Raw genomic sequence first — 288358 nt, 5'->3', positions numbered from 1 at the left:
AATGACGTTTGGAATGGTGTGTGGAATGATGTGTGGAATGACCTGTGGAATGAGGTGTGGAATGATGTGTGGAATGATATTTGGAATGATGTGTGGAATGATGTGTAGAATAAGGTGTGGAATGATGGATGGAACGATGTGTGGAATGATGTGTGGAATGTGGTTTGGAATGAGGTTTTGAATGATGTGTGGAATGATGTGTGGAATGACGTGTGGAATGACGTGTGGAATGAGTTGTGGAATGATGTGTGGAATGAGGTGTGGAATGAAGTGTGGAATGACGTTTGGAATGGTGTGTGGAATGATGTGTGGAATGACCTGTGGAATGAGGTGTGGAATGACGTGTGGAATGGTGTGTGGAATGATGTGTGGAATGATGTGTAGAATGATGTGTGGAATGATGTGTGGAATGATGTTGGAATGATGTGTGGAATGACGTTTGGAAAGATGTTTGGAATGATGTGTGGATTGATGTGATGAATGAGGTGAGGAATGTTGGTTGGAATGATGTGTGGAATGATGTGATGAGTGAGGTTGGAATGGTGGGTGAAATGTTGTGTGGAATCATGTGTGGAATGATGTGTGGAATTAGGTGTGGAATGATGTTTGCTGTGGTGTGTGGAATGATGTGTAGAATGAGGTGTGGAATGATGTGTGTAATGATATGTGGAATGATGCGTGGAATAACGTGTGGAATGATGTTTGGAATGATGTCTGGAATGATGTTTGGAATTAGGTGTGGAATGATGTGTGGAATGATGTGTGGAATGATGTGTGGAATGATGTTTGGAATGAGGTGTTGGATCAGATGTGGAATGAGGTATGGAATGTTGTGTGGAATTATGTGTGGAATGCTGTGTGGACTGATGGGTGGAATGAGGTTCGGAATGAGGTGTGGAATGAGGTGTGGAATGAGGTGTGGAATGAGGTGTGGTATGATGTGTGGAATGATGTGTGGAATGATGTGTGGAATGATGCGTGGAATGATATTTGTCATGAGGTGTGGAATGATGTGTGCAATGATGCGTGGAATGATATTTGTAATGAGGTGTGGAATGAGGTGTGGAATGAGGTGTGGAATGATGTGTGGAATGATGTGTGACATGCTGTGTGGAATGATGTGTGGAATGATGTGTGACATGCTGTGTGGAATGATGTGTGGAATGATATATGTAATGATATTTGGAATGATGTGTGGAATGATGCGTGGAATATGGTGTGGAATGATATGTGGCCTGATGTGGAATGTGATGTGGAATGATGTTTGGAATGTTGTGTGGAATGATGTGTGGAATGACGTGTCGAATGACATCTGGAATGGTGTATGGAATGATGTGTGGAATAATGTTTGGAATGATGTGTGGAATGATGTGTGGAGTCATGTTTTGAATAATGTGTGGAATGATGCGTGGAATTATGTGTGGAATGATGTATGTAATGATGTTTCGAATGATGTGTGGAATGATGTGTGGAATGATGCGTGGAATATGGTGTGGAATGATGTCTGGAATGATGTGGAATGTGTTGTACAATGATGTTTGGAATGATGTGTGGAATGATGTGTGGAATGAGGTGTGGAATGAGCTATGGACTGATGTGTGGAATGATGTGTGGAATGATGTCTGGAATGTTGTGGAATGTTGTTGAATGATGTGTGGAATGATGGGTGGAATGAGGTGTGGAATGCGGTGTGGAATGATGTGTGGAATGATGTGTGGAATGAGCTGTGTAATGATGTGTGGAATGATGTGTGAAATGCTGTGAGGAATGATGTGTGGAATGATGTCTGTAATGATGTTTGGAATGATGCGTGGAATATGGTGTGGATTGATGTGTGGAATGTGATGTGGAATGATGTTTGGAATGATGTTTGAAATGATGTTTGGAATGATGTGTGGAATGATGTAAGGAATGAGGTGTGGAATGATGTGTGGAATGAAGTCTGGAAAGATGCGTGGAATGATGTGTGAAATGATGCATGGAATGATGCGTGGAATGATGTTTGGAATGATGTGTGGAATGATGCGTGGAATGTTGTGTGGAATGAGGAGTGGAATGAGGTGTAGACTGATGTGTGGAATGAGGTGTGGAATGATGTGTGGAATGAGGTGTGGAATGGTATGTGGAATGAGGTTGTTGAATGATGTGTGGAATGATGTTTGGAATAATGTGTGGAATGATGTGTGGAATAATGTGTGGAATGATGTGTGGAATGATGTGTGGAATGATTTATGTGATGATGTTTGGAATGATGTGTAGAATGATGCGTGGAATATGGTGTGGAATGATGTGTGGAATGATGTGGAATTTAGATGTGGAATGATGTTTGGAATGAATTGTGGAATGATGTGTGGAATGAGGTGTGGAATGAGGTATGGACTGATATGTGGAATGATGTGTGGAATGTTGTGCAATGTTGTTGAATGATGTGTGGAATGATGGGTGGAATGAGGTGTGGAATGAGGTGTGGAATGATGTGTGGAATGATGCGTGGAATGATATTTGGAATGAGGTGTGGAATGAGGTGTGGAATGAGGTGTTGAATGATGTGTGGAATGATGTGTGGAATGAGGTGTGGAATGATGCGTGGAATGTTATGTGGAATGTGATGTGGAATGAAGTTTGGAAAGATGTGTGGAATGATGTGTGGAATGAGTTGTGGAATGATGTGTTGAATGTTGTGGAATGATATGTGGAATGAGGTGTGGAATGGGGTGTGGAATGATGTGTGGAATGATGTGTGGAATGAGGTGTGGAATGAGGTGTGGAATGAGGTGTGGAATGAGGGATGGAATGATGTGTCGAATGATGTGTCGAATGATATGTGGAATGTTGTCTGTAATGATGTGTGGAATGATGCGTGGAATGATATGTGGAATGAGGTGTCGAATGATCTATGGAATGATGTGTGGAATGACGTGTGGAATGATGTGTGGAATGAGGTGTGGAAGGACGTGTGGAATGAGGAGTGGAATGTTGTGTGGAATGATGTGTGGAATGCTGTGTGGAATGATGTGTGGAATGAGGTGTGGAATGATGTGTGCAATGATGTATGGAATGCTCCATGGAATGTTGTGTGGAATGATGTGTGGAATGATGTGTGGAATGATGTGTGGATTGATGTGTGGAATGATGTTTGGAATGATGTGTGGAATGATGTGTGGAATGATATATGGAATGATGTATTGAATGATGTGTGGAATGATGAGTGGAATGAGGTGCGGAATGATGTGTGGAATGATGTTTGGAATGATGTGTGCAATGATGTGTCGAATAATATCTGGAATGATGTCTGGAATGATGTGTGGACTGATGTTTGGAATGATGTGTGGAATAATTTGTGGAATTATGTGTGGAATGATGTTTGGAATGAGTTGTGGAATGAGGTGTGGAATGATTGATGGAGCGATGTGTGGATTGATGTGTGGACTGATGTGTGGAATGTTGTGGAATGTTATGTGGAATGATGTGTGGAGTGATGTGTGCAATGATCTGTGCAATGATGTGTGCAATGATGTGTGCAATGATGTGTGGAATGATGTGTGGAATGATGTGTGTAATGTTGTGTGTAATGATGTGTGGAATGAGATCTGGAATGATGCGTGGAATGAAATGTGGAATGAGTTGTGGAATGATGTTTGGAATGCTGTGTGGAATGATGTGTGCAATGATGTGTGGAATGATGTGTGGAATGATGTATGGAATTCTGTGTGGAATGATGTGTGCAATGACGTGTCGAATAATATCTGGAATGATGTGTGGAATGATGTGTGGAATGATATGCGGAATGATGGGTGGAATGAGGTGTGGAATGAGGTGTGGAATGATGTGTGGAATGATGCGTGGAATGATATTTGGAATGAGGTGTGGAATGAGGTGTGGAATGAGGTGTTGAATGATGTGTGGAATGATGTGTGGAATGAGGTGTGGAATGATGCGTGGAAATGTTATGTGGAATGTGATGTGGAATGAAGTTTGGAAAGATGTGTGGAATGATGTGTGGAATGAGTTGTGGAATGATGTGTTGAATGTTGTGGAATGATATGTGGAATGAGGTGTGGAATGGGGTGTGGAATGATGTGTGGAATGATGTGTGGAATGTTATATGGACTGAGGTGTGGAATGATGTTTGGAATGATGTGTGGCATGATGTGTGGAAAGATGTGTGGAATGAGGTGTGGACTTAGGTAAGGACTGATGTGTGGAATGATGTGTGGAATGTTGAGAAATGTTGTGGAATGATGTGTGAAATGATGTGTGGAATAATGGGTGGAATGAGGTGTGGAATGAGGTGTGGAATGATGTTTGGAATAATGTGTGGAATGATGTGTGGAATGATGTGTGGAATGATGTGTGGAATGATGTGTTGAATGAGTTGTGGAATGAGGTGTGGAATGATGCGTGGAATGATGAGTGAAATGAGGTGTTTGAATGACGCGTGGAATGACTTGTGGAATGATGTATGGAATGATGTTTGGAATGATGTGTGCAAAGATGTGTGGAAAGATGTGTGGAATGAGGTGTGGAATTAGGTAAGAACTGATGTGTGGAATGATGTGTGGAATGATGTGTGGAATAATGGGTGGAATGAGGTGTGGAATGAGGTGTGGAATGATGTTTGGAATGATGTGTGGAATGATGTGTGGAATGTTGCGTGGAATTATATGTGGATTTAGGTGTGGAATGAGGTGTGGAATGATGCGTGGAATGAGGCGTGGAATGTGACTGTTGAATGATGTTTTGAATGCAGTGTGGAAAGATGTGTGGAATGATGTGTCGAATGACATCTGGAATGATGTATGGAATGATGTGTGGAATGATGTTTGGAATGATGTGTGGAATGATGTGTTGAATGTTGTGCAATAATTTGTGGAATGAGGTGTGGAATGGGGTGTGGAATGATGTGTGGAATGAGGTTTTCATTGAGGTGTGGAATGAGGGATGGAATGAAGTGTGGATTGATGTGTGGAATTATGTGTTGAATGTTGTGGAATGATACGTGGAATGAGGTGTTGAATGGTGTGTGGAAAGATGTGTGGAATGATATGTGCAATGATGTATGCAATGATGTGTGGAATGAGGTGTGGAATGAGGTGTGAAATGAGTTGTGGAATGAGGGATGGACTGATGTGTGTAATGATATGTGGAATGATATGTGGAATGATGTGTGGAATGAAGTGTGGAATGATGCGTGGTATGATGCGTGGAATGATATGTGGTATGAGGTGTGGAATGATGTTTGGAATAATGTGTGGAATGATGTTTGGAATGATGTGTGGAATGATGTGTAGAATGATGTGTTGAATGTGTTGTGGAATGAGGTGTGGAATGATGCGTGGAATGATGAGTGAAATGAGGTGTTTAAATGACGCGTGGAATGATTTGTGGAATGATGTATGCAATGATGTTTGGAATGATGTGTGCAAAGATGTGTGGAATGATGTGTGGAATGAGGTGTGGAATGAGTTGTGGAATGAGGTGTGAATTGATGTGAAGAATGATGTGTGAAATGAGGTGTAGAATGATGTGTGGAATGATGTGTGGAATGAGATGTTGAATTATGAGTGGAATGATATGAGGAATGAGGATTGGATGATATTTGGTTTGTTGTGTGGAATGATGTGTGGAATGCTGTGTGGAATGATGTGTGGAATGAGGTGTGGAATGAGGTGTGGAATGATGTGTGGAATGATATCTCAATGATGTATGGAATGATGAGTGGAATGTTATGGAATGATGTGTGGAATGAGGTATGGAATGATGTGTCAATGATGTGTGGAATGATGTGTGGAATGATGTGTGGAATGATGTGTGGAATAATGTGTGGAATGATATGTGGAATGATGTTTGGAATGATGTGTGGAATGACGTGTGGAATGATGTGTGGATTGATGTGTGTAATGATGTGTGGAATGTTATGGAATGATGTGTGGAATGAGGTATCGAATGATGCGTCATTGATTTGTGGAATAATTTGTGGAATGATGTCTGGAAATATATGTGGAGTGAAGTGTGGATTGATGTGTGGAATGATGTGTGGAATGAGGTGTGGAATGATGTGTGGAATGATGTGTTGAATGATGTGTGGAATGATGTGTGGAAAGAGATGTTGAAATGATGTGTGGAATGAGGTGTGGAATGATGTGTAGAATGTTGTGTGCAATGATGTGTGGAATGCTGTGTGGAATGCTGTGAGGAATGAGTTGAGGAATGATGTGTGGAATGAAGTTTGGAAAGATGTGTGGAATGATGTGTCGAATGATGTATGGAATATGGTGTGGAATGGTGCGTGGAATATGGTGTAGATTGTTTTGTGGAATGATGTGGAATTTGATGTGGAATGATTTTTGGAATGATGTGTGGAATGCTGTGTGGAATGATGTGTGGAATGAGGTGTAGAATGATGTGTGGAATGATGTGTGGAATGATATGAGGAATGAGGATTGGATGATATTTGGTTTGTTGTCTGGAATGATGTGTGGAATGCTGTGTGGAATGATGTGTGGAATGAGGTGTGGAATGAGGTGTGGAATGATGTGTGGAATGATATCTCAATGATGTATGGAATGATGAGTGGAATGTTATGGAATGATGTGTGGAATGAGGTATGGAATGATGTGTCAATGATGTGTGGAATGATGTGTGGAATGATGTGTGGAATGATGTGTGGAATCATGTGTGGAATGATATGTGGAATGATGTTTGGAATGATGTGTGGAATGACGTGTGGAATGATGTGTGGATTGATGTGTGTAATGATGTGTGGAATGTTATGGAATGATGTGTGGAATGAGGAGTGGAATGATGCGTCATTGATGTGTGGAATGATTTGTGGAATGATGTCTGGAAATATATGTGGAGTGAAGTGTGGATTGATGTGTGGAATGATGTGTGGAATGAGGTGTGGAATGATGTGTGGAATGATGTGTTGAATGATGTGTGGAATGATGTGTGGAAAGAGATGTGGATTGATGTGTGGAATGAGGTGTGGAATGATGTGTGGAATGTTGTGTGCAATGATGTGTGGAATGCTGTGTGGAATGCTGTGAGGAATGAGTTGAGGAATGATGTGTGGAATGAAGTTTGGAAAGATGTGTGGAATGATGTGTCGAATGATGTATGGAATATGGTGTGGAATGGTGCGTGGAATATGGTGTAGATTGTTTTGTGGAATGATGTGGAATTTGATGTGGAATGATTTTTGGAATGATGTGTGGAATGCTGTGTGGAATGATGTGTGGAATGAGGTGAGGAATGATGTGTGGAATGAAGTTTGGAAAGATGTGTGGAATTATGTTTCGAATGACATCTGGAATGACATATGGAATGATGTGTGGAATGATGTTTGGAATGATGTGTGGAATGATGCGTGGAATGTTATGTTAATGTGATGTGGAATGACGTTTGGAATAATGTGAAGATTGATGTTTGGAATGATGTGTGGAATGATGTGTGGAATGAAGTTTGGAATGAGGTGTGGTATGAGGTGTGGAATGAGGTATGGAATGATGTGTGGAATGATGTGTGGAATGATGTGTGGAATGAGATGAGGAAAGGTATGTTGAATGAGGTGTTGAATGACGTGTGGAATGATGTGTGAAATGATGTGTGGAATGATGTGTGGAATGAGATGTGGAATGAGGCGTGGAATGATATGTGGAATGAGGAGTGGATGGTGTTTGGAAAGTTGTGTGGAATGATGTGTGGAATGATGCGTGGAATGATGCGTGGATTGTGATGTGGAATGATGTTTGGAATGATATGTGGAATGATGAGTGGAATGATGTGTGGAATGATGTGTGGAACGATGTGTGGAATGATATGTGGAATGAGGTGTGGAATGAGGTGTGGAATGAGGTATGGACTGATGTGTGCAATGATGTGTGGAATGAGGTGTGGAGTGATGTGTGGAATGATGTGTATATGATGTGTGGAATGAGTTGTTCACTGACGTGTGGAATGAGGGATGGAATGATGTGTGGATTGATATGTGGAATGATGTGTTGAATGTTGGGAATGATATGTGGAATGAGGTGTGGAATGGGGTGTGGAATGATGTGTGGGATGATGTGTGGAATGATGTGTTCAATGAGGTGTGGAATGAGGGATAGAATGATGTGTGGATTAATGTGTGCAATTATGTCTGGAATGATGTGTGGAATGAGGTTTGGAATGAGGTGTGGAATGATATTTGGAATGCTGTGTGGAATGATGTGTGGAATCACGTGTGGAATGAGGTGTGGAATGAGGTGTGGAAGGATGTGTGGAATGATGTGTGGAATGAGATATGGAATGATGCGTGGAATGATATGAGGAATGAGGATTGGATGATATTTGGAATGTTGTCTGTAAAGATGTGTGGATTATTGTGTGGAATGCTGTGTGGAATGATGTGTGGAATGAGGTGTGGAATGACGTGTGGAATGAAGAGTGCAATGATGTGTGGAATGCTGTGTTGAATTATGTGTGGAATGATGTGTGGAATGATATGTGGAATGATGTATTGAATGATGTGTGGAATGATGTATGGAATAAGGTGTGGAATGATGTGTGAATTGATGTGAAGAATGATGTGTGAAATGCTGTGTGGAATGACGTGTGGAATGATGTGTGGAATGAGGTGTGGAATGATATTTGGAATGCTGTGTGGAATGAGATGTGGAATGATGCGTGGAATGATATGAGGAATGAGGATTGGATGATATTTGAAATGTTGTCTGAAATGATGTGTGGAAAGTTGTGTGGAATGATGTGAGGAATGAGGTGTGGAATGATGTGTGGAATGATGTGTCGAATGATATGTGGAATGATGTATTGAATGATGTGTGGAATTATGTGTGGAATGAGGTGTGGAATGATGTGTGGAATGATGTATGGAATGATGTCTCAATGATGTGTGGAATGATGTGAGGAATGATGAGTGGAATGTTATGGAATGATGTGTGGAATGAGGTATGGAATGATGTGTCAATAATGTGTGGAATGACGTGTGGAATGTTGTGTGGAATGATATGTGGAATGATGTCCCAATGATGTGTGGAATGATGTGAGGAATGATGAGTGGAACTTTGTGGAATGATGTGTGGAATGAGGTATGGAATGATATGTCAATGATGTGTGGAATGATGTGAGGAATGATGAGTGGAATGTTATGGAATGATGCGTGGAATGAGGTATGGAATGATGTGTCAATGATGTGCGGAATGATGTGTGGAATGAAGTGTGGAATGATGTGTGGAATGATGTGTGGAATGATGTGTGGAATGATGTGTGGATTGATGAGTGTAACGGTGTGTGGAATGTTATGGAATGACGTGTGGAATGAGGTGTGGAATGAGGTGTGGAATGAAGTGTGCAATGATGTGTGGAATGCTGTGTGGAATTATGTGTGGAATGATGTGTGGAATGATGTGTGGAATGATATGTGGAATGATGTATTGAATGATGTGTGGAATGATGTGTGGAATGAGGTGTGGAATGATGTGTGGAATGATGTGTGGAATGATGTGTGGAATGATGTCTCAATGATGTGTGGAATGATGTGAGGAATGATGAGTGGAATGTTATGGAATGATGTGTGGAATGAGGTATGGAATGATGAGTCAATGATGTGTGGAATGATGTGTGGAATGATGTGTGGAATGATGTGTGGAATAATGTGTGGAATGATGTGTGGAATGATGTTTGGAATAATGTGTGGAATGGTGTGTGCAATGATGTGTGGATTGATGTGTGTAATGATGTGTGGAATTTTATGGAATGATGTGTGGAATGAGGTGTGGAATGATGTGTCATTGATGTGTGGAATAATTTGTGGAATGTTGTGTGGAATTATTTGTGGAGTGAGGTGTGGATTGATGTTTGGAATGATGTGTGGAATGAGGTGTGGAATGATGTGTGGAATGATGTGTGGAAAGGTGTGTGGAATGATGTCTGGAAAGAGATGTGGAATGAGGTGTGGAATAAGTTTGGAATGATGTGTGGAATGTTGTGCGCAATGAATTGTGGAATGAGATGTGGAATGATGCGTGGAATGATGCGTGGAATGATATGTGGAATGAGGTGTGGAATGATATTTGGAATGATGTGTGGAATGATGTGTTGAATGATGTGTGGAAACATGTGTGGAAAGATGTGTGGAATGATGTTTGGAAAGAGATGTGGAATGATGTGTGGAATGATGTGTGCAATGATGTGTGGAATGAGATGTGGAATGATGCTTGGAAAGATGCGTGGAATGATATGTGGAATGAGGTGTGGAATGATATTTGGAATGCTGTGTGGAATGATGTGTGCAATGATGAGTGGAATAATGTGTGGAATGCGGTGTGGAATGATGTGTGGAATGATGTGTGCAATGCTTGTGGAACGATGTGTGGAATGATGTGTGGAATTATGTGTGGAATGATATGTGGAAAGATGTATTGAATGACGTTTGGAATGATGATTGGAATGAGGTGAGGAATTATGTGTGAAATGAAGAGTGGAATGATGTGTGGAATGATGTGTGGAATGATGTGTGGAATGTTAAGTGGAATGAGGTGTGGAATGATGTTTGGAATGATGTGTGGCATGATGTGAGGAATGATGTGTGGAATGAGGTGTGGATGAGGTATGGACTGATATGTGGAATGATGTGTGGTATGATGTGTGGAATGTTGAGGAATGTTGTGGAATGATGTGTGGAATGATGTGTGGAATAATGGGTGGAATGAGGTGTGGAATGATGTTTGGAATGATGTGTGGAATGATGTGTGGAATGATGCGTGGAATGGTGCGTGGAATGTGATGTGGAATGATGTTTGTAATGAAATGTGGAAAGATGTGTGGAATGATGTGTCGAATGATATCTGGAATGATGTATGGAATGATGTGTGGAATGATGTTTGGAATGATGTGTGGAATGATGTGTGGAATGTGATGTGGAATGATGTTTGGAATGATGTGTGGAATGATGTGTGGAATGTTGTGTGGAATGAGGTGTGGAATGAGGTGTGGAATGATATTTGGAATGCTGTGTGGAATGATGTGTGGAATCACGTGTGGAATGATTTGTGGAATGAGGTGTGGCATGATGTGTGGAATGATGTGTGGAAAGATGTGTAGTATGATGTGTGGAATGATGTATGGAATGATGTGTTGAATGATGTGTGGAAAGATGTGTGGAAAGATGTGTGGAATGATGTGTGAAAAGATGTGTGGAAAGATGTGTGGAAAGAGATGTGGAATGATGTGTTGAATGAGGTGTGGAATGATGTGTGGAATGAGATTTGGAATGATGCGTGGAATGATGTGTGGAATGATGTGTGGAATGTTATGTGGAATGAGGTGTGGAATGATGTTTGGAATGATGTGTGGCATGATGTGTGGAAAGATGTGTGGAATGAGGTGTGGAATGATGTGTGGAATGTTGAGGAATGTTGTGGAATGATGTGTGAAATGATGTGTGGAATAATGGGTGGAATGAGCTGTGGAATGAGGTGTGGAATGATGTTTGGACTGATGTGTGGAATGATGTGTGGAATGATGCGTGGAATGATATGTGGATTGAGGTGTGGAATTAGGTGTGGAATGATGCGTGGAATGAGGTATAGAATGTGATGTGGAATGATGTTTGGAATGAAGTGTGGAAAGATGTGTGGAATGATGTGTCGAATGACATCTGGAATGATGTATGGAATGATGTGTGGAATGATGTGTTGAATGTTGTGGAATGATTTGTGGAATGAGGTGTGGAATGAGGTATGGAATGAAGTGTGCAATGATGTATGGAATGCTGTGTGGAATTATGTGTGGAATGATGTGTGGAATGATATGTGGAATGATGTATTGAATGATGTGTGGAATGATGTGTGGAATGAGGTGTGGAATGATGTGTGGAATGATGTGTGGAATGATGTGTGGAATGATGTCTCAATGATGTGTGGAATGATGTGAGAAATGATGAGTGGAATGTTATGGAATGATGTGTGGAATGACGTATGGAATGATAAGTCAATGATGTGTGGAATGATGTGTGGAATGATGTGTGGAATGATGTGTGGATTGATGTGTGTAATGCTGTGTGGAATGTTATGGAATGATGTGTGGAATGAGGTGTGGAATGATGTGTCATTGATGTGTGGAATGATTTGTGGAATGTTGTGTGGAATTATTTGTGGAGTGAGGTGTGGATTGATGTGTGGAATGATGTGTGGAATGATGTGTGGAATGATGTGTGGAATGATGTGTGGAAAGGTGTGTGGAATGATGTCTGGAAACAGATGTGGAATGATGTGTTGAATAGGTTTGGAATGATGTGTGGAATGTTGTGCGCAATGAATTGTGGAATGAGATGTGGAATGATGCGTGGAATGATGCGTGGAATGATATGTGGAATGAGGTGTGGAATGATATTTGGAATGATGTGTGGAATGATGTGTTGAATGATGTGTGGAAACATGTGTGGAAAGATGTGTGGAATGATGTTTGGAAAGAGATGTGGAATAATGTTTGGAATGATGTGTGCAATGATGTGTGGAATGAGATGTGGAATGATGCGTGGAATGATGCGTGGAATGATATGTGGAATGAGGTGTGGAATGATATTTGGAATGCTGTGCCCCTGACGACTACGTGTGCGGGAAGTGTGTCCACCTCCGGCTCCTGACGGACCGCGTTGCGGAATTGGAGCTGAGGGTGGATTTACTCTGGAGCATCCACGAAGCTGAGAATGACGTGAGTAGCACGTGTAGTGAGTTGGTCTTACCACAGGGAAAGGGTCCACAGCCAGATAGGGAATGGAAGACCAGCAGGAAGAGTAGTGCAAGGAAGGTAGTGCAGGGGTCCCCTGTGGTCATCCCCCTGCAAAACAGATACACCGCTTTGGGTACTGTTGAGGGGAATGACTCATCAGGGGAGGGCAGCAGCAGCCAAGTTCATGGCACCGTGGCTGGCTCTGCTGCACAGGAGAGCAAGAAAAAGAGTGGGAGAGCGATAGTGATAGGGGATTCAATTGTGAGGGGAATAGATAGGCGTTTCTGCGGCCGCAACCGAGACTCCAGGATGGTATGTTGCCTCCCTGGTGCAAGGGTCAAGGATGTCTCGGAGCGGGTGCAGCACATTCTGAAATGGGAGGGAGAACAGCCAGTTGTCGTGGTGCACATTGGTACCAACGACATAGGTAAAAAAAGCGATGAGGTCCTACGAAACGAATTTAAGGACCTAGGAGCTAAATTAAAAAGTAGGACCTCAAAAGTAGTAATCTCGGGATTGCTACCAGTGCCACGTGATAGTCAGAGTAGGAATCGCAGGATAGCGCAGATGAATACGTGGCTTGAGCAGTGGTGCAGCAGGGAGGGATTCAAATTCCTGGGGCATTGCAACCGGTTCTGGTGGAGGTGGGACCAGTACAAACCAGACGGTCTGCACCTGGGCAGGACCGGAACCAATGTCCTCGGGGGAGTGTTTGCTAGTGCTGTTGGGGAGGATTTATACCAATATGGCAGGGGGATGGGAACCAATGCAGGGAGACAGAGGGAAACAAAAAGGAGACAAAAGCAAAAGACAGAAAGGAGATGAGGAAAAGTGGAGGGCAGAGAAACCCAAGGCAAAGAACAAAAAGGGCCACTGTACAGCAAAATTCTAAAAGGACAAAGGGTGTTAATAAAACAAGCCTGAAGGCTTTGTGTCTTAATGCAAGGAGTATCCGCAATAAGGTGGATGAATTAATTGTGCAAATAGATGTTAACAAATATGATGTGATTGGGATTACGGAGACGTGGCTCCAGGATGATCAGGGCTGGGAACTCAACATTTAGGGGTATTCAACATTCAGGAAGGAAAGAATAAAAGGAAAAGGAGGTGGGGTAGCATTGCTGGTTAAAGAGGAGATTAATGCAATAGTTAGGAAAGACATTAGCTTGGATGATGTGGAATCAATATGGGTAGAGCTGCAGAACACCAAAGGGCAAAAAACGTTAGTAGGAGTTGTGTACAGACCTCCAAACAGTAATAAGGATGTTGGGGAGGGCATCAAACAGGAAATTAGGGGTGCATGCAATAAAGGTGTAGCAGTTATAATGGGGGACTTTAATATGCACATAGATTGGGCTAGCCAAACTGGAAGCAATACGGTGGAAGAGGATTTCCTGGAGTGCATAAGGGATGGTTTTCGAGACCAATATGTTGAGGAACCAACTAGGGGGGAGGCCATCTTAGACTGGGTGTTGTGTAATGAGAGAGGATTAATTAGCAATCTCATTGTGCGAGGCCCCTTGGGGAAGAGTGACCATAATATGGTGGAATTCTGCATTAGGATGGAGAATGAAACAGTAATTTCAGAGACCATGGTCCAGAACTTAAAGAAGGGTAACTTTGAAGGTATGAGGCGTGAATTGGCTAGGATAGATTGGCGAATGATACTTAGGGGGTTGACTGTGGATGGGCAATGGCAGACATTTAGAGACCGCATGGATGAACTACAACAATTGTACATTCCTGTCTGCCGTAAAAATAAAAAAGGGAAGGTGGCTCAACCGTGGCTATCTAGGGAAATCAGGGATAGTATGAAAGCCAAGGAAGTGGCATACAAATTGGCCAGAAATAGCAGCGAACCTGGGGACTGGGAGAAATTTAGAACTCAGCAGAGGAGGACAAAGGGTTTGATTAGGGCAGGGAAAATGGAGTACGAGAAGAAGCTTGCAGGGAACATTAAGGCGGATTGCAAAAGTTTCTATAGGTATGTAAAGAGAAAAAGGTTGGTGAAGACAAACGTAGGTCCCCTGCAGTCAGAATCAGGGGAAGTCATAACGGGGAACAAGGAAATGGCAGACCAATTGAACAAGTACTTTGGTTCGGTATTCACTAAGGAGGATACAAACAACCTTCCGGATATAAAAGGGGTCAGAGGGTCTAGTAAGGAGGGGGAACTGAGGGAAATCTTTATTAGTCGGGAAATTGTGTTGGGGAAATTGATGGGATTGAAGGCCGATAAATCCCCAGGGCCTGATGGACTGCATCCTAGAGTACTTAAGGAGGTGGCCTTGGAAATAGCGGATGCATTGACAGTCATTTTCCAACATTCCATTGACTCTGGATCAGTTCCTCTGGAGTGGAGGGTAGCCAATGTAACCCCACTTTTTAAAAGAGGAGGGAGAGAGAAAACAGGGAATTATGGACCGGTCAGCCTGACCTCAGTCGTGGGTAAAATGATGGAATCAATTATTAAGGATGTCATAGCAGTGCATCTGGAAAATGGTGACATGATAGGTCCAAGTCAGCATGGATTTGTAAAAGGGAAATCATGCTTGACAAACCTTCTGGAAGTTTTTGAGGATGTTTCCAGTAAAGTGGACAAAGGAGAACCAGTTGATGTGGTATATTTGGACTTTCAGAAGGCTTTCGACAAGGTCCCACACAAGAGATTAATGTGCAAAGTTAAAGCACATGGGATTGGGGGTAGTGTGCTGACGTGGATTGAGAACTGGTTGTCAGACAGGAAGCAGAGAGTAGGAGTAAACGGGTACTTTTCAGAATGGCAGGCAGTGACTAGTGGAGCGCCGCAAGGTTCTGTGCTGGGGCCCCAGCTGTTTACATTGTACATTAATGATTTAGACGAGGAGATTAAATTCACTATCTCCAAATTTGCGGATGATACTAAGTTGGGTGGCAGTGTGAGCTGCGAGGAGGATGCTATTAGGCTGCAGAGTGACTTGGATAGGTTAGGTGCGTGGGCAAATGCATGGCAGATGAAGTATAATGTGGATAAATGTGAGGTTATCCACTTTGGTGGTAAAAACAGAGAGACAGACTATTATCTGAATGGTGACAGATTAGGAAAAGGGAAGGTGCAACGAGACCTGGGTGTCATGGTACATCAGTCATTGAAGGTTAGCATGCAGGTACAGCAGGCAGATAAGAAAGCAAATTGCATGTTGGCCTTCATAGCGAGGGGATTTGAATACAGGGGCAGGGAGGTGTTGCTACAGTTGTACAGCGCCTTGGTGAGGCCACACCTGGAGTATTGTGTACAGTTTTGGTCTCCTAACTTGAGGAAGGACATTCTTGCTATTGAGGGAGTGCAGCGAAGGTTCACCAGACTGATTCCCGGGATGGCGGGACTGACCTATCAAGAAAGATTGGATCAACTGGGCTTGTATTCACTGGAGTTCAGAAGAATGAGAGGGGACCTCATAGAAACGTTTAAAATTCTGACGGGTTTAGACAGGTTAGATGCAGAAAGAATGTTCCCAATGTTGGGGAAGTCCAGAACCAGGGGTCACAGTCTGAGGATAAGGGGTAAGCCATTTAGGACCGAGATGAGGAGAAACTTCTTCACCCAGAGAGTGGTGAACCTGTGGAATTCTCTACCACAGAAAGTAGTTGAGGCCAATTCACTAAATATATTCAAAAGGGGGTTAGATGAAGTCCTTACTACTCGGGGGATCAAGGGTTATGGCGAGAAAGCAGGAAGGGGGTACTGAAGTTTCATGTTCAGCCATGAACTCATTGAATGGCGGTGCAGGCTAGAAGGGCTGAATGGCCTGCTCCTGCACCTATTTTCTATGTTTCTATGTTTCTATGTTTCTATGATGTGTGGAATAATGTGTGGAATGCGGTGTGGAATGATGTGTGGAATGATGTGTGCAATGCTTGTGGAACGATGTGTGGAATGATGTGTGGAATTATGTGTGGAATGATAGGTGGAATGAAGTATTGAATGACGTTTGGAATGATGATTGGAATGAGGTGAGGAATTATGTGTGAAATGAAGAATGGAATTATGTGTGGAATGATGCGTGGAATGATGTGTGGAATGTTATCTGGAATGAGGTGTGGAATGATGTTTGGAATGATGTCTGGCATGATGTGAGGAATGATGTGTGGAATGAGGTGTGGATGAGGTATGGACTGATCTGTGGAATGATGTGTGGTACGATGTGTGGAATGTTGAGGAATGTTGTGGAATGATGTGTGGAATGATGTGTGGAATAATGGGTGGAATGAGGTGTGGAATGAGGTGTGGAATGATGTTTGGAATGATGTGTGGAATGATGTGTGGAATGATGCGTGGAAGGATATGTGGATTGAGGTGTGGAATGAGGTGTGGAATGATGCGTGGAATGATGCGTGGAATGTGATGTGGAATGATGTTTGGAATGAAATGTGGAAAGATGTGTGGAATGATGTGTCGAATGACATCTGGAATGATGTATGGAATGATGTGTGGAATGATGTTTGGAATGATGTGTGGAATGATGTGTGGAATGTGATGTGGAATGATGTTTGGAAGGATGTTTGGAATGATGAGTGCAATGATGTGTGGAATGATGTGTGGAATGAGGTGTGGAATGAGGTGTGGAATGAGGTACGGACTGATGTGTGGAATGATGTGTGGAATGAGGTGTGGAATGGTGTGTGGAATGTAGTGTGGCATGATGTGTCGAATGAGGTGTTCAATGAGGTGTGGAATGCGGGATAGAATGATGTGTGGAGTAATGTGTGAAATTATGTGTGGAATGATGTGTGGAATGATGTGTGGAATGAGATGTGGAATGATGTATTGAATGATGTGTGGAATGATGTTTGGAATGAGGTGTGGAATGAGGTGTGGAATGATATTTTGAATGCTGTGTGGAATGATGTGTGGAATCACGTGTGGAATGAGGTGTGGAATGAGGTGTGCAAGGATGTGTGGAATGATGTGTGGAATGAGATGTGGAATGATGCGTGGAATGATATGAGGAATGAGGATTGGATGATATTTGGAATGTTGTGTGGAATGATGTGTGGAATGAGGTGTGGAATGATGTGTGGAATGATGTGTGGAATGATGTGTAGTATGATGTGTGGAATGATGTGTGGAATGATGTGTTGAATGATGTGTGGAAAGATTTGTGGAAAGATGTGTGGAATGATGTGTGGAAAGATGTGTGGAATGATGAGTGGAAAGAGATGTGGAATGATGTGTGGAATGAGGTGTGGAATGATGTGTGGAATGAGATGTGGAATGATGCGTGGAATGATATTTGGAACGCTGTGTGGAATGATGTGTGGCATAATGTGTGGAATGCGGTGTGGAATGATGTGTGGAATGAAGTGTGCAATGCTTGCGGAATGATGTGTGGAATGATGTGTTTAATGATGTGTGGAATGAGATGTGGAATGATGTATTGAATGATGTGTGGAAAGATGTGTGGAATGAGGTGTGGAATGATGTGTGGAATGATGTGTGGAATGTTATGTGGAATGAGGTGTGGAATGATGTTTGGAATGATGTGTGGAATGATGTGTGGAATGAGGTGAGGAATGAGGTGTGGTATGATGTGTGCAATGATGTGTGGAATGCTGCGTGGAATTATGTGTGGAATGATGTGTGGAATGATGTGTGGAATGATGTGTGGAATGAGATGTGGAATGTTGTATTGAATGATGTGGTTAATGATGTGTGGAATGAGGTGTGGAATGAGGTATGGAATGATATTTGGAATGCTGTGTGGAATGATATGTGGAATCACGTGTGGAATGAGGTGTGGAATGATGTGTGGAATGATGTGCAGTATGATGTGTGGAATGATGTGTGGAATGATGTGTTGAATGATGTGTAGAATGATGTGTGGAATGCGGTGTGGAATGAGTTGTATAATGAGATGTGGAATGATGCATTGAATGATGCGTGGAATGATGCGTGGAATGATGACTGGAATGAGGTGTTTAAATGACGTGTGGAATGATATGTGGAATGATATTTGGAATGTTGTGTGGAATGAATTGTGGAATGAGGTGTAGAATGATGTGTGGAATGATGTGTGGAATGAAGTGTGGAATGTTGTGGAATGTTGTGGAATAATGTGTGGAATGATGTGTGGAAAGATTGGTGGAATGAGGTGTGGAATGAGGTGTGGAATGAGGTGTGGAATGATGTTTGGAATGATTTGTGGAATGATGTGTGGAATGATGTGTTGAATGTTGTGGAATGATAGGTGCAATGAGGTGTGGAATGATGTGTGGAATGAGGTGTGGAATGAGTGATGGAATGATGTGTCTTAATTTGTGTGGAATGATATGTGGAATGATGTGTGCAATGATGTGTGGAATGATGTGTCAAATGATGCGTGGAATGCGGTGTGGAATGAGTTGTATAATGAGATGTGGAATGATGCATTGAATGATGCGTGGAATGATGCGTGGAATGATGACTGGAATGAGGTGTTTAAATGACGTGTGGAATGATATGTGGAATGATATTTGGAATGATGTATTGAATGATGTGTAGAATGATGTGTGAAATCACGTGTGGAATGAGGTGTGGAATGATGTTTGGAATAATGCGTGGAATGATGTGTGGAATGATGTGTGGAATGATGTGTAGAATGATGTGTGGAATGCGGTGTGGAATGAGTTGTATAATGAGATGTGGAATGATGCATTGAATGATGCGTGGAATGATGCGTGGAATGATGACTGGAATGAGGTGTTTAAATGACGTGTGGAATGATATGTGGAATGACATTTGGAATGATGTATTGAATGATGTGTAGAATGATGGGTGAAATCACGTGTGGAATGAGGTGTGGAATGATATTTGGAATGCTGTGTGGAATGATGTGTAGAATGATGTGTGAAATCACGTGTGGAATAGGTGTGGAATGAAGTGTGGAATGAGGTGTGGAATGAGGTGTGTAATGATGTGTGAATTGATGTGAAGAATGTTGTGTGTAATGCTGTGTGGAATGCCGCGTTTATTTACATGTGGAATGTGGTGTGGAATGAGGTGTGGAATGAGGTGCGGAATGGTATTTGGAATGCTGTGCGGAATGATGTGTGGAATGATGTGTGGAATGACGTGTGGAATGAGGTGTGGAATTATGTGTGCAATGATGTGTGGAATGATGTGTGCAATGATATGTGGAATGATGTATTGATTGAGGTGTGGAATGAAGTATGGAATGAGGTGTAGAATGAGGTGTGGAATGATATTTGGAATGTGTGTGGAATGCTGTGTAGTATGATGTGTGGAATCACGTGTGTAATGAGGTGTGGAATGATGTGTGGAGTGATGTATGGAATGAGAAGCGGAATGATGCGTGGAATGATATGAGGAATGAGGATTGGATGATATTTGGAATTTTGTGTGGAATGATATGTGGAATGAAGCGTGGAATGATGTTGGAATGATGTGTTGAATGATGTGTGGAAAGCTGTGTGGAATGACGTGTGGAAAGGTGTGTGGAATGATGTGTGGAAAGAGATGAGGAATGATGTGTGGAATGAGGTGTGGAATGATTTGTGGAATGTTGTGTGCAATGATGTGTGGAATGCTGTGTGGAATGATGTGTGGAAAGCTGTGTGGAATGATGTGTGGAATGATGTATGGAATGACGTGCGGAATGACGTGTGGAATGAGGTGTGGATTGATGTGTGGAATGATGTGTGGAATGATGTGTGGAATGATGTGTGGAATGAGATGTGGAATGATGCGTGGAATGATATGTGGAATGAGGTGCGGAATGATATTTGGAATGGTTTCTGGAATGAGGTGCGGAATGATGTGTGGAATTATGTGTGGAATGATGTGTGGAATGTTGTGGAATGTTGTGGAATGATGTATGGAATGATGTGTGGAATGATGGTGGAATGAGGTGTGGAATGAGGTGTGGAATGAGGTGTGGAATGAACCGTGGAATGTGATGTGGAATGTGATGTGGAATGATGTTTGGAATGAGATATGGACTGATGTGTGGAATGATGTGTGGAATGATGCGTGGAATGAGATGTGGAGTGGTATGTGGAATGAGGTGTTGAATGATGTGTGGAATGATGTGTGGAATGATGTGTGGAATGAGATGTGGAATGATGCATGGAATGATATGTGGAATGATATGTGGAATGAGGAGTTGATGATATTTGGAATGTTGTGTGGAATGATGTGTTGAATAATGTGTGGAATGAGGTGTGGAATGAGGTGTGGAATGAGGTGTGCAATGATGTGTGGAATGTTGTGTGTAATGATGTATTGAATGATGTGTGGAATGAGGAGGGAATGATGTGAGGAATGAAGTGTGGAAAGATATGTGGACTGATGTGTCGAATGACATCTGGAATGATGTATGGAATGATGTGTGGAATGATGTTTGGAATGATGTGTGGAATGATGCGTGGAATGTGATGTGGAATGATGTTTGGAAAGATGTGTGGAATGATGAGTGGAATGATGTGTGAAATGATGTGTGGCATGATGTGTGGAACGAGTTGTTCAATGACGTGTGGAATGAGGGTTGGAATGATGTGTGGATTGATGTGTGGAATGATGTGTTGAATGTTGTTGAATTATATGTGGAATGAGGTGTGGAATGGTGTGTGGAATGATGTGTGGAATGATTAGTGCAATTATGTATGCACTGTTGTGTGGAATGAGGTGTGGAATGAGGTGTGGAATGAGGGATGGAATGATGTGTCGAATGATGTGTGGAATGATATGTGGAATGATGTGTGGAATGATGTGTGGAATGATGTGTGGAATGATGCGTGGAATGATATGTGGAATGAGGTGTGGAATGATGTTTGGAATAATGTGTGCAATGATGTGTGGAATGATGTGTGGAATGATGTGTGGAATGAGGTGTGGAATGAGTTGTGGAATGAGATTTGGAATGATGCATGGAATGATGCGTGGAATGATGCGTGGAATGATGAGTGGAATGAGGTGTTTAAATGACGTGTGGACTGATTTGTGGAATGATATTTGGAATGATGTATTGAATGATGTGTAGAATGATGTGTGAAATCACGTGTGGAATGAGGTGTGGAATGATATTTTTAATGCTGTGTGGAATGTTGTGTAGAATGATGTGTGAAATCACGTGTGGAATGAGGTGTGGAATGAAGTGTGGAATGAGGTGTGGAATGAGGTGTGTGATGATGTGTGAATTGATGTGAAGAATGATGTGTGTAATGCTGTGTGGAATGACGGGTTTAATTACGTGTGGAATGTGGTTTGGAATGAGGTGTGGAATGAGGTGTGGAATGGTATTTGGAATGCTGTGTGGAATGATGTGTGGAATGATGTGTGGAATGACCTGTGGAATGTGGTGTGGAATGATGAGTGGAATGATGTGTGGAATGAGATGTGGAATGATGCGTGGAATTATGTGTGGAATGATGTGTGGAATGATATGTGGAATGATGTATTGAATGAGGTGTGGAACGAGGTGTGGAATGAGGTGTGGAATGAGGTGTGGAATGTTATTTGGAATGCTGTGTGGAATGATGTGTAGAATGATGTGTGGAATGAGGATTGGATGATATTTGGAATGTTGTGTGGAATGATGTGTGGAATGAGGCGTGGAATGATGTGTTGAATGATTTGTTGAATGATGTGTGGAAAGATGTGTGGAATGATGTGTGGAAAATGTGTGGAATGATGTGTGGAAAGAGATGTGGAATGATGTGTGGAATGATGCTTGGAATGATTATGTGGAATGAGGTGTGGAATGATGTTTGGAATGATGTGTGGAAGCATGTGTGGAATGAGGTGTGGAATGAGTTGTGGAATGAGATTTGGAATGATGCATGGAATGATGCGTGAAATCTTGCGTGGAATGATGAGTGGAATGAGGTGTTTAAATGAAGTTTGGAATGATGTGTGGAATGCTGTGTGGAATTATATATGGAATGATGTGTGGAATGATGTGTGGAATGATGTGTGGAATGATGTGTGTAATGATGTGTGGAATGAGGAGTGGCATGATGTGTGGAATGAGTTGTTCAATGACGTGTGGATTTAGGGATTGAAATAATGTGTGGATTGATGTGTGGAATGATGTGTTGAATGTTGTGGAATGATATGTGGAATGAGGTGTGGAATGAGGTGCGTCATGAGGTGTGAATTGATGTGAAGAATGATGTGTGTAATGCTGTGTGGAATGACGCGTGGAATTACGTGTGGAATGAGGTGTGGAATGAGGTGTGGAATTGAAGTGTGGAATGAGGTGTGGAATGATGTGTGGAATGATGCGTGGAATGTTGCGTGGAATGATGCATGGAATGATATTTGGAATGAGGTGTGGAATGAGGTGTGGACTGATGTGTGAAATGCTGTGTGGAATGATGTATGTAATGATGTTTGGAATGATGTGTGGAATGATGCGTGGAATATGGTGTGTAATGATGTGTGGAATGATGTGGAATGTGATGTGGAATGATGTTTGGAATGATGTGTGGAATGATGTGTGGAATGAGGTGAGGAATGATGTGTGGACTGAAGTGTGGAAAGATGTGTGGAATGATGTGTGGAATGACATCTGGAATGATGTATGGAATGATGTGTGGAATGATGTTTGGAATGATGTGTGGAATCATGCGTGAAATGTTATGTTGAATGTGATGTGGAATCATGTTTGGAATTATGTGTGGAATGAAGTGTGGAATGAGGTGTGGAATGAGGTATGGACTGATGTGTGGAATGATGTGTTGAATGATGTTTGGAATGAGGTGAGGAATGGGATGTGTAATGAGGTGTTGAATGATGTGTGGAATGATGTGTGGAATGGTGTGTGAAATGAGATGTGGAATGATGCGTGGAAAGATATGTGGAATGAGGAGTGTATGATATTTGGAATGTTGTGTGGAATGATGTATTGAATGATGTGTGGAATGAGGTGTGGAATGAGGTGTGGAATGATGTGTACAATGATGTGTGGAATGTTGTGTGGAATGATGTGTGGAATGATGTGTGGACTGATGTGTGGAATGGTATGTGGAATGAGTATTGAATGATGTGTGGAATGAGGTGAGGAATGATGTGTGAAATGAAGTGTGGAAAGATGTGTGGAATGATGTGTCGAATGACATCTGGAATGATGTATGGAATGATGTGTGGAATGATGTTTGGAATGATGTGTGGAATGATGCGTGGAATGCTATGTGGATTGTGATGTGGAATGATGTTTGGAATGATGTGTGGAATGATGTGTGGAATGATGTGTGGAATGAGGTGTGGAATAAGGTACGGACTGATGTATGGAATGATGTGTGTAATGATGTGTGGAATGAGGAGTGGAATGGTGTGTGGAATGATGTGTGGCATGATGTGTGGAATGAGTTGTTCAATGACGTGTGGATTTAGGGATTGAAATAATGTGTGGATTGATGTGTGGAATGATGTGTTGAATGTTGTGGAATGATATGTGGAATGAGGTGTGAAATGAGGTGTGGAATGAGGGATGGAATGATGTGTAAATGATGTGTGGAATGTTGTGAGGAATGATGTGTGGAATGAAGTTTGGAATGATGCGTGCAATGATGTGTCGAATAATATCTGGAATGATGTGTGGAATGATGCGTGGAATGATGTGTGGAATGAGGTGTGGAATGATGTATGGAATGATGTGTGTAATGATGTGTGGAATGATGTGTGGAATGATGTGTTGAATGAGGTATGGACAGAACTGTGGAATGATGTGTGGAATGAGGTGTGGAATGAGATGTGCAATGATGTGTGGCATGATGTGTGGCATAATGTGTGGAGTGAGTTCTTCAATGACGTGTGGAATGAGGGATGTATTGATGTGTGGATTGATGTGTGAAATGATGTGTTGAATGTTGTGGAATGATATGTGGAATGAGGTGTGGAATGGGGTGTGGAATGATGTGTGGAATGAGTTGTTCAATGACGTGTGGAATGAGGGATGGAATGATGTGTGGATTGATGTGTGGAATGATGTGTTGAATGTTGTGGAATGATACGTGGAATGAGGTGTGGAATGTGGGATGGAATGATGTGTCAAATGATGTGTGGAATGATATGTGGATTGATGTGTGGAATGACGTGTGGAATGATGTGTGGAATGATGCGCAGAATTATATGTGGAATGAGATGTGGAATAATGTTTGGCATGATGTGTGGAATGATGTTTGGAATGATGTGTGGAATGATGTGTGGAATGAGGTGTGGAATGAGATGTGGAATGTTGCGTGGAATGATGCGTGGAATGATGCGTGGAATGATGCGTGGAATGATGAGTGGAATGATTTGTGAAATAATGGATGTAATGATGTTTGGAATGATGTGTGGAATGATGCATGGAATATTGTGTGGAATGATGTGTGGAATGATGTGGAATGTGAAGTGGAATGATTTGTGTAATGATGTGTGGAATGATGTGTGGAATGATGTGTGGAATGAGGTGCAGAATAAGGTATGGACTGATGTGTGGACTGATGTGTGGAATTATGTGTGGAATAATGTATGAAATGTTGTGGAATGTTGTGGAATGATGTGTGGAATGATGTGTGGAATGATGGGTGGAATGAAGTGTGGAATGATGTTTGGAATGATGCGTGGAATGTTGTGTGGAAAGATGCGTGGAATGATATTTGCAATGAGGTGTGGACTGATGTTTGGAATGATGTGTGGAATGATGCGTGGAATATGGTGTGTAATGATGTGTGGAATGATGTGGAATGTGATGTGGAATGATATTTGGAATGATGTGTGGAATGATGTGGGGAATGAGGTGAGGAATGATGTGTGGAATGATGCGTGAAATGTTATGTTGAATGTGATGTGGAATGATGTTTGGAATTATGTGTGGAATGAAGTGTGGAATGAGGTGTGGAATGAGGTATGGACTGATGTGTGGAATGATGTGTTGAATGATGTGTGGAATGAGGTGTGGAATGGGATGTGTAATGAGGTGTTGAATGATGTGTGGAATGATGTGTGGAATGATGTGTGAAATGAGACGTGGAATGATGCGTGGAATGATATGTGGAATGAGGAGTGTATGATATTTGGAATGTTGTATGGAATGAGTAATTGAATGATGTGTGGAATGAGGTGTGGAATGATGTGTACAATGATATGTGGAATGTTGTGTGGAATGATGTGTGGAATGATGTTTGGAATGATGTGTGGAATGGTATGTGGAATGATGTATTGAATGATGTGTGGAATCAGGTGAGGAATGATATGTGAAATGAAGTGTGGAAAGATGTGTGGAATGATGTGTCTAATGTCATCTGGAATGCTGGAAGGAATGATGTGTGGAATGATGTTTGGAATGATGTGTGGAATGATGCGTGGAATGCTATGTGGAATGTGATGTGGAATGATGTTTGGAATGATGTGTGGAATGGAGTGTGGAATGATGTGTGGCATGATGTGTGGAATGAGTTGTTCAATGACGTGTGGATTTAGGGATTGAAATAATGTTGTGGAATGATATGTGGAATGAGGTGTGAAATGAGATGTGGAATGAGGGATGGAATGATGTGTAAATGATGTGTGGAATGATGTGAGGAATGATGAGTTGAATGAAGTTTGGAATGATGCGTGCAATGATGTGTCGAATAATATCTGGAATGATGTGTGGAATTATGCGTGGAATGATGTGTGGAATGAGGTGTGGAATGATGTGTGAAATGATGTGTGGAATGATGTGTGGAATGATGTGTTGAATGAGGTGTGGAATGTGGTGTGGAATGATGCGTGGAATGATGTTTGGAATGAAGTGTGCAATGTTGTTTGGAATGATGTGTGGAATGAGGTGTGGAATGTGTTGCGTCATGAGGTGTGAATTGATGTGAAGAATGACGTGTGTAATGCTGTGTGCAATGACGCGTGGAATTACGTGTGGAATGAGGTGTGGAATGAGGTGTGGAATGAAGTGTGGAATGAGGTGTGGAATGATGTTTGGAATGATGCGTGGAATGTTGTGTGGAAAGATGCGTGGAATGTTATTTGCAATGAGGTGTGGACTGATGTTTGGAATGATGTGTGGAATGATGCGTGGAATATGGTGTGTAATGATGTGTGGAATGATGTGGAATGTGATGTGGAATGATATTTGGAATGATGTGTGGAATGATGTGGGGAATGAGGTGAGGAATGATGTGTGGAATGATGCGTGAAATGTTATGTTGAATGTGATGTGGAATGATGTTTGGAATTATGTGTGGAATGAAGTGTGGAATGAGGTGTGGAATGAGGTATGGACTGATGTGTGGAATGATGTGTTGAATGATGTGTGGAATGAGGTGTGGAATGGGATGTGTAATGAGGTGTTGAATGATGTGTGGAATGATGTGTGGAATGATGTGTGAAATGAGACGTGGAATGATGCGTGGAATGATATGTGGAATGAGGAGTGTATGATATTTGGAATGTTGTATGGAATGAGTAATTGAATGATGTGTGGAATGAGGTGTGGAATGATGTGTACAATGATATGTGGAATGTTGTGTGGAATGATGTGTGGAATGATGTGTGGAATGATGTGTGGAATGGTATGTGGAATGATGTATTGAATGATGTGTGGAATCAGGTGAGGAATGATATGTGAAATGAAGTGTGGAAAGATGTGTGGAATGATGTGTCTAATGTCATCTGGAATGCTGGAAGGAATGATGTGTGGAATGATGTTTGGAATGATGTGTGGAATGATGCGTGGAATGCTATGTGGAATGTGATGTGGAATGATGTTTGGAATGATGTGTGGAATGGAGTGTGGAATGATGTGTGGCATGATGTGTGGAATGAGTTGTTCAATGACGTGTGGATTTAGGGATTGAAATAATGTTGTGGAATGATATGTGGAATGAGGTGTGAAATGAGATGTGGAATGAGGGATGGAATGATGTGTAAATGATGTGTGGAATGATGTGAGGAATGATGAGTTGAATGAAGTTTGGAATGATGCGTGCAATGATGTGTCGAATAATATCTGGAATGATGTGTGGAATTATGCGTGGAATGATGTGTGGAATGAGGTGTGGAATGATGTGTGAAATGATGTATGGAATGATGTGTGGAATGATGTGTTGAATGAGGTGTGGAATGTGGTGTGGAATGATGCGTGGAATGATGTTTGGAATGAAGTGTGCAATGTTGTTTGGAATGATGTGTGGAATGAGGTGTGGAATGTGTTGCGTCATGAGGTGTGAATTGATGTGAAGAATGACGTGTGTAATGCTGTGTGCAATGACGCGTGGAATTACGTGTGGAATGAGGTGTGGAATGAGGTGTGGAATGAAGTGTGGAATGAGGTGTGGAATGATGTGTGGAATGATATGTGGAATGAGATGTGGAATGATGCGTGGAATGATATGAGTAATGAGGATTGGATGATATTTGGAATGTTGTGTGGAATGATGTGTGGAATGCTGTGTGGAATGATGTGTGGAATGAGGTGTGGAATGAGTTGTGGAATGATGTGTGCAATGATGTGTGGAATGCTGTGTGGAATTATGTATGGAATGATGTGTGGAATGATGTGTGGAATGATGTGTGGAATGATTTGTGGAATGATGAGTGGAATGATATGTGGAATGATGGATGTGATGATGTTTGGAATGATGTGTGGAATGATGCGTGGAATATGGTGTGGAATGATGTGTGGAATGATGTGGAATGTGATGTGGAATGATGTTTGGAATGATGTGAGGAATGATGTGTGGAATAATGTGATAAAATGTTGTGGAATGATGTGTGGAATGATGGGTGGAATCGTGTGGAATGATGGGTGGAATGAGGTGTGGAATGAGGTGTGGAATGAGGTTTGGAATGAAGTTTGGAATGATGTGTGGAATGATGTGTGGAATGATGTGTGGAATGATGCGTGGAATGATGTTTGGAATGAGGTGTGCAATGAGGTGTGGAATGAGGTGTGGAATGATGTGTGGAATGATGTGTGAAATGCTGTGTGGAATGATATGTGGAATGATGTATCTAATGATGTTTGGAATGATGTGTGGAATGATGCGTGGAATATGGTGTGGAATGATGTGTGGAATGATGTCTGGAATGATGTGTGGAATGACTTGTGGAATGATGTGTGGAATGAGGTGAGGAATGATGTGTGGAATGAAGTGTGGAAAGATGTGTGGAATGATGTGTGGAATGATATTTGCAATGTTGTATGGAATGATGTGTGGAATGAGATGTGGAATGTGGTGTTGAATGAAGGATGGTATATGCAATGATGTGTGGAATGATGTTTGGAATGATGTGTGGAATGATGCGTGGAATGTTATGTGGAATGAAGTGTGGAATGATGTTTGGAATGATGTTTGGAATGATGTGTGGCATGATGTGTGGAATGATGTGTGGAATGAGGTGTGGAATGGGGTATGGACTGATGTGTGGAATGATGTGTGGAATGATGTTTGGAATGTTGAGTAATGTTGTTGAACGATGTGTGGAATGATATGTGGAATGATGGATGTAATGATGTTTGGAATGATGTGTGGAAAGGTGCGTGGAATAAGTTGTGGAATGATGTGTGGAATGATGTGGAATGTGATGTGGAATGATGTTTGGAATGATGTGAGGAATGATGTGTGGAATAATGTGTAAAATGGTGTGGAATGATGTGTGGAATGATGGGTGGTATCGTGTGGAATGATGGGTGGAATGAGGTGGAATGAGGTGAGGAATGAGGTGTGGAATGAGGTGTGGAATGATGTGTGGAATGAAGTGTGGAAAGATGTGTGGAATGAAGTGTCGAATGACATCTGGAATGATGTATGGAATGATGTGTGGAATGATGTTTGGAATGATGTGTGGAATGATGCGTGGAATGCTTTGTGGAATGTGATGTGGAATGATGTTTGGAATGATGTGTGTAATGATATGTGGAATGATGTGTGGAATGAGGTGTGGAATGAGGTACGGACTGATTTGTGGAATGATGTGTGTAATGATGTGTGGAATGAGGAATGGAATGGTGTGTGGAATGATGTGTGGCATGATGTGTGGAATGAGTTGTTCAATGACGTGTGGAATGATGTGTGGAATGTTGTGAATTATGTGTGGAATGAGGTGTGGAATGATGTGTGGAATGATGTGTGGAATGATGTGTCAATGATGTGTGAAATGATGTGTGGAATAATGTGTGGAATGATGTGTGGAATAATATTTGAAATGATGTGTGGAATGATGTGTGGAATGATGTGTGGAATGAAGTGTGGAATGTTGTGTGCAATGATGTGTGGAATGCTGTGTGGAATGATGTGTGGAATGCTGTGTGGAATGATGTGTGGAATGATGAGTGTAATGTTGTATGTAATGACGTGCGGAATCAGATGTGGAATAATGCGTGGAATGATATGTCGAATGAGGTGTGGAATGATATTTGGAATGCTGTGTGGAATGATGTGTGCAATGATGAGTGGAATGATGTGTGGAATGCGGTTTGTAATGATTTGTGGAATGATGTTTGGAATACTTGTGGAATGATGTGTGGAATGTTATGTGGAATGTTATGTGGAATGAGGTGTGGAATGATGTTTGGAATGATGTGTGGAATGATGTGTGGAATGAGGTGTGGAATGGGGTATGGACTGATGTGTTGAATGATGTGTGGAATGATGTATGGAATTTTGAGCAATGTTGTGGAATGATGAGTGGAATGATATGTGGAATGATGGATGTAATGATGTTTGGAATGATGTGTGGAATGATGCGTGGAATATGGTGTGGAATGATGTGTGAAATGATGTGGAATGTGATGTGGAATGATGTTTGGAATGTTGTGAGGAATGATGTGTAGAATAATGTGTAAAATGTTGTGGAATGATGTGTAGAATGATGCGTGGAATGTGTGGAATGATGGGTGGAATGAGGTGTGGAATGAGGTGTGGAATGAGGTATGGAATGATGTTTGGAATGATGTGTGGAATGATGTGTGGAATGATATGTGGAATGATGCGTGGAATGATATTTGGAATGAGGTGTGGAATGATGTGTGGAATGATGTGTGAAATGCTGTGTGGAATGATATGTGGAATGATTTATCTAATGATGTTTGGAATGATGTGTGGAATGATGCGTGGAATATGGTGTGGAATGATGTGTGGAATGATGTTTGGAATGATGTGTGGAATGACTTGTGGAATGATTTGTGGAATGATGTGTGGAATGAGGTGAGGAATGATGTGTGGAATGAAGTGTGGAAAGATGTGTGGAATGAAGTGTGGAAAGATGTGTGGAATGAAGTGTCGAATGACTTCTTGAATGATATATGCAATGATGTGTGGAATGATGTTTGGAATGATGTGTGGAATGATGCGTGGAATGTTATGTGGAATGATGTTTGGAATGATTTGTGGACTGATGTGTGTAATGATGTGTGGAATGATGTGTGGAATGAAGTGTGGAATGAGGTGTGGAATGAGGTATGGAATGATGTGTCTATGATGTGCGGAATGATTTGTGGAATGATGTGTGGAATACTTGTGGAATGATGTGTGGAATGTTATGTGGAATGTTATGTGGAATGAGGTGTGGAATGATGTTTGGAATGATGTGTGGCATGATGTGTGGAATGATGTGTGGAATGAGGTGTGGAATGGGGTATGGACTGATGTGTGGAATGATGTGTGGAATGATGTGTGGAATGAGGTGTGGAATGGGGTATGGACTGATGTGTGGAATGATATGTGGAATGATGGATGTAATGATGTTTGGAATGATGTGTGGAAAGGTGCGTGGAATATGTTGTGGAATGGTGTGTGGAATGATGTGGAATGTGATGTGGAATGATGTTTGGAATGATGTGAGGAATGATGTGTGGAATAATGTGTAAAATGTTGTGGAATGATGTGTGGAATGATGGGTGGTATCGTGTGGAATGATGGGTGGAATGAGGTGTGGAATGAGGTGAGGAATGAGGTGTGGAATGAGGTGTGGAATGATGTGTGGAATGAAGTGTGGAAAGATGTGTGGAATGATGTGTCGAATGACATCTGGAATGATGTATGGAATGATGTGTGGAATGATGTTTGGATTGTTCAATGACGTGTGGATTAGGGATTGAAATAATGTGTGGATTGATGTGTGGAATGATGTGTTGAATGTTGTGGAATGATATGTGGAATGAGGTGTGAAATGAGGTGTGGAATGAGGGATGGAATGATGTGTAAATGATGTGTGGAATGATGTGAGGAATGATGAGTGGAATGAAGTTTGGAATGAGGTGTGGAATGTGGTGTGGAATGATGCGTGGAATGATGTTTGGAATGAAGTGTGCAATGATGTGTGGAATGATGTGTGGAATGAGGTGTGGAATAAGGTACGGACTGATGTGTGGAATGATGTGTGTAATGATGTGTGGAATGAGGAGTGGAGTGGTGTGTGGAATGATGTGTGGCATGATGTGTGGAATGAGTTGTTCAATGACGTGTGGATTTAGGGATTGAAATAATGTGTGGATTGATGTGTGGAATGATGTGTTGAATGTTGTGGAATAATATCTGGAATGATGTGTGGAATGATGCGTGGAATGATGTGTGGACTGAGGTGTGGAATGATGTGTGGAATGATGTGTAGAATGATGTGTGGAATGATGTGTTGAATGAGGTGTGGAATGTGGTGTGGAATGATGCGTGGAATGATGTTTGGAATGAAGTGTGCAATGATGTGTGGAATGATGTGTGGAATGAGGTGTGGAATGAGGTGCGTCATGAGGTGTGAATTGATGTGAAGAATGATGTGTGTAATGCTGTGTGGAATGACGCGTGGAATTACGTGTGGAATGAGGTGTGGAATGAGGTGTGGAATGAAGTGTGGAATGAGGTGTGGAATGATGTGTGGAATGATATGTGGAATGAGATGTGGAATGATGCGTGGAATGATATGAGGAATGAGGATTGGATGATATTTGCAATGTTGTGTGGAATGATGTGTGGAATGCTGTGTGGAATGAAGTGTGGAATGAGGTGTGGAATGAGTTGTGGAATGATGTGTGCAATGATGTGTGGAATGCTGTGTGAATTATGTATGGAATGATGTGTGGAATGATGTGTTGAATGATGTGTGGAATGATGTGTGGAATGATGTGTGGAATGGTATGTGGAATGATGTATTGAATGATGTGTGGAATGAGGTGAGGAATGATATATGGAATGAAGTGTGGAAAGATGTGTGGAATGATGTGTCGAACGACATCTGGAATGATGTATGGAATGATGTGTGGAATGATGTTTGGAATGATGTGTGGAATGATGCGTGGAATGCTATTTGGAATGTGATGTGGAATGATGTTTGGAACGATGTTTGGAATGATGTGTGGAATGATGTGTGGAATGATGTGTGGAATGAGGTACGGACTGATGTGTGGAATGATGTGTGTAATGATGTGTGGAATGAGGAGTGGCATGATGTGTGGAATGAGTTGTTCAATGACGTGTGGATTTAGGGATTGAAATAATGTTTGGATTGATGTGTGGAATGATGTGTTGAATTTTGTCGAATGATATGTGGAATGGGGTGTGAAATGAGGTGTGGAATAATGTTTGGAATAATGTTTGAAATGATGTGTGGAATGATGTGTGGAATGATGTGTAGAATGATGAGTTGAATGAGGTGTGGAATGAGGTGTGGAATGATGCGTGGAATGATGAGTGGAATGAGGTGTTTAACTGAAGTGTGGAGTGATTTGTGGAATGATGTGTGGAATGATGTTTGGAATGAAGTGTTCAATGATGTGTGGAATGATGTGTGGAATGAGGTGTGGAATGAGGTGCGTCATGAGGTGTGAATTGATGTGAAGAATGATGTGTGTAATGCTGTGTGGAATGACGCGTGGAATTACGTGTGGATTGAGGTGTGGAATGAGGTGTGGAATGAAGTGTGGAATGAGGTGTGGAATGATGTGTGGAATGATGTGTGGAATGAGATGTGGAATGTTGTGCGGAATGATGTGTGGAATGCTGTGTGGAATGATGTGTGGAATGAGGTGTGGAATCAGTTGTGGAATGATGTGTGCAATGATGTGTGGAATGCTGTGTGGAATTATGTGTAGAATGATGTGTGGAATGATGTGTAAATTATGTGTGGAATGATGTGAGGAATGATGTGTGGAATGAAGTTTGGAATGATGTTTTGAATGAGATGTGGAATGATATGTGGAATGTGGAGTGGATGATGTTTGGAATGTTGTGCTGAATGATGTGTGGAATGATGTGTGGAATGAGGTTTGGAATGAGCTGTGGAATGATGTGTGCAATGATGTGTGGAATGATGTGTGGAATGATGTGTGGAATGATGTGTGGAATGGTGTGTGGAATGATGTGTGGAATGATGTGTGGAATGATGTGTGGAATGATGTGTTGAATGTTGTGGAATGATATGTGGAATGAGATGTGGAATGGGGTGTGGAATGATGTGTGGAATGATGTGTGGAATGAGCTGTTCAATGACGTGTGGAATGAGGGATGGAATAATGTGTGGATTGTTTTGTGGAATAACGTGTTGAATGTTGTGGAATGCTATGTGGAATGAGGTGTGGAATGGGGTGAGGAATGATGTGTGGAATGATGTGTGCAATGAGGTGTTCAATGATGTATGGAATGAGGATGGAAATTGTGTGGATTGATGTGTGAAATAACGTGTTGAATGTTGTGGAATGATATGTGGAATGAGGTGTGGAATGGTGTGTGGAATGACGTGTGGAATGAGATGTGCAATGATGTATGCAATGATGTTTGGAATGAGGTGCGGAATGAGGTGTAGAATGAGGGATGGAATGATGATTGGAATGATGTGTGGAATGATGTGTGAAATGCTGTGTGGAATGATGCGTTGAATGATATGAGGAATGAGGATTGGATGATATTTATAATGTTCTGTGGAATGATGTGTGGAATGCTGTGTGGACTAATGTGTGGAATGATGTGTGGATTGATGTGTGGAATGATGTGTCAATGATGTGTGGGATGATGTGTGGAATGATGTGTGGAATGTTATGGAATGATGTGTGGAATGAGGTATGGAATGATGGGTCAATGATGTGTGGAATGATGTTTGGAATGATGTGTGGAATGATGTGTGGAATGATGTGTGGATTGATGTGTGTAATGATGTGTGTAATGTTATGGAATGATGTGTGGAATGAGGTGTGGAATGATGTGTCTATGATGTGCGGAATGATTTGTGGAATGATGTGGATTGATGTGTGAAATAACGTGTGGAATGTTGTGGAATGATATGTGGAATGAGGTGTGGAATGGTGTGTGGAATGACGTGTGGAATGAGATGTGCAATGATGTATGCAATGATGTTTGGAATGAGGTGCGGAATGAGGTGTAGAATGAGGGATGGAATGATGTATGGAATGATTTGTGGAATGATTTTTGGAATGATATGTGGAATGATGCGTGAAATGTTCTGTGGAATGTGATGTGGAATGATGATTGGAATGGGGTGTGGAATGATGTGTGAAATGCTGTGTGGAATGATGCGTGGAATGATATGAGGAATGAGGATTGGATGATATTTGGAATGTTCTGTGGAATGATGTGTGGAATGCTGTGTGGACTAATGTGTGGAATGATGTGTGGATTGATGTGTGGAATGATGTGTCAATGATGTGTGGGATGATGTGTGGAATGATGTGTGGAATGTTATGGAATGATGTGTGCAATGAGGTATGGAATGATGGGTCAATGATGTGTGGAATAATGTTTGGAATTATGTGTGGAATGATGTGTGGAATGATGTTTGGAATGATTTGTGGAATGATGTGTGGAATGATGTGTGGATTGATGTGTGTAATGATGTGTGTAATGTTATGGAATGATGTGTGGAATGAGGTGTGGAATGATGTGTCTATGATGTGCGGAATGATTTGTGGAATGATGTGTGGAATGATTTGTGGAATGAGGTGTGGAATGAGGTATGGACTGAAGTGTGAAATGATGTGTGGAATGATATGTGGAATGATGTGTGGAATGGTGTGTTGAATGATGTGTGGAATGATGTGTGGAATGAGGTGTGGAATGAGCTGTGGAATGATGTGTGCAATGATGTGTGGAATGATGTGTGAAATGAGGTGTGGAATGTTACGTGGAATGAGGTATGGACTGAAGTGTGAAATGATGTGTGGAATGATGTGTGGAATGATGTGTGGAATGGTGTGTGGAATGATGGGTGGAATGATGTGTGGAATGATGTGTGGAATGATGTGTTGAATGTTGTGGAATGAGGGATGGAATAATGTGTGGATTTTTTTGTGGAATGATGTGTTGAATGTTGTGGAATGAAATGTGGAATGAGGTGTGGAATGGAGTGTGGAATGATGTGTGGAATGATGTTTGCAATGAGGTGTTCAATGATGTGTGGACTGAGGGATGGAATTATGTGTGGATTGATGTGTGAAATAACGTGTTGAATGTTGTGGAATGATATGTGGAATGAGGTGTGTAATGGTGTGTGGAATGATGTGTGGAATGATATGTGCAATGATGTATGCAATGATGTTTGGAATGAGGTGCGGAATGAGGTGTGGAATGAGGGATGGAATGATGTATGGAATGATGTGTGGAATGATTTTTGGAATGATATGTGGAATGATGCGTGAAATGTTCTGTGGAATGTGATGTGGAATGATGATTGGAATGATGTGTGGAATGATGTGTGAAATGCTGTGTGGAATGATACGTGGATTGATATGAGGAATGAGGAATGGATGATATTTGGAATGTTCTGTGGAATGATGTGTGGAATGCTGTGTGGACTAATGTGTGGAATGATGTGTGGATTGATGTGTGGAATGATGTGTCAATGATGTGTGGGATGATGTGTGGAATGATGTGTGGAATGTTATGGAATGATGTGTGGAATGAGGTATGGAATGATGTGTCAATGATGTGTGGAATGATTTGTTGAATGATGTGTGGAATAATGTTTGGAATTATGTGTGGAATGATGTGTGGAATGATGTTTGGAATGATGTGTGGAATGATGTGTGGAATGATGTGTGGATTGATGTGTGTAATGATGTGTGTAATGTTATGGAATGATGTGTGGAAAGAGGTGTGGAATGATGTGTCTATGATGTGTGGAATGATTTGTGGAATGATGTGTGGAATGATTTGTGGAATGAGGTGTGGAATAATGTGTCGAATGACATCTGGAATGATGTATGGAATGATGTGCGGAATGATGTTTGGAATGATGTGTGGAATGATATTTGGAATGATGTGTGGAATGAAGTGTGGAATGAGGTGTGGAATGAGGTGTGGACTGATGAGTGGAATGATGTGTGGAATGAGGAGTGGAATGAGGTGTGGAATGATGTGTGACATGCTGTGTGGAATGATGTGTGGAATGATGTAAGTAATGATGTTTGGAATGTTGTGTGGAATGATGCTTGGAATATGGTGTGGAATGAGGTGTGGAATGATGTGTCGAATGACATCTGGAATGATGTATGGAATGATGTGCGGAATGATGTTTGGAATGATGTGTGGAATGAGATGTGGAATGAGGTGTGGACTGATGAGTGGAATGATGTGTGGAATGAGGAGTGGAATGAGGTGTGGAATGATGTGTGACATGCTGTGTGGAATGATGTGTGGAATGATGTATGTAATGATGTTTGGAATGTTGTGTGGAATGATGCTTGGAATATGGTGTGGAATGATGTGTGGAATGATGTGTGGAATGATGTGTGGAATGATGTGTCGAATGATGTGTGGAATGAGATGTGGAATGATGCGCGGAATGATTTGTGGAATGAGGACTGGATGATATTTGGAATGTTGTGTGGAATGATGTGTGGAATGAGGTGTGGAATGATGTGTGGAATGATGTGTGCAATGATGTATGGAATGATGTGTGGAACGATATTTGGAACGATGTGTGGAATGATGTGTGGAATGTTAAGTGGAATGTGATGTTGAATGATGTTTGGAATGATGTGTGGAATGATGTGTGGAATGAGTTGTGGAATGATGTGTTGAATGTTGTGGAATGATATGAGAATGAGGTGTGGAATGGGGTGTGGAATGATGTGTGGAATGATATGTGCAATGATGTAATCAATGATGTGTGGAATGAGGTGTGGAATGAAGTGTGGAATGAGGGATGGAATGATGTGTCGAATGATGTGTGGAATGATATGTGGAATGATGTGTGGAATGATGTGTGGAATGATGCGTGGAATGATATGTGGAATGAAGTGTGGAATGATGCATGGAATGATGTGTGGACTGACGTGTGGAATGAGATGTGGAATGATGAGTGGAATGATATGATGAATGAGGATTGGAAGATATTTGGAATGTTGTCTGGAATGATGTGTGGAATGCTGTGTGGAATGATGTGTGGAATGAGGTGTGCAATGGTGTGTGCAATGATGTGTGGAATGCTCTGTGAAATGATGTGTGGAATGATGTGTGGAGTGATATGTGGAATGATGTATTGAATGATGTGTGGAATGATGAGTGGAATGAGGTGAGGAATGTTGTGTGGAATGATGTGTGGAATGATGTTTGTAATGAGTTGTGGAATGAGGTGTGGACTGATGTGTGGAATGATGTGTGGAATGATGTGTGGAATGATGTGTGGAATGGTGTTTCTAATGAGTTGTGGAATGAGGTGTGGACTGATGTGTGGAATGATGTGTGGATTGATGTGTGCAATGATGTATGGAATGTTGTGGAATGATGTGTGGAATGAGGTGTGGAATGATGTGTACAATGTTGTGTGGAATGGTGTGTGCAATGATGTTTGCAATGATGTGTGCAATTATGTGTGAAATGATGTGTGGAATTTGGTGTGGAATGATGTGTGTAATGATGTGTGGAATGAGATGTGGAATCATGCGTGGAATGATATGTGGAATGAGGTGTGGAATGATGTTTGGAATGCTGAGTGGAATGATGTTTGCAATGATGTGTGGAATGATGTGTGGAATAAGGTGTGGAATGATGCGTGGAATGCTGTGTGGAATGCTGTGTGGAATGATGTGTGGAATGATGTGTCAATGATGTATGGAATGCTGCATGGAATGATGTGTGGAATGATGTGTGGTATGATGTATGGAATTCTGTGTGGAATGATATGTGAAATGATGTGTGGAATGATGTGTGGAATGAGGTGTGGAAGGATGTGTGCAATGATTTTTGCAATGATGTTTCGAATAATATCTGGAATGTTGTGTTAAATGATGTGTGGAATGATATGTGGAATGATTTGTGGAATGAGATGTGGAATTGTGTTGTGGAATGAGGTGTGGAATATGGTGTGGAATGATGTGTGGAATGATGTGTGGAATGATGTGTGGAATGATGTGTCGAATGATGTGTGGAATGAGATGTGGAATGATGCGCGGAATGATTTGTGGAATGAGGACTGGATGATATTTGGAATGTTGTGTGGAATGATGTGTGGAATGAGGTGCGGACTAATGTGTGGAATGATGTGTGGATTGATCTGTGGAATGATGTGTGGAATGTTGTGGAATGATGTGTGGAATTAGGTGTGGAATGTTGTGTGGAATGATGTGTGGAATGATGTGTGGAATGATGTGTGGAATGATGTGTGGAATGAGGTGTTGATGCAGATGTGGAATGAGGTATGGAATGATGTGTGGAATTATGTGTGGAGTGATGGGTGAAATGATGGGTTGAATGAGGTTCGGAATGAGGTGTGGAATGAGGTGTGGAATGAGGTGTTGAAAGAGGTGTGGAATGATGTGTGGAATGATGTGTGGAATGTTGCGTGGAATGATATTTGGAATGAGGTGTGGAATGAGGTGTGGAATGAGGTGTGGAATGATGTGTGGAATGATGTGTGACATGCTGTGTTGAATGATGTGTGGAATTATGTGTGACATGCTGTGTGGAATGATGTGTGGAATGATGTATGTAATGATATTTGGAATGATGTGTGGAATGATGCGTGGAATATGGTGTGGAATGATATGTGGAATGATGTGGAATGTGATATGGAATGATGTTTGGAATGTTGTGTGGAATGAAGTGTCGAATGACATCTGGAATGATGTATGGAATGATGTGTGGAATGATGTTTGGAATGATGTGTGGAATGATGTGTGGAATCATGTTTGGAATAATGTGTGGACTGATGTGTGGAATGATGTGTGGAATGATGTGTGGAATTATATGTGTAATGATGTATGTAATGATGTTTGGAATGATGTGTGGAATGATGTGTGGAATGATGCGTGGAATATGGTGTGGAATGATGTGTGGAATGATGTGGAATGTGATGTACAATGATGTTTGGAATGATGTGTGGAATGATGTGTGGAAAGAGGTGTGGAATGAGGTATGGACTGATGTCTGGAATGATGTGTGGAATGATGTATGGAATGTTGTTGAATGATGTGTGGAATGATGTGTGGAATGAGGTGTGGAATGCGGTGTGGAATGATGTGTGGAATGAGGTGTGGAATGAGCTGTGTAATGATGTGTGGAATGATGTGTGAAATGATGTCTGTAATGATGTTTGGAATGAAGCGTGGAATATGGTGTGGAATGATGTGTGGAATGTGATGTGGAATGATGCTTGGAATAATGTTTGAAATGATGTGTGGAATGATGTGTGGAATGAGTTGTGGAATGAGGTGTGGAATGATGTGTGGAATGAAGTCTGGAAAGATGCGTGGAATGATGTGTGGAATGATGCATGGAATGATGCGTGGAATGATGTTTGGAATGATGTGTGGAATGATGCGTGGAGTGTTATGTGGAATGAGGAGTGGAATGAGGTATGCACTGATGTGTGGAATGATGTGTGGAATGACGTGTGGAATGAGTTGTGGAATGGTATGTGGAATGAGGTTGTTGAATGATGTGTGGAATTATGTGTGGAATGTTGTGTGGAATGAGATGTGGAATAATGGTGGAAGGATGTGTGGAATGAGGTGTGGAATGAGGTGTGGACTGATGTGTGGAATGATGCGTGGAATGATGTGTGGAATGTTGAGGAATGTTGTGGAATGATGTGTGGAATGATGTGTGGAATGATGGGTGAAATGAGGTGTGGAATGAGGTGTGAAATGAGGTGTGGACTAATTTGTGAAATGATGTATGGATTGATGTGTGGAATGATGTGTGGAATGTTGTGGAATGAGGTGTGGAATGATGTGTGGAATGATGTGTGGAATGATGTGTGGAATGATGTGTGCAATGATGTGTGGAATGATGTGTGGAATGTTGTGTAGAATGATGTGTGGAATGAGGTGTTGGATCAGATGTGGAATGAGGTATGGAATGATGTGTGGAATTATGCATGGAATGCTGTGTGGAATGATGGGTGGAATGAGTTGCGGAATGAAGTGTGGAATGAGGTGTGGAATGAGGTGTGGAATGATGTGTGGAATGATTTGTGGAAAGATGCGTGGAATGATATTTGGAATGAGGTGTGGAATGAGGTGTGGAATGAGGTGTGCAATGATGTGTGGAATGATGTGTGACATGCTGTGTGGAATAATGTGTGGAATGATCTGTGACATGCTGTGTGGAATGATGTGTGGAATGATGCGTGCAATATGGTGTGGAATGATGTGTGGAATGATGTGTAATATGATGTGGATTGTTATTTGGAATGATGTGTGGAATGACGTGTGGAATGATGTGTGGAATGAAGTGTGGTAAGATGTGTGGAATGATGTGTCGAATGACATCTGGAATGATTTATGGAATGATGTGTGGAATGATGTTTGTAATGATGTAGAATGATGTGTGGAATGATGTTGGGAATAATGTGTGGAATGATGTGTGGAATAATGTGTGGAATGATGTGTGGAATCATGTGTGGAATGATGTATGTGATGATGTTTGGAATGATGTAGAAACATAGAAACATAGAAATTAGCTGCAGGAGTAGGCCATTCGGCCCTTCTAGCCTGCACCCCCATTCAATGAGTTCATGGCTGAACATTCAACTGCAGTGCCCCATTCCTGCTTTGTCGCCATACCCCTTGATCCCCCTAGTAGTAAGGACCTCATCTAACTCCTTTTTGAATATATTTAGTGAATTGGCCTCACCACCTTTCTGTGGTAGATAATTCCACAGGTTCACCACTCTCTGGGTGAAGAAGTTCCTCCGAATCTCGGTCCTAAATGGCTTACCCTTACCCTTAGACTGTGACTTCTGGTTCTGGACTTCCCCAACATTGGGAACATTCTTCCTGCATCTAACCTGTCTCACCCCGTCAGAATTTTAAATGTTTCAATGAGGTCCCCTCTCATTCTTCTGAACTCCAGTGAATACAAGCCCAGTTGATCCAGTCTTTCTTGATAGGTCAGTCCCGCCATCCCGGGAATCAGTCTGGTGAACCTTCGCTGCACTCCCTTAATAGCAAGAATGTCCTTCCTCAGGTTAGGAGACCAAAACTGTACACAATACTCCAGGTGTGGCCTCACCAATGCCCTGTACAACTGTAGCAACACCTCCCTGCCCCTGTACTCAAATCCCCTTGCTATGAAGGCCAACATGCCATTTGCTTTCTTAACCGCCTGCTGCACCTGCATGCCAATCTTCAATGACTGATGTACCATGACACCCAGGTCTCTTTGCACCTCCCCTTTTCCTAATCTGTCACCATTCAGATAATAGTCTGTCTCTCTGTTTTTACCACCAAAGTGGATAACCTCACATTTATCCACATTATACTTCATCTGCACTGCATTTGCCCACTCGCCTAACCTATCCAAGTCGCTCTGGAGCCTCACAGCATCCTCCTCGCAGCTCACACTGCCACCCAACTTAGTGTCATCCGCAAATTTGGAGATACTACATTTAATCCCCTCATCTAAATCATTAATTTACAGTGTAAACAGCTGGGGCCCCAGCAAAGAACATTGCGGTACCCCACGAGTCACTGCCTGCCATTCTGAAAAGTACCCATTTACTCCGACACTTTGCTTCCTGTCTGACAACAAGTTCTCAATCCATGTCAGTACAATACCCCCAATCCCTTGTGCTCTAACTTTGCACGTCAATCTCTTGTGTGGGACCTTGTCGAACGCCTTCTGAAAGTCCAAATATACCACATGAACTGGTTCTCCCTTTTCCACTCTACTGGAAACATCCTCAAAAAATTCCAGAAGATTTGTCAAGTATGATTTCCCTTTCTCAAATCCATGCTGACTTGGAAATATCATGTCAACTCTTTCCAAATGCACTGCTATGACATCCTTAATAATTGATTCCATCATTTTAACCACTACCGATGTCAGGCTGACCGGTCTATAATTCCATGTTTTCTCTCTCCCTCCTTTTTTAAAAAGTGGGGTTACATTGGCTACCCTCCACTCCATAGGAACTGATCCAGAGTCAATGGAATGTTGGAAAATGACTGTCAACGCATCCACTATTTCCAAGGCCACCTCCTTAAGTCCTCTGGGATGCAGTCCATCAGGCCCTGGGGATTTATCGGCCTTCAATCCCATCAATTTCCCCAACACAATTTCCCAGCTAATAAGGATTTCCCTCAGTTCCTCCTCCTTACTAGACCCCCCGACCCCTTTTATAACCGGAAGGTGGTTCGTGTCCTCCTTCGTGAATACCGAACCAAAGTACTTGTTCAATTGGTCCGCCATTTTTTTGTTCCCCGTTATGACTTCCCCTGATTCTGACTGCAGTGGACCTACGTTTGTCTTTACGAACCTTTTACTCTTTACATATCTATAGAAACTTTTGCAATCCGTCTTAATGTTCCCTGCAAGCTTCTTCTCATACTCCATTTTCCCTACCCTAATCAAAACCTTTGTCCTCCTCTGCTGAGTTCGAAATTTCTCCCAGTCCACAGGTTCGCTGCTATTTCTGGCCAATTTGTATGCCACTTCCTTGGCTTTAATACCATCGCTGATTTCCCTGTGTGTAATGATGCGTGGAATATGGTGTGGAATGATGTGTGGAATGATGTGGAATGTGATGTGGAATGATGTTTGGAATGAATTGTGGAATGATGTGTGGAATGAGGTGTGGAATGAGGTATGGAATGATGTGTGGAATGATGTGTGGAATGTTGTGGAATGTTGTTGAATGATGTGTGAAATGATGGGTGGAATGAGGTGTGGAATGAGGTGTGGAATGATGTGTGGAATGATGCGTGGAATGATATTTGGAATGAGGTGTGGAATGAGGTGTGGAATGAGGTGTCGAATGATGTCTGGAATGATGTGTGGAATGAGGTGTGGAATGAGGTGTGGAATGAAGTGAGCAATGATGTATGGAATAGTGTGTGGAATGATATTTGGAATGATGTGTGGAATGATGCGTCGAATGTTATGCGGAATGTGATGTGGAATGATGTTTGGAATGATGTGTGGAATGATGTGTGAAATGAGTTGTGGAATGATGTGTTGAATGTTGTGGAATGATATGTGGAATGAGGTGCGTAATGGGGTGTGGAATGATGTGTGGAATGATGTGTGGAATGAGGTGTTCAATGAGGTGTGGAATGAGGGATGGAATGATGTGTGGACTGATGTGTGGAATGATATGTGCAATGATGTCATCAGTGATGTGTGGAATGAGTTGTGGAATGAGGTGTGGAATGAGGTGTGGAATGTTGTGTGGAATGAGATCTGGAATGATGCGTGGAATGCTGTGTGGAATGCTGTATGGAATGATGTGTGGAATGATGTGTCAATGATGTGTGGAATGCTGTGTGGAATCATGTGTGGAATGATGTGTGGAATGATGAATGGAATTCTGTGTGGAATGATGTGTGCAATGATGTGTCGAATAATATCTGGAATGATGTGTGGAATGATGTGTGGAATGATGTGCGGAATGACGTGTGGAATGAGGTGTGGAATGCGGTATGGACTGATGTGTGGAATGATGTGTGGAATGATGAGTGGAATGAGATGTGGAATGATATGTGGAATGAGGTTGTTGAATGATGTTAGGAATGATGTGTGGAATGATGTGTGGAATGAGATGTTGAATGATGCGTGGAATGATATGTGGAATGTGATGTGGAATGATGTTTGGAATGTTGTGTGGAATGATGTGTGGAATGATGTGTGGAATGATGTGTGGAATGATGTGTGGAATGAGGTGTGGTATGAGGTATGGACTGATGTGTGGAATGACGTGTGGAATGATGTGGGGAATGAGGTGTGGAATGAGGTGTGGAATGGTGTCTGGCACGATGTGTGGCATGTTGTGTGGAATTAGTTTTTCAATGACGTGTGGAATGAGAGATGGAAAGATGTGTGGAATGCTTTGTGGAATGATGTGTGGAATGAGTATGGAATGACTTGCGGAATAATGTGTGGAATGAGGTGTGGAATGCTGTGTGGAATGATGTGTGGAATGAGATGTGGAATGATGCATGGAATGATATGTGGAATGAGGTGTGGAATGATATTTGGAATGCGTTGTGGAACGATGTGTGGAATGATGTGTGCAATGATGTGTGGAATGCTTGTGTAATGATGTGTGGAATGATGTGTGGCATGATGTGTGGAATGATATGTGGAATGATGTATTGAATGATGTGTGGAATGATGTGTGGAATGAGGTGAGGAATGATGTGTGAAATGAGGTGTGGAATGATGTTTGAAATGATGTGTGGAATGATGTGTGGAATGATGTGTGCAATGAGGTGTGGAATGAGGTATGGAGTGATGTGTGGAATGATGTGTGGAATGATGTGTGCAATGTTGAGGAATGCTGTGGAATGATGTGTGGAATGATGTGTGGAATGATGGGTGGAATGAGTTGTGGAATGAGGTGTGGAATGAGGTGTGGACTAATGTGTGGAATGATGTGTGGACTGATGTGTGGAATGATGTGTGTAACGTTGTGGAATGAGGTGTGAAATAATGTGTGGAATGATGTGTGGTATGATGTGTGAAATGATGTGTGCAATGATGTATGGAATGATGTGCGGAATGATGTGTGGAATGATGTATGGAATGAGATGTTGGATCGGATGTGGAATGAGGTATGGAATGATGTGTGGAATTATGTGTGGAATACTGTGTGGAATGATCGGTGGAATGAGTTGCGGAATGAGGTTTGGAATGAGGTGTGGAATGAGGTGTGGAATGAGGTTTGGAATGATGTGTGGAATGAAGTGTGGAATGATATGTGGAATGATGTGTGGAATGATATTTGGAATGAGGTGTGGAATGAGGTGTGGAATGAGGTGTGGAATGATGTGTGGAATGATGTGTGGAATGATTTGTGACATGCTGTGTGGAATTATGTGTGGAATGATGTGTGACATGCTCTGTGGAATTATGTGTGGAATGATGCGTGGAATATGGTGTGGAATGATGTATGGAATGATGTGGAATATGATGTGAAATGATGTTTGGAATGATGTGTGGAATGAGTGCGGAATGAAGTGTGGAATGATGTGTGGAATGAAGTGTGGAAAGACTTGTCGAATGATGTGTCGAATGACATCTGGAATGATGTATGGAATGATGTGTTTAATGATGTTCCGAATGATGCGTGGAATGATGTATGTAATGATGTTTGCAATGATGTGTGGAATGATTCGTGGAATATGGTGTGGAATGATGTGTGGAATGATGTGTGGAATGATGTGTGGAATGAAGTTTGGAAAGATGTGTGGAATGATGTGTCGAATGACATCTCGAATGAGGTATGGAATGATGTGTGGAATGATGTTTCGAATGATGTGTGGAATGATGTGTGGAATGATGTTTGTAATAATGTTTGGATTGATTTGTGGAATGATGAGTGGAATGAGGTGTGGAATGAGGTATGGAATGATGTGTGGAATGATGTGTGGAATGTTGTGGAATGTTGTTGAATGATGTGTGGAATTATGGGTGGAATGAGGTGTGGAATGAGATGTGGAATGATGTGTGGAATGATGCGTGGAATGATATTTGGAATGAGGTGTGGAATGAGGTGTGGAATGAGGTGTTGAATGATGTCTGGAATGATGTGTGGAATGAGGTGTGGAATGAGGTGCGGAATGAAGTGAGCAATGATGTATGGAATGGTGTGTGGAATGATATTTGGAATGATGTGTGGAATGATGCGTCGAATGTTATTTGGAATGTGATGTGGAATGATGTTTGGAATGACGTGTGGAATGATGTTTGGAATGAGTTGTGGAATGATGTGTTGAATGTTGTGGAATGATATGTGGAATGAGGTGCGTAATGGGGTGTGGAATGATGTGTGGAGTGATGTGTGGAATGAGGTTTTCAATGAGGTGTGGAATGAGGGTTGGAATGATGTGTGGACTGATGTGTGGAATGATATGTGCAATGATGTCATCAGTGATGTGTGGAATGAGTTGTGGAATGAGGTGTGGAATGAGGTGTGGAATGTTGTGTGGAATGAGATCTGGAATGATGCGTGGAATGCTGTGTGGAATGCTGTATGGAATGATGTGTGGAATGATGTGTCAATGATGTGTGGAATGCTGTGTGGAATCATGTGTGGAATGATGTGTGGAATGATGAATGGAATTCTGTGTGGAATGATGTGTGCAATGATGTGTCGAATAATATCTGGAATGATGTGTGGAATGATGTGTGGAATGATGTGCGGAATGACGTGTGGAATGAGGTGTGGAATGCGGTATGGACTGATGTGTGGAATGATGTGTGGAATGATGAGTGGAATGAGATGTGGAATGATATGTGGAATGAGGTTGTTGAATGATGTTTGGAATGATGTGTGGAATGATGTGTGGAATGAGATGTTGAATTATGCGTGGAATGATATGTGGAATGTGATGTGGAATGATGTTTGGAATGTTGTGTGGAATGATGTGTGGAATGATGTGTGGAATGACGTGTGGAATGATGTGTGGAATGAGGTGTGGTATGAGGTATGGACTGATGTGTGGAATGACGTGTGGAATGATGTGGGGAATGAGGTGTGGAATGAGGTGTGGAATGGTGTCTGGCACGAGGTGTGGCATGTTGTGTGGAATTAGTTTCTCAATGACGTGTGGAATGAGAGATGGAAAGATGTGTGGAATGCTTTGTGGAATGATGTGTGGAATGAGTATGGAATGACTTGCGGAATAATGTGTGGAATGAGGTGTGGAATGCTGTGTGGAATGATGTGTGGAATGAGATGTGGAATGATGCATGGAATGATATGTGGAATGAGGTGTGGAATGATATTTGGAATGCGTTGTGGAATGATGTGTGGAATGATGTGTGCAATGATGTGTGGAATGCTTGTGTAATGATGTGTGGAATGATGTGTGGCATGATGTGTGGAATGATATGTGGAATGATGTATTGAATGATGTGTGAAATGATGTGTGGAATGAGGTGAGGAATGATGTGTGAAATGAGGTGTGGAATGATGTTTGAAATGATGTGTGGAATGATGTGTGGAATGATGTGTGCAATGAGGTGTGGAATGAGGTATGGAGTGATGTGTGGAATGATGTGTGGAATGATGTGTGCAATGTTGAGGAATGCTGTGGAATGATGTGTGGAATGATGTGTGGAATGATGGGTGGAATGAGTTGTGGAATGAGGTGTGGAATGAGGTGAGGACTAATGTGTGGAATGATGTGTGGACTGATGTGTGGAATGATGTGTGGAACGTTGTGGAATGAGGTGTGAAATAATGTGTGGAATGATGTGTGGTATGATGTGTGAAATGATGTGTGCAATGATGTATGGAATGATGTGCGGAATGATGTGTGGAATGATGTATGGAATGAGGTGTTGGATCGGATGTGGAATGAGGTATGGAATGATGCGTGGAATTATGTGTGGAATACTGTGTGGAATGATCGGTGGAATGAGTTGCGGAATGAGGTTTGGAATGAGGTGTGGAATGAGGTGTGGAATGAGGTTTGGAATGATGTGTGGAATGAAGTGTGGAATGATATGTGGAATGATGTGTGGAATGATATTTGGAATGAGGTGTGGAATGATGTGTGGAATGATGTGTGGAATGATTTGTGACATGCTGTGTGGAATTATGTGTGGAATGATGTGTGACATGCTCTGTGGAATTATGTGTGGAATGATGCGTGGAATATGGTGTGGAATGATGTATGGAATGATGTGGAATATGATGTGAAATGATGTTTGGAATGATGTGTGGAATGAGTGCGGAATGAAGTGTGGAATGATGTGTGGAATGAAGTGTGGAAAGACTTGTCGAATGATGTGTCGAATGACATCTGGAATGATGTATGGAATGATGTGTTTAATGATGTTCCGAATGATGCGTGGAATGATGTATGTAATGATGTTTGCAATGATGTGTGGAATGATTCGTGGAATATGGTGTGGAATGATGTGTGGAATGATGTGTGGAATGATGTGTGGAATGAAGTTTGGAAAGATGTGTGGAATGATGTGTCGAATGACATCTCGAATGAGGTATGGAATGATGTGTGGAATGATGTTTCGAATGATGTGTGGAATGATGTGTGGTATGATGTTTGTAATAATGTTTGGATTGATTTGTGGAATGATGAGTGGAATGAGGTGTGGAATGAGGTATGGAATGATGTGTGGAATGATGTGTGGAATGTTGTGGAATGTTGTTGAATGATGTGTGGAATTATGGGTGGAATGAGGTGTGGAATGAGATGTGGAATGATGTGTGGAATGATGCGTGGAATGATATTTGGAATGAGGTGTGGAATGAGGTGTGGAATGAGGTGTTGAATGATGTCTGGAATGATGTGTGGAATGAGGTGTGGAATGAGGTGTGGAATGAAGTGAGCAATGATGTATGGAATGGTGTGTGGAATGATATTTGGAATGATGTGTGGAATGATGCGTCGAATGTTATTTGGAATGTGATGTGGAATGATGTTTGGAATGACGTGTGGAATGATGTTTGGAATGAGTTGTGGAATGATGTGTTGAATGTTGTGGAATGATATGTGGAATGAGGTGCGTAATGGGGTGTGGAATGATGTGTGGAGTGATGTGTGGAATGAGGTTTTCAATGAGGTGTGGAATGAGGGATGGAATGATGTGTGGACTGATGTGTGGAATGATATGTGCAATGATGTCATCAGTGATGTGTGGAATGAGGTGTGGAATGAGGTGTGGAATGAGGGATGGAATGATGTGTGGACTGATGTGTGGAATGATATGTGCAATGATGTCATCAGTGATGTGTCGAATGATATGTGGAATGATGTGTGGAATGATGTTTGGAATGATGCGTGGAATGGTATGTGGAATGATGTGTGGAATGATATATGGAATGATGTGTGGAATGACGTGAGGAATGATGTGTGGAATGAGGTGTGGAAGGACGTGTGGAATGATGTGTGCAATGATGTGTGGAATGCTCTATGGAATGATGTGTGGAATGATGTGTGGAATGATGTGTGGAATGATGTGTGGAATGATGTGTGGAATGATATGTGGAATGATGTATTGAATGATGTGTGGAATGATGAGTGGAATGAGGTGCGGAATGATGTGTGGAATGAAGTTTTGAATGATGTGCGCAATGATGTGTCGAATAATATCTCGAATGATGTCTGGAATGATGTGTGGAATGATGTTTGGAATGAGATGTGGAATGAGGTGTGGACTGATGTGTGGAGCGATGTGTGGATTGATGTGTGGAATGATGTGTGGAATGTTGTGGAATGTTATGTGGAATGATGTGTGGAGAGATGTGTGCAATGATATGTGCAATGATGTGTGGAATGATATGTGGAATGAGGTGTGGAATGTTGTGTGTAATGATGTGTGGAATGAGATCTGGAATGATGCGAGGAATGCTGTGTCGAATGCTGTATGGAATGATGTGTGGAATGATGTGTCAATGATGTGTGGAATGCTGTGTGGAATCATGTGTGGAATGATGTGTGGAATGATGTATGGAATTCTGTGTGGAATGATGTGTGCAATGATGTGTCGAATAATATCTGGAATGATGTGTGGAATGATGTGTGGAATGATGTGCGGAATGAAGTGTGGAATGAGGTGTGGAATGAGGTATGGACTGATGTGTGGAATGATGTGTGGAATGATGAGTGGAATGCGATGTGGAATGGTATGTGGAATGAGGTTGTTGAATGATGTTTGGAATGATGTGTGGAATGATGTGTGGAATGAGATGTGGAATGATGCGTGGAATGATATGTGGAATGAGGAGTGGATGATATTTGGAATGTTGTGTGGAATGATGTGTCGAATGACATCTGGAATGATGTATGGAATGATGTGTGGAATTATGTGTTGAATGATGCGTGGAATGTTATGTGGAATGTGATGTGGAATGATGTTTGTAATGTTGTGTAGAATGATGTGTGGAATGATGTGTGGAATGATGTGTGGAATGAGGTGTGGAATGAGTTATGGACTGATGTGTGGAATGACGTGTGGAATGATGTGGGGAATGAGGTGTGGAATGAGGTGTGGAATGGTGTCTGGCACGATGTGTGGCATGTTGTGTGGAATTAGTTTTTCAATGACGTGTGGAATGAGAAATGGAAAGATGTGTGGAATGCTTTGTGGAATGATGTGTGGAATGAGTATGGAATGACTTGCGGAATGATGTGTGGAATGAGGTGTGGAATGCTGTGTGGAATGATGTGTGGAATGAGATGTGGAATGATGCATGGAATGATATGTGGAATGAGGTGTGGAATGATATTTGGAATGCTGTGTGGAATGATGTGTGGAATGATGTGTGGAATGCGTTGTGGAATGCTGTGTGGAATGATGTGTGCAATGATGTGTTGAATGCTTGTGGAATGATGTGTGGAATGATGTGTGGAATGATGTGTGGAATGATATGTGGAATGATGTATTGAATGATGTGTGGAATGATGTGTGGAATGAGGTGAGGAATGATGTGTGAAATGAAGTGTGGAATGATGTGTGGAATGAGGTGTGGAATGTTACCTGGAATGAGGTGTGGAATGATGTTTGAAATGATGTGTGGAATGATGTGTGGAATGATGTGTGCAATGTTGAGAATGTTGTGGAATGATGTGTGGAATGATGTGTGGAATGATGGGTGGAATGAGTTGTGGAATGAGGTGTGGAATGAGGTGTGGACTAATGTGCGGAATGATGTATGGATTGATGTGTGGAATGATGTGTGGAATGTTATGGAATGAGGTGTGAAATGATGTGTGGAATGATGTGTGGAATGATGTGTGAAATGATGTGTGCAATGATGTATGGAATGATGTGCGGAATGATGTGTGGAATGATGTATGGAATGAGGTGTTGGATCGGATGTGGAATGAGGTATGGAATGATGTGTGGAATTATGTGTGGAATACTGTGTGGAATGATGGGTGGAATGAGTTGCGGAATGAGGTTTGGAATGAGGTGTGGAATGAGGTGTGGAATGATGTTTAATATGAAGTGTGGAATGATATGTGGAATGATGTGTGGAATGATATTTGGAAGGAGGTGTGGAATGAGGTGTGGAATGAGGTGTGGAATGATGTGTGGAATGATGTGTGACATGCTGTGTGGAATGATGTGTGGAATGAAGTGTTACATGCTCTGTGGAATGATGTGTGGAATGATGCGTGGAATATGGTGTGGAATGATGTATGGAATGATGTGGAATATGATGTGGAATGATGTTTGGAATGATGTGTGGAATGAAGTGTGGAATGAAGTGTGGAATGATGTGTGGAATGAAGTGTGGAAAGATGTGTCGAATGACATCTGGAATGTTGTATGGAATGATGTGTGGAATGATGTTTCGAATGATGTGTGGATGATGTGTGGAATGATGTTTGTAATAATGTTTGGATTGATGTGTGGAATGATGTGTGGAATGATGGGTGGAATGATGCGTGGAATATGGTGTGGAGTAATATGTGGAATGATGTGGAATGTGATTTGGAATGATGTGTGGAATGATGTGTGAAATGAGGTGTGGAATGAGGTATGCACTGACGTGTGGAATGTGATGGAATGATGTGTGGAATGTTATGGAATGTTGTGGAATGATGTGTGGAATGATGGGTGGAATGCGGTGTGGAATGAGAGGTGGAATGAGGTGTGGAATGAGGTGTGGAATGAGGTGTGGAATTATGTTTGGAATGAAGCGTGGAATGATATTTGGAATGAGGTGTGGAATGAGGTGTGGAATGAGGTGTGGAATGATGTGTGGAATGATGTGTGACATGCTGTGTGGAATGATGTGTGTAATGATGTGTGACATGCTGTGTGGAATGATGTGTGGAATGATGTATGTAATTGTATTTGGAATGATGTGTGGAATGACGCGTGGAATATGGTGTGGAATGATATGTGGAATGATGTGGAATGTGATGTGGAATGATGTTTGGAATGTTGTGTGGAATGATGTGAGGAATGATGTGTCGAATGACATCTGGAATGATGTATGGAATGATGTGTGGAATGATGTTTGGAATGATGTGTGGAATGATGTGTGGAATGATGTGTGGATTTATGTGTGTAATGATGTATGTAATGGTGTTTGGAATGATGTGTGGAATGAGGTGTGGAATGACGCTGGAATATGGTGTGGAATGATGTGTGGAATGATGTGGAATGTGATATACAATGATGTTTGGAATGATGTGTGGAATGATGTGTGGAATGAGGTGTGGAATGAGGTATGGATTGATGTGTGGAATGATGTGTGGAATGATGTATGGAATGTTGTGGAATGTTGTTGAATGATGTGTGGAATGATGGGTGGAATGAGGTGTGGAATGTGGCGTGGAATGATGTGTGGAATGAGGTGTGGAATGAGCTGTGTAATGATGTGTGGAATGATGTGTGAAATGATGTCTGTAATGATGTTTGGAATGATGCGTGGAATATGGTGTGGAATGATGTGTGGAATGTGATGTGGAATGATGTTTGGAATGATGTTTGAAATGATGTGTGGAATGATGTGTGGAATGATGTGTGGAATGAGGTGTGTAATGATGTGTGGAATGAGTCTGGAAAGATGCGTGGAATGATGTGTGGAATGATGCATGGAATGATGCGTGGAATGATGTTTGGAATGATGTGTGGAATGATGCGTGGAGTGTTATTTGGAATGAGGAGTGGAATGAGGTATGGACTGATGTGTGGAATGATGTGTGGAATGATGTGTGGAATGAGGTGTGGAATGGTATGTGGAATGAGGTTGTTGAATGATGTGTGGAATTATGTGTTTAATGATGTGTGGAATGAGATGTGGAATAATGGGTGGAATGAGGTGTGGAATGAGGTGTGGAATGAGGTGTGTAATGAGGTGTGTAATGATGTGTGGAATGAGTCTGGAAAGATGCGTGGAATGATGTGTGGAATGATGCATGGAATGATGCGTGGAATGATGTTTGGAATGATGTGTGGAATGATGCGTGGAGTGTTATTTGGAATGAGGAGTGGAATGAGGTATGGACTGATGTGTGGAATGATGTGTGGAATGATGTGTGGAATGAGGTGTGGAATGGTATGTGGAATGAGGTTGTTGAATGATGTGTGGAATTATGTGTTTAATGATGTGTGGAATGAGATGTGGAATAATGGGTGGAATGAGGTGTGGAATGAGGTGAGGAATGAGTTGTGGACTGGTGTGTGGAATGATGCGTGGAATGATGTGTGGAATGATGTGTGGAATGATGTGTGGAATTATGTGTGTAATGATGTATGTAATCATGTTTGGAATGATGTGTGGAATGATGTGTGGAATGATGCTGGAATATGGTGTGGAATGATGTGTGGAATGATGTGGAATGTGATGTACAATGATTTTTGGAATGATGTGTGGAATGATGTGTGGAATGAGGTGTGGAATGAGGTATGGATTGATGTGTGGAATGATGTGTGGAATGATGTATGGATTTTGTGGAATGTTCTTGAATGATGTGTGGAATGATGGGTGGAATGAGGTGTGGAATGCGGTGTGGAATGATATGTGGAATGAGGTGTGGAATGCGCTGTCTAATGATGTGTGGCATGATGTGTGAAATGATGTCTGTAATGATATTTGGAATGATGCGTGGAATATGGTGTGGAATGATGTGTGGAATGTGATGTGGAATGATGTTTGGAATGATGTTTGAAATAATGTGTGGAATGATGTGTGGAATGATGTGTGGAATGAGGTGTGTAATGATGTGTGGAATGAAGTCTGGAAAGATGCGTGGAATGATGTGTGGAATGATGCATGGAATGATGCGTGGAATGATGTTTGGAATGATGTGTGGAATGTTGCGTGGAGTGTTATGTGGAATGAGGAGTGGAATGAGGTATGGACTGATGTGTGGAATGATGTGTGGAATGATGTGTGGAATGAGGTGTGGAATGGTATGTGGAATGAGGTTGTTGAATGATGTGTGGAATTATGTGTTTAATGATGTGTGGAATGAGATGTGCAATAATGGGTGGAATGAGGTGTGGAATGAGGTGTGGACTGATGTGTGGAATGATGCGTGGAATGATGTGTGGAATGTTGAGGAATGTTGTGGAATGATGGGTGGAATGATGTGTGGAATGATGGGTGGAATGAGGTGTGGAATGTGGTGTGGAATGAGGTGTGGACTAATGTGTGGAATGATGTGTGGATTGATGTGTGGAATGATGTGTGGAATGTTGTGGAATGAGGTGTGGAATGATGTGTGGAATGATGTGTGGAATGATGTGTGCAATGATGTGTGCAATGATGTGTGGAATGATGTGTGGAATGATGTGTGGAATGATGTGTGGAATGAGGTGTTGGATCAGATGTGGAATGAGGTATGGAATGATGTGTGGAATTATGTTTGGAATGCTGTGTGGAATGATGGGTGGATTGAGTTGCGGAATGAGGTGTGGAATGAGGTGTGGAATGAGGTGTGGAATGAGGTGTGGAATGATGTGTGGAATGATGTGTGCAATGATGTGTGGAAATATGCGTGGAATGATATTTGGAATGAGGTGTGGAATGAGGTGTGGAATGAGGTGTGGAATGATGTGTGGAATGATGTGTGACATGCTGTGTGGAATGATGTGTGGAATGATGTGTGACATGCTGTGTGGAATGATGTGTGGAATGATGTATGTAATGATGTTTGGAATGATGTGTAATATGATGTGGAATGATATTTGGAATGATTTATGGAATGATGCGTGGAATGATGTTTCGAATGATGTGTGGAATGATGTTTGGAATAATGTGTGGAATGATGTGTGGAATAATGTATGGAATGATGTGTGGAATGATGTGTGGAATGATGTATGTGATGATGTTTGGAATGATGTAGAAACATAGAAACATAGAAAATAGGTGCAGGAGTAGGCCATTCGGCCCTTCTAGCCTGCACCGTCATTCAATGAGTTCATGGCTGAACATTCAACTTCAGTACCCCATTCCTGCTTTCTCGCCATTCCCCTTGATCCCCCTAGTACTAAGGACGTCATCTAACTCCTTTTTGAATATATTTAGTGAATTGGCCTCAACAACTTTCTGTGGTAGAGAATTCCACAGGTTCACCACTATCTGGGTGAAGAAGTTCCTCCGCATCTCGGTCCTAAATGGCTTACCCCTTATCCTTAGACTGTGACCTCTGGTTCTGGACTTCCCCAACATTGGGAACATTCTTCCTGCATCTAACCTGTCTAACCCCGTCAGAATTTTAAATGATTCTATGTGGTCCCCTCTCATTCTTCTGAACTCCAGTGAATACAAGCCCAGTTGATCCAGTCTTTCTTGATAGGTCAGTCCCGCCATCCCGGGAATCAGTCTGGTGAACCTTCGCTGCACTCCCCCAATAGCAAGAATGTCCTTCCTCAGGTTAGGAGAACAAAACTATACACAATACTCCAGGTGTGGCCTCACCAATGCCCTGTACAACTGTAGCAACACCTCCCTGCCCCTGTACTCAAATCCCCTTGCTATGAAGGCCAACATGCCATTTGCTTTCTTAACCGCCTGCTGCACCTGCATGCCAACCTTCAATGACTGATGTACCATGACACGCAGGTCTCTTTGCACCTCCCCTTTTCCTAATCTGTCACCATTCAGATAATACTCTGTCTCTCTGTTTTTACCACCAAAGTGGATAACTTCACATTTATCCACATTATACTTCATCTGCCATGCATGTGCATATCACCTAACCTATCCAAGTCGCTCTGCAGCCTCACAGCATCTTCCTCGCAGCTCACACTGCCACCCAACTTAGTGTCATCCGCAAATTTGGAGATACTACATTTAATCCCCTCATCTAAATCATTAATGTACAGTGTAAACAGCTGGGGCCCCAGCACAGAACCTTGCGCTACCCCACTAGTCACTGCCTGCCATTCTGAAAAGTACCCATTTACTCCTACTCTTTGCTTCCTGTCTGACAACCAGTTCTCAATCCACGTCAGTACACTACCCCCAATCCCATGTGCTCTAACTTTGCACATCAATCTCTTGTGTGGGACCTTGTCGAACGCCTTCTGAAAGTCCAAATATACCACATCAACTGGTTCTCCCTTTTCCACTCTACTGGAAACATCCTCAAAAAATTCCAGAAGATTTGTCAAGCATGAGATCCCTTTCACAAATCCATGCTGACTTGGAGCTATCATGTCACCTCTTTCCAAATGCACTGCTATGAAATCCTTAATTATTGATTCCATCATTTTACCCATTACCGATATCAGGCTGACCTGTCTATAATTCCCTGTTTTCTCTCTCCCTCCTTTTTTAAAAAGTGGGGGTACATTGGCTACCCTCCACTCCATAGGAACTGATCCAGAGTCAATGGAATGTTGGAAAATGACTGTCAACGCATCCACTATTTCCAAGGCCACCTCCTTAAGTTCTCGGGATGCAGTCCATCAGGCCCTGGGGATTTATCGGCCTTCAATCCCATCAATTTCCCCAACACAATTTCCCGGCTAATAAGGATTTCCCTCAGTTCCTCCTCCTTACTAGACCCCCCGACCCCTTTTATAACCGGAAGGTTGTTCGTGTCCTCCTTCGTGAATACCGAACCAAAGTACTTGTTCATTTGGTCCGCCATTTCTTTGTTCCCCGTTATGACTTCCCCTGATTCTGACTGCAGTGGACCTACGTTTGTCTTTACGAACCTTTTTCTCTTTACATATCTTTAGAAACTTTTGCAATCCGTCTTAATGTTCCCTGCAAGCTTCTTCTCATGTTTCATTTTCCCTACCCAAATCAAACCCTTTGTCCTCCTCTGCTGAGTTCTAAATTTCTCCCAGTCCCCAGGTTCGCTGCTATTTCTGGCCAATTTGTATGCCACTTCCTTGGCTTTAATACTATCCCTGATTTCCCTGTGTGGAATGATGCGTGGAATATGGTGTGGAATGATGTGTGGAATGAGGTGTGGAAAGAGTTATGGAATGATTTATTGAATGATGTGTGGAATGATGTTTGGAATGATGTGTGGAATAATGTCCGGAATCATGTTTGGAATAATGTGTGGATTGATGTGTGGAAGGATGTGTGGAATAATGTGTGGAATTATGTGTGTAATGATGTATGTAATGATGTTTGGAATGATGTGTGGAATGCTGTGTGGAATGATGCTGGAATATGGTGTGGAATGATGTGTGGAATGATGTGGAATGTGATGTAAAATGATGTTTGGAATGATGTGTGGAATGATGTGTGGAATGAGATGTGGAATGAGGTATGGACTGATGTGTGGAATGATGTGTGGAATGATGTATGGAATGTTGTGGAATGTTATTGAATGATGCGTGGAATATGGTGTGGAATGATGTGTGGAATGTGATGTGGAATGATGTTTGGAATGATGTTTGAAATAATGAGTGGAATGATGTGTGGAATGATGTGTGGAATGAGGTGTGGAATTATGTGTGGAATGAAGTCTGGAAAGATGCGTGGAATGATGTGTGGACTGATGCATGGAATGCTGCGTGGAATGATGTTTGGAATGATGTGTGGAATGATGCGTGGAGTGTTATGTGGAATGAGAAGTGGAATGAGGTATGGACTGATGTGTGGAATGATGTGTGGAATGATGTGTGGAATAAGGTGTGAAATGGTATGTGGAATGAGGTTGTTGAATGATCTGTGGAATTATGTGTGGAATGCTGTGTGGAATGAGATGTGGAATAATGGGTGGAATGAGGTGTGGAATGAGGTGTGGAATGAGGTGTGGACTGATGTGTGGAATGATGCGTGGAATGATGTGTGGAATGTTGAGGAATGTTGAGGAATGATGTGTGGAATGATGTGTGGAATGATGGGTGGAATGAGGTGTGGAATGAGGTATGGAATGAGGTGTGGACTAATGTGTGGAATGATGTGTGGATTGATGTGTGGAATGATGTGTGGAATGTTGTGGAAGAGGTGTGGAATGATGTGTGGAATGATGTGTGGAATGATGTGTGGAATGATGTGTGCAATGATATGTGGAATGATGTGTGGAATGATATGTGGAATGATGTTTGGAATGAGGTGTTGGATCAGATGTGGAATGAGGTATGGAATGTTGTGTGGAATTATGTGTGGAATGCAGTGTGGAATGATGGGTGGAATGAGTTGCGGAATTAAGTGTGGAATAAGGTGTGGAATGAGGTGTGGAATGAGGGGTGGAATGATGTGTGGAATGATGTGTGACATGATTTGTGGAATGATGTGTGGAATGATGTGACATGCTCTGTGGAATGATGTGTGGAATGATGCGTGGAATATGGTGTGGAATGATGTGTGGAATGATGTGGAATATGATGTGGAATGATGTTTGGAATGATGTGTGGAATGATGTGTGGAATGAAGTGTGGAATGATGTGTGGAATGAAGTGTGGAAAGATGTTTCAAATGATGTGTCGAATGACATCTGGAATGATGTATGGAATGATGTGTGGAATGATGTTCCGAATGATGCGTGGAATGATGTATGTAATGATGTTTGGAATGATGTGTGGAATGATGCGTGGAATATGGTGTGGAATGATGTGTGGAATGATGTGGAATATGATGTGGAATGATGTTTGGAATGATGTGTGGAATGATGTGTGTAATGATGTGTGGAATGAAGTGTGGAAAGATATGTGGAATGATGTGTCGATTGACATCTGGAATGATGTATGGAATGATGTGTGGAATGATGTTTCGAATGATGTGTGGAATGATGTGTGGAATGATGTTTGTAATAATGTTTGGATTGATGTGTGGAATGATGTGTGGACTGATGTGTGGAATGATGTGTGGAATGATGTCTGTAATGTTGTTTGCAATGATGTGTGGAATGATGCGTGGCATATGGTGTGGAGTGATGTGTGGAATGATGTGGAATGTGATGTGGAATGATGTTTGGAATGATGTGTGGAATGATGTGTGTAATGAGGTGTGGAATGAGCTATGTACTGACGTGTGGAATGATGTGTGGAATGATGTGTGGAATGTTATGGAATGTTGTTGAATGATGTGTGGAATAATGGGTGGAATGCGGTGTGGAATGAGGTGTGGAATGTTGTGGAATGAGGTGTGGAATGAGGTGTGGAATTATGTTTGGAATGATGCGTGGGATGATATTTGGAATGTGGTGTGGAATGAGGTGTGGAATGAGGTGTGGAATGATGTGTGGAATGATGTGTGACATGCTGTGTGGAATGATGTGTGGAATGATGTGTGACATGCTGTGTGGAATGACGTGTGTGATGATGTATGTAATGATATTTGGAATGATGTGTGGAATGATGCGTGGAATATGGTGTGGAATGATATGTGGAATGATGTGGAATGTGATGTGGAATGATGTTTGGAATGTTTTGTGGAATGATGTGTGGAATGATGTGTCGAATGAAATGTGGAATGATGTATGGAATGATGTGTGGAATGATGTTTGGAATGATGTGTGGAATGATGTGTGGAATCATGTTTGGAATAATGTGTGGATTGATGTGTGGAATGATGTGTGGAATTATGTGTGTAATGATGTATGTAATGATGTTTGGAATGATGTGTGGAATGATGTGTGGAATGATGCTGGAATATGGTGTGGAATGATGTGTGGAATGATGTGGAATGTGATGTACAATGATGTTTGGAATGATGTGTGGAATGATGTGTGGAATGAGGTGTGGAATGAGGTATGGACTGATGTGTGGAATGATGTGTGGAATGATATATGGAATGTTGTCGAATGTTGTTGAATGATGTGTGGAATTGTGGGTGGAATGAGGTGTGGAATGCGGTGTGGAATGATGTGTGGAATGAGGTGTGGAATGAGCTGTATAATGATGTGTGGAATGATGTGTGAAATGATGTCTGTAATGATGTTTGGAATGATGCGTGGAATATTTTGTGGAATGATGTGTGGAATGTGATGTGGAATGATGTTTGGAATGATGTTGGAAATGATGTGTGGAATGATGTGTGGAATGATGTGTGGAATGAGGTGTGGAATGACTTGTGGAATGAAGTCTGGAAAGATGCGTGTAATGATGTGTGGAATGATGCATGGAATGTTGCGTGGAATGATGTATGGAATGATGTGTGGAATGATGCGTGGAGTGTTATGTGGAATGAGGAGTGGAATGAGGTATGGACTGATGTGTGGAATGATGTGTGGAATGATGTGTGGAATGAGGTGTGGAATGGTATGTGGAATGAGGTTGTTGAATGATGTGTGGAATTATGTGTGGAATGATGTGTGGAATGAGATGTGGAATAATGGGTGTAATGAGGTGTGGTATGAGGTGTGGAATGAGGCGTGGACTGATGTGTGGAATGATGGGTTGAATGAGGTGTGGAATGAGGTGTGGAGTGAGGTGTGGACTAATGTGTGGAATGATGTGTGGATTGATGTGTGGAATGATGTGTGGAATGTTGTGGAATGAGGTGTGGAATGATGTGTGGAATGATGTGTGGAATGATGTGTGGAATGATGTGTGCAATGATGTGTGGAATGATTTGTGAAATGATGTGTGGAATGATGTGTGGAATGAGGTGTTGGATCAGATGTGGAATGAGGTATGGAAGGATGTGTGGAATTATGTGTGGAATGCTGTGTGGAATGATGGGTGGAATGAGTTGCGGAATGAGGTGTGGAATGAGGTGTGGAATGAGGTGTGGAATGAGGTGTGGAATGATGTGTGGAATGATGTGTGGAATGATGTGTGGAAAGATGTTTGGAATGATGTGTGGAATGATGCATGCAATATGGTGTGGAATGATGTATGGATTGATGTTTAATATGATGTGGAATGATATTTGGAATGATGTGTGGAATGACGTGTGGAATGATGTGTGGAATGAAGTGTGGAAAGATGTGTGGAATGATGTGGAGAATGACATCTGGAATGATTTGTGGAATGATGTGTGGAATGATGTTTGGAATGATGTGTGGAATGATGTGTGGAATGATGTTTGGAATAATGTGTGGAATGATGTGTGGAATAATGTGTGGAATGATGTGTGGAATGATGTGTGGAATGATGTATGTGATGATGTTTGGAATGATGTAAAAACATAGAAACATAGAAAATAGGTGCAGGAGTAGGCCATTCGGCCCTTCTAGCCTGCACCGCCATTCAATGAGTTCATGGCTGAACATTCAACTTCAGTACCCCATTCCTGCTTTCTCGCCATACCCCTTGATCCCCCTAGTAGTAAGGACCTCATCTAACTCCTTTTTGAATATATTTAGTGAATTGGCCTCAACAACTTTCTGTGGTAGAGAATTCTACAGGTTCATCACTCTCTGGGTGAAGAAGTTCCTACGCATCTCGGTCCTAAATGGCTTACCCCTTATCCTTCGGCTGTAACCTCTGGTTCTGGACTTCCCCAACATTGGGAACATTCTTCCTGCATCTAACCTGTCTAACCCCGTCAGAATTTTAAATGTTTCTATGAGGTCCCCTCTCATTCTTCTGAACTCCAGTGAATATAAGCCCAGTTGATCCAGACTTTCTTGATTGGTCAGTCCCGCCATCCCGGGAATCAGTCTGGTGAACCTTCGCTGTACTCCCCCAATAGCAAGAATGTCCTTCCTCAGGTTAGGAGACCAGAACTGTACACAATACTCCAGCTGCGGCATCACCAATGCCCTGTACAACTGCAGAAACACCTCCCTGCCCCTGTACTCAAATCCCCTTGCTATGAAGGCCAACATGCCATTTGCTTTCTTAACCGCCTGCTGCACCTGCATGCCAACCTTCAATGACTGATGTACCATGACACCCAGGTCTCTTTGCACCTCCCCTTTTCCTAATCTGTCACCATTCAGATAATAGTCTGTCTCTCTGTTTTTACCACCAAAGTGGATAACCTCACATTTATTCACATTATACCTCATCTGCCATGCATTTGCCCACTCATCTGACCTATCCAAGTCGCTCTGCAGCCTCACAGCATCCTCCTCGCAGCTCAAACTGCCACCCAACTTAGTGTCATCCGCAAATTTGGAGATACTACATTTAATCCCCTCATCTAAATCATTAATGTACAGTGTAAACAGCTGGGGCCCCAGCACAGAACCTTGCGGTACCCCACGAGTCACTGGCTGCCATTCTGAAAAGTACCCATTTACTCCTAATTTTGCTTCCTGTCTGACAACCAGTTCTCAATCCATGTCAGTACACTAACCCCAATCCCATGTGCTCTAACTTGGCAGATCAATCTCTTGTGTGGGACCTTGTCGAACGCCTTCTGAAAGTCCAAATATACCACATCAACTGGTTCTCCCTTTTCCACTCTACTGGAAACATCCTCAAAAAAGTCCAGAAGATTTGTCAAGCATGATTTCCCTTTCACAAATCCATGCTGACTTGGACCTATCATGTCACCTCTTTCCAAATGCACTGCTATGACTTCCTTAATAATGGATTCCATCATTTTACCCACTACCGATGTCAGGCTGACCGGTCTATAATTCCCTGTTTTCTCTCTCCCTCCTTTTTTTAAAAAGTGGTGTTACATTGGCTACCCTCCACTCCATAGCAACTGATCCAGAGTCAGTGGAATGTTGGAAAATGACTATCAACGCATCCACTATTTCCAAGGCCACCTCCTTAAGTACTCTGGGATGCAGTCCATCAGGCCCTGGGGATTTATCGGCCTTCAATCCCATCAATTTCCGCAACACAATTTCGCAGCTAATAAGGATTTCCCTCAGTTCCTCCTCCTTACTAGACTCCCCGACCCCTTTTATAACCGGAAGGTTGTTCGTGTCCTCCTTCGTGAATACCGAACCAAAGTACTTGTTCAATTGGTCCGCCATTTCTTTGTTGCCCGTTATGACTTCCCCTGATTCTGACTGCAGGGGCCCTACGTTTGTCTTTACGAACCTTTTTCTCTTTACATATGTATAGAAATTTTTGCAATCCGTCTTAATGTTCCCTGCAAGCTTGTTCTCATACTCCATTTTCCCTGCCCTAATCAAACCCTTTGTCCTCCTCTGCTGAGTTATAAATTTCTCCCAGTCACAGGTTCGCTGCTTTTTCTGGCCAATTTGTATGCCACTTCCTTGGCTTTAATACTATCCCTGATTTCACTGTGTGGAATGATGCGTGGACTATGGTGTGGAATGATGTGTGGAATGATGTGGAATGTGATGTGGAATGATGTTTGGAATGAATTGTGGAATGATGTGTGGAATAAGGTGTGGAATGAGGTATGGAATGATGTGTGGAATGATGTGTGGAATGTTGTGGAATGTTGTTGAATGATTTGTGCAATGATGGGTGGAATGAGGTGTGGAATGAGGTGTGGAATGATGTGTGGAATGATGCGTGGAATGATATTTGGAATGAGGTGTGGAATGAGGTGTGGAATGAGGTGTTGAATGATGTGTGGAATGATGTGTGGAATACGGTGTGGAATGAGGTGTGGAATGAAGTGAGCAATGATGTATGGAATGGTGTGTGGAATGATATTTGGAATGAGGTGTGGAATGATGCGTCGAATGTTATGTGGAATGTGATGTGGAATGAGTTGTGGAATGATGAGTTGAATGTTGTGGAATGATATGTGGAATGAGGTGTGGAATAGGGTGTTGAATGATGTGTGGAATGATGTGTGGAATGAGGTGTTCAATGAGGTGTGGAATGAGGGATGGAATGATGTGTGGAATGATATGTGGAATGATGTGTGGAATGATATATGGAATGATGTGTGGAATGACGTGTGGAATGATGTGTGGAATGAGGTGTGGAAGGAAGTGTGGAATGATGAGTGCAATGAGGTGAGGAATGATGTGTGCAATGATGTATGGAATGATGTGTGGAATGATGTGTGGAATGATATGTGGAATGATGTATTGAATGATGTGTGGAATGATGAGTGGAATGAGGTGCGGAATGATGTGTGGAATGTAGTTTGGAATGATGTGTGCAATGATGTGTCGAATAATATCTGGAATGATGTCTGGAATGATGTGTGGACTGATGGTTGGAATGATGTGTCGAATAATGTGTGGAATGACGTGTGGAATGATGTTTGGAATGAGTTGTGGAATGAGGTGTGGAATGAGGTGTGGAATTATTGTGTGTAATGATGTGTGGAATGAGATCTTGAATGATGCGTGGAATTATATGTGGAATGAGGTGTGGAATGATGTTTGGAATGCTGTGTGGAATGATGAGTGCAATGATGTGTGGAATGATGTGTGGAATGAGGTGTGGAATGATGTGTGGAATGCTGTGTGGAATGCTGTGTGGAATGATGTGTGGAATGATGTGTCAATGATGTGTGGAATGCTGTGTGGAATCATGTGTGGAATGATGTGTGGAATGATGTATGGAATTCTGTGTGGAATGATGTGTGCAATGATGTGTCGAATAATATCTGGAATGATGTGTGGAATGATGTGTGGAATGATATGTGGAATGAAGTGTGGATTGAGTTGTGGATGAGTTGTGGAATGAGGTGTGGAATGAGGTGTGGACTAATGTGTGGAATGATGTGTGGATTGATGTGTGGAATGATGTGTGGAATGTTGTGGAATGATGTGTGGAATTAGGTGTGGAATGATGTGTGGAATGATGTGCGGAATGATGTTTACAATGATGTGTGGAATGATGTGTGGAATGAGGTGTGGAATGATGTGTGGAATTATGTGTGGAATGATGTGTGGAATTAGGTATGTAATGATGTTTGGAATGATGTGTGGAATGATGCCTGGAATATGGTGTTGAATGATGTGTGCAATGATGTGGAATGTGATGTGGAATGATGTTTGGAATGATGTGTGGAATGATTTGTGGAATGATGTGTGGAATAAAGTTTGGAAAGATGTGTGGAATGATGTGTGGAATGACATTTGGAATGATGTATGGAATGATGTGTGGAATGATGTTCGGAATGATGTGTGCAATGATGTGTGGAATGATGTTTGGAATCATGTGTAGAATGATGTGTGGAATGATGAGTGGAATGATGAGTGGAATGATGTGGAATGTTGTTGAATGATGTGTGGAATGACGTGTGGAATGATGTGTGGAATGATGTGTGGAATGGTGCGTGGAATGATATTTGGAATGAGGTGTGGAATGAGGTGAGGAATGATGCGTGGAATGATGTGTGGAATGATGCGTGGAATGTCATGTGGAATGTGATCAGGAATGATGTTCAGAATGATGTGTGGACTGATATGTGGAATGATGTGTGGAATGATGTGCGGAATGAAGTGTGGAATGAGGTGTGGAATGAGGTATGGACTGATGTGTGGAATGATGTGTGGAATGATGAGTGGAATGAGATGTGGAATGGTATGTGGAATGAGGTTGTTGAATGATATTTGGAATGATGTGTGGAATGATGTGTGGAATGAGATGTGGAATGATGCGTGGAATGAAGTGTAGAAAGATGTGTGGAATGATGTGTCGATTGACATCTGGAATGATGTATGGAATGATGTGTGAAATGATGTTTGGAATGATGTGTTGAATGATGCGTGGATTGTTATGTGGAATGTGATGTGGAATGATGTTTGTAATGTTGTGTGGAATGATGTGTGGAATGATGTGTGGAATGATGTGTGGAATGATGTGTGGAATGAGGTGTGGAATGAGGTATGGACGATGTGTGGAATGACGTGTGGAATGATGTGGGGAATGAGGTGTGGAATGAGGTGTGGAATTGTGTGTGGCATGATGTGTGGCATGTTGTGTGGAATTAGTTTTTCAATGACGTGTGGAATGAGAGATGGAAAGATGTGTGGAATGCTTTGTGGAATGATATGTGGAATGAGGTGTGGAATGCTGTGTGGAATGATGTGTGGAATGAGAGGTGGAATGATGCATGGAATGATATGTGGAATGAGGTGTGGAATGATATTTGGAATGCTGTATGGAATGATGTGTGGAATGATGTGTGGAATGATGTGTGGAATGATGTGTGGAATGATGTGTGGAACGATATGTGGAATGATATATTGAATGATGTGTGGAATGATATAGGGAAAGAGGTGAGGAATGATGTGTGAAATGAAGTGTGGAATGATGTGTGGAATGAGGTGTGGAATGTTACGTGGAATGTGGTGTGGAATGATGTTTGAAATGATGTGTGGAATGATGTGTGGAATGATGTGTGCAATGAGGTGTGGAATGAGGTATGGAGTGATGTGTGGAATGATGTGTGGAATGATGTGTGCAATGTTGAGGAATGTTGTGGAATGATGTGTGGAATGACGTGTGGAATGATGGCTGGAATGAGGTGTGGAATGAGGTGTGGAATGAGGTGTGGACTAATGTGTGGAATGATGTGCGGATTGATGTGTCGAATGATGTCTGGAATGTTGTGGAATGAGGTGTGAAATGATGTGTGGAATGATGTGTGGAATGATGTGTGAAAGGATGTGTGCAATGATGTGTGGAATGATGTGTGGAATGATGTGTGGAATGATGTATGGAATGAGGTGTTGGATCGGATGTGGAATGAGGTATGGAATGATGTGTGGAATTATGTGTGGAATACTATGTGGAATGATGGGTGGAATGTATTGCGCAATGAGGTTTGGAATGAGGTGTGGAATGAGGTGTGGAATGAGGTGTGGAATGATGTGTGGAATGAAGTGTGGAATGATATGTGGAATGATGTGTGGAATGATATTTGGAATGAGGTGTGGAATGAGGTGTGGAATGATGTGTGGAATGATGTGTGACATGATTTGTGGAATGATGTGTGGAATGATGTGTGACATGCTCTGTGGAATGATGTGTGGAATGATGCGTGGAATATGGTGTGGAATTATGTGTGGAATGATGTGGAATATGATGTGGAATGATGTTTGGAATGATGTGTGGAATGATGTGTGGAATGAAGTGTGGAATGATGTGTGGAATGAAGTGTGGAAAGATGTTTCGAATGATGTGTCGAATGACATCTGGAATGATGTGTGGAATGATGTTCCGAATGATGCGTGGAATGATGTATGTAATGATGTTTGGAATGATGTGTGGAATGATGCGTGGAATAAAGTGTGGAATGATGTGTGGAATAATGTGGAATATGATGTGGAATGATGTTTGGAATGATGTGTGGAATGATGTGTGTAATGATGTGTGGAATGAAGTGTGGAAAGATACGTGGAATGATGTGTCGATTGACATCTGGAATGATGTATGGAATGATGTGTGGAATGATGTTTCGAATGATGTGTGGAATGATGTGTGGAATGATGTTTGTAATAATGTTTGGATTGATGTGTGGAATGATGTGTGGAATGATGTATGTAATGATGTTTGGAATGATGTTGGAATGATGCGTGGCATATGGTGTGGAGTGATGTGTAGAATGATGTGGAATGTGATGTGGAATGATGTTTGGAATGATGTGTGGAATGATGTGTGTAATGAGGTGTGGAATGAGGTATGTACTGACGTGTGGAATGATGTGTGGAATGATGTGTGGAAAGTTATGGAATGTTGTTGAATGATGTGTGGAATGATGGGTGGAATGCGGTGTGGAATGAGGTGTGGAATGTTGTGGAATGAGGTGTGGAATGAGGTGTGGAATTATGTTTGGAATGATGCGTGGGATGATATTTGTTATGTGGTGTGGAATGAGGTGTGGAATGAGGTGTGGAATGATGTGTGGAATGATGTGTGACATGCTGTGTGGAATGATGTGTGGAATGATGTGTGACATGCTGTGTGGAATGACGTGTGGGATGATGTATGTAATGATATTTGGAATGATGTGTGGAATGATGCGTGGAATATGGTGTGGAATGATATGTGGAATGATGTGGAATGTGATGTGGAATGATGTTTGGAATGTTTTGTGGAATGATGTGTGGAATGATGTGTCGAATGACATGTGGAATGATGTATGGAATGATGTGTGGAATGATGTTTGGAATGATGTGTGGAATGATGTGTGGAATCATGTTTGGAATAATGTGTGGATTGATGTGTGGAATGATGTGTGGAATTATGTATGTAATGATGTATGTAATGATGTTTGGAATGATGTGTGGTATGATGTGTGGAATGATGCTGGAATATGGTGTGGAATGATGTGTGGAATGATGTGGAATGTGATGTACAATGATGTTTGGAATGATGTGTGGAATGATGTGTGGAATGAGGTGTGGAATGCGGTATGGACTGATGTGTGGAATGATGTGTGGAATGATATATGGAATGTTGTCGAATGTTGTTGAATGATGTGTGGAATGATGGGTGGAATGAGGTGTGGAATGCGGTGTGGAATGATGTGTGGAATGAGGTGTGGAATGAGCTGTGTAATGATGTGTAGAATGATGTGTGAAATGATGTCTGTAATGATGTTTGGAATGATGCGTGGAATATTTTGTGGAATGATGTGTGGAATGTGATGTGGAATGATGTTTGGAATGATGTTGGAATGATGTGTGGAATGATGTGTGGAATGATGTGTGGAATGAGGTGTGGAATGTTTTCTGGAATGAAGTCTGGAAAGATGCGTGGAATGATGTGTGGAATGATGCATGGAATGTTGCGTGGAATGATGTTTGGAATGATGTGTGGAATGATGCGTGGAGTGTTATGTGGAATGAGGAGTGGAATGAGGTATGGACTGATGTGTGGAATGATGTGTGGAATGATGTGTGGAATGAGGTGTGGAATGGTATGTGGAATGAGGTTGTTGAATGATGTGTGGAATTATGTGTGGAATGATGTGAGGAATGAGATGTGGAATAATGGGTGGAATGAGGTGTGGAATGAGGTGTGGAATGAGGTGTGGACTGATGTGTGGAATGATGGGTTGAATGAGGTGTGGAATGAGGTGTGGAGTGAGGTGTGGACTAATGTGTGGAATGATGTGTGGATTGATGTGTGGAATGATGTGTGGAATGTTGTGGAATGATGTGTGGAATGATGCGTGGAATATGGTGTGGAATTATGTGTGGAATGATGTGGAATATGATGTGGAATGATGTTTGGAATGATGTGTGGAATGATGTGTGGAATGAAGTGTGGAATGATGTGTGGAATGAAGTGTGGAAAGATGTTTCGAATGATGTGTCGAATGACATCTGGAATGATGTGTGGAATGATGTTCCGAATGATGCGTGGAATGATGTATGTAATGATGTTTGGAATGATGTGTGGAATGATGCGTGGAATAAAGTGTGGAATGATGTGTGGAATAATGTGGAATATGATGTGGAATGATGTTTGGAATGATGTGTGGAATGATGTGTGTAATGATGTGTGGAATGAAGTGTGGAAAGATACGTGGAATGATGCGTCGATTGACATCTGGAATGATGTATGGAATGATGTGTGGAATGATGTTTCGAATGATGTGTGGAATGATGTGTGGAATGATGTTTGTAATAATGTTTGGATTGATGTGTGGAATGATGTGTGGAATGATGTATGTAATGATGTTTGGAATGATGTTTGGAATGATGCGTGGCATATGGTGTGGAGTGATGTGTAGAATGATGTGGAATGTGATGTGGAATGATGTTTGGAATGATGTGTGGAATGATGTGTGTAATGAGGTGTGGAATGAGGTATGTACTGACGTGTGGAATGATGTGTGGAATGATGTGTGGAATGTTATGGAATGTTGTTGAATGATGTGTGGAATGATGGGTGGAATGCGGTGTGGAATGAGGTGTGGAATGTTGTGGAATGAGGTGTGGAATGAGGTGTGGAATTATGTTTGGAATGATGCGTGGGATGATATTTGTTATGTGGTGTGGAATGAGGTGTGGAATGAGGTGTGGAATGATGTGTGGAATGATGTGTGACATGCTGTGTGGAATGATGTGTGGAATGATGTGTGACATGCTGTGTGGAATGACGTGTGGGATGATGTATGTAATGATATTTGGAATGATGTGTGGAATGATGCGTGGAATATGGTGTGGAATGATATGTGGAATGATGTGGAATGTGATGTGGAATTATGTTTGGAATGTTTTGTGGAATGATGTGTGGAATGATGTGTCGAATGACATGTGGAATGATGTATGGAATGATGTGTGGAATGATGTTTGGAATGATGTGTGGAATGATGTGTGGAATCATGTTTGGAATAATGTGTGGATTGATGTGTGGAATGATGTGTGGAATTATGTATGTAATGATGTATGTAATGATGTTTGGAATGATGTGTGGTATGATGTGTGGAATGATGCTGGAATATGGTGTGGAATGATGTGTGGAATGATGTGGAATGTGATGTACAATGATGTTTGGAATGATGTGTGGAATGATGTGTGGAATGAGGTGTGGAATGAGGTATGGACTGATGTGTGGAATGATGTGTGGAATGATATATGGAATGTTGTCGAATGTTGTTGAATGATGTGTGGAATGATGGGTGGAATGAGGTGTGGAATGCGGTGTGGAATGATGTGTGGAATGAGGTGTGGAATGAGCTGTGTAATGATGTGTAGAATGATGTGTGAAATGATGTCTGTAATGATGTTTGGAATGATGCGTGGAATATTTTGTGGAATGACGTGTGGAATGTGATGTGGAATGATGTTTGGAATGATGTTGGAATGATGTGTGGAATGATGTGTGGAATGATGTGTGGAATGAGGTGTGGAATGATTTGTGGAATGAAGTCTGGAAAGATGCGTGGAATGATGTGTGGAATGATGCATGGAATGTTGCGTGGAATGATGTTTGGAATGATGTGTGGAATGATGCGTGGAGTGTTATGTGGAATGAGGAGTGGAATGAGGTATGGACTGATGTGTGGAATGATGTGTGGAATGATGTGTGGAATGAGGTGTGGAATGGTATGTGGAATGAGGTTGTTGAATGATGTGTGGAATTATGTGTGGAATGATGTGTGGAATGAGATGTGGAATAATGGGTGGAATGAGGTGTGGAATGAGGTGTGGAATGAGGTGTGGACTGATGTGTGGAATGATGGGTTGAATGAGGTGTGGAATGAGGTGTGGAGTGAGGTGTGGACTAATGTGTGGAATGATGTGTGGATTGATGTGTGGAATGATGTGTGGAATGTTGTGGAATGAGGTGTGGAATGATGTGTGGAATGATGTGTGGAATGATGTGTGCAATGATGTTTGGAATGATTTGTGAAATGACGTGTGGAATGATGTGTGGAATGAGGTGTTGGATCAGATGTGGAATGAGGTATGGAAGGATGTGTGGAATTATGTGTGGAATGCTGTGTGGAATGATGGGTGGAATGAGTTGCGGAATGAGGTGTGGAATGAGGTGTGGAATGAGGTGTAGAATGAGGTGTGGAATGATGTGTGGAAAGATGTTTGGAATGATGTGTGGAATGATGCATGCAATATGGTGTGGAATGATGTGTGGATTGATGTTTAATATGATGTGGAATGATATTTGGAATGATGTGTGGAATGACGTGTGGAATGATGTGTGGAATGAAGTGTGGAAAGATGTGTGGAATGATGTGGAGAATGACATCTGGAATGATTTGTGGAATGATGTGTGGAATGATGTTTGGAATGATGTGTGGAATGATGTGTGGAATGATGTTTGGAATAATGTGTGGAATGATGCGTGGAATGTCATGTGGAATGTGATCAGGAATGATGTTTAAAATGATGTGTGGACTGATATGTGGAATGATGTGTGGAATGATGTGCGGAATGAAGTGTGGAATGAGGTGTGGAATGAGGTATGGACTGATGTGTGGAATGATGTGTGGAATGATGAGTGGAATGAGATGTGGAATGGTATGTGGAATGAGGTTGTTGAATGATATTTGGAATGATGTGTGGTATGATGTGTGGAATGAGATGTGGAATGATGCGTGGAATGAAGTGTAGAAAGATGTGTGGAATGATGTGTCGAATGACATCTGGAATGATGTATGGAATGATGATGGAATGATGTTTGGAATGATGTGTTGAATGATGCGTGGATTGTTATGTGGAATGTGATGTGGAATGATGTTTGTAATGTTGTGTGGAATGATGTGTGGAATGATGTGTGGAATGATGTGTGGAATGATGTGTGGAATGAGGTGTGGAATGAGGTATGGACTGATGTGTGGAATGACGTGTGGAATGATGTGGGGAATGAGGTGTGGAATGAGGTGTGGAATGTGATGTGGAATGATGTTTGGAATGATGTTGGAATGATGTGTGGAATGATGTGTGGAATGATGTGTGGAATGAGGTGTGGAATGATTTGTGGAATGAAGTCTGGAAAGATGCGTGGAATGATGTGTGGAATGATGCATGGAATGTTGCGTGGAATGATGTTTGGAATGATGTGTGGAATGATGCGTGGAGTGTTATGTGGAATGAGGAGTGGAATGAGGTATGGACTGATGTGTGGAATGATGTGTGGAATGATGTGTGGAATGAGGTGTGGAATGGTATGTGGAATGAGGTTGTTGAATGATGTGTGGAATTATGTGTGGAATGATGTGTGGAATGAGATGTGGAATAATGGGTGGAATGAGGTGTGGAATGAGGTGTGGAATGAGGTGTGGACTGATGTGTGGAATGATGGGTTGAATGAGGTGTGGAATGAGGTGTGGAGTGAGGTGTGGACTAATGTGTGGAATGATGTGTGGATTGATGTGTGGAATGATGTGTGGAATGTTGTGGAATGAGGTGTGGAATGATGTGTGGAATGATGTGTGGAATGATGTGTGCAATGATGTTTGGAATGATTTGTGAAATGACGTGTGGAATGATGTGTGGAATGAGGTGTTGGATCAGATGTGGAATGAGGTATGGAAGGATGTGTGGAATTATGTGTGGAATGCTGTGTGGAATGATGGGTGGAATGAGTTGCGGAATGAGGTGTGGAATGAGGTGTGGAATGAGGTGTAGAATGAGGTGTGGAATGATGTGTGGAAAGATGTTTGGAATGATGTGTGGAATGATGCATGCAATATGGTGTGGAATGATGTGTGGATTGATGTTTAATATGATGTGGAATGATATTTGGAATGATGTGTGGAATGACGTGTGGAATGATGTGTGGAATGAAGTGTGGAAAGATGTGTGGAATGATGTGGAGAATGACATCTGGAATGATTTGTGGAATGATGTGTGGAATGATGTTTGGAATGATGTGTGGAATGATGTGTGGAATGATGTTTGGAATAATGTGTGGAATGATGCGTGGAATGTCATGTGGAATGTGATCAGGAATGATGTTTAAAATGATGTGTGGACTGATATGTGGAATGATGTGTGGAATGATGTGCGGAATGAAGTGTGGAATGAGGTGTGGAATGAGGTATGGACTGATGTGTGGAATGATGTGTGGAATGATGAGTGGAATGAGATGTGGAATGGTATGTGGAATGAGGTTGTTGAATGATATTTGGAATGATGTGTGGTATGATGTGTGGAATGAGATGTGGAATGATGCGTGGAATGAAGTGTAGAAAGATGTGTGGAAAGATGTGTCGAATGACATCTGGAATGATGTATGGAATGATGATGGAATGATGTTTGGAATGATGTGTTGAATGATGCGTGGATTGTTATGTGGAATGTGATGTGGAATGATGTTTGTAATGTTGTGTGGAATGATGTGTGGAATGATGTGTGGAATGATGTGTGGAATGATGTGTGGAATGAGGTGTGGAATGTTTTCTGGAATGAAGTCTGGAAAGATGCGTGGAATGATGTGTGGAATGATGCATGGAATGTTGCGTGGAATGATGTTTGGAATGATGTGTGGAATGATGCGTGGAGTGTTATGTGGAATGAGGAGTGGAATGAGGTATGGACTGATGTGTGGAATGATGTGTGGAATGATGTGTGGAATGAGGTGTGGAATGGTATGTGGAATGAGGTTGTTGAATGATGTGTGGAATTATGTGTGGAATGATGTGAGGAATGAGATGTGGAATAATGGGTGGAATGAGGTGTGGAATGAGGTGTGGAATGAGGTGTGGACTGATGTGTGGAATGATGGGTTGAATGAGGTGTGGAATGAGGTGTGGAGTGAGGTGTGGACTAATGTGTGGAATGATGTGTGGATTGATGTGTGGAATGATGTGTGGAATGTTGTGGAATGATGTGTGGAATGATGCGTGGAATATGGTGTGGAATTATGTGTGGAATGATGTGGAATATGATGTGGAATGATGTTTGGAATGATGTGTGGAATGATGTGTGGAATGAAGTGTGGAATGATGTGTGGAATGAAGTGTGGAAAGATGTTTCGAATGATGTGTCGAATGACATCTGGAATGATGTGTGGAATGATGTTCCGAATGATGCGTGGAATGATGTATGTAATGATGTTTGGAATGATGTGTGGAATGATGCGTGGAATAAAGTGTGGAATGATGTGTGGAATAATGTGGAATATGATGTGGAATGATGTTTGGAATGATGTGTGGAATGATGTGTGTAATGATGTGTGGAATGAAGTGTGGAAAGATACGTGGAATGATGCGTCGATTGACATCTGGAATGATGTATGGAATGATGTGTGGAATGATGTTTCGAATGATGTGTGGAATGATGTGTGGAATGATGTTTGTAATAATGTTTGGATTGATGTGTGGAATGATGTGTGGAATGATGTATGTAATGATGTTTGGAATGATGTTTGGAATGATGCGTGGCATATGGTGTGGAGTGATGTGTAGAATGATGTGGAATGTGATGTGGAATGATGTTTGGAATGATGTGTGGAATGATGTGTGTAATGAGGTGTGGAATGAGGTATGTACTGACGTGTGGAATGATGTGTGGAATGATGTGTGGAATGTTATGGAATGTTGTTGAATGATGTGTGGAATGATGGGTGGAATGCGGTGTGGAATGAGGTGTGGAATGTTGTGGAATGAGGTGTGGAATGAGGTGTGGAATTATGTTTGGAATGATGCGTGGGATGATATTTGTTATGTGGTGTGGAATGAGGTGTGGAATGAGGTGTGGAATGATGTGTGGAATGATGTGTGACATGCTGTGTGGAATGATGTGTGGAATGATGTGTGACATGCTGTGTGGAATGACGTGTGGGATGATGTATGTAATGATATTTGGAATGATGTGTGGAATGATGCGTGGAATATGGTGTGGAATGATATGTGGAATGATGTGGAATGTGATGTGGAATTATGTTTGGAATGTTTTGTGGAATGATGTGTGGAATGATGTGTCGAATGACATGTGGAATGATGTATGGAATGATGTGTGGAATGATGTTTGGAATGATGTGTGGAATGATGTGTGGAATCATGTTTGGAATAATGTGTGGATTGATGTGTGGAATGATGTGTGGAATTATGTATGTAATGATGTATGTAATGATGTTTGGAATGATGTGTGGTATGATGTGTGGAATGATGCTGGAATATGGTGTGGAATGATGTGTGGAATGATGTGGAATGTGATGTACAATGATGTTTGGAATGATGTGTGGAATGATGTGTGGAATGAGGTGTGGAATGAGGTATGGACTGATGTGTGGAATGATGTGTGGAATGATATATGGAATGTTGTCGAATGTTGTTGAATGATGTGTGGAATGATGGGTGGAATGAGGTGTGGAATGCGGTGTGGAATGATGTGTGGAATGAGGTGTGGAATGAGCTGTGTAATGATGTGTAGAATGATGTGTGAAATGATGTCTGTAATGATGTTTGGAATGATGCGTGGAATATTTTGTGGAATGACGTGTGGAATGTGATGTGGAATGATGTTTGGAATGATGTTGGAATGATGTGTGGAATGATGTGTGGAATGATGTGTGGAATGAGGTGTGGAATGATTTGTGGAATGAAGTCTGGAAAGATGCGTGGAATGATGTGTGGAATGATGCATGGAATGTTGCGTGGAATGATGTTTGGAATGATGTGTGGAATGATGCGTGGAGTGTTATGTGGAATGAGGAGTGGAATGAGGTATGGACTGATGTGTGGAATGATGTGTGGAATGATGTGTGGAATGAGGTGTGGAATGGTATGTGGAATGAGGTTGTTGAATGATGTGTGGAATTATGTGTGGAATGATGTGTGGAATGAGATGTGGAATAATGGGTGGAATGAGGTGTGGAATGAGGTGTGGAATGAGGTGTGGACTGATGTGTGGAATGATGGGTTGAATGAGGTGTGGAATGAGGTGTGGAGTGAGGTGTGGACTAATGTGTGGAATGATGTGTGGATTGATGTGTGGAATGATGTGTGGAATGTTGTGGAATGAGGTGTGGAATGATGTGTGGAATGATGTGTGGAATGATGTGTGCAATGATGTTTGGAATGATTTGTGAAATGACGTGTGGAATGATGTGTGGAATGAGGTGTTGGATCAGATGTGGAATGAGGTATGGAAGGATGTGTGGAATTATGTGTGGAATGCTGTGTGGAATGATGGGTGGAATGAGTTGCGGAATGAGGTGTGGAATGAGGTGTGGAATGAGGTGTAGAATGAGGTGTGGAATGATGTGTGGAAAGATGTTTGGAATGATGTGTGGAATGATGCATGCAATATGGTGTGGAATGATGTGTGGATTGATGTTTAATATGATGTGGAATGATATTTGGAATGATGTGTGGAATGACGTGTGGAATGATGTGTGGAATGAAGTGTGGAAAGATGTGTGGAATGATGTGGAGAATGACATCTGGAATGATTTGTGGAATGATGTGTGGAATGATGTTTGGAATGATGTGTGGAATGATGTGTGGAATGATGTTTGGAATAATGTGTGGAATGATGCGTGGAATGTCATGTGGAATGTGATCAGGAATGATGTTTAAAATGATGTGTGGACTGATATGTGGAATGATGTGTGGAATGATGTGCGGAATGAAGTGTGGAATGAGGTGTGGAATGAGGTATGGACTGATGTGTGGAATGATGTGTGGAATGATGAGTGGAATGAGATGTGGAATGGTATGTGGAATGAGGTTGTTGAATGATATTTGGAATGATGTGTGGTATGATGTGTGGAATGAGATGTGGAATGATGCGTGGAATGAAGTGTAGAAAGATGTGTGGAATGATGTGTCGAATGACATCTGGAATGATGTATGGAATGATGATGGAATGATGTTTGGAATGATGTGTTGAATGATGCGTGGATTGTTATGTGGAATGTGATGTGGAATGATGTTTGTAATGTTGTGTGGAATGATGTGTGGAATGATGTGTGGAATGATGTGTGGAATGATGTGTGGAATGAGGTGTGGAATGAGGTATGGACTGATGTGTGGAATGACGTGTGGAATGATGTGGGGAATGAGGTGTGGAATGAGGTGTGGAATGTGATGTGGAATGATGTTTGGAATGATGTTGGAATGATGTGTGGAATGATGTGTGGAATGATGTGTGGAATGAGGTGTGGAATGATTTGTGGAATGAAGTCTGGAAAGATGCGTGGAATGATGTGTGGAATGATGCATGGAATGTTGCGTGGAATGATGTTTGGAATGATGTGTGGAATGATGCGTGGAGTGTTATGTGGAATGAGGAGTGGAATGAGGTATGGACTGATGTGTGGAATGATGTGTGGAATGATGTGTGGAATGAGGTGTGGAATGGTATGTGGAATGAGGTTGTTGAATGATGTGTGGAATTATGTGTGGAATGATGTGTGGAATGAGATGTGGAATAATGGGTGGAATGAGGTGTGGAATGAGGTGTGGAATGAGGTGTGGACTGATGTGTGGAATGATGGGTTGAATGAGGTGTGGAATGAGGTGTGGAGTGAGGTGTGGACTAATGTGTGGAATGATGTGTGGATTGATGTGTGGAATGATGTGTGGAATGTTGTGGAATGAGGTGTGGAATGATGTGTGGAATGATGTGTGGAATGATGTGTGCAATGATGTTTGGAATGATTTGTGAAATGACGTGTGGAATGATGTGTGGAATGAGGTGTTGGATCAGATGTGGAATGAGGTATGGAAGGATGTGTGGAATTATGTGTGGAATGCTGTGTGGAATGATGGGTGGAATGAGTTGCGGAATGAGGTGTGGAATGAGGTGTGGAATGAGGTGTAGAATGAGGTGTGGAATGATGTGTGGAAAGATGTTTGGAATGATGTGTGGAATGATGCATGCAATATGGTGTGGAATGATGTGTGGATTGATGTTTAATATGATGTGGAATGATATTTGGAATGATGTGTGGAATGACGTGTGGAATGATGTGTGGAATGAAGTGTGGAAAGATGTGTGGAATGATGTGGAGAATGACATCTGGAATGATTTGTGGAATGATGTGTGGAATGATGTTTGGAATGATGTGTGGAATGATGTGTGGAATGATGTTTGGAATAATGTGTGGAATGATGCGTGGAATGTCATGTGGAATGTGATCAGGAATGATGTTTAAAATGATGTGTGGACTGATATGTGGAATGATGTGTGGAATGATGTGCGGAATGAAGTGTGGAATGAGGTGTGGAATGAGGTATGGACTGATGTGTGGAATGATGTGTGGAATGATGAGTGGAATGAGATGTGGAATGGTATGTGGAATGAGGTTGTTGAATGATATTTGGAATGATGTGTGGTATGATGTGTGGAATGAGATGTGGAATGATGCGTGGAATGAAGTGTAGAAAGATGTGTGGAAAGATGTGTCGAATGACATCTGGAATGATGTATGGAATGATGATGGAATGATGTTTGGAATGATGTGTTGAATGATGCGTGGATTGTTATGTGGAATGTGATGTGGAATGATGTTTGTAATGTTGTGTGGAATGATGTGTGGAATGATGTGTGGAATGATGTGTGGAATGATGTGTGGAATGAGGTGTGGAATGAGGTATGGACTGATGTGTGGAATGACGTGTGGAATGATGTGGGGAATGAGGTGTGGAATGAGGTGTGGAATTGTGTGTGGCATGATGTGTGGCATGTTGTGTGGAATTAGTTTTTCAATGACGTGTGGAATGAGAGATGGAAAGATGTGTGGAATGCTTTGTGGAATGATGTGTGGAATGAGGTGTGGAATGCTGTGTGGAATGATGTGTGGAATGAGAGGTGGAATGATGCATGGAATGATATGTGGAATGAGGTGTGGAATGATATTTGGAATGCTGTGTGGAATGATGTGTGGAATGATGTGTGGAATGCGTTGTGGAATGATGTGTGGAATGATGTTTTCAATGATGTGTGGAATGCTTGTGGAATGATGTGTGGAATGATGTGTGGAATGATGTGTGGAATGATATGTGGAATGATATATTGAATGATGTGTGGAATGATGTGTGGAATGAGGTGAGGAATGATGTGTGAAATGAAGTGTGGAATGATGTGTGGAATGAGGTGTGGAATGTTACGTGGAATGTGGTGTGGAATGATGTTTGAAATGATGTGTGGAATGATGTGTGCAATGAGGTGTGGAATGATGTCTGGAATGTTGTGGAATGAGGTGTGAAATGATGTGTGGAATGATGTGTGGAATGATGTGTGAAAGGATGTGTGCAATGATGTGTGGAATGATGTGTGGAATGATGTGTGGAATGATGTATGGAATGAGGTGTTGGATCGGATGTGGAATGAGGTATGGAATGTTGTGTGGAATTATGTGTGGAATACTGTGTGGAATGATGGGTGGAATGAATTGCGGAATGAGGTTTGGAATGAGGTGTGGAATGAGGTGTGGAATGAGGTGTGGAATGATGTGTGGAATGAAGTGTGGAATGATATGTGGAATGATGTGTGGAATGATATTTGGAATGAGGTGTGGAATGAGGTATGGAATGAGGTGTGGAATGATGTGTGGAATGATGTGTGACATGCTGTGTGGAATGATGTGTGGAATGATGTGTGACATGCTCTGTGGAATGATGTGTGGAATGATGCGTGGAATATGGTGTGGAATGATGTGTGGAATGATTTGGAATATGATGTGGAATGATGTTTGGAATGATGTGTGGAATGATGTGTGGAATGATGTGTGGAATGAAGTGTGGAATGATGTGTGGAATGAGATGTGGAATAATGGGTGGAATGAGGTGTGGAATGAGGTGTGGAATGAGGTGTGGACTGATGTGTGGAATGATGGGTTGAATGAGGTGTGGAATGAGGTGTGGAGTGAGGTGTGGACTAATGTGTGGAATGATGTGTGGATTGATGTGTGGAATGATGTGTGGAATGTTGTGGAATGAGGTGTGGAATGATGTGTGGAATGATGTGTGGAATGATGTGTGCAATGATGTGTGGAATGATTTGTGAAATGACGTGTGGAATGATGTGTGGAATGAGGTGTTGGATCAGATGTGGAATGAGGTATGGAAGGATGTGTGGAATTATGTGTGGAATGCTGTGTGGAATGATGGGTGGAATGAGTTGCGGAATGAGGTGTGGAATGAGGTGTGGAATGAGGTGTAGAATGAGGTGTGGAATGATGTGTGGAAAGATGTTTGGAATGATGTGTGGAATGATGCATGCAATATGGTGTGGAATGATGTGTGGATTGATGTTTAATATGATGTGGAATGATATTTGGAATGATGTGTGGAATGACGTGTGGAATGATCTGTGGAATGAAGTGTGGAAAGATGTGTGGAATGATGTGGAGAATGACATCTGGAATGATTTGTGGAATGATGTGTGGAATGATGTTTGGAATGATGTGTGGAATGATGTGTGGAATGATGTTTGGAATAATGTGTGGAATGATGCGTGGAATGTCATGTGGAATGTGATCAGGAATGATGTTTAGAATGATGTGTGGACTGATATGTGGAATGATGTGTGGAATGATGTGCGGAATGAAGTGTGGAATGAGGTGTGGAATGAGGTATGGACTGATGTGTGGAATGATGTGTGGAATGATGAGTGGAATGAGATGTGGAATGGTATGTGGAATGAGGTTGTTGAATGATATTTGGAATGATGTGTGGTATGATGTGTGGAATGAGATGTGGAATGATGCGTGGAATGAAGTGTAGAAAGATGTGTGGAATGATGTGTCGAATGACATCTGGAATGATGTATGGAATGATGATGGAATGATGTTTGGAATGATGTGTTGAATGATGCGTGGATTGTTATGTGGAATGTGATGTGGAATGATGTTTGTAATGTTGTGTGGAATGATGTGTGGAACGATGTGTGGAATGATGTGTGGAATGATGTGTGGAATGATATTTGGAATGAGGTGTGGAATGAGGTATGGAATGAGGTGTGGAATGATGTGTGGAATGATGTGTGACATGCTGTGTGGAATGATGTGTGGAATGATGTGTTACATGCTCTGTGGAATGATGTGTGGAATGATGCGTGGAATATGGTGTGGAATGATGTGTGGAATGATGTGGTATATGATGTGGAATGATGTTTGGAATGATGTGTGGAATGATGTGTGGAATGATGTGTGGAATGAAGTGTGGAATGCTTTGTGGAATGAAATGTGGAATGATGTGTCGAATGATGTGTTGAATGACATCTGGAATGATGTATGGAATGATGTGTGGAATGACGTGTGGAATGATGTGGGGAATGAGGTGTGGAATGAGGTGTGGAATTGTGTGTGGCATGATGTGTGGCATGTTGTGTGGAATTAGTTTTTCAATGACGTGTGGAATGAGAGATGGAAAGATGTGTGGAATGCTTTGTGGAATGATGTGTGGAATGAGGTGTGGAATGCTGTGTGGAATGATGTGTGGAATGAGAGGTGGAATGATGCATGGAATGATATGTGGAATGAGGTGTGGAATGATATTTGGAATGCTGTGTGGAATGATGTGTGGAATGATGTGTGGAATGCGTTGTGGAATGATGTGTGGAATGATGTGTTCAATGATGTGTGGAATGCTTGTGGAATGATGTGTGGAATGATGTGTGGAATGATGTGTGGAACGATATGTGGAATGATATATTGAATGATGTGTGGAATGATATAGGGAAAGAGGTGAGGAATGATGTGTGAAATGAAGTGTGGAATGATGTGTGGAATGAGGTGTGGAATGTTACGTGGAATGTGGTGTGGAATGATGTTTGAAATGATGTGTGGAATGATGTGTGGAATGATGTGTGCAATGAGGTGTGGAATGAGGTATGGAGTGATGTGTGGAATGATGTGTGGAATGATGTGTGCAATGTTGAGGAATGTTGTGGAATGATGTGTGGAATGACGTGTGGAATGATGGCTGGAATGAGGTGTGGAATGAGGTGTGGAATGAGGTGTGGACTAATGTGTGGAATGATGTGCGGATTGATGTGTCGAATGATGTCTGGAATGTTGTGGAATGAGGTGTGAAATGATGTGTGGAATGATGTGTGGAATGATGTGTGAAAGGATGTGTGCAATGATGTGTGGAATGATGTGTGGAATGATGTGTGGAATGATGTATGGAATGAGGTGTTGGATCGGATGTGGAATGAGGTATGGAATGATGTGTGGAATTATGTGTGGAATACTATGTGGAATGATGGGTGGAATGTATTGCGGAATGAGGTTTGGATTGAGGTGTGGAATGAGGTGTGGAATTATGTGTGGAATACTGTGTGGAATGATGGGTGGAATGAATTGCGGAATGAGGTTTGGAATGAGGTGTGGAATGAGGTGTGGAATGATGTGTGGAATGATGTGTGACATGCTGTGTGGAATGATGTGTGGAATGATGTGTGACATGCTCTGTGGAATGATGTGTGGAATGATGCGTGGAATAAAGTGTGGAATGATGTGTGGAATGATGTGGAATATGATGTGGAATGATGTTTGGAATGATGTGTGGAATGATGTGTGGAATGATGTGTGGAATGAAGTGTGGAATGCTTTGTGGAATGAAATGTGGAAAGACGTGTCGAATGATGTGTTGAATGACATCTGGAATGATGTATGGAATGATGTGTGGAATGATGTTCCGAATGATGCGTGGAATGATGTATGTAATGATGTTTGGAATGATGCGTGGAATATGGTGTGGAATGATGTGTGGAATGATGTGGAATATGATGTGGAATGATGTTTGGAATGATGTGTGGAATGATGTGTGGAATGATGTGTGGAATGAAGTGTGGAAAGATGTGTGGAATGATGTGTCGAATCACAGCTGGAATGATGTAAGGAATGATGTGTGGAATGATGTTTCGAATGATGTGTGGAATGTTGTGTGGAATGATGTTTGTAATAATGTTTGGATTGATATGTGGAATGATGTGTGGGATGATGTGTGGAATGATGTGTGGAATGATGTATGTAATGATGTTTGGAATGTTGTGTGGAATGACGCGTGGAATATGGTGTGGAGTGATGTGTGGAATGATGTGGAATGTGATGTGGAATGATGTTTGGAATGATGTGTGGAATGATGTGTGGAATGAGGTGTGGAATGAGGTATGGACTGACGTGTGGAATGATGTGTGGAATGATGTGTGGAATGTTATGGAATGTTGTTGAATGATGTGTGGAATGATGGGTGGAATGCGGTGTGGAATGAGGTGTGGAATGAGGTGTGGAATGAGGTGTGGAATGATGTGTGGAATTATGTATGGAATGATGCGGGAATGATATTTGGAATGAGGTGTGGAATGAGGTGTGGAATGAGGTGTGGAATGATGTGTGGAATGATGTGTGACATTCTGTGTGGAATGATGTGTGGAATGATGTGTGACATGCTGTGTGGAATGACGTGTGGAATGATGTATGCAATGATGTTTGGAATGATGTGTGGAATGATGCGTGGAATATGGTGTGGATTGATGTGTGGAATGATTTGGAATATGATGTGCAATGATGTTTGGAATGATGTGTGGAATGATGCGTGGAATATGGTGTGGATTGATGTGTGGAATGATGTGGAATATGATGTGGAATGATGTTTGGAATGATGTGTGGAATGATGTATGGAATGATGTGTGCAATGATGTTTGGAATAATGTGTGGAATGATGTGTGGAATGATTTGTGGAATGATGTGTGGAATGATGTATATAATGATTTTTGGAATGATGTGTGGAATAATGCGTGGATTATGGTGTGGAATGATGTGTGGAATGATGTGGAATGTGATGTGGAATGATGTTTGGAATGAAGTGTGGAATGATGTGTGGAATGAGGTGTGGAATGAGGGATGGACTAATGTGTGGAATGATGTGTGGAATGATGTGTGGAATGTTGTGGAATGTTGTTGAATGGTGTGTGGAATGATGGGTGGAATGATCTGTGAAATAATGTATCTAATGATGTTTGGAATGATGCGTGGAATATGGTGTGGAATGATGTTTGGAATGTGATGTTGAATGATGTTTGGAATGATGTTTGAAATGAAGTGTGGAATGATGTATAGGATGATGTGCAGAATGATGTGTAGAATGAATGATGTATAGAATGATCTGCAGAATGAATGATGTGTAGAATGGTGTGTAGAATGATGTGTAGTATGATGTACAGAATGAAAGATGTGTAGAATGATGAGTACAACGATGTTGTCGAATGATGTGTAGATTGATGTGTCGAATGATCTGTAGAATGACGTGTAGGATGATTTGTAGACTTATGTATATAATTATGACTACAATGATTGATGTATGGAACGTTGGGTAGAATGATGTTCACAATGATGTGTAGAATAATGTGTGGAATGATGAGTGAAATTAATGATGTGTCGAAAGATGTGTCGAATGATGTATAGAATAATTTTAGAATGATTGATGTTTAGAATGTTGTGTGGAATGATGTTTACCATGATGGGTAGAATGATGTGTGGAATGATGAATCGAATGAATGATGTGTAGAAGGATGTGTGGAATGATTTGGAGAAGGATGTGTACAATGATATGAAGAAGGATGTCGAGAATGATTTGTAGAATGACGTGCAGAATGATGTGTAGAATGATATTTAGAATGGTGCGTAAATTGATGTGTCGAATGATGTGTAGAATGACGTCTAGAATGATGTGTAGAATGATGTGTTGAAAAATATGCAGAATGATGTGTAGAATGATGATGTGTTGAATGATGTGCAGAATGATGGGTAGAATGATGTGTAGAATGATGTGCAGAATGAATGATGTGTCGAATGATGTTTAGAATGATATATAGAATGATGTGTAGAATGATGTGTAGAATGAATAATGTGTAGAATACTCTGCAGAATGATGTGTAGATTGATGTGTAGAATGATGTGTAGAGTGATGTGTAGAATGATGATGTGTTGAATGATGTGTAGAATGATGGGTAGAATAATGTGTAGAATGATGCGTAGAATGATGTGGCGAATGATGTGTCGAATTATGTGTCGAATAATGTGTAGAACGATGTGACGAATGATGTGTAGAATGATGATGTGTAGAATGATGTGCAGAATGTTGTGTAGAATGATGTGTATAATGATGTTCAGAATGTTGTGTAGAATTATGTGGAATGATGTGTCGAATGATGTGTACAATGATGATGTGTAGTATGATGTGTGGAATGATGTGTAGATTGAATGACGTTTAGGATGTTGTGTAGATTAATATGTATAATGTTGTATAGAATGATGTGCAGATTGAATGATCTGTAGATGATGTGTAACATGAATGATGTGTATAATGACGTGTAGAATCATGTGTAGAATGATATGTCGAATGATGTGAAGAATGATGTGGAGAATGATGTGCGGAATGTATGATGTGGAGAATGATGTGTGGAATGATGTGTACAACGATGTGTACAATGATGTGTAAACTGATGTGCAGAATGATATGCAGAATGATGTGTAGAATGATATGTGGAATGATGTGTAAAATGAGGTATAGAATGATATGTAGGATGATGTGTAGAATGATGCATATAATGATGCACAGAATGATGTGCAGAATGAAATGCCGAATGATAAGCAGAATGATGTGTAGAATGATGTGTAGAATGATGTGTAGAATGATGTGTAGAATGAATGATGTGTAGAATGATGTGTAGAATAATGTTTAGAATGATGTGTCGAATGATGTGTAGAATGATGTGTAGATTGATGTGTAGAAAGATTCGTAGAATGATGTGTAGAATGATGTGTCGAATGATGTGAATCATGATGTGTAGAATCATTTCGAGAATCAATGATGTGTAGAATGATATGTATAACGATGTGTCGAATGCTGTGTAGAATGATGTGTAGCATGATGTGTATAGTGATGTGCAGAATGATGATATGTAGAATGATGTGTAGAATGATGTGGAGAATGATGTGTAGAAAGATGTGCAGGTTGATGTGTAGAATGAATGACATGTGGAATGAAGTGTAGAATGATGTGTAGAATGATGTGCATAATGATGTATCCAATGATGTTTAGAACGATGTGCAGAAAGATGTGCAGAATGATGAGTAGAATAAATGATGTGCAGAATGATGTGTAGAATAATGTTTAGAATGATGTGTCGAATGATGTGTAGAATGATGTGTAGATTGATGTGTAGAAAGATTCGTAGAATGATGTGTAGAATGATGTGTCGAATGATGTGAATCATGATGTGTAGAATCATTTCGAGAATCAATGATGTGTAGAATGATATGTAGAACGATGTGTCGAATGCTGTGTAGAATGATGTGTAGCATGATGTGTATAGTGATGTGCAGAATGATGATATGTAGAATGATGTGTAGAATGATGTGGAGAATGATGTGTAGAAAGATGTGCAGGTTGATGTGTAGAATGAATGACATGTGGAATGAAGTGTAGAATGATGTGTAGAATGATGTGCATAATGATGTATCCAATGATGTTTAGAACGAAGTGCAGAAAGATGTGCAGAATGATGAGTAGAATAAATGATGTGCAGAATGATGTGGAGAAGTGTGTGTAGATGATGTGTAGGATGAATGATCTGTCGAATAATGCGTAGCATGTTGTGTAGAACGATGTGTTGAATGATGTTAAGAATCAATGATGTGTAGAATGATGTGTTTGGTGATGTGTAGAATGATGTGCAGAAAGATGTGTACAATGAATGACGTGTGGAATTACGTGTAGATTGATGTGTAGAATGATGCGTAAAATTATGTGTCGATTGATGTGTAGAATGATGTGTAGAATGATGTGTCGAATCATTTGCAGAATCAATTATGTGTGGAATGATATGTAGAACGATGTTTCGAATGCTGTGTCGAATGAAGTGCAGCATGATGTCTATAATGATGTGTAGAATGATGAAATGTAGAATGATGTGTGGAATGATGTGTAGAATGATGTGCAGAAAGATGTGTGGGTTGATGTGTAGAATGAATGAAGTGTAGAATCAAGTGTCGAATTATGTGTATAATGATGTGTAGAATGAATGATATGTAGAAAGACGTGTGGAATGACGTGCAGAAGGATGAGCAGCATGATGTGTAGAATTACGTGTAGAATGATGTGTCGAATGATGTATAGAATTATGTGGAGAATGAATGATGTGCAGAATGATGTGTAGAATGATGTATAGAATTGATGTGTAGAATGAATGATTTGTAGAATGATGTTTAAATTACATGCAGAATGATGTGTAGAATGACGTGCAGCATGAAAGATGTGTAGAATGATGTGTAGTATGATGCATAGTGTTGTAGGAGGTAGGCTAGCCTGAGCCTGAATTAAGAGGACTTTTGTCCCACGTGACGGCCAGGAACCAAGTAGGCGTAAGGAACACACTTAGACCGTGGGATCGTGATATCGAGAGACATCTTCCGGACCCAGTAGTGTAATTTGAAATACCCCGGGGTAGAACCAAGCGGTGTACAGCGGCTAACGGAATCCAAACCTGTGAACAGGGTCGGACCAACGGGCTGAGCGGTGGTAGGTAGTCGTTAAGGATACTTAGAGCACTGCGGGAATTGCTTAAACGCGTTTTTAAGAATTGTATAAGTTTGTGTAACAGCAGAACTTGTGACCTGACAGTAGCCAAGAGACAGTTTACTACAAGTCGCGCTAGAAAGAAAGCGGACCTATGAGAGTAGATTCCTAACGGTACTAGTCCTACCCAGGAATGGCCATGAAAACAAGTAAACTCGAGTGGGGACCAGAAGGGTCGCTTACCCGCCACCTGGCGGGAAAACAAAAGAAGCTAATTGAAAAAATTATTAAAGCAGTGTGGAATCCTCAGGAATTAGTTATGTGAGGAATTATTTAGATAAAACTACGAATTCCCTGAATGGTCATGGATCCAAAAATAGAGCCGGCCAAAACAAGATGAGAGACTTTGTAAATGTCTGATCGTTGAGTGAGAAGTGTCTGCGTGATTTTTGACTGCAGAATGAATTTTTTTATGGTTTCATGTTCCGAAAGCCTGGTTGGAAGAGGAATGCAAGTGTCTATTTATTTTAATGTCCTGTATGTGGGAAGTTTTAAGACATTTAAGTTAGAAACGCAGGTGTGGATTTATTCGGATGATAAGTTACGGAGCTAGGAAAATAAACAAATAAAGAATAGGTTTGTTTGCAAAATATTTATTTCACATGCTCACTTACTTGCCGAAAGAAAACATGCAATGATTGATTGGGTTGAAAGACATAAATTTAGTCTCGGAATGAGATAAAGAATGCTTTGAAAAAAAAAGAGCTTCTAAAAAAAAAAAGTTTTAAATAAAGATTGAAAATACAAAGTTTGAATTGGGATTTTGAGATATTCAGAGAAGGCACAGGAAATACTGAGGTGGATTTTAAAAAAAAAGAAAAAGATTAAATTAAATCTGATCAGGTCAAACTCCTGGGCAAGTGACGAGCTATCTGCGAAGGTGTAAAAGGAACTTTTGGAAAATGTTAAAAAAGAGCAAGCTTTAGTAACGACTTTGAAACTGCAGCATTTTGAGATAACAAAAGGCAGCACTCAAACTCTCAAAGCTGGACTCCATTCCAGTTATGGAGAAAAAGAAAAAGATAAAGACGCCACTTTGAAAGTAAACAAATTATTTTAAATTAACAACTTTATGGAGTTACGAACCCTCCGTGTAAAATACTAAACCTAATTTGAATTAAGGAAAAAAAGATGTAACGGACTAAATGGAAAAAGACATAACTTACTAAATATTAGTTGATGTTTGCTGTGAAAAAGATATTGGTTTAATTAGAAAAAAAAATTGCAATAAGTAAAAAACACTCTACATGGATTCGAATTTTCAATTATGAAAACGTTTCAATGCAGTTTGAAAAGATTTCCGAAATGGACAGTGTTTATCAAAAATGTCCCGAACAGTCTAAAGAAGCAGGAGGGTTTTGAAGATAACGAGGAGAAAGAGAGAAAAAAAAACTAAATTGAATTTCAGTAAACAAAATTGCTATTGTATGTGTGGCCTTGTTTGAAAACAATTTAAAAAAAAATTATTTGGCAAGTACTTGAATTAGAAGTTAAGAAAACATTGGAGTTTACTCTAATGATTTATGCTGTTTTTAAAGGATTCCTAATTTCGAAGCCAGTTTTGAAGGCACAAAGATTTTTTTTTTCCAGATGATTACGTAAAGTCACGTAATGACGTCAGGTCTTCTTACAAACCTGGAAAGGAGTTAACCCTTTCCATTGACAGCCGTTTTATACTGAACATTATTAATTTGGATTTCTTAATAGGAAAAATAAAGACTCACCAAACAGAGGAAACAAAAATAAAAACAGAACTAGCTTATGTAATAATACTTGACTGATACAATAAAGAAATAGATATTCAATAAAACAAATTGAAGAGTTAAAAGCTAAGATAAACAGGCTAGAGGAGATAACAGGACTAGACGGATAGTGCAGTGTGCAGCCATAGCACCATCACCTCTGGCAATAGAGCCAATGTACCCCACAGTGGGTAGGTGTAGTCCACAAACCCAACCTAACGGTAAAGCAGACAGCGATGTTTGGAGGAATAGCTTTGGCCTTGGTCATAGGAGTTTGGGTAAAATTTAAGTGGTTAAAGACACAGGCGCACGCCCTAAAGATTCAGCTCGAAATGGTTCGATTATAACCTTGTCCTTCTGATTTTGCAGGGTGACAGGGACACTCGTAGAGCAAAAAACTTAACCCCTGGTGACGACGAGGCCATCTGTTTAAAATTACAGATAATACTTACCGGAATGGGAATACGAACGGCGCTACTCGTAATATGGATAGCCCTGCGACATGCACATACCCTGGGCAACACCGACGGACTGCAGAGCACGCTGGAAATAAACAACTATATGAACTACAGAGTCTTGTTTAATTTAACGGACGGAATGTGCATCCCAGCAGCCAAGGACTGGAGCAAGGACAGGACTTATTTTAATGCATGGTTACAAGTGAATCCTAATAAGAATCCTAATAAGAATACGAGTATGTGTACAGTGCTCCACGGGTATAAGGAGCAGATGCATTAAACGGAGGGATGTCAAAGGGCCTGATGAATGTACTTTCGGAATAATTTGCGCGCCTCCGGGACAATCCCAGCAATCAGTCATCCGCAAGAAGGGAATGGGGCTGTGTGGGTATTACGAGGAGGCGGGGGCGGCTGCAATATCATTGTATGTATGTTTCTCACCCCCTCCGACACGGCGCCCCATAAGAATCACTACATTGCCCGAGGTACTGCCTTGCCCCATAACTACGAAGGGACAAGAGAATGGGATTGTAATGTACAGCGAGGGGGAACTGTGGTATGATAATGTTAAACATGAAATTGTGCCTGTTCTGATCAATATTTCAGGCATCCAGATGCCGGAATACTGTACAGAACAGTCAAGAAAGATGTACAATGTATTAAGTAAAGTTGTAATGCAGCAGGATGCCGATGCAATGGGTGCCAGTAGGTTCCGGGGACAGGGGTTAGCCCCCAGGATGAAGAGGGAAATAGTTAATGATGTTGTTACCGTTTTCAATACAGGGACCTCCGTAGTGAACTCGATAGACATACAAGGATTAAATGAGAGGGTGGAACAGCTTAGAGGGGTGATGAAGGGGTTATTGGAGAGGGTGGAGCAAAACCAGGAAGACCAAGCCAACCTAGGAAAGGAGGGTGCCAAAATCCAGCTGGATGGCATCTCAGTCCTGGACGCTCACGCCAGAACCATCAATCACCTCATTGATAGAGAACAGGAAGATTTAGCTCAGTTGGCTAACCAAAGGGGGACACTGGATAATTGTACTCTAAAGGGACTGACCAGAGTATACCCAGCAATTCCAGATTGCCAGATGGGTAGGACTACCGGGATAGGTAAAGTCCTGATGATTCCTATAGTCACGCCGGACTCAGGGCCGTTCCCCCTATACCAACGAGAGAATATCGGAATAATACGGAAAAATGTCTCCATATGCTACTACCTGAACACCACCTCTGCCGTTCGTCGAAACAACATACTTACTTACCGGGATTTCCCTAGCAGTTTGCAAGCAAAAGGGGGAAATCACAGTATGTCCTCAAGCGTTGGGCAGAGGGGAGCGAGACGAGTGCGGGTTTAACCGAACCGACGGGTGTGTACTAGAAATAGTGCCCGCACACATGCACTTCGCGAGGGCAGGCTACGGAGGGAGGGGAAGATACTGCGTCTCTACCACAGAGCGTTCATACCGGTATAATGACCTGCAGTGCCCTATACCGCAGCCAAACTTTTGCTTTACACCACTACAACCTGTCGCGATCGGGCAAGCGCATATCACCAAGGTTAGGCGCCGGATGTCCGAAGTTAGTCAGCTCCATGATCATTTACACGCTTTTGATGAACCAGATCAGGTCCTTATCCCACATCTAACCGAAGTATTACGAGAGTTGAAGCTCAGAGTGGGTCAATCCGTAAAGCTCTACCACCAACTACAAACTAAAATCAAAGTACTGGAAGAAGATACCGAGGTAGACTTACAAAGTCAGAGTTGGTGGAGAAAGGTCTGGGACTGGGGAATAAATGTGAACATCCACCCATGGATTCGAATAATTTCACATATACTGGTCGGGATACAATTGATCTTAGCAATAACATGGGGCCTAATGGCCTTCCAGGCATGCAGGCACCACGCACAACGAAGACGGACAAATCAAAGTTCCCCAGATACTAAACAAGCCTGTTTTATAAGGGGGCAGAAGGATTTGGCCTTTGTCAATTCGATTTAAGCAACCGGGACTCCTGAAACCGCGTGACTGGCCAGCACGTTGAGGCAGGGAGTACCGGGCCATGCACAAAATCTAATAAAGGTCGAGTGGTCGGTTAAAAGGGGACTAGGACTAGTCCCTTTACATAAAGGGGGAGTTGTTGTAGGAGGTAGGCACCTTTAGAATATGCCAGAATACTAGGCATTAGGCACCTGCTAGATATATCAAAACTCACTTAAGCTTAAAATGGACACACACATAAAATGGCTGCCCAGTCATGATGGGAAATCAGGTAGTCAAGCTGTGAACTGTTGAAGGTTCAATGACCAAGCAATAACCCTGTGAGGCCCACTGTCGGAATGCCTGGGATGCGGGAAGACAGAGATAAGAAGGAAACCATCTCCTGTGAACAAGGTCATAAACCAATTAATTCCCCAGGAAGAAAGAAAAGAGGGAAGCCATCTCCTGTAAACAAGGTTATAAGCCAATTTCTCCCAGATGAAAGAACTAGGAAGAGAACCTATAAAGTCATCGATCAGCCCAAGCTGACAATAACCGAACATATGGTTCCGTGGATACTAGGGGAATTCTATTGGGTTAAAAGAACCTATATGTAATCTATAATCATTGTGATTGGCTTGTGTCCAGCCGTGATGGGCTGTGTAGCTGTAGTAAACTGTTTTGTAACTGTTGTGAAACATATAAAGGTGCATGTAACCCTTTGTTCTGTGGAGAGAAACCTGGATACGGTCCTGAGTTTTTCCTCCCCGCTGAGCGTAATAAAAGCTGCATCAGCATTGGAACCGACTCTGAGTTTTGAGTGATTCTTCTAAGAAAACACTAACGCTAACACACAGAATGATGTGTAGAATGATGTGTAGAATGACGTGTAGAAGGATATGCAAAATGATGTATAAAATGATGTGTAGAATTATGTGTAGAATGAGGTGTAGAATGATGTGTAGAATGATGAGCAGAATGATGTGGAGAGAGAATGATGTGCGAAGTGATGTGTAGAATGATGTGTAGAATGATGTGTAGAAAGAATGATGTGTAGAATGAAGTGCAGAATGAAACATGTTTAGAATGATGTGTAGAATGATGTGTAGAATGATGTATAGAATGAAAGATGTGTCGAACGATGTGCAGGATGATGTGTAGAATGAAGTGTCGAAAGGTTTGTAAAATGAATGATGTGCAGAATGACGTGTAGAATGATGTGTAGAATTATGTGTTGAATCATGTGCAGAATGATGTGTAGAATGATGTGTTGAATGATTGATGTGTAGAATGAAGTGTCGAATGATGTGTAGAACGACGTGTAGAATGACGTGTATAATGATGTGTAGAATGACGTGCATCATGAAAGATGTGTAGAATGATGTGCAGAATGATGTTTAGAATGATGTGTCGAATGGTGTGTAGAATGATGTGGAGATTGATGTGTAGAAAGATGTGTAGAATGATGTGTTGAATGAAGTTAAGAAACAATGATGTGTAGAATGATGTGTATAGTGATGTGTAGAATGATGTGCAGAACGATGTGTGGAATGAATGATGTGTCGAATGAAGTGTAGATTGATGTGTAGAATGATGCTGAGAATGATGTGCAGAATGATGTGAAAAATGATGTGTAGAATAATGCGTAGAATGAATGATGTGCAGAATGATGAATATAATGATGTGCAGAATGATGTTTAGACTTATGTGTAGAATGATGAGTAGAATGAATGATGTGTCGAATGATGTGTAGAATGATGTGTAGAATGACGTGATGCATGAAAGATGTGTAGAATGATGTGTAAAATGATGTGTGGAATGATGTGTAGAATGATGTGTAGAATGATGTGTAAATTGATGTGTATAATAATGCATTATGATGCGTAGATTGAAGTCTAGATTGATATGTAGAATGATGTGTAGAATGATGTGTCGAAAGCTGTGCAGAATGAATGATGTGTAGAGTGATGTGTCGAATAATGTGCAGAAAGAAGATGTGTTGAATGATGTGCAGAATGATGTATCGAATGATGTGTAGAATGATGTGTAGAATGCTTTGCTTAATGATGTGTAGAATGATGTGTAGAATGAATGATGTGTATAATGACATGTAGAATGATGTGTAGAATGACGTGTGGAATAATGTTTAGAATGAATGATGTGTCCAAAGCTGTGTAGAATGAATGATTTGCAGAATGCTGTGTAGACTGACGTGTAGAAAGATGTGTAGAAGGAATGATTTGTAAAATGATTTATAGACTGACGTGCAGAATGATGTGTATAATGAATGATGTATAATATGATGTGTCGATTGACTGATGTGCAGAATGATGTGTAGAATGCTCAGTAGAATGATGTGCAAATTGAATAATTTGTAGAATGATAAGTATAATGATGTGTAGTATGAAGTGTAGAATTATGTGTGGAATTATGTTTAGAATGACGTGTAGAATGACGTGCAGCATGAAAGATGTGTAGAATGACGTGTAGAATGATGTTTAGAATGATGTGTCGAATGATGTCTAGAATGATGTGTCGATTGATGTGTAGAAAGATGTTTAGAATGATGTGTTGAATGATGTTAAGAATCAATTATGTGCAGAATGATGTGTATAGTGATGTGTAGAAAGATGTGTAGAACGATGTGTAGAATGAATGATGTGTGGAATGACGTGTAGATTGATGTGTAGAATGATGCGGAGAATGATGTGGAGAATGATGTGCATAATGATGTGCAGAATAATGTGTAGAATGAATGATGTGTAGAATGATGAATATAATGATGTGTAGAATGATGTTTAGCCTTCTGTTTAGAATGATGAGCAGAATCAATGATGTGTCGAATAATGTGTAGATTGATGTGTAGAATGACGTGCCGCATGAAAGTTGTGTGGAATGATGTGTGGAATGTTGCAAAGAATGTTGCGTAGAATGATGTGTAGAATGACGTGTAGAAGGATGTTTAGAATGATGTGTCGAATGATGTGTAGAATGATGTGTCGATTGATGTGTAGAAAGATGTATAGAATGACGTGTTGAATGATGTTAAGAATTAATTGTGTTTAGAATGACGTGTATAATGACGTGTAAAATGATGCGCAGAACGATGCGTAGAATGAATGATGTGTGGAATGACGTGTAGATTGATGTGTAGAATGATGTGGAGAGTGAATGATGTGCGGAGTGATGTGTGGAATGATGTGTAGAATGATGTGCAGAATGAAAGATGATTACATGATGTGCAGAATGAATTGATGAATGATGTGTAGAATGATATGTAGAATGGTGTGTCGATTGAATGATTTGTAGAATGATGTATAGAATGATGTGCAGAATGATGTGTAGAATGATGAGTAGAATGATGTGTAGAATCAATGATATGCAGAATGATGTGCAGAATAACATGAAGAATGAATGATGTGCAGAATAATGATTATAATGATGTGTAGAATGATGTGTAGAATGACGTGCAGAAGGATGCGTTGAATGATATGTCGAAAGATTTGTAAAATTAATGATGTGTAGAATGATGTGTAGAATTATGTGTAGAATCATGTGCAGAATGATGTGTAGAAAGATGTGTGGAATGATCTGTATAATGACGTGTAGAATGATGCGTAGAATGATGTGTAGAATGACTGATGTGTCGAATGATGTGTAGAATGCAGAACAGATTTTTGTGTAGGAAGAATGATGTGTACATTGATGTGTACAATAATGTGCAGAATGATGATGTGTAGAATGACGTGTAGAATGATGTGTAGAATGATTGATGTGTAGAATGATGTGTAGATTGATGTGTAGAAAGATCTATAGAATGATGTGTTGAATGATGTTGAGAATCAATTATGTGTAGAATGATGTCTATAGTGATGTGTAGAATGATGTGTAGAACGATGTGTAGAATGAATGATGTGTGGAATGACGTGTAGATTGATGTGCAGAATGATGCGGAGACTGATGTGGAGAATGATAAATATAATGATGTGTAGAATGATGTCTGGAATTATGTGTAGCCTGATGTGTAGAATGAATGATGTGTAGAATGATGTGTAGAATGATGTGTTGAATGAATGATATGCAGAATGCTGTGTCGAATGGCCTGCAGAAGTATGAGCAGCATGATGTGTAGAATGATGTGCAGAATGATGTGTGGAATGATGTTTATAATGGTGTGTGCAATGAATGATGTGTAGAATGATGATTAGAATGTTGTGTAGAATAATGTGTAGAATGATGTGTAGAATTACGTGCCGCATGAAAGATGTGCAGAATGATGTGTAGAATGATTCATAGAATGATGCATAGAATGATGTATAGAATGAGATCTAGAATGAATGATGTGTAGATTGATGTCTCGATTGATATGTAGAATGATGTGTAGAATGATGTGTAGAATGCTGTACAGAAGGAATGATGTGTAGAATGATGAGTATAATGATGTGTATAAAGATGTGTAGAATGATGTGTGGAATGATGTATCGAATGATGTGTAGAATGATGTGTAGTTGATTTGCTTAATAATGCGTAGAATGATGTGTAGAATGACATGTAGAATGATGTGTAGAATGATGTGTGGAATGATGTTTAGAATGAATTATGTGTAGTATGATGTGTAGAATGATGTGTAGATTGATGTGTAGGATGATGTGCAAATCATGTGGTGTAGAATGATGTGCAGAATGATGTGTAGAATAATGTGTCGAATGATTTGTAGAATGATTTCGTGAAAGATGTGTAGAATGATGCGAAGAATGATCGGAAGAATGATGCGAAGATTGATGTGTAGAATGATGTGCAGAATGATGTGTAGAATAATTTGAATAATGATGTGTTGAAAGATGTGTAGAATGATGCGTTGAATGATGTGCAGAATAATGTGTTGAATGATGTGTAGAATGATGTCTCGAATGATGTGTAAATCATGTGGTGCAGAATGATGTGTAGAATGATGTGTAGAATTACGTCCAGAATGATATGTAGAATGATGTGTTGAAAGATGTGTAGAATGATATCTTGAATGATACGTAGAATGATGTGTACAATGATGTGTAGAATGACGTGTAGAATGATGTCTAGAATGATGTGTAGAATGATGTATAGAATGATGTGCAGATTGATGTGCAGAATGATGTGTAGAATGATGTGTAGAATGATGTGTAGAAAGATGTGTAGAATGGTGCGTAGAATGATGTGTATAAAGATGTGTAGAATGATGTGTAGAATGTTGAGTAGAATTTGCGTAGAATGATGTGTAGACTGATGTGTAGAATGACGTTGTGTAGAATGATGTATTTAATGATGCGCAGAATAATGTGTAGAATGATGTGTAAATGATGTGGTGCAGAATGATGTGTAGAATGATGTGTAGAATGATGTGCAGAATGATTTGTAGAATGATGTGTTGAAAGATGTGTAGAATGATGTGTAGAATGATACGTAGAATGATGCGTAGAATGATGTGTAGAATGATGAGTAGAATGATGTGTAGAATTAAGTTGTGTAGATTGATGTGTAGAATGATGTGTAGAATGATGTGTCGAATAATTTGAAGAATGATGTGTTGAAAGATGTAGAATGATGCGCAGAATGATGTGTAGAAAGATGTATAGAATGATGCTTAGAATGTTGTGTAGAATGATGTGTACAATGATGGGTAGAATGATGTGTTGAAAGATGTGTCGAATGATGCGTAGAATGACGTGTAGAATGATGTGTAAAATGATGTGCAGAATGATGTGTAGAATGACGTGTAGAATGATGTGTAGAATGATGTGTAAATCATGTGGTGTAGAATGATATGCAGATTGTTGAGTCGAATGATGTGTAGAATGACGTGTAGAATGAAGTGTATAATGGTGTGTAGAATGATTTGTAGAATGATGTGTAGAATCATTTGAAGAATGATGTGTTGAAAGATGTGTAGAATGATGTGTAGAATGATGTGTGGAATGATGTGCAGAATAACGTGTTGAATGATGTGTAGAATGATGTCTAGAATGATGTGTAAATCATGTGGTGTAGAATAATGTGTAGACTGATGTGTAGAAATATGAGCAGAATGATTTGTAGAATGATGTGTTGAAAGATGTGTAGAATGATGTGTAGAATGATACGGAGAATGATGTGTAGAATGATTTGTAGAATGACATGTAGAATGATGTGTTGAATGATGTGTAGAATGATGTGTAGAATAATGTGCAGATTGATGTGCAGAATGACGTGTAGAATGATGTGTAGAATGATGTGTAGAATGATGTGCAGATTGATGAGTAGAATGATGTGTAGAATGATGCGTAGAATGACGTGTAGAATGATGTGTAGAATGATGTGCAGATTGATGTGTGAATGAGGTGTACAATGATGTGTAGAGTGATGTGTAGAATGTTGTGTAGAATGATGCGTAGAATGATGTGTAGAAAGATGTATAGAATGATGCGTAGAGTGATGTGTAGAATGAAGTGTAGAATGATGTGCAGATTGATGTGTCGAATGATGTGTATAATGTTGTGTTGAATGATGTGTAGAATGATGTGTAGAATGAATCGTAGAATGATGTGTGGAATGATGAGTTGAAAGATGTGCAAAATGATTTGCAGAATGATATGTAGATTGATGTATAGAATGATGTGTAGAATGATGTGTAAATCATGTGGTGTAGAATGATGTGCAGAATGATGTGTAGAAGTATGTGTCGAATGATTTGTAGAATGATTTGTTGAAAGATGTGTAGAATGATGCGTAGAATGATAGGAAGAATGATGCGTAGAATGATGTGTAGAATGATGTGTAGAATGATGTGCAGTATAATTTGAAGAATGATGTGTTGAAAGATGTCTAGAATGATATGTTGAATGATACGTAGAATGATGTGTAGAATAATGTGTAGAATGATGTCTAGAATGATGTCTAGAATGATGTGTCGAAAATGTGTAGAATAATGTGCCGATTGATGTGCAGAATGATGTGTAGAATGATGTGTAGAATGATGTGTAGAATGATGTGTAGAACTATGTGTAGAATGTTGCGTAGAATGATGTGTAGAATGATGTGTGGAATGATTTGTAGAATGATGTGTAGAATGATGTGTAGATTGACGTGTAGAATGATTTGTAGAATGATGTGTAGAATGATGTGCAGATTGATGTGTCGAAAGATGTGCAGGATGATGTGTAGAATGATATGTAGAAAGATGTGTAGAATGATGTGCAGATTGATGTGTCGAAAGATGTGCAGGATGATGTGTAGAATGATATGTAGAAAGATGTGTAGAATGATGTGCAGAATGCTGAGTAGAATGATGCGTAGAATGAAGTGTAGAATGATGCGTAGAATGATGTGTAGAATAATGTGTAGAATGATGTGCAGATTGATGTGTCGAATGATGTGTAGAATGATGTGTAGAATGATGTGTAGAAAGATGTGTAGAATGATGCGTAGAATGATGTGTAGAAAGATGTGTAGAATGATGCGTAGAATGACGTGTAGAATGATGTGTAGAATGATCTGCAGATTGATGTGTCGAATGATGTGTCGAATGATGTGTAGAATTATGTGAAGATTGATGCATAGAATGACGTGTAGAATGATGTGTAGAATGATGGGTAGAATGATGTGTTGAAAGATGTGTCGAATGATGCGTAGAATTATGTGTAGAATGATTTGTTGAAGGATGTGTAAATCATGTGGTGTAGAATGATGTGCAGATTGTTGAGTAGAATGATGTGTAGAATGATGTATAGAATAACGTGTAGAATGATGTGTAGAATGATGTGTAGAACGACGTGTAGAAAGATGTGTAGATTGACGTGTAGAATGATTCGTAGAATGATGTGTAGAATAATTTGAAGAATGATGTGTTGAAAGATGTGTAGAATGATATGTAGAATGATGTGTAGAATGATGTGCAGATTGATGAGTAGAATGATGTGTAGAATGATGTGTTGAATGATGTGTAGAATGATGTGTAGAATGATGTGTAGAAAGATGTGTGGAATGATGTGTAGATTGATGTATAGAATGATGAATAGAATGATGCGTAGAATGATGCGTAGAATGATGTGTAGAATGATGTGTAGAATGATGTGCAGAATAACGTGTTGAATGATGTGTAGAATGATGTCTAGAATGATGTGTAAATCATGTGGTGTAGAATGATGTGTAGAATTATGTGCAGAATGATTTGTAGAATGACGTGTTGAATGATGTGTAGAATGATGTGTGGAATGATACGGAGAATGATGCGTAGAATGATATGTAGAATGATGTGTAGAATGATGTGTAGAATGATGTGTAGAATAATGTGCAGATTGATGTGCAGAATGACGTGTAGAATGATGTGTAGAATGATGTGTATATTGGTGTGTAGAATGATGTGTAGAATGATGCGTAGAATGATGTGTAGAATGATGTGTAGAATGATGTGCAGATTGATGTGTCGAATGATGTGTAGAATAATGTGTAGAATGATGTGTAGAAAGTTGTGTAGAATGATGCGTAGAATGATGTGTAGAAAGAGGTGCAGAATGATGCGTAGAATAACGTGTAGAAAGATGTGTAGAATGATGCGTAGAATGATGTGTAGAAAGTTGTGTAGAATGATGCGTAGAATGACGTGAAGAATGATGTGTAGAATGATGTGCGGATTGATGTGTCGAATGATGTGTAGAATGATGTGAAGAATGATGTGCAGAAAGTTGTGTAGAATGATGCGTAGATTGATGTGTAGAAAGATGTGTAGAATGATGCGTAGAATGACGTGTAGAATGATGTGTAGAATGATGTGCAGATTGATGTGTCGAAGGATGTGTCGAATGATGTGTAGAATTATGTGTAGATTGATGCGTAGAATGATGTGTAGAATGATGTGTAGAATGATGTGTAGAATGATGTGTTGAAAGATGTGTCGAATGATGCGTAGAATGATGTGCAGAATGATTTGTAGAATGATGCGTAGAATGATGTGTAGAATGATGTGTAGAATGATGTGCAGAATAATGTGTTGAATGATGTGTAGAATGATGTGTAGAATGATGTGTAAATCATGTGGTGTAGAATGATGTGCAGATTGTTGAGTAGAATGATGTGTAGAATGATGCGTAGAATGATGTGTAGAATGATGTCTAGAATGATGTGCAGAAAGATGTGTAGATTGATGTGTAGAATGATGTGTAGAATGACGTGCAGATTGATGAGTAGAATGATGTGTAGAATGATGTGTAGAATGATGTGTAGAATGATGTGTAGAAAGATGTGTAGAATGATGTGTAGAATGATGTGTAGAATGATGTATAGAATGATGCGTAGAATGATGCGTAGACTGAAGTGTAGAATGCTGTGTAGAATGATGTGTTGAATAATGTGTTGAATGAGGTGTAGAATGATGTCTAGAATGATGTGTATATCATGTGGTGTAGAATGATGTGTAGAATGATGTGTAGAATGATGTGTAGAATGATGTGCAGAATAATGTATTGAATGATGTATAGAATGATGTCTGGAATGATGTGTGAATCATGTAGTGTAGAATGATGTGTAGAATTATGTGCAGAATGATTTGTAGAATGATGTGTTGAAAGATGTGTAGAATGATGTGTAGAATGATGTGTAGAATGATGTGCAGAATAACGTGCAAATTGATGTGCAGAATGATGTGTAAAATGCTGTGTAGAATAACGTGTAGAATGATGTGTAGAATGATGTGTAGATTGATGTGTAGAATGATGTGTAGAATGATGTGTAGAATGATTTGTAGAATGATGCGTAGAATGATGCGTAGAATGAAGTGTATAATGATGTTTGAATGATGTGCCGATTAACGTGTTGAACGATGTGTAGAATGATGTCTAGAATGATGTGTAAATCATGTGGTGTAGAATGATGTGTAGAATTATGTGCAGAATGATTTGTAGAATGATGTGTTGAAAAATGTGTACAATGATGTGTAAAATGATACGTAGAATGATGTGTAGAATGATGTGTAGAATGATGTGTAGAATGATGTGTGGAATAATGTGCAGATTGATGTGCAGAATGATGTGTAGAATGACGTGTAGAATGATGTGTAGAATGATGCGTAGAATAATGTGTAGAATGATGTGTAGAATGATGTGCAGATTGATGTGTCGAATGATGTGTAGAATGATGCGTAGAATGATGTGTAGAATGATGCATAGAATGAGGTGAAGAATGATGTGTAGAATGATGTGCGGATTGATGTGTCGAATGAAGTGTAGAATGATGTGTAGAATGAGGTGTAGAATGATGTGTAGAATGATGTGTAGAATGATGTGCAGAATAACGTGTTGAATGACGTGTAGAATGATGTCTAGAATGATGTGTAAATCATGAGGTGTAGAATGATGTGCAGATTGATGTGTCGAATGATGTGTAGAATGATGTGTTGAATGATGTGTAGAAAGATGTGTAGAATGATGTGTAGAATGACGTGTAAAATGATATGCAGAATGATGTGTAGAATGATGTGTAGAATGGTGTGTAGAATGATGTATAAATCATGTGGTGTAGAATGATGTGCAGAATGATGTGTAGAATTATGTGTCGAAAGATTTGTAAGAATGATTTGTTGAAAGATGAGTAGAATGATGCGTAGAATGATACGAAAAATGAAGCGTAGAATGATGTGTAGAATGATGTGTAGAATGATGTGCAGATTAACGTGTTGAATGATGTGCAGAATGATGTCTCGAATGATGTGTAAATCATGTGGTGCAGAATGATGTGTAGAATGATGTGTAGAATTATGTGCAGAATAATTTGTAGAATGATGTGTTGAAACATGTGTAGAATGATATGTTGAATGATACGTAGAATGATGTGTAGAATGATGTGTAGAATGATGTGTAGAATGATGTCTAGAATGATGGTTAGAATGATGCGTAGAATAATGTGCAGATTGATGTGCAGAATGATGTGCAGAATGATGTGTAGAAAGATGTGTAGAATGATGCATAGAATGATGTGTAGAATGATGTGTGGAATGATTTGCAGAATGATGTGTAGAATGATGTGTAGATTGATGTGTGGAATGATGTGTAGAATGATGCGCGGAATGATTTGTAGAATGATGTGTAGAATGATGTGCAGATTGATGTGTCGAAAGATGTGTAGGATGATGTGTAGAATGATGTGTAGAAAGATGTGTTGAATGATGTGTAGAATGTTGAGTAGAATGATGCGTAGAATGATGTGTATAATGATGCGTAGAATGATGTGTAGAATGACGTGTAGAATGATGTACAGATTGATGTGTCGAATGATGTGTAGAATTATGTGCAGAATGATGTGTAGAAAGATGTGTTGAATGAAGCATGGAATGATGTGTAGAAAGATGTGTAGAATGATGCGTAGAATGATGCGTAGAATGATTTGTAGAATGATGCGTAGAATGATGCGTAGAATGATGTGTAGAATGATGTGTAGAATGATGTGCAGAATAATGTGTTGAATGATGTGTAGAATGAGGTGTAGAATGATGTGTAAATCATGTGGTGTAGAATGATGTACAGATTGTTGAGTAGAATGATGTGTAGAATGATGCGTAGAATGATGTGTAGAATGATGTCTAGAATGATGTGCAGAAAGATGTGTAGAATGATGTGTAGAATGATGTGTAGAATGATGTGTAGAATAATTTGAAGAATGATGTGTTGAAAGATATGTAGAATGATATGTAGAATGATGTGTAGAATGACGTGCTGATTGATGAGTAGAATGATGTGTAGAATGATGTGTAGAATGATGTGTAGAATGATGTGTAGAAAGATGTGTAGAATGATCTGCAGAATGATGTGTAGATTGATGTGTATTATGATGTGTAGAATGATCTGTTGAATAATTTGAAGAATGATGTGTAGAATGATGTGTAGAAAGATGTGTAGAATGATGTGTAGAATGAAGTGTAGAATGATGTATAGAATGATGCGTAGAATGATGCGTAGAATGATGTATAGAATGATGCGTAGAATGATGCGTAGAATGATGTGCCGAATAACGTGTTGAATGATGTGTAGAATGAGGTCTAGAATGATGTGTCGAATGATGTGTAGAATGATGTGTAGAATGCTGTGTAGAATGATGTGTAGAATAATTTGAAGAATGATGTGTTGAAAGATGTGTAGAATGATGTGTAGAATGATGTGTAGAATGATGTGCAGATTGATGAGTAGGATGATGTGTAGAAGTTTGTGTAGAATGATGTGTAGAATGATGTGTAGAATTATGTGTAGAAAGATGTGTAGAATGATGTGTAGAATGAAGTGTAGAATGATGTATAGAATGATGCGTAGAATGATGCGTAGAATGATGTGTAGAATGATGTGTCGAATGATGTGCCGAATAACGTGTTGAATGATGTGTAGAATGATGTGTAGAATGATGGGTAAAATGATGTGTTGAAAGATGTGTCGATTGATGCGTAGAATGATGTGCAGAATGACTTGTAGAATGATGTGTAAATCATGTGGTGTAGAATGATGTGCAGGTTGTTGAGTAGAATGATGTGAAGAATGATATGTAGAATGATGTGTAGAATGATGTGTAGAATGATGTGTAGAACGATGTGCAGATTGATGTGTAGAATGATGTGTAGAATGATGTGTAGAATAATTTGAAGAAAGATGTGTTGAAAGATGTGTAGAATGATGTGTAGAATGATGTGTAGAATGATGTGCAGATTGATGAGTAGAATGATGTGTAGAATGATGTGTAGAATGATGTGTAGAATGATGTGTGGAATGATGTGTAGAAATATGTGTAGAATTATGTGTAGAATTATGTGTAGAATGATGAATAGAATGATGCGTAGAATGACGTGTAGAATGACGTGTAGAATGATGCGTAGAATGATGTGCAGAATGATGTGTAGTATGATGTGTTGAATGATGTGTAGAAAGATGTGTAGAATGATGCGAAGAAAGATGTGTAGAATGATGTGCAGAATGAAGTGCAGATTGATGTGTAGAATGATGTGTAGAATGATGTGTAGAAAGTTGTGTAGAATGATGCGTAGAATGATGTGTAGAAAGAGGTGTAGAATGATGCGTAGAATGATGTGTAGAATGATGTGTAGAATGATGTGCAGATTGATGTGTCGAATGATGTGTAGAATGAAGTGTTGAATGATGTGTAGAAAGATGTGTAGAATGATGCGTAGAAAGATGTGTAGAATGATGTGCAGAATGATGTGCAGATTGATGTGCAGAATGATGTGTAGAGTGATGTGTAGAATGATGCATAGAATGATGCGCAGAATGATGTGTAGAATGATGTGTAGAAAGATGTGTAGAATGATGTATAGAATGATGTGTAGAATGATGTTGTGTAGAATGATGTGTGGAATGAAATGTAGAATGATGTGCAGAATGATGTTGAGTAGAATGATTTTCCGAATGATGTGTAGCATGATGTGTAGAATGACGTGTGAATAATGTGTAGAATGCCGTGCAGAATGATGCGTAGAATGATGTGTATAATGATGTGTAGAATGTTGTATAGAATGATGTGTAGAATGTTGTTGTTTCGAATGATGTGTAGAATGATGTGTAGATTGATGAAGTCTAGAATGATATATAGAATGATGTGTAGAATGTTCTGTAGAATGTTGTTTAGAATGATGTGTAAAATGAGGTTTGGAAGGATGTCAGAATGATGTGTAGAATGATGTGTAGAATGACATGAAGAATGATGCGTAGAATAATGCGCAGAATGATGTGTAGAATGATGTATAGAATGATGTGTAGAATGATGTGTAGAATGATGTGTAGAATGATGTGTAGAATGATGTATAGAATGATGTGTAGAACGATGTTGTGTGGAATGATGTGCGGAATGAAATGTAGAATGATGTGTAGAATGATGTGTAGAATGATGTGCAGAATGATGTTGAGTAGAATGATATGTCGAATGATGTGTAGAATGAGGTGTGGAATAATGTGTAGAATGACGTGCAGAATTTTGTGTAGAATGATGTATAGAATGATGTGTAGAATTATGCTGTGTGGAATGATGTGTGGAATGAAATGTAGAATGGTGTGTAGAATGATATATAGAATGATGTGTAGAATGCTGTTGAGTAGAAAGTTTTTCCGAATGATGCGTGGAATGATGTGTGGAATAATGTGTAGAATGACGTGCAGAATGACGTGTAGAATGATGTATAGAATGATGCGCAGAATAATGTGTAGAATTATGTGTAGAATGATGTGTAGAATGATGTGCAGAATGATGTATAGAATGATGTGTAGAATGTGGTGCAGCATGATGTTGTGCAGAAAGATGTGTAGAATGATGTGTAAAATGAAGTGTAGAATGATGTGTAGAATGACGTTAAAATGATGAGTAAAATGACGTGTAGAATAACGTGTTGAATGATGTGTAGAATGATGTCTAGAATGATGTCTAGAATGATGTGTAGAATTATGTGTAGATTGATGCGTAGAATGATGTGTAGAATGATGTGTAGAATGATGGGTAGAATGATGTGTTGAAAGATTTGTCGAATGATGCGTAGAATGATGTGTAGAATGATTTGTTGAATGATGTGTTGAAAGATGTGTCGAATGATGGTTAGTATGATACGTAGAATGTTGCGTAGAATGATGTGTAAAATGATGAGTAAAATGATGTGTAGAATAACGCGTTGAATGATGTGTAGAATGATGTCTAGAATGATGTGAAAATCATGTGGTGTAGAATGATGTGTAGAATGATGTGTAGAATGATGTGTAGAATGATTTGTAGAATGATGTGTTGAAAGATGTGTTGAATGATGGTTAGAATGATACGTAGAATGTTGCGTAGAATGATGTGTAGAATGATGTGTAAAATGATGTTCAATGATGTGTAGAATGATGTGTAGAATAATGTGTAGAAAGATGTGTAGTATGATGCGTATAATGATGTGTAGAATGATGTATGGAATGAGTGTAGAATGAGGTTGTGTAGATTGATGTGTAGAATGATGTGTAGAATGATGTGTAGAATGATGTGTAGAATGATGTGCAGATTGATGTGTCGAATGATGTGCAGAATTATGTGTAGAATGATGCGGAGAGAGAGGTCCAGAATGATGCGTAGAATGATGTGTAGAATGATGTGCAGATTGATGTGCAGAATGATGTGTTGAATGATGTGTAGAATGATGTGTAGAAAGGTGTGTAGAATGATGCATAGAATGATGTGTCGAATGATGTGTCGAATCATGTGTAGAATGATGTGTAGAATGATGTATCGAAAGATGTGTAGAATGAAGTTGTGTAGATTGATTTGTAGAATGGTGTGTAGAATGATGTGTAGAATGATGTGTGGAATGATGTGTGGAATGATGTGTAGAATGATGCGTAGAAAGATGTGTGGAATGATGTGTAGAATGAAGTATGGAATGATGTGTAGAATGATGTTGTGTAGAATGAAGTGTGGAATGAAATGTAGAATGATGTGTAGAATGATGCGTAGAATGAAGTGTAGAATGATGTGTAGAATGATGTGCAGATTGATGTGTCGAATGATGTGTAGAATGATGTGTAGAATGATGTGTAGAAAGATGTGTAGAATGATGCATAGAATGATGTGTAGAAAGATGTGTAGAATGATGCGTAGAATGATGTGTAGAATGATGTGCAGATTGATGTGCAGATTGATGTGTCGAATGATGTGTCGAATGATGTGTAGAATTATGTGTAGATTGATGCGTAGAATGATGTGTAGAATGATGTGTAGAATGATGGGTAGAATGATGTGTTGAAAGATTTGACGAATGATGCGTAGAATGATGTGTAGAATTATTTGTAGAATGATGTGTAAATCACATGGTGTATAATGAGGTGCAGAGTTTTGAGTAGAATGATGTGTAGAATGACGTGTAGAATGATGTGTAGAATGATGTGTAGAATGATGTGTAGAATGATGTGTAGAAAATTGTGTAGATTGATGTGTAGAATGATGTGTAGAATGATGTGTAGAATAATTTGAAGAATGATGTGTTGAAAGATGTGTGGACTGATGTGTAGAATGATGTGTATAATGATGTGCAGATTGATGAGTAGAATGATGTGTAGAATGATGTGTAGAATGAGGTGTAGAATGATGTGTCGAATGATGTGTAGAAAGATGTGTAGAATGATGTGTAGAATGAAGTGTAGAATGATGTATAGAATGATGCGTAGAATGATGCGTAGAATGATGTGTAGAATGATGTGTAGAATGATGTGCCGAATAATGTGTTGAATGATGTGTAGAATGATGTCTAGAATGATGTGTAAATCATGTGGTGTAGAATGATGTGTAGAATAATGTGCAGAATGATTTGTAGAATGATGTGTTGAAAGATGTGTAGAATGATGTGTAGAATGATACGTAGAATGATGTGTAGAATGATGTGTAGAATGATGTGTAGAATGATGTGTAGAATAATGTGCAGATTGATGTGCAGAATGATGTGTAGAGTGATGTGTAGAATGATGTGTAGAATGATGTGTAGAATGATGTGTAGAATGATGTGTAGTATGATGTGCAGATTGATGTGTCGAATGATGTGTAGAATGATGTGTAGAATGATGTGTAGAAAGTTGTGTAGAATGATGTGTAGAAAGAGGTGCAGAATGATGCGTGGAATGATGTGTAGAAAGATGTGCAGAATGATGTGTAGAAAGATGTGTCGAATGATGCGTAGAATGATGTATAGATTGAAGTGTAGAATGAAGTATAGAATGATGTGTAGAATGATGTTGTGTAGAATGAAGTGTGGAATGAAATGTAGAATGATGTGTAGAATGATGTGTAGAATGATGTGTGGAATGATGTGTAGAAATATGTGTAGAATTATGTGTAGAATTATGTGTAGAATGATGAATAGAATGATGCGTAGAATGACGTGTAGAATGACGTGTAGAATGATGCGTAGAATGATGTGCAGAATGATGTGTAGAATGATGTGTTGAATGATGTGTAGAAAGATGTGTAGAATGATGCGAAGAAAGATGTGTAGAATGATGTGCAGAATGAAGTGCAGATTGATGTGTAGAATGATGTGTAGAATGATGTGTAGAAAGTTGTGTAGAATGATGCGTAGAATGATGTGTAGAAAGAGGTGTAGAATGATGCGTAGAATGATGTGTAGAATGATGTGTAGAATGATGTGCAGATTGATGTGTCGAATGATGTGTAGAATGAAGTGTTGAATGATGTGTAGAAAGATGTGTAGAATGATGCGTAGAAAGATGTGTAGAATGATGTGCAGAATGATGTGCAGATTGATGTGCAGAATGATGTGTAGAATGATGTGTAGAATGTTGCATAGAATGATGCGCAGAATGATGTGTAGAATGATGTGTAGAAAGATGTGTAGAATGATGTATAGAATGATGTGTAGAATGATGTTGTGTAGAATGATGTGTGGAATGAAATGTAGAATGATGTGCAGAATGATGTTGAGTAGAATGATTTTCCGAATGATGTGTAGCATGATGTGTAGAATGACGTGTGAATAATGTGTAGAATGCCGTGCAGAATGATGCGTAGAATGATGTGTATAATGATGTGTAGAATGTTGTATAGAATGATGTGTAGAATGTTGTTGTTTCGAATGATGTGTAGAATGATGTGTAGATTGATGAAGTCTAGAATGATATATAGAATGATGTGTAGAATGTTCTGTAGAATGTTGTTTAGAATGATGTGTAAAATGAGGTTTGGAAGGATGTCAGAATGATGTGTAGAATGATGTGTAGAATGACATGAAGAATGATGCGTAGAATAATGCGCAGAATGATGTGTAGAATGATGTATAGAATGATGTGTAGAATGATGTGTAGAATGATGTGTAGAATGATGTGTAGAATGATGTATAGAATGATGTGTAGAATGATGTTGTGTGGAATGATGTGCGGAATGAAATGTAGAATGATGTGTAGAATGATGTGTAGAATGATGTGCAGAATGATGTTGATAAGAATGATATGTCGAATGATGTGTAGAATGAGGTGTGGAATAATGTGTAGAATGACGTGCAGAATGATGTGTAGAATGATGTATAGAATGATGTGTAGAATTATGCTGTGTGGAATGATGTGTGGAATGAAATGTAGAATGGTGTGTAGAATGATATATAGAATGATGTGTAGAATGCTGTTGAGTAGAATGTTTTTCCGAATGATGCGTGGAATGATGTGTGGAATAATGTGTAGAATGACGTGCAGAATGACGTGTAGAATGATGTATAGAATGATGCGCAGAATAATGTGTAGAATTATGTGTAGAATGATGCGTAGATTGATGTGTGGAATGTTGTGTAGAATGATGGATAGAATAATGTGCAGAATGATATTGAGTAGAATGCTGTGTCGAATGATGTGCAGAATGATGCGCAGAATGTTGTTGAGTAGAATGATTTTTCGAATGATGTGTAGAATGATGTGTGGAATAATGTGTAGAATGGCGTGCAGAATGATGTGTAGAATGATGTGTAGAATGATGCGTAGAATGATGTGTAGAAAGATGTATAGCATGATGCGTATAATGATGTGTAGAATGATGCACAGAATGATGTGCAGAATGAAGTCGTGTAGATTGATGTGTATAATGATGTGCAGAATGATGTGTATAATGATGTGTAGAATGAAGTATAGAATGATGTGTAGAATGCTGTTGTGTAGATTGATGTGTAGAATGATGTGTAGATTGACGTGTAGTATGATGTGTATAATGATGTGTAGAATGACGTGTAGAATGTTGTGCAGTATGTTGTTTAGAATGATGTGTAAAATGAGGTTTGGAAGGATGTCTATAATGATGTGTTCAATGATGTAGAATGCTGTGTAGAATGATGTGCCAAATGATGTGTTGAATCATGATGTGTAGAATGATGTGTAGAATGATGTGTAGAATGATGTGCAGAATGATGTATAGAATGATGTGTAGAATGTGGTGCAGCATGATGTTGTGCAGAAAGATGTGTAGAATGATGTGTAAAATGAAGTGTAGAATGATGTGTAGAATGACGTTAAAATGATGAGTAAAATGACGTGTAGAATAACGTGTTGAATGATGTGTAGAATGATGTCTAGAATGATGTCTAGAATGATGTGTAGAATTATGTGTAGATTGATGCGTAGAATGATGTGTAGAATGATGTGTAGAATGATGGGTAGAATGATGTGTTGAAAGATTTGTCGAATGATGCGTAGAATGATGTGTAGAATGATTTGTTGAATGATGTGTTGAAAGATGTGTCGAATGATGGTTAGTATGATACGTAGAATGTTGCGTAGAATGATGTGTAAAATGATGAGTAAAATGATGTGTAGAATAACGCGTTGAATGATGTGTAGAATGATGTCTAGAATGATGTGAAAATCATGTGGTGTAGAATGATGTGTAGAATGATGTGTAGAATGATGTGTAGAATGATTTGTAGAATGATGTGTTGAAAGATGTGTTGAATGATGGTTAGAATGATACGTAGAATGTTGCGTAGAATGATGTGTAGAATGATGTGTAAAATGATGTTCAATGATGTGTAGAATGATGTGTAGAATAATGTGTAGAAAGATGTGTAGTATGATGCGTATAATGATGTGTAGAATGATGTATGGAATGAGTGTAGAATGAGGTTGTGTAGATTGATGTGTAGAATGATGTGTAGAATGATGTGTAGAATGATGTGTAGAATGATGTGCAGATTGATGTGTCGAATGATGTGCAGAATTATGTGTAGAATGATGCGGAGAGAGAGGTCCAGAATGATGCGTAGAATGATGTGTAGAATGATGTGCAGATTGATGTGCAGAATGATGTGTTGAATGATGTGTAGAATGATGTGTAGAAAGGTGTGTAGAATGATGCATAGAATGATGTGTCGAATGATGTGTCGAATCATGTGTAGAATGATGTGTAGAATGATGTATCGAAAGATGTGTAGAATGAAGTTGTGTAGATTGATTTGTAGAATGGTGTGTAGAATGATGTGTAGAATGATGTGTGGAATGATGTGTGGAATGATGTGTAGAATGATGCGTAGAAAGATGTGTGGAATGATGTGTAGAATGAAGTATGGAATGATGTGTAGAATGATGTTGTGTAGAATGAAGTGTGGAATGAAATGTAGAATGATGTGTAGAATGATGCGTAGAATGAAGTGTAGAATGATGTGTAGAATGATGTGCAGATTGATGTGTCGAATGATGTGTAGAATGATGTGTAGAATGATGTGTAGAAAGATGTGTAGAATGATGCATAGAATGATGTGTAGAAAGATGTGTAGAATGATGCGTAGAATGATGTGTAGAATGATGTGCAGATTGATGTGCAGATTGATGTGTCGAATGATGTGTCGAATGATGTGTAGAATTATGTGTAGATTGATGCGTAGAATGATGTGTAGAATGATGTGTAGAATGACGGGTAGAATGATGTGTTGAAAGATTTGTCGAATGATGCGTAGAATGATGTGTAGAATTATTTGTAGAATGATGTGTAAATCACATGGTGTATAATGAGGTGCAGAGTTTTGAGTAGAATGATGTGTAGAATGACGTGTAGAATGATGTGTAGAATGATGTGTAGAATGATGTGTAGAATGATGTGTAGAAAATTGTGTAGATTGATGTGTAGAATGATGTGTAGAATGATGTGTAGAATAATTTGAAGAATGATGTGTTGAAAGATGTGTGGACTGATGTGTAGAATGATGTGTATAATGATGTGCAGATTGATGAGTAGAATGATGTGTAGAATGATGTGTAGAATGAGGTGTAGAATGATGTGTCGAATGATGTGTAGAAAGATGTGTAGAATGATGTGTAGAATGAAGTGTAGAATGATGTATAGAATGATGCGTAGAATGATGCGTAGAATGATGTGTAGAATGATGTGTAGAATGATGTGCCGAATAATGTGTTGAATGATGTGTAGAATGATGTCTAGAATGATGTGTAAATCATGTGGTGTAGAATGATGTGTAGAATTATGTGCAGAATGATTTGTAGAATGATGTGTTGAAAGATGTGTAGAATGATGTGTAGAATGATACGTAGAATGATGTGTAGAATGATGTGTAGAATGATGTGTAGAATGATGTGTAGAATAATGTGCAGATTGATGTGCAGAATGATGTGTAGAGTGATGTGTAGAATGATGTGTAGAATGATGTGTAGAATGATGTGTAGAATGATGTGTAGTATGATGTGCAGATTGATGTGTCGAATGATGTGTAGAATGATGTGTAGAATGATGTGTAGAAAGTTGTGTAGAATGATGTGTAGAAAGAGGTGCAGAATGATGGGTGGAATGATGTGTAGAAAGATGTGCAGAATGATGTGTAGAAAGATGTGTCGAATGATGCGTAGAATGATGTATAGAATGAAGTGTAGAATGAAGTATAGAATGATGTGTAGAATGATGTTGTGTAGAATGAAGTGTGGAATGAAATGTAGAATGATGTGTAGAATGATGCGTAGAATGATGTGTAGAATGATGTGTAGAATGACGTGCAGATTGATGTGTCGAATGATGTGTAGAATGATGTGTAGAATGATGTGTAGAAAGATGTGTAGAATGATGCATAGAATGATGTGTAGAAAGATGTGTAGAATCATGCGTAGAATGATGTGTAGAATGATGTGTAGAATGATGTGCAGATTGATGTGTCGAATGATGTGTAGAATTATGTGTCGATTGATGCGTAGAATGACGTGTAGAATGATGTGTAGAATGATGGGTAGAATGATGTGTTGAAAGATTTGTCGAATGATGCTTAGAATGATGTGTAGAATTATTTGTAGAATGATGTGTAAATCATGTGGTGTAGAATGATGTGCAGATTGTTGAGTAGAATGATGTGTAGAATGATGTGTAGAATGATGTGTAGAATGATGTGTAGAATGATGTGTAGAAAGTTGTGTAGATTGATGTGTAGAATGATGTGTAGAATAATGTGTAGAATAATTTGAAGAATGATGTGTTGAAAGATGTGTAGAATGATGTGTAGAATGATGTGTATAATGATGTGCAGAATGATGAGTAGAATGATGTGTAGAATGATGTGTAGAATGAGGTGAAGAATGATTGTAGAATGATGTGTAGAAAGATGTGTAGAATGATGTGTAGAATGAAGTGTAGAATGATGTATAGCATGATGCGTAGAATGATGCGTAGAATGATGTGTAGAATGATGTGTAGAATGATGTGCCGAATAATGTGTTGAATGATGTGTAGAATGATGTCTAGAATGATGTGTAAATCATGTGGTGTAGAATGATGTGTAGAATTATGTGCAGAATGATTTGAAGAATGATGTGTTGAAAGATGTGTAGAATGATGTGTAGAATGATGTGTATAATGATGTGCAGAATGATGAGTAGAATGATGTGTAGAATGATGTGTAGAATGAGGTGAAGAATGATTGTAGAATGATGTGTAGAAAGATGTGTAGAATGATGTGTAGAATGAAGTGTAAAATGATGTATAGCATGATGCGTAGAATGATGTGTAGAATGATGTGTAGAATAATGTGCAGATTGATGTGCAGAATGATGTGTAGAGTGATGTGTAGAATGATGTGTAGAATGATGTGTAGAATGATGTGTAGAATGTTGTGTAGAATGATGTGTAGAAAGACGTGCAGAATGATGCGTGGAATGATGTGTAGAAAGATGTGCAGAATGATGCGTAGAATGATGTGTAGAAAGATGTGTAGAATGATGCGTAGAATGATGTATAGAATGATGTGTAGAATGATGTGCGGATTGATGTGTCGAATGATGTGTAGAATGATGTGTAGAATGACGTGTCGAAAGATGTGTATAATGATGCGTAGAATGATGTGTAGAATGATGCGTAGAATGACGTGTAGAATGATGTGTAGAATGATGTGCAGATTGATGTGACGAATGATGTGTCGAATGATGTGTAGAATTATGTGTAGATTGATGCGTAGAATGATGTGCAGAATGATGTGTAGAATGATGTGTAGAATGATGTGTTGAAAGATGTGTCGAATGATGCGTAGAATGATGTGTAGACTGATTTGTAGAATGATGTGTAAATCATGTGGTGCAGAATGATGTGCAGATTGTTCAGTAGAATGATGTGTAGAATGATGTGTAGAATGATGTGTAGAATGATGTGTAGAATGATGTGTAGAATGATGTGTAGAAAGATGTGTAGAATGATGCGTAGAATGATGTGTAGAAAGATGTGTAGAATGATGCATAGAATGATGTGTAGAATGACGTGTAGAATGATGTGTAGAATGATGTGTAGAATGATGTGTAGAATGATGCGTAGAATGAAGTGTAGAATGATGTGTAGAATGATGTGTAGAATGATGTGTAGAATGATGTGCGGATTGATGTGTCGAATGATGTGTCGAATGATGTGTAGAATGATGTGTAGAAAGATGTGTAGATTGATGTGCAGAATGTTGTGTAGAATGATGTGTTGAAAGATGTTTAGAATGATGTGTAGAATGTTGCGTAGAATGATGCGTAGAATGATGTGTAGAATGATGTGTAGAATTAAGTGTAAATAATGTGCCGCAGAATGATGTGTAGAATGATGTGTACAATGATGAGTAGAATGATGTGTAGAATGAAGTTGTGTAGATTGATGTATAGAATGAAGTGTAGCATGATGTGTAGAATGATGTGTAGAATGACGTGTACAATGATGTGCAGATTGATGTGTCGAATGATGTGTCGAATGATGTGTAGAATTACGTGTAGATAGATGCGTAGAATGATGTGTAGAATGATGTGTAGAATGATGGGTAGAATGATGTGTTGAAAGATGTGTCGATTTATGCGTAGAATGATGTGTAGAATGGTTTGTAGAATGATGTTTAAATCATGTGGTGTAGAATGATGTGCAGATTGTTGAGTAGAATAATGTGTAGAATGATGTGTAGAATGATGTGTAGAATGATGTGTAGAATGATGTGTAGAAAGATGTGTAGATTGATGTGTAGAATGATGTGCAGAATGATGTGTAGAATAATTTGAAGAAAGATGTGTTGAAAGATGTGTAGAATGATGTGTAGAATGATGTGTAGAATGATGTGCAGATTGATGAGTCGAATGATGTGTAGAATGATGTGCAGAATGATGTGTAGAAAGATGAGTGGAATGATGTGTAGAAAGATGTGTAGAATGATGTGTAGAATGATGTGTAGATTGATGTGTAGAAGGATGTGTAGAATGATTCATAGAATGATGTGTAGAATGATGTGTAGAATGATGTGCAAATTGATGTGTCGAATGATGTGTAGAAAGTTGTGTAGAATAATGCGTAGAATGATGTGTAGAAAGAGGTGTAGAATGATGCGTAGAATGATGTCTAGAATGATGTGTAGAATGATATGCAGATTGATGTGTCGAATGATGTGTAGAATGATGTGTTGAATGATGTGTAGAAGGACGTGTAGAATGATGCGTAGAAAGATGTGTAGAATGATGTGCAGAATGATGTGCAGATTGATGTGTAGAATTATGTGTAGATTGACGTGTACAATGATGTGCAGATTGATGTGTTGAAAGATGTTCGAATGATTCGTAGAATGATGTGTAGAATGATTTGTAGAATGATGTGAAAATCATGTGGTGTAGAATGATGTGCAGATTGTTGAGTAGAATGATGTGTGGAATGATGTGTAGAATGATGTGTGGAATGATGTGTAGAATGATGTGTAGAAAGATGTGTAGATTGATGTGTAGAATGATGTGTAGAATGATGTGTAGAATAATTTGAAGAAAGATGTGTTGAAAGATGTGTAGAATGATGTGCAGAATGATGTGTAGAATGATGTGCAGATTGATGAGTAGAATGATGTGTAGAATGATGTGCAGAATGATGTGTAGAATGATTTGTGGAATGATGTGTAGAAAGATGTGTAGAATGATGTGTAGAATGATGTGTAGAATGATGAATAGAATGATGCGTAGAATGATGCATAGAATGATGTGAAGAATGATGTGTAGAATGATGTGTAAAATGATGTCTAGAATAATACGTAGAATTATGTGCAGAATGAGTTGTAGAATGATTGTTGAAAGATGTGTAGAATGATGTGCAGAATGACACGTAAAATGATGTGTAGAATGATGTGTAGAATGACGTGTAGAATGACGTGTAGAATGATGCGTAGAATGATGTGTAGAATAATGTGCAGATTGTTGTGCAGAATGATGTGTAGAATGATGTGTAGAATGATGTGTAGTATGATGTGTAGATTGATGTGTAGAATGATGTGTAGAATGATTCGTAAAATGACGTGTAGAATGATGTGTAGAATGATGTGCAGATTGATGTGTCGAATGATGTGTAGAATGATGTGTAGAATGATGTGTAGAAAGAGGTGTAGAATGATGCGTAGAATGATGTGTAGAATGATGTGTAGAATGATGTGCAGATTGATGTGTCGAATGATGTGTAGAATGATGTGTTGAATGATGTGTAGAATGATGTGCAGATTGATGTGTCGAATGATGTGTAGAATGATGTGTTGAATGATGTGTAGAAGGATGTGTAGAATGATGCATAGAAAGATGTGTATAATGATGTGCAGAATGATGTGCAGATTGATGTGTAGTATGATGTGTAGAATGCTGTGTAGAATGATGCATAGAATGATGTGCAGAATGATGTGTAGAATGATGTGTAGAATGATGTATAGAATGATGTGTGGAATTATGTTGTGTAGAATGATGTGTGGAATGAAATGTAGAATGATGTGCAGAATGATGTTGAGTAGAATGATTTTTCGAATGATGTGTAGAATGATGTGTAGAATGACGTGTGGAATAATGTGTAGAATGCCGCGCAGAATGATGTGTAGAATGAAGAATAGAATGATGTGTAGAATGTTGCGTGTGTCGATTGATGTGTAGAATGATGTGTAGACTGATGATGTGTAGAATGATGTATAGAATGATGTGTAGCATGTTGTGTAGAATGTTGTTTAGAATGATGTGTAAAATGAGGTTTGGAAGGATGTCAGAATGATGTGTCGAATGATGTGTAGAATGACGTGTAGAATGATGCGTAGAACAATGCGCAGAATGATGTGTAGAATGATGTATAGAATGGTGTGTAGAATGATGTGTAGAATGATGTGTAGAATGATGTATAGAATGATGTGTAGAATGATGTTGTGTGGAATGATGTGCGGAATGAAATGTAGAATGATGTGTAGAATGATGTGTAGAATGATGTGCAGAATTATGTTGAGTAGTTTGATATGTCGAATGATGTGTACAATTATGTGTGGAATAATGTGTAGAATGACGTGCAGAATGATGTGTAGAATGATGTATAGAATGATGTGTAGAATTATGCTGTGTGGAATGATGTGTGAAATGAAATATAGAATGGTGTGTAGAATGATAAATAGAATGGTGTTTAGAATGCTGTTGAGTAGAATGATTTTCCGAATGATGTGTGGAATGATGTGTGGAATAATGTGTAAAATGACGTGCAGAATCACGTGTAGAATGATGTTTATAATGATGCGCAGAATAATGTGTAGAATTTAGTGTAGAATGATGCGTAGATTGATGTGTGGAATGTTGTGTAGAATGATGGATAGAATGATGTGCAGAATGATGTTGAGTAGAATGCTGTGTCGAATGATGTGTAGAATGATGAGTGGAATAATGTGCAGAATGACTGCAGAAAGATGTGTAGAATGATGTTGAGCAGAATGACGTGTGGAATGAAATGTAGAATGATGTGTAGAATGATGTATAGAATGATGTGCAGAATGATATTGAGTAGAATGCTGTGTCGAATGATGTGTAGAATGATGCGCAGAATGTTGTTTAGAATGATTTTTCGAATGATGTGTAGAATGATGTGTGGAATATTGTGTAGAATGACGTGCAGAATGATGTGTAGAATGATGTGTAGAATGATGCGTCGAATGATGTGTAGAAAGATGTGTAGCATGATGCGTATAATGATGTGTAGAATGATGCACAGAATGATGTGCAGAATGAAGTCGTGTAGATTGATGTGTATAATGATGTGCAGAATGATGTGTATAATGATGTGTAGAATGAAGTATAGAATGATGTGTATAATGCTGTTGTGTAGATTGATGTGTAGAATGATGTGTAGATTGAAGTGTAGTATGATGTGTATAATGATGTGTAGAATGATGTGTAAAATGTTGTGCAGAATGTTGTTTAGAATGATGTGTAAAATGAGGTTTGGAAGGATGTCTATAATGATGTGTTCAATGATGTGTAGAATGCAGTGTAGAATGATGTGCCAAATGATGTGTTGAATCATGATGTGTAGAATGATGTGTAGAATGATGTATAGAATGATGTGTAGAATGATGTATAGAATGATGTGTGGAATGTGGTGAGCATGATGTTGTGCAGAATGATGTGTAGAATGATGTGTAAAATGACGTGTAGAATGATGTGCAAAATGACGTTAAAATAATGAGTAAAATGATGTGTAGAATAACGTGTTGAATGATGTGTAGAATGATGTCTAGAATGATGTGAAAATCATGTGGTGTAGAATGATGTGTAGAATGATGTGTACAATGATGTGTAAAATGATTTGTAGAATGATGTGTTGAAAGATGTGTAGAATGATGGTTAGAATGATACGTAGAATGATGCGTAGAATGATGTGTAGAATGATGTTTAAATGATGTGTAGAATGACGTGTAGAATGATGTGTAGAATGATGTGTAGATTCATGTGTAGACTGATGTGTAGAATGATGTGCCGATTGATGTGTCGAATGATGTGCAGAATGATGTGTAGAATGTTGCGTGGGAAGATGTCCAGAATGATGCGTAGAATGACGTGTAGAATGATGTGCAGATTGATGTGCAGAATGATGTGTAGAATGATGTGTAGAATGATGTGTAGAAAGGTGTGTAGAATGATGCATATAATGATGTGTAGAATGATGTGTCGAATCATGTGTAGAATGATGTGTAGAATGATGTATCGAATGATGTGTAGAATGAAGTTGTGTAGATTGATGTGTAGAATGATGTGTGGAATGATGTGTAGAATGATGCGTAGAAAGATGTGTGGAATGATGTGTAGAATGAAGCATAGAATGATGTGTAGAATGATATTGTGTAGAATGAAGTGTGGAATGAAATGTAGAATGATGTGTCGAATGATGTATAGAATGATGTGCAGAATGATGTTCAGTACAATGATGTGTCGAATTATGTGTAGAATGACGTGTGGAATAATGTGTAGAATGACGTGTAGAATGATGTGTAGAATGATGTATAGAATGATGTGTAGAAATATGTTGTGTGGAATGATGTGTGGAACGAAATGTAGAATGGTGTGTAGAATGATGTATAGAATGATGTGTAGAATGCTGTTGAGTAGCATGATTTTTCGAATGATATGTAGAATGATGTGTGGAATAATGTGTAGAATGACGAGCATGATGACGTGTAGCATAATGTATAGAATGATGCGCAGAATAACGTGTCGTATTATGTGTATAATGACGTGTAGATTGATGTGCAGAATGTTGTTTAGAATGACGTGTTGAAAGATGTTTAGAATGATGTGCAGAATGTTGCGTAGAATGATGCGTAGAATGACTTGTAGAATGATGTGTGGAATGATGTGTAAATCATGTGGTGTAGAATGATGTGTCGAATGATGTGTAGAATGATGTGTAGAATGATGTGTAGAATGATGTGTAGAAAGAAGTTGTGCCGATTGATGTGTAGAATTATGGGCAGAATAATGTGTAGAATGATGTGTAAATTGTGTGTAGAATAATTTGAAGAATGATGTGTTGTAAGATGAGTCGAATAATGCATAGAATGATGCGCAGAATGATGTGTACAATGATGTGTAGATTGATGTGAAGAATGATGTGTAGAATAACGTGCCGATTGATATATCGAATGATGTGTCGAATGATGTGTAGAATGATGTGTAGTAAATGTGTAGAATGATGCGTAGAATGATGCATAGAATGATGTGCAGAATGATGTGTAGAATGATGTGTAGAAAGATGTCTAGAATGATGTATAGAATGATGTGTAGAATGATGTTGTGTAGAATGATGTGTGGAATGAAATGTAGAATGATGTGCAGAATGATGTTGAGTAGAATGATTTTTCGAATGATGTGTAGAATGATGTGTAGAATGACGTGTGGAATAATGTGTAGAATGACGTGCAGAATGATGTGTAGAATGATGTGTATAATTATGTGTAGAATGAAGTATAGAATGATGTGAAGAATGTTGTTGTGTCGATTGATGTGTAGAATGATGTGTAGATTGATGATGTGTAGAATGATGTATAGAATGATGTGTAGAATGTTGTGCAGAATTTTGTTTAGAATTATGTGTAAAATGAGGTTTGGAAGGATGTCAGAATGATGTGTAGAATGATATGTAGAATGATGCGTAGAATGATGTGTAGAATAATGCGCAGAATGATGTGCAGAATGATGTATAGAATGATGTGTAGAATGATGTGTAGAATGATGTGTAGAATGATGTGTAGAATGATGTATAGAATGATGTGTAGATTGATGTTGTGTAGAATGATGTGTGGAATGAAATGTAGAATGATGTGTAGAATGTTGTGCAGAATGATGTTGAGTAGAATAATATGTCGAATGATGTGTAGAATGATGTGTGGAATAATGTGTAGAATGACGTGCAGAATGTTGTGTAGAATGATGTATAGAATGATATGTAAAATTATGCTGTGTGGAATGATGTGTGGAATGAAATGTAGAATGGTGTGTAGAATGATATATAGAATGATGTGTAGAATGCTGTTGAGTAGAATGATTTTCCGAATGATGTGTGGAATGATGTGTGGAATAATGTGTAGAATGACGTGCAGAATGACGTGTAGAATGATGTATAGAATTATGTGCAGAATGATGTTGAGTAGAATGCTGTGTCGAATGATGTGTAGAATGATGTGCATAATGCTGTTGAGTAGAATGATTCTTCGAATGATGTGTAGAATGATGTGTGGAATAATGTGTAGAATGACGTGCAGAATAATGTGTAGAATGACGTGTGGAATAATGTGTAGAATGACGTGCAGAATGATGTGTAGAATGATGTGTATAATGATGTGTAGAATGAAGTATAGAATGATGTGTAGAATGCTGTTTTGTCGATTGATGTGTAGAATGATGTGTAGATTGATGTGTAGTATGATGTGTATAATGATGTGCAGAATGATGTGTAGAATGTTGTGCAGAAAGTTGTTTAGAATGATGTGTAAAGTGAAGTTTGGAAGGATGTCTATAATGATGTGTTCAATGATGTGTAGAATGCTGTGTAGAATGATGTGCCGAATGATGTGTTGAATGATGATGTGTACAATGATGTGTAGTATAATGCCGTGTAGCATGATGCATATAATGTTGTGTGGAATGAAGTTCTGTAGATTGATGTGTAGACGGATGTGTAGAATGATGTGGAGAATGATGTGGAGAATGATGTGTATAATGATGTTGTAGAAAGATGTGCAGAATGACGTGCAGATTGATGTGGAGAATGATGTGCAGATTGATGCGTAGCTTGATGAGCAGAATGATGCGTAGAATGATGTGTAGATTGATGTGTAGAAAGATGTGCAGATTGATGCGTAGATTGATGTGTGGAATGTTGTGTAGAATGATGTATAGAATGATGTGCAGGATGATGTTGAGTAGAATGCTCTGTCGAATGATGTGTAGAATGATGTGCAGAATGCTGTTGAGTAGAATGATTTTTCGAATGATGTGTAGAATAATGTGTGGAATAATGTGTAGAATGACGTGCAGAATAATGTGTAGAATGATGTGTATAATGATGTCTAGAATGATGTAATGAATGATGTTTTGTCGATTGATGTGTAGATTGATGTGTAGTATGATGTGCATAATGATGTGTAGAATGATGTGTAGAATGTTGTGCAGAATGTTGTTTAGAATGATGTGTAAAGTGAAGTTTGGAAGGATGTCTATAATGATGTGTTCAATGATGTGTAGAATGCTGTGTAGAATGTGGTGCCGAATGATGTGTTGAATGATGATGTGTACAATGATGTGTAGTATAATGCCGTGTAGCATGATGCATATAATGATGTGTAGAATAAAGTTCTGTAGATTGATGTGTAGAAGGATGTGTAGAATGATGTGTAGAATGATGTGGAGAATGATGTGTATAATGATGTTGTAGAAAGATGTGCAGAATGACGTGCAGATTGATGTGGAGAATGATGTGCAGATTAATGCGTAGCTTGATGAGTAGAATGATGTGTAGAATGATGTGTAGATTGATGTGTAGAAAGATGTGCAGAATAATGTGCAGATTGATGTATCGAATGATGTGTTTAATGATGTGTAGAATAATGTGTAGAAAGTTGTGTAGAATGATGCGTAGAATGATGTGTAGAATGATGTGTGGAATGATGTGCAGAATGATGTATAGATAGATGTGTAGAATGATGAGTAGAATGATGATTAGAATGATGTGTAGAATGATGTATAGAATGATGTGCAGAATTATGTTGAGTAGAATGCTGTGTCGCATGATGTGCAGAATGATGTGCAGAATGCTGTTGAGTAGAATGATTTTTCGAATGATGTGTAGTATGATGTGTGGAATAACGTGTGGAATGACGTCCAGAATGATGTGTATAATGACGTGTAAAATGATGTGTAGAATGTTGTGCAGAATGTTGTTTAGAATGATGTGTAAAATGAGATTTGGAAGGATGTCTATAATGATGTGTAGAATGCTGTGTATAATGATGTGTAGAAGGAAGTTGTATAGATTCATTTGTAGAATGCTGTGTAGAATGATGTGTAGATTGATGTTTAGAATGATGTGCAGAATGATGTGTAGAAATATGTGCAGATTAATGTGCAGAATGATGTGTAGAATGATGTTTAGAATTATGTGTAGAAAGATGTGTAGAATGATGAGTAGAATGATGCGTAGAATGATGTGTAGAATGTTGTGTAGAATAATGTGTGGAATGATGTGCAGAATGATGTGTAGATAGATGTGTATAATGATGAGTAGAATGAGGATTAGAATGATGTGTAGAATGATGTTTAGAATGATGTGCAGAATTATGTTGAGTAGAATGCTGTGGCGCATGATGTGTAGAATGATGTGCAGAATGATGTGTAGAATGATGTGTAGAATGATGTGTAGAATGATGTGCAGAATGGTGTGTAGAATGATGTGCAGAATGATGTTGAGTAGAATGATATGTTTGATGATGTGTAGAATGATGTGTGGAATAATGTGTAGAATGACGTGCAGAATGATGTGTAGAATGATGTATAGAATGATGTGTAAAATTATGCTGTGTGGAATGATGTGTGGAATGAAATGTAGAATGGTGTGTAGAATGATATATAGAATGATGTGTAGAATGCTGTTGAGTAAAATGATATTCCGAATGATGTGTAATGATGTGTGGAATAATGTGTAGAATGATGTGCAGAATGACGTGTAGAATGATGTATAGAATGATGCGCAGAATAATGTGTAGAATTATGTGTAGAATGATTCGTAGATTGATGTGCGGAATGTTGTGTAGAATGATGTATAGAACGATGTGCAGAATGATGTTGAGTAGAATGTTGTGTCGAATGATGTGTAGAATGATGTGCAGAATGCTGTTGAGTAGAATGATTTTTCGAATGATGTGTAGAATGATGTGTGGAATAATGTGTAGAATGACGTGCAGAATGATGTGTAGAATGATGTGTAGAATGATGTGTAGAAAGGCGTGTAGAATGATGCATATAATGATGTGTAGAATGATGTGTCGAATCATGTGTAGAATGATGTGTCGAATGATGTATCGAATGATGTGTAGAATGAAGTTGTGTAGATTGATGTGTAGAATGATGTGGAGAATGATGTGTAGAATAATGTGTAGAATGATGTGTATAATGATGTGTAGAATGATGTAATGAATGATGTGTAGAATGCTGTTTTGTCAATTGATGTGTAGAATGCTGTGTAGATTGATGTGTAGTATGATGTGTATAATGATGCGTAGAATGATGTGTAGAATGATGTGCAGATTGATGTGCAGAATGATGTGTAGAATGATGTGTAGAATGATGTGTAGAAAGGTGTGTAAAATGATGCATATAATGATGTGTAGAATGATGTGTAGAATGATGTATCGAATGATGTGTAGATGAAGTTTTGTAGATTGATGTGTAGAATGATGTGGAGAATGATGTGTAGAATGATGTGTAGAATGATGCGTAGAAAGATGTGTGGAATGATGTGTAGAATGAAGCATAGAATGATGTGTAGAATGATATTGTGTAGAATGAAGTGTGGAATGAAATGTAGAATGATGTGTAGAATGATGTATAGAATGATGTGCAGAATGATGTTCAGTACAATGATGTGTCGAATGATGTGTAGAATGATGTGTGGAATAATGTGTAGAATGACGTGTAGAATGATGTGTAGAATGATGTATAGAATGATGTGTAGAAATATGTTGTGTGGAATGATGTGTGGAACGAAATGTAGAATGGTGTGTAGAATGATATACAGAATGATGTGTAGAATGCTGTTGAGTAGCATGATTTTTCGAATGATGTGTAGAATGATGTGTGGAATAATGTGTAGAATGACGAGCATGATGACGTGTAGAATAATGTATAGAATGATGCGCAGAATAACGTGGCGTATTATGTGTATAATGATGTGTAGATTGATGTGCAGAATGTTGTTTAGAATGACTGTTGAAAGATGTGTAGAATGATGTGCAGAATGTTGCATAGAATGATGCGTAGAATGACTTGTAGAATGATGTGTAGAATGATGTGTAAATCATGTGGTGTAGAATGATGTGTCGAATGATGTGTAGAATGATGTGTAGAATGATGTGTAGAATGATGTGTAGAAATAAGTTGTGCCGATTGATGTGTAGAATTATGGGCAGAATAATGTGTAGAATGATGTGTAAATGGTGTGTAGAATAATTTGAAGAATGATGTGTTGTAAGATGTGTAGAATAATGCATAGAATGATGCGCAGAATGATGTGTACAATGCTGTGTAGATTGATGTGAAGAATGATGTGTAGAATAATGTGCCGATTGATATATCGAATGATGTGTCGAATGATGTGTAGAATGAAGTGTAGTAAATGTGTAGAATGATGCGTAGAATGATGCATAGAATGATGTGCAGAATGATGTGTAGAATGATGTGTAGAAAGATGTCTGGAATGATGTATAGAATGATGTGTAGAATGATGTTGTGTAGAATGATGTGTGGAATGAAATGTAGAATGATGTGCAGAATGATGTTGAGTAGAATGATTTTTCGAATGATGTGTAGAATGATGTGTAGAATGACGTGTGGAATAATGTGTAGAATGACGTGCAGAATGATGTGTAGAATGAAGTGTAAAATGATGTGTAGAATGAAGTATAGAATGATGTGAAGAATGTTGTTGTGTCGATTGATGTTTAGAATGATGTGTAGATTGATGATGTGTAGAATGATGTATAGAATGATGTGTAGAATGTTGTGCAGAATTTTGTTTAGAATTATGTGTAAAATGAGGTTTGGAAGGATGTCAGATTGATGTGTAGAATGATGTGTAGAATGATGCGTAGAATGATGTGTAGAATAATGCGCAGAATGATGTGTAGAATGATGTAGAGAATGATGTGTAGAATGATGTGTAGAATGATGTGTAGAATGATGTGTAGAATGATGTATAGAATGATGTGTAGATTGATGTTGTGTAGAATGATGTGTGGAATGAAATGTAGAATGATGTGTAGAATGATGTGCAGAATGATGTTGAGTAGAATGATATGTCGAATGATGTGTAGAATGATGTGTGGAATAATGTGTAGAATGACGTGCAGAATGTTGTGTAGAATGATGTATAGAATGATGTGTAAAATTATGCTGTGTGGAATGATGTGTGGAATGAAATGTAGAATGGTGTGTAGAATGATATATAGAATGATGTGTAGAATGCTGTTGAGTAGAATGATTTTCCGAATGATGTGTGGAATGATGTGTGGAATAATGTGTAGAATGACGTGCAGAATGACGTGTAGAATGATGTATAGAATTATGTGCAGAATGATGTTGAGTAGAATGCTGTGTCGAATGATGTGTAGAATGATGTGCATAATGCTGTTGAGTAGAATGATTTTTCGAATGATGTGTAGAATGATGTGTGGAATAATGTGTAGAATGACGTGCAGAATAATGTGTAGAATGACGTGTGGAATAATGTGTAGAATGACGTGCAGAATGATGTGTAGAATGATGTGTATAATGATGTGTAGAATGAAGTATAGAATGATGTGTAGAATGCTGTTTTGTCGATTGATGTGCAGAATGATCTGCAGATTGATGTGTAGTATGATGTGTATAATGATGTGCAGAATGATGTGTAGAATGTTGTGCAGAAAGTTGTTTAGAATGATGTGTAAAGTGAAGTTTGGAAGGATGTCTATAATGATGTGTTCAATGATGTGTAGAATGCTGTGTAGAATGATGTGCCGAATGATGTGTTGAATGATGATGTGTACAATGATGTGTAGTATAATGCCGTGTAGCATGATGCATATAATGATGTGTAGAATGAAGTTCTGTAGATTGATGTGTGGAAGGATGTGTAGAATGATGTGGAGAATGATGTGGAGAATGATGTGTATAATGATGTTGTAGAAAGATGTGCAGAATGACGTGCAGATTGATGTGGAGAATGATGTGCAGATTGATGCGTAGCTTGATGAGCAGAATGATGCGTAGAATGATGTGTAGGTTGATGTGTAGAAAGATGTGCAGATTGATGCGTAGATTGATGTGTGGAATGTTGTGTAGAATGATGTATAGAATGATGTGCAGAATGATGTTGAGTAGAATGCTGTGTCGAATGATGTGTAGAATGATGTGCAGAATGCTGTTGAGTAGAATGATTTTTCGAATGATGTATAGAATAATGTGTGGAATAATGTGTAGAATGACGTGCAGAATAATGTGTAGAATGATGTGTATAATGATGTGTAGAATGATCTAATTAATGATGTGTAGAATGCTGTTTTGTCGATTGATGTGTAGAATGATGTGTAGATTGATGTGTAGTATGATGTGTATAATGATGTGTAGAATGATGTGTAGAATGTTGTGCAGAATGTTGTTTAGAATGATATGTAAAGTGAAGTTTGGAAGGATGTCAATAATGATGTGTTCAATGATGTGTAGAATGCTGTGTAGAATGTGGTGCCGAATGATGTGTTGAATGATGATGTGTACAATGATGTGTAGTATAATGCCGTGTAGCATGATGCATATAATGATGTGTAGAATGAAGTTCTGTAGATTGATGTGTAGAAGGATGTGTAGAATGATGTGTAGAATGATGTGGAGAATGATGTGTATAATGATGTTGTAGAAAGATGTGCAGAATGACGTGCAGATTGATGTGGAGAATGATGTGCAGATTAATGCGTAGCTTGATGAGTAGAATGATGTGTAGAATGATGTGTAGATTGATGTGTAGAAAGATGTGCAGAATAATATGCAGATTGATGTATCGAATGATGTGTTTAATGATGTGTAGAATGATGTGTAGAAAGTTGTGTAGAATGATGCGTAGAATGATGTGTAGAATGATGTGTGGAATGATGTGCAGAATGATGTGTAGATAGATGTGTAGAATGATGAGTAGAATGATGATTAGAATGATGTGTAGAATGATGTATAGAATGATGTGCAGAATTATGTTGAGTAGAATGCTGTGTTGCATGATGTGCAGAATGATGTGCAGAATGCTGTTGAGTAGAATGATTTTTCGAATGATGTGTAGAATGATGTGTGGAATAACGTGTGGAATGACGTCCAGAATGATGTGTATAATGACGTGTAAAATGATGTGTAGAATGTTGTGCAGAATGTTGTTTAGAATGATGTGTAAAATGAGATTTGGAAGGATGTCTATAATGATGTGTAGAATGCTGTGTATAATGATGTGTAGAATGAAGTTGTATAGATTCATGTGTAGAATGCTGTGTAGAATGATGTGTAGATTGATGTGTAGAATGATGTGCAGAATGATGTGTAGAATAATGTGCAGATTAATGTGCAGAATGATGTGTAGAATGATGTTTAGAATTATGTGTAGAAAGATGTGTAGAATGATGAGTAGAATGATGCGTAGAATGATGTGTAGAATGATGTGTAGAATAATGTGTGGAATGATGTGCAGAATGATGTGTAGATAGATGTGTAGAATGATGAGTAGAATGAGGATTAGAATGATGTGTAGAATGATGTATAGAATGATGTGCAGAATTATGTTGAGTAGAATGCTGTGGCGCATGATGTGTAGAATGATGTGCAGAATAATGTGTAGAATGATGTGTAGAATGATGTGTAGAATGTTGTGCAGAATGGTGTGTAGAATGATGTGCAGAATGATGTTGAGTAGAATGATATGTTTGATGATGTGTAGAATGATGTGTGGAATAATGTGTAGAATGACGTGCAGAATGATGTGTAGAATGATGTATAGAATGATGTGTAAAATTATGCTGTGTGGAATGATGTGTGGAATGAAATGTAGAATGGTGTGTAGAATGATATATAGAATGATGTGTAGAATGCTGTTGAGTAAAATGATATTCCGAATGATGTGTGGAATGATGTGTGGAATAATGTGTAGAATGATGTGCAGATTGACGTGTAGAATGATGTATAGAATGATGCGCAGAATAATGTGTAGAATTATGTGTAGAATGATTCGTAGATTGATGTGTGGAATGTTGTGTAGAATGATGTATAGAATGATGTGCAGAATGATGTTGAGTAGAATGTTGTGTCGAATGATGTGTAGAATGATGTGCAGAATGCTGTTGAGCAGAATGATTTTTCGAATGATGTGTAGAATGATGTGTGGAATAATGTGTAGAATGACGTGCAGAATGATGTGTAGAATGATGTGTATAATGATATGTAGAATGAAGTAATGAATGATGTGTAGAATTCTGTTTTGTCGATTGATGTGTCGAATGATGTGTAGATTGAAGTGTAGTATGATGTGTATAATGATGTGTAGAATGTCGTGTAGAATGTTGTGCAGATGTTGTTTAGAATGATGTGTAAAGTGAAGTTTGGAAGGATGTCTATAATGATGTGTGCAATGATGTGTAGAATGCTGTGCAGAATGATGTGCCGAAAGATGTGTTGAATGATGATGTGTACAATGATGTGTAGTATAATGCCGTGTAGCATGATGCATATAATGATGTGTAGAATGAAGTTGTGTCGATTGATGTGCAGAAGGAGGTGTAGAATGATGTGTAGAATGATGTGGAGAATGATGTGCAACTTGATGTGTAGAATGATGTGTAGAATGATGTGCAGATTGATGTGTCGAATGATGAGTAGAATGATGTGTAGAAAGATGTTGTAGAAAGATGTGCAGAATGATGCGTAGAATGTTGTGTAGAATGATGTGCAGATTGATGTGTAGAAGGATGTGTAGATGATGTGTAGAATGATGTGGAGAATGATGTGCAGCTTGATATTTAGAATGATGTGTAGAATGATGTGCAGATTGATGTGTCGAATGATGTGTAGAATGATGTGTAGAATGATGTTGTAGAAAGATGTGCAGAATGATGCGTAGAATGTTGTGTAGAATGATGTGCAGCTTGATGTGTAGAATGATGTGTAGAATGATGTGTAGAATGACGTGTAGATTGATGTGGAGAATGATGTGCAGATTGATGTGTAGAATGATGTGTGGAATGAAATGTAGAATGATATGTAGAATGATGTATAGAATGATGTGCAGAATGATGTTAAGTAGAATGATGTGTCGAATGATGAGCAGAATGATGTGTGGAATAATGAGTAGAATGACGTGCAGAATGATGTGCAGAATGATGTGTATAATGCTGTGTAGAATGAAGTATAGATGATGTGTAGAATGCTGTTGTGTCGATTGATGTGTAGAATGATGTGTAGATTGAAGAGTAGTATGATGTGTATAATGATGTGTAGCATGATGTGTAGAATGTTGTGCAAAATGTTGTTTAGAATGATGTGTAAAATGAGGTTTGGCAGGATGTCTATAATGATGTGTGCAATGATGTGTAGAATGCTGTGTAGTATGATATGCCGAATGATGTGTTGAATGTTGATGTGTAGAATGATGTGCAGGATAATGCCGTGTAGCATGATGCGGATAATGATGTGTAGAATGATGTATAGAATGATGTGTAGAATGAAGTTGTGTAGATTGATGTGTAGAATGATGTGTAAAATGATGTGTAGAATGATGTGCAGAATGAGATATATAATGATGTGTAGAATGTGGTGTAGCATGATGTTGTGCAGAATGATGTGTAGAATGATCTGTAGAATGATGTGCAGAATGGTGTGTAGAATGACGTGTAAAATGATGTCGAAAATGATGTGTAGAATAACGTGTTGAATGATGTGTAGAATGATGTCTAGAATGATGTGTAGAATGATTTGTAGAATGATGTGTTGAAAGATGTGTAGAATGATGTGCAGATTGATGTGCAGAATGATGTATAGAATGACGTGTAGATTGATGTGTAGAATGATGTGTAGAATGATGGGTATAATGATGTGTTGAAAGATGTGTCGAATAATGCGTAGCATGATGTGTAGCATTATGTGTAAAATGATGTGTACAATGATGTCTAGAATGATGTGTAGAATGATGTGTAGAATGATGTATGGAATGATGTGTAGAATGAAGTTGTGTAGATTGATGTGTAGAATGATGTGTAGAATGATGTGTAGAATGATGTGCAGATTGATGTATCGAATTATGTGTAGAATGAAGTTGTGTAGATTGATGTGTAGAATGACGTGTAGAATGATGTGTAGAATGATGTGGAGAATGATGTGTAGAATGATGTGCAGAATGATGTGTAGAAAGATGTGTAGAATGATGCATAGAATGATGTGTAGAATGATGTGTGGAATCATGTGCAGAATGATGTGTAGAATGATGTTTCGAATGATGTGCAGAATGAAGTTGTGTAGATTGATGTGTAGAATGATGTGAAGAATGATGTGTCGAATGATGTTGTGTAAAATGATGTGTAGAATGATGTGTAGAATGATGTGTAGCATTATGCGAAGTATGATGTGTGGAATGATGTGTAGAATGATGTGTAAAATGACTTGTAGAATGATGGGTCGAATGACGTGTAGAATGATGTCGAGAATGATGTGTGGAATGATGTGTAATTACATGTAAAATGAAGTGTAGAATGACGTGTAGAATGATGTGTAGAATGATGTGTAGAATGATGCGTAGAACGACACAAAGAATGATGTGTAGAAAAATGCTGTGCAGAATGATGTGTAAAATTATGTGTTGAATTATGTGTAGAATGATGTTCTTTAAAATGATGTGTAGAATGACATGAAGAATGATGTGTGGAATGATGCGTAGAATGATGTGAAGATTGATGTGTAGAATGATGTGTAGAATGATGTGTAGAATGATGTGAAGGTTGGTGTGTAGAATGATGTGTAGAATGATGTATAGAATGTTGTGTAGATTGATGTGCAGAATGATGTGTAGAATGCTGCATAGAATGCTGTTTAGAATGACGTGAAGAATGATGTGTTGAATGATGTGTAGAATGATGTGTAGAATAACATGAAGAATGATGTGTAGAATGATGCGTAGAATGCTGTGAAGATTCATGCATATAATGACGTGTAGAATGATGTGTAGAATGATGTGCAGATTGATGTGTAGAATGATGTGTAGAATGATGTATAGAATGTTGTGTAGAATGATGTGTAGAATGATGTGTAGAATGATGTCTAAAATGATGCTGTGTCGAAAGAGGTGTTGAATGATGTGTAGCATTTTGCGAAGTATGATGTGTGGAATGATGTGTAGAATGATGGGAAAAATGACGTGTCGAATGATGTGTCGAATGACGTGTAGAATGATGTCGACAATGATGTGTAGAATGATATGTAGAATTATATGTAAAATTATGTGTAGAATGATGTGAAATATGATATGTTGAATGATGTGTAGAATGATGTGTAGAAAGATGTGTAGAATTTTGTGTAGAATGATATGTAGAATGATATGCAGAATGATGTGTAGAATGATGTGTAGAATGATGCGTAGAATGATGCGTAGAATGATGCGTAGAATGATGTGTAGAATCATGTGTATAATGATGTGTGGAATGATGTGAAGAATGATATGCAGAATGATGTGTAAAATGATGTGTGGAATGATGTGTAGAATGATGCGTAGAACGATGCATAGAATGATGTGTTGAATGATGTGTAGAATTATATGTAGCATGATTTGTTGAATGATGTGTAGAATGATGTGTAGAATGATGTTGTGTAGAATGATGTGTAGCATGACGTGTAGAATGACGAGCAGAATGATGTGTATAATTATGTGTAGTAAGATGTGTAGACTGATATGTAGAATTATGTGCAGAATGATATGTAGTATGATGTGTAAAATGATGTGTAGATTGATGTATAGAATGCTGTTTAGAATGATGTCTAGATTGATGTGTGGAATGATGTGTAAAATTATGTGTAGCATGATGTGAAATATGATATGTAGAATGATGTGTAGACTGATGTGCAGAAAGATGTGTAGAATGTTGTGTAGAATGATATGTAGAATGATGTGCAGAATGATGTGTAGCATGATGCGTAGAATGATGTGAAGATTAATGTGTGGTATGATGTGTCGTATTATTTGTAGAATGATGCGCAGAATGATGTGTAGAATGATGAGTACAATGTGGTGTAGAATGATATGTAGAATGAAGTGCAGAATGATGTGTAGAATGATGTGTCGAATGATGTGTGGAATGATTTGTAGAATGATGTGTATAATGATGTGTAGAATGATGTGTCGAATGATGTGTAGAATGATGTCTAGAATAATGTGTAGAATAATGTGTAGAATGATGCAAAGTATGATGTGTGGAATGATGTGTAGAATGATGTATAAAATGACGTGTAGAATGATGTGTCGAAATGAAGTATAGAATGATGTCTACAATGATGTGTAGATTCATGTGCAGAATTATATGTAAAATGATGTGCAGAATGATGTGTAGAATGATGTGTAGAATGATGCATAGAACGACGCATAGAATGATGTGCAGAATAATGTTGTGCAGAATGATGTGTAGAATGATGCATAGAACGACGCATAGAATGATGTGCAGAATAATGTTGTGCAGAATGGTGTGTAGAATGATATTGTGGTTAATGATTTGCAGATGATGTGTTGAATGATGTCTAAAATGATGTTGTGTCGCATGATGTCGAGAATGATGTTGTGTAGAATGATGTATGGAAAGATGTGTAGAAACATGTGTAGAATGATGTGTAGAATGTTGAGTAGACTGATGCGTAGAATGATGTGTAGAATGATGTGTAGAATAATTTGTAGAATGATGTTTGGAATGATGTGTAGAATGATGTTGTGTAGAATGATGTGCTGAATGATGTGTAGAATGATGTGTATAATGAAGTGTAGAATGATGTGTCGAATGATGTGTGGAATGATGTCTAGAATGATGTGTAGAATGATGTGTAGAATTATATGTAAAATGATGTGTAGAATGATGTGCAGAATGATGTGTAGAATGATGTGTAGAATGATGCGTAGAACGATGCATAGAATGATGTGTAGAATGATGTGTAGAATTATGTGTACAATGATGTGTAGAACGTTGTGGAGAAAGAAGTGTCGAATGATGTATACAATGACGTGGTGAATGATGTTTACAATGATCTGTAGCATGATTTGTGGAATGATGTGTAGAATGCTGTGTAGAATGATGTGTGGAATGATGTGTAGAATTATGTGTAGAATGATGTGTAGAATGATGTATCGAATGACGTGTAGAATTATGTCTAGAATGATGTGTAGAATGATGTGTAGAATTATATGGAAAATGATGTGTAGAATGACGTGTAGAATGATGTGTAGAATGATGTGTAGAATGATGCGTAGAACGATGCACAGAATGATGTGTAGAATGATGTGTAGAATGATGGTCTGTAGAACGATGTGTAGAATGATATGAAGAATGATGTGTAGAATAATGCGTAGAAATATGTGAAGATTGATATGTGGTATGATGTGTAGAATTATGTGTAGAATGATGTGTTGAATTACGTGTACAATGATGTGTAGAATGTTGTGTCGAATGAAGTGCAGAATGTTGTATACAATGACTTGTTGAATGATGTGTACAATGATGTGAAGCATGATTTGTGGAATGATGTGTAGAATGCTGTGTAGAATGATGTGTAGAATGATGTGTAGAATTATTTGTAGAATGATGTGTAGAATGACGTGTAGAATGAAGTGTAGAATGATGTGGTGAATGCTGTTGTGTGGAATGATGTGTAGAATGATGTGAAGAATGATGTCTAAAATGATGTTGTGTCGAATGATGTGTAGAATGATGTTGTGTAGAATAATGTGTAGAATGATGTGTAGAATGATGTGTAGAATGATGTGTAGAATGATGTGTAGAATGATGTTGTGTAGAATAATGTGTAGAATGATGTGTAGAATGATGTGTAGAATGATGTGTAGAATGATGTGTAGAATGATGTGAAGAATGATGTGTAGAATGATGTTCTGTAGAATGATGTGTAGAATGATTTTTGGAATGATGTGAAGAATGAAGTGTAGAATGATGTTGTGTAGAATGATGTGTAGAATGATGAGTAGAATGATGTGTAGAATGATGCAAAATATGATCTGTAGAATGAGGTTCTGTGGAATGATGTGTAGAATGATGTGTGGAAAGATGTTAAGAATGATGTGTAGAATGCTGTTGTGTAGAATGATTAGTAGAATGATGTGTAGAATGATGTGTTGAATGATGTGTAGAATGATGTGTGGAATGCTGTGCAGAATGATGTGTAGAATGATGTTGTGTAGAATGATGTGTAAAATGACGTGTAGAATGATGTGTAGAATGATGTGTGGAATGATGTCTAGAATGATGCGTAGAACGACGCATAGAATGATGTGTAGAATAATGCTGTGCAGAATGATGTGAAGAATGATGTGCAGAATGATGTGTCGAATGATGGGTAAAATGATATGTAAAATGATGTGTAGAATGCTGTTGTGTAGAATGATTAGTAGAATGATGTGTAGAATGATGTGTTGAATGATGTGTAGAATGATGTGTGGAATGCTGTGCAGAATGATGTGCAGTATAATGTGTAGAATGATGTGTAGAATTACGTGTAGAATCATGTGCAGAATGATGAGTAGAATTATCTGTAGAATGATGCATAGAATTATGGATAGAATGATGTGTAGAATGGTATGTAGAAGGATGTGTCGAGTGATGTGTTGAATGACGTGTAGAATGATGTGTAGAATGATGTTTATAATGATGAGTGGAATGATGTGTAGAAAGACATGTACAATATGCAGAAAGATTTGTAGAATGATATGAAGAATGATGTGCAGAATGATGTGTAGAATGATGGGCAGAATCATATGTAGAATGACGTGAAGAATGATGTGTAGAATGACGTGTAGAATGATGTGTAAAATGACGTGTAGAATGATGTGTAGAATGATGTTTAGAATGATGTGTAGAATGATGTGCAGAATGATGAGTACAATGAATGATGCGTAGAATGATGTGTAGAATGATGTGTAGAAGGATGTATATAATGAATGAAGACTGATGTGTAGAATGATGTGTAGAATGATGTTTGGAAGGAATGATGAGTAGAATGATGTGTAGAATGATGTGTAGAATGATGTGTATAATGATGTGTAGAAAGATGTGCAGAATGAATGCTGTGTAGAATGATGTGTAGAATGATGTGTAGAATAACGTGAAGAATGATGTGTAGAATAAAGTGTAGAAGGATGTGTAGAATGAGGTGAAGAATGATGCGTAGAATAATAAGTAGAATGATGTGTAGAATGAATGCTGTGTAGAATGATGTGTAGAATGATGTGTTGAATGATGTGCAGAATGATGTGCAGAATGAAGGATGTGTCGAATGATGTGCAGTAAGTTGTGTGGAATGATGTGTAGAATGAAGGATGTGTGGAATGATGTGTAGAATAATGTGTAGATTGATATATAGATTGAATGATGTGTCGAATGATGTGTAGAATGATCTGTAGAATGATGTGCAGAATTATGTGTATAATGATTGATGTTAAGATGTCGTGTAGAATGATGTTTAAAATGATGTTTAGATTGATGGATAGAATTATGAGTGGAATGAATGACGTGTAGAATGATGTGTAGAATAATGTGTAGAATGATGTGTAGAATGATGTGCAGAATGATGTGTAGAATGAATGATGTGGAGAATGATGTGTAGAATGATGTTAAGAATCAATGATGTGCAGAATGATGATTAGAATGATGTGTAGATTGATGTGTAGAAGGATGCGGAGAATGATGTGTGGAATGACGTTTAGAATGACTGATGTGTAGAAATATGTGCAGAATGATGTGTGGAAGCATGTGTCGAAAGATGTGTAGAATGAATGCATTGTAGAATGATGTGTGGAATGATGTATATAATGATGTACAGAACCATGTGCAGAATGATGTGTAGAATGTTGTGCAGAATGATGTGTCGAATGATGTATGGAATGTATGATGTGTAGAATGATATGGAGAATGTGTAGATTGATGTGCAGATTGAATGATGTGTAGAATGAAGTTTAGAATGATGTGTAGAATGATGTGCAGAATGATAAGTAGAATGAATGATGTGTAGAATGAGGTGCAGAGTGATGTGTGGAATTTGTGTAGAATGAATGATGTGAAGAAAGATGTGTAGAATTATGTGTAGAATGATGTTTACAATGATGTGTAGAATGATGTTAATAATGATGTGCAGATTGCTGAGCAAAATGAATGATTTGTAGAATGACGTGTAGATTGATGTGTAGAATGATGTGTAGAATTACGTGTAGAATGATGTGCAAAATGATGAGTAGAATTATATGTAGAATGATGCATAGAATTACGTGTAGAATGATGTGTAGAATGGTATGTAGAAGGATGTGCAGAGTGATGTGTAGAATGATGTGTTGAATGACGTGTAGAATGATGTGTAGAATGATGTTCATAATGATGAGTAGAATGATGTGTCGAAAGACGTGTACAATGATGTGTAGAATGAGGAGGAGAATGACGTGTAGACTGATCTGTAGAATGATGTCGAGAATGTTGCGAAGAATGATGTGTAAAATGATGTGTGGAATGATATGCAGAAAGATTTGTAGAATGATATGTAGAATGATGTACAGAATGATGTGTTGAATCATATGTAGAATGAGGTGAAGAATGATGTGTAGAATGACGTGTCGAATGATGTGTAGAATGATGTGTAGAATGATGTGTAAAATGATGTGTAGAATGGTGTGTAGAATGATGTTTAGAATGATGTGTAGTATGATGTGCAGAATGATGAGTAGAATGAATGATGCGTAGAATGATGTGTAGAATGATGTGTAGAAATATGTTTAGAAGGAATGATGAGTATAATGATGTGTAGAATGATGTGTAGAATGATGTGTAGAATGATGTATAGAATGAATGTCGTGTAGAATGATGTGTAAAAAACGTGTAGAATGATGTGTAGAATGACGTGAAGAATGATGTGTAGAATGATGTGTAGAATGATGTGTAGAATGATGTGTAGAATGATGTGTAAAATGATGTGTAGAATGGTGTGTAGAATGATGTTTAGAATTATGTGTAGTATGATGTGCAGAATGATGAGTAGAATGAATGATGCGTAAAATGATGTGTAGAATGATGTGCAGAAGGATGTATATAATAAATGAAGACTGATGTGTAGAATGATGTGTAGAATGATGTTTAGAAGGAATGATGAGTATAATGATGTGTAGAATGATGTGTAGAATGATGTGTAGAATGATGTATAGAATGACTGTCTTGTAGAATGATGTGTAAAAAATGTGTAGAATGATGTGCAGAATGATGTGAAGAATGATGTGTAGAATAACATGCAGAATGATGTTCAGAATGATGTGTGGAACGATGTGTAGAAAGTTGTGTGGAATGATGTGTAGAATGAATGATATGTAGGATGATGTTTAGAATGATGTGTAGAATTATATGTAGATCGAATGATGTGTAGAATGATGTGTAGAGTGATGTGCAGAATTATGTGTAGCATAATTGATGTTTAGAATGTTGTGTAGAATGATATTTAAAATGATGTTTAGAATGATGAAGATAATGATGAGTGGAATGAATTATGTGTAGAATGATGTCTGGAATGATGTGTAGAATGATGTGTTGAATGATGTGTATAATTATGTGTCGAATGATTGTTGTTTAGAATGTTGTGTAGAATGATGTGTAGAATGATGTGTAGAATGAAATGTAGAATGATGTGCAGAATGATGTGTAGAATGAATTATGTGGAGAATGATGCGTAGAATAATGTGTGGAACGATGTGTAGAATGATGTGTAGAATGATTTAAAGAATGATGTATAGAATGATCTGTAGGATGATGTTGTGCAGAATGATGTGGAGACTGATGTGTCGAATGATGTGAAGAATGAAGTGTAGAATCATGTGTAGAATGTTATGTAGAATGAAGTGTAGAATCATGTGTAGAATGAATGATATGTACAATGATATGTTGAATGATGTGTAGAATTATGTGTAGAATGATTGTTGTTCAGAATGTTGTGTAGAATGATGTTTAGAACAACGTGTAGAATGAGGTGATCAAATGATGAGTGGAATGAATGATGTGTAGAATGATGTGTAGAATGATGTGTAGAAGGAAGTGTAGAATTATGTGCAGAATGATTGTTGTTTAGAATTTTGTGTAGAATGATGTTGAGAATGATGTGTCGAATGATGTGCAGAAAGATGTGTAGAAGGATGTGTAGAATGATGTGCACAATGATGTGTAGAATGATGTGCAGAATATTGTGTAGAATGAACTTTAGAATGATGTGTGGAATGAATGATGTGTGGAATTTGTAGATTGATGTGTAGATTGAATGATGTGTAGAATGAAGTTTAGAATGATGTGTAGAATGATGTTGTGTAGAATGATGTGTAGAATGATATGTAGAATGATGTGTAGAATTATGTTGTTTGGAAAGATGTTTAGCGTGAAGTTGTTTAGCATGATGTGTCGAATGATGTGTAGAATGACGAGTAGAATGAAGTTCAGAATGATGAGTGGAATGAATGAAATGTAGAATGATGTGTAGAATGATCTATGTGTAGAATGATGTGTAGAATGATGTGTAGAATGATGTGAGAATGATAAGTAGAATGATGTGCAGAATTATGTGTAGAATGATTGATGTTTAGAATGTTTTGTGAATGATGTTTAAAATGATGTGTAAATTGATGTATTGAATGATCAGTGGAATGAATGAGGTGTAGAATGACGTGTAGAATAATGTGTAGCAGGATGTGAAGAATGATGTGAAGAATGATGTGTAGATTAATATGTAGAATGATGTGCAGAATGACATGTAGATTGAATGATGTGGAGAATGATGTGTAGAATAATGTGCCGAATGATGTGTAGAATGATGGGTAGAATGATGTGTTGAATAAAGGATGTGTAGAATAATGTGTAGATTGATGTGTAGATTGAAATGTAGAATTATGTTTAGAATGAAGTGCAGAATGACGTGTAGAATTAAAGATGTGGAGAATGATCTGTAGAATGACGTGCAGAATGATGTGTAGAATGAATGATGTTTAGAATGACGTGTAGCATGATGTGTAGTCTGATGTGCAGAATGATGAGTAGAATGAATGATGTGTCAAATGATGTTTTGAATGATATGTAGAATGACGTGTAGAATAATTAGAATGAATGATGTGTGGAATGATGCGTAGAATGAACGATGTGAAGAATGATGTGCACATTGATGTGTAGAATTATGTGCAGAATGATTGATGTTTGGAATGTTGTGTAGAATGATTTTCAGAATAATGTGTAGAATGATGTATAGAATGATGTGTGGAAGGATGTGTAGAATGTTTTGTAGAATGTTGTGCAGAATGATGTATAGAATGATGTGTAGAATGAATGATGTGTAGAATGATGTGTAGAATGATGTGCAGAATGATGTGTAGAATGATATCGAGAATGATAAGTAGAATAATGTGTGGAATGATTTGTACAATAAATGATGTGTCGAAGGATAGAAACATAGAAACATAGAAACATTTAAAATAGGTGCAGGAGCAGGCCATTCAGCCCTTCGAGCCTGCACCGCCATTCAATGAGTTCATGGCTGAACATGAAACTTCAGTACCCCCTTCCTGCTTTCTCGCCATAACCCTTGATCCCCCGAGTAGTAAGGACTTCATCTAACTCCCTTTTGAATATATTTAGTGAATTGGCCTCAACTACTTTCTGTGGTAGAGAATTCCACAGGTTCACCACTCTCTGGGTGAAGAAGTTTCTCCTCATCTCGGTCCTAAATGGCTTACCCCTTATCCTCAGACTGTGACCCCTGGTTCTGGACTTCCCCAATATTGGGAACATTCTTTCTGCATCTAACCTGTCTAAACCCGTCAGAATTTTAAACGTTTCTATGAGGTCCCCTCTCATTCTTCTGAACTCCAGTGAATACAAGCCCAATTGATCCAATCTTTCTTGATAGGTCAGTCCCGCCATCCCGGGAATCAGTCTGGTGAACCTTCGCTGCACTCCCTCAATAGCAAGAATGTCCTTCCTCAAGTTAGGAGACCAAAACTGTACACAATACTCCAGGTGTGGCCTCACCAAGGCCCTGTACAACTGTAGCAACACCTCCCTGCCCCTGTATTCAAATCCCCTCGCTATGAAGGCCAACATGCCATTTGCTTTCTTAACCGCCTGCTGTACCTGCATGCCAACCTTCAATGACTGATGTACCATGACACCCAGGTCTCTTTGCAGCTCCCCTTTTCCTAATCTGTCACCATTCAGATAATAGTCTGTCTCTCTGTTTTTACCACCAAAGTGGATAACCTCACATTTATCCACATTATACTTCATCTGCCATGCATTTGCCCACTCACCTAACCTATCCAAGTCACTCTGCAGCCTAATAGCATCCTCCTCGCAGCTCACACTGCCACCCAACTTAGTATCATCCGCAAATTTGGAGATACTGCATTTAATCCCCTCGTCTAAATCATTAATGTACAATGTAAACAGCTGGGGCCCCAGCACATAACCTTGCGGCACTCCACTAGTCACTGCCTGCCATTCTGAAAAGTACCCGTTTACTCCTACTCTTTGCTTCCTGTCTGACAACCAGTTCTCAATCCACGTCAGCACACTACCCCCAATCCCATGTGCTTTAACTTTGCACATTAATCTCTTGTGTGGGACCTTGTCGAAAGCCTTCTGAAAGTCCAAATATACCACATCAACTGGTTCTCCTTTGTCCACTTTACTGGAAACATCATCAAAAAATTCCAGAAGATTTGTCAAGCATGATTTCCCTTTCACAAATCCATGCTGACTTGGACCTATCATGTCACCATTTTCCAGATGCACTGCTATGACATCCTTAATAATTGATTCCATCATTTTACCCACTACTGAGGTCAGGCTGACCGGTCTATAATTCCCTGTTTTCTCTCTCCCTCCTTTTTTAAAAAGTGGGGTTACATTGGCTACCCTCCACTCCATAGGAACTGATCCAGAGTCAATGGAATGTTGGAAAATGACTGCCAATGCATCCGCTATTTCCAAGGCCACCTCCTTAAGTACTCTAGGATGCAGGCCATCAGGCCCTGGGGATTTATCTGCCTTCAATCCCATCAATTTCCCCAACACAATTTCCCGACTAATAAAGATTTCCCTCAGTTCCTCTTCCTTACTAGACCCTCTGACCCCTTTTATATCCGGAAGGTTGTTTGTATCCTCCTTAGTGAATACCGAACCAAAGTACTTGTTCAATTGATCCGCCATTTCTTTGTTCCCCGTTATGACTTCCCCTGATTCTGACTGCAGGGGACCTACGTTTGTCTTCACCAACCTTTTTCTCTTTACATACCTATAGAAACTTTTGCAATCCGCCTTAATGTTCCCTGCAAGCTTCTTCTCGTACTCCATTTTCCCTGTCCTAATCAAACCCTTTGTCCTCCTCTGCTGTGTTCTAAATTTCTCCCAGTCCCCAGGTTCGCTGCTATTTCTGGCCAATTTGTATGCCACTTCCTTGGCTTTAATACTATCCCTGATTTCCCTAGATAGCCACGGTTGAGCCACCTTCCCCTTTTTATTTTTACGCCAGACAGGAATGTACAATTGTTGTACTTCATCCATGCGGTCTCTAAATGTCTGCCATTGCCCATCCACAGTCAACCCCCTAAGTATCATTCGCCAATCTATCCTAGCCAATTCACGCCTCATACCTTCAAAGTTACCCTTCTTTAAGTTCTGGACCATGGTCTCTGAAATTACTGTTTCATTCTCCATCCTAATGCAGAATTCCACCATATTATGGTCACTCTTCCCCAAGGGGCCTCGCACAATGAGATTGCTAATTAATCCTCTCTCATTACACAACACCCAGTCTAAGATGGCCTCCCCCCTAGTTGGTTCCTCAACATATTGGTCTAGAAAACCATACCTTATGCACTCCAGGAAATCCTCCTCCACCGCATTGCTTCCAGTTTGGCTAGCCCAATCTATGTGCATATTAAAGTCACCCATTATAACTGCTACACCTTTATTGCATGCACCCCTAATTTCCTGTTTGATGCCCTCCCCAACATCCCTATTACTGTTTGGAGGTCTGTACACAACTCCTACTAACGTTTTTTGCCCTTTGGTGTTCTGCAGCTCTACCCATATAGATTCCACATCATCCAAGCTAATGTCTTTCCTAACTATTGCATTAATCTCCTCTTTAACCAGCAATGCTACCCCACCTCCTTTTCCTTTTATTCTATCCTTCCTGAATGTTGAATACCCCTGAATGTTGAGTTCCCAGCCCTGATCATCCTGGAGCCACGTCTCCGTAATCCCAATCACATCATATTTGTTAACATCTATTTGCACAATTAATTCATCCACCTTATTGCGGATACTCCTTGCATTAAGACACAAAGCCTTCAGGCTTGTTTTATTAACACCCTTTGTCCTTTTAGAATTTTGCTGTACAGTGGCCCTTTTTGTTCTTTGCCTTGGGTTTCTCTGCCCTGCACTTTTCCTCATCTCCTTTCTGTCTTTTGCTTTTGGCTCCTTTTTGTTTCCCTCTGTCTCCCTGCATTGGTTCCCATCCCCCTGCCATATTAGTTTAAATCCTCCCCAACAGCACTAGCAAACACTCCCCCTAGGACATTGGTTCCAGTCCTGCCCAGGTGCAGACCGTCCGGTTTTTACTGGTCCCACCTCCCCCAAAACCGGTCCCAATGCCCCAGGAATTTGAATCCCTCCCTGCTGCACCACTGCTCAAGCCACGTATTCATCTGCGCTATCCTGCGATTCCTACTCTGACTATCACGTGGCATTGGTAGCAATCCCGAGATTACTACTTTTGAGGTCCTACTTTTTAATTTAGCTCCTAGCTCCTTAAATTTGTTTCGTAGGACCTCATCCCTTTTTTTGCCTATGTCGTTGGTACCAATGTGCACCACGACAACTGGCTGTTCTCCCTCCCATTTCAGAATGTCCTGCACCCGCTCCGAGACATCCTTGACCCTTGCACCAGGGAGGCAACATATCATCCTGGAGTCTCGGTTGCGGCCGCAGAAACGCCTATCTATTCCCCTCACAATTGAATCCCCTATCACTATCGCTCTCCCACTGTTTTTCTTGCCCTCCTGTGCAGCAGAGCCAGCCACGGTGCCATGAACTTGGCTGCTGCTGCCCTCCCCTGATGTGTAGATTGATGTGTAGCATGATGTGTAGAATGATGTGTACAACGAATGATCAGTCGTATGATGTGTAGAATGATGTGCAGAATGATTTGTGTAAGTTGTGTACAAAGAATGATGTGTAGATTGATGTGCAGAAGGAATGATGTGTAGAATGATGTGTAGAATGATGTGCAGAATGATGTGTAGAAAGATGTGCAAAATGAATTAAGTCTAGAATGATATGTAGATGGATGTGTAGAATGATGGGTAGAATAAATGACGTGAAGAATGATGTGGAGAAAGACGTGTAGAAAGATGTGAAGAATAATGTGCAGAATGATTTGTCGAATGATGTGCAGAATCAATGATGTGTAGAATGATGTGTAGTTTGATGTGTAGAATGATGTGCAGAATGATGTGTAGAATAGTGTGTAGATTGATGATGTGTAGAATGATGTTTAGAATGATGTGTAGAATGATGTGTCGAATGAATGATGTGTAGATTCATGTGCAGATTGATGTGTAGAGTGATGTGTAGCATGATTTGTAGAATGATGTGCAGATTGATGTGTAGAATGATGTGCTGCATGATGTGTCGAATGAGGTGTAGAATGATGTGTAGAATGATTTGTAGAATGATGTGCAGATTGATGTAAAGAATGAATGATGTGTGGAATGAAGTGTAGAATAATGTGTAGAATGAATAAAGTGTAGAATGATGATTATAATGATGTGCAGAATGATGGGTAGAATTATGAGTAGAATGATGTGCAGAATGATGTGAAGAATGATATGAAGAATGATGTGTAGATTGATGTGTAGAATGATGCGTAAAATGATGTGTAGAATGATGTGTAGAATGATGATGTGTAGAATGATGTGTAGAATGATGTGCAGAATGATTGATGTGTAGAATGATGTGTAGAATGACGTGCAGCATGAAAGATGTGAAGAATGATGTGTAGAATGGTGTTTAGAATGATGTGTCGAATGATGTGTAGAATGATGTGGAGATTGATGTGTAGAAAGATGTGTAGAATGATGTTAAGAATCAATGATGTTTAGAATTATGTATTGAATGATGTTTAGAATGATGTGAAGAATGATGTGTTGAATGAATGATGTGTAGAATGATGTGTGAATGATGTGTAGAATGATGTGTAGAATAATGTGTAGAATTATGTGCAGAATTATTGATGTTTAGAATGTTGTGCAGAATGATGTGTAGAATGAATGATGTATAGAATGACGTGTAGATTAACGTGTTGAATGATGTGCAGAATGACGTGCAGAATGATGTGTAGAATGATGTGTAGATTCAATGATGTGTAGAATGATGTGCAGATTTATGTGTAGAATGATGGGTAGAATGATGTGGAGAATGATGTGTGGAATGTATGTTGTGTAGAATGAAGTATAGCTTGATGTGTAGAGTGATGTGCAGAATGAGGTGCAAAATGATATACAAAATTATGTGTAGAAAATTGAATAGAGTTATGGTTAGAAAGACTGATGTTCAGAATGATGTGTAGAATGATGTGTAGAATTATGTGCAGAATTATTGATGTTTAGAATGTTGTGCAGAATGATGTGTAGAATGAATGATGTATAGTATGACGTGTAGATTAACTTGTAGAATGATGTGTAGAATGACGTGTAGAATGATGGGTAGAATGATGTGGAGAATGATGTGTGGAATGTATGATGTGTAAAATGAAGTATAGCATGATGTGTAGAATGATTAGTACAATGCTTGATGTGTAGAATGATGTGCAGAATGAGGTGCAGAATGTTGTATAAAATTATGTGCAGAAAATTGAATAAATTTATGGTTAGAAAGATTGATGTTTAGAATGTTGTGTAGAATGACGTGTAGAATGATGTGTAGAATGATGCATAGAATCAATGATGTGCAGAATGAAGTGTAGAATGATGTGTAGAATTGAGTGCACAATTATTGATGTTTAGAATGTTGTGTAGAATGATGTTACGAATGATGTGTAGAAAGATGTGTAGAATGATGAGTGGAATGAATGATGTGTAGAATGATGTGCAGAAGGATGTTGAGAAGGATTTGTAGAATGATGCGTTGAAAGATGTGGAGAATGGATTGTAGAATGTTGTGTAGAATGATGTATAGAACGACGTGTAGAATGAATGATGTGTTCAATGACCTGCAGCATGATGTATAGAATGATGTGTAGACTGATGTGAAGAAGGAATGATGTGTAGAATGAAGTTTTGAATGATGTGCAGAATTATGTTAAGAATCAACGATGTGTAGAATGATGTGTAGAATGATGTGTAGAAAGATGTGAGAATGAATGATGTGTCGAATGACGTGTAGATTGATGTGTCGAATGATGCAGAGAATGATGTGTAGAATGATGTGTAGAATGATGTGTGGAATGATGTGTGGAATGAATGACGTTTTGATTGATGTGTAGAATGAATGATGTGCAGAATGAATTGTAAAATGATGTGTAGAATGATAAGTAGTGTGCATGATGTGAAGAATAACGTGTAGAATGCGGTGCAGAATGATGTGTGGCTTGCTGTGTAGAATGAATGATGTGTAGAATTAAGTGTAATGATGAGCAGAATGTATGATGTTTAGGATGATGTGTGGAATGATGTGTAGAAAGTTGTGAAGAATGATGTGTGAATGAATGATGTTTAGAATGACGTGTAGATTGATGGGCAGAATGATGTGGAGATTGATGTGTAGAATGATATCTAGAATGAATGGGAGAATGATGTGTAGAATGTTGTGTACAATAAATGATGTGAAGAATGATATGTAGAATTATGTGTAGGTTTATGTTATGAATCAAAGATGTGTAAACTGATGTGTAGAATGATGTGTAGAATGATGTTTACAATAATGTGTAGAAAGAATGATGCGTCGAATGACGTGTAGAATAATGTGTAGAATGATGTGTATAATGATGTGTAGAATGAATGATGTGCAGAATGATGTGTAGAATTAATGATCTGTAGAATGATGTGCAGAATGATATGTAGAATGATGAATAGAATTAGGTGCAGAATGATGTATATAATTATGTGTCGAATGATTGATGTGTAGAATGATTATTTGAATGATGTGTAGAATAATGTGTAGATGGATGTGTAGAATCATGTGTAGAATCATGTGTTGAATGATGTGTAGAATGATGTGTAGAAAGATGCGTATAATGATGTGTAGAATGAAAGATGTGTAGAATGATGTGCAGAATGATGTGTCGAATGATGTGTCGAATGATGCGTAGGATGATGTGTAGAATGATGTGTAGAATGAATGATGTGTACAACGATCTGTAGAATGAATGATGTGTAGAATGATGTGCAGAATGATGTGTAGAATGGTGTGTAGAATGACGTGTAGTTTGATTGATGGTTAGAATGTTGTGTAGAATGATGTGTAGAATGATGTGTAGAATGATGTGTAGAATGAAAAACGTGCAGATTGATGTGTAAAATAACGTGAGGAATGATGTGTAGAATCAATGATGTGTAGAATGATGTGTAGAATGATGTGTAAAATGATGTGTAGAATGATGTGTAGAATGATGTGTAGAATGATGTGTAGAATGAATTATGTGCAGAATGATCTGTAGAATGAATGATGTGTAGAACAAATGACGTGCAGAATGATGTGTAAAATGATGTGTAGAATGATGTGTAGAATGAATGATGTGTACAACGATCTGTAGAATGAATGATGTGTAGAATGATGTGCAGAATGATGTGTAGAATGGTGTGTAGAATGACGTGTAGTTTGATTGATGGTTAGAATGTTGTGTAGAATGATGTGTAGAATGATGTGTAGAATGATGTGTAGAATGAAAAACGTGCAGATTGATGTGTAAAATAACGTGTGGAATGATGTGTAGAATCAATGATGTGTAGAATGATGTGTAGAATGATGTGTAAAATGATGTGTAGAATGATGTGTAGAATGATGTGTAGAATGATGTGTAGAATGAATTATGTGCAGAATGATCTGTAGAATGAATGATGTGTAGAACAAATGACGTGCAGAATGATGTGTAAAATGATGTGTAGAATGATGTGTAGAATGATGTATGGAATGATGTGTAGAATGATGTGTGGAATGAATTATGTGCAGAATGATCTGTAGAATGAATGATGTGTAGAACGAATGACGTGCAGAATGATGTGTAGAATGAATGATGAGTAGAATGATGTGCAGAATGATGTGCAGAATGATTTATAGTATTAGGTGTGAATGATGTAAAGAATTAGTTGCAGAATGATTGACGTTTAGAAAGATGTGTAGAATAATGTTTAGAATGTTGTGTAGAATGATGTGTAGAAGGATGTGTAGAATCATGTGTAGAATGATATTTAGAATGATATGTGGAATGATGTGTAGAATGATGTTTAGAATGATGTGTAGAGTAAAAGATGCGTAGAATGATGTGTAGAATGATGTGTCGAATGAAGTGTAGAGTGATGTGTAGAGTGATGTGTAGAATGAATGATGTATAGAATGACGTTTAGATTAATGTGTTGAATGATGTGTAGAATGATGTGTAGAATGATGTGTAGAATGATGTGTAGAATGATGTGTCGAATCAATGATGTGTAGAATGATGAGTTGATTGATGTGTAGAATGATGTGCAGAATGATGTGTCGAATGATGTGTAGAATACAAGATATGTAGAATGAAGTGTAGAATGGTGTGTAGTAAGATGAGTAGAATGCATGATGTGAAGAATGATGTGTAGAATAATATGTAGAGAGATGTGTAGGAGTATGTGTAGAATGACGTGTACAATGAATAACATTTAGAATGATGTGTAGAACGATGTGTAGAATGATGTGTTGAATGATGAGTAGAATGCATGATGTGCAGCATGATGTGTAGAATGATGTGTAGAATGACGTGTAGAATGATGCTTAGAATGAAAAAGGTGCAGAATGATGTGTAGAATGATGTGTCGAATGATGTGTAGAATGACGTGTAAAATGATGTGTAGAATGATGTGTAGAATGAATGATGTGCAGAATGATGTGTAGAATGAATGATGAGTAGAATGACGTGCAGAATGATGTGCAGAATGATATATAGAATTAGTTTTAGAATGATGTATAGAATTATGTGCAAAATGATTGATGTTTAGAAAGTTGAGTCGAATGATGTTTAGAATGATGTGTAGAATGAAAGATGTGTAGAATGATGTGTAGAATGATGTGTCGAATGATGTGTAGAATGATGTGTAGAATGATGTGTCGAATCAAAGATGTGTAGAATGATGTGTATTATTATGTGTAGAAAGTATGATGCGTAGAATGACGTGAAGAATGAAACATGTTTAAAATGACGTGTAGACTGATGTGTAGAATGATGTCTAGAATGAAAGATGAGTAGAACGATGTGCAGAATGATGTGCAGAATGATGTGTCAAAAGGTTTGTAAAATGAATGATGTGCAGAATGACGTGTAGAATGATGTGTAGAATTACGTGTTGAATCATGTGCAGAATGATGTGCAGAATGATGTGTGGAATGATTGATGTGTAGAATGAAATGTCGAATGATGTGTAGAACGACGTGTAGAATGACGTGTATAATGATGTGTAGAATGACGTGCAGCATGAAAGATGTGTAGAATGATGTGCAGAATGATGCTTAGAATGATGTGTCGAATGGTGTGTAGAATGATGTGGAGATTGATGTGTAGAAAGATGTGTAGAATGATGTGTTGAATGAAGTTAAGAAACAATGATGTGTAGAATAACGTATATAGTGATGTGTAGAATGACGTGTAGAAGGATATGCAGAATGATGTGTAAAATAATGTGTAGAATTATGTGTAGAATGAGGTGTAGAATGATGTGTAGAACGATGTGTAGAATGAATGATGTGTGGAATGAAGTGCAGATTGATGCGTAGAATGATGCGAAGATTGAAGTGCAGAATGATGTGAACAATCATGTGTAGAATAATGTGTAGAATGAATGATGTGTAGAACAAATGACGTGCAGAATGATGTGTAAAATGATGTGTAGAATGATGTGTAGAATGATGTATGGAATGATGTGTAGAATGATGTGTGGAATGAATTATGTGCAGAATGATCTGTAGAATGAATGATGTGTAGAACGAATGACGTGCAGAATGATGTGTAGAATGAATGATGAGTAGAATGATGTGCAGAATGATGTGCAGAATGATTTATAGTATTAGGTGTGAATGATGTAAAGAATTAGTTGCAGAATGATTGACGTTTAGAAAGATGTGTAGAATAATGTTTAGAATGTTGTGTAGAATGATGTGTAGAAGGATGTGTAGAATCATGTGTAGAATGATATTTAGAATGATATGTGGAATGATGTGTAGAATGATGTTTAGAATGATGTGTAGAGTAAAAGATGCGTAGAATGATGTGTAGAATGATGTGTCGAATGAAGTGTAGAGTGATGTGTAGAGTGATGTGTAGAATGAATGATGTATAGAATGACGTTTAGATTAATGTGTTGAATGATGTGTAGAATGATGTGTAGAATGATGTGTAGAATGATGTGTAGAATGATGTGTCGAATCAATGATGTGTAGAATGATGAGTTGATTGATGTGTAGAATGATGTGCAGAATGATGTGTCGAATGATGTGTAGAATACAAGATATGTAGAATGAAGTGTAGAATGGTGTGTAGTAAGATGAGTAGAATGCATGATGTGAAGAATGATGTGTAGAATAATATGTAGAGAGATGTGTAGGAGTATGTGTAGAATGACGTGTACAATGAATAACATTTAGAATGATGTGTAGAACGATGTGTAGAATGATGTGTTGAATGATGAGTAGAATGCATGATGTGCAGCATGATGTGTAGAATGATGTGTAGAATGACGTGTAGAATGATGCTTAGAATGAAAAAGGTGCAGAATGATGTGTAGAATGATGTGTCGAATGATGTGTAGAATGACGTGTAATATGATGTGTAGAATGATGTGTAGAATGAATGATGTGCAGAATGATGTGTAGAATGAATGATGAGTAGAATGACGTGCAGAATGATGTGCAGAATGATATATAGAATTAGTTTTAGAATGATGTATAGAATTATGTGCAAAATGATTGATGTTTAGAAAGTTGAGTCGAATGATGTTTAGAATGATGTGTAGAATGAAAGATGTGTAGAATGATGTGTAGAATGATGTGTCGAATGATGTGTAGAATGATGTGTAGAATGATGTGTCGAATCAAAGATGTGTAGAATGATGTGTATTATTATGTGTAGAAAGTATGATGCGTAGAATGACGTGAAGAATGAAACATGTTTAAAATGACGTGTAGACTGATGTGTAGAATGATGTCTAGAATGAAAGATGAGTAGAACGATGTGCAGAATGATGTGCAGAATGATGTGTCAAAAGGTTTGTAAAATGAATGATGTGCAGAATGACGTGTAGAATGATGTGTAGAATTACGTGTTGAATCATGTGCAGAATGATGTGCAGAATGATGTGTGGAATGATTGATGTGTAGAATGAAATGTCGAATGATGTGTAGAACGACGTGTAGAATGACGTGTATAATGATGTGTAGAATGACGTGCAGCATGAAAGATGTGTAGAATGATGTGCAGAATGATGCTTAGATAGATGTGTCGAATGGTGTGTAGAATGATGTGGAGATTGATGTGTAGAAAGATGTGTAGAATGATGTGTTGAATGAAGTTAAGAAACAATGATGTGTAGAATAACGTATATAGTGATGTGTAGAATGACGTGTAGAAGGATATGCAGAATGATGTGTAAAATAATGTGTAGAATTATGTGTAGAATGAGGTGTAGAATGATGTGTAGAACGATGTGTAGAATGAATGATGTGTGGAATGAAGTGCAGATTGATGCGTAGAATGATGCGAAGATTGAAGTGCAGAATGATGTGAACAATCATGTGTAGAATAATGTGTAGAATGAATGATGTGTAGAATGATGAATATAATGATGTGTAGAATGATGTTCAGACTTATGTGTAGAATGATGAGTAGAATGAATGACGTGTCGAATGATGTGTAGAATGATGTGTAGAATGACGTGCAGCATGAAAGATGTGTAGAATGATGTGTAGAATGATGCATAGAATGATGTGTAGAATGATGTGTAGAATGACGTGTAGAAGGATACGCAGAATGATGTGTAAAATGATGTGTAGAATTATGTGTAGAATGATGTGTAGAATGATGTGTAGAATGATGTGTAGAATGATGTGGAGAGTGAATGATGTGCGGAGTGATGTGCAGAATCATGTGTAGAATGATGTGTAGAATGAATGATGTGTGGAATGATGTGTAGAATGATGTGTAGAATTACGTGTTGAATCATGTGCAGAATGATGTGCAGAATGATGTGTGGAATGATTGATGTGTAGAATGAAATGTCGAATGATGTGTAGAACGACGTGTAGAATGACGTGTATAATGATGTGTAGAATGACGTGCAGCATGAAAGATGTGTAGAATGATGTGCAGAATGATGCTTAGAATGATGTGTCGAATGGTGTGTAGAATGATGTGGAGATTGATGTGTAGAAAGATGTGTAGAATGATGTGTTGAATGAAGTTAAGAAACAATGATGTGTAGAATGACATATATAGTGATGTGTAGAATGACGTGTAGAAGGATATGCAGAATGATGTGTAAAATAATGTGTAGAATTATGTGTAGAATGAGGTGTAGAATGATGTGTAGAACGATGTGTAGAATGAATGATGTGTGGAATGAAGTGTAGATTGATGTGTAGAATGATGCGAAGATTGAAGTGCAGAATGATGTGAAAAATCATGTGTAGAATAATGTGTAGAATGAATGATGTGTAGAATGATGAATATAATGATGTGTAGAATGATGTTCAGACTTATGTGTAGAATGATGAGTATAATGAATGATGTGTCGAATGATGTGTAGAATGATGTGTAGAATGACGTGCAGCATGAAAGATGTGTAGAATGATGTGTAGAATGATGTGTAGAATGACGTGTAGAAGGATACGCAGAATGATGTGTAAAATGATGTGTAGAATTATGTGTAGAATGATGTGTAGGATGATGTGTAGAATGATGTGTAGAATGATGTGGAGAGTGAATGATGTTCGGAGTGATGTGCAGAATCATGTGTAGAATGATGTGTAGAATGAATGATGTGTGGAATGATGTGTAGAATGATGTGTAGAATTACGTGTTGAATCATGTGCAGAATGATGTGCAGAATGATGTGTGGAATGATTGATGTGTAGAATGAAATGTCGAATGATGTGTAGAACGATGTGTAGAATGACGTGTATAATGATGTGTAGAATGACGTGCAGCATGAAAGATGTGTAGAATGATGTGCAGAATGATGCTTAGAATGATGTGTCGAATGGTGTGTAGAATGATGTGGAGATTGATGTGTAGAAAGATGTGTAGAATGATGTGTTGAATGAAGTTAAGAAACAATGATGTGTAGAATAACGTATATAGTGATGTGTAGAATGACGTGTAGAAGGATATGCAGAATGATGTGTAAAATAATGTGTAGAATTATGTGTAGAATGAGGTGTAGAATGATGTGTAGAACGGTGTGTAGAATGAATGATGTGTGGAATGAAGTGTAGATTGATGTGTAGAATGATGCGAAGATTGAAGTGCAGAATGATGTGCAAAATCATGTGTGGAATAATGTGTAGAATGAATGATGTGTAGAATGATGAATATAATGATGTGTAGAATGATGTTCAGACTTATGTGTAGAATGATGAGTAGAATGAATGATATGTCGAATGATGTGTAGAATAATGTGTAGAATGACGTGCAGCACGAAAGATGTGTAGAATGATGTGTAGAATGATGCATAGAATGATGTGTAGAATGATGTGTAGAATGACGTGTAGAAGGATACGCAGAATGATGTGTAAAATGATGTGTAGAATTATGTGTAGAATGATGTGTAGAATGATGTGTAGAATGATGTGTAGAATGATGTGGAGAGTGAATGATGTGCGGAGTGATGTGCAGAATCATGTGCAGAATGATGTGTAGAATGAATGATGTGTGGAATGATGTGTAGAATGATGTGTTAGAATGACGTGCAGAATGAAAGTTGATTACATGATGTGCAGAATGATGTGATGAATGATGTATAGAATGATATATAGAGTCGTGTGTCGAATGAATGATGTGCAGAATGATGTGTAGAATGATGTACAGAATGAAGTTTAGAATGAATGATGTGTAGAACGATGTGTAGAATGATGTGTAGATTGACGTGTCGAAAGATTTGTAAAATGAATGGTGTGCAGAATGAGTTGTAGAATGATGTGTAGAATTATTTGTAGAATTATGTGCAGAATGATGTGTAGAATGATGTGTAGAATGATGTGAAGAATGTCGTGTGGAATGAATGATGTTTAGAATGATGTGGAGAATGATGTGATTCACGATGTTTAAAATGAATGATGTGTAGAACGATGTATCGAATGATGTGTAGAATGATGTGTTAGAATGACGTGCAGAATGAAAGATGATTACATGATGTGCAGAATGATGTGATGAATGATGTATAGAATGATATATAGAGTCGTGTGTCGAATGACTGATGTGCAGAATGATGTGTAGAATAATGTGTAGAATGAATGATGTGCAGAATGATGTGTAGATTGATGTACAGAATGAAGTTTAGAATGAATGATGTGTAGAACGATGTGTAGAATGATGTGTAGATTGACGTGTCGAAAGATTTGTAAAATGAATGGTGTGCAGAATGAGTTGTAGAATGATGTGCAGAATTATTTGTAGAATTATGTGCAGAATGATGTGTAGAATGATGTGTAGAATGATGTGAAGAATGTCGTGTGGAATGAATGATGTTTAGAATGATGTGGAGAATGATGTGATTCATGATGTTTAAAATGAATGATGTGTAGAACGATGTATCGAATGATGTGTAGAATGATGTGTCGAAAGATTTGTAAAATGAATGATGTGCAGAATGACGTGTAGAATGATGTGTAGAATTATGTGTAGAATCATGTGCAGAATGATGTGTAGAATGATGTGTAGAATGAATGATGTGTCGAAAGATGTGTAGAATGAATGATTTGCAGAATGATATATAGACTGACGTGCTGAAGGATGTATAGAATGAATGATTTGTAAAATGATTTGTAGACTGACGTGCAGAATGATGTGTATAATGATGTGTCGAATCATGTGTGGAATGAATGATGTGAATTATGATGTGTAGAATGACTGATGTGTGGAATGGTTTGTAGAATGATGTGTAAAATGATGTGTAGAATGATGTGTCGAATGTTGTGTAGAATGATGTCTAGAATGATGTGTAGAATGAAGTGTAGAATGATGTGCACAATGATGTGCAGAATACACGATGTGGTGAATGAAGCGTAGAGCGATGCATAGAATGATGTGTAGAATGATGTGTAGAATTATGTGTAGAATGATGTGAAGAATGATGTGCAGAATGATGTTCTGTAGAATGATGTGTAGAATGATGTGAAGAATGATGTGTAGAATGATGCGTAGAATGATGTGAAGATTGATGTGTGGTATGATGTGTAGAATTATGTGTAGAATGATGTGTCGAATTAGGTGTACAATGATGTGTAGAATGTTGTGTAGAATGACGTGTAGCAGGATTTGTGGAATGATGTGTAGAATGCTGTGTAGAATGCTGTGTAGAATGATGTGTAGAATGATGTGTACAATGATGTGTAAAATGATGTGCAGAATGACGTGTAGAATGGTGTGTAGAATGATGCATAGAATGATGTGTAGAATCATTTGTAGAATGATGTGTAGAATGAATGATGTGTAGAATGACGTGAGGAATGATGTGAAGAATGATGTGTCGAATGAATGGTGTGTAGAATGATGTGTAGAATGACGTGTAGAATGATGTGTAGAATGACTTGCAGCATGAAAGATGTGGAGAATGATGTGTAGAATGATGCATAGAATGATGTGTAGAATGATGTGCACAATGACGTGTAAAAGGATATGCAGAAAGATGTGTAAAATGAGGTGTAGAATTATGTGTAGAATGATGTGTAGAATGTTGTGTCGAATGATGTGCAGAATGATGTGGAGAGTGAATGATGTGTAGAATGATGTGTAGAATGATGTGTAGAATGACGTGCAGAATGAAAGATGATTCCATGATGTGCAGAATGATGTGATGAATGATGTGTAGAATGATATGTAGAATGATGTGCAGAATGATGTGTAGAATCATTGATGTGCAAAATGATGTGTAGAATAATGTGTAGAATGAATGATGTGCGGAATAATGATTATAATAATGTGTAGAATGATGTGTAGAATGATGTGCAGAATGATGTGTAGAACGGATGTTGTGTAGAATTATGTGTAGAATGACGTGCAGAAGGATGTGCAGAATGATGTGGAGAATGATGTGTAGAATGAAGTGTAGAATGACGTGTAGAATCAATGATGTGTAGAATGAAGTGTAGAATGATGTAAAGAATTATGCTTAGAATGAATGATGTGCAGAACGATGAGTAGATTGATGAGTTGAATGATGTGTCGAAAGATTTGTAAAATGAATGATGTGTAGAATGACGTATAGAATGATGTGTAGAATTATGTGTAGAATCATGTGCAGAATGATGTGTAGAATGACCTGTAGAACGATTTGAAGAATGACGTGTGGAATGAATGATGTTCAGAATGATGTGTAGAATGATGTGTAGAATGATGTTTAGAATGAATGATGTGTAGAGCGATGTGTAGAATGATGTGTAGAATGATGTGTCGAAAGATTTGTAAATGAATCATGTGTAGAATGACGTGTAGAATGATGTGTCGAATTATGTGTAGAATCATGTGCAGAATGATGTGTAGAATGATGTGTGGAATGATGTGTAGAATAATGTGTAGAATGAGTGAGTTGCAGAATAATGATTATAATAATGTGTAGGATGAATCCTAGAATGAAGTGTAGAATGATGTGTAGAATGATGATGTGTAGATTGATGTGTAGAATGAATGAAGTGCAGAATGATGAGTATAATGATGAGTGGAATGAAGTGTACAATTATGAGTAGAATGACGTGTAGAATGATGCGGAGAATGATGTGGAGAATGATGTGCAAAATGATGTGTAGAATAATGTGTAGAATGAATGATATGTAGAATGATGAATATAATGATGTGTAGAATGATGTTTAGACTTATGTTTATAATGATGAGCAGAATGAATGATGTGTCGAATAACGTGTAGATTGATGTGTAGAATGACGTGCAGCATGAACGTTGCGTGGAATAATGTGTGGAATGATGCATAGAAAGTTACTTAAAATGATGTGTAGAATGACGTGTAGAAGGATATGCAGAATGATGTGTAAAATGATGTGAATAATTATGTGTAGAATGTTGTGTAGAATGATGTGTAGAATGTTGTGTAGAATGATGTGGAGAGTGAATGATGTGCGGAGTGATGTGTAGAATGATGTGTAGAATGAAAGATGATTACATGATGTGCAGAATGATGTGATGAATGATGTGTAGAATGATATGTAGAATGGTGTGTCGAATGAATGACGTGTAGAATGATGTGTAGAATGATGTGCAGAATGATATGTAGAATGATGAGTAGAATGATGTGTCGAATCAATGATGTGCAGAATGATGTGTAGAATAACGTGAAGAATGAATGATGTGCAGAATAATGATTATAATGATGTGTAGAATGATGTGCAGAATGATGTGTCGATTGACGTGTAGAATGATGATGTGCAGAATGATATGTAGAATGATGCGTATAATGATGTCCAAAATAACATGTGTCGAATGATGTGTAGTATGATGTGTAGAATGATGTGTAGAATGATGTTTGGAATGATGTGTAGAATGATGTGTAGATTGATGCGTAGAATGAATGATGTGAAGAATGATGTGTAGAATGATGATATCTGGAATGATGTGTAGAATGATGTGTAGAATGATGTGCAGAATGATGTGCTGAATGATATGTAGAATTTTATGAAGAATGATGTGTAGGATGATGTCTCGAATGATGTGTAGAATGATGTGGAGAATTATGTGTCAAATGATGTGCAGAATGAGATGCATAATGATGTGCAGAATGATATTTAGAATGATGTGAAGAATGATGTGCGGAATGATGTGTAGAATGATGTGTAGAATGATGAGTAGAATAATGTGTAGAATGATGTTTAGAATGATGTTTAGAATGATGTGTAGAATTATGTCTAGAATGAATGATATGTTGAATGATGTGTGGAATGACATGGCGTATGAATGACATGTAGAATTAAGTGTCGAATCATGTGTAGTATGATGTGTCGAATGATGTGAAGCTTGATGTGTAGAGTGAATGACGTGCAGTATGATGTGTAGAATGTTGTGTAGAATAATGTGAAGAAAGATGTGTCGAAAGATGTGTTGTATGAATGATGTGTATAATGATTTGTATAATGATTTGTAGAATGACGTGATGAATCATGTGCAGAATGATGTGTACAATTATGTGCAGAATGAATGATGTGTAGAATGATGTGTAGAATGATGTGCACAATGATGTGCAGAATTACGTGTTGATTAATGTGTAGAATTAATGATGTGTACAATTATGTGTGGAATGATGTTTAGAATTATATGTAGAATGAATGACGTGCTGAATGACGCATTGAACAATCTGTAGAATGATGGGTGGAATGATATGTAGAATGAAAGATGCGAAGAATGTTGTGTAGACTGATGTTTAGAATGATGTGTAGAATGAATGATGTGCAGAATGACGTTTAGAATGATGTGTAGAATAATGTGTAGAATGATGATGAGTAGAATGAATAATGTGCAGAATGATGTGTAGCATGAATTGTAGAATGATGTGTAGAATGATGTGTAGAATGACGTGTAGAATTATGTGTAGAATGATGTGTAGAATGATGTTTAGAATGATGTGTAGAAAGATGTGTAGAATGATGTGCAGAAAGATGTGTCGAATGATGTGCAGAATGATGTGCAGAATGATGTGTAGATTGATATGCAGAATGATGTGTAGAATCATGTGTCTGATGTGTAGAATGATGTGAAGAATGATGTGTAGGATGATGTCTCGAAAGATGTGTAGAATGATGTGTATAATGAAGTGTCGAATGATGCGCAGAATGATATGTAGCATGATGTGAAGAATGATTTGCAGAATGATGTTTGGAATGATGTGTAGAATGATGAGTGGAATGATGTGTAGAATAATGTTTAGAATGATGTGTAGAATGACGTGTAGAATGATGTGTCGAATTATGTGCAGAATGAATGATATGTAGAATGATGTGTGGAATGACACGTAGTATGAATGACGTGAAGAATGAAGGGTCGAATCGTGTGTAGTATGATGTGTAGAATGATGTGTAGCTTGATGTCTAGAATGATGTGTAGAATGAAATGTAGAATGTTGTGTAGAATGTTGTGCAGAATGATATGTAGAATGATGTGTAGAATGACGTGTAGAATGATGTGCAGAATGTTGTGTAGATTGACGTGTAGAATGATGTGTAGATTGAGGTGTAGAATGATGTGTAGAATGATGTGTAGAATGATGATGTGTGGAATGATGATGTGTCGAATGATGATGTGTAGAATGAATGATCTGCAGAATGATGTATACAATGATGATGTGTAGAATGATGTGTAGAATGATGTGTAGATAGATGTGTAGAATGATGTGTAGAATGACGTGTAGAATGATGTGCAGAATGATGCGTAGAATGATGTGCAGAATGTTGTGTAGATTGATGTGTAGAATGATCCGTAGATTGAGGTGAAGAATGATGTGCAGAATGATGTGTAGAATGATGATGTGGAGAATGATGTGTAGAATGAAGATGTGTAAAATAATGAGTAGAATGATGTGTAGAATGAGGTGCAGACTGATGTGTAGAATGAGGTGTATAATAATGTGTAGAATGATGTGTATTATGATGTGTAGAATGATGAGTAGAATGATGTGTAGAATGATGTGCAGACTGATATGTCGAATGATGTGTAGAATGATGTGTAGAATATGTGTAGTTTGATGTTCAGACTGATGTGTAGAGTGATATGTAGAATGATGTGTAGAATGATGTGTAGAATGATGTGTAGAATTACGTGTAGAATGTTGTGTAGAATGACGTGCAGAATGATGTGTAGAATGTCGTGTAGAATGATGTGTAGAATGATGTTCAGACTGATGTGTAGAATGAGGTGTAGAATGACGTGTAGAATTATGATGTGTGGAATGATGATGTGTAGAAAGATGTGTAGGATGATGTCTCGAATGCTGTGTAGAATGATGTGTATAATTTTGTGTCCAATGATCTGCAGAATGAGATGCAGAATGATGTGCAGAATGATATGTAGAATGTTGTGAAGAATGATGCGCAGAATGATGTGTAGAATGATGTGTAGAATGATGAGTGGAATGATGTGTAGAATTATGTGCAGAATGATGTGTAGAATGATTTGTAGAATTATGTGCAGAATGAATGATGTGTAGAATGATGTGTGGAATGACATGTAGTATGAATGACGTGTCGAATGAAGTGTCGAATCGTGTGTAGTATGATGTGAAGAATGATGTGTAGCTTGATGTGTAGAATGATGTGTAGAATGATATGTCGAATGATGTGTAGAATGATGTGCAGAACGATGTGCAGAATGATGTGTAGAATGACGTGTAGAATGTTGTGCAGAATGAGGTGTAGAATGATGTGCAGAATGTTGTGTAGATTGATGTGTATAATGATGTGTACATTGATGATGTGTTAAATGATGATGTGTCGAATGATGATGTGCAGAATGAAGTGCAGAATGAATGATCTGCAGCATGATGTGTACAATGATGATGTGTAGAATGATGTGTAGAATAATGTGTAGATTGTTGTGTGGAATGATGTGTAGAATGATGTGTGGAATGATGTGTAGAATGATGTGTAGATGATGTGCAGAATGATGTGCAGAATGATGTGTAGAATGATGTGCAGAATGTTGTGTAGATTGATTTGTAGAATGATGTGTAGAATGATATGTAGAATGATGTGCAGACTGATGTGTAGACTGATGTGTAGAATGATATGTTGAATGATGTGTAGATTGATGTGAAGAATGATGTGTAGAATGACATGTAGAATTATGTGCACAATGATGTGTAGAATAATGTCTAGAATGACGTGTAGAATGATGTGTAGAATGATGTGTAGAGTGATGTGTAGAATGATGTGTAGAATTACGTGTAGAATGTTGTGTAGAATGATGTGCAGAATGACGTGTGGAATGTTGTGTAGAATGATGTGTAGAATGATGTGCAGACTGATGTATAGAATGATGTGTCGAATGATGTTTAGAATGATGTGTATATTGACGTGTAGAATGAATGATATGTGGAATGTATTGCAGAAAGATGTATAGAATGACGTGTAGAATGGATGATTTAAAGAATGATTATTAGAATGACGAGTAGAATGATGTGTATCATGATGTGTAGAACGATGTGTCGAAATAATGTTGTGTAGAATGATGTACAGCATGATGTGAAGAATGATGTGTAGAATGAATGATGTGTAGAAGTATGTGTAGAATTCTGTGTCGAAATCTGTGTAGAATGATTCTTGTTTCGAATGTTGTGTAGAATGGAGTTTAGAATGATGTGTAGAATGATGTGTAGAATGATGCGTGGAATGAATGATGTGTAGAATGAAGTGGAGAATGATGTGTAGAAGGATGTGCAGATGATGTTTGGAACGATGTGTAGAATGATGTGTAGAATGATGTGTAGAATGATGTGTAGAATGGTGTGTAGAATTACGTGTAGAATGTTGTGCAGAATGATGTGCAGAATGATGTGCAGAATGATGTGTCGAAAGATGTATAGAATTGAATGATGTGTAGAATGATGTGTAGAATGATTTGAAGAATGATGTGTCGAATGATGTGTAGAATGGCATGTAGATTGATGTGCAGAATTACGTGTAGAATCAATGATGAGCAGAATGATGACGTGGAGAATGATGATTAGAATGATGTATATAATGATTGGTCGAATGATTGGTAGAATGAATGATGTGTAGAATGATGTGTAGAATGATGTGTAGAATGATGTGAAGAATGATGTGCAGAATGAATGATGTGCAGAATGATGATCTGTGGAATGATGCGATGAATGATGTGTAGAATGACATTGTAGAATGATGAATGATGTGCAGAATGATGTGTAGAATGGCATGTAGAATGATGTGCAGAATGAGGTGTAGAATGATGTGCAGAATGTTGTGTAGATTGATGTGTATAATGATGTGTAGATTCCGGTGTAGAATGATGTGTAGAATGAAGTGTATAATGATGATGTGTGGAATGATGATGTGTCGAATGATGATGTGCAGAATGATGTGCAGAATGAATGATCTGCAGAATGATGTGTACAATGATGTTGTGTAGAATGATGTGTAGAATAATGTGTAGATTGTGGTGCGGAATGATGTGTAGAATGACGTATGGAATGATGTGGAGAATGATGTGTAGAATGAAGATGTATAGATTGATGTGTAGAATGATGTGCAGGCTGATGTGTAGACTGATGTGTAGAATGATGTGTAGAATGATGTGTAGATTGATGTGAAGAATGATGTGTAGAATGACATGTAGAATTATGTGTAAAATGATGTGTAGAATAATGTCTAGAATGACGTGTAGTATGATGTGTAGAATGATGTGTAGAATGATGTCTAGATGACGTGTAGAATGATGTGTAGTATGAGGTTCAGACTGATGTGTAGAGTGATATGTAGAATGATGTGTAGAATGATGTGTAGAATGATGTGTAGAATGATGTGTAGAATTACGTGTAGAATGTTGTGTAGAATGATGTGCAGAATGATGTGTGGAATGTTGTGTATAATGATGTGTAGATTGAGGTGTAGAATGATGTGTAGAATGAAGTGTAGAATGATGATGTGTGGAATGATGATGTGTCGATGATGATGTGCAGAATGATTTGCAGAATGAATGATCTGCAGAATGATGTGTACAATGATGATGTGTAGAATGATGTGTAGAATAATGTGTAGATTGTTGTGTGGAAAGATGTGTAGAATGACGTGTGGAATGATGTGTAGAATGATGTGTAGAATGATGTCCAGAAAGTTGTGCAGAATGATGGGTAGAATGATGTGCAGAATGTTGTGTAGATTGATGTGTAGAATGATATGTAGATTGAGGTGAAGAATGATGTGCAGAATGATGTATACAATGATGATGTGTGGAATGATGATGTGTCGAATAATGATGTGGCGAATGATGTGTAGAATGAAGATGTGTAGAAGGATGTGTAGAATGATGTGTAGAATGATGTGCAGACTGATGTGTAGACTGATGTGGAGAATGATGTGTCGAATGATGTGTAGAATGGCATGTAGATTGATGTGCAGAATTACGTGTAGAATCAATGATGAGCAGAATGATGACGTGGAGAATGATGATTAGAATGATGTTTAGAATGATGTGCAGAATGATGTGTAGATTGATGTGTAGAATGATGTTTAGAATGATGTGTAGAATTATGTGAAGAATGATGTGTCGAATGACGTGCAGATTGATGTGTAGAATGAATGTTGTGTAGAATGAACTGTATAATGACGTGTAGGATGATGATTAGAATTTTGTGTAGAATTATGTGTACAATGAATGATGTGTGGAATGATGATGTGTAGAATGATGTGTAGAATGATGTATATAATGATTGGTCGAATGATTGGTAGAATGAATGATGTGCAGAATGATGTGTAGAATGATGTGTAGAATGATGTGAAGAATGATGTGCAGAATGAATGATCTGTGGAATGATGCGTTGAATGATGTGTAGAATGACATTGTAGAATGATGTGCAGAATGATGTGTAGAATGATGTGTAGAATGGCGTGTAGAATGATGTGCAGAATGAGGTGTAGAATGATGTGCAGAATGTTGTGTAGATTGATGTGTAGAATGATGTGTAGAATGACATGTAGAATTATGTGTACAATGATGTGTAGAATAATGTCTAGAATGACGTGTAGTATGATGTGTCGAATGATGTGTAGAATGATGTGTAGAATTACGTGTTGAATGTTGATAAGAATGATGTGCAGAATGATGTGCAGAGTGATGTGTCGAAAGATGTGTAGAATTGAATGATGTGTAGAATGATGTGTAGAATGATATGAAGAATGATGTGTCGAATGATGTGTAGAATGGCATGTAGATTGATGTGCAGAATTACGTGTAGAATCAATGATGAGCAGAATGATGACGTGGAGAATGATGATTAGAATGATGTTTAGAATGATGTGCAGAATGATGTGTAGATTGATGTGTAGAATGATGTTTAGAATGATGTGTAGAATTATGTGAAGAATGATGTGTCGAATGACGTGCAGATTGATGTGTAGAATGAATGTTGTGTAGAATGAACTGTATAATGACGTGTAGGATGATGATTAGAATTTTGTGTAGAATTATGTGTACAATGAATGATGTGTGGAATGATGATGTGTAGAATGATGTGTAGAATGATGTATATAATGATTGGTCGAATGATTGGTAGAATGAATGATGTGCAGAATGATGTGTAGAATGATGTGTAGAATGATGTGAAGAATGATGTGCAGAATGAATGATCTGTGGAATGATGCGTTGAATGATGTGTAGAATGACATTGTAGAATGATGTGCAGAATGATGTGTAGAATGATGTGTAGAATGGCGTGTAGAATGATGTGCAGAATGAGGTGTAGAATGATGTGCAGAATGTTGTGTAGATTGATGTGTAGAATGATGTGTAGAATGACGTTGTGTGGAATGATGATGTGTCGAATGATGATGTGCAGAATGATGTAAAGAATGAATGATCTGCAGAATGATGTGTACAATGATGATGTGTCGAATGATGTGTAGAATAATGTGTAGATTGTGGTGCGGCATGATGTGTAGAATGACGTATGGAATGATTCGTAGAATGATGTGTAGAATGATGTGCAGAATGATGTGCAGAATGATGTTTCGAATGTTGATGTGTGGAATGCTGATGTGTCGAATAATGATGTGGAGAATGATGTGTAGAATGAAGATGTGTAGATTGATGTGTAGAATGATGTGCAGACTGATGTGTAGACTGATGTGTAGAATGATGTGTAGAATGATGTGTAGATTGATGTGAAGAATGATGTGCAGATTGATGTGAAGAATGATGTGTAGAATGACATGTAGAATTATGTGTAAAATGATGTGTAGAATAATGTCTAGAATGACGTGTAGTATGATGTGTAGAATGATGTGTAGAATGATGTATATAATGATTGGTCGAATGATTTGTAGAATGAATGATGTGTAGAATGATGTGTAGAATGATGTGAAGAATGTTGTGCAGAATGAGGTGTAGAATGATGTGCAGAATGTTGTGTAGATTGATGTGTATAATGATGTGCAGATTGAGGTGTAAAATGACGTGTAGAATGGCGTGTAGAATGATGTGCAGAATGAGGTGTAGAATGATGTGCAGAATGTTGTGTAGATTGATGTGTATAATGATGTGCAGATTAAGTTGTAGAATGATGTGTAGAATGAAGTGTAGAATGATGATGTGTGGAATGATGATGTTTCGAATGATGATGTGCAGAATGATGTGCAGAATGAATGATCTGCAGAATGATGTGTACAAAGATGATGTGTAGAATGATGTGTAGAATAATGTGTAGATTGTGGTGCGGAATGATGTGTAGAATGACGTGTGGAATGATGTGTAGAATGATGTGTAGAATGATGTGCAGAATGATGTGCAGAATGTTGTGTAGATTGATGTGTAGAATGATGTGTAGATTGAGGTGAAGAATGATGTGCAGAATGATGTATCGAATGTTAATGTGTGGAATGATGATGTGTCGAATAATGATGTGGAGAATGATGTGCAGAATGAAGATGTGTAGAATGATGTGTAGAATGATGTGTAGAATGATGTGTAGAATGATGTGTAGAATGATGTGTAGAATGATGTGTAGATTGATGTGAAGAATGATGTATAGAATGACATGTAGAATTATGTGTAAAATGATGTGTAGAATAATGTCTAGAATGACGTGTAGTATGATGTGTAGAATGATGTGTAGAATGATGTATATAATGATTGGTCGAATGATTTGTAGAATGAATGATGTGTAGAATGATGTGTAGAATGATGTGAAGAATGTTGTGCAGAATGAGGTGTAGAATGATGTGCAGAATGTTGTGTAGATTGATGTGTATAATGATGTGTAGATTCAGGTGTAGAATGACGTGTAGAATGGCGTGTCGAATGATGTGCAGAATGAGGTGTAGAATGATGTGCAGAATGTTGTGTAGATTGATGTGTATAATGATGTGCAGATTAAGTTGTAGAATGATGTGTAGAATGAAGTGTAGAATGATGTGTAGAATGATGTGTAGAATGATGTGCAGAATGATGTGCAGAATGTTGTGTAGATTGATGTGTAGAATGATGTGTAGATTGAGGTGAAGAATGATGTGCAGTATGATGTATCGAATTTTAATGTGTGGAATGATGATGTGTCGAATAATGATGTGGAGAATGATGTGAAGAATGATGTGTAGAATGATGTGCAGACTGATGTGTCGACTGATGTGTAGAATGATGTGTAGAATGATGTGTATATTGATGTGAAGAATGATGTGTAGAATGACATGTAGAATTATGTGTAAAATGATGTGCAGAATAATATCTAGAATGACGTGTGGTATGATGTGTAAAATGATGTGTAGAATGATGTGTAGATGACGTGTAGAATGATGTGTAGTATGATGTTCAGACTAATGTGTAGAGTGATATGTAGAATGATGTGTAGAATGATGTGTAGAATTACGTGTAGAATGTTGTGTAGAATGATGTGCAGAATGATGTGTAGAATATTGTGTAGAATGATGTGTAGAATGATGTGCAGACTGATGTATAGAATGATGTGTCGAATGATGTTTAGAATGATGTGTATATTGATGTGTAGAATGAATGATATATGGAATGAATTACAGAATGATGTATAGAATGACGTGTAGAATGAATGATTTGAAGAATGATGTTTAGAATGACGGGTAGAATGATGTGAATCATGATGTGTAGAACAATGTGTAGAATTAATGACGTGTCGAATGATGGGCAGAATGATGTGTAGAATGATGTGTAGAATGAATGATGTGTAGAAGGATGTGTAGAATTCTGTGTAGAAATCTGTGTAGAATGATTCTTGTTTCGAATGTTGTGTAGAATGGAGTTTAGAATGATGTGTAGAATGATGTGTAGAATGATGAGTAGAATGAATGCTGTGCAGAATGAAGTGGAGAATGATGTGTAGAAGGATGTGCAGATGATGTTTGGAACGATGTGTAGAATGATGTGTAGAATGATGTGTAGAAAGAAGTGTAGAATCATGTGGAATATGATGTGTAGAATGAATGATGTGCAGAAGGACGAGTAGATTGATGAGTAGAATGATTTGCAGAATGATTTGTCGAATGATGTGTAGAATGGCATGTAGATTGATGTGCAGAATTATGTGCAGAATGAATGATGTGCAGAATGATGACGTGGAGAATGATGATTAGAATGATGTTTAGAATGATGTGCAGAATGATGTGTAGATTGTTGTCTCGAATGATGTTTAGAATGATGTGTAGAATTATGTGTAGAATGATGTGTCGAATGATGTGCAGATTGATGTGTAGAATGATGTGTAGATTGAGGTGAAGAATGATGTGCAGTATGATGTATCGAATTTTAATGTGTGGAATGATGATGTGTCGAATAATGATGTGGAGAATGATGTGAAGAATGATGTGTAGAATGATGTGCAGACTGATGTGTCGACTGATGTGTAGAATGATGTGTAGAATGATGTGTATATTGATGTGAAGAATGATGTGTAGAATGACATGTAGAATTATGTGTAAAATGATGTGCAGAATAATATCTAGAATGACGTGTGGTATGATGTGTAAAATGATGTGTAGAATGATGTGTAGATGACGTGTAGAATGATGTGTAGTATGATGTTCAGACTAATGTGTAGAGTGATATGTAGAATGATGTGTAGAATGATGTGTAGAATTACGTGTAGAATGTTGTGTAGAATGATGTGCAGAATGATGTGTAGAATATTGTGTAGAATGATGTGTAGAATGATGTGCAGACTGATGTATAGAATGATGTGTCGAATGATGTTTAGAATGATGTGTATATTGATGTGTAGAATGAATGATATATGGAATGAATTACAGAATGATGTATAGAATGACGTGTAGAATGAATGATTTGAAGAATGATGTTTAGAATGACGGGTAGAATGATGTGAATCATGATGTGTAGAACAATGTGTAGAATTAATGACGTGTCGAATGATGGGCAGAATGATGTGTAGAATGATGTGTAGAATGAATGATGTGTAGAAGGATGTGTAGAATTCTGTGTAGAAATCTGTGTAGAATGATTCTTGTTTCGAATGTTGTGTAGAATGGAGTTTAGAATGATGTGTAGAATGATGTGTAGAATGATGAGTAGAATGAATGCTGTGCAGAATGAAGTGGAGAATGATGTGTAGAAGGATGTGCAGATGATGTTTGGAACGATGTGTAGAATGATGTGTAGAATGATGTGTAGAAAGAAGTGTAGAATCATGTGGAATATGATGTGTAGAATGAATGATGTGCAGAAGGACGAGTAGATTGATGAGTAGAATGATTTGCAGAATGATTTGTCGAATGATGTGTAGAATGGCATGTAGATTGATGTGCAGAATTATGTGCAGAATGAATGATGTGCAGAATGATGACGTGGAGAATGATGATTAGAATGATGTTTAGAATGATGTGCAGAATGATGTGTAGATTGTTGTCTCGAATGATGATTCGAATTTTGTGTAGAATTATGTGTACAATGAATGACGTGTGGAATGATGAAGTGTAGAGTGATGTGTAGAATGATGTATATAATGATTGGTAGAATGATTGATAGAATGAATGATGTGTAGATTGATGTGTAGAATGATGTGTAGAATGATATGAAGAATGATGTGCTAAATGAATGATGTGCAGAATGATGATCTGTGGAATGATGCGAAGAATGATGTGTAGAATGACATTGTAGAATGATGTGGAGAATGATGTGTAGAATGATGTATAGAATGATGTGTAGAATGACGTGAAGAATGATGTGTCGAATGAATGGTGTGTAGAATGACGTGTAGAATGAAGTGTCGAATGATGGCCTGTAGAATGATGTGTCGAAAGATGTGTAGAATGAATGTAGAATGATGTGCAGAATGATGTGTAGAATGATGTGTAGAATGATGTGTAGAATGAATTATGTGTAGAATGATGTGTAGAATGATGTGTAGAATGATGTGCAGAATGATGTGTCGAATGATATGTGGAATGATATGTATATTGATGTGTAGAATGATGTGTAGATTAATGTGTAGGATGATGTGCAGAGGGATGTGTAGAATGATATTTAGAATGATGTGCAGAATGATGTAATGAATAATGTGTAGAATGAATGACGTGTAGAAAGATGTGTAGAATAATGTGTAGAATGACGTGCTGTATGAATGACGTGTCGAATGACGTGTCGAATTGGCTGTAGAATGATGTGCAGAATGATGTGCAGAATGATGTGTTGAATGATGTGCAGAATGATGTGTTGATTCACGTGTAGAAAGATGTGTAGAATAATGATGTGTAGAATGATGATGTGGAGAATGATGTGTAGAATGATGATGTGCAGAATGATATGTAGAATGATGCGTATAATGATGGCCAAAATAACATGTGTCGAATGATGTGTAGTATGATGTGTAGAATGATGGGCAGAATGATATGTAGATTGATGTGCAGAATTATGTGCCGAATGACATGTAGAATGATGTGCAGAATGATGTGTGGAATGATGCATGGAATGATGCGTGGAATTATGTGTGGATTGATGTGTGGAATAAATTGTGGAACGATGTGTGGAATGATGAGTGTAATGATGTGTGGAATGATGTGCGGAATGATGTTTAAATTGAGGTGTGGAATGATGTGTGGAATGATGTGTGGAATAAGGTGTGGAATGATGGATGGAACGATGTGTGGAATGATGTGTGGAATGTGGTTTGGAATGAGGTTTTGAATGATGTGTGGAATGATGTGTGGAATGACGTGTGGAATGACGTGTGGAATGAGTTATGGAATGATGTGTGGAATGAGGTGTGGAATGAAGTGTGGAATGACGTTTGGAATGCTGTGTGGAATGATGTGTGGAATGACCTGTGGAATGATGTGTGGAATGGTGTGTGGAATGATGTGTGGAATGATGTGTAGAATGATGTGTGGAATGATGTGTGGAATGATGTTGGAATGATGTGTGGAATGACGTTTGGAAAGATGTTTGGAATGATGTGTGGATTGATGTGATGAGTGAGGTTGGAATGGTGGGTGAAATGTTGTGTGGAATCATGTGTGGAATGATGTGTGGAATTAGGTGTGGAATGATGTTTGCTGTGGTGTGTGGAATGATGTGTAGAATGAGGTGTGGAATGATGTATGTAATGATATGTGGAATGATGCGTGGAATAACGTGTGGAATGATGTTTGGAATGATGTCTAGAATGATGTTTGGAATTAGGTGTGGAATGATGTGTGGAATGATGTGTGGAATGATGTGTGGAATGATGTGTGGAATGATGTTTGGAATGAGGTGTTGGATCAGATGTGGAATGAGGTATGGAATGTTGTGTGGAATTATGTGTGGAATGCTGTGTGGAATAATGGGTGGAATGAGGTTCGGAATGAGGTGTGGAATGAGGTGTGGAATGAGGTGTGGAATGAGGTGTGGAATGATGTGTGGAATGATGTGTGGAATGATGTGTGGAATGATGCGTGGAATGATATTTGCAATGAGGTGTGGAATGAGGTGTGGAATGAGGTGTGGAATGATGAGTGGAATGATGTGTGACATGCTGTGTGGAATGATGTGTGGAATATGGTGTGGAATGATGTCTGGAATGATGTGGAATGTGTTGTACAATGATGTTTGGAATGATGTGTGGAATGATGTGTGGAATGAAGTGTGGAATGAGGGATGGACTGATGTGTGGAATGATGTGTGGAATGATGTCTGGAATGTTGTGGAATGTTGTTGAATGATGTGTGGAATTATGGGTGGAATGAGGTGTGGAATGCGGTGTGGAATGATGTGTGGAATGATGTGTGGAATGATCTGTGTAATGATGTGTGGAATGATGTGTGAAATGCTGTGAGGAATGATGTGTGGAATGATGTCTGTAATGATGTTTGGAATGATGCGTGGAATATGGTGTGGATTGATGTGTGGAATGTGATGTGGAATGATGTTTGGAATGATGTTTGAAATGATGTTTGGAATGATGTGTGGAATGATGTAAGGAATTAGGTGTGGAATGATGCGTGGAATGAAGTCTGGAAAGATGCGTGGAATGATGTGTGGAATGATGCATGGAATGATGCGTGGAATGATGTTTGGAATGATGTGTGGAATGATGCGTGGAATGTTGTGTGGAATGAGGAGTGGAATGAGGTGTAGACTGATGTGTGGAATGAGGTGTGGAATGTGTGGAATGAGGTGTGGAATGGTATGTGGAATGAGGTTGTTGAATGATGTGTGGAATGATGTTTGGAATAATGTGTGGAATGATGTGTGGAATAATGTGTGGAATGATGTGTGGAATGATGTGTGGAATGATTTATGTGATGATGTTTGGAATGATGTGTAGAATGATGCGTGGAATATGGTGTGGAATGATGTGTGGAATGATGTGGAATTTAGATGTGGAATGATGTTTGGAATGAATTGTGGAATGATGTGTGGAATGAGGTGTGGAATGAGGTATGGACTGATATGTGGAATGATGTGTGGAATGTTGTGCAATGTTGTTGAATGATGTGTGGAATGATGGGTGGAATGAGGTGTGGAATGAGTTGTGGAATGATGTGTGGAATGATGCGTGGAATGATATTTGGAATGAGGTGTGGAATGAGGTGTGGAATCAGGTGTTCAATGATGTGTGGAATGATGTGTGGAATGAGGTGTGGAATGATGCGTGGAATGTTATGTGGAATGTGATGTGGAATGAAGTTTGGAAAGATGTGTGGAATGATGTGTGGAATGAGTTGTGGAATGATGTGTTGAATGTTGTGGAATGATATGTGGAATGAGGTGTGGAATGGGGTGTGGAATGATGTGTGGAATGATGTGTGGAATGAGGTGTTCAATGAGGTATGGAATGAGGGATGGAAAGATGTGTGGATTGCTGTGTGGAATGATATGTGCAATGATGTAATCAATGAAGTGTGGAATGAGGTGTGGAATGAGGTGTGGAATGAGGGATGGAATGATGTGTCGAATGATGTGTCGAATGATATGTGGAATGTTGTCTGTAATGATGTGTGGAATGATGCGTGGAATGATATGTGGAATGAGGTGTCGAATGATATATGGAATTATGTGTGGAATGACGTGTGGAATGATGTGTGGAATGAGGTGTGGAAGGACGTGTGGAATGAGGAGTGGCATGTTGTGTGGAATGATGTGTAGAATGCTGTGTGGAATGATGTGTGGAATGAGGTGTGGAATGATGTGTGCAATGATGTATGGAATGCTCCATGGAATGATGTGTGGAATGATGTGTGGAATGATGTGTGGAATGATGTGTGGATTGTTATGTGGAATGATGTTTGGAATGATGTGTGGAATGATGTGTGGAATGATATATGGAATGATGTATTGAATGATGTGTGGAATGATGAGTGTAATGAGGTGCGGAATGATGTGTGGAATGATGTTTGGAATGATGTGTGGACTGATGTTTGGAATGATTTGTGGAATAATTTGTGGAATTATGTGTGGAATGATGTTTGGAATGAGTTGTGGAATGAGCTGTGGACTGATTGGTGGAGCGATGTGTGGATTGATGTGTGGACTGATGTGTGGAATGTTGTGGAATGTTATGTGGAATGATGTGTGGAGTGATGTGTGCAATGATCTGTGCAATGATGTGTGCAATGATGTGTGCAATGATGTGTGGAATGATGTGTGGAATGAGGTGTGTAATGTTGCGTGTAATGATGTGTGGAATGAGATCTGGAATGATGCGTGGAATGAAATGTGGAATGTGTTGTGGAATGATGTTTGGAATGTTGTGTGGAATGAGGTGTGCAATGATGTGTGGAATGATGTGTGGAATGATGTATGGAATTCTGTGTGGAATGATGTGTGCAATGACGTGTCGAATAATATCTGGAATGATGTGTGGAATGATGTGTGGAATGATATGTGGAATGAAGTGTGGATTGAGTTGTGGATGAGTTGTGGAATGAGTTGTGGAATGAGGTGTGGACTAATATGTGGAATGATGTGTGGATTGATGTGTGGAATGATGTGTGGAATGTTGTGGAATGATGTGTGGAATTAGGTGTGGAATGATGTGTGGAATGATGTGTGGATTGATGTTTATAATGATGTGTGGAATGATGTGTGGAATGAGGTGCGGAATGAGGTGTGGAATCAGGTGTGAAATGAGGTGTGGAATGCGGTGTGGAATGATGTTTGGAATGATGTGTGGAATGATGTGTGGAATGAGGTGTAGAATGATGTGTGGAATGATGTGTGGAATGAGGTATGTAATGATGTTTGGAATGATGTGTGGAATGGTGCCTGGAATATGGTGTGGAATGATGTGTGTAATGATTTGGAATGTGATGTGGAATGATGTTTGGAATGATGTGTGGAATGATGTGTGGAAGGATGTGTGGAATGAAGTGTGGATAGATGTGTGGAATGAAGTCTGGAATGACATTTGGAATGATGTATGGAATGATGTGTGGAATGATGAGTGGAACAAGGTGTGGAATGCGGTGTGGAATGAGGTATGGATTGAGGGGTGGAATGAGGTGCGTAATGATGTGTGGAATGATGTGTGGAATGATGCGTGGAATGATATTTGGAATGAGGTGTGGAATGAGGTGTGGAATGAGGTGTGGAATGCCGTGTGGAATGATGCGTGAAATGCTGTGTAGAATGATGTGTGGAATGATGTATGTAATGATGTTTGGAATGATGCGTCGAATATGGTGTGGAATGATGTGTGGAATGTGATGTGGTATGGTGTTTGGAATGATGTTTGAAATGATGTGTGGAATGATGTGTGTAATGATGTGTGTAATGAGGTGAGGAATGATGTGTGCAATGAAGTGTGGAAAGATGCGTGGATTGATGAGTGGAATGATGCATGGAATGATGCGATAAATGATGTTTGGAATGATGTGTGGAAGGATGCGTGGAATGTTATGTGGAATGTGATAAGGAATGATGTTTGGAATGATGTGTGGACTGAAATGTGGAATGATGTGCGCAATGATGTGCGAAATGAAGAGTGGAATGAGGTGTGGAATGAAGTATGGACTGATGTTTGGAATGATGTGTGGAATGATGTGTGCAATGAGATGTGGAATGATGCGTGGAATGATATGTGGAATGAGGAGTGGATGATATTTGGAATGTTGTGTGGAATGAAGTGTGGAAAGATGTGTGGAATGATGTGTCGAATGACATCTGGAATAATGTATGGAATGATGTGTGGAATGATGTTTGGAATGATGTGTGGAATGATGCGTGGAATGTTATGTGGAATGTGATGTGGAATAATGTTTGGAATGTAGTGTGGAATGATGTGTGGAATGATGTGTGGAATGATGTGTGGAATGATGTGTGGAATGGGGTGTGGAATGAGGTATGGACTGATGTGTGGAATGATGTGTGGAATGATGTGGGGAATGAGGTGTGGACTGAGGTGTAGAATGGTGTGTGGCATGATGTGTGGCATGTTGTGTGGAATTAGTTTTTCAATGACGTGTGGAATGAGAGATGGAATGATGTGTGGAATGCTTTGTGGAATGATGTGTGGAATGATGTATGGAATGACTTGCGGAATGATGTGTGGAATGAGGTGTGGAATGATGTGTGGAATGATGTGTGGAATGAGATGTGGAATGATGCATGGAATGATATGTGGAATGAGGTGTTGAATGATATTTGGAATGCTGTGTGGAATGATGTGTGGAATGATGTGTGGAATGCGTTGTGGAATGATGTGTGGAATGATTGTGCAATGATGTGTGGAATGCTTGTGGAATGATGTGTGGAATGATGTGTGGAATGATGTGTGGAATGATATGTGGAATGATGTATTGAATGATGTGTGGAATGATGTGTGGAATGAGGTGAGGAATGATGTGTGAAATGAAGTGTGGAATGATGTGTGGAATGAGGTGTGGAATGTTCCTTGGAATGAGGTGTGGAATGATGTGTGGAATAATGTGTGGAATGATGTGTGTAATGATGTTTGGAATGATGTGTGGGATGAGGTGAGGAATGATGTGTGGAATGAAGTGTGGAATGAGTTGATCAATGACGTGTGGAATGAGGGATGGAATGATGTGTGGATTGATGTGTGGAATGATGTGTGGAATGATGTGTGGAATGAGGTGTGGAATGAGGTGTGGAATGAGGTTTGGAATGAGGTATGGACTGATGTGTGGAATGATGTGTGGAATGATGTGTGGAATGATGTGTGGAATGATGTGTGGCATGATGTGTGGAATGAGTTGTTCAATGACGTGTGGAATGAGGGATGGAATGATGTGTGGATTGATGTGTGGAATGATGTGTTGAATGTTGTGGAATGATTTGTGGAATGAGGTGTGGAATGGGGTGTGGAATTATGTGTGGAATGATGTTTGGGTTGAGGTTTTCATTGAGGTGTGGAATGAGGGATGGAATGAAGTGTGGATTGATGTGTGGAATTAGGTGTTGAATGTTGTGGAATGATACGTGGCATGAGGTGTTGAATGGTGTGTGGAATGATGTGTGGAATGATGTGTGGAATGAGGTGTGGAATGATCCGTGGAATGATGCGTGGAATGATATGTGGAATGAGGTGTGGAATGATGTTTGGAATAATGTGTCGAATGAAGTGTGGAATGATGTGTGGAATGATGTGTTGATTGAGTTGTGTAATGAGGTGTGGAAATATGCGTGGAATGATGAGTGGAATGAGGTGTTTAAATGACGCGTGGAATGATTTGTGGGGTGATGTATGGAATGATGTTTGGAATGATGTGTGCAAAGATGTTTGGAATGATGTGTGGAATGAGGTGTGGAATGAGGTGTGGAATGAGGTGTGAATTGATGTGAAGAATGATGTTTGTAATGCTGTGTGGAATGACGCGTGGAATTACGTGTGGAATGACGTGTGGAATGATGTGTGGAATGACGTGTGCAATGATATTTGGAATGCTGTGAGGAATGATGTGTGGAATGGTGTGTGCAATGACGTGTGGAATGAGTTGTGGAATGATGTGTGGAATGATGTGTGGAATGAGATGTGGAATTATGCGTGGAATGATATCAGGAATGAGGATTGGATGTTATTTGGAATGTTGTGTGGAATGATGTGTGGAATGAGGTGTGGAATGAGGTGTGGAATGAAGTGTGCAATGATGTGTGGAATGCTGTGTGGAATTATGTGTGGAACGATGTGTGGAATGATGTGTGGAATGATATGTGGAATGGTGTATTGAATGATGTGTGGAATGATATGTGGAATGAGGTGTGGAATGATGTGAGGAATGAAGTGTGGAATGATGTGTGTAATGATGTGTGGAATGTTATGGAATGATGGATGGAATGAGGAGTGGAATGATGTGTCATTGATGTGTGGAATGATTTGTGGAATGATGTGTGGAATTATATGTGGAGTGAGGTGTGGATTGATGTGTGGAATGATGTGTGGAATGACGTGTGGAATGATGTGTGGAATGATGTGTTGAAAGATGTGTGGAATGATGTGTGGAAAGAGATGTGGAATGATGTGGAATTTGATGTGGAATGATGTTTGGAATGATGTGTGGAATGCTGTGTGGAATGATGTGTGGAATGAGGTGAGGAATGATGTCTGGAATGAAGTGTGGAAAGATGCGTGGAATGATGTGTCGAATGACATCTGGAATGATGTATGGAATGATGTGTGGAATCACGTTTGGAATGTTGTGTGGAATGATGCGTGGAATGTTATGTGGAATGTGATGTGGAATGATGTTTGAAATAACGTGTGGATTGATGTGTGGAATGATGTGTGGAATGATGTGTGGAATGAAGTGTGGAATGAGGTGTGGAATGAGGTATGGACTGATGTGTGGAATAATGTGTGGAATTATGTGTGGAATGAGATGTGGAAAGGTATGTTGAATGAGGTGTTGAATGCTGTGTGGAATGATGTGTGGAATGATGTGTGTAATGATGTGTGGAATGATGTGTGGAATGAGATGTGAAATGATGCGTGGAATGATATGTGGAATGAGGAGTGGATGATATTTGGAAAGTTGTGTGGAATTATGTGAGTGAATGATGTGTGGAATGAGGTGTGGAATGAGGTGTGGAATGATGTGTGCAATGTTGTGTGGTATGTTGTGTGGAATGATGTGTGGAATGATGTGTGGAATGTATATGTAATGATGTATTGAATGATGTGAGAAGTGATGTGAGGAATGATGTGTGGAATGAAGTGTGCAAAGATGTGTGGAATGATGAGTGGAATGATGCGTGGAATGTGATGTGGAATGATGTTTGGAATGATGTGTGGAATGATGAGTGGAATGATGTGTGGAATGATGTGTGGAATGATGTGTGGAATGATGTGTGGAATGAGGTGTGGAATGAGGTATGGACTGATGTGTGGAATGATGTGTGGAATGATGTGTGGAATGATGTATGGCATGATGTGTGGAATGAGCTGTTGAATTACGTGTGGAATGAGGGATCGAATGACGTGTGGATTGATGTGTGGAATGATGTGTTGAATGTTGTGGAATGATATGTGGAATGAGGTGTGGAATGGGGTGTGGAATCATGTCTGGAATGGGGTGTGGAATCATGTCTGGAATGATGTGTGGAATGAGGTGTTCATGAGGTGTGGAATGAGGGATAGAATGATGTGTGGATTAATGTGCGAAATTATGTGTGGAATGATGTGTGGTATGATGTGTGGAATGAGGTGTGGAATGAGGTGTGGAATGATATTTGGAATGCTGTGTGGAATGATGTGTGGAATCACGTGTGGAATGAGGTGAGGAATGAGGTGTGGAAGGTTGTGTGGAATGATGTGTGGAATGAGATGTGGAATGATGCGTGGAATGATATGAGGAATGAGGATTGGATGATATTTGGAGTGTTGTGTGGAATGATGTGTGGAATGATGTGTGGAATGATGTGTGGAATGAGGTTTGGAATGAGGTGTGAAATGATGTGTGGAATGCTGTGTGGAATTATGTGTGGGATGATGTGTGGAATGATGTGTGGAATGATATGTGGAATGATGTATTGAATGATGTGTGGAATGACGTGTGGAATGATGTGTGGAATGAGGTGTGGAATGATATTTGGAATGCTGTGTGGAATGATGTGTGTAATGATGTGTGGAATGACGTGTGGAATGAGGTGTGGAATGATGTGTGGAATGATGTGTGGAATGAGATGTGGGACGATGTGTGGAATAAGTTTGGAATGATGTGTGGAATGTTGTGTGCAATGATGTATGGAATGAGATGTGGAATGATGCGTGGAATGATGCGTGGAATGATGTGTGGAATGAGGTGTGGAATGATATTTGGAATGCTGTGTGGAATGATGTGTGCAATGATGTGTGGAATAATGTGTGGAATGCGGTGTGGAATGATGTGTGGAATGATGTGTGCAATACTTGTGGAACGATGTGTGGAATGATGTGTGGAATTATGTGTGGAATGATATGTGGAATGATGTATTGAATGACGTTTGGAATGATGATTGGAATGAGCTGAGGAATTATGAGTGAAATGAAGAGTGGAATGATGTGTGGAATGATGTGTGGAATGATGTGTGGAATGTTATGTGGAATGAGGTGTGGAATGATGTTTGGAATGATGTGTGGCATGATGTGAGGAATGATGTGTGGAATGAGGTGTGGATGAGGTATGGAATGATATGTGGAATGATGTGTGGTATGATGTGTGGAATGTTGAGGAATGTTGTGGAATGATGTTTGGAATGATGTGTGGAATAATGGGTGGAATGAGGTGTGGAATGAGGTGTGGAATGATGCGTGGAATGATGCGTGGAATGTGATGTGGAATGATGTTTGGAATGAAATGTGGAAAGGTGTGTGGAATGATGTGTCGAATGACATCTGGAATGATGTATGGAATGATGTGTGGAATTATGTTTGGAATGATGTGTGGAATGATGTGTGGAATGTGATGTGGAATGATGTTTGGAATGATGTGTGGAATGATGAGTGGAATGATGTGTGGAATGATGTGTGGAATGATGTGTGGAATTAGGTGTGGAATGATGTGTGGAATGAGATGTGGAATGATGCGTGGAATGATATTTGTAATGCTGTGTGGAATGATGTGTGGCATAATGTGTGGAATGCGGTGTGGAATGATGTGTGGAATGATGTCTGCAATGCTTGCGGAATGATGTGTGGAATGATGTGTTTAATGATGTGTGGAATGAGATGTGGAATGATGTATTGAATGATGTGTGGAATGATGTTTGGAATGAGGTGTGGACTTAGGTAAGGACTGATGTGTGGAATGATGTGTGGAATGATGTGTGGAATGTTGAGGAATGTTGTGGAATGATGTGTGAAATGATGTGTGGAATAATGGGTGGAATGAGGTGTGGAATGAGGTGTGGAATGATGTTTGGAATAATGTGTGGAATGATGTGTGGAATGATGTGTGGAATGATGTGTGGAATGATGTGTTGAATGAGTTGTGGAATGAGGTGTGGAATGATGCGTGGAATGATGAGTGAAATGAGGTGTTTGAATGACGCGTGGAATGATTTGTGGAATGATGTATGGAATGATGTTTGGAATGATGTGTGCAAAGATGTGTGGAAAGATGTGTGGAATGAGGTGTGGAATTAGGTAAGGACTGATGTGTGGAATGATGTGTGGAATGTTGAGAAATGTTGTGGAATGATGTGTGAAATGATGTGTGGAATGTTATGGAATGATGGATGGAATGAGGAGTGGAATGATGTGTCATTGATGTGTGGAATGATTTGTGGAATGATGTGTTAAATTATATGTGGAGTGAGGTGTGGATTGATGTGTGGAATGATGTGTGGAATGACGTGTGGAATGATGTGTGGAATGATGTGTTGAAAGATGTGTGGAATGATGTGTGGAAAGAGATGTGGAATGATGTGGAATTTGATGTGGAATGATGTTTGGAATGATGTGTGGAATGCTGTGTGGAATGATGTGTGGAATGAGGTGAAGAATGATGTGTGGAATGAAGTGTGGAAAGATGTGTGGAATGATGTGTCGAATGACATCTGGAATGATGTATGGAATGATGTGTGGAATCACGTTTGGAATGTTGTGTGGAATGATGCGTGGAATGTTATGTGGAATGTGATGTGGAATGATGTTTGAAATAACGTGTGGATTGATGTGTGGAATGATGTGTGGAATGATGTGTGGAATGAAGTGTGGAATGAGGTGTGGAATGAGGTATGGACTGATGTGTGGAATAATGTGTGGAATTATGTGTGGAATGAGATGTGGAAAGGTATGTTGAATGAGGTGTTGAATGATGTGTGGAATGGTGTGTGGAATGATGTGTGCAATGATGTGTGGAATGATGTGTGGAATGAGATGAGAAATGATGCGTGGAATGTTACGTGGAATGAGGAGTGGATGATATTTGGAAAGTTGTGTGGAATTATGTGAGTGAATGATGTGTGGAATGAGGTGTGGAATGAGGTGTGGAATGATGTGTGCAATGTTGTGTGGAATGTTGTGAGGAATGATGTGTGGAATGAAGTGTGCAAAGATGTGTGGAATGATGAGTGGAATGATGCGTGGAATGTGATGTGGAATGATGTTTGGATTGATGTGTGGAATGATGTGTGGAATGAGGTGTGGAATGAGGTATGGACTGATGTGTGGAAAGATGTGTGGAATGATGTGTGGAATGATGTGTGGAATGATGTATGGCATGATGTGTGGAATGAGCTGTTGAATTACGTGTGGAATGAGGGATCGAATGATGTGTGGATTGATGTGTGGAATGATGTCTTGAATGTTGTGGAATGATATGTGGAATGAGGTGTGGAATGGGGTGTGGAATCATGTGTGGAATGATGTATGGAATGAGGTGTTCAATGAGGTGTGGAATGAGGGATAGAATGAAGTGTGGATTAACGTGCGAAATTATGTGTGGAATGATGTGTGGTATGATGTGTGGAATGAGGTGTGGAATGAGGTGTGGAATGATATTTGGAATGCTGTGTGGAATGATGTGTGGAATCACGTGTGGAATGAGGTGTGGAATGAGGTGTGGAAGGTTGTGTGGAATGATGTGTGGAATGAGATGTGGAATGATGCGTGGAATGATATGAGTAATGAGGATTGGATGATATTTGGAGTGTTGTGTGGAATGATGTGTGGAATGATGTGTGGAATGATGTGTGGAATGAGGTTTGGAATGAGGTGTGCAATGATGTGTGGAATGCTGTGTGGAATTATGTGTGGGATGATGTGTGGAATGATGTGTGGAATGATATGTGGAATGATGTATTGAATGATGTGTGGAATGACGTGTGGAATGATGTGTGGAATGAGGTGTGGAATGATATTTGGAATGCTGTGTGGAATGATGTGTGGAATGATGTGTGGAATGACGTGTGGAATGAGGTGTGGAATGATGTGTGGAATGATGTGTGGAATGAGATGTGGGACGATGTGTGGAATAAGTTTGGAATGATGTGTGGAATGTTGTGTGCAATGATGTATGGAATGAGATGTGGAATGATGCGTGGAATGATGCGTGGAATGATGTGTGGAATGAGGTGTGGAATGATATTTGGAATGCTGTGTGGAATGATGTGTGCAATGATGTGTGGAATAATGTGTGGAATGCGGTGTGGAATGATGTGTGGAATGATGTGTGCAATGCTTGTGGAACGATGTGTGGAATGATGTGTGGAATTATGTGTGGAATGATATGTGGAATGATGTATTGAATGACGTTTGGAATGATGATTGGAATGAGCTGAGGAATTATGAGTGAAATGAAGAGTGGAATGATGTGTGGAATGCTGTGTGGAATGTTATGTGGAATGAGGTGTGGAATGATGTTTGGAATGATGTGTGGCATTATGTGAGGAATGATGTGTGGAATGAGGTGTGGATGAGGTATGGACTGATATGTGGAATGATGTGTGGTATGATGTGTGGAATGTTGAGGATGTTGTGGAATGATGTTTGGAATGATGTGTGGAATAATGGGTGGAATGAGGTGTGGAATGAGGTGTGGAATGGTGTTTGGAATGATGTGTGGAATGATGTGTGGAATGATGCGTGGAAGGATATGTGGATTGAGGTGTGGAATGAGGTGTGGAATGATGCGTGGAATGATGCGTGGAATGTGATGTGGAATGATGTTTGGAATGAAATATAGAAAGATGTGTGGAATGATGTGTCGAATGACATCTGGAATGATGTATGGAATGATGTGTGGAATTATGTTTGGAATGATGTGTGGAATGATGTGTGGAATGTGATGTGGAATGATGTTTGGAATGATGTGTGGAATGATGAGTGGAATGATGTGTGGAATGATGTGTGGAATGATGTGTGGAATGAGGTGTGGAATGAGGTGTGGAATGGTGCTTGGAATGATGTGTGGAATGATTTGTGCAATGAGGTGTGGAATGAGGTGTGGAATGAGGTATGGACTGATGTGTGGAATGATGTGTGGAATGAGGTGTGGAATGTTGTGTGGAATGTAGTGTGGCATGATGTGTCGAATGAGGTGTTCAATGAGGTGTGGAATGAGGGATAGAATGATGTTTGGAGTAATGTGTGGAATTATGTGTGGACTGATGTGTGGAATGATGTGTGGAATGAGATGTGGAATGATGTATTGAATGATGTGTGGAATGATGTGTGGAATGAGGTGTGGAATGAGGTGTGGAGTGATATTTGGAATGCTGTGTTGAATGATGTGTGGAATCACGTGTGGAATGAGGTGTGGAATGAAGTGTGCAAGGATGTGTGGAATGATGTGTGGAATGACATGTGGAATGATGCGTGGAATGATATGAGGAATGAGGATTGGATGATATTTGGAATGTTGTGTGGAATGATGTGTGGAATGAGGTGTGGAATGTTGTGTGGAATGATGTGTGGAATGATGTGTAGTATGATGTGTGGAATGATGTGTGGAATGATGTGTTGAATGATGTGTGGAAAGATGTGTGGAAAGATGTGTGGAATGATGTGTGGAAAGATGTGTGGAATGATGTGTGAAAAGAGATGTGGAATGATGTGTGGAATTAGGTGTGGAATGATGTGTGGAATGAGATGTGGAATGATGCGTGGAATGATATTTGGAATGCTGTGTGGAATGATGTGTGGCATAATGTGTGGAATGCGGTGTGGAATGATGTGTGGAATGATTTGTGCAATGCTTGCGGAATGATGTGTGGAATGATGTGTTTAATGATGTGTGGAATGAGATGTGGAATGATGTATTGAATGATGTGTGGAATGATGTTTGGAATGAGGTGTGGAATGATGTGTGGAATGATGTTTGGAATGTTATATGGACTGAGGTGTGGAATGATGTTTTGGAATGATTTGTGGCATGATGTGTGGAAAGATGTGTGGAATGAGGTGTGGATTTAGGTAAGGACTGATGTGTGGAATGATGTGTGGAATGATGTGTGGAATGTTGAGGAATGTTGTGGAATGATGTGTGAAATGATGTGTGGAATAATGGGTGGAATGAGGTGTGGAATGAGGTGTGAAATGATGTTTGGAATAATGTGTGGAATGATGTGTGGAATGATGTGTGGAATGATGTGTGGAATGATGTGTTGAATGAGTTGTGGAATGAGGTGTGGAATGATGCGTGGAATGATGAGTGAAATGAGGTGTTTGAATGACGCGTGGAATGATTTGTGGAATGATGTATGGAATGATGTTTGGAATGATGTGTGCAAAGATGTGTGGAAAGATGTGTGGAAAGAGGTGTGGAATTAGGTAAGGACTGATGTGTGGAATGATGTGTGGAATGATGTGTGGAATGTTGATAAATGTTGTGGAATGATGTGTGAAATGATGTGTGGAATAATGGGTGGAATGAGGTGTGGAATGAGGTGTGGAATGATGTTTGGAATGATGTGTGGAATGATGTGTGGAATGTTGCGTGGCATTATATGTGGATTGAGTTGTGGAATGAGGTGTGGAATGATGCGTGGAATGAGGCGTGGAATGTGACTGTTGAATGATGTTTTGAATGCAGTGTGGAAAGATGTGTGGAATGATGTGTCGAATGACATCTGGAATGATGTATGGAATGATGTGTGGAATGATGTTTGGAATGATGTGTGGAATGATGTGTTGAATGTTGTGCAATGATTTGTGGAATGAGGTGTGGAATGGGGTGTGGAATGATGTGTGGAATGAGGTTTTCATTGAGGTGTGGAATGAGGGATGGAATGAAGTGTGGATTGATGTGTGGAATTATGTGTTGAATGTTGTGGAATGATACGTGGAATGAGGTGTTGAATGGTGTGTGGAATGATGTGTAGAATGATATGTGCAATGATGTATGCAATGATGTGTGGAATGAGGTGTGGAATGAGGTGTGAAATGAGTTGTGGAATGAGGGATGGACTGATGTGTGTAATGATATGTGGAATGATATGTGGAATGATGTGTGGAATGAAGTGTGGAATGATGCGTGGAATGATGCGTGGAATGATATGTGGAATGAGGTGTGGAATGATGTTTGGAATAATGTGTGGAATGATGTTTGGAATGATGTGTGGAATGATGTGTAGAATGATGTGTTGAATGTGTTGTGGAATGAGGTGTGGAATGATGCGTGGAATGATGAGTGAAATGAGGTGTTTAAATGACGCGTGGAATGATTTGTGGAATGATGTATGCAATGATGTTTGGAATGATGTGTGCAAAGATGTGTGGAATGATGTGTGGAATGAGGTGTGGAATGAGTTGTGGAATGAGGTGTGAATTGATGTGAAGAATGATGTGTGGAATGAGGTGTAGAATGATGTGTGGAATGATGTGTGGAATGAGATGTTGAATTATGAGTGGAATGATATGAGGAATGAGGATTGGATGATATTTGGTTTGTTGTGTGGAATGATGTGTGGAATGCTGTGTGGAATGATGTGTGGAATGAGGTGTGGAATGAGGTGTGGAATGATGTGTGGAATGATATCTCAATGATGTATGGAATGATGAGTGGAATGTTATGGAATGATGTGTGGAATGAGGTATGGAATGATGTGTCAATGATGTGTGGAATGATGTGTGGAATGATGTGTGGAATGATGTGTGGAATAATGTGTGGAATGATATGTGGAATGATGTTTGGAATGATGTGTGGAATGACGTGTGGAATGATGTGTGGATTGATGTGTGTAATGATGTGTGGAATGTTATGGAATGATGTGTGGAATGAGGAGTGGAATGATGCGTCATTGATGTGTGGAATGATTTGTGGAATGATGTCTGGAAATATATGTGGAGTGAAGTGTGGATTGATGTGTGGAATGATGTGTGGAATGAGGTGTGGAATGATGTGTGGAATGATGTGTTGAACGATGTGTGGAATGATGTGTGGAAAGAGATGTGGAATGATGTGTGGAATGAGGTGTGGAATGATGTGTGGAATGTTGTGTGCAATGATGTGTGGAATGCTGTGTGGAATGCTGTGAGGAATGAGGTGAGGAATGATGTGTGGAATGAAGTTTGGAAAGATGTGTGGAATGATGTGTCGAATGATGTATGGAATATGGTGTGGAATGGTGCGTGGAATATGGTGTAGATTGTTTTGTGGAATGATGTGGAATTTGAAGTGGAATGATTTTTGGAATGATGTGTGGAATGCTGTGTGGAATGATGTGTGGAATGAGGTGAGGAATGATGTGTGGAATGAAGTTTGGAAAGATGTGTGGAATGATGTGTCGAATGACATCTGGAATGACGTATGGAATGATGTGTGGAATGATGTTTGGAATGATGTGTGGAATGATGCGTGGAATGTTATGTGAAATGTGATGTGGAATGACGTTTGGAATAATGTGAAGATTGATGTTTGGAATGATGTGTGGAATGATGTGTGGAATGAAGTGTGGAATGAGGTGTGGTATGAGGTTTGGAATGAGGTATGGAATGATGTGTGGAATGATGTGTGGAATGATGTGTGGAATGAGATGTGGAAAGGTATGTTGAATGAGGTGTTGAATGACGTGTGGAATGATGTGTGAAATGATGTGTGGAATGATGTGTGGAATGAGATGTGGAATGAGGCGTGGAATGATATGTGGAATGAGGAGTGGATGGTATTTGGAAAGTTGTGTGGAATGATGTGAGTGAATGATGTGTGGAATGAGGTTGGGGAATGATGTGTGGAATGATGTGTGCAATGTTGTGTGGAATGTTGTGTGGAATGATGTGTGGAATGATGCGTGGAATGATGCATGGATTGTGATGTGGAATGATGTTTGGAATGATATGTGGAATGATGAGTGGAATGATGTGTGGAATGATGTGTGGAACGATGTGTGGAATGATATGTGGAATGAGGTGTGGAATGAGGTGTGGAATGAGGTATGGACTGATGTGTGCAATGATGTGTGGAATGAGGTGTGGAGTGATGTGTGGAATGATGTGTATATGATGTGTGGAATGAGTTGTTCACTGACGTGTGGAATGAGGGATGGAATGATGTGTGGATTGATATGTGGAATGATGTGTTGAATGTTGGGAATGATATGTGGAATGAGGTGTGGAATGGGGTGTGGAATGATGTGTGGGATGATGTGTGGAATGATGTGTTCAATGAGGTGTGGAATGAGGGATAGAATGATGTGTGGATTAATGTGTGCAATTATGTGTGGAATGATGTGTGGAATGATGTGTGGAATGAGGTTTGGAATGAGGTGTGGAATGATATTTGGAATGCTGTGTGGAATGATGTGTGGAATCACGTGTGGAAATAGGTGTGGAATGAGGTGTGGAAGGATGTGTGGAATGATGTGTGGAATGAGATGTGGAATGATGCGTGGAATGATATGAGGAATGAGGATTGGATGATATTTGGAATGTTGTCTGTAATGATGTGTGGATTATTGTGTGGAATGCTGTGTGGAATGATGTGTGGAATGAGGTGTGGAATGACGTGTGGAATGAAGAGTGCAATGATGTGTGGAATGCTGTGTGGAATTATGTGTGGAATGATGTGTGGAATGATATGAGGAATGATGTATTGAATGATGTGTGGAATGATGTATGGAATAAGGTGTGGAATGATGTGTGAATTGATGTGAAGAATGATATGTGAAATGCTGTGTGGAATGACGTGTGGAATGATGTGTGGAATGAGGTGTGGAATGATATTTGGACTGCTGTGTGGAATGAGATGTGGAATGATGCGTGGAATGATATGAGGAATTAGGATTGGATGATATTTGGAATGTTGTCTGACATGATGTGTGGAAAGTTGTGTGGAATGATGTGAGGAATGAGGTGTGGAATGATGTGTGGAATGATGTGTCGAATGATATGTGGAATGATGTATTGAATGATGTGTGGAATTATGTCTGGAATGAGGTGTGGAATGATGTGTGGAATGATGTGTGGAATGATGTCTCAATGATGTGTGGAATGATGTGAGGAATGATGAGTGGAATGTTATGGAATGATGTGTGGAATGAGGTATGTAATGATGTGTCAATAATATGTGGAATGACGTGTGGAATGTTGTGTGGAATGATATGTGGAATGATGTCCCAATGATGTGTGGAATGATGTGAGGAATGATGAGTGGAACTTTGTGGAATGATGTGTGGAATGAGGTATGGAATGATGTGTCAATGATGTGTGGAATGATGTGAGGAATGATGAGTGGAATGTTATGGAATGATGCGTGGAATGAGGTATGGAATGATGTGTCAATGATGTGTGGAAAGATGTGTGGAATGAAGTGTGGAATGATGTGTGGAATGATGTGTGGAATGATGTTTGGATTGATGAGTGTAACGATGTGTGGAATGTTATGGAATGACGTGTGGAATGAGGTGTGGAATGAGGTGTGGAATGAAGTGTGCAATGATGTGTGTAATGCTGTGTGGAATTATGTGTGGAATGATGTGTGGAATGATGTTTGGAATGATATGTGGAATGATGTATTGAATGATGTGTGGAATGATGTGTGGAATGAGGTGTGGAATGATGTGTGGAATGATGTGTGGAATGATGTGTGGAATGATGTCTCAATGATGTGTGGAATGATGTGAGGAATGATGAGTGGAATGTTATGGAATGATGTGTGGAATGAGGTATGGAATGATGAGTCAATGATGTGTGGAATGATGTGTGGAATGATGTGTGGAATGATGTGTGGAATAATGTGTGGAATGATGTGTGGAATGATGTTTGGAATGATGTGTGGAATGATGTGTGCAATGATGTGTGGATTGATGTGTGTAATGATGTGTGGAATGTTATGGAATGATGTGTGGAATGAGGTGTGGAATGATGTGTCATTGATGTGTGGAATGATTTGTGGAATGTTGTGTGGAATTATTTGTGGAGTGAGGTGTGGATTGATGTTTGGAATGATGTGTGGAATGAGGTGTGGAATGATGTGTGGAATGATGTGTGGAAATGTGTGTGGAATGATGTCTGGAAAGAGATGTGGAATGAGGTGTGGAATAAGTTTGGAATGATGATTGGAATGTTGTGTGAAATGATGTGTGGAATGAGATGTGGAATGATGCGTGGAATGATGCGTGGAATGATATGTGGAATGAGGTGTGGAATGATATTTGGAATGATGTGTGGAATGATGTGTTAAATGATGTGTGGAAACATGTGAGGAAAGATGTGTGGAATGATGTTTGGAAAGAGATGTGGAATGACGTGTGGAATGATGTGTGCAATGATGTGTGGAATGAGATGTGGAATGATGCGTGGAAAGATGCGTGGAATGATATGTGGAATGAGGTGTGGAATTATATTTGGAATGCTGTGTGGAATGATGTGTGCAATGATGTGTGGAATAATGTGTGGAATGCGGTGTGGAATGATGTGTGGAATGATGTGTGCAATGCTTGTTGAACGATGTGTGGAATGATGTGTGGAATTATGTGTGGAATGATATGTGGAATGATGTATTGAATGACGTTTGGAATGATGATTGGAATGAGGTGAGGAATTATGTGTGAATTGAAGAGTGGAATGATGTGTGGAATGATGTGTGGAATGTTAAGTGGAATGAGGTGTGGAATGATGTTTGGAATGATGTGTAGCATGATGTGAGGAATGATGTGCGGAATGAGGTGTGGATGAGGTATGGACTGATATGTGGAATGATGTGTGGTATGATGTGTGGAATGTTGAGGAATGTTGTGGAATGATGTGTTGAATGATGTGTGGAATAATGGGTGGAATGAGGTGTGGAATGATGTTTGGAATGATGTGTGGAATGATGTGTGGAATGATGCGTGGAATGGTGCGTGGAATGTGATATGGAATGATGTTTGTAATGAAATGTGGAAAGATGTGTGGAATGATGTGTCGAATGATATCTGGAATGATGTATGGAATGATGTGTGGAATGATGTTTGGAATGATGTGTGGAATGATGTGTAGAATGTGATGTGGAATGATGTTTGGAATGATGTGTGGAATGATGTGTGGAATGTTGTGTGGAATGAGGTGTGGAATGAGGTGTGGAATGATATTTGGAATGCTGTGTGGAATGATGTGTGGAATCACGTGTGGAATGAGGTGTGGAATGAGGTGTGCAAGAATGTGTGGAATGATGTGTGGAATGAGATGTGGAATTATGCGTGGAATGATATGAGGAATGAGGATTGGATGATATTTGGAATGTTGTGTGGAATGATTTGTGGAATGAGGTGTGGCATGATGTGTGGAATGATGTGTGGAAAGATGTGTAGTATGATGTGTGGAATGATGTGTGGAATGATGTGTTGAATGATGTGTGGAAAGATGTGTGGAAAGCTGTGTGGAATGATGTGTGGAAAGATGTGTGGAAAGATGTGTGGAAAGAGATGTGGAATGATCTGTTGAATGAGGTGTGGAATGATGTGTGGAATGAGATTTGGAATGATGCGTGGAATGATGTGTGGAATGATGTGTGGAATGTTATGTGGAATGAGGTGTGGAATGATGTTTGGAATGATGTGTGGCATGATGTGTGGAAAGATGTGTGGAATGAGGTGTGGAATTAGTTAAGGACTGCTGTGTGGAATGATGTGTGGAATGATGTGTGGAATGTTGAGGAATGTTGTGGAATGATGTGTGAAATGATGTGTGGAATAATGGGTGGAATGAGGTGTGGAATGAGGTGTGGAATGATGTTTGGACTGATGTGTGGAATGATGTGTGGAATGATGCGTGGAATGACATGTGGATTGAGGTGTGGAATTAGGTGTGGAATGATGTGTGGAATGAGGTGTGGAATGTGATGTGGAATGATGTTTGGAATGAAGTGTGGAAAGATGTGTGGAATGATGTGTCGAATGACATCTGGAATGATGTATGGAATGTTGTGTGGAATGATGTGTTGAATGTTGTGGAATGATTTGTGGAATGAGGTGTGGAATGAGGTATGGAATGAAGTGTGCAATGATGTATGGAATGCTGTGTGGAATTATGTGTGGGATGATGTGTGGAATGATGTGTGGAATGATATGTGGAATGATGTATTGAATGATGTGTGGAATGATGTGTGGAATGAGGTGTGGAATGATGTGTGGAATGATGAGTGGAATGATGTGTGGAATGATGTCTCAATGATGTGTGGAATGATGTGAGAAATGATGAGTGGAATGTTATGGAATGATGTGTGGAATGACGTATGGAATGATAAGTCAATGATGTGTGGAATGATGTGTGGAATGATGTGTGGAATGATGTGTGGATTGATGTGTGTAATGCTGTGTGGAATGTTATGGAATGATGTGTGGAATGAGGTGTGGAATGATGTGTCATTGATGTGTGGAATGATTTGTGGAATGTTGTGTGGAATTATTTGTGGAGTGAGTTGTGGATTGATGTGTGGAATGATGTGTGGAATGATGTGTGGAATGATGTGTGGAAAGGTGTGTGGAATGATGTCCGGAAACAGATGTGGAATGATGTGTGGAATAAGTTTGGAATGATGTGTGGAATGTTGTGCGCAATGAATTGTGGAATGAGATGTGGAATGATGCGTGGAATGATGCGTGGAATGATATGTGGAATGAGGTGTGGAATGATATTTGGAATGATGTGTGGAATGATGTGTTGAATGATGTGTGGAAACATGTGTGGAAAGATGTGTGGAATGATGTGTGGAATGAGATGTGGAATGATGCGTGGAATGATGCGTGGAATGATATGTGGAATGAGGTGTGGAATGATATTTGGAATGCTGTGCCCCTGACGACTACGTGTGCGGGAAGTGTGTCCACCTCCGGCTCCTGACGGACCGCGTTGCGGAATTGGAGCTGAGGGTGGATTTACTCTGGAGCATCCACGAAGCTGAGAATGACGTGAGTAGCACATGTAGTGAGTTGGTCTTACCGCAGGGAAAGGGTCCACAGCCAGATAGGGAATGGAAGACCAGCAGGAAGAGTAGTGCAAGGAAGGTAATGCTGGGGTCCCCTGTGGTCATCCCCCTGCAAAACAGATACACCGCTTTGGGTACTGTTGAGGGGAATGTCTCATCAGGGGAGGGCAGCAGCAGCCAAGTTCATGGCACCGTGTCTGGCTCTGCTGCACAGGAGGGAAAGAAAAAGAGTGGGAGAGCGATAGTGATAGGGGATTCAATTGTGAGGGGAATAGATAGGCGTTTCTGCGGCCGCAACCGAGACTCCAGGATGGTATGTTGCCTCCCTGGTGCAAGGGTCAAGGATGTCTCGGAGCGGGTGCAGCACATTCTGAAATGGGAGGGAGAACAGCCAGTTGTCGTGGTGCACATTGGTACCAACGACATAGGTAAAAAAAGCGATGAGGTCCTACGAAACGAATTTAAGGACCTAGGAGCTAAATTAAAAAGTAGGACCTCAAAAGTAGTAATCTCGGGATTGCTACCAGTGCCACGTGATAGTCAGAGTAGGAATCGCAGGATAGCGCAGATGAATACGTGGCTTGAGCAGTGGTGCAGCAGGGAGGGATTCAAATTCCTGGGGCATTGCAACCGGTTCTGGTGGAGGTGGGACCAGTACAAACCAGACGGTCTGCACCTGGGCAGGACCGGAACCAATGTCCTCGGGGGAGTGTTTGCTAGTGCTGTTGGGGAGGATTTATACCAATATGGCAGGGGGATGGGAACCAATGCAGGGAGACAGAGGGAAACAAAAAGGAGACAAAAGCAAAAGACAGAAAGGAGATGAGGAAAAGTGGAGGGCAGAGAAACCCAAGGCAAAGAACAAAAAGGGCCACTGTACAGCAAAATTCTAAAAGGACAAAGGGTGTTAATAAAACAAGCCTGAAGGCTTTGTGTCTTAATGCAAGGAGTATCCGCAATAAGGTGGATGAATTAATTGTGCAAATAGATGTTAACAAATATGATGTGATTGGGATTACGGAGACGTGGCTCCAGGATGATCAGGGCTGGGAACTCAACATTTAGGGGTATTCAACATTCAGGAAGGAAAGAATAAAAGGAAAAGGAGGTGGGGTAGCATTGCTGGTTAAAGAGGAGATTAATGCAATAGTTAGGAAAGACATTAGCTTGGATGATGTGGAATCTATATGGGTAGAGCTGCAGAACACCAAAGGGCAAAAAACGTTAGTAGGAGTTGTGTACAGACCTCCAAACAGTAATAAGGATGTTGGGGAGGGCATCAAACAGGAAATTAGGGGTGCATGCAATAAAGGTGTAGCAGTTATAATGGGGGACTTTAATATGCACATAGATTGGGCTAGCCAAACTGGAAGCAATACGGTGGAAGAGGATTTCCTGGAGTGCATAAGGGATGGTTTTCGAGACCAATATGTTGAGGAACCAACTAGGGGGGAGGCCATCTTAGACTGGGTGTTGTGTAATGAGAGAGGATTAATTAGCAATCTCATTGTGCGAGGCCCCTTGGGGAAGAGTGACCATAATATGGTGGAATTCTGCATTAGGATGGAGAATGAAACAGTAATTTCAGAGACCATGGTCCAGAACTTAAAGAAGGGTAACTTTGAAGGTATGAGGCGTGAATTGGCTAGGATAGATTGGCGAATGATACTTAGGGGGTTGACTGTGGATGGGCAATGGCAGACATTTAGAGACCGCATGGATGAACTACAACAATTGTACATTCCTGTCTGCCGTAAAAATAAAAAAGGGAAGGTGGCTCAACCGTGGCTATCTAGGGAAATCAGGGATAGTATGAAAGCCAAGGAAGTGGCATACAAATTGGCCAGAAATAGCAGCGAACCTGGGGACTGGGAGAAATTTAGAACTCAGCAGAGGAGGACAAAGGGTTTGATTAGGGCAGGGAAAATGGAGTACGAGAAGAAGCTTGCAGGGAACATTAAGGCGGATTGCAAAAGTTTCTATAGGTATGTAAAGAGAAAAAGGTTGGTGAAGACAAACGTAGGTCCCCTGCAGTCAGAATCAGGGGAAGTCATAACGGGGAACAAGGAAATGGCAGACCAATTGAACAAGTACTTTGGTTCGGTATTCACTAAGGAGGATACAAACAACCTTCCGGATATAAAAGGGGTCAGAGGGTCTAGTAAGGAGGGGGAACTGAGGGAAATCTTTATTAGTCGGGAAATTGTGTTGGGGAAATTGATGGGATTGAAGGCCGATAAATCCCCAGGGCCTGATGGACTGCATCCTAGAGTACTTAAGGAGGTGGCCTTGGAAATAGCGGATGCATTGACAGTCATTTTCCAACATTCCATTGACTCTGGATCAGTTCCTCTGGAGTGGAGGGTAGCCAATGTAACCCCACTTTTTAAAAGAGGAGGGAGAGAGAAAACAGGGAATTATGGACCGGTCAGCCTGACCTCAGTCGTGGGTAAAATGATGGAATCAATTATTAAGGATGTCATAGCAGTGCATCTGGAAAATGGTGACATGATAGGTCCAAGTCAGCATGGATTTGTAAAAGGGAAATCATGCTTGACAAATCTTCTGGAAGTTTTTGAGGATGTTTCCAGTAAAGTGGACAAAGGAGAACCAGTTGATGTGGTATATTTAGACTTTCAGAAGGCTTTCGACAAGGTCCCACACAAGAGATTAATGTGCAAAGTTAAAGCACATGGGATTGGGGGTAGTGTGCTGACGTGGATTGAGAACTGGTTGTCAGACAGGAAGCAAAGAGTAGGAGTAAACGGGTACTTTTCAGAATGGCAGGCAGTGACTAGTTTAGCGCCGCAAGGTTCTGTGCTGGGGCCCCAGCTGTTTACATTGTACATTAATGATTTAGACGAGGGGATTAAATGCAGTATCTCCAAATTTGCGGATGATACTAAGTTGGGTGGCAGTGTGAGCTGCGAGGAGGATGCTATTAGGCTGCAGAGTGACTTGGATAGGTTAGGTGAGTGGGCAAATGCATGGCAGATGAAGTATAATATGGATAAATGTGAGGTTATCCACTTTGGTGGTAAAAACAGAGAGACAGACTATTATCTGAATGGTGACAGATTAGGAAAAGGGAAGGTGCAACGAGACCTGGGTGTCATGGTACATCAGTCATTGAAGGTTAGCATGCAGGTACAGCAGGCAGTTAAGAAAGCAAATTGCATGTTGGCCTTCATAGCGAGGGGATTTGAATACAGCGGCAGGGAGGTGTTGCTACAGTTGTACAGGGCCTTGGTGAGGCCACACCTGGAGTATTGTGTACAGTTTTGGTCTCCTAACTTGAGGAAGGACATTCTTGCTATTGAGGGAGTGCAGCGAAGGTTCACCAGACTGATTCCAGGGATGGCGGGACTGACCTATCAAGAAAGATTGGATCAACTGGGCTTGTATTCACTGGAGTTCAGAAGAATGAGAGGGGACCTCATAGAAACGTTTAAAATTCTGATGGGTTTAGACAGGTTAGATGCAGAAAGAATGTTCCCAATGTTGGGGAAGTCCAGAACCAGGGGTCACAGTCTGAGGATAAGGGGTAAGCCATTTAGGACCGAGATGAGGAGAAACTTCTTCACCCAGAGAGTGGTGAACCTGTGGAATTCTCTACCACATAAAGTAGTTGAGGCCAATTCACTAAATATATTCAAAAGGGAGTTGGATGAAGTCCTTACTAGTCGGGGGATCAAGGGTTATGGCGAGAAAGCAGGAAGGGGGTACTGAAGTTTCATGTTCAGCCATGAACTCATTGAATGGCGGTGCAGGCTAGAAGGGCTGAATGGCCTGCTCCTGCACCTATTTTCTATGTTTCTATGTTTCTATGTTTCTATGATGTGTGGAATAATGTGTGGAATGCGGTTTGGAATGATGTGTGGAATGATGTGTGCAATGCTTGTGGAACGATGTGTGGAATGATGTGTGGAATTATGTGTGGAATGATAGGTGGAATGAAGTATTGAATGATGTTTGGAATGATGATTGGAATGAGGTGAGGAATTATGTGTGAAATGAAGAATGGAATGATGTGTGGAATGATGCGTGGAATGATGTGTGGAATGTTATGTGGAATGAGGTGTGGAATGATGTTTGGAATGATGTGTGGCATGATGTGAGGAATGATGTGTGGAATGAGGTGTGGATGAGGTATGGACTGATCTGTGGAATGATGTGTGGTATGATGTGTGGAATGTTGAGGAATGTTGTGGAATGATGTGTGGAATGATGTGTGGAATAATGGTTGGAATGAGGTGTGGAATGAGGTGTGAAATGATGTTTGGAATGATGTGTGGAATGATGTGTGGAATGATGCGTGGAAGGACATGTGGATTGAGGTGTGGAATGAGGTGTGGAATGATGCGTGGAATGATGCGTGGAATGTGATGTGGAATGATGTTTGGAATGAAATGTGGAAAGATGTGTGGAATGATGTGTAGAATGACATCTGGAATGATGTATGGAATGAAGTGTGGAATGATGTTTGGAATGATGTGTCGAATGATGTGTGGAATGTGATGTGGAATGATGTTTGGAAGGATATTTGGAATGATGAGTGGAATGATGTGTGGAATGATGTGTGGAATGATGTGTGGAATGAGGTGTGGAATGAGGTGTGGAATGGTGTTTGGAATGATGTGTGGAATGATGTGTGGAATGAGGTGTGGAATGAGGTGTGGAATGAGGTACGGACTGATGTGTGGAATGATGTGTGGAATGAGGTGTGGAATGGTGTGTGGAATGTAGTGTGGCATGATGTGTCGAATGAGGTGTTCAATGAGGTGTGGAATGAGGGATAGAATGATGTGTGGAGTAATGTGTGAAATTATGTGTGGAATGATGTGTGGAATGATGTGTGGAATGAGATGTGGAATGATGTATTGAATGATGTGTGGAATGATGTGTGGAATGAGGTGTGGAATGAGGTGTGGAATGATATTTGGAATGCTGTGTGGAATGATGTGTGGAATCACGTGTGGAATGAGGTGTGGAATGAGGTGTGCAAGGATGTGTGGAATGATGTGTGGAATGAGATGTGGAATGATGCGTGGAATGATATGAGGAATGAGGATTGGATGATATTTGGAATGTTGTGTGGAATGATGTGTGGAATGAGGTGTGGAATGATGTGTGGAATGATGTGTGGAATGATGTGTAGTATGATGTGTGGAATGATGTGGGAATGATGTGTTGAATGATGTGTGGACAGATTTGTGGAAAGATGTGTGGAATGATGTGTGGAAAGATGTGTGGAATGATGTGTGGAAAGAGATGTGGAATGATGTGTGGAATGAGGTGTGGAATGATGTGTGGAATGAGATGTGGAATGATGCGTGGAATGATATTTGGAATGTTGTGTGGAATGATGTGTGGCATAATGTGTGGAATGCGGTGTGGAATGATGTGTGGAATGAAGTGTGCAATGCTTGCGGAATGATGTGTGGAATGATGTGTTTAATGATGTGTGGAATGAGATGTGGAATGATGTATTGAATGATGTGTGGAATGATGTGTGGAATGAGGTGTGGAATGATGTGTGGAATGATGTGTGGAATGTTATGTGGAATGAGGTGTGGAATGATGTTTGAAATGATGTGTGGCATGATGTGTGGAAAGATGTGTGGAATGAGGTGTGGAATTAGGTAAGGACTGATGTGTGGAATGATGTGTGGAATGAAGTGTGGAATGTTGAGGAATGTTGTGGAATGATGTGTGAAATGATGTGTGGAATAATGGTTGGAATGCGGTGTGGAATGAGGTGTGGAATGATGTTTGGAATGATGTGTGGAATGATGTGTGGAATGATGCATGGAATGATATGTGGATTGAGGTGTGGAATGAGGTGTGGAATGATACGTGGAATGAGGCGTGGAATGTGATGTGGAATGATGTTTGGAATGAAGTGTGGAAAGATGTGTGGAATGACGTGTCGAATGACATCTGGAATGATGTTTGGAATGATGTGTGGAATGATGTTTGGAATGATGTGTGGAATTATGTGTTGAATGTTGTGGAATGATGTGTGGAATGAGGTGTGGAATGGGGTGTGGAATGATGTGTGGAATGATGTGTGGAATGTGTTTTCATTGAGGTGTGGAATGAGGGATGGAATGAAGTGTGGATTGATGTGTGGAATTATGTGTTGAATGTTGTGGAATGATACGTGGAATGAGGTGTTGAATGGTGTGTGGAATGATGTGTGGAATGATATGTGCAATGATGTATGCAATGATGTGTTGAATGAGGTGTGGAATGAGGTGTGGAATGAGTTGTGGAATGAGGGATGGACTGATGTGTGGAATGATATGTGGAATGATATGTGGAATGATGTGTGGAATGAAGTGTGGAATGATGCGTGGAATGATGCGTGGAATGATATGTGGAATGAGGTGTGGAATGATGTTTGGAATAACGTGTGGAATGATGTGTGGAATGATGTGTGGAATGATGTGTGGAATGATGTGTTGAATGAGTTGTGGAATGAGGTGTGGAATGATGCGTGGAATGATGAGTGAAATGAGGTGTTTAAATGACGCGTGGAATGATTTGTGGAATGATGTATGGAATGATGTTTGGAATGATGTGTGCAAAGATGTGTTGAATGATGTATGGTATGATATGTGGAATGAGGTGTGGAATGATGTGTGCAATAATGTTTGGAATTATGTGTGGAATGTGTGTGGAATGATGTGTGGAATGAGATGTGGAATGATGTATTGAATGATGTGTGGAATGATGTGTGGAATGCGGTGTGGAATGAGGTGTGGAATGATATTTGGGATGCTGTGTGGAATGATGTGTGGAATCACGTGTGGAATGAGGTGTGGAATGAGGTGTGGATGGTTGTGTGGAATGATGTGTGGAATGAGATGTGGAATGATGCGTTTAATGATATGAGGTATGAGGATTGGATGATATTTGGAATGTTCTGTGGAATGATGTGTGGAATCAGGTGTGGAATGATGTGTGGAATGATGTGTGGAATGATGTGTAGTATGATGTGTGGAATGATGTGTGGAATGATGTGTTGAATGATGTGTGGAAAGATGTGTGGAAAGATATGTGGAATGATGTGTGGAAAGATGAGTGGAATGATGTGTGGTAAGCGATGTGGATTGATGTGTGGAATGAGGTGTGGAATGAGGTGTGGAATGAGATGTGGAATGACGCGTGGAATGATGCGTGGAATGATAAGTGGAATGAGGTGTGGAATGGTTTTTGGAATGCTGTGTGGAATGATGTGTGCAATGATGTGTGGAATGATGTTTGCAATGCTTGTTGCATGATGTGTGGAAAGATGTGTGGAATGATGTGTGGAATATTGAGAAATGTTGTGGAATGATGTGTGGAATGATGTGTGGAATGATGCGTGGAATGTTATGTGGATTGAGGTGTGGACTGAGGTGTGGAATGATGCGTGGAATGATGCGTGGAATGTGATGTGGAATGATGTTTGGAATGAAGTATGGAAAGATGTGTGAAATGCTGTGTCGAATGACATCTGGAATGTTGTATGTAATGATGTGTGGAATGATGTTTGGAATGACGTTGTTAATGATGTGTGGAATGATGCGTGGAATGATGCGTGGAATGTGATGTGGAATGATGTTTGGAATGATGTGTGGAATGATGAGTGGAATGATGTGTGGAATGATGTCTGGAATGATGTGTGGAATGAGGTGTGGAATGAGGTGTGGAATGGTGTGTGGAATGATGTGTGGCATGATGTGTGGAATGAGTTCTTCAATGACGTGTGGAATGAGGGATGAAATGATGTGTGGATTGATGTGTGGAATGATGTGTTGAATGTTGTGGAATGATATGTGGAATGATGTGTGGAATGGGGAGTGGAATGACGGATGGAATGATGTGTGGAATGAGATGTGGAATGTTGTATTGAATGATGTGTGGAATGATGTGTGGAATGAGGTGTGGAATGAAGTATGGAATGATATTTGGAATGCTGTGTGGAATGATATGTGGAATCACGTGTGGAATGAGGTGTGGAATGATGTGTGGAATGATGTGCAGTATGATGTGTGGAATGATGTGTGGAATGATGTGTTGAATGATGTGTAGAAAGATGTGTGGAAAGATGTGTGGAATGATGTGTGGAAAGATGTGTGGAATGATGTGTGGAAAAAGATGTGGAATGATGTGTGGAATGATTTGTGGAATGAGGTGTGGAATGAAGTGTGGAATGAGATGTGGAATGATGCGTGGAATGATGCATGGAATGATATGTGGAATGAGGTGTGGAATGAAATTTGGAATGCTGTGTGGAATGATGTGTGCAATGATGTTGTTAATGATGTGTGGAATGATGCGTGGAATGATGCGTGGAATGTGATGTGGAATGATGTTTGGAATGATGTGTGGAATGATGAGTGGAATGATGTGTGGAATGATGTCTGGAATGATGTGTGGAATGAGGTGTGGAATGAGGTGTGGAATGGTGTGTGGAATGATGTGTGGCATGATGTGTGGAATAAGTTCTTCAATGACGTGTGGAATGAGGGATGAAATGATGTGTGGATTGATGTGTGGAATGATGTGTTGAATGTTGTGGAATGATATGTGGAATGATGTGTGGAATGGGGAGTGGAATGACGGATGGAATGATGTGTGGAATGAGGTGTTCAATGAGGAGTGAAATGAGGGATAAAATGATGTGTGGATTAATGTGTGGAATGATGTGTTGAATGTTGTGGAATGATACTTGGAATGAGGTGTGGAATGATGTGTGGAATGATGTGTGGAATGATATGTGCAGTGATGTATGCAATGTTGTGTGGAATGAGGTGTGGAATGAGGAGTGGAATGAGGGATGGAATGATGTGTCGAATGACGTGTGGAATAATATGTGGAATGATGTGTGGAATGATGTATTCAATGATGTGTGGAATGATGCATGGAATGATATGTGGAATGAGGTGTGGAATGATGTTTGGAATAATGTGTGGAATGATGTGTGGAATGATGTGTGGAATGATATGTGGAATGAGGTGTGGAATGATGTTTGGAATAATGTTTGGATTAATGTGTGGAATGACGTGTGGAATGATTTGTGGAATGATGTGTGGAATGAGGTGTTTGAATGATTTGTTGAAAGAAGTGTGGAATGACGTGTGGAATGAGATGTTGAATTTTATGCGGAATGAGGATTGGATGATATTTGGAATGTTGTGTGGAATGATATGTGGAATAGTGTGTGGAATGATGTGTGGAATGAGGTGTGGAATGAGGTGTGGTATGATGTGTGCAATGATGTGTGGAATGCTGCGTGGAATTATGTGTGGATTGATGTGTGGAATGATGTGTGGAATGATGTGTGGAATGAGATGTGGAATGTTGTATTGAATGATGTGTGGAATGATGTGTGGAATGAGGTGTGGAATGAGGTGTGGAATGATATTTGGAATGCTGTGTGGAATGATGTGTGGAATCACGTGTGGAATGAGGTGTGGAATGATGTGTTGAATGATGTGTAGAAAGATGTGTGGAAAGATGTGTGGAATGATGTGTGGAAAGATTTGTGGAATGAGGTGTGGAATGAAGTGTGGAATGAGATGTGGAATGATGCGTGGAATGATGCGTGGAATGATATGTGGAATGAGGTGTGGAATGAAATTTGGAATGCTGTGTGGAATGATGTGTGCAATGATGTGTGGAATGATGTATTGAATGATGTGTGGAATGATGTGTGGAATGAGGTGAGGAATTATGTGTGAAATGAAGTGTGGAATGATGTGTGGAATGATGTGTCGAATGATGTGTGGAATGTTATGTGGAATGAGGTGTGGAATGAGGTGTGGAATGATGTTTGGAATGATGTTTGGAATGATGTGTAGAATGATGTGTGGAATGATGTGAAATGTGATATGGAATGATGTTTGGAATGATGTGTGGAATGATGTGTGGAATGAATTGTGGAATGAGGTGCAGAATGATGTGTGGAATGATGTGTGGAATGATGTATGGAATGTTGTGGAATGTTGTGGAATGATGTGTGGAATGATGTGTGGAAAGATTGGTGAAATGAGGTGTGGAATGAGGTGTGGAATGAGGTGTGGAATGATGTTTGGAATGATTTGTGGAATGATGTGTGGAATGATGTGTTGAATGTTGTGGAATGATACGTGCAATGAGGTGTGGAATGATGTTTGGAATGAGGTGTGGAATGAGTGATGGAATGATGTGTCTTAATTTGTGTGAAATGATATGTGGAATGATGTGTGCAATGATGTGTGGAATGATGTGTCAAATGATGCGTGGAATGATATGTGGAATGAGGTGTGGAATGATGTTTGGAATAATGCGTGGAATGATGTGTGGAATGATGTGTAGAATGATGTGTGGAATGCGGTGTGGAATGAGTTGTATAATGAGATGTGGAATGATGCATGGAATGATGCGTGGAATGATGCGTGGAATGATGACTGGAATGAGGTGTTTAAATGATGTGTGGAATGATATGTGGAATGATATTTGGAATGATGTATTGAATGATGTGTAGAATGATGTGTGAAATCACGTGTGGAATGAGGCGTGGAATGATATTTGGAATGCTGTGTGGAATGAGGTGTGTAATAATGTGTGAATTGATGTGAAGAACGTTGTGTGCTATGCTGTGTGGAATGCCGCTTTTAATTACATGTGGAATGTGGTGTGGAATGAGGTGTGGAATGAGGTGTGGACTGCTATTTGGAATGCTGTGCGGAATGATGTGTGTAATGATGTGTGGAATGACGTGTGGAATGAGGTGTGGAATTATGTGTGCAATGATGTGTGGAATGATGTGTGCAATGATATGTGGAATGATGTATTGATTGAGGTGTGAAATGAAGTATGGAATGAGGTGTGGAATGAGGTGTGGAATGATATTTGGAAAGTGTGTGGAATGCTGTGTAGAATGATGTGTGGAATCACGTGTGGAATGAGGTGTGGAATGATGTGTGGAGTGATGTATGGAATGAGAAGCGGAATGATGCGTGGAATGATATGAGGAATGAGGATTGGATGATATTTGGAATTTTGTGTGGAATGATGTGTGGAATGAGGCGTGGAATGATGTTGGAATGATGTGTTGAATGATGTGTGGAAAGCTGTGTGGAATGACGTGTGGAAAGGTGTGTGGAATGATGTGTGGAAAGAGATGAGGTATGATGTGTGGAATGAGGTGTGGAATGATTTGTGGAATGTTGTGTGCAATGATGTGTGGAATGCGGTGTGGAATGATGTGTGGAAAGCTGTGTGGAATGATTTGTGGAATGATGTATGGAATGACGTGCGGAATGACGTGTGGAATGAGGTGTGGATTGATGTGTGCAATGATGTGTGCAATGATGTGTGGAATGATGTGTGGAATGAGATGTGGAATGATGCGTGGAATGATATGTGGAATGAGGTGCGGAATGATATTTGGAATGGTGTGTGGAATGAGGTGCGGAATGATGTGTGGAATGATGTGTGGAATGATGTGTGGAATGATGTGGAATGTTGTGGAATGATGTATGGAATGATGTGTGGAATGATGGTGGAATGAGGTGTGGAATGAAGTGTGGAATGAGGTGTGGAATGAACCGTGGAATGTGATCTGGAATGTGATGTGGAATGATGTTTGGAATGAGGTATGGACTGATTTGTGGAATGATGTGTGGAATGATGCGTTGAATGAGATGTGGAGTGGTATGTGGAATGAGGTGTTGAATGATGTGTGGAAAGATGTGTGGAATGATGTGTGGAATGAGATGTGGAATGATGCATGGAATGATATGTGGAATAAGGAGTTGATGATATTTGGAATGTTGTGTGGAATGATTTGTTGAATAATGTGTGGAATGAGGTGTGGAATGAGGTGTGGAATGAGGTGTGCAATGATGTGTGGAATGTTGTGTGGAATGATGTGTGGAATGATGCGCGGAATGTGATGTGGAATGATGTTTGGAAAGATGTGTGGAATGATGAGTGGAATGACGTGTGAAATGATGTGTGGCATGATGTGTGGAATGAGTTGTTCAATGACGTGTGGAATGAGGGTTGAAATGATGTGTGGATTGATGTGTGGAATGATGTGTTGAATGTTGTTGAATTATATGTGGAATGAGGTGTGGAATGGTGTGTGGAATGATGTGTGGAATGATTAGTGCAATGATGTATGCAATGTTGTGTGGAATGAGGTGTGGAATGAGGTGTGGAATGAGGGATGGAATGATGTGTCGAATGATGTGTGGAATGATATGTGGAATGATGTGTGGAATGATGTGTGGAATGATGTGTGGAATGATGCTTGGAATGATATGTGGAATGAGGTGTGGAATGATGTTTGGAATAATGTGTGGAATGATGTGTGGAATGATGTGTGGAATGATGTGTGGAATGATGTGTGGAATGAGGTGTGGAATGAGTTGTGGAATGAGATTTGGAATGATGCATGGAATGATGCGTGGAATGATGCGTGGAATGATGAGTGGAATGAGGTGTTTAAATGACGTGTGGACTGATTTGTGGAATGATATTTGGAATGATGTATTGAATGATGTGTAGAATGATGTGTGAAATCACGTGTGGAATGAGGTGTGGAATGATATTTGGAATGCTGTGTGGAATGATGTGTGGAATGATGTGTGAAATCACGTGTGGAATGAGGTGTGGGATGAAGTGTGGAATGAGGTGTGGAATGAGGTGTGTAATGATGTGTGAATTGATGTGAAGAATGATGTGTGTAATGCTGTGTGGAATGACGGGTTTAATTACGTGTGGAATGTGGTTTGGAATGAGGTGTGGAATGAGGTGTGGAATGGTATTTGGAATGCTGTGTGGAATGATGTGTGGAATGATGTGTGGAATGACGTGTTGAATGTGGTGTGGAATGATGAGTGGAATGATGTGTGGAATGAGATGTGGAATGATGCGTGGAATTATGTGTGGAATGATGTGTGGAATGATATGTGGAATGATGTATTGAATGAGGTGTGGAACGAGGTGTGGAATGCGGTGTGAAATGAGGTGTGGAATGTTATTTGGGATGCCGTGTGGAATGATGTGTAGAATGATGTGTGGAATGAGGATTGGATGATATTTGGAATGTTGTGTGGAATGATGTGTGGAATGAGGCGTGGAATGAAGTGTTGAATGATTTGTTGAATGATGTGTGGAAAGATGTGTGGAATGATGTGTGGAAAGATGTGTGGAATGATGTGTGGAAAGAGATGTGGAATGATGTGTGGAATGATGCGTGGAATGATATGTGGAATGAGGTGTGGAATGATGTTTGGAATGATGTGTGGAATCATGTGTGGATTGAGGTGTGGAATGAGTTGTGGAATGAGATTTGGAATGATGCATGGAATGATGCGTGGAATGATGCCTGGAATGATGAGTGGAATGAGGTGTTTAAATGACGTGTGGGCTGATTTGTGGAATGATATTTGGAATGATGTATTGAATGATGTGTAGAATGATGTGTGAAATCACGTGTGGAATGAGGTGTGGAATGATATTTGGAATGCCGTGTGGAATAATGTGTAGAATGATGTGTGAAATCACGTGTGGAATGAGGTGTGGAATGAAGTGTGGAATGAGGTGTGGAATGAGGTGTGTAATGATGTGTGAATTGATGTGAAGAATGATGTGTGTAATGCTGTGTGGAATGACGGGTTTAATTACGTGTGGAATGTGGTTTGGAATGCTGTGTGGAATGATGTGTGGAATGATGTGTGGAATGACGTGTGGAATGTGATGTGGAATGATGAGTGGAATGATGTGTGGAATGAGATGTGGAATGATGCGTGGAATTATGTGTGGAATGATGTGTGGAATGATGTGTGGAATGATATGTGGAATGATGTATTGAATGAGGTGTGGAACGAGGTGTGGAATGAGGTGTGGAATGAGGTGTGGAATGTTATTTGGAATGCTGTGTGGAATGATGTGTAGAATGATGTGTGGAATGAGGATTGGATGATATTTGGAATGTTGTGTGGAATGATGTGTGGAATGAGGCGTGGAATGATGTGTTGAATGATTTGTTGAATGATGTGTGGAAAGATGTGTGGAAAGATGTGTGGAATGATGTGTGGAAAGAGATGTGGAATGATGTGTGGAATGATGCGTGGAATGATATGTGGAATGAGGTGTGGAATGATGTTTGGAATGATGTGTGGAATCATGTGTGGAATGAGGTGTGGAATGAGTTGTGGAATGAGATTTGGAATGATGCATGGAATGATGCGTGGAATGATGCGTGGAATGATGAGTGGAATGAGGTGTTTAAATGAAGTGTGGACTGATTTGTGGAATGATATTTGGAATGATGTATTGAATGATGTGTAGAATGATGTGTGAAATCACGTGTGGAATGAGGTGTGGAATGATATTTGGAATGCTGTGTGGAATGATGTGTAGAATGATGTGTGAAATCACGTGTGGAATGAGGTGTGGAATGAAGTGTGGAATGAGGTGTGGAATGAGGTGTGTAATGATGCGTGAATTGATGTGAAGAATGATGTGTGTAATGCTGTGTGGAATGACGGGTTTAATTACGTGTGGAATGTGGTTTGGAATGAGGTGTGGAATGAGGTGTGGAATGGTATTTGGAATGCTGTGTGGAATGATGTGTGGAATGATGTGTGGAATGACGTGTGGAATGTGGTGTGGAATGATGTGTGGAATGATGTGTGGAATGAGATATGGAATGATGCGTGGAATTATGTGTGGAATTTTGTGTGGAATGATGTGTGGAATGATATGTGGAATGATGTATTGAATGAGGTGTGGAACGAGGTGTGGGATGAGGTGTGGAATGAGATGTGGAATGTTATTTGGAATGCTGTGTGGAATGATGTGTAGAATGATGTGTGGAATCACGTGTGGAATGAGGTGTGGAATTATGTGTGGAATGATGTATGGAATGAGATGTGGAATGATGCGTGGAATGATATGAGGAATGAGGATTGGATGATATTTTGAATGTTGTGTGGAATGATGTGTGGAATGAGGCGTGGAATGATGTGTTGAATGATTTGTTGAATGATGTGTGGAAAGAGGTTTGGAATGATGTGTGGAAAGATGTGTCGAATGATGTGTGGAAAGAGATGTGGAATGATGTGTGGAATGAGGTTTGGAATGATGTGTGGAATGTTGTATGCAATGATGTGTGGAATGACGTGTGGAATGAGGTGTGGAATGAGGTGTGGAATGATGTGTGGAATGATGTGTGCAATGATGTGTGGAATGCTTGTGGAATGATATGTGGAATGATGTGTGGAATGATGTGTGGAAGGATATGTGGAATGATGTATTGAATGATGTGTGGAATGATGTGTGGAATGAGGTGTGGAATGATGTTTGGAATGATGTGTGGCATGATGTGTGGAATGATGTGTTGAATGAGGTGTGGAATGAGGTAAGGACTGATGTGTGGAATGATGTGTGGAATGATGTGTGGAATGTTGGGTAATGTTGTGGAATGATGTGTGGAATGATGTGTGGAATGATGTGTTGAATGATGTGTGGAATGAGATGTGGAATGATGCATGGAATGATGCGTGGAATGATGCGTGGAATGATGAGTGGAATGAGGTGTTTAAATGACATGTGGACTGATTTGTGGAATGATATTTGGAATGATGTATTGAATGAGTTGTTGAACGAGGTGTGGAATGAGGTGTGGAATGAGGTGTGTAATGATGTGTGAATTGATGTGAAGAATGATGTGTGTAATGCTGTGTGGAATGACGGGTATAATTACGTGTGGAATGTGGTTTGGAATGCTGTGTGGAATGACGTGTGGAATGATGTGTGGAATGACGTGTGGAATGTGGTGTGGAATGATGAGTGGAATGATGTGTGGAATGAGATGTGGAATGATGCGTGGAATTATGTGTGGAATGATGTGTGGAATGATGTGTGGAATGATATGTGGAATGATGTATTGAATGAGGTGTGGAACGAGGTGTGGAATGAGGTGTGGAATGAGGTGTGGAATGTTATTTGGAATGCTATGTGGAATGATGTGTAGAATGATGTGTGGAATGAGGATTGGATGATATTTGGAATGTTGTGTGGAATGATGTGTGGAATGAGGCGTGGAATGATGTGTTGAATGATTTGTTGAATGATGTGTGGAAAGATGTGTGGAATGATGTGTGGAAAGATGTGTGGAATGATGTGTGGAAAGAGATGTGGAATGATGTATGGAATGATGCGTGGAATGATATGTGGAATGAGGTGTGGAATGATGTTTGGAATGATGTGTGGAATCATGTGTGGAATGAGGTGTGGAATGAGTTGTGGAATGAGATTTGGAATGATGCATGGAATGATGCGTGAAATCTTGCGTGGAATGATGAGTGGAATGAGGTGTTTAAATGAAGTTTGGAATGATGTGTGGAATGCTGTGTGGAATTATTATGGAATGATGTGTGGAATGATGTGTGGAATGATGTGTGGAATGATGTATGGAATGATGTGTGTAATGATGTGTGGAATGACGAGTGGCATGATGTGTGGAATGAGTTGTTCAATGACGTGTGGATTTAGGGATTGAAATAATGTGTGGATTGATGTGTGGAATGATGTGTTGAATGTTGTGGAATGATATGTGGAATGAGGTGTGGAATGAGGTGCGTCATGAGATGTGAATTGATGTGAATAATGATGTGTGTAATGCTGTGTGGAATGACGCGTGGAATTACGTGTAGAATGAGGTGTGGAATGAGGTGTGGAATTGAAGTGTGGAATGAGGTGTGGAATGATGTGTGGAATGATGCGTGGAATGATGTGTGGAATGATGTGTGGAATGATGCGTGGAATGTTGCGTGGAATGATGCGTGGAATGATATTTGGAATGAGGTGTGGAATGAGGTGTGGACTGATGTGTGAAATGCTGTGTGGAATGATGTATGTAATGATGTTTGGAATGATGTGTGGAATGATGCGTGGAATATGGTGTGTAATGATGTGTGGAATGATGTGGAATGTCATGTGGAATGATGTTTGGAATGATGTGTGGAATGATGTGTGGAATGAGGTGAGGAATGATGTGTGGAATGAAGTGTGGAAAGATGTGTGGAATGATGTGTCGAATGACATCTGGAATGATGTATGGAATGATGTGTGGAATGATGTTTGGAATGATGTGTGGAATGATGCGTGAAATGTTATGTTGAATGTGATGTGGAATCATGTTTGGAATTATGTGTGGAATGAAGTGTGGAATGAGGTGTGGAATGAGGTATGGACTGATGTGTGGAATGATGTGTTGAATGATGTGTGGAATGAGGTGTGGAATGGGATGTGTAATGAGGTGTTGAATGATGTGTGGAATGATGTGTGGAATGATGTGTGAAATGAGATGTGGAATGATGCGTGGAAAGATATGTGGAATGAGGAGTGTATGATATTTGGAATGTTGTGTGGAATGATGTATTGAATGATGTGTGGAATGAGGTGTGGAATGAGGTGTGGAATGATGTGTACAATGATGTGTGGAATGTTGTGTGGAACGATGTGTGGAATGATGTGTGGACTGATGTGTGGAATGGTATGTGGAATGTGTATTGAATGATGTGTGGAATGAGGTGAAGAATGATATGTGAAATGAAGTGTGGAAAGATGTGTGGAATGATGTGTCGAATGACATCTGGAATGATGTATGGAATGATGTGTGGAATGATGTTTGGAATGATGTGTGGAATGATGCGTGGAATGCTATGTGGAATGTGATGTGGAATGATGTTTGGAATGATGAGTGGAATGATGTATGGAATGATGTGTGGAATAAGGTGTGGAATAAGGTACGGACTGATGTGTGGAATGATGTGTGTAATGATGTGTGGAATGAGGAGTGGAATGGTGTGTGGAATGATGTGTGGAATGATGTGTTGAATGTTGTGGAATGATATGTGGAATGAGGTGTGAAATGAGGTGTGGAATGAGGGATGGAATGATGTGTAAATGATGTGTGGAATGATGTGAGGAATGATGTATGGAATGAAGTTTGGAATGATGCGTGCAATGATGTGTCGAATAATATCTGGAATGATGTGTGGAATGATGCGTGGAATGATGTGTGGAATGAGGTGTGGAATGATGTATGGAATGATGTGTGTAATGATGTGTGGAATGATGTGTGGAATGATGTGTTGAATGAGGTATGGACAGAACTGTGGAATGATGTGTGGAATGAGGTGTGGAATGAGATGTGGAATGATGTGTGGCATGATGTGTGGCATAATGTGTGGAATGAGTTCTTCAATGACGTGTGGAATGAGGGATGTATTGATGTGTGGATTGATGTGTGAAATGATGTGTTGAATGTTGTGGAATGATATGTGGAATGAGGTGTGGAATGGGGTGTGGAATGATGTGTGGAATGAGTTGTTCAATGACGTGTGGAATGAGGGATGGAATGATGTGTGGATTGATGTGTGGAATAATGTGTTGAATGTTGTGGAATGATACGTGGAATGAGGTGTGGAATGTGGGATGGAATGATGTGTCGAATGATGTGTGGAATGATATGTGGATTGATGTGTGGAATGACGTGTGGAATGATGTGTGGAATGATGCGCAGAATTATATGTGGAATGAGGTGTGGAATAATGTTTGGCATGATGTGTGGAATGATGTTTGGAATGATGTGTGGAATGAGGTGTGGAATCAGATGTGGAATGTTGCGTGGAATGATGCGTGGAATGATGCGTGGAATGATGCGTGGAATGATTTGTGAAATAATGGATGTAATGATGTTTGGAATGATGTGTGGAATGATGCATGGAATATTGTGTGGAATGATGTGTGGAATGATGTGGAATGTGAAGTGGAATGATTTGTGTAATGATGTGTGGAATGATGTGTGGAATGATCTGTGGAATGAGGTGCGGAATAAGGTATGGACTGATGTGTGGACTGATGTGTGGAATGATGTGTGGAATAATGTGTGAAATGTTGTGGAATGTTGTGGAATGATGTGTGGAATGATGTGTGGAATGATGGGTGGAATGAAGTGTGGAATGATGTTTGGAATGATGCGTGGAATGTTGTGTGGAAAGATGCGTGGAATGATATTTGCAATGAGGTGTGGACTGATGTGTGAAATGCTGTGTGGAATGATGTATGTAATGAAGTTTGGAATGATGTGTGGAATGATGCGTGGAATATGGTGTGTAATGATGTGTGGAATGATGTGGAATGTGATGTGGAATGATGTTTGGAATGATGTGTGGAATGGTGTGTGGAATGATGTGTGGCATGATGTGTGGAATGAGTTGTTCAATGACGTGTGGATTTAGGGATTGAAATAATGTGTGGATTGATGTGTGGAGTGATGTGTTGAATGTTGTGGAATGATATGTGGAATGAGGTGTGAAATGACATGTGGAATGAGGGATGGAATGATGTGTAAATGATGTGTGGAATGATGTGAGGAATGATGAGTTGAATGAAGTTTGGAATGATGCGTGCAATGATGTGTCGAATAATATCTGGAATGATGTGTGGAACGATGCGTGGAATGATGTGTGGAATGAGGTGTGGAATGATGTGTGGAATGATGTGTGGAATGATGTGTGGAATGATGTGTTGAATGAGGTGTGGAATGTGGTGTGGAATGATGCGTGGAATGATGTTTGGAATGAAGTGTGCAATGTTGTTTGGAATGATGTGTGGAATGAGGTGTGGAATGAGTTGCGTCATGAGGTGTGAATTGATGTGAAGAATGACGTGTGTAATGCTGTGTGGAATGACGCGTGGAATTACGTGTGGAATGAGGTGTGGAATGAGGTGTGGAATGAAGTGTGGAATGAGGTGTGGAATGATGTGTGGAATGATATGTGGAATGAGATGTGGAATGATACGTGGAATGATATGAGGAATGAGGATTGGATGATATTTGGAATGTTGTGTGGAATGATGTGTGGAATGCTGTGTGGAATGATGTGTGGAATGAGGTGTGGAATGAGTTGTGGAATGATGTGTGCAATGATGTATGGAATGCTGTGTGAAATTATGTATGGAATGATGTGTGGAATGATGTGTGGAATGATGTGTGGAATGATGTGTGGAATGGTATGTGGAATGATGTATTGAATGATGTGTGGAATGAGGTGAGGAATGATATGTGGAATGAAGTGTGGAAAGATGTGTGGAATGATGTGTCGAATGACATCTGGAATGATGCATGGAATGATGTGTGGAATGATGTTTGGAATGATGTGTGGAATGATGCGTGGAATGCTATTTGGAATGTGATGTGGAATGATGTTTGGAATGATGTGTGGAATGATATGTGGAATGATGTGTGGAATGAGGTGTGGAATGAGGTACGGACTGATGTGTGGAATGATGTGTGTAATGATGTGTGGACTGAGTTGTTCAATGACGTGTGGATTTAGGGATTGAAATAATGTGTGGATTGATGTGTGGAATGATGTGTTGAATGTTGTGGAATAATATGTGGAATGAGGTGTGAAATGAGGTGTGGACTGAGGGATGGAATCATGTGTCGAATGATGTGTGAAATGAGATGTGGAATGATGTGTGGAATGATGTGTGGAATGATGCGTGGAATGATATGTGAAATGAGGTGTGGAATAATGTTTGGAATAATGTGTGGAATGATGTGTGGAATGATGTGTGGAATGATGTGTGGAATGATGTTTGAAATGAAGTGTACAATGATGTGTGGAATGATGTGTGGAATGAGGTGTGGAATGAGGTGCGTCTTGAGGTGTGAATTGATGTGAATAATGATGTGTGTAATGCTGTGTGGAATGACGCGTGGAATTACGTGTGGAATGAGGTGTGGAATGAGGTGTGGAATGAAGTGTGGAATGAGGTGTGGAATGATGTGTGGAATGATGTGTGGAATGAGATGTGGAATGTTGTGCGGAATGATGTGTGGAATGCTGTGTGGAATGATGTGTGGAATGCGTTGTGGAATGGTGTGTGCAATGATGTGTGGAATGCTGTGTGGAATTATGTGTAGAATGATGTGTGGAATGATGTGTAAATAATGTGTCGAATAATATCTGGAATGATGTGTGGAATGATGCGTGGAATGATGTGTGGAATGAGGTGTGGAATGATGTGTGGAATGATGTGTGGAATGATGTGTGGAATGATGTGTGGAATGATGTGTTGAATGAGGTGTGGAATGTGGTGTGGAATGATGCGTGGAATGATGAGTGGAATGAGGTGTTTAAATAACGTGTGGAGTGATTTGTGGAATGATGTTTGGAATAATGTTTGGAATGACGCGTGCAATTCCGTGTGGAATGAGGTGTGGAATGAGGTGTGGAATGAAGTGTGGAATGAGGTGTGGAATGATGTGTGGAATGATGTGTGGAATGAGATGTGGAATGATGCGTGGAATGATATGAGGAATGAGGATTGGATGATATTTGGAATGTTGTGTGGTATGATGTTTGGAATGCTGTGTGGAATGATGTGTGGAATGAGGTGTGGAATGAATTGTGGAATGATGTGTGCAATGATGTGTGGAATGCTGTGTGCAATTATGTATGGAATGATGTGTGGAATGATGTGTGGAATGATGTGTGGAATGATGTGTGGAATGATGTGTGGAATGATATGTGGAATGATGTAATGAATGATGTGTGGAATGATGAGTGGAATGATGTGAGGAATGATGTGTGGAATGAAGTTTGGAATGATGCGTGCAATGATGTGTCGAATAATATCTGGAATGATGTGTGGAATGAGGTGTGAAATGAGATGTGGAATGAATTGTTCAATGACGTGTGGAATGAGGGATGGAATGATGTGTGGATTGATGTGTGGAATGATGTGTTGAATGTTGTGGAATGATATGTGGAATGAGGTGTGGAATGGGTTGTGGAATGATGTGTGGAATGATGTGTGGAATTATATTTGCAATGTTGTATGCAATGATGTGTGGAATGAGATGTGGAATGAGGTGTTGAATGAGGGATGTTATGAAGTGTCGAATGATGTGTGGAATGATATGTGGAATGATGTGTTGAATGATGTGTGGAATGGTGCTTGGAATGATATGTGGAATGAGGTGTGGAATGATGTTTGGCATGAGGTGTGGCATGATGCTTGGAATGATGAGTGTAATGAGGTGTTTAAATGACGTGTGGAGTGATTTGTGGAATGATGTGTGGAGTGATGTTTCGAATGAAGTGTGCAATGATGTGTGGAATGATGTGTGGAATGAGGTGTGGAATGAGGTGTGTAATGTGGTGTTGAATGAGGGATGGTATGATGTGTCGAATGATGTGTGGAATGTTGTGGAATGATACGTGGAATGAGGTGTGGAATGGTGTTTGGAATGATGTGTGGAATGATATTTGCAATGTTGTATGGAATGATGTGTGGAATGGTGCGTGGAATGATATGTGAAATGAGGTGTGGAATGATGTTTGGCATGAGGTGTGGCATGATACGTGGAATGATGAGAGGAATGAGGTGTTTAAAAGACGTGTGGAATGATTTTTGGAATGATGTGTGGAGTGATGTTTGGAATGAAGTGTGCAATGATGTGTGGAATGATGTGTGGAATGAGGTGTGGAATGACGTCTGTAATGTGTTGTGAATTGATGTGAAGAATGATGTGTGTAATGCTGTGTGGAATGATGTGTGGAATGAGGTGTGGAATGAGGTGGGGAATGAGGTGTGGAATGCTGTGTGGAATGATGTATGGAATGATGTGTGGAATGATGTGTGGAATCACGTGTGGAATGACGTGTGGAATAAGGTGTGGAATGATGTGTGGAATGATATGTGGAATGATGTGTGGAATGAGATGTGGAATGATGCGTGGAATGATATGAGGAATGAGGATTGGATGATATTTGGAATGTTGCGTGGAATGATATGTGGAATGCTGTGTGGAATGACATGTGGAATGCTGTGTGGAATTATGTGTGGAATGATGTGTGGAATGATGTGTGGAATGATATATTGAATGATGTGTGGAATGATGAGTGGAATGAGGTGAGGAATGATGTGTGGAATGAAATTTGGAATGATGTGTGCAATGATGTGTCGAATAATTTCTGGAATGATGTGTGGAATGATGTGTGGCCTGATGTTTGGAATGATGTGTGGAATGATGTGTGGAATGATGTGTGGAATGATGTGTGGACTAATGTGTGGAATGTTGTGTGGATTGATGTGTGGAATGATGTGAGGAATGATGTGTGGAATGTTGTGGAATGATGTGTGGAATGAGGTGTGGAATGATGTGTGGAATGATGTGTGGAATGATGTGTCAATGATGTGTGGAATGATGTGTGGAATAATGTGTGGAATGATGTGTGGAATAATATTTGAAATGATGTGTGGAATGATGTGTGGAATGATGTGTGGAATGAAGTGTGGAATGTTGTGTGCAATGATCTGTGGAATGCTGTGTGGAATGATGTGTGGAATGATGAGTGGAATGATGTGTGGAATGCGGTTTGGAATGATTTGTGGAATGATGTGTGGAATACTTGTGGAATGATGTGTGGAATGTTATGTGGAATGTTATGTGGAATGAGATGTGGAATGCTGTTTGGAATGATGTGTGGCATGATGTGTGGAATGATGTGTGGAATGAGGTGTGGAATGGGGTATGGACTGATGTGTGGAATGATGTGTGGAATGATGTGTGGAATGTTGAGTAATGTTGTGGAATGATGAGTGGAATGATATGTGGAATGATGGATGTAATGATGTTTGGAATGATGTGTGGAATGATGCATGGAATATGGAGTGGAATGATGTGTGGAATGATGTGGAATGTGACGTGGAATGATGTTTGGAATGATGTGAGGAATGATGTGTGGAATAATGTGATAAAATGTTGTGGAATGATGTGTGGAATGATGGGTGGAATCGTGTGGAATGATGGGTGGAATGAGGTGTGGAATGAGGTGTGGAATGAGGTGTGGAATGATGTTTGGAATGATGTGTGGAATGATGTGTGGAATGATGTGTGGAATGATGCGTGGAATGATATTTGGAATGAGGTGTGCAATGAGGTGTGGAATGAGGTGTGGAATGATGTGTGGAATGATGTGTGAAATGCTGTGTGGAATGATATGTGGAATGATGTATCTAATGATGTTTGGAATGATGTGTGGAATGATGCGTGGAATATGGTGTGGAATGATGTGTGGAATGATGTTTGGAATGATGTGTGGAATGACTTGTGGAATGATGTGGGGAATGATGTGTGGAATGAGGTGAGGAATGATGTGTGGAATGAAGTGTGGAAAGATGTGTGGAATGATGTGTGGAATGACATCTGGAATGATGTATGGAATTATGTGTGGAATGATGTTTGGAATGATGTGTGGAATGATGCGTGGAATGCTATGTGGAATGTGATGTGGAATGATGTTTGGAATGATGTGTGTAATGATATGTGGAATGAGGTGTTGAATGAAGGATGGTATATGCAATGATGTGTGGAATGATGTTTGGAATGATGTGTGGAATGATGCGTGGAATGTTATGTGGAATGATGTTTGGAATGATGTTTGGAATGATGTATGGCATGATGTGTGGAATGATGTGTGGAATGAGGTGTGGAATGGGGTATGGACTGATGTGTGGAATGATGTGTGGAATGATGTGTGGAATGTTGAGTAATGTTGTGGAATGTTGTGTGGAATGATATGTGGAATGATGGATGTAATGATGTTTGGAATGATGTGTGGAAAGGTGCGTGGAATATGTTGTTGAATGATGTGTGGAATGATGTGGAATGTGATGTGGAATGATGTTTGGAATGATGTGAGGAATGATGTGTGGAATAACGTGTAAAATGTTGTGGAATGATGTGTGGAATGATGGGTGGTATCGTGTGGAATGATGGGTGGAATGAGGTGTGGAATGAGGTGAGGAATGAGGTGTGGAATGAGGTGTGGAATGATGTGTGGAATGAAGTGTGGAAAGATGTGTGGAATGATGTGTCGAATGACATCTGGAATGATGTATGGAATGATGTGTGGAATGATGCTTGGAATGATGTGTGGAATGATGCGTGGAATGCTATGTGGAATGTGATGTGGAATGATGTTTGGAATGATGTGTGTAATGATATGTGGAATGATGTGTGGAATTAGGTGTGGAATGAGGTACGGACTGATGTGTGGAATGATGTGTGTAATGATGTGTGGAATGAGGAATGGAATGGTGTGTGGAATGATGTGTGGCATGATGTGTGGAATGAGTTGTTCAATGACGTGTGGAATGATGTGTGGAATGTTGTGGAATTATATGTGGAATGAGGTGTGGAATGATGTGTGGAATGATGTGTGGAATGATGTGTCAATGATGTGTGGAATGATGTGTGGAATAATGTGTGGAATGATGTGTGAAATAATATTTGAAATGATGTGTGGAATGATGTGTGGAATGATGTGTGGAATGAAGTGTGGAATGTTGTGTGCAATGATGTGTGGAATGCTGTGTGGAATGATGTGTGGAATGCTGTGTGGAATGATGTGTGGAATGATGAGTGTAATGTTGTATGGAATGACGTGCGGAATCAGATGTGGAATGATGCGTGGAATGATATGTCGAATGAGGTGTGGAATGATATTTGGAATGCTGTGTGGAATGATGTGTGCAATGATGAGTGGAATGATGTGTGGAATGCGGTTTGGAATGATTTGTGGAATGATGTGTGGAATACTTGTGGAATGATGTGTGGAATGTTATGTGGAATGTTATGTGGAATGAGGTGTGGAATGATGTTTGGAATGATGTGTGGCATGATGTGTGGAATGATGTGTGGAATGAGGTGTGGAATTGGGTATGGACTGATGTGTGGAATGATGTGTGGAATGATGTGTGGAATGTTGAGTAATGTTGTGGAATGATGAGTGGAATGATATGTGGAATGATGGATGTAATGATGTTTGGAATGATGTGTGGAATGATGTGTGGAATATGGTGTGGAATGATGTGTGGAATGATGTGGAATGTGATGTGGAATGATGTTTGGAATGATGTGAGGAATGATGTGTGGAATAATGTGTAAAATGTTGTGGAATGATGTGTGGAATGATGGGTGGAATGTGTGGAATGATGGGCGGAATGAGGTGTGGAATGAGGTGTGGAATGAGGTGTGGAATGATGTTTGGAATGATGTGTGGAATGAAATGTGGAATGATGTGTGGAATGATGCGTGGAATGATATTTGGAATGAGGTGTGGAATGAGGTGTGGAATGAGGTGTGGAATGATGTGTGGAATGATGTGTGAAATGCTGTGTGGAATGATATGTGGAATGATGTATCTAATGATGTTTGGAATGATGTGTGGAATGATGCGTGGAATGATGTGTGGAATGACTTGTGGAATGATTTGTGGAATGATGTGTGGAATGAGGTGAGGAATGATGTGTGGAATGATGCATGGAATATGGAGTGGAATGATGTGTGGAATGATGTGGAATGTGACGTGGAATGATGTTTGGAATGATGTGAGGAATGATGTGTGGAATAATGTGATAAAATGTTGTGGAATGATGTGTGGAATGATGGGTGGAATCGTGTGGAATGATGGGTGGAATGAGGTGTGGAATGAGGTGTGGAATGAGGTGTGGAATGATGTTTGGAATGATGTGTGGAATGATGTGTGGAATGATGTGTGGAATGATGCGTGGAATGATATTTGGAATGAGGTGTGCAATGAGGTGTGGAATGAGGTGTGGAATGATGTGTGGAATGATGTGTGAAATGCTGTGTGGAATGATATGTGGAATGATGTATCTAATGATGTTTGGAATGATGTGTGGAATGATGCGTGGAATATGGTGTGGAATGATGTGTGGAATGATGTTTGGAATGATGTGTGGAATGACTTGTGGAATGATGTGGGGAATGATGTGTGGAATGAGGTGAGGAATGATGTGTGGAATGAAGTGTGGAAAGATGTGTGGAATGATGTGTGGAATGACGTCTGGAATGATGTATGGAATTATGTGTGGAATGATGTTTGGAATGATGTGTGGAATGATGCGTGGAATGCTATGTGGAATGTGATGTGGAATGATGTTTGGAATGATGTGTGTAATGATATGTGGAATGAGGTGTTGAATGAAGGATGGTATATGCAATGATGTGTGGAATGATGTTTGGAATGATGTGTGGAATGATGCGTGGAATGTTATGTGGAATGATGTTTGGAATGATGTTTGGAATGATGTGTGGCATGATGTGTGGAATGATGTGTGGAATGAGGTGTGGAATGGGGTATGGACTGATGTGTGGAATGATGTGTGGAATGATGTGTGGAATGTTGAGTAATGTTGTGGAATGTTGTGTGGAATGATATGTGGAATGATGGATGTAATGATGTTTGGAATGATGTGTGGAAAGGTGCGTGGAATATGTTGTTGAATGATGTGTGGAATGATGTGGAATGTGATGTGGAATGATGTTTGGAATGATGTGAGGAATGATGTGTGGAATAATGTGTAAAATGTTGTGGAATGATGTGTGGAATGATGGGTGGTATCGTGTGGAATGATGGGTGGAATGAGGTGTGGAATGAGGTGAGGAATGAGGTGTGGAATGATGTGTGGAATGAAGTGTGGAAAGATGTGTGGAATGATGTGTCGAATGACATCTGGAATGATGTATGGAATGATGTGTGGAATGATGTTTGGAATGATGTGTGGAATGATGCGTGGAATGCTATGTGGAATGTGATGTGGAATGATGTTTGGAATGATGTGTGTAATGATATGTGGAATGATGTGTGGAATTAGGTGTGGAATGAGGTAAGGACTGATGTGTGGAATGATGTGTGTAATGATGTGTGGAATGAGGAATGGAATGGTGTGTGGAATGATGTGTGGCATGATGTGTGGAATGAGTTGTTCAATGACGTGTGGAATGATGTGTGGAATGTTGTGGAATTATGTGTGGAATGAGGTGTGGAATGATGTGTGGAATGATGTGTGGAATGATGTGTCAATGATGTGTGGAATGATGTGTGGAATAATGTGTGGAATGATGTGTGGAATAATATTTGAAATGATGTGTGGAATGATGTGTGGAATGATGTGTGGAATGAAGTGTGGAATGTTGTGTGCAATGATGTGTGGAATGCTGTGTGGAATGATGTGTGGAATGCTGTGTGGAATGATGTGTGGAATGATGAGTGTAATGTTGTATGGAATGACGTGCGGAATCAGATGTGGAATGATGCGTGGAATGATATGTCGAATGAGGTGTGGAATGATATTTGGAATGCTGTGTGGAATGATGTGTGCAATGATGAGTGGAATGATGTGTGGAATGCGGTTTGGAATGATTTGTGGAATGATGTGTGGAATATTTGTGGAATGATGTGTGGAATGTTATGTGGAATGTTATGTGGAATGAGGTGTGGAATGATGTTTGGAATGATGTGTGGCATGATGTGTGGAATGATGTGTGGAATGAGGTGTGGAATTGGGTATGGACTGATGTGTGGAATGATGTGTGGAATGATGTGTGGAATGTTGAGTAATGTTGTGGAATGATGAGTGGAATGATATGTGGAATGATGGATGTAATAATGTTTGGAATGATGTGTGGAATGATGTGTGGAATATGGTGTGGAATGATGTGTGGAATGATGTGGAATGTGATGTGGAATGATGTTTGGAATGATGTGAGGAATGATGTGTGGAATAATGTGTAAAATGTTGTGGAATGATGTGTGGAATGATGGGTGGAATGTGTGGAATGATGGGCGGAATGAGGTGTGGAATGAGGTGTGGAATGAGGTGTGGAATGATGTTTGGAATGATGTGTGGAATGAAATGTGGAATGATGTGTGGAATGATGCGTGGAATGATATTTGGAATGAGGTGTGGAATGAGGTGTGGAATGAGGTGTGGAATGATGTGTGGAATGATGTGTGAAATGCTGTGTGGAATGATATGTGGAATGATGTATCTAATGATGTTTGGAATGATGTGTGGAATGATGCGTGGAATGATGTGTGGAATGACTTGTGGAATGATTTGTGGAATGATGTGTGGAATGAGGTGAGGAATGATGTGTGGAATGATGCATGGAATATGGAGTGGAATGATGTGTGGAATGATGTGGAATGTGACGTGGAATGATGTTTGGAATGATGTGAGGAATGATGTGTGGAATAATGTGATAAAATGTTGTGGAATGATGTGTGGAATGATGGGTGGAATCGTGTGGAATGATGGGTGGAATGAGGTGTGGAATGAGGTGTGGAATGAGGTGTGGAATGATGTTTGGAATGATGTGTGGAATGATGTGTGGAATGATGTGTGGAATGATGCGTGGAATGATATTTGGAATGAGGTGTGCAATGAGGTGTGGAATGAGGTGTGGAATGATGTGTGGAATGATGTGTGAAATGCTGTGTGGAATGATATGTGGAATGATGTATCTAATGATGTTTGGAATGATGTGTGGAATGATGCGTGGAATATGGTGTGGAATGATGTGTGGAATGATGTTTGGAATGATGTGTGGAATGACTTGTGGAATGATGTGGGGAATGATGTGTGGAATGAGGTGAGGAATGATGTGTGGAATGAAGTGTGGAAAGATGTGTGGAATGATGTGTGGAATGACGTCTGGAATGATGTATGGAATTATGTGTGGAATGATGTTTGGAATGATGTGTGGAATGATGCGTGGAATGCTATGTGGAATGTGATGTGGAATGATGTTTGGAATGATGTGTGTAATGATATGTGGAATGAGGTGTTGAATGAAGGATGGTATATGCAATGATGTGTGGAATGATGTTTGGAATGATGTGTGGAATGATGCGTGGAATGTTATGTGGCATGATGTGTGGAATGATGTGTGGAATGAGGTGTGGAATGGGGTATGGACTGATGTGTGGAATGATGTGTGGAATGATGTGTGGAATGTTGAGTAATGTTGTGGAATGTTGTGTGGAATGATATGTGGAATGATGGATGTAATGATGTTTGGAATGATGTGTGGAAAGGTGCGTGGAATATGTTGTTGAATGATGTGTGGAATGATGTGGAATGTGATGTGGAATGATGTTTGGAATGATGTGAGGAATGATGTGTGGAATAATGTGTAAAATGTTGTGGAATGATGTGTGGAATGATGGGTGGTATCGTGTGGAATGATGGGTGGAATGAGGTGTGGAATGAGGTGAGGAATGAGGTGTGGAATGATGTGTGGAATGAAGTGTGGAAAGATGTGTGGAATGATGTGTCGAATGACATCTGGAATGATGTATGGAATGATGTGTGGAATGATGTTTGGAATGATGTGTGGAATGATGCGTGGAATGCTATGTGGAATGTGATGTGGAATGATGTTTGGAATGATGTGTGTAATGATATGTGGAATGATGTGTGGAATTAGGTGTGGAAAGAGGTACGGACTGATGTGTGGAATGATGTGTGTAATGATGTGTGGAATGAGGAATGGAATGGTGTGTGGAATGATGTGTGGCATGATATGTGGAATGAGTTGTTCAATGACGTGTGGAATGATGTGTGGAATGTTGTGGAATTATGTGTGGAATGAGGTGTGGAATGATGTGTGGAATGATGTGTGGAATGATGTGTCAATGATGTGTGGAATGATGTGTGGAATAATGTGTGGAATGATGTGTGGAATAATATTTGAAATGATGTGTGGAATGATGTGTGGAATGATGTGTGGAATGAAGTGTGGAATGTTGTTTGCAATGATGTGTGGAATGCTGTGTGGAATGATGTGTGGAATGCTGTGTGGAATGATGTGTGGAATGATGAGTGTAATGTTGTATGGAATGACGTGCGGAATCAGATGTGGAATGATGCGTGGAATGATATGTCGAATGAGGTGTGGAATGATATTTGGAATGCTGTGTGGAATGATGTGTGCAATGATGAGTGGAATGATGTGTGGAATGCGGTTTGCAATGATTTGTGGAATGATGTGTGGAATACTTGTGGAATGATGTGTGGAATGTTATGTGGAATGTTATGTGGAATGAGGTGTGGAATGATGTTTGGAATGATGTGTGGCATGATGTGTGGAATGATGTGTGGAATGAGGTGTGGAATTGGGTATGGACTGATGTGTGGAATGATGTGTGGAATGATATTTGGAATGAGGTGTGGAATGAGGTGTGGAATGAGGTGTGGAATGATGTGTGGAATGATGGGCGGAATGCTGTGTGGAATGATATGTGGAATGATGTATCTAATGATGTTTGGAATGATGTGTGGAATGATGCGTGGAATGATGTGTGGAATGACTTGTGGAATGATTTGTGGAATGATGTGTGGAATGAGGTGAGGAATGATGTGTGGAATGAAGTGTGGAAAGATGTGTGGAATGATGTGTCGAATGACTTCTTGAATGATATATGCAATGATGTGTGGAATGATGTTTGGAATGATGTGTGGAATGATGCGTGGAATGTTATGTGGAATGATGTTTGGAATGATGTGTGGACTGATGTGTGGAATGATGTTTGGAATGAAGTGTGGAATGAAGTGTGAAATGAGGTGTGGAATGAGGTATGGAATGATGTGTCTATGATGTGCGGAATGATTTGTGGAATGATGTGTGGAATACTTGTGGAATGATGTGTGGAATGTTATGTGGAATGTTATGTGGAATGAGGTGTGGAATGATGTTTGGAATGATGTGTGGCATGATGTGTGGAATGATGTGTGGAATGAGGTGTGGAATGATGTGTGGAATGATGTGTGGAATGTTGAGTAATGTTGTGGAATGATGTGTGGAATGATATGTGGAATGATGGATGTAATGATGTTTGGAATGATGTGTGGAAAGGTGCATGGAATATGTTGTGGAATGGTGTGTGGAATGATGTGGAATGTGATGTGGAATGATGTTTGGAATGATGTGAGGAATGATGTGTGGAATAATGTGTAAAATGTTGTGGATTGATGTGTGGAATGATGGGTGGTATCGTGTGGAATGATGGGTGGAATGAGGTGTGGAATGAGGTGTGGAATGATGTGTGGAATGAAGTGTGGAAAGATGTGTGGAATGATGTGTCGAATGACATCTGGAATGATGTATGGAATGATGTGTGGAATGATGTTTGGAATGATGTGTGGAATGATGCGTGGAATGCTATGTGGAATGTGATGTGGAATGATGTTTGGAATGATGTGTGGAATGATGCGTGGAATGATGTGTGGAATGAGGTGTTGAATGAGATACGGACTGATGTGTGGAATGATGTGTGTAATGATGTGTGGAATGAGGAGTGGAATGGTGTGTGGAATGATGTGCGGCATGATGTGTGGAATGAGTTGTTCAATGACGTGTGGATTTAGGGATTGAAATAATGTGTGGATTGATGTGTGGAATGATGTGTTGAATGTTGTGGAATGATATGTGGAATGAGGTGTGAAATGAGGTGTGGAATGAGGGATGGAATGATGTGTAAATGATGTGTGGAATGATGTGAGGAATGATGAGTGGAATGAAGTTTGGAATGATGCGTGCAATGATGTGTCGAATAATATCTGGAATGATGTGTGGAATGATGCGTGGAATGATGTGTGGACTGAGGTGTGGAATGATGTGTGGAATGATGTGTGGAATGATGTGTGGAATGATGTGTTGAATGAGGTGTGGAATGTGGTGTGGAATGATGCGTGGAATGATGTTTGGAATGAAGTGTGCAATGATGTGTGGAATGATGTGTGGAATGAGGTGTGGAATGAGGTGCGTCATGAGGTGTGAATTGATGTGAAGAATGATGTGTGTAATGCTGTGTGGAATGACGCGTGGAATTACGTGTGGAATGAGGTGTGGAATGAGGTGTGGAATGAAGTGTGGAATGAGGTGTGGAATGATGTGTGGAATGATATGTGGAATGAGATGTGGAATGATGCGTGGAATGATATGAGGAATGAGGATTGGATGATATTTGGAATGTTGTGTGGAATGATGTGTGGAATGCTGTCTGGAATGATGTGTGGAATGAGGTGTGGAATGAGTTGTGGAATGATGTGTGCAATGATGTGTGGAATGCTGTGTGAATTATGTATGGAATGATGTGTGGAATGATGTGTTGAATGATGTGTGGAATGATGTGTGGAATGATGTGTGGAATGGTATGTGGAATGATGTATTGAATGATGTGTGGAATGAGGTGAGGAATGATATGTGGAATGAAGTGTGGAAAGATGTGTGGAATGATGTGTCGAATGACATCTGGAATGATGTATGGAATGATGTGTGGAATGAGGTTTGGAATGATGTGTGGAATGATGCGTGGAATGCTATTTGGAATGTGATGTGGAATGATGTTTGGAACGATGTTTGGAATGATGTGTGGAATGATGTGTGGAATGATGTGTGGAATGAGGTACGGACTGATGTGTGGAATGATGTGTGTAATGATGTGTGGAATGAGGAGTGGCATGATGTGTGGAATGAGTTGTTCAATGACGTGTGGATTTAGGGATTGAAATAATGTTTGGATTGATGTGTGGAATGATGTGTTGAATGTTGTGGAATGATATGTGGAATGAGGTGTGGAATGAGGGATGGAATGATGTGTGGAATGATGTGTGGAATGAGATGTGGAATGATGTGTGGAATGATGTGTGGAATGATGCGTGGAATGATATGTGGAATGAGGTGTGGAATAATGTTTGGAATAATGTTTGAAATGATGTGTGGAATGATGTGTGAAATGATGTGTGGAATGATGTGTGGACTAATGTGTGGAATGATGTGTGGATTGATGTGTGGAATGATGTGAGGAATGATGTGTGGAATGTTGTGGAATGATGTGTGGAATGAGGTGTGGAATGATGTGTGGAATGATGTGTGGAATGATGTGTCAATGATGTGTGGAATGATGTGTGGAATAATGTGTGGAATGATGTGTGGAATAATATTTGAAATGATGTGTGGAATGATGTGTGGAAAGATGTGTGGAATGAAGTGTGGAATGTTGTGTGGAATGCGGTTTGGAATGATTTGTGGAATGATGTGTGGAATACTTGTGGAATGATGTGTGGAATGTTATGTGGAATGTTATGTGTAATGAGGTGTGGAATGATGTTTGGAATGATGTGTGGCATGATGTGTGGAATGATGTGTGGAATGAGGTGTGGAATGGGGTATGGACTGATGTGTGGAATGATGTGTGGAATGATGTGTGGAATGTTGAGTAATGTTGTGGAATGATGAGTGGAATGATATGTGGAATGATGGATGTAATGATGTTTGGAATGATGTGTGGAATGATGCGTGGAATATGGTGTCGAATGATGTGTGGAATGATGTGGAATGTGATGTGGAATGATGTTTGGAATGATGTGAGGAATGATGTGTGGAATAATGTGATAAAATGTTGTGGAATGATGTGTGGAATGATGGGTGGAATCGTGTGGAATGATGGGTGGAATGAGGTGTGGAGTGAGGTGTGGAATGAGGTGTGGAATGATGTTTGGAATGATGTGTGGAATGATGTGTGGAATGATGTGTGGAATGATGCGTGGAATGATATTTGGAATGAGGTGTGCAATGAGGTGTGGAATGAGGTGTGGAAAGATGTGTGGAATGATGTGTGAAATGCTATGTGGAATGATATGTGGAATGATGTATCTAATGATGTTTGGAATGATGTGTGGAATGATGCGTGGAATATGGTGTGGAATGATGTGTGGAATGATGTCTGGAATGATGTGTGGAATGACTTGTGGAATGAGGTGTGGAATGAGGTGAGGAATGATGTGTGGAATGAAGTGTGGAAAGATGTGTGGAATGATGTGTGGAATGATATTTGCAATGTTGTATGGAATGATGTGTGGAATGAGATGTGGAATGTGGTGTTGAATGAAGGATGGTATATGCAATGATGTGTGGAATGATGTTTGGAATGATGTGTGGAATGATGCGTGGAATGTTATGTGGAATGATGTTTCGAATGATGTTTGGAATGATGTGTGGCATGATGTGTGGAATGATGTGTGGAATGAGGTGTGGAATGGGGTATGGACTGATGTGTGGAATGATGTGTGGAATGATGTGTGGAATGTTGAGTAATGTTGTTGAATGATGTGTGGAATGATATGTGGAATGATGGATGTAATGATGTTTGGAATGATGTGTGGAAAGGTGCGTGGAATATGTTGTGGAATGATGTGTGGAATAATGTGTAAAATGGTGTGGAATGATGTGTGGAATGATGGGTGGTATCGTGTGGAATGATGGGTGGAATGAGGTGGAATGATGTGAGGAATGAGGTGTGGAATGAGGTGTGGAATTATGTGGGAATGAAGTGTGGAAAGATGTGTGGAATGATGTGTCGAATGACATCTGGAATGATGAATGGAATGATGTGTGGAATGATGTTTGGAATGATGTGTGGAATGATGCGTGGAATGCTATGTGGAATGTGATGTGGAATGATGTTTGGAATGATGTGTGTAATGATATGTGGAATGATGTGTGGAATGAGGTGTGGAATGAGGTACGGACTGATTTGTGGAATGATGTGTGTAATGATGTGTGGAATGAGGAATGGAATGGTGTGTGGAATGATGTGTGGCATGATGTGTGGAATGAGTTGTTCAATGACGTGTGGAATGATGTGTGGAATGTTGTGGAATTATGTGTGGAATGAGGTGTGGAATGATGTGTGGAATGATGTGTGGAATGATGTGTCAATGATGTGTGGAATGATGTGTGGAATAATGTGTGGAATGATGTGTGGAATAATATTTGAAATGATGTGTGGAATGATGTGTGGAATGATGTGTGGAATGAAGAGTGGAATGTTGTGTGCAATGATGTGTGGAATGCTGTGTGGAATGATGTGTGGAATGCTGTGTGGAATGATGTGTGGAATGATGAGTGTAATGTTGTATGGAATGACGTGCGGACTCAGATGTGGAATGATGCGTGAAATGATATGTCGAATGAGGTGTGGAATGATATTTGGAATGCTGTGTGGAATGATGTGTGCAATGATGAGTGGAATGATGTGTGGAATGCGGTTTGGAATGATTTGCGGAATGATGTGTGGAATACTTGTGGAATGATGTGTGGAATGTTATGTGGAATGTTACGTGGAATGAGGTGTGGAATGATGTTTGGAATGATGTGTGGCATGATGTGTGGAATGATGTGTGGAATGAGGTGTGGAATGGGGTATGGACTGATGTGTGGAATGATGTGTGGAATGATGTGTGGAATGTTGAGTAATGTTGTGGAATGATGAGTAGAATGATATGTGGAATGATGGATGTAATGATGTTTGGAATGATGTGTGGAATGATGCGTGGAATATGGTGTGGAATGATGTGTGAAATGATGTGGAATGTGATGTGGAATGATGTTTGGAATGATGTGAGGAATGATGTGTAGAATAATGTGTAAAATGTTGTGGAATGATGTGTAGAATGATGCGTGGAATGTGTGGAATGATGGGTGGAATGAGGTGTGGAATGAGGTGTGGAATGAGGTGTGGAATGATGTTTGGAATGATGTGTGGAATGATGTGTGGAATGATATGTGGAATGATGCGTGGAATGATATTTGGAATGAGGTGTGGAATGAGGTGTGGAATGAGGTGTGGAATGATGTGTGGAATGATGTGTGAAATGCTGTGTGGAATGATATGTGGAATGATGTATCTAATGATGTTTGGAATGATGTGTGGAATGATGCGTGGAATATGGTGTGTAATGATGTGTGGAATGATGTTTGGAATGATGTGTGGAATGACTTGTGGAATGATTTGTGGAATGATGTGTGGAATGAGGTGAGGAATGATGTGTGGAATGAAGTGTGGAAAGATGTGTGGAATGATGTGTCGAATGACTTCTTGAATGATATATGCAATGATGTGTGGAATGATGTTTGGAATGATGTGTGGAATGATGCGTGGAATGTTATGTGGAATGAAGTTTGGAATGATTTGTGGACTGATGTGTGGAATGATGTGTGGAATGATGTGTGGAATGAAGTGTGGAATGACGTGTGGAATGAGGTATGGAATGATGTGTCTATGATGTGCGGAATGATTTGTGGAATGATGTGTGGAATACTTGTGGAATGATGTGTGGAATGTTATGTGGAATGTTATGTGGAATGAGGTGTGGAATGATGTTTGGAATGATGTGTGGCATGATGTGTGGAATGATGTGTGGAATGAGGTGTGGAATGGGGTATGGATTGATGTGTGGAATGATGTGTGGAATGATGTGTGGAATGAGGTGTGGAATGGGGTATGGACTGATGTGTGGAATGATATGTGGAATGATGGATGTAATGATGTTTGGAATGATGTGTGGAAAGGTGCGTGGAATATGTTGTGGAATGGTGTGTGGAATGATGTGGAATGTGATGTGGAATGATGTTTGGAATGATGTGAGGAATGATGTGTGGAATAATGTGTAAAATATTGTGGAATGATGTGTGGAATGATGGGTGGTATCGTGTGGAATGATGGGTGGAATGAGGTGTGGAATGAGGTGAGGAATGAGGTGTGGAATGAGGTGTGGAATGATGTGTGGAATGAAGTGTGGAAAGATGTGTGGAATGATGTGTCGAATGACATCTGGAATGATGTATGGAATGATGTGTGGAATGATGTTTGGAATGATGTGTGGAATGATGCGTGGAATGCTATGTGGAATGTGATGTGGAATGATGTTTGGAATGATGTGTGGAATGATGTGTGGAATGATGTGTGGAATGAGGTGTGGAATGAGGTACGGACTGATGTGTGGAATGATGTGTGTAATGATGTGTGGAATGAGGAGTGGAATGGTGTGTGGAATGATGTGTGGCATGATGTGTGGAATGAGTTGTTCAATGACGTGTGGATTTAGGGATTGAAATAATGTGTGGATTGATGTGAGGAATGATGTGTTGAATGTTGTGGAATGATATGTGGAATGAGGTGTGAAATGAGGTGTGGAATGAGGGATGGAATGATGTGTAAATGATGTGTGGAATGATGTGAGGAATGATGAGTGGAATGAAGTTTGGAATGATGCGCGCAATGATGTGTCGAATAATATCTGGAATGTTGTTTGGAATGATGCGTGGAATGATGTGTGGACTGAGGTGTGGAATGATGTGTGGAATGATGTGTAGAATGATGTGTGGAATGATGTGTTGAATGAGGTATGGAATGTGGTGTGGAATGTTGCGTGGAATGATGTTTGGAATGAAGTGTGCAATGATGTGTGGAATGATGTGTGGAATGAGGTGTGGAATGAGGTGCGTCATGAGGTGTGAATTGATGTGAAGAATGATGTGTGTAATGCTGTGTGGAATGACGCGTGGAATTACGTGTGGAATGAGGTCTGGAATGAGGTGTGGAATGAAGTGTGGAATGAGGTGTGGAATGATGTGTGGAATTATATGTGGAATGAGATGTGGAATGATGCGTGGAATGATATGAGGAATGAGGATTGGATGATATTTGGAATGTTGTGTGGAATGATGTGTGGAATGCTGTGTGGAATGACGTGTGGAATGAGGTGTGGAATGAGTTGTGGAATGATGTGTGCAATGATGTGTGGAATGTTGTGTGAATTATGTATGGAATGATGTGTGGAATGATGTGTTGAATGATGTGTGGAATGACGTGTGGAATGATGTGTGGAATGGTATGTGGAATGATGTATTGAATGATGTGTGGAATGAGGTGAGGAATGATATGTGGAATGAAGTGTGGAAAGATGTGTGGAATGATGTGTCGAACGACATCTGGAATGATGTATGGAATGATGTGTGGAATGATGCTTGGAATGATGTGTGGAATGATGCGTGGAATGCTATTTGGAATGTGATGTGGAATGATGTTTGGAACGATGTTTGGAATGATGTGTGGAATGATGTGTGGAATGATGTGTGAATGAGGTACGGACTGATGTGTGGAATGATGTGTGTAATGATGTGTGGAATGAGGAGTGGCATGATGTGTGGAATGATTTGTTCAATGATGTGTGGATTTAGGGATTGAAATAATGTTTGGATTGATGTGTGGAATGATGTGTTGAATGTTGTGGAATGATATGTGGAATGGGGTGTGAAATGAGGTGTGGAATGAGGGATGGAATGATGTGTCGAATGATGTGTGGAATGAGATGTGGAATGATGTGTGGAATGATGTGTGGAATGATGCGTGGAATGATATGTGGAATGAGTTGTGGAATAATGTTTGGAATAATGTTTGAAATGATGTGTGGAATGATGTGTGGAATGATGTGTGGAATGATGAGTTGAATGATGTGTTTAAATGAAGTGTGGAGTGATTTGTGGAATGATGTGTGGAATGATGTTTGGAATGAAGTGTTCAATGATGTGTGGAATGATGTGTGGAATGAGGTGTGGAATGAGGTGCGTCATGAGGTGTGAATTGATGTGAAGAATGATGTGTGTAATGTTGTGTGGAATGACGCGTGGAATTACGTGTGGAATGAGGTGTGGAATGAGGTGTGGAATGAAGTGTGGAATGAGGTGTGGAATGATGTGTGGAATGATGTGTGGAATGAGATGTGGAATGTTGTGCGGAATGATGTGTGGAATGATGTGTGGAATGCTGTGTGGAATTATGTGTAGAATGATGTGTGGAATGATGTGTAAATTATGTGTGGAATGATGTGAGGAATGATGTGTGGAATGAAGTTTGGAATGATGCGTGCAATGATGTGTCGAATAATATCTGGAATGATGTGTGGAATGATGCGTGGAATGATGTGTGGAATGAGGTGTGGAATGATGTGTGGAATGATGTGTGGAATGATGTGTGGAATGATGTGTGGTATGATGTGTTGAATGAGGTGTGGAATATGGTGTGGAATGATGCGTGGAATGATGAGTGGAATGAGGTGTTTAAAGAACGTGTGGAGTGATTTGTAGAATGATGTTTGGAATAATTTTTTGAATGAATTGTGCAATGATGTGCGGAATGATGTGTGGAATGAGTTGTGGATTGAGGTGCGTCATGAGGTGTGAATTGATGTGAAAAATGATGTGTGTAATGCTGTGTGGAATGACGCGTGCAATTCCGTGTGGAATGAGGCGTGGAATGAGGTGTGGAATGAAGTATGGAATGAGGTGTGGAATGATGTGTGGAATGAAGAGTGGAATGTTGTGTGCAATGATGTGTGGAATGCTGTGTGGAATGATGTGTGGAATGCTGTGTGGAATGATGTGTGGAATGATGAGTGTAATGTTGTATGGAATGACGTGCGGACTCAGATGTGGAATGATGCGTGAAATGATATGTCGAATGAGGTGTGGAATGATATTTGGAATGCTGTGTGGAATGATGTGTGCAATGATGAGTGGAATGATGTGTGGAATGCGGTTTGGAATGATTTGCGGAATGATGTGTGGAATACTTGTGGAATGATGTGTGGAATGTTATGTGGAATGTTACGTGGAATGAGGTGTGGAATGATGTTTGGAATGATGTGTGGCATGATGTGTGGAATGATGTGTGGAATGAGGTGTGGAATGGGGTATGGACTGATGTGTGGAATGATGTGTGGAATGATGTGTGGAATGTTGAGTAATGTTGTGGAATGATGAGTAGAATGATATGTGGAATGATGGATGTAATGATGTTTGGAATGATGTGTGGAATGATGCGTGGAATATGGTGTGGAATGATGTGTGAAATGATGTGGAATGTGATGTGGAATGATGTTTGGAATGATGTGAGGAATGATGTGTAGAATAATGTGTAAAATGTTGTGGAATGATGTGTAGAATGATGCGTGGAATGTGTGGAATGATGGGTGGAATGAGGTGTGGAATGAGGTGTGGAATGAGGTGTGGAATGATGTTTGGAATGATGTGTGGAATGATGTGTGGAATGATATGTGGAATGATGCGTGGAATGATATTTGGAATGAGGTGTGGAATGAGGTGTGGAATGAGGTGTGGAATGATGTGTGGAATGATGTGTGAAATGCTGTGTGGAATGATATGTGGAATGATGTATCTAATGATGTTTGGAATGATGTGTGGAATGATGCGTGGAATATGGTGTGTAATGATGTGTGGAATGATGTTTGGAATGATGTGTGGAATGACTTGTGGAATGATTTGTGGAATGATGTGTGGAATGAGGTGAGGAATGATGTGTGGAATGAAGTGTGGAAAGATGTGTGGAATGATGTGTCGAATGACTTCTTGAATGATATATGCAATGATGTGTGGAATGATGTTTGGAATGATGTGTGGAATGATGCGTGGAATGTTATGTGGAATGAAGTTTGGAATGATTTGTGGACTGATGTGTGGAATGATGTGTGGAATGATGTGTGGAATGAAGTGTGGAATGACGTGTGGAATGAGGTATGGAATGATGTGTCTATGATGTGCGGAATGATTTGTGGAATGATGTGTGGAATACTTGTGGAATGATGTGTGGAATGTTATGTGGAATGTTATGTGGAATGAGGTGTGGAATGATGTTTGGAATGATGTGTGGCATGATGTGTGGAATGATGTGTGGAATGAGGTGTGGAATGGGGTATGGATTGATGTGTGGAATGATGTGTGGAATGATGTGTGGAATGAGGTGTGGAATGGGGTATGGACTGATGTGTGGAATGATATGTGGAATGATGGATGTAATGATGTTTGGAATGATGTGTGGAAAGGTTCGTGGAATATGTTGTGGAATGGTGTGTGGAATGATGTGGAATGTGATGTGGAATGATGTTTGGAATGATGTGAGGAATGATGTGTGGAATAATGTGTAAAATATTGTGGAATGATGTGTGGAATGATGGGTGGTATCGTGTGGAATGATGGGTGGAATGAGGTGTGGAATGAGGTGAGGAATGAGGTGTGGAATGAGGTGTGGAATGATGTGTGGAATGAAGTGTGGAAAGATGTGTGGAATGATGTGTCGAATGACATCTGGAATGATGTATGGAATGATGTGTGGAATGATGTTTGGAATGATGTGTGGAATGATGCGTGGAATGCTATGTGGAATGTGATGTGGAATGATGTTTGGAATGATGTGTGGAATGATGTGTGGAATGATGTGTGGAATGAGGTGTGGAATGAGGTACGGACTGATGTGTGGAATGATGTGTGTAATGATGTGTGGAATGAGGAGTGGAATGGTGTGTGGAATGATGTGTGGCATGATGTGTGGAATGAGTTGTTCAATGACGTGTGGATTTAGGGATTGAAATAATGTGTGGATTGATGTGAGGAATGATGTGTTGAATGTTGTGGAATGATATGTGGAATGAGGTGTGAAATGAGGTGTGGAATGAGGGATGGAATGATGTGTAAATGATGTGTGGAATGATGTGAGGAATGATGAGTGGAATGAAGTTTGGAATGATGCGCGCAATGATGTGTCGAATAATATCTGGAATGTTGTTTGGAATGATGCGTGGAATGATGTGTGGACTGAGGTGTGGAATGATGTGTGGAATGATGTGTAGAATGATGTGTGGAATGATGTGTTGAATGAGGTATGGAATGTGGTGTGGAATGTTGCGTGGAATGATGTTTGGAATGAAGTGTGCAATGATGTGTGGAATGATGTGTGGAATGAGGTGTGGAATGAGGTGCGTCATGAGGTGTGAATTGATGTGAAGAATGATGTGTGTAATGCTGTGTGGAATGACGCGTGGAATTACGTGTGGAATGAGGTCTGGAATGAGGTGTGGAATGAAGTGTGGAATGAGGTGTGGAATGATGTGTGGAATTATATGTGGAATGAGATGTGGAATGATGCGTGGAATGATATGAGGAATGAGGATTGGATGATATTTGGAATGTTGTGTGGAATGATGTGTGGAATGCTGTGTGGAATGACGTGTGGAATGAGGTGTGGAATGAGTTGTGGAATGATGTGTGCAATGATGTGTGGAATGTTGTGTGAATTATGTATGGAATGATGTGTGGAATGATGTGTTGAATGATGTGTGGAATGACGTGTGGAATGATGTGTGGAATGGTATGTGGAATGATGTATTGAATGATGTGTGGAATGAGGTGAGGAATGATATGTGGAATGAAGTGTGGAAAGATGTGTGGAATGATGTGTCGAACGACATCTGGAATGATGTATGGAATGATGTGTGGAATGATGCTTGGAATGATGTGTGGAATGATGCGTGGAATGCTATTTGGAATGTGATGTGGAATGATGTTTGGAACGATGTTTGGAATGATGTGTGGAATGATGTGTGGAATGATGTGTGAATGAGGTACGGACTGATGTGTGGAATGATGTGTGTAATGATGTGTGGAATGAGGAGTGGCATGATGTGTGGAATGATTTGTTCAATGATGTGTGGATTTAGGGATTGAAATAATGTTTGGATTGATGTGTGGAATGATGTGTTGAATGTTGTGGAATGATATGTGGAATGGGGTGTGAAATGAGGTGTGGAATGAGGGATGGAATGATGTGTCGAATGATGTGTGGAATGAGATGTGGAATGATGTGTGGAATGATGTGTGGAATGATGCGTGGAATGATATGTGGAATGAGTTGTGGAATAATGTTTGGAATAATGTTTGAAATGATGTGTGGAATGATGTGTGGAATGATGTGTGGAATGATGAGTTGAATGATGTGTTTAAATGAAGTGTGGAGTGATTTGTGGAATGATGTGTGGAATGATGTTTGGAATGAAGTGTTCAATGATGTGTGGAATGATGTGTGGAATGAGGTGTGGAATGAGGTGCGTCATGAGGTGTGAATTGATGTGAAGAATGATGTGTGTAATGTTGTGTGGAATGACGCGTGGAATTACGTGTGGAATGAGGTGTGGAATGAGGTGTGGAATGAAGTGTGGAATGAGGTGTGGAATGATGTGTGGAATGATGTGTGGAATGAGATGTGGAATGTTGTGCGGAATGATGTGTGGAATGATGTGTGGAATGCTGTGTGGAATTATGTGTAGAATGATGTGTGGAATGATGTGTAAATTATGTGTGGAATGATGTGAGGAATGATGTGTGGAATGAAGTTTGGAATGATGCGTGCAATGATGTGTCGAATAATATCTGGAATGATGTGTGGAATGATGCGTGGAATGATGTGTGGAATGAGGTGTGGAATGATGTGTGGAATGATGTGTGGAATGATGTGTGGAATGATGTGTGGTATGATGTGTTGAATGAGGTGTGGAATATGGTGTGGAATGATGCGTGGAATGATGAGTGGAATGAGGTGTTTAAAGAACGTGTGGAGTGATTTGTAGAATGATGTTTGGAATAATTTTTTGAATGAATTGTGCAATGATGTGCGGAATGATGTGTGGAATGAGTTGTGGATTGAGGTGCGTCATGAGGTGTGAATTGATGTGAAAAATGATGTGTGTAATGCTGTGTGGAATGACGCGTGCAATTCCGTGTGGAATGAGGCGTGGAATGAGGTGTGGAATGAAGTATGGAATGAGGTGTGGAATGATGTGTGGAATGATGTGTGGAATGAGATGTGGAATGATGCGTGGAATGTTATGAGGAATGAGGATTGGATGATATTTGGAATGTTGTGTGGAATGATGTGTGGAATGCTGTGTGGAATGATGTGTAGAATGAGGTGTGGAATGAGTTGTGGAATGATGTGTGCAATGATGTGTATAATGCTGTGTGCAATTATGTATGGAATGATGTGTGGAATGATGTGTGGAATGATGTGTGGAATGATGTGTGGAATGATATGTGGAATGATGTATTGAATGATGTGTGGAATGATGAGTGGAATGATGTGAGGAATGATGTGTGGAATGAAGTTTGGAATGATGCGTGCAATGATGTGTCGAATAATATCTGGAATGATGTGTGGAATGAGGTGTGAAATGAGGTGTGGAATGAATTGTTCAATGACGTGTGGAATGAGGGATGGAATGACGTGTGGAATGATGTGTCAATGATGTGTGGAATGATGTGTGGAATAATGTGTGGAATCACGTGTGGAATGAGGTGTGGAATGATGTGTGGAATGATGTGTGGAATGATGTGTGGGATGAGATGTGGAATGATGCGTGGAATGGTATGAGGAATGAGGATTGGATGATATTTGGAATGTTGCGTGGAATGATATGTGGAATGCTGTGTGGAATGATGTGTGGAATGAGGTGTGGAATAAGGTGTGGAATGATGTGTGCAATGAAGTGTGCAATGACGTGTGGAATGCTGTGTGGAATTATGTGTGGAATGATGTGTGGAATGATGTGTGGAATGATGTGTGGAATGATATGTGGAATGATATATTGAATGATGTGTGGAATGATGAGTGGAATGTGGTGAGGAATGATGTGTGGAATGAAGTTTGGAATGATGTGTGCAATGATGTGTCGAATAATTTCTGGAATGATGTGTAGAATGATGTGTGGCCTGATGTTTGGAATGATGTGTGGAATGATGTGTTAAATGATGTGTGGATTGATGTGTGTAATGATGTGTGGAATGTTGTGGAATGATGTGTGGAATGAGGTGTGGAATGATGTGTGGAATGACGTGTGGAATGATGTGTCAATGATGTGTGGAATGATGTGTGGAATAATGTGTGGAATGATGTGTGGAATAATATTTGAAATGATGTGTGGAATGATGTGTGGAATGATGTGTGGAATGAATTGTGGAATGTTGTGTACAATGATGTGTGGAATGCTGTGTGGAATGATGTGTGGAATGCTGTGTGGAATGATGTGTGGAATGATGTGTGGAATGATGAGTGTAATGTTGTATGGAATGACGTGCGGAATCAGATGTGGAATGATGCGTGGAATGATATGTCGAATGAGGTGTGGAATGATATTTGGAATGCTGTGTGGAATGAAATGTGCAATGATGAGTGGAATGATGTGTGGAATGCGGTTTGGAATGATTTGTGGAATGATGTGTGGAATACTGGTGGAATGATTTGTGTGGAATGTTATGTGGAATGTTATGTGGAATGAGGTGTGGAATGATGTTTGGAATGATGCGTGGAATGAGGTGTGGAATGGGGTATGGACTGATGTGTGGAATGATGTGTGGAATGATGTGTGGAATGTTGAGTAATGTTGTGGAATGATGTGTGGAATGATATGTGGAATGATGGATGTAATGATGTTTGGAATGATGTGTGGAATGATGCGTGGATTATGGTGATGAATGATGTGTGGAATGATGTGGAATGTGATGTGGAATGATGTTTGGAATGATGTGACGAATGATGTGTGGAATAATGTGTAAAATGTTGTGGAATGATGTGTGGAATGATGGGTGGAATCGTGTGGAATGATGGGTGGAATGAGGTGTGGAATGAGGTGTGGAATGATGTTTGGAATGATGTGTGGAATGATGCGTGGAATGATATTTGGAATGAGGTGTGGAATGAGGTGTGGAATGAGGTGTTTATGATGTGCGGAATGATTTGTGGAAAGATGTGTGGAATAGTTGTGGAATGATGTGTGGAATGTTATGTGGAATGTTATGTGGAATGAGGTGTGGAATGATGTTTGGAATGATGTGTGGCATGATGTGTGGAATGATGTGTGGAATGAAGTGTGGAATGGGGTATGGACTGATGTGTGGAATGATGTGTGGAATGATGTGTGGAATGTTGAGTAATGTTGTGGAATGATGTGTGGAATGACATGTGGAATGATGGATGTAAAGATGTTTGGAATGATGTGTGGAAAGGTGCGTGGAATATGGTGTGTAATGATGTGTGGAATGATGTGGAATGTGATGTGGAATGATGTTTGGAATGATGTGAGGAATGATGTGTGGAATAATGTGTAAAATGTTGTGGAATGATGTGTGGAATGATGGGTGTAATCGTGTGGAATGATGGGTGGCAGGAGGTGTGGAATGAGGTTTGGAATGAGGTGTGGAATGAGGTGTGGAATGATGTTTGGAATGATGTGTGGAATGATGTGTGGAATGATGTGTGGAATGATGCGTGGTATGATATTTGGAATGAGGTGTGGAATGAGATGTGAAATGAGGTGTGGAATGATGTGTGGAATGATGTGTGAAATGCTGTGTGGAATGCTATGTGGAATGATGTATCTAATGATGTTTGGAATGATGTGTGGAATGATGCGTGGAATATGGTGTGGAATGATGTGTGGAATGATGTTTGGAATGATGTGTGGAATGACTTGTGGAATGATGTGTGGAATGATGTGTGGAATGAGGTGAGGAATGATGTGTGGAATGAAGTGTGGAAAGATGTGTGGAATGATGTGTCGAATGACATCTTGAATGATATAGGCAATGATGTGTGGAATGATGTTTGGAATGATGTGTGGAATGATGCGTGGAATGTTATGTGGAACGATGTTTGGAATGATGTGTGGACTGATGTGTGGAATGATGTGTGGAATGATGTGTGGAATGAAGTGTGGACTTAGGTGTGGACTGAGGTGAGGAATGATATGTGGAATGAGGTTTTGAATGATGTGTGGAATGATGTTTCGAATGATGTTTTGAATGAGATGTGGAATGATATGTGGAATGAGGAGTGGATGATGTTTGGAATGTTGTGCTGAATGATGTGTGGAATGATGTGTGGAATGAGGTGTGGAATGAGCTGTGGAATGATGTGTGCAATGATGTGTGGAATGATGTGTGGAATGATGTGTGGAATGATGTGTGGAATGAGGTATGGACTGAAGTGTGAAATGATGTGTGGAATGATGTGTGGAATGATGTGTTGAATGTTGTGGAATGATATGTGGAATGAGATGTGGAATGGGGTGTGGAATGATGTGTGGAATGATGTGTGGAATGAGCTGTTCAATGACGTGTGGAATGAGGGATGGAATAATGTGTGGATTGTTTTGTGGAATAACGTGTTGAATGTTGTGGAATGCTATGTGGAATGAGGTGTGGAATGGGGTGTGGAATGATGTGTGGAATGATGTGTGCAATGAGGTGTTCAATGATGTATGGAATGAGGGATGGAATTATGTGTGGATTGATGTGTGAAATAACGTGTTGAATGTTGTGGAATGATATGTGGAATGAGGTGTGGAATGGTGTGTGGAATGACGTGTGGAATGAGATGTGCAATGATGTATGCAACGATGTTTGGAATGAGGTGCGGAATGAGGCGTAGAATGAGGGATGGAATGATGTATGGAATGATTTGTGGAATGATTTTTGGAATGATATGTGGAATGATGCGTGAAATGTTCTGTGGAATGTGATGTGGAATGATGATTGGAATGATGTGTGGAATGATGTGTGAAATGCTGTGTGGAATGATGCGTGGAATGATATGAGGAATGAGGATTGGATGATATTTGGAATGTTCTGTGGAATGATGTGTGGAATGCTGTGTGGACTAATGTGTGGAATGATGTGTGGATTGATGTGTGGAATGATGTGTCAATGATGTGTGGGATGATGTGTGGAATGATGTGTGGAATTTTATGGAATGATGTGTGGAATGAGGTATGGAATGATGGGTCAATGATGTGTGGAATGATGTGTGGAATGATGTGTGGAATAATGTTTGGAATTATGTGTGGAATGATGTGTGGAATGATGTTTGGAATGATGTGTGGAATGATGTGTGGAATGATGTGTGGATTGATGTGTGTAATGATGTGTGTAATGTTATGGAATGATGTGTGGAATGAGGTGTGGAATGATGTGTCTATGATGTGCGGAATGATTTGTGGAATGATGTGTGGAATGATTTGTGGAATGAGGTGTGGAATGAGGTATGGACTGAAGTGTGAAATGATGTGTGGAATGATATGTGGAATGATGTGTGGAATGGTGTGTTGAATGATGTGTGGAATGATGTGTGGAATGAGGTGTGGAATGAGCTGTGGAATGATGTGTGCAATGATGTGTGGAATGATGTGTGGAATGAGGTGTGGAATGTTACGTGGAATGAGGTATGGACTGAAGTGTGAAATGATGTGTGGAATGATGTGTGGAATAATGTGTGGAATGGTGTGTGGAATGATGGGTGGAATGATGTGTGGAATGATGTGTGGAATGATGTGTTGAATGTTGTGGAATGAGGGATGGAATAATGTGTGGATTTTTTTGTGGAATGATGTGTTGAATGTTGTGGAATGATATGTGGAATGAGGTGTGGAATGGAGTGTGGAATGATGTGTGGAATGATGTTTGCAATGAGGTGTTCAATGATGTGTGGACTGAGGGATGGAATTATGTGTGGATTGATGTGTGAATAACGTTTTGAATGTTGTGGAATGATATGTGGAATGAGGTGTGTAATGGTGTGTGGAATGATGTGTGGAATGATATGTGCAATGATGTATGCAATGATGTTTGGAATGAGGTGCGGAATGAGGTGTGGAATGAGGGATGGAATGATGTATGGAATGATGTGTGGAATGATTTTTGGAATGATATGTGGAATGATGCGTGAAATGTTCTGTGGAATGTGATGTGGAATGATGATTGGAATGATGTGTGGAATGATGTGTGAAATGCTGTGTGGAATGATACGTGGATTGATATGAGGAATGAGGAATGGATGATATTTGGAATGTTCTGTGGAATGATGTGTGGAATGCTGTGTGGACTAATGTGTGGAATGATGTGTGGATTGATGTGTGGAATGATGTGTCAATGATGTGTGGGATGATGTGTGGAATGATGTGTGGAATGTTATGGAATGATGTGTGGAATGAGGTATGGAATGATGTGTCAATGATGTGTGGAATGATTTGTGGAATGATGTGTGGAATAATGTTTGGAATTATGTGTGGAATGATGTGTGGAATGATGTTTGGAATGATGTGTGGAATGATGTGTGGAATGATGTGTGGATTGATGTGTGTAATGATGTGTGTAATGTTATGGAATGATGTGTGGAATGAGGTGTGGAATGATGTGTCTATGATGTGTGGAATGATTTGTGGAATGATGTGTGGAATGATTTGTGGAATGAGGTGTGGAATGATGTGTCGAATGACATCTGGAATGATGTATGGAATGATGTGCGGAATGATGTTTGGAATGATGTGTGGAATGATATTTGGAATGATGTGTGGAATGAAGTGTGGAATGAGGTGTGGAATGAGGTGTGGACTGATGTGTGGAATGATGCGAGGAATGATGTGTGGAATGAGGAGTGGAATGAGGTGTGGAATGATGTGTGACATGCTGTGTGGAATGATGTGTGGAATGATGTATGTAATGATGTTTGGAATGTTGTGTGGAATGATGCTTGGCATATGATGTGGAATGATGTGTGGAATGATGTGTGGAATGATGTGTGGAATGATGTGTCGAATGATGTGTGGAATGAGATGTGGAATGATGCGCGGAATGATTTGTGGAATGAGGACTGGATGATATTTGGAATGTTGTGTGGAATGATGTGTGGAATGAGGTGTGGAATGATGTGTGGAATGATGTGTGCAATGATGTATGGAATGATGTGTGGAACGATATTTGGAACGATGTGTGGAATGATGTGTGGAATGTTAAGTGGAATGTGATGTTGAATGATGTTTGGAATGATGTGTGGAATGATGTGTGGAATGAGTTGTGGAATGATGTGTTGAATGTTGTGGAATGATATGAGAATGAGGTGTGGAATGGGGTGTGGAATGATGTGTGGAATGATATGTGCAATGATGTAATCAATGATGTGTGGAATGAGGTGTGGAATGAAGTTTGGAATGAGGGATGGAATGATGTGTCGAATGATGTGTGGAATGATATGTGGAATGATGTGTGGAATGATGTGTGGAATGATGCGTGGAATGATATGTGGAATGAAGTGTGGAATGATGCATGGAATGATGTGTGGACTGACGTGTGGAATGAGATGTGGAATGATGAGTGGAATGATATGATGAATGAGGATTGGAAGATATTTGGAATGTTGTCTGGAATGATGTGTGGAATGCTGTGTGGAATGATGTGTGGAATGAGGTGTGCAATGGTGTGTGCAATGATGTGTGGAATGCTCTGTGAAATGATGTGTGGAATGATGTGTGGAGTGATATGTGGAATGATGTATTGAATGATGTGTGGAATGATGAGTGGAATGAGGTGAGGAATGTTGTGTGGAATGATGTGTGGAATGATGTTTGTAATGAGTTGTGGAATGAGGTGTGGACTGATGTGTGGAATGATGTGTGGAATGATGTGTGGAATGATGTGTGGAATGGTGTTTCTAATGAGTTGTGGAATGAGGTGTGGACTGATGTGTGGAATGGTGTGTGGATTGATGTGTGCAATGATGTATGGAATGTTGTGGAATGATGTGTGGAATGAGGTGTGGAATGATGTGTACAATGTTGTGTGGAATGGTGTGTGCAATGATGTTTGCAATGATGTGTGCAATTATGTGTGAAATGATGTGTGGAATTTGGTGTGGAATGATGTGTGTAATGATGTGTGGAATGAGATGTGGAATCATGCGTGGAATGATATGTGGAATGAGGTGTGGAATGATGTGTCGAATGATGTGTGGAATGATATGTGGAATGATGTGTGGAATGATGTGTGGAATGATGCGTGGAATGAGGTGTGGAATGACGTGTGGAATGATGTGTGGAATGAGGTGTGGAATGACGTGTGGAATGAGGAGTGCAATGATGTGTGGCATGACGTGTGGAATGAGATGTGGAATGTTGAGTGGAATGATATGATGAATGAGGATTGGAAGATATTTGGAATGTTGTCTGGAATGATGTGTGGAATGCTGTGTGGAATGATGTGTGGAATGAGTTGTGCAATGATGTGTGCAATGATGTGTGGAATGCTCTGTGAAATGATGTGTGGAATGATGTGTGGAATGATATGTGGAATGATGTATTGAATGATGTGTGGAATGATGAGTGGAATGAGGTGAGGAATGTTGTGTGGAATGATGTGTGGAATGATGTTTGCAATGAGTTGTGGAATGAGGTGTGGACTGATGTGTGGAATGATGTGTGGAATGATGTGTGGAATGATGTGTGGAATGATGTTTCTAATGAGTTGTGGAATGAGGTGTGGACTGATGTGTGGAATGATGTGTGGATTGATGTGTGCAATGATGTATGGAATGTTGTGGAATGATGTGTGGAATGAGGTGTGGAATGATGTGTACAATGTTGTGTGGAATGGTGTGTGCAATGATGTTTGCAATGATGTGTGCAATTATGTTTGAAATGATGTGTGGAATTTGGTGTGGAATGATGTGTGTAATGATGTGTGGAATGAGATGTGGAATCATGCGTGGAATGATATGTGAAATGAGGTGTGGAATGATGTTTGGAATGCTGAGTGGAATGATGTTTGCAATGATGTGTGGAATGATGTGTGGAATAAGGTGTGGAATGATGCGTGGAATGCTGTGTGGAATGCTGTGTGGAATGATGTGTGGAATGATGTGTCAATGATGTATGGAATGCTGCATGGAATGATGTGTGGAATGATGTGTGGTATGCTGTATGGAATTCTGTGTGGAATGATACGTGAAATGATGTGTGGAATGATGTGTGGAATGAGGTGTGGAAGGATGTGTGCAATGATTTTTGCAATGATGTTTCGAATAATATCTGGAATGTTGTGTTAAATGATGTGTGGAATGATATGTGGAATGATTTGTGGAATGAGATGTGGAATTGTGTTGTGGAATGAGGTGTGGAATGAGCTGCGGACTAATGTGTGGAATGATGTGTGGATTGATCTGTGGAATGATGTGTGGAATGGTGTGGAATGATATGTGGAATTAGGTGTGGAATGATGTGTGGAATGATGTGTGGAATGATGTGTGGAATGATGTGTGGAATGATGTGTGGAATGAGGTGTTGGATCAGATGTGGAATGAGGTATGGAATGATGTGTGGAATTATGTGTGGAGTGATGGGTGAAATGATGGGTTGAATGAGGTTCGGAATGAGGTGTGGAATGAGGTGTGGAATGAGGTGTTGAATGAGGTGTGGAATGATGTGTGGAATGATGTGTGGAATGATGCGTGGAATGATATTTGGAATGAGGTGTGGAATGAGGTGTGGAATGAGGTGTGGAATGATGTGTGGAATGATGTGTGACATGCTGTGTTGAATGATGTGTGGAATGATGTGTGACATGCTGTGTGGAATGATGTGTGGAATGATGTATGTAATGATATTTGGAATGATGTGTGGAATGATGCGTGGAATATGGTGTGGAATGATATGTGGAATGATGTGGAATGTGATATGGAATGATGTTTGGAATGTTGTGTGGAATGATGTGTCGAATGACATCTGGAATGATTTATGGAATGATGTGTGGAATGATGTTTGGAATGATGTGTGGAATGATGTGTGGAATCATGTTTGGAATAATGTGTGGACTGATGTGTGGAATGATGTGTGGAATGATGTGTGGAATTATATGTGTAATGATGTATGTAATGATGTTTGGAATGATGTGTGGAATGATGTGTGGAATGATGCGTGGAATATGGTGTGGAATGATGTGTGGAATGATGTGGAATGTGATGTACAATGATGTTTGGAATGATGTGTGGAATGATGTGTGGAAAGAGGTGTGGAATGAGGTATGCACTGATGTCTGGAATGATGTGTGGAATGATGTATGGAATGTTGTTGAATGATGTGTGGAATGATGTGTGGAATGAGGTGTGGAATGCGGTGTGGAATGATGTGTGGAATGAGGTGTGGAATGAGCTGTGTAATGATGTGTGGAATGATGTGTGAAATGATGTCTGTAATGATGTTTGGAATGAAGCGTGGAATATGGTGTGGAATGATGTGTGGAATGTGATGTGGAATGATGTTTGGAATGATGTTTGAAATGATGTGTGGAATGATGTGTGGAATGATGTGTGGAATGAGGTGTGGAATGATGTGTGGAATGAAGTCTGGAAAGATGCGTGGAATGATGTGTGGAATGATGCATGGAATGTTGTGTGGAATGTTGAGGAATGTTGTGGAATGATGTGTGGAATGATGTGTGGAATGATGGGTGAAATGAGGTGTGGAATGAGGTGTGAAATGAGGTGTGGACTAATTTGTGAAATGATGTGTGGATTGATGTGTGGAATGATGTGTGGAATGTTGTGGAATGAGGTGTGGAATGATGTGTGGAATGATGTGTGGAATGATGTGTGGAATGATGTGTGCAATGATGTGTGGAATGATGTGTGGAATGTTGTGTGGAATGATGTGTGGAATGAGGTGTTGGATCAGATGTGGAATGAGGTATGGAATGATGTGTGGAATTATGTATGGAATGCTGTGTGGAATGATGGGTGGAATGAGTTGCGGAATGAAGTGTGGAATGAGGTGTGGAATGAGGTGTGGAATGATGTGTGGAATGATTTGTGGAAAGATGCGTGGAATGATATTTGGAATGAGGTGTGGAATGAGGTGTGGAATGAGGTGTGCAATGGTGTGTGGAATGATGTGTGACATGCTGCGTGGAATAATGTGTGGAATGATCTGTGACATGCTGTGTGGAATGATGTGTGGAATGATGCATATAATTATGTTTGGAATGATGTGTGGAATGATGCGTGCAATATGGTGTGGAATGATGTGTGAAATGATGTGTAATATGATGTGGATTGTTATTTGGAATGATGTGTGGAATGACGTGTGGAATGATGTGTGGAATGAAGTGTGGTAAGATGTGTGGAATGATGTGTCGAATGACATCTGGAATGATTTATGGAATGATCTGTGGAATGATGTTTGTAATGATGTGGAATGATGTGTGGAATGATGTTTGGAATAATGTGTGAAATGATGTGTGGAATAATGTGTGGAATGATGTGTGGAATCATGCGTGGAATGATGTATGTGATGATGTTTGGAATGATGTAGAAACATAGAAACATAGAAATTAGCTGCAGGAGTAGGCCATTCGGCCCTTCTAGCCTGCACCCCCATTCAATGAGTTCATGGCTGAACATTCAACTGCAGTGCCCCATTCCTGCTTTGTCGCCATACCCCTTGATCCCCCTAGTAGTAAGGACCTCATCTAACTCCTTTTTGAATATATTTAGTGAATTGGCCTCACCACCTTTCTGTGGTAGATAATTCCACAGGTTCACCACTCTCTGGGTGAAGAAGTTCCTCCGCATCTCGGTCCTAAATGGCTTACCCTTACCCTTAGACTGTGACTTCTGGTTCTGGACTTCCCCAACATTGGGAACATTCTTCCTGCATCTAACCTGTCTCACCCCGTCAGAATTTTAAATGTTTCAATGAGGTCCGCTCTCATTCTTCTGAACTCCAGTGAATACAAGCCCAGTTGATCCAGTCTTTCTTGATAGGTCAGTCCCGCCATCTCGGGAATCAGTCTGGTGAACCTTCGCTGCACTCCCTTAATAGCAAGAATGTCCTTCCTCAGGTTAGGAGACCAAAACTGTACACAATACTCCAGGTGTGGCCTCACCAATGCCCTGTACAACTGTAGCAACACCTCCCTGCCCCTGTACTCAAATCCCCTTGCTATGAAGGCCAACATGCCATTTGCTTTCTTAACCGCCTGCTGCACCTGCATGCCAACCTTCAATGACTGATGTACCATGACACCCAGGTCTCTTTGCACCTCCCCTTTTCCTAATCTGTCACCATTCAGATAATAGTCTGTCTCTCTGTTTTTACCACCAAAGTGGATAACCTCACATTTATCCACATTATACTTCATCTGCACTGCATTTGCCCACTCGCCTAACCTATCCAAGTCGCTCTGGAGCCTCACAGCATCCTCCTCGCAGCTCACACTGCCACCCAACTTAGTGTCATCCGCAAATTTGGAGATACTACATTTAATCCCCTCGTCTAAATCATTAATTTACAGTGTAAACAGCTGGGGCCCCAGCAAAGAACCTTGCGGTACCCCACGAGTCACTGCCTGCCATTCTGAAAAGTACCCATTTACTCCTACACTTTGCTTCCTGCCTGACAACCAGTTCTCAATCCATGTCAGTACACTACCCCCAATCCCATGTGCTCTAACTTTGCACATCAATCTCTTGTGTGGGACCTTGTCGAACGCCTTCTGAAAGTCCAAATATACCACATGAACTGGTTCTTCCTTTTCCACTCTACTGGAAACATCCTCAAAAAATTCCAGAAGATTTGTCAAGTATGATTTCCCTTTCACAAATCCATGCTGACTTGGAAATATCATGTCACCTCTTTCCAAATGCACTGCTATGACATCCTTAATAATTGATTCCATCATTTTAACCACTACCGATGTCAGGCTGACCGGTCTATAATTCCTTGTTTTCTCTCTCCCTCCTTTTTTAAAAAGTGGGGTTACAATGGCTACCCTCCACTCCATAGGAACTGATCCAGAGTCAATGGAATGTTGGAAAATGACTGTCAACGCATCCACTATTTCCAAGGCCACCTCCTTAATCCTCTGGGATGCAGTCCATCAGGCCCTGGGGATTTATCGGCCTTCAATCCCATCAATTTCCCCAACACAATTTCCCAGCTAATAAGGATTTCCCTCAGTTCCTCCTCCTTACTAGACCCCCCGACCCCTTTTATAACCGGAAGGTGGTTCGTGTCCTCCTTCGTGAATACCGAACCAAAGTACTTGTTCAATTGGTCCGCCATTTCTTTGTTCCCCGTTATGACTTACCCTGATTCTGACTGCAGTGGACCTACGTTTGTCTTTACGAACCTTTTTCTCTTTACATATCTATAGAAACTTTTGCAATCCGTCTTAATGTTCCCTGCAAGCTTCTTCTCATACTCCATTTTCCCTACCCTAATCAAAACCTTTGTCCTCCTCTGCTGAGTTCGAAATTTCTCCCAGTCCACAGGTTCGCTGCTATTTCTGGCCAATTTGTATGCCACTTCCTTGGCTTTAATACTATCGCTGATTTCCCTGTGTGTAATGATGCGTGGAATATGGTGTGGAATGATGTGTGGAATGATGTGGAATGTGATGTGGAATGATGTTTGGAATGAATTGTGGAATGAAGTGTGGAATGAGGTGTGGAATGAGGTATGGAATGATGTGTGGAATGATGTGTGGAATGTTGTGGAATGTTGTTGAATGATGTGTGGAATGATGGGTGGAATGAGGTGTGGAATGAGGTGTGGAATGATGTGTGGAATGATGCGTGGAATGATATTTGGAATGAGGTGTGGAATGAGGTGTGGAATGAAGTGAGCAATGATTTATGGAATAGTGTGTGGAATGATATTTGGAATGATGTGTGGAATGATGCGTCGAATGTTATGCAGAATGTGATGTGGAATGATGTTTGGAATGATGTGTGGAATGATGTGTGGAATGATGTGTGGAATGATGTATTACATGCTCTGTGGAATGATGTGTGGAATGATGCGTGGAATATGGTGTGGAATGATGTGTGGAATGATGTGTGGAATGAGGTGTTCAATGAGGTGTGGAATGAGGGATGGAATGATGTGTGGACTGATGTGTGGAATGATATGTGCAATGATGTCATCAGTGATGTGTGGAATGAGGTGTGGAATGAGGTGTGGAATGAGGTATGGACTGATGTGTGGAATAATGTGTGGAATGATGTTTGGAATGATGCGTGGAATGATATGTGGAATGATGTGTGGAGTGATGTGTGCAATGATGTGTGCAATGATGTGTGCAATGATGTGTGGAATGATGTGTGGAATGAGGTGTGGAATGTTGTGTGGAATGAGATCTGGAATGATGCGTGGAATGCTGTGTGGAATGCTGTATGGAATGATGTGTGGAATGATGTGTCAATGATGTGTGGAATGCTGTGTGGAATCATGTGTGGAATGATGTGTGGAATGATGAATGGAATTCTGCGTGGAATGATGTGTGCAATGATGTGTCGAATAATATCTGGAATGATGTGTGGAATGATGTGTGGAATGATGTGCGGAATGAAGTGTGGAATGAGGTGTGGAATGCGGTATGGACTGATGTGTGGAATGATGTGTGTAATGATGAGTGGAATGAGATGTGGAATGATATGTGGAATGAGGTTGTTGAATGATGTTTGGAATGATGTGTGGAATGATGTGTGGAATGAGATGTGGAATGATGCGTGGAATGATATGTGGAATGTGATGTGGAATGATGTTTGGAATGTTGTGTGGAATGATGTGTGGAATGATGTGTGGAATGATGTGTGGAATGATGTGTGGAATGAGGTGTGGTATGAGGTATGGACTGATGTGTGGAATGACGTGTGGAATGATGTGGGGAATGAGGTGTGGAATGAGGTGTGGAATGGTGTCTGGCACGATGTGTGGCATGTTGTGTGGAATTAGTTTTTCAATGACGTGTGGAATGAGAGATGGAAAGATGTGTGGAATGCTTTGTGGAATGATGTGTGGAATGAGTATGGAATGACTTGCGGAATAATGTGTGTAATGAGGTGTGGAATGCTGTGTGGAATGATGTGTGGAATGAGATGTGGAATGATGCATGGAATGATATGTGGAATGAGGTGTGGAATGATATTTGGAATGCTGTGTGGAATGCGTTGTGGAATGATGTGTGGAATGATGTGTGCAATGATGTGTGGAATGCTTGTGTAATGATGTTTGGAATGATGTGTGGCATGATGTTTGAAATGATGTGTGGAATGATGTGTGGAATGATGTGGGCAATGAGGTGTGGAATGAGGTATGGAGTGATGTGTGGAATGATGTGTGGAATGATGTGTGCAATGTTGAGGAATGCTGTGGAATGATGTGTGGAATGATGTGTGGAATGATGGGTGGAATGAGTTGTGGAATGAGGTGTGGAATGACGTGTGGACTAATGTGTGGAATGATGTGTGGACTGGTGTGTGGAATGATGTGTGGAACGTTGTGGAATGAGGTGTGAAATAATGTGTGGAATGATGTGTGGTATGATGTGTGAAATGATGTGTGCAATGATGTATGGAATGATGTGCAGAATGATGTGTGGAATGATGTATGGAATGAGGTGTTGGATCGGATGTGGAATGAGGTATGGAATGATGTGTGGAATTATGTGTGGAATACTGTGTGGAATGATCGGTGGAATGAGTTGCGGAATGAGGTTTGGAATGAGGTGTGGAATGAGGTGTGGAATGAGGTGTGGAATGATGTGTGGAATGAAGTGTGGAATGATATGTGGAATGATGTGTGGAATGATATTTGGAATGAGGTGTGGAATGAGTTGTGGAATGAGGTGTGGAATGATGTGTGGAATGATGTGTGGAATGATTTGTGACATGCTGTGTGGAATTATGTGTGGAATGATGTGTGACATGCTCTGTGGAATGATGTGTGGAATGATGCGTGGAATATGGTGTGGAATGATGTGTGGAATGATGTGGAATATGATGTGAAATGATGTTTGGAATGATGTGTGGAATGAGTGCGGAATGAAGTGTGGAATGATGTGTGGAATGAAGTGTGGAAAGACTTGTCGAATGATGTGTCGAATGACATCTGGAATGATGTATGGAATGATGTGTTTAATGATGTTCCGAATGATGCGTGGAATGATGTATGTAATGATGTTTGCAATGATGTGTGGAATGATTCGTGGAATATGGTGTGGAATGATGTGTGGAATGATGTGAGAATGATGTGTGGAATGAAGTTTGGAAAGATGTGTGGAATGATGTGTCGAATGACATCTCGAATGAGGTATGGAATGATGTGTGGAATGATGTTTCGAATGATGTGTGGAATGATGTGTGGAATGATGTTTGTAATAATGTTTGGATTGATTTGTGGAATGATGAGTGGAATGAGGTGTGGAATGAGGTATGGAATGATGTGTGGAATGATGTGTGGAATGTTGTGTAATGTTGTTGAATGATGTTTGGAATTATGGGTGGAATGAGGTGTGCAATGAGATGTGGAATGATGTGTGGAATGATGCGTGGAATGATATTTGGAATGATGTGTGGAATGATGTGTGGAATGATGTGTGAAAGGATGTGTGCAATGATGTGTGGAATGATGTGTGGAATGATGTGTGGAATGATGTATGGAATGAGGTGTTGGATCGGATGTGGAATGAGGTATGGAATGATGTGTGGAATTATGTGTGGAATACTGTGTGGAATGTTGGGTGGAATGAATTGCGGAATGAGGTTTGGAATGAGGTGTGGAATGAGGTGTGGAATGAGGTGTGGAATGATGTGTGGAATGAAGTGTGGAATGATATGTGGAATGATGTGTGGAATGATATTTGGAATGAGGTGTGGAATGAGGTGTGGAATGAGGTGTGGAATGATGTGTGGAATGATGTGTGACATGCTGTGTGGAATGATGTCTGGAATGATGTGTGACATGCTCTGTGGAATGATGTGTGGAATGATGTGTGGAATATGGTGTGGAATGATGTGTGGAATGATGTGGAATATGATGTGGAATGATGTTTGGAATGATGTGTGGAATGATGTGTGGAATGATGTGTGGAATGAAGTGTGGAATGCTTTGTGGAATGAAATGTGGAAAGACGTGTCGAATAATGTGTTGAATGACATCTGGAATGATGTATGGAATGATGTGTGGAATGATGTTCCGAATGATGCGTGGAATGATGTATGTAATGATGTTTGGAATGATGTGTGGAATGATGCGTGGAATATGGTGTGGAATGATGTGTGGAATGATGTGGAATATGATGTGGAATGATGTTTGGAATGATGTGTGGAATGCTGTGTGGAATGACGTGTGGAATGAAGTGTGGAAAGATGTGTTGAATGATGTGTCGAATCACAGCTGGAATGATGTAAGGAATGATGTGTGGAATGATGTTTCGAATGATGTGTGGAATGTTGTGTGGAATGATGTTTGTAATAATGTTTGGATTGATATGTGGAATGATGTGTGGAATGATGTGTGGAATGATGTGTGGAATGATGTATGTAATGATGTTTGGAATGATGTGTGGAATGATGCGTGGAATATGGTGTGGAGTGATGTGTGGAATGATGTGGAATGTGATGTGGAATGATGTTTGGAATGATGTGTGGAATGATGTGTGGAATGAGGTGTGGAATGAGGTATGGACTGACGTGTGGAATGATGTGTGGAATGATGTGTGGAATGTTATGGAATGTTGTTGAATGATGTGTGGAATGAGGTGTGGAATGAGGTGTTGAATGATGTCTGGAATGATGTGTGGAATGAGGTGTGGAATGAGGTGTGGAATGAAGTGAGCAATGATGTATGGAATGGTGTGTGGAATGATATTTGGAATGATGTGTGGAATGATGCGTCGAATGTTATTTGGAATGTGATGTGGAATGATGTTTGGAATGATGTGTGGAATGATGTTTGGAATGAGTTGTGGAATGATGTGTTGAATGTTGTGGAATGATATGTGGAATGAGGTGCGTAATGGGGTGTGGAATGATGTGTGGAGTGATGTGTGGAATGAGGTGTTCAATGAGGTGTGGAATGAGGGATGGAATGATGTGTGGACTGATGTGTGGAATGATATGTGCAATGATGTCATCAGTGATGTGTGGAATGCTGTGTGGAATGATGTGTCGAATGATGTGTCGAATGATATGTGGAATGATGTGTGGAATGATGTTTGGAATGATGCGTGGAATGTTATGTGGAATGATGTGTGGAATGATATATGGAATGATGTGTGGAATGACGTGAGGAATGATGTGTGATATGAGGTGTGGAAGGACGTGTGGAATGATGTGTGCAATGATGTGTGGAATGCTCTATGGAATGATGTGTGGAATGATGTGTGGTATGATGTGTGGAATGGTGTGTGGAATGATGTGTGGAATGATATGTGGAATGATGTATTGAATGATGTGTGGAATGATGAGTGGAATGAGGTGCGGAATGATGTGTGGAATGAAGTTTGGAATGATGTGCGCAATGATGTGTCGAATAATATCTGGAATGATGTCTGGAATGATGTGTGGACTGATGTTTGGAATGATGTGTGGAATAATGTATGGAATGATATGTGGAATGATGTTTGGAATGAGATGTGGAATGAGGTGTGGACTGATGTGTGGAGCGATGTGTGGATTGATGTGTGGAATGATGTGTGGAATGTTGTGGAATGTTATGTGGAATGATGGGTGGAGTGATGTGTGCAATGATATGTGCAATGATGTGTGGAATGATATGTGGAATGAGGTGTGGAATGTTGTGTGTAATGATGTGTGGAATGAGATCTGGAATGATGCGTGGAATGCTGTGTCGAATGCTGTATGGAATGATGTGTGGAATGATGTGTCAATGATGTGTGGAATGCTGTGTGGAATCATGTGTGGAATGATGTGTGGAATGATGTATGGAATTCTGTGTGGAATGATGTGTGCAATGATGTGTCGAATAATATCTGGAATGATGTGTGGAATGATGTGTGGAATGATGTGCGGAATGAAGTGTGGAATGAGGTATGGAATGAGGTATGGACTGATGTGTGGAATGATGTGTGGAATGATGAGTGGAATGCGATGTGGAATGGTATGTGGAATGAGGTTGTTGAATGATGTTTGGAATGATGTGTGGAATGATGTGTGGAATGAGATGTGGAATGATGCGTGGAATGATATGTGGAATGAGGATTGGATGATATTTGGAATGTTGTGTGGAATGATGTGTCGAATGACATCTGGAATGATGTATGGAATGATGTGTGGAATTATGTGTTGAATGATGCGGGGAATGTTATGTGGAATGTGATGTGGAATGATGTTTGGAATGTTGTGTCGAATGATGTGTGGAATGATGTGTGGAATGATGTGTGGAATGAGGTGTGGAATGAGGTATGGACTGATGTGTGGAATGACGTGTGGAATGATGTGGGGAATGAGGTGTGGAATGAGGTGTGGAATGGTGTCTGGCACGATGTGTGGCATGTTGTGTGGAATTAGTTTTTCAATGACGTGTGGAATGAGAAATGGAAAGATGTGTGGAATGCTTTGTGGAATGATGTGTGGAATGAGTATGGAATGACTTGCGGAATGATGTGTGGAATGAGGTGTGGAATGCTGTGGGGAATGATGTGTGGAATGAGATGTGGAATGATGCATGGAATGATATGTGGAATGAGGTGTGGAATGATATTTTGAATGCTGTGTGGAATGATGTGTGGAATGATGTGTGGAATGCGTTGTGGAATGCTGTGTGGAATGATGTGTGCAATGATGTGTTGAATGCTTGTGGAATGATGTGTGGAATGATGTGTGGAATGATGTGTGGAATGATATGTGGAATGATGTATTGAATGATGTGTGGAATGATGTGTGGAATGAGGTGAGGAATGATGTGTGAAATGAAGTGTGGAATGATGTGTGGAATGAGGTGTGGAATGTTACCTGGAATGAGGTGTGGAATGATGTTTGAAATGATGTGTGGAATGATGTGTGGAATGATGTGTGCAATGTTGAGAATGTTGTGGAATGATGTGTGGAATGATGTGTGGAATGATGGGTGGAATGAGTTGTGGAATGAGGTGTGGAATGAGGTGTGGACTAATGTGTGGAATGATGTATGGATTGATGTGTGGAATGATGTGTGGAATTTTATGGAATGAGGTTTGAAATGATGTGTGGAATGATGTGTGGAATGATGTGTGAAATGATGTGTGCAATGATGTATGGAATGATGTGCGGAATGATGTGTGGAATGATGTATGGAATGAGGTGCGGAATTATGTGTGGAATACTGTGTGGAATGATGGGTGGAATGAGTTGCGGAATGAGGTTTGGAATGAGGTGTGGAATGTGGTGTGGAATGATGTTTGGAATGAAGTGTGAAATGATATGTGGAATGATGTGTGGAATGATATTTGGAAGGAGGTGTGGAATGAGGTGTGGAATGAGGTGTGGAATGATGTGTGGAATGATGTGTGACATGCTGTGTGGAATGATGTGTGGAATGATGTGTTACATGCTCTGTGGAATGATGTGTGGAATGATGCGTGGAATATGGTGTGGAATGATGTATGGAATGATGTGGAATATGATGTGGAATGATGTTTGGAATGATGTGTGGAATGAAGTGTGGAATGAAGTGTGGAATGATGTGTGGAATGAAGTGTGGAAAGATGTGTCGAATGACATCTGGAATGTTGTATGGAATGATGTGTGGAATGATGTTTCGAATGATGTGTGGAATGATGTGTGGAATGATGTTTGTAATAATGTTTGGATTGATGTGTGGAATGATGTGTGGAATGATGGGTGGAATGATGCGTGGAATATGGTGTGGAGTAATGTGTGGAATGATGTGGAATGTGATTTGGAATGATGTGTGGAATGATGTGTGGAATGAGGTGTGGAATGAGGTATGGACTGACGTGTGGAATGTGATGGAATGATGTGTGGAATGTTATGGAATGTTGTGGAATGATGTGTGGAATGATGGGTGGAATGCGGTGTGGAATGCGAGGTGGAATGAGGTGTGGAATGAGGTGTGGAATGAGGTGTGGAATTATGTTTGGAATGAAGCGTGGAATGATATTTGGAATGAGGTGTGGAATGAGGTGTGGAATGAGGTGTGGAATGATGTGTGGAATGATGTGTGACATGCTGTGTGGAATGATGTGTGGAATGATGTGTGACATGCTGTGTGGAATGATGTGTGGAATGATGTATGTAATGGTATTTGGAATGATGTGTGGAATGACGCGTGGAATATGGTGTGGAATGATATGTGGAATGATGTGGAATGTGATGTGGAATGATGTTTGGAATGTTGTGTGGAATGATGTGTGGAATGATGTGTCGAATGACATCTGGAATGATGTATGGAATGATGTGTGGAATGATGTTTGGAATGATGTGTGGAATGATGTGTGGAATGATGTGTGGATTTATGTGTGTAATGATGTATGTAATGATGTTTGGAATGATGTGTGGAATGAGGTGTGGAATGATGCTGGAATATGGTGTGGAATGATGTGTGGAATGATGTGGAATGTGATGTACAATGATGTTTGGAATGATGTGTGGAATGATGTGTGGAATGAGGTGTGGAATGAGGTATGGATTGATGTGTGGAATGATGTGTGGAATGATGTATGGAATGTTGTGGAATGTTGTTGAATGATGTGTGGAATGATGGGTGGAATGAGGTGTGGAATGTGGTGTGGAATGATGTGTGGAATGAGGTGTGGAATGAGCTGTGTAATGACGTGTGGAATGATGGGTGAAATGATGTCTGTAATGATGTTTGGAATGATGCGTGGAATATGGTGTGGAATGATGTGTGGAATGTGATGTGGAATGATGTTTGGAATGATGTTTGAAATGATGTGTGGAATGATGTGTGGAATGATGTGTGGAATGAGGTGTGTAATGATGTGTGGAATGAAGTCTGGAAAGATGCGTGGAATGATGTGTGGAATGATGCATGGAATGATGCGTGGAATGATGTTTGGAATGATGTGTGGAATGATGCGTGGAGTGTTATGTGGAATGAGGAGTGGAATGAGGTATGTACTGATGTGTGGAATGATGTGTGGAATGATGTGTGGAATGAGGTGTGGAATGGTATGTGGAATGAGGTTGTTGAATGATGTGTGGAATTATGTGTTTAATGATGTGTGGAATGAGATGTGGAATAATGGGTGGAATGAGGTGTGGAATGAGGTGTGGAATGAGTTGTGGACTGATGTGTGGAATGATGCGTGGAATGATGTGTGGAATGATGTGTGGAATGATGTGTGGAATTATGTGTGTCATGATGTATGTAATCATGTTTGGAATGATGTGTGGAATGATGTGTAATGATGCTGGAATATGGTGTGGAATGATGTGTGGAATGATGTGGAATGTGATGTACAATGATGTTTGGAATGATGTGTGGAATGATGTGTGGAACGAGGTGTGGAATGAGGTATGGATTGATGTGTGGAATGATGTGTGGAAGGATGTATGGATTTTGTGGAATGTTCTTGAATGATGTGTGGAATGATGGGTGGAATGAGGTGTGGAAAGCGGTGTGGAATGATGTGTGGAATGAGGTGTGGAATGCGCTGTCTAATGATGTGTGGCATGATGTGTGAAATGATGTCTGTAATGATGTTTGGAATGATGCGTGGAATATGGTGTGGTATGATGTGTGGAATGTGATTTGAAATTATGTTTGGAATGATGTTTGAAATAATGTGTGGAATGATGTGTGGAATGATGTGTGGAATGAGGTGTGTAATGATGTGTGGAATGAAGTCTGGAAAGATGCGTGGAATGGTGTGTGGAATGATGCATGGAATGATGCGTGGAATGATGTTTGGAATGATGTGTGGAATGTTGCGTGGAGTGTTATGTGGAATGAGGAGTGGAATGAGGTATGGACTGATGTGTGGAATGATGTGTGGAATGATGTGTGGAATGAGGTGTGGAATGGTATGTGGAATGAGGTTGTTGAATGATGTGTGGAATTATGTGTTTAATGATGTGTGGAATGAGATGTGCAATAATGGGTGGAATGAGGTGTGGAATGAGGTGTGGACTGATGTGTGGAATGATGCGTGGAATGATGTGTGGAATGTTGAGGAATGTTGTGGAATGATGGGTGGAATGATGTGTGGAATGATGCGTGGAATGATGTGTGGAATGTTGAGGAATGTTGTGGAATGATGGGTGGAATGATGTGTGGAATGATGGGTGGAATGAGGTGTGGAATGTGGTGTGGAATTAGGTGTGGACTAATGGGTGGAATGATGTGTGGATTGATGTGTGGAATGATGTGTGGAATGTTGTGGAATGAGGTGTGGAATGATGTGTGGAATGATGTGTGGAATGATGTGTGCAATGATGTGTGCAATGATGTGTGGAATGATGTGTGGAATGATGTGTGGAATGATGTGTGGAATGAGGTGTTGGATCAGATGTGGAATGAGGTATGGAATGATGTGTGGAATTATGTTTGAAATGTTGTGTGGAATGATGGGTGGATTGAGTTGCGGAATGAGGTGTGGAATGAGGTGTGGAATGATGTGTGGAATGAGGTGTGGAATGATGTGTGGAATGATGTGTGCAATGATGTGTGGAAATATGCGTGGAATGATATTTGGAATGAGGTGTGGAATGAGGTGTGGAATGAGGTGTGGAATGATGTGTGGAATCATGTGTGACATGCTGTGTGGAATGATGTGTGGAATGATGTGTGACATGCTGTGTGGAATGATGTGTGGAATGATGTATATAATGATGTTTGGAATGATGTGTAATATGATGTGGAATGATATTTGGAATGATTTATGGAATGATGTGTGGAATGATGTTTCGAATGATGTGTGGAATGATGTTTGGAATAATGTGTGGAATGATGTGTGGAATAATGTATGGAATGATGTGTGGAATGATGTGTGGAATGATGTATGTGATGATGTTTGGAATGATGTAGAAACATAGAAACATAGAACATAGGTGCAGGAGTAGGCCATTCGGCCCTTCTAGCCTGCACCGTCATTCAATGAGTTCATGGCTGAACATTCAACTTCAGTACCCCATTCCTGCTTTCTCGCCATTCCCCTTGATCCCCCTAGTACTAAGGACGTCATCTAACTCCTTTTTGAATATATTTAGTGAATTGGCCTCAACAACTTTCTGTGGTAGAGAATTCCACAGGTTCACCACTATCTGGGTGAAGAAGTTCCTACCCATCTCGGTCCTAAATGGCTTACCCCTTATCCTTAGACTGTGACCTCTGGTTCTGGACTTCCCCAACATTGGGAACATTCTTCCTGCATCTAACCTGTCTAACCCCGTCAGAATTTTAATTGTTTGTATGTGGTCCCCTCTCATTCTTCTGAACTCCAGTGAATACAAGCCCAGTTGATCCAGTCTTTCTTGATAGGTCAGTCCCGCCATCCCGGGAATCAGTCTGGTGAACCTTCGCTGCACTCCCCCAATAGCAAGAATGTCATTCCTCAGGTTAGGAGAACAAAACTGTACACAATACTCCAGGTGTGGCCTCACCAATGCCCTGTACAACTGTAGCAGCACCTCCCTGCCCCTGTACTCAAATCCCCTTGCTATGAAGGCCAACATGCCATTTGCTTTCTTAACCGCCTGCTGCACCTGCATGCCAACCTTCAATGACTGATGTACCATGACACGCAGGTCTCTTTGCACCTCCCCTTTTCCTAATCTGTCACCATTCAGATAATAGTCTGTCTCTCTGTTTTTACCACCAAAGTGGATAACCTCACATTTATCCACATTATACTTCATCTGCCATGCATGTGCACACTCACCTAACCTATCCAAGTCGCTCTGCAGCCTCACAGCATCCTCCTCGCAGCTCACACTGCCACCCAACTTAGTGTCATCCGCAAATTTGGAGATACTACATTTAATCCCCTCATCTAAATCATTAATGTACAGTGTAAACAGCTGGGGCCCCAGCACAGAACCTTGCGCTACCCCACTAGTCACTGCCTGCCATTCTGAAAAGTACCCATTTACTCCTACTCTTAGCTTCCTGTCTGACAACCAGTTCTCAATCCATGTCAGTACACTACCCCCAATCCCATGTGCTCTAACTTTGCACATCAATCTCTTGTGTGGGACCTTGTCGAACGCCTTCTGAAAGTCCAAATATACCACATCAACTGGTTCTCCCTTTTCCACTCTACTGGAAACATCCTCAAAAAATTCCAGAAGATTTGTCAAGCATGATTTTCCTTTCACAAATCCATGCTGACTTGGAGCTATCATGTCACCTCTTTCCAAATGCACTGCTATGAAATCCTTAATAATTGATTCCATCATTTTACCCATTACCGATATCAGGCTGACCTGTCTATAATTCCCTGTTTTCTCTCCCCCTCCTTTTTTAAAAAGTGGGGTTACATTGGCTACCCTCCACTCCATAGGAACTGATCCAGAGTCAATGGAATGTTGGAAAATGACTGTCAACGCATCCACTATTTCCAAGGCCACGTCCTTAAGTTCTCGGGATGCAGTCCATCAGGCCCTGGGGATTTATCGGCCTTCAATCCCATCAATTTCCCCAACACAATTTCCCGGCTAATAAGGATTTCCCTCAGTTCCTCCTCCTTACTAGACCCCCCGACCCCTTTTATAACCGGAAGGTTGTTCGTGTCCTCCTTCGTGAATACCGAACCAAAGTACTTGTTCAATTGGTCCGCCATTTCTTTGTTCCCCGTTATGACTTCCCCTGATTCTGACTGCAGTGGACCTACGTTTGTCTTTACGAACCTTTTTCTCTTTACATATCTTTAGAAACTTTTGCAATCCGTCTTAATGTTCCCTGCAAGCTTCTTCTCATACTTCATTTTCCCTACCCTAATCAAACACTTTGTCCTCCTCTGCTGAGTTCTAAATTTCTCCCAGACCCCAGGTTCACTGCTTTTTCTGGCCAATTTGTATGCCACTTCCTTGGCTTTAATACTATCCCTGCTTTCCCTGTGTGGAATGATGCGTGGAATATGGTGTGGAATGATGTGTGGAATGATGTGTGGAATGAGGTGTGGAAAGAGGTATGGAATGATTTATTGAATGATGTGTGGAATGATGTTTGGAATGATGTGTGGAATAATGTGTGGAATCATGTTTGGAATAATGTGTGGATTGATGTGTGGAATGATGTGTGGAATGATGTGTGGAATTATGTGTGTAATGATGTATGTAATGATGTTTGGAATGATGTGTGGAATGCTGTGTGGAATGATTACGGAATATGCTGTGGAATGATGTGTGGAATGATGTGGAATGTGATGTACAATGATGTTTGGAATGATGTGTGGAATGATGTGTGGAATGAGATGTGGAATGAGGTATGGACTGATGTGTGGAATGATGTGTGGAATGATGTATGGAATGTTGTGGAATGTTGTTGAATGATGCGTGGAATATGGTGTGGAATGATGTGTGGAATGTGATGTGGAATGATGTTTGGAATGATGTTTGAAATGATGAGTGGAATGATGTGTGGAATGTGTGGAATGAGGTGTGGAATTATGTGTGGAATGAAGTCTGGAAAGATGCGTGGAATGATGTGTGGAATGATGCATGGAATGATGCGTGGAATGATGTTTGGAATGATGTGTGGAATGATGCGTGGAGTGTTATGTGGAATGAGAAGTGGAATGAGGTATGGACTGATGTGTGGAATGATGTGTGGAATGATGTGTGGAATAAGGTGTGAAATGGTATGTGGAATGAGGTTGTTGAATGATCTGTGGAATTATGTGTGGAATGCTGTGTGAAATGAGATGTGGAATAATGGGTGGAATGAGGTGTGGAATGAGGTGTGGAATGAGGTGTGGACTGATGTGTGGAATGATGCGTGGAATGATGTGTGGAATGTTGAGGAATGTTGTGGAATGATGTGTGGAATGATGTGTGGAATGATGGGTGGAATGAGTTGTGGAATGAGGTATGGAATGAGGTGTGGACTAATGTGTGGAATGATGTGTGGATTGATGTGTGGAATTATGTGCGGAATGTTGTGGAATGAGGTGTGGAATGATGTGTGGAATGATGTGTGGAATGATGTGTGGAATGATGTGTGCAATGATGTGTGGAATGATGTGTGGAATGATATGTGGAATGATGTTTGGAATGAGGTGTTGGATCAGATGTGGAATGAGGTATGGAATGATGTGTGGAATTATGTGTGGAATGCTGTGTGGAATGATGGGTGGAATGAGTTGCGGAATTAAGTGTGGAATGAGGTGTGGAATGAGGTGTGGAATGAGGGGTGGAATGATGTGTGGAATGATGTGTGACATGATTTGTGGAATGATGTGTGGAATGATGTGTGACATGCTCTGTGGAATGATGTGTGGAATGATGCGTGGAATATGGTGTGGAATGATGTGTGGAATGATGTGTGGAATGAAGTGTGGAATGATGTGTGGAATGAAGTGTGGAAAGATGTTTCGAATGATGTGTCGAATGACATCTGGAATGATGTATGGAATGATGTGTGGAATGATGTTCCGAATGATGCGTGGAATGATGTATGTAATGATGTTTGGAATGAGGTGTGGAATGATGCGTGGAATATGGTGTGGAATGATGTGTGGAATAATGTGGAATATGCTGTGGAATGATGTTTGGAATGACGCGTGGAATGATGTGTGTAATGATGTGTGGAATGAAGTGTGGAAAGATATGTGGAATGATGTGTCGATTGACATCTGGAATGATGTATGGAATCATGTGTGGAATGATGTTTCGAATGATGTGTGGAATGATGTGTGGAATGATGTTTGTAATAATGTTTGGATTGATGTGTGGAATGATGTGTGGACTGATGTGTGGAATGATGTGTGGAATGATGTATGTAATGTTGTTTGGAATGATGTGTGGAATGTTGCGTGGCATATGGTGTTGAGTGATGTGTGGAATGATGTGGAATGTGATGTGGAATGATGTTTGGAATGATGTGTGGAATGATGTGTGTAATGAGGTGTGGAATGAGGTATGTACTGACGTGTGGAATGATGTGTGGAATGATGTGTGGAATGTTATGGAATGTTGTTGAATGATGTGTGGAATGATGGGTGGAATGCGGTGTGGAATGAGGTGTGGAATGTTGTGGAATGAGGTGTGGAATGAGGTGTGGAATTATGTTTGGAATGATGCGTGGGATGATATTTGGAATGTGGTGTGGAATGAGGTGTGGAATGAGGTGTGGAATGATGTGTGGAATGATGTGTGACATGCTGTGTGGAATGATGTGTGGAATGATGTGTGACATGCTGTGTGGAATGACGTGTGTGATGATGTATGTAATGATATTTGGAATGATGTGTGGAATGATGCGTGGAATATGGTGTGGAATGATATGTGGAATGATGTGGAATGTGATGTGGAATGATGTTTGGAAAGTTTTGTGGAATGATGTTTGGAATGATGTGTCGAATGACATGTGGAATGATGTATGGAATGATGTGTGGAATGATGTTTGGAATGATGTGTGGAATGATGTGTGGAGTCATGTTTGGAATAATGTGTGGATTGATGTGTGGAATGATGTGTGGAATTATGTGTGTAATGATGTATGTAATGATGTTTGGAATGATGTGTGGAATGATGTGTGGAATGATGCTGGAATATGGTGTGGAATGATGTGTGGAATGATGTGGAATGTGATGTACAATGATGTTTGGAATGATGTGTGGAATGATGTGTGGAATGAGGTGTGGAATGAGGTATGGACTGATGTGTGGAATGATGTGTGGAATGATATATGGAATGTTGTCGAATGTTGTTGAATGATGTGTGGAATGCAGGGTGGAAAGAGGTGTGGAATGCGGTGTGGAATGATGTGTGGAATGAGGTGTGGAATGAGCTGTGTAATGATGTGTGGAATGATGTGTGAAATGATGTCTGTAATGATGTTTGGAATGATGCGTGGAATATTTTGTGGAATGATGTGTGGAATGTGATGTGGAATGATGTTTGGAATGATGTTGGAAATGATGTGTGGAATGATGTGTGGAATGATGTGTGGAATGAGGTGTGGAATGATTTGTGGAATGAAGTCTGGAAAGATGCGTGGAATGATGTGTGGAATGATGCAAGGAATGTTGCGTGGAATGATGTGTGGAATGATGTGTGGAATGATGCGTGGAGTGTTATGTGGAATGAGGAGTGGAATGAGGTATGGACTGATGTGTGGAATGATGTGTGGAATGATGTGTGGAATGAGGTGTGGAATGGTATGTGGAATGAGGTTGTTGAATGATGTGTGGAATTATGTGTGGAATGATGTGTGGAATGAGATGTGGAATAATGGGTGGAATGAGGTGTGGTATGAGGTGTGGAATGAGGTGTGGACTGATGTGTGGAATGATGGGTTGAATGAGGTGTGGAATGAGGTGTGGAGTGAGGTGTGGACTAATGTGTGGAATGATGTGTGGATTGATTTATGGAATGATGTGTGGAATGTTGTGGAATGAGGTGTGGAATGATGTGTGGAATGATGTGTGGAATGATGTGTGGAATGATGTGTGCAATGATGTGTGGAATGATTTGTGAAATGATGTGTGGAATGATGTGTGGAATGAGGTGTTGGATCAGATGTGGAATGAGGTATTGAAGGATGTGTGGAATTATGTGTGGAATGCTGTGTGGAATGATGGGTGGAATGAGTTGCGGAATGAGGTGTGGAATGAGGTGTGGAATGAGGTGTGGAATGAGGTGAGGAATGATGTGTGGAATGATGTGTGGAATGATGTGTGGAAAGATGTTTGGAATGATGTGTGGAATGATGCATGCAATATGGTGTGGAATGATGTGTGGATTGATGTTTAATATGATGTGGAATGATATTTGGAATGATGTGTGGAATGACGTGTGGAATGATGTGTGGAATGAAGTGTGGAAAGATGTGTGGAATGATGTGGAGAATGACATCTGGAATGATTTGTGGAATGATGTGTGGAATGATGTTTGGAATGATGTGTGGAATGATGTGTGGAATGATGTTTGGAATAATGTGTGGAATGATGTGTGGAATAATGTGTGGAATGATGTGTGGAATGATGTGTGGAATGATGTATGTGATGATGTTTGGAATGATGTAAAAACATAGAAATATAGAAAATAGGTGCAGGAGTAGGCCATTCGGCCCTTCTAGCCTGCACCGCCATTCAATGAGTTCATGGCTGAACATTCAACTTCAGTACCCCATTCCTGCTTTCTCGGTATACCCCTTGATCCCCCTGGTAGTAAGGACCTCATCTAACTCCTTTTTGAATATATTTAGTGAATTGGCCTCAACAACTTTCTGTGGTAGAGAATTCTACAGGTTCATCACTCTCTGGGTGAAGAAGTTCCTACGCATCTCGGTCCTAAATGGCTTACCCCTTATTCTTAGGCTGTGACCTCTGGTTCTGGACTTCCCCAACATTGGGAACATTCTTCCTGCATCTAACCTGTCTAACCCCGTCAGAATTTTAAATGTTTCTATGAGGTCCCCTCTCATTCTTCTGAACTCCAGTGAATATAAGCCCAGTTGATCCAGACTTTCTTGATTGGTCAGTCCCGCCATCCCGGGAATCAGTCTGGTGAACCTTCGCTGTACTCCCCCAATAGCAAGAATGTCCGTCCTCAGGTTAGGATACCAAAACTGTACACAATACTCCAGGTGCGGCATCACCAATGCCCTGTACAACTGCAGAAACACCTCCCTGCCCCTGTACTCAAATCCCCTTGCTATGAAGGCCAACATGCCATTTGCTTTCTTAATCGCCTGCTGCACCTGCATGCCAACCTTCAATGACTGATGTACCATGACACCCAGGTCTCTTTGCACCTCCCCTTTTCCTAATCTGTCACCATTCAGATAATAGTCTGTCTCTCTGTTTTTACCACCAAAGTGGATAACCTCACATTTATCCACATTATACTTCATCTGCCATGCATTTGCCCACTCATCTGACCTATCCAAGTCGCTCTGCAGCCTCACAGCATCCTCCTCGCAGCTCAAACTGCCACCCAACTTAGTGTCATCCGCAAATTTGGAGATACTACATTTAATCCCCTCATCTAAATCATTAATGTACAGTGTAAACAGCTGGGGCCCCAGCACAGAACCTTGCGGTACCCCACGAGTCACTGGCTGCCATTCTGAAAAGTACCCATTTACTCCTAATCTTTGCTTCCTGTCTGACAACCAGTTCTCAATCCATGTCAGTACACTAACCCCAATCCCATGTGCTCTAACTTGGCAGATCAATCTCTTGTGTGGGACCTTGTCGAACGCCTTCTGAAAGTCCAAATATACCACATCAACTGGTTCTCCCTTTTCCACTCTACTGGAAACATCCTCAAAAAAGTCCAGAAGATTTGTCAAGCATGATTTCCCTTTCACAAATCCATGCTGACTTGGACCTATCATGTCACCTCTTTCCAAATGCACTGCTATGACTTCCTTAATAATTGATTCCATCATTTTACCCACTACCGATGTCAGGCTGACCGGTCTATAATTCCCTGTTTTCTCTCTCCCTCCTTTTTTTAAAAAGTGGTGTTACATTGGCTACCCTCCACTCCATAGCAACTGATCCAGAGTCAGTGGAATGTTGGAAAATGACTGTCAACGCATCCACTATTTCCAAGGCCACCTCCTTATGTACTCTGGGATGCAGTCCATCAGGCCCTGGGGATTTATCGGCCTTCAATCCCATCAATTTCCGCAACACAATTTCGCAGCTAATAAGGATTTCCCTCAGTTCCTCCTCCTTACTAGACTCCCCGACCCCTTTTATAACCGGAAGGTTGTTCGTGTCCTCTTTCGTGAATACCGAACCAAAGTACTTGTTCAATTGGTCCGCCATTTCTTTGTTACCCGTTATGACTTCCCCTGATTCTGACTGCAGGGGACCAACGTTTGTCTTTACGAACCTTTTTCTCTTTACATATCTATCGAAATTTTTGCAATCCGTCTTAATGTTCCCTGCAAGCTTGTTCTCATACTCCATTTTCCCTGCCCTAATCAAACCCTTTGTCCTCCTCTGCTGAATTATAAATTTCTCCCAGTCACAGGTTCGCTGCTTTTTCTGGCCAATTTGTATGCCACTTCCTTGGCTTTAATACTATCCCTGATTTCACTGTTTGGAATGATGCGTGGACTATGGTGTGGAATGATGTGTGGAATGATGTGGAATGTGATTTGGAATGATGCTTGGAATGAATTGTGGAATGATGTGTGGAATGAGGTGTGGAATGAGGTATGGAATGATGTGTGGAATGATGTGTGGAAAGTTGTGGAATGCTGTTGAATGATGTGTGCAATGATGGGTGGAATGAGGTGTGGAATGAGGTGTGGAATGATGTGTGGAATGATGCGTGGAATGATATTTGGAATGAGGTGTGGAATGAGGTGTGGAATGAGGTGTTGAATGATGTGTGGAATGATGTGTGGAATACGGTGTGGAATGAGGTGTGGAATGAAGTGAGCAATGATGTATGAAATGGTGTGTGGAATGATATTTGGAATGAGGTGTGGAATGATGCGTCGAATGTTATGTGGAATGTGATGTGGAATGAGTAGTGGAATGATGTGTTAAATGTTGTGGAATGATATGTGGAATGAGGTGTGGAATAGGGTGTTGAATGATGTGTGGAATGATGTGTGGAATGAGGTGTTCAATGAGGTGTGGAATGAGGGATGGAATGATGTGTGGAATGATATGTGGAATGATGTGTGGAATGATATATGGAATGATGTGTGGAATGACGTGTGGAATGATGTGTGGAATGAGGTGTGGAAGGAAGTGTGGAATGAGGAGTGGAATGTTGTGTGGAATGATGTGTGGAATGCTGTGTGGAATGATGCGTGGAATGATGTGCGGAATGATATGTGGAATGATATATTGAATGATGTGTGGAATGATGAGTGCAATGAGGTGAGGAATGACGTGTGCAATGATGTATGGAATGATGTGTGGAATGATGTGTGGAATGATATGTGGAATGATGTATTGAATGATGTGTGGAATGATGAGTGGAATGAGGTGCGGAATGATATGTGGAATGTAGTTTGGAATGATGTGTGCAATGATGTGTCGAATAATATCTGGAATGATGTCTGGAATGATGTGTGGACTGATGGTTGGAATGATGTGTCGAATAATGTGTGGAATGATGTGTGGAATAATGTTTGGAATGAGTTGTGGAATGAGGTGTGGAATGAGGTGTGGAATGTTGTGTGTAATGATATGTGGAATGAGATCTTGAATGATGCGTGGAATTATATGTGGAATGAGGTGTGGAATGATGTTTGGAATGCTGTGTGGAATGATGAGTGCAATGATGTGTGGAATGATGTGTGGAATGAGGTGTGGAATGATGTGTGGAATGCTGTGTGGAATGCTGTGTGGAATGATGTGTGGAATGATGTGTCAATGATGTGTGGAATGCTGTGTGGAATCATGTGTGGAATGATGTGTGGAATGATGTATGGAATTCTGTGTGGAATGATGTGTGCAATGATGTGTCGAATAATATCTGGAATGATGTGTGGAATGAAGTGTGGATTGAGTTGTGGATGAGTTGTGGAATGAGGTGTGGAATGAGGTGTGGACTAATGTGTGGAATGATGTGTGGATTGATGTGTGGAATGATGTGTGGAATGTTGTGGAATGATGTGTGGAATTAGGTGTGGAATGATGTGTGGAATGATGTGCGGAATGATGTTTACAATGATGTGTGGAATGATGTGTGGAATGAGGTGTGGAATGATGTGTGGAATTATGTGTGGAATGATGTGTGGAATTAGGTATGTAATGATGTTTGGAATGATGTGTGGAATGATGCCTGGAATATGGTGTTGAATGATGTGTGCAATGATGTGGAATGTGATGTGGAATGATGTTTGGAATGATGTGTGGAATGATTTGTGGAATGATGTGTGGAATAAAGTTTGGAAAGATGTGTGGAATGATGTGTGGAATGACATTTGGAATGATGTATGGAATGATGTGTGGAATGATGTTCGGAATGATGTGTGCAATGATGTGTGGAATGATGTTTGGAATCATGTGTAGAATGATGTGTGGAATGATTTGTGGAATGATGAGTGGAATGATGAGTGGAATGATGTGGAATGTTGTTGAATGATGTATGGAATGAGGTGTGGAATGATGTGTGGAATGATGTGTGGAATGATGCGTGGAATGATATTTGGAATGAGGTGTGGAATGAGGTGTGGAATGATGCGTGGAATGATGTTTGGACTGATGTGTGGAATGATGCGTGGAATGTCATGTGTGAATGTGATCAGGAATGATGTTTAGAATGATGTGTGGACTGATATGTGGAATGATGTGTGGAATGATGTGCGGAATGAAGTGTGGAATGAGGTGTGGAATGAGGTATGGACTGATGTGTGGAATGATGTGTGGAATGATGAGTGGAATGAGATGTGGAATGGTATGTGGAATGAGGTTGTTGAATGATATTTGGAATAATGTGTGGAATGATGTGTGGAATAGATGTGGAATGATGCGTGGAATGAAGTGTAGAAAGATGTGGGGAATGATGTGTCGAATGACATCTGGAATGATGTATGGAATGATGTGTGGAATGATGTTTGGAATGATGTGTTGAATGATGCGTGGATTGTTATGTGGAATGTGATGTGGAATGATGTTTGTAATGTTGTGTGGAATGATGTGTGAATGATGTGTGGAATGATGTGTGGAATGATGTGTGGAATGAGGTGTGGAATGAGGTATGGACGATGTGTGGAATGACGTGTGGAATGATGTGGGGAATGAGGTGTGGAATGAGGTGTGGAATTGTGTGTGGCATGATGTGTGGCATGTTGTGTGGAATTAGATTTTCAATGACGTGTGGAATGAGAGATGGAAAGATGTGTGGAATGCTTTGTGGAATGATGTGTGGAATGAGGTGTGGAATGCTGTGTGGAATGATGTGTGGAATGAGAGGTGGAATGATGCATGGAATGATATGTGGAATGAGGTGTGGAATTATATTTGGAATGCTGTGTGGAATGATGTGTGGAATGATGTGTGGAATGCGTTGTGGAATGATGTGAGGAATGATGTGTTCAATGATGTGTGGAATGCTTATGGAATGATGTGTGGAATGATGTGTGGAATGATGTGTGGAATGATATGTGGAATGATATATTGAATGATGTGTGGAATGATGTATGGAATGAGGTGAGGAATGATGTGTGAAATGAAGTGTGGAATGATGTGTGGAATGAGGTGTGGAATGTTACGTGGAATGTGGTGTGGAATGATGTTTGAAATGATGTGTGGAATGATGTGTGGAATGATGTGTGCAATGAGGTGTGGAATGAGGTATGGAGTGATGTGTGGAATGATGTGTGGAATGATGTGTGCAATGTTGAGGAATGTTTTGGAATGATGTGTGGAATGACGTGTGGAATGATGGCTGGAATGAGGTGTGGAATGAGGTGTGGAATGAGGTGTGGACTAATGTGTGGAATGATGTGTGGATTGATGTGTGGAATGATGTCTGGAATGTTGTGGAATGAGGTGTGAAATGATGTGTGGAATGATGTGTGGAATGATGTGTGAAAGGATGTGTGCAATGATGTGTGGAATGATGTGTGGAATGATGTGTGGAATGATGTATGGAATGAGGTGTTGGATCGGATGTGGAATGAGGTATAGAATGATGTGTGGAATTATGTGTGGAATACTGTGTGGAATGATGGGTGGAATGTATTGCGGAATGAGGTTTGGAATGAGGTGTGGAATGAGGTGTGGAATGAGGTGTGGAATGATGTGTGGAATGAAGTGTGGAATGATATGTGGAATGATGTGTGGAATGATATTTGGAATGAGGTGTGGAATGAGGTGTGGAATGATGTGTGGAATGATGTGTGACATGATTTGTGGAATGATGTGTGGAATGATGTGTGACATGCTCTGTGGAATGATGTGTGGAATGATGCGTGGAATATGGTGTGGAATGATGTGTGGAATGATGTGGAATATGATGTGGAATGATGTTTGGAATGATGTGTGGAATGATGTGTGGAATGAAGTGTGGAATGATGTGTGGAATGAAGTGTGGAAAGATGTTTCGAATGATGTGTCGAATGACATCTGGAATGATGTATGGAATGATGTGTGGAATGATGTTCCGAATGATGCGTGGAATGATGTATGTAATGATGTTTGGAATGATGTGTGGAATGATGCGTGGAATAAAGTGTGGAATGATGTGTGGAATGATGTGGAATATGATGTGGAATGATGTTTGGAATGATGTGTGGAATGATGTGTGTAATGATTTGTGGAATGAAGTGTGGAAAGATATGTGGAATGATGTGTCGATTGACATCTGGAATGATGTATGGAATGATGTGTGGAATGATGTTTCGAATGATGTGTGGAATGATGTGTGGAATGATGTTTGTAATAATGTTTGGATTGATGTGTGGAATGATGTGTGGACTGATGTGTGGAATGATGTGTGGAATGATGGATGTAATGATGTTTGGAATGATGTGTGGAATGATGCGTGGCATATGGTGTGGAGTGATGTGTAGAATGATGTGGAATGTGATGTGGAATAATGTTTGGAATGATGTGTGGAATGATGTGTGTAATGAGGTGTGGAATGAGGTATGTACTGACGTGTGGAATGATGTGTGGAATGATGTGTGGAATGTTATGGAATGTTGTTGAATGATGTGTGGAATGATGGGTGGAATGCGGTGTGGAATGAGGTGTGGAATGTTGTGGAATGAGGTGTGGAATGAGGTGTGGAATTATGTTTGGAATGATGCGTGGGATGTTATTTGTTATGTGGTGTGGAATGAGGTGTGGAATGAGGTGTGGAATGATGTGTGGAATGATGTGTGACATGCTGTGTGGAATGATGTGTGGAATGATGTGTGACATGCTGTGTGGAATGACGTGTGGGATGATGTATGTAATGATATTTGGAATGATGTGTGGAATGATGCGTGGAATATGGTGTGGAATGATATGTGGAATGATGTGGAATGTGATGTGGAATGATGTTTGGAATGTTTTGTGGAATGATGTGTGGAATGATGTGTCGAATGACATGTGGAATGATGTATGGAATGATGTGTGGAATGATGTTTGGAATGATGTGTGGAATGATGTGTGGAATCATGTTTGGAATAATGTGTGGATTGATGTGTGGAATGATGTGTGGAATTATGTGTGTAATGATGTATGTAATGATGTTTGGAATGATGTGTGGAATGATGTGTGGAATGATGCTGGAATATGGTGTGGAATGATGTGTGGAATGATGTGGAATGTGATGTACAATGTTGTTTGGAATGATGTGTGGAATGGTGTGTGGAATGAGGTGTGGAATGAGGTATGGACTGATGTGTGGAATGATGTGTGGAATGATATATGGAATGTTGTGGAATGATGTTGGAATGATGTGTGGAATGATGTGTGGAATGATGTGTGGAATGAGGTGTGGAATGATTTGTGGAATGAAGTCTGGAAAGATGCGTGGAATGATGTGTGGAATGATGCATGGAATGTTGCGTGGAATGATGTTTGGAATGATGTGTGGAATGATGCGTGGAGTGTTATGTGGAATGAGGAGTGGAATGAGGTGTGGACTGATGTGTGGAATGATGTGTGGAATGATGTGTGGAATGAGGTGTGGAATGGTATGTGGAATGAGGTTGTTGAATGATGTGTGGAATTATGTGTGGAATGATGTGTGGAATGAGATGTGGAATAATGGGTGGAATGAGGTTTGGAATGAGGTGTGGAATGATGTGTGGACTGATGTGTGGAATGATGGGTTGAATGAGGTGTGGAATGAGGTGTGGAGTGAGGTGTGGACTAATGTGTGGAATGATGTGTGGATTGATGTGTGGAATGATGTGTGGAATGTTGTGGAATGAGGTGTGGAATGATGTGTGGAATGATGTGTGGAATGATGTGTGCAATGATGTGTGGAATGATTTGCGAAATGACGTGTGGAATGATGTGTGGAATGAGGTGTTGGATCAGATGTGGAATGAGGTATGGAAGGATGTGTGGAATTATGTGTGGAATGCTGTGTGGAATGATGGGTAGAATGAGTTGCGGAATGAGGTGTGGAATGAGGTGTGGAATGAGGTATAGAATGAGGTGTGGAATGATGTGTGGAATGATGTGTGGAATGATGTGTGGAAAGATGTTTGGAATGATGTGTGGAATGATGCATGCAATATGGTGTGGAATGATGTGTGGATTGATGTTTAATATGATGTGGAATGATATTTGGAATGATGTGTGGAATGACGTGTGGAATGATGTGTGGAATTAAGTGTGGAAAGATGTGTGGAATGATGTGGAGAATGACATCTGGAATGATTTGTGGAATGATGTCTGGAATGATGTTTGGAATGATGTGTGGAATGATGTGTGGAATGATGTTTGGAATAATGTGTGGAATGATGCGTGGAATGTCATGTGGAATGTGATCAGGAATGATGTTTAGAATGATGTGTGGACTGATATGTGGAATGATGTGTGGAATGATGTGCGGAATGAAGTGTGGAATGAGGTGTGGAATGAGGTATGGACTGATGTGTGGAATGATGTGTGGAATGATGAGTGGAATGAGATGTGGAATGGTATGTGGAATGAGGTTGTTGAATGATATTTGGAATGATGTGTGGAATGATGTGTGGAATGAGATGTGGAATGATGCGTGGAATGAAGTGTAGAAAGATGTGTGGAATGATGTGTCGAATGACATCTGGAATGATGTATGGAATGATGATGGAATGATGTTTGGAATGATGTGTTGAATGATGCGTGGATTGTTATGTGGAATGTGATGTGGAATGATGTTTGTAATCTTGTGTGGAATGATGTGTGGAATGATGTGTGGAATGATGTGTGGAATGATGTGTGGAATGAGGTGTGGAATGAGGTATGGACTGATGTGTGGAATGACGTGTGGAATGATGTGGGGAATGAGGTGTGGAATGAGGTGTGGAATTGTGTGTGGCATGATGTGTGGCATGTTGTGTGGAATTAGTTTTTCAATGACGTGTGGAATGAGAGATGGAAAGATGTGTGGAATGCTTTGTGGAATGATGTGTGGAATGAGGTGTGGAATGCTGTGTGGAATGATGTGTGGAATGAGAGGTGGAATGATGCATGGAATGATATGTGGAATGAGGTGTGGAATGATATTTGGAATGCTGTGTGGAATGATGTGTGGAATGATGTGTGGAATGCGTTGTGGAATGATGTGTGGAATGATGTTTTCAATGATGTGTGGAATGCTTGTGGAATGATGTGTGGAATGATGTGTGGAATGATGTGTGGAATGATATGTGGAATGATATATTGAATGATGTGTGGAATGAGGTGAGGAATGATGTGTGAAATGAAGTGTGGATTGATGTGTGGAATGAGGTGTGGAATGTTACGTGGAATGTGGTGTGGAATGATGTTTGAAATGATGTGTGGAATGATGTGTGGAATGATGTGTGCAATGAGGTGTGGAATGAGGTATGGAGTGATGTGTGGAATGATGTGTGGAATGATGTGTGCAATGTTGATGAATGTTGTGGAATGATGTGTGGAATGACGTGTGGAATGATGGCTGGAATGAGGTGTGGAATGATGTGTGGAATGAGGTGTGGACTAATGTGTGGAATGATGTGTGGATTGATGTGTGGAATGATGTCTGGAATGTTGTGGAATGAGGTGTGAAATGATGTGTGGAATGATGTGTGGAATGATGTGTGAAAGGATGTGTGCAATGATGTATGGAATGATGTGTGGAATGATGTGTGGAATGATGTATGGAATGAGGTTTTGGATCGGATGTGGAATGAGGTATGGAATGATGTGTGGAATTATTTGTGGAATACTGTGTGGAATGATGGGTGGAATGAATTGCGGAATGAGGTTTGGAATGAGTGTGGAATGAGGTGTGGAATGAGGTGTGGAATGATGTGTGGAATGAAGTGTGGAATGATATGTGGAATGATGTGTGGAATGATATCTGGAATGAGGTGTGGAATGAGGTGTGGAATGAGGTGTGGAATGATGTGTGGAATGATGTGTGACATGCTGTGTGGAATGAAATGTGGAAAGATGTGTCGAATGATGTGTTGAATGACATCTGGAATGATGTATGGAATGATGTGTGGAATGATGTTCCGAATGATGCGTGGAATGATGTATGTAATGATGTTTGGAATGATGTGTGGAATGATGCGTGGAATATGGTGTGGAATGATGTGTGGAATGATGTGGAATATGATGTGGAATGATGTTTGGAATGATGTGTGGAATGATGTGTGGAATGATGTGTGGAATGAAGTGTGGAAAGATGTGTGGAATGATGTGTCGAATCACAGCTGGAATGATGTAAGGAATGATGTGTGGAATGATGTTTCGAATGATGTGTGGAATGTTGTGTGGAATGATGTTTGTAATAATGTTTGGATTGATATGTGGAATGATGTGTGGAATGATGTGTGGAATGATGTGTGGAATGATGTATGTAATGATGTTTGGAATGATGTGTGGAATGATGCGTGGAATATGGTGTAGAGTGATGTGTGGAATGATGTGGAATGTGATGTGGAATGATGTTTGGAATGATGTGTGGAATGATGTGTGGAATGAGGTGTGGAATGAGGTATGGACTGACGTGTGGAATGATGTGTGGAATGATGTGTGGAATGTTATGGAATGTTGTTGAATGATGTGTGGAATGATGGGTGGAATGCGGTGTGGAATGAGGTGTGGAATGAGGTGTGGAATGAGGTGTGGAATGAAGTGTGGAATTATGTATGGAATGATGCGGGAATGATATTTGGAATGAGGTATGGAATGAGGTGTGGAATGAGGTGTGGAATGATGTTTGGAATGATGTGTGACATTCTGTGTGGAATGATGTGTGGAATGATGTGTGACATGCTGTGTGGAATGACGTGTGGAATGATGTATGCAATGATGTTTGGAATGATGTGTGGAATGATGCGTGGAATATGGTGTGGATTGATGTGTGGAATGATGTGGAATATGATGTGGAATGATGTTTGGAATGATGTGTGGAATGATGTATGGAATGATGTGTGCAATGATGTTTGGAATAATGTGTGGAATGATGTGTGGAATGATTTGTGGAATGATGTGTGGAATGATGTATGTAATGATTTTTGGAATGATATGTGGAATAATGCGTGGATTATGGTGTGGAATGATGTGTGGAATGATGTGGAATGTGATGTGGAATGATGTTTGGAATGAAGTGTGGAATGAAGTGTGGAATGAGGTGTGGAATGAGGGATGGACTAATGTGTGGAATTATGTGTGGAATGATGTGTGGAATGTTATGGAATGTTGTTGAATGATGTGTGGAATGATGGGTGGAATGCGGTGTGGAATGAGGTGTGGAATGAGGTGTGGAATGAGGTGTGGAATGATGTGTGGAATTATGTATGGAATGATGCGGGAATGATATTTGGAATGAGGTGTGGAATGAGTTGTGGAATGAGGTGTGGAATGATGTGTGGAATGATGTGTGACATTCTGTGTGGAATGATGTGTGGAATGATGTGTGACATGCTGTGTGGAATGACGTGTGGAATGATGTATGCAATGATGTTTGGAATGATGTGTGGAATGATGCGTGGAATATGGTGTGGATTGATGTGTGGAATGATGTGGAATATGATGTGGAATGATGTTTGGAATGATGTGTGGAATGGTGTATGGAATGATGTGTGCAATGATGTTTGGAATAATGTGTGGAATGATGTGTGGAATGATTTGTGGAATGATGTGTGGAATGATGTATGTAATGATTTTTGGAATGATGTGTGGAATAATGCGTGGATTATGGTGTTAAATGATGTGTGGAATGATGTGGAATGTGATGTGGAATGATGTTTGGAATGAAGTGTGGAATGATGTGTGGAATGAGGTGTGGAATGAGGGATGGACTAATGTGTGGAATGATGTGTGGAATGATGTGTGGAATGTTGTGGAATGTTGTTGAATGGTGTGTGGAATGATGGGTGGAATGATCTGTGAAATAATGTATGTAATGATGTTTGGAATGATGCGTGGAATATGGTGTGGAATGATGTTTGGAATGTGATGTGGAATGATGTTTGGAATGATGTTTGAAATGAAGTGTGGAATGATGTGTAGGATGATGTGCAGAATGATGTGTAGAATGAATGATGTATAGAATGATCTGCAGAATGTATGATGTGTAGAATGGTGTGTAGAATGATGTGTAGTATGATGTACAGAATGAAAGATGTGTAGAATGATGAGTACAATGATGTTGTCGAATGATGTGTTGAGTGATGTGTCGAATGATCTGTAGAATGACGTGTAGGATGATTTGTAGACTTAAATATATAATTATGACTACAATGATTGATGTATGGAACGTTGGGTAGAATGATGTTCACAATGATGTGTAGAATAATGTGTGGAATGATGAGTGAAATTAATGATGTGTCGAAAGATGTGTCGAATGATGTATAGAATTATTTTTAGAATGATTGATGTTTAGAATGTTGTGTGGAATGATGTTTACCATGATGGGTAGAATGATGTGTGGAATGATGAATCGAATGAATGATGTGTAGAAGGATGTGTGGAATGATTTGGAGAAGGATGTGTACAATGATATGAAGAAGGATGTCGAGAATGATTTGTAGAATGACGTGTAGAATGATGTGTAGAATGATATTTAGAATGGTGCGTAAATTGATGTGTCGAATGATGTGTAGAATGACGTCTAGAATAATGTGTAGAATGATGTGTTGAAAAATATGCAGAATGATGTGTAGAATGATGATGTGTTGAATGATGTGCAGAATGATGGGTAGAATGAAGTGTAGAATGATGTGCAGAATGAATGATGTATCGAATGATGTTTAGAATGATATACAGAATGATGTGTAGAATGATGTGTAGAATGAATAATGTGTAGAATACTCTGCAGAATGATGTGTAGATTGATGTGTAGAATGATGTGTAGAGTGATGTGTAGAATGATGATGTGTTGAATGATGTGTAGAATGATGGGTAGAATAATGTGTAGAATGATGCGTAGAATGATGTGGCGAATGATGTGTCGAATTATGTGTCGAATAATGTGTAGAACGATGTGACGAATGATGTGTAGAATGATGATGTGTAGAATGATGTGCAGAATGTTGTGTAGAATGATGTGTATAATGATGTTCAGAATGTTGTGTAGAATTATGTGGAATGATGTGTCGAATGATGTGTACAATGATGATGTGTAGTATGATGTGTGGAATGATATGTAGATTGAATGACGTTTCGGATGTTGTGTAGATTAATATGTATAATGTTGTATAGAATGATGTGCAGATTGAATGATCTGTAGATGATGTGTAACATGAATGATGTGTATAATGACGTGTAGAATCATGTGTAGAATGATATGTCGAATGATGTGAAGAATGATGTGGAGAATGATGTGCATAATGTATGATGTGGAGAATGATGTGTGGAATGATGTGTACAACGATGTGTACAATGATGTGTAAAATGATGTGCAGAATGATATGCAGAATGATGTGTAGAATGATATGTGGAATGATGTGTAAAATGAGGTATAGAATGATATGTAGGATGATGTGTAGAATGATGCATATAATGATGCACAGAATGATGTGCAGAATGAAATGCCGAATGATAAGCAGAATCATGTGTAGAATGATGTGTAGAATGATGTGTAGAATGATGTGTACAATGAATGATGTGTAGAATGATGTGTAGAATAATGTTTAGAATGATGTGTCGAATGATGTGTAGAATGATGTGTAGATTGATGTGTAGAAAGATTCGTAGAATGATGTGTAGAATGATGTGTCGAATGATGTGAATCATGATGTGTAGAATCATTTCGAGAATCAATGATGTGTAGAATGATATGTAGAACGATGTGTCGAATGCTGTGTAGAATGATGTGTAGCATGATGTGTATAGTGATGTGCAGAATGATGATATGTAGAATGATGTGTAGAATGATGTGGAGAATGATGTGTAGAAAGATGTGCAGGTTGATGTGTAGAATGAATGACATGTGGAATGAAGTGTAGAATGATGTGTAGAATGATGTGCATAATGATGTATCCAATGATGTTTAGAACGATGTGCAGAAAGATGTGCAGAATGATGAGTAGAATAAATGATGTGCAGAATGATGTGGAGAAGTGTGTGTAGATGATGTGTAGGATGAATGATCTGTCGAATAATGCGTAGCATGTTGTGTAGAACGATGTGTTGAATGATGTTAAGAATCAATGATGTGTAGAATGATGTGTATAGTGATGTGTAGAATGATGTGCAGAAAGATGTGTACAATGAATGACGTGTGGAATGACGTGTAGATTGATGTGTAGTATGATGCGTAAAATTATGTGTCGATTGATGTGTAGAATGATGTGTAGAATGATGTGTCGAATCATTTGCAGAATCAATTATGTGTGGAATGATATGTAGAACGATGTTTCGAATGCTGTGTCGAATGAAGTGCAGCATGATGTCTATAATGATGTGTAGAATGATGAAATGTAGAATGATGTGTGGAATGATGTGTAGAATGATGTGCAGAAAGATGTGTGGGTTGATGTGTAGAATGAATGAAGTGTAGAATCAAGTGTCGAATTATGTGTATAATGATGTGTAGAATGAATGATATGTAGAATGACGTGTGGAATGACGTGCAGAAGGATGAGCAGCATGATGTGTAGAATTACGTGTAGAATGATGTGTCGAATGATGTATAGAATTATGTGGAGAATGAATGATGTGCAGAATGATGTGTAGAATGATGTATAGAATTGATGTGTAGAATGAATGATTTGTAGAATGATGTTTAAATTACATGCAGAATGATATGTAGAATGACGTGCAGCATGAAAGATGTGTAGAATGATGTGTAGTATGATGCATAGTGTTGTAGGAGGTAGGCTAGCCTGAGCCTGAATTAAGAGGACTTTTGTCCCACGTGACGGCCAGGAACCAAGTAGGCGTAAGGAACACACTTAGACCGTGGGATTGTGATATCGAGAGACATCTTCCGGACCCAGTAGTGTAATTTGAAATACCCCGGGGTAGAACCAAGCGGTGTACAGCGGCTAACGGAATCCAAACCTGTGAACAGGGTCGGACCAACGGGCTGAGCGGTGGTAGGTAGTCGTTAAGGATACGTAGAGCACTGCGGGAATTGCTTAAACGCGTTTTTAAGAATTGTATAAGTTTGTGTAACAGCAGAACTTGTGACCTGACAGTAGCCAAGAGACAGTTTACTACAAGTCGCGCTAGAAAGAAAGCTGACCTATGAGAGTAGATTCCTAACGGTACTAGTCCTACCCAGGAATGGCCATGAAAACAAGTAAACTCGAGTGGGGACCAGAAGGGTCGCTTACCCGCCACCTGCCGGAAAACAAAAGAAGCTAATTGAAAAAATTATTAAAGCAGGGTGGAATCCTCAGGAATTAGTTATGTGAGGAATTATTTAGATAAAACTACGAATTCCCTGAATGGTCATGGATCCAAAAATAGAGCCGGCCAAAACAAGATGAGAGACTTTTGTAAATGTCTGATCGTTGAGTGAGAAGTGTCTGCGTGATTTTTGACTGCAGAATGAATTTTTTTATGGTTTCATGTTCCGAAAGCCTGGTTGGAAGAGGAATGCAAGTGTCTATTTATTTTAATGTCCTGTATGTGGGAAGTTTTAAGACATTTAAGTTAGAAACGCAGGTGTGGATTTATTCGGATGATAAGTTACGGAGCTAGGAAAATAAACAAATAAAGAATAGGTTTGTTGAGCAAAATATTTATTTGACATGCTAACTCACTTGCCGAAAGAAAACATGCAATGATTGATTGGGTTGAAAGACTTAAATTTAGTCTCGGAATGAGATAAAGAATGCTTTGAAAAAAAAAGAGCTTCTAAAAAAAAAAAGTTTTAAATAAAGATTGAAAATACAAAGTTTGAATTGGGATTTTGAGATATTCAGAGAAGGCACAGGAAATACTGAGGTGGATTTTAAAAAAAAAGAAAAAGATTAAATTAAATCTGATCAGGTCAAACTCCTGGGCAAGTGACGAGCTATCTGCAAAGGTGTAAAAGGAACTTTTGGAAAATGTTAAAAAACAGCAAGCTTTAGTAACGACTTTGAAACTGCAGCATTTTGAGATAACGAAAGGTAGCACTCAAACTCTCAAAGCTGGACTCCATTCCAGTTATGGAGAAAAAGAAAAAGATAAAGACGCCACTTTGAAAGTAAACAAATTATTTTAAATTAACAACTTTATGGAGTTACGAACCCTCCGTGTAAAATACTAAACCTAATTTGAATTAAAGAAAAAAAGATGTAACGGACTAAATGGAAAAAGACACAACTTACTAAATATTAGTTGATGTTTGCTGTGAAAAAGATATTGGTTTAATTAGAAAAAAAAAATTGGAATAAGTAAAAAACACTCTACATGGATTCGAATTTTCAATTCTGAAAACGTTTCAATGCAGTTTGAAAAGATTTCCGAAATGGACAGTGTTTATCAAAAATGTCCCGAACAGTCTAAAGAAGCAGGAGGGTTTTGAAGATAACGAGGAGAAAGAGAGAAAAAAAAACAAAATTGAATTTCAGTAAACAAAATTGCTATTGTATGTGTGGCCTTGTTTGAAAACAATTTAAAAAAAAATTATTTGGCAAGTACTTGAATTAGAAGTTAAGAAAACATTGGAGTTTACTCTAATGATTTATGCTGTTTTTAACGGATTCCTAATTTCGAAGCCAGTTTTGAATGCACAAAGAATTTTTTTTTCCAGATGATTACGTAAAGTCACGTAATGACGTCAGGTCTTCTTACAAACATGGAAAGGAGTTAACCCTTTCCATTGACAGCCGTTTTATACTGAACATTATTAATTTGGATTTCTTAATAGGAAAAATAAAGACTCACCAAACAGTGGAAACAAAAATAAAAACAGAACTAGCTTATGTAATAATACTTGACTGATACAATAAAGAAATAGATATTCAATAAAACAAATTGAAGAGTTAAAAGCTAAGATAAACAGGCTAGAGGAGATAACAGGACTAGACGGATAGTGCAGTGTGCAGCCATAGCAACATCACCTCTGGCAATAGAGCCAATGTACCCCACAGTGGGTAGGTGTAGTCCACAAACCCAACCTAACGGTAAAGCAGACAGCGATGTTTGGAGGAATAGCTTTGGCCTTGGTCATAGGAGTTTGGGTAAAATTTAAGTGGGTAAAGACACGGGCGCACGCCCTACAGATTCAGCTCGAAATGGTTCAATTATAACCTTGTCCTTCTGATTTTGCAGGGTGACAGGGACACTCGTAGAGCAAAAAACTTAACCCCTGGTGACGACGATGCCATCTGTTTAAAATTACAGATAATACTTACCGGAATGGGAATACGAACGGCGCTACTCGTAATATGGATAGCCCTGCGACAGGCACATACCCTGGGCAACACCGACGGACAGCAGAGCACGCTGGAAATAAACAACTATATGAACTACAGAGTCTTGTTTAATTTAATTGACGGAATGTGCATCCCAGCAGCCAAGGACTGGAGCAAGGACAGGACTTATTTTAATGCATGGTTACAAGTGAATCCTAATAAGAATCCTAATAAGAATACGAGTATGTGTACAGTGCTCCACGGGTATAAGGAGCAGATGCATTAAACGAAGGGATGTCAAAGGGCCTGATGAATGTACTTTCGGAATAATTTGCGTGCCTCCGGGACAATCCCAGCAATCAGTCATCCGCAAGAAGGGAATGGGGCTGTGTGGGTATTACGAGGAGGCGGGGGCGGCTGCAATATCATTGTATGTATGTTTCTCACCCCCTCCGACACGGCGCCCCATAAGAATCACTACATTGCCCGAGGTACTGCCTTGCCCCATAACTACGAAGGGACCAGATAATGGGATTGTAATGTACAGCGAGGGGGAACTGTTGTATGATAATGTTCGACATGAAATTGTGCCTGTTCTGATCAATATTTCAGGCATCCAAATGCCGGAATACTGTACAGAACAGTCAAGAAAGATGTACAATGTATTAAGTAAAGTTGTAATGCAGCAGGATGCCGTTGCAATAGGTTCCGGGGACAGGGGTTAGCCCCCAGGATGAAGAGGGAAATAGTTAATGATGTTGTTACCGTTTTCAATACAGGGACCTCCGTAGTGAACTCGATAGACATAAAAGGATTAAATGAGAGGGTGGAACAGCTTAGAGGGGTGATGAAGGGGTTATTGGAGAGGGTGGAGCAAAACCAGGAAGACCAAGCCAACCTAGGAAAGGAGGGTGCCAAAATCCAGCTGGATGGCATCTCAGTCCTGGACGCTCACGCCAGAACCATCATCAACCTCATTGATAGAGAACAGGAAGATTTAGCTCAGTTGGCTAACCAAAGGGGGACACTGGATAATTGTACTCGAAAGGGACTGACCAGAGTATACCCAGCAATTCCAGATTGCCAGATGGGTAGGACTACCGGGATAGGGACAGTCCTGATGATTCCTATAGTCACGCCGGACTCAGGGCCGTTCCCCCTATACCAACGAGAGAATATCGGAATAATACGGAAAAATGTCTCCATACGCTACTACCTGAACACCACCTCTGCCGTTCGTCGAAACAACATACTTACTTACCGGGATTTCCCTAGCAGTTTGCAAGCAAAAGGGGGAAATCACAGTATGTCCTCACGCGTTGGGCAGAGGGGAGCGAGACGAGTGCGGGTTTAACAGAACCGACGGGTGTGTACTAGAAATAGTGCCCGCACACATGCACTTCGCGAGGGCAGGCTACGGAGGGAGGGGAAGATACTGCGTCTCTACCACAGAGCGTTCATACCGGTATAATGACCTGCAGTGCCCTATACCGCAGCCAAACTTTTGCTTTACACCACTACAACCTGTCGCGATCGGGCAAGCGCATATCACCAAGGTTAGGCGCCGGATGTCCGAAGTTAGTCAGCTCCATGATCATTTACACGCTTTTGATGAACCAGATCAGGTCCTTATCCCACATCTAACCGAAGTATTACGAGAGTTGAAGCTCAGAGTGGGTCAATCCGTAAAGCTCTACCACCAACTACAAACTAAAATCAAAGTACTGGAAGAAGATACCGAGGTAGACTTACAAAGTCAGAGTTGGTGGAGAAAGGTCTGGGACTGGGGAATAAATGTGAACATCCACCCATGGATTCGAATAATTTCACATATACTGGTCGGGATACAATTGATCTTAGCAATAACATGGTGCCTAATGGCCTTCCAGGCATGCAGGCACCACGCACAACGAAGACGGACAAATCAAAGTTCCCCGGATACTAAACAAGCCTGTTTTATAAGGGGGCAGGAGGATTTGGCCTTTGTCAATTCGATTTAAGCAACCGGGACTCCTGAAACCGCGTGACTGGCCAGCACGTTGAGGCAGGGAGTACCGGGCCATGCACAAAATCTAATAAAGGTCGAGTGGTCGGTTAAAAGGGGACTAGGACTAGTCCCTTTACATAAAGGGGGAGTTGTTGTAGGAGGTAGGCACCTTTAGAATATGCCAGAATACTAGGCATTAGGCACCTGCTAGATATATCAAAACTCACTTAAGCTTAAAATGGACACACACATAAAATGGCTGCCCAGTCATGATGGGAAATCAGGTAGTCAAGCTGTGAACTGTTGAAGGTTCAATGACCAAGCAATAACCCTGTGAGGCCCACTGTCGGAATGCCTGGGATGCGGGAAGACAGAGATAAGAAGGAAACCATCTCCTGTGAACAAGGTCATAAACCAATTAATTCCCCAGGAAGAAAGAAAAGAGGGAAGCCATCTCCTGTAAACAAGGTTATAAGCCAATTTCTCCCAGATGAAAGAACTAGGAAGAGAACCTATAAAGTCATCGATCAGCCCAAGCTGACAATAACCGAACATATGGTTCCGTGGATACTAGGGGAATTCTATTGGGTTAAAAGAACCTATATGTAATCTATAATCATTGTGATTGGCTTGTGTCCAGCCGTGATGGGCTGTGTAGCTGTAGTAAACTGTTTTGTAACTGTTGTGAAACATATAAAGGTGCATGTAACCCTTTGTTCTGTGGAGAGAAACCTGGATACGGTCCTGAGTTTTTCCTCCCCGCTGAGCGTAATAAAAGCTGCATCAGCATTGGAACCGACTCTGAGTTTTGAGTGATTCTTCTAAGAAAACACCAACGCTAACACATAGAATGATGTGTAGAATGATGTGTAGAATGACGTGCAGAAGGATATGCAAAATGATGTATAAAATGATGTGTAGAATTATGTGTAGAATGAGGTGTAGAATGATGTGTAGAATGATGTGTAGAAAGAATGATGTGTAGAATGAAGTGCAGAATGAAACATGTTTAGAATGATGTGTAGAATTATGTGTAGAATGATGTATAGAATGAAAGATGTGTCGAACGATGTGCAGGATGATGTGTAGAATGAAGTGTCGAAAGGTTTGTAAAATGAATGATGTGCAGAATGACGTGTAGAATGATGTGTAGAATTATGTGTTGAATCATGTGCAGAATAATGTTTAGAATGATGTGTGGAATGATTGATGTGTAGAATGAAGTGTCGAATGATGTGTAGAACGACGTGTAGAATGACGTGTATAATGATGTGTAGAATGACGTGCATCATGAAAGATGTGTAGAATGATGTGCAGAATGATGTTTAGAATGATGTGTCGAATGGTGTGTAGAATGATGTGGAGATTGATGTGTAGAAAGATATGTAGAATGATGTGTTGAATGAAGTTAAGAAACAATGATGTGTAGAATGATGTATATAGTGATGTGTAGAATGATGTGTAGAACGATGTGTGGAATGAATGATGTGTCGAATGAAGTGTAGATTGATGTGTAGAATGATGCTGAGAATGATGTGCAGAATGATGTGAAAAATGATGTGTAGAATAATGTGTAGAATGAATGATGTGCAGAATGATGAATATAATGATGTGCAGAATGATGTTTAGACTTATGTGTAGAATGATGAGTAGAATGAATGATGTGTCGAATGATGTGTAGAATGATGTGTAGAATGACGTGATGCATGAAAGATGTGTAGAATGATGTGTAAAATGATGTGTGGAATGATGTGTAGAATGATGTGTAGAATGATGTGTAAATTGATGTGTATAATAATGCATTATGACGCGTAGATTGAAGTCTAGATTGATATGTAGAATGATGTGTAGAATGATGTGTAGAAAGCTGTGCAG

The sequence above is a fragment of the Pristiophorus japonicus genome, unplaced genomic scaffold (assembly GCF_044704955.1).
Source record: "Pristiophorus japonicus isolate sPriJap1 unplaced genomic scaffold, sPriJap1.hap1 HAP1_SCAFFOLD_29, whole genome shotgun sequence".
In the NCBI taxonomy this organism is placed as follows: Eukaryota; Metazoa; Chordata; class Chondrichthyes; family Pristiophoridae; genus Pristiophorus; species Pristiophorus japonicus.
This window is presented reverse-complemented; position numbering follows the sequence as displayed.